This window comes from Falco cherrug, chromosome 2, assembly GCF_023634085.1.
Source record: "Falco cherrug isolate bFalChe1 chromosome 2, bFalChe1.pri, whole genome shotgun sequence".
In the NCBI taxonomy this organism is placed as follows: Eukaryota; Metazoa; Chordata; class Aves; order Falconiformes; family Falconidae; genus Falco; species Falco cherrug.
The window spans coordinates 30,267,582-30,555,939 of NC_073698.1; the positions used below are offsets into that span (position 1 = coordinate 30,267,582).

The following is a 288,358-nucleotide window of genomic DNA, read 5'->3' on the forward strand; positions in this document are numbered from 1 at the left end:
GGGCCCACCACAGAGTTTCTGGGAGGAAAAGCCCCTCCTGGACAAAGCACAAGCTGCCCCGAATCCCCCAGGAAGGTGGAAGATGAGGCTCATTTTCCTGCATGACCTGACCCCCAGTTTACCTTCAGGCAAAGTTTTGGTTAGTGCAAGCACTGCTCAACTGAACATGCAGCTCTAATGAGCCAAAAGAAAGACATTTAGATATGAAACTTTGGGTCACCTCCTGCTCATGCTTCTGTCCCAGGGTGGACACTGGCGTGACCCACATGAAGGCTGGCTGGACCCCACTCCCAGAACTACCTATGCTGCCAGAACATCTCCTATACTGCCCAGGACCCAGACATACTCCATGAGGATGCAAGGAAGGGGGTGAAGGAAGGGGGTGGCAGGCACATATCAGTGCTGTAGGGCACCCTCTTCTGCTTTCATGTTTCCTGAGATTTGGCCTCCTCATCCATCATTAGCATTTCCTCCTGGTCCCTGTGATGCCTGATTCATAAGGGGGAACTCTGGTAGGAACGGGGAACCCAAAAGATCGCCATATCCCATGCTGCTGGAGGAAAATGGCAGCATACTTTACAGCACACTATGCGTGGGAGCTACATGAAGTACGGCCTTTCTCCAAAGTACAGCCCCTCTTACACACTTTCTCTCTGGGTAGGATGGCTCCATATTGCTTTTAATGGGGGGCTGTAGTAATGAAAACACACAGCACTTTCCCATGAAATAAACTGCCATCCCACTAAAAAACTGAGAAATTAACTTTTTCTGCAGTGCTATTAGGAACATATAAAGTGATGATCCTGACTGTGAAAACAGGAATTTTCTGAGGCTCAGAAAAGAAGGACCAGTTTATCCTCTGGTTCTTGGAAGCAGCATGCAGAAACCCCTGGTTCCCAGCCCCAGGTTTAACTGCTAACCCAGAGTCCAGGCACAGAACATCAAAACAATCCCTTCAAGTATTCAATAAACAATGATAGTCCCCAAAATGGCTTTCTAGTTTTCTTATAATGTACTTTCATGCATCAGCTTATGTGACCTTGAACTGGTATCATTTCTCACTTGGGAATTTTCCTTTAGGATTTGTTGCTGCAGCTCTTGAAGTATGAAGAATGAAGTGCTGGACTCTTACACTCCTTCGTTTCCTCCTTTCATTTATTTTGGGTTTGATGGGGAAAACATATGACTGGTTATGCCATTACAGACAGACAATCTGATAATCACTAGTTGATAGGCCAAGTGACTCCAAAAACTCTGTCTCTAGGCAGTTCATTCTCTTCTTGTAACATCATGACACTGGATGGTTTTGGGGGTAAGGGCATTGGTTTGGGGTTTATTTCCCCCCTTTCCAGAAATGCTACAGCCTATGTCCACCATGCTCAAGACTTTTGAAACACAGATTTTGGAGCATGTCAGGTTCCGTTTTTTGCTTATTTACAATCACTACCCAAAACTGCTTTTCAGAGACCTGCATAGTACGCCAATTCTGTGGATTTGGTGCATTCATTCTGATGGTCCTTCTGGGTCTTAAACAGACCCTGTTTTTCACAGAGGACTAATATGCCTTCCCAGGATACAAAGAGGGGATCCTAAAAAGTCCCACTACCATTTCTCTTGTAGGGAAGGCAAGGTCAGCTATCAGCCACATCCTCCTTGTGCAAGGGGCCCCTGCTGCTTGGCAGAGCAGATGCTCTATGGGCACTGAGTCATGGGAGGAGTGGCCATGTAGGAGGTACAGGAGCTGGTTTTCCCATGCACTTCTTTAACATCACCTCTTTCAAGGCCATCTGTTGCCCTCCTAGTTCTTTTTTTGCTTTTCACTGGTGGGATCACCTAAGCGATCAGCTAGGTCAGCTAAGGACCAGAGGGGGGACAAAGAACCTAAGACAGTCACTCTCCTGTGCTGGCAGAGGACAGAAACCCACCATGAGATGCAGTGCCTGAACACTGGAGGGGCAAACAGATGATGCTTTGCCAGACCAGCCTCACCCGCCTCCTCAGTGGGCTTTCAGCACTTGGCAGCAGTGCTCCAGGGAGGACAGACACGGGCTGCACAGCAGCTCCCTGATGAAAGCACCTGCAACTTCTATGAAAGCTGACACTCGCTGCCTGCGGTGTCCCTGGGACTCCGGATCCCAAGGCCCTGGTTTACTGCAGGAGCTGTGAAGGACGGCCTCAGGCTTCACAGCAGGAAAAAATACAAGGGATCAAGTATACAGAGGCACCTCATAAAGTATCCCTTCAAACCACATGTGGATTTACAGGAGGGAAGTGAGTGGCCCTCGGGGGGCTTTCGCTTACCTATTAGTGCTGGCCAGCGTGGGGTGCACGCCCAGACGCCAGGATGCAACGGGCTGCGTAACCCCAAGACTTCTTTCAAGCGCAGACCGGCGGCCGCACACACTCCTCCGGGCTGAGCAGGGCTGAATGGGACACAGCTGCTGCACCGGGGCGGGCAACAGCATCCTCTCATTCCCTTTCCACCGAGTTCCTTAACACTTCTGTCCCACACCAGGGAAATGTGGGATCGGCCTTGGGCAGGGACTTGGGACAGCACACTGACAGCCAGGGCTGTCTTCAGCCCTCGTCTCCCCCAGGTGAATGTGCGGCTGGGGAGCAGGCACACTCCCGTCAAGCAAAAAAGCCTTAGATAAGCCTAGAAACAAGTAAAGGCAGAAGGCGCGGAAAGAAGAAAACAATACAGCAAGAAAAGAAGGAAGAGTGGAGTGGAAGAAAAGGAGCAGGGAAACATGCGGGGCTGGAGGGGAAAGCTTTGCAGAGACAGGACGAGGTGAGCAATGTGGCTCTTCTGGATCATATGGGGATGCACAGGAAGAAGAAACATAAAGGAAGGAGAAACTTACAGGAAGGAAGAAAAAGGGGAGATGGGAGAGGTAGAGGAGAAGAAGGGATCTGACTAAAGGGGGGGGGGAAATAACATCAGAGCAAAGAAATGCACTGGAAGAGCTGAGTAGGAGAGCAGAGCAGGAGGAAATAAGCATCCAAATGAAGAGAGATAAAAGCAGAATTGTCCCAGAGGAAATGAACTGGGCACTCTGAAGTAGTGTCAGACATAAATAAATCAGACAGAAACATTTGGGCACTTGGAAAAATGGGGGGTGGGGGGTGGGGCGGGGAATACAGTGTGTTATACAATAGCAGGAAAAATGTGGGGTGATGGCAAGGGGAAAGAGGGGAAAACAACAAAGAGAGAGAAGAGGGAGTGAGCCAGGCAGTCCAAGCAGTCCCAACATATTTACATGAACACTTTGAGGTGTTTGCCCTAATGAGCAGTTAGGGCAGCAAAGAAAGTAAAGAGTAATGCAATCACATCATTTATATGGGCAAGTGGGGATTTTGCAAGCCTGAAGATATATGCACACAATAATTGTGGGTGAAAGTTGGGAGGCCAATAATTACAGCAGTAAATCATAATCCTTTTAATATATTATCAGTTTGATACCTAAGCAATAAATGCATACGCATATGGTTTTTGTGCTTAAGAAGCGGCAGGAAACTTGACTGCTAAAACAAAGGGAAGGGAGAAGCTCAGTTTTCTCTCTCTTTTGAGTGAGAGAGTGTAAAGAAATCCACTCCCTCTCTTTCTCCCCCTCCCTGTGATGGCTATCATTACTATAGTTGGCTGGGAGTTTCATAGCACGGTTATTTTCTAATGGGAATGCACTTACTACAAAACCAAAATTTTCCGCAGGAAGATTTTGATTTTGCTATAGAGAAAAATCCTATGAGAAAAATTTGAACCAAGTGTTTCATTTTGGGTGACTTCAACTCAAGCCAATTTTTTTTTAAAAATCAATATGAAACTTTTTGTTACATTACTATTTGTGGAACCTGGACATTTTCAGTGGGGAACAAACCATCTTCAAAATTTAGCAAACCAGTTTACCCTAAATTTTGTTAAAGTCATTGTATCTGTAGTTTTGTAGTGGGAAACACACCCCTATGTGTGCGTATGCATTTCCCCATATGCAAACAAACCACAGAATAAAATTGGGGGAAATAAAGAGAATAAACAAACATCCAGAGTTTATCCTAATTTTGAGCTGATTGCAAATGCAAGCCATTGTGTAAGCACTCCACCAGGCCATCTGTGTACTTTTTTTCTGAAGGTGATCCTCTGGCAGGGAGGGACAAGGGAAGGTTGTTAGGCAGTAATTTTAGAGCACGTCCTTAATAAGAAACACCAATCTATGTTCTGAAATGGTGAAGGGTAGGAAATCTACCGTAACCTTTAGTAAGCATTTCCAGTGATTAATTGTCTTCTTGTTTAAAAGTAACCACTTTCTTCTCATCTGAGGTTGCCCGGTTTCATCTTCTGGCAGTTGGACCTTTTCAGATCCTTTGTCTGCCAGTGCAAAAGAGAGAGCTGTGATCAAATTTCTGATCCCCATGTACATATTTATAGATTGTGATCAAGTCACATCTTAATCTTGTCTTTGTTAGATAAACAGAGTGAGCTCCTCTGGTCTATCACAATAAGACATGTTTTCCAGACCTTTCATCATTCCCGTGGCTTTTCTCTTTGAACCCTCTCCAATTTGTCCAGCATCCCTCTTCAGTTGTGGAAATCAGCACTAAGAACAACTCCCACAGTGGTGCCAAAGACAGATGTAGCCTCCCACTTCCTATTTAGCAGTCTCAGGACCAGCTCTTTGGAGGACAGCCTCCCCCAGCAGTTCCTGCTCTGCTCACACACAAATCCCCCAGTCCCACATTCTTTGTGGATTCAATGGCTGCATCCACTGAGCACTTGTGTTTGCTGCAGCAGGGAGGTTTAGAGGTGCATTGTGGCATCCTTCCCCCAACCCTGATTACTGCATGCAGATGCAGGTCACCCACTCAGATTTGGTTTGTGGGAACTGAATTCCTGCTGGGGGAAAGTGCTCAGGAAGTTGCTCCCCAGTGTGCACTATGTGCAGCCCAGCTGCTGCTGCAGGCATTAGGCTCTGAACCAGCAACTGGTGATGAGTCTGGGGGACCCACCTAAATCTGATTTGACATCGAACACTGTGCCACAAGCAGAAACCCCAGTGTGAGCTGCTTTAATCTGCTACTCTACTCCTATTTGGCCAAATAATATGCTAATGTAAATATAGCTAGTGAATCAGAGAATCTTACTGAAATCCTACTAAAAAAACCCTGCTTTTGCTTGAATTCAGCTTCTCAAAAAATTCAGGAGATTTTCCATTCATATCTGTATTTCACTCTGCTGATGTTTTTTTCTACCACGTAACCTTTTAGGTACAACTATATGTAGTATCCAAGACAAAGTTCTTGAATAGCAGAAGGCTGGCTATCGCTTGTTTGAGGAAACCATTCAAAACACCAAGCAAATGATCCATTTCCACCAGCAATTGCATTTTGAGACAAGTGTGCCAGCATTTAGCCCGTGTTCAGTGTGATATGCCAGTTTCATATCTGTAAAATTAAGGTTTATAATTAAGGAAACATATGCTGCAATCTTAATCAAATTTTCATCATGTGCCAAGCTAAATGTCATACAGAATTCAAAGTACCTTACATCACATACTATTAGCTGTGTTAACCATAATGATAAACTCGTTTTAAAAGGATAGTTAGTTGCATAAACATTTATTAAAAGATTTTTACCATGATAATCTCTTACACAGAGTTATTAGCAGAATCTGACATCAACTTTAATTTCTCTTAAGACCAGGGAAAGTCAAGTGGAAACGCACATGATTGACATTCTCGTCCCATACGTGTCTTATTTTATAAGACTGTATCTTTCCAGTCCTCTCAAACTTTTCTAGTGTTCAATGTCTTCTTCAAAACCATTATTTATAGTCAAAGGAGTTTCTTGACTTGTTCTTTTCAAACTTGTGGACAGAAGTTGTTCAAGCCTCTCATTCAACTTACCTACTTTAGTAGCTGCTGTTTAAACATTTTCTTGAATTACTGTTGTAATGGAAAATGCATCATCACTATTGCAGGATTTTGTATTTTCAGCTGTTTTTTTCCAACCAACACAGAAAGCTATGCTTGTCTTTTCTGTGTTAGTATAAACAATTCCACCATTTCTATCCATTGAGAGAAACATCACTGATAGGTAACATGCATCAAAAATTTCTTTTTGTCCTTAACTTGGGTGACCTTTAATTCTGTTGGGCAGATACCTCTATTTACATTTCTCTTGCTTCCCTTATGAATTTATCACCATTTCTATCTTCTGAGTTAGATTAATTTTTTGTTGCCTCACTCTTTCTTCAAATTGTTACATGTGGGTTTTTGTATAATAGAACAGCTTTCACTTAAGCTATGTTGTTTTGTTTTATAACAAGTATGGCATTTTAGTAAAATGTTTTTAAACAGTTTGCAATTATCATGCACATTTTTCTGTTTAAATTCTCCCAGTAGATTTGGCTTATAATTGTTTTCAGCTTTACAAAACTGGTCTTTTTACAGAACCAAGAATGTGTATTACTGGTTTGAATTTTTTACTTTTTGCATACAAATATAATCAAGACACGACCGTTTGCACATAAGCAGACATTTGCTTCAGTTCTGTAATCAATTTCTCCCTATCTGTCATAATTAGATCAGTTTTTTCCGTGCATTTGAAATGCTAACAGAAGAAATAAAAGCTCCACTCAATTGTTAGGGGAAGATGGACTCAAGCATCCTCTCCACATTTGGCAGAGAGGAAGTCTGGACCTTTGCGGTCCTGGGTGAACATCTTAACCCCTGAATAATGACCCTTTGAACCCACCCGCCTAATAAATCTAGCCTTTGTTTTCCAATTTTATTCTGCTTTTAAAAATAGTTTTAAATGCTACTAGAATGTAGTTAATTTTTATGGTCAAAGTTGCATATTCATTTTCTTATTATTCACACCTAGAATGAGAAAAATATTCCGACTACCTCAAAAAGTTGTTTTTGTTAAGTCATAAAGCAAAAAAACCCCAAACCTTACTGTTCATATTTGTCTGATTATTACCAACCACTTAATATTCTACTTGTGCAAATTATCTCACCCAACTTTGGTACCACTGCATGAAACATATGCCCTCTAACTCAACACTGACGGGTCAGGAATGACTGAATTTGTTGGTCCCATGTCCTTGGGCAGATTTGTTCTTTATTTGCTCAGGAGTCTGATTTTCTACTAAGTAAAAGTATATTGTTCCTTCTTCTAAACTTCTTATTCATTATGACTTTAGTATCTTCCTGGCTATTCAAGTCAGCCCCTCCATTAAGAAACTGTTTCCCTTTCCAGTGAGTAAAACATAACCAACTTTCACATGCTTCTCAGAGAAGGTAGACAAACATACTCAAAGCCATCCTTCTGTCTTCAAAGATGGCCAGCTTACAGCACCCACCTACACGTCACTTCCCCACCACTCTTTTCAGGTTGTCAACCTCTGCTTTAAGGATCAAAATTAATGTCCTACGAGGCCACATAACAAATCCAGGGCTGTCATCACAGTGGCTTTTCCTTTGAATCTAGTGTAATGAAGCTTAGCAAGACCAGTGGTTCAAGACCTCCCCAGTTTCTCTGAGTTCTTGGAGTTCTGTACTTGCCCCTGCCACCCTCTGCTGAACCTCCAGCACACCATTCATAAAGGCCCTCTTTCATACATGGTCCTCTCCCTTCAACTGGGCTACATTCACAGTGAGTTTCAGAGATTTTATTACATATGCCTGCCTAAATGGCCACAGTTCTTACTTTCAGATGGATAACCTGTACTCATCATCTGTGTTTGTCATTTCTGGCTCAGTCCTGCAGCACATCCTTCACATGGGGCCACATTGCAGTTTAATTGGAAGCAGGCTGTGGTGCAGAAGGCAATCACACACCTGGTATGTGCATCTCTGCTCTGGGACCCAAGTCGGCTACTTTTGAGTGGCCTGACTGATTTCAACATGATGGTTTGGGCCTAGGAAGTCCACAGTCTCCAGGGATGATCCTTCCTAAGACAAATACTCTGTGATGCATCTCTCAGAGATGCAGGCATTAGAAGCACTAATGACTGGATTATGTTCCTTTCAATATAACAGAGGAGGTGTAGCCAGTAAGATACTCCCAAAAAGCTTCCTAGACTTCATAAATCCCTTCCTGCAGTTTGGCACCATCTGTATTTATTGACTTTTAGGACATGCTGCAAGACCCCTGTGTTGGTGCAGCTCTTTGAGGAACCTTAAGAGGACTGGTTGATGAATGGGGCTCCAGTGTTTATTTACTTCAGTTTGGTAGAAGCAGTGAGTCAATTATATTGCATGTTGGTTTTGCAGTTGTAAGTTGGCAGAATGCTTAGAGCCTATGTAGGAACATATTTTATTTATTTTAAATATCTGAAAAAAATTTGAATAAATAAAATGATGCAGTTGGTGTAAGATTTATGATGTCCTGAATTTTCCATGATTTTAAGTGGTTGGGGTTTTACATGACGTGTTAGTCAAGTATGCAGTCCATTACCAGTCTTGTCTGGCTTCTGAAACAAAAGGTCTTTTGTTGTGGTGAATCATAGAGAATGCTTTTCAGGTCCTATTTTTATGATGACACTTACAAGCAAGAATCCCCACAAAGTCCCATCAACCTTCCTGGAGAGGAAGGGTTAGGATTCATATAGCAGATACAGTGCTATCTGTCAGTTCCAGAAAGGCCAACACTAAAAAAAAAAATAATTGCTGAATAACTTCACAGGTTTTGCCATCATTTGCTGCATAAGGTATCCAATGCATCTGCATCATTTAGCAACAGACAGACAGAACCATAAAGTCTCTCAACACCATTCACCCTGTTATGTGCCCCATTAATTTTCCAATCAGGTTAATTAACAGCAAACTGATTGTCTCCCAAGCTCCCAAGCCAAGCTCAGAACTGACAACTCTTTGTCATGGTAATGTTGACAGTAGATTTATGAAAAATACTCTTATTTAATAAAATAAACTGAATGGGTACTAGAACACATAGTTTATGGATGTTGTACAGTCCCATGAATGTTAGCATCTTCAAAGCAGATACTCACTTTAACCAACTCCTTACATAAGTATCCCGATAAAATATACCCTGAAGTCACTGTGAGCTTTTCTGCTGGCTTCAGTGGGCATTAGAGTAGCACCTAAAAAGCTCTCAAAGCTCAACAGATGAGTTTTCAGAGGCTTTTCTGACTGTTAGGACAAGCGTTCCTTAAAATAAATTTTGATGTCAGGAAGGCTCCCTAACACATTAGCAACAGGGCCATGAAATGTTTGGCTGATTACAAATCCTTCCACACTAAACAGAAACTTTCTAATACACTGGAAAGCCACAGCTAGGTCTAGGAAGTTCTTATGTAAAGCACTTAAAGGTAAATAGGGAAACTAATAGATTAGAAAAGAGATGTGTTGGGTGAGTTATTAAGCGAGGTAATCCAGACCTCCTTACCCATGTACCACCATATGCTCTACGTTCTTCCTTAAGCTTATCCTAATGTGTTTTCCTTAAGGCTCTTTTCCACTTCCTTAGTTCATGAAATAAAGTAACATTAGCTCGTCTCAGTGTTAACAGATGTTGTGAGGAATTATTTTAAAGTCACTTGTATCCTGTATCTCTCCATATCTTTTAGCTCAATTACAGCAAATTTTAGGACTTTTTGTCCAGAAAAAAAACCCCACCAAACCAAACTATAGAGATTTACACCACACCCTCGCTATCATTAAATAAATCTAGCATCAAGTTAAACCACTGCAGTCAAAGTATTTTTATACATTTTAGAAGTATTCTTGCATGCCCAGTTCTCCCTTGAGCTGGCAGAGATCCAAGTTTGGGACACAGTTTGTACACTTGTGTACAGCTCCAATGTGGAAAATCAGAGAAGGGTGCAACCTCAGGGCAGAGAGAGACCACTGCATTTACCAGTCCCTGCCTTACGAACAGAATAACGAATCTGAATTTTCAGGAGCAAAGCAAGAGGCTCTAGCAGATGTTGATGAATTATTATTCTTCACTGCTTTTCAGTGGTATCCCTGTCCAAATACAGCCTTCCCAGAAAAGAAATTCCAGTCTTAGTCCAGTGGAGAAGAGAAGAAGGAGCACATACTGGGGAAGTGCATGTCCAGTCGCACCCAAAATTTTGGGTATCTACCTGAAGCCAACATGACAACAGCAACACTAACGAGCTTTCTTGGTAGGTATGGACCCAAAGTTCAATGAAGGCAGGAAAAAACACATATGTACTTCAACAGGCTTCTGTTTAGACCACTGCCATTTCAGAAAGTACTGGAAGATACTTTCCAGGAACACTTTGTTTAAAGTTTTTTATGCCATTTTTAAAAATCCCAGTTGTATCAATATAACCCATGCATCATGAAACTCACATCTTCTCCTTAGTGAGCTCATGTACCAGGATTAAGAAGTGGCCTGACTAGCCAGGGTTGGCGCACATACTTACAGCAGGCTGGTCCTGAAGCAAGGGCATGGCTGGGACCCAGCACCATTGCCACCAGGTTGCTAACCTCAGGCTTCTCTGGGGTGGACACCAGGGTGGGAAGGAGAAGGCCCTACTGTGAACGCTGCTGCACCCTGGGGCTCAGGCTGCAGTTCCAGGCATTGGGGATCATGCACAGGTCCCACTGTTTTGATGTAGCTTTTTTCTGTCTTAACGGCCTTGATATAACAGAGCTGGGATTTTGGCTCAAAGATTCACAGTTTTCAGTGCAAAGGTCTCACATTCAGTCTTCACAGTCATCGGGGGGAAAAAAAGCACCCATTTTCTTGCTTATAAAGTTGTCTACTCTGTGTTAAATTAACAAAGACCTATATGGTCCCGCAGTCACAGAAAAGCTTCATGGAAAATGAGTTTATTTAAGTGTTTTTATTGTTTGTTCTTGATTTGGGAGTCAATCCATACAGTGGCTAGCACTCACACATCTCATTATCTTCAGAGAAAGCCTGCACCGAAATAAGACTGGGTACAGATCATACTTTCCTCTGATTTAGACTCCTCACAGCCCCAACATGAACAGCAGGACTGAAGCAAATTCATGTCAGGGCAGAATTTGGCCCACTGATGTCAGCCATTTGAATACATATACAATATGCTGTAAAAGCAAGTATTTATGAAGACTCGACTGTGAATGCAAAGAGACAGGGCTGAATCATATTCTTATCGTGAATGAGTGATGACACCCTTTTATCCAAACAAAAGAACTAATGTCTACTGGAAGGACAGCCTGGGGCAGTATTGCTTTAGGAGAACAAAGGCACTCGGTTTGCTGTTAGAGTACGAAGTAAGGGAGCCGACAGATCAAGCAAAAAACACAGTTTAGCTAAAGAAGGACATTTAGATCTGCCCTGTGGATGGGACCAGGGGTCTGGCATTTACAGATTACACATTGGTTACTGAAATAGAAACCAGTGACAAAAGTTTGATAACAATAGTGGGGAGGGCGGGGGGCGGGGGGGGGGGGGGGGGGGTGGAACATGAAATGAGCAGTTCTCACATGTGGTTGCTGATGCAGAAACATGGTTCACGCTTGACTTAAAGGCCCAGAAGATAAGCAGGGAAGCAGTATCTGGTCTGATGGCTGAATGGGTAAGAAGGAGGCTTCAGTGCTGCAAGACTGTATGATTCTTTTTATACAATGACATCCTCAACATTAGGTCAGTTGAAGAAAGACACAGTAGGAAGGAGCAGCCATCAGGGCAGTCTTTAGCTTAGAAAGAAATTACTTAAAAAAGAAAAAAAGTTGTGATTTACATGTCTGTGAGCACGAAGTAGTCAGAGTATTTCCTGAGAAACTCTTTCCCTCAGATGAAAGGCAGTGACCTTCGCACCCCCAGGCTGCACTGCTGGTCCCCCCCAGTCTCTCCTGTCCCTTTGCTTTGGCTGCAGCAGCCCCTGTGGGGACCAACAGGACCAGGGCAGGCAGCTCTCCTGGGCAAGGGCTTCACCCTTCAAGCTGTGAAGGATGTCTTGTTTCTCTTGCTGAGGAGCACCACAATATCACATCACTCTGGGGATGTTTCAGTGCCCATCTCCACACCCACATGGGAAAGCCACCAGCTCCACGGCATGACTCCTGGCCCCAGGGCAGCCCTCCACCTTGCCAAGGAGAGTTTTCTGAAGATGAGGACAAAAGCTGCACACTTTTGAGCTAGAACAGGCTATTTCTATTGATGGAAAATTATGTGGGGTCCTGCAGCGTTGACCAGTCTGGCAGGCTGTTGGGTTTGAAAGCCACCCTCAGACATTTTGTGCCCAGCTGCGTGACTGCACACTTGTTCCTGATGAGTGTTTGTTTGTGGGATGAGGGCCCCCTGAACACACATCCCAGGACTGCAGCATTCATATGATTTATATCTGCATTTTATACCACGTATGGGATACATATATGTAATGTAGCCATGGCCCTGCCCTCCCCAGATGACAACATCGCAGTGCAAACATCACGGCATCACTGATGCCAAAATACAAACATCATAAAACAATCATCACGCTATTGGGGTCATAAACATCACAACACCAACACAGGCCCTAACAGGCTTAATTCATTCCTTTAGGCAGTGCTCCAGGAAAAATGACCAAAAAAAAAAAAAAAAGAGAGAAAAAAGTCAGGGCGGGTGGGTGCACATGCAGGTGGGGAGTGTGGGCACCTAAACATCCCCTTCCCCCCATGATCCCCATGAGGTATCTGCACTTTATTAAAACTGGCTCTTCTCATCCCAGATTCATGCATCTCAAATCGGGATAAACTCCTGTAACCACATTAGTCAATCCAGACAGATTCGTCCATTACTTAATGCATTACTCAGATTTCAGTAACAGAAGGTATGTGATCTAGAGTCAAGTTCTGTTATGCTTGGATGAAAATAAAAACACTAAAAAAAGCTCTTGGTAACTGCACCTGTGAGACAAGATTCACTGATTTGGGGAATGATGGCTAAATGTTTTCTAGCAAGTAATTAAAAAAATGTGTCTCCATTTACATTAACAGCTTTGTTCTGATGATTGTGTCAAAGGTCTAATTGACTAGCAGCAAGCTATCTCTGTCAACAGAAAGCAAAGGGACTTTTTCTTCATCCCTGTTTCAGCAACTAGGTTTGGTCATGTGGAGTTATACCTACAGTAGCACAACAGCACAGAGAATCTGTGGCTGTTCGTTAGGAAACCAAAACAGTCAGGGGAAAAGAAACAGGTTGCCAAAGTTAAAGCAAGGAAATCATGCCCACTGTGTCATGGCCAAATTTGTTACTCTAGAGTTAAAAAAGGAAGAAAGGAAGAAAAGAAAATCTATAGCAGAGTCTTTTGATTTAATCTCAACTTTACCCATAAGTTTGTGTGGGCAGGAGCTTCGTTTGTTTTTTGGCCAGGAAACATCTCCCAAAAACTGAAAGTGATTTGTAAACAAAGAAAATGCTTTTTAAAAAGTTACACTGCCCCTCATTCACTCTTGGTTTGACACCCAGTTGGGGCATTAGTGAATCTCTTGAGTTGTCGCCCATGGTTCTCAGCAGCATGCTTGCTGGCTGATCCTTATGGCTGCTTTGACTGGAGATAACCCTGCTGAAGGTTAAGGAACTGTTTGCTGCTTTGCTGTTGCAGCTGAGAAAGGCTCCCTGACCTTTCATACCATGTCACCAAGGATGGAACTGGATTCCTGACGAAATGTTGTTTTTCCAGTGCTGCTATCCGGGTTCCTGCCCCTGATTTCCCACTCCCCCCTTCTCCTCTCCAGCCCAACAGTGCAGCAGCACCATGGCACTCTGTGAAGGTGGAAGGAAGGAGATGCCTTTGCAGGGATTGTGGTAAGGACCTGAGGGGGCTAATGCAGGGCAGGAGGAAATTCCCAAGTCCTCAGCACCTTAACACATCAATGCAATGCTAGTCTCCTCTGGGAAGCTCCTTGGAGAGTATCTGATAAAAGCTAAATGAGAGCTAGAGGTCCTCTGAGTCCTACCAGTACTAACATACTAACATGCCTGGAGATCCCTTCATGCTGCTACTCCTCTGCACCAGCTTGACACCTCCTATGCTAACCCTGCCTGATCTAGGCTGTTCTGGTCCACTTGTGGTGGCCAAATGTTTTGCTTGCCCCAGGCTCAAGACAGTCTGTGGGTCTGGTCCACATTATTGACGTTCAGTCTGGAGCAGGTCAAAGGGCACATGGATTAAATCAGAGAAGATGATCAACACTGATAGCGGGAAGTGACCTTAAGGTCATCATTAAGCTTATACCAAATAAACACCTACACTGTGACCTCCTAGCACAGCAAAATCTAGGAGACCTGCCAGAGCTCAGCTGCATTGTTGATCATGGCTATCCCCCTCTCTGCAGCACATTTGCAGGCATCAGGCAGAGGAACTCAGCATGACCTTACCCTGCAGTCCTGGCTGCTGACCTCCTCCCAGAACTGCCCATGAGCAGGGGGCTTCACCAAACCCTGCATGCAACCCACTGAAATCTGCTACTGGGGTGACAAATGCCACTCAGACCCAGTAAAGGAGACCCTTTGAGGCTGACTGTAAATGTCAGTGTAGACACACCAGGAGAGTGTTTGGGAGGAAAGCCAGGAGGTGAGTTTGTGGGACTCTGTATCTGCAGTCTTGTCGATGTGTGTGTTGAAATCTCCCAGGATGACAAGTCAGGGTATTTCATCACCATTGTCAACAAGGTATCAGTGAACTCCTTTATGAACCCTTTAGTCTGTAGAGGTCTGTAAATGAGCATAAAACTCTATGTTAGCTTTGGCTCAGGTTTCTATTGTCAGATGAATGAATTCAAACCTTACTCTCAGCCTCCATTACAGCTGCCAAATCCCACCCAGAGGAACTATCTGGGGCAGCAAACTGCTTTATCAAACCTCTGTGCCCCTGCACGTAGCTGAACTATTTGCCAAGTGCTGTGCATGATCTCCTTGTTTTGCAGAAGAGACCATGCACATCAGGGATGTTCACAAACAGCACAGAGGCTTTCTGATCCTGTTCACCAAGCGACTGGCAGACTCCTACCTTGGGGGACAATATATTCACTCATCAAGGGCTGTCAAACACTCCCATGACCGTAATCAAATTGCATGGGTTAGGGCTTCAGCAGCTCACTTGCAGGAACCTGGAAGTATTGCATTTTTCCCCCAGTGTGCATCTGGCTGCATGTTTTCTGACTGGTTGGTTTCTTCTTTGCTTTGCTCTGAAGTTTGGCCACAGATGAAGACTCAGTGCTCTAGCGGGTAAAAAGGGTGCTGAGATGGCACAGAAATTTGTCTTCTTTTTGTTTGTTTGGGGTTTTTTTTTGGGGGGGGAGGTTGTGTGTGTATGTGAGTGAGTTGTGCTTTTTTCACATTTCCTGAGATAGCAGAGGTCACTCTAAACCTAACTTTTAAAACTTCATTGTCAGCAAGGAGAAACCACCGCTGTTCCCTGTAGCTGTAACACAAATCCTCTCAGAAGGACTCAGACCATTTCGGGGTACTTTTCTGAGACCCATTCAACCTGTATTCCCACCTTCCCTAGGTCTGCCCAAGGATGGTTTGAGTCTTACCCAGGTGAGTATTTGGAGCCCTAGATAATGAAGCCAGCCGCAAGAACGTGAGTGCCAGCAGTATCCACATGTCCACAGGTAACCAGACAAGCAGGACCACCCCTGGCTAAATTAGCAAGATAGCAACCATGCTGCTAAGAGAAGGAAAACGGCCTTTTTGCAGGCTTATAACACATGCGTTACATGTAAAAATAGTAGCTAGTAAGCAGCAGTGTGTTGTGCACATCTGTGGGCAATATGAGGACAACTTTACTTCCGAGTCTCCTTTCTCCTATTAGTCCTTTGCCTTTGATTTTATGTGGGTTATCCAAGGATGAAGGTTATCTGAGGACTTATTTTCAGTAACAGATATTTTTAAAGGACTGGAGGTTATCTGAGGTTTAGCTTGAAAATAACAGTACTTTGGAGAGTTTGTAGCCCTGCCTAGTATCGTTTAGTTGAAGATATGCCCACATGCACAACTAGTCAATTCACTCTGGTAATTTAACAGCGTTGTTGAATTCCTCACTGATGCAATGGTTTCACTTGCCAACTTTTATAAATAACACTTTCTAAAAATCTCTGTTTACCAAGGACATCCTGGCTAACAGTGTTTTGGCACAGGTTACTTGTTCCTTCATCATTTTGTAGCAAGACCTCAGCAAAGCAATCCACATAGACATGAAGCTGTCAGCCCTTACAAAGCTCCAGCTCAAACACTGCATAAAATCTTCCTCAATAGCACTTGTTATCAAACCATATTAAAACTTATTCACCTTCAACTCTGCCCTCCCAAAAGATTCAAGTTCACAGTATCAGGTTTTGTCTTCAAGGCTCCCAGTGGTCACAGACTGTGACATCTAAAAGTTCCCCTAAAGCTGTAGGAAGAAAGGTGGTTGACAAGTGCACTCCTGATGTATTAGAACTACCCACAACAGGTCAAAAACCCATCTGGGCTCAGAGGTTTCCTACAAGCAGGTCTTAAAGTGTGCAACAGACTCCCAAAAAAACTAAGGGCTTTGATAAATCTTATTACCAGCAGCTCCATAAGCAAGTGCACACTTTTTGTTTTTGTTTGGCTCCTTTTTGCTAACAAAAACCCAAAGCAATGTTGATGAAAGAAAACAGAAGCTGGAAAAACTGTGACCCTACCTGAGATACTGTTACCATGCCCACTGTTCTCCATGTCCCCAAGGAGAGGAGGAGGGAGCTGCATGGGGCAGAGGTAGTCACCTTATCCAACACCGGCTGGATGGGGCTGAGATGCTCTGGTGATGAGAGCGAGCTGTGCCCCAGGCAGGTTTTTACACCAGTGTGTGGTGATACATCCCAGGTCATGGGGTGAACTGAAAGGAACTTCTCATGCAATGCTTCAGGAAGCCTCCAAAACCATAAAAACAGCCACAAACAGTGACCCTGTGTCCCATTACCTCCACGTAAGCAGACATCAGCAACTTGCCATTTCTACCAAAACCCATGTTTGCTTTTGTTTTAATTGAGCTGCTGAAGACAGGACACCGATGTGGCTAGAAATAGCATATTCAGAGGTCAAGAATTCAATCTGTTCTGGAGAGGCCTACCACTGGTGCTCTTGGCAGGGCTCACGCAGGGCTGCCGTCAGCCAGTCCCCAGGAAGCACTCTCGCTCACGGAGCAAGAGCAGTGCAAGTGGCCAACATTCAGGCTTGGCTGACAAACCAGAAAAAGGTTTTCAAAACGTCAGTTCGGATCAACTTAAATCATTTTCCTGAGGAGCAAAGAGATGGGGGGGGAGGGGGGGGGGGGGTGAGAGAGAGGGGGAGGCGACTGAAAAGTGTCCTCCACTTCTGTTTCCCATCTCACCGTTTCATTTTCAGTCACTGGAACAAAAAGTAGAAGGAACAAAAGGCCAGGCAGGTCCTATCCCTCCCCTATCCCATAGCCCAGTGGTCAAGGAGTCCAGGATATAAGTAATCTAAATTACCTGTTCTTCCCCTTTTTCTGAAAGGATTTGATCCCCACTTTCCCCATCCATTTCACAAGAGTGCCTCAGAAATCTTCCTCAGGGCTTTCTGGGCACGACCCACCAGTCAAACCCAGCTGGTCCCCGGGATAGACCAAGAAATCTCTTTCCAGAGTATATGACAGTGGATAGACTCAGTGGGGCTGGAGGTGTGGGTTCAGAGCCACCCAGACACATCTGCAAGCCATACCTGGCTGCCTCACACTTTCAGTGCGTGCCACATCGACTTCTTGATTGCATGAGGGTGTTAGGACACCAGCACAAATTTCAGGAGTGCCCCCTTGCACACACAGCTTCAAGTCCATGGATTCATGATTCACCCAAGGATGACTGCAGCTACACAAATGGCGTGTTTTGTTTCACCTAGCTTTTTTTAGACCTTCAACTACAACTGGAGGAAGACAGTCCATACCAAAGCCTCAGGCTTTGGCCCTGTGCTCCACATGTCTGAAATCTTACGACCGTTTGGTATAAGGCTGTTGGAAACCTGGGAAGACTGTGAGAAGTTAAGACTCACTGTAGCCCAGCTCCACAGGTACTAAGCAGAAGAATCCAATCAGGAATAGCATTTTTGGGGTTGTTGTGTATGGTGCTGGGGTTGAGCAAACCCTTGCATTACTCTCCAAAGGAGAGACATAAAGGCACTTGGAAGAAAAAGGCCTAAAAAGCAGTCTTTCTAAAAGCAAGAGGAAAAAAAAACAACAATGAAGAGAGTAAAGCATCTGCTGAAGGCAGTATAGGAAAGGGCAACATCTGCATTTTTCTTTAGCCCACAAAAAGATGAGTGCAAAAGGAGACTTCAGCATCTGCTGTGAGGCAATTGTTCATCATCAAGAGAAGGCAGAGAAACAACCAGATTTCCCTTCAGAAAGGATGTTATGGAGCCAAGATCAGTGTTAAACTTCCCCACGCCCTGGGCAACAACCAGAACCCTTAACCTTAGCACTGGTAAAGGCACAGAAATGGCTCTCCTAAGTGGCAAAAATGGCCTGGGCTCCCGGGGATTTCCTGTCCCTCCAAGCAGTGTGTGCCCATCTGTGTTGCGGATAGCAATGATTATCTCGTCCAAGAGAAAACAAGAAGTGTTTACAAAGAAAAGGCAGAACAGCAGGTTTTGCCAAGCCAAAGAGGGCCCACCAACAACTTGACGGTTTTTTTTCAATAAGGGCTTATTTTTACTAAAAGGTGGTAAAATGTGTGTCATTGTGAAGGGCCATACATGTACGTCACTGACAAACATTGGCATCCGTGTGGCATATGACCTTTGTTCCCATGGCAATTTTGTTCAAGAGAAAAATATGTATCACTAGCTCAGTATGTTTTCTTAGAGTGTAATGCTTATATTAGCATAACAGTGTCTTACAGCATCACTACAGCTAAGCTTGTGTCAGCATTTCCATTACAACTAACCCTCTTCAAGACTGTTTGGATGAAGCAGGATGTGTAAAGGACTGTTTAGGGGCTGAGTTTCAGTCTTAATTTTGAAAGCATTTGTTTTTGTTAAATCAGAAGATGGCCAGGCTTTTTGGGCTCACATTTGATCAATCATGACTTAAATCCTATTCTGTGCAGTGGTGGTTTTTGTGGATCGGATTATAGCTGTCTTTTCATAACTAGGAAAGCAATCTTGCCAAACAACATGATTTTAGCATGAGTGTTGCAGTATGCATTGCTATTCCTGAAGACCCAACTCCTGGCTTTTGTGAACTTCTCAGAAACTCCTGTTCAACTTTTTTTTAATTTGTTTGCTGCTGTGTTAAAAAAAAAAAAAAGCAATTTCTAAGACAAGCCAGGGCACATGAACTTTAAAGATTCCCATACCCCAAGTCAAGCAAAAGAACTGAGAAAGTATTTATTTTAACTAATATTTTCAGTCTATAACTTTTCATTGTTATAAGCTGGATATATATATTCAGGTTACAGACATATGTAAGATAGAGGTATATAAATATTTTTTTCAGGCTTAAATATAAATAAATGTATTTAACAAATATTTTCAGCCTTATAACCTTCAAAGGTTACAGACCCATGATAAAATTTGTGAGATTCAGCTAAATTAAACTGACAGTGTACTTAACAAGCAGAAAACTCAGAAAACCCTCCAGTCCAACCCACATAACAACTGTAATTTAATCAGGGATTCTGGCTTGCAATAGGATTACAAATTACAGAAAAGACAGAAGCTCCATCCATGGCAGCCCAGGGTTTTTGCTGGCTTTGAGTGCTATGCACGTATTTAACAAAGGGGCAGTCCAGTATAAGGAATGTTCATGGACAGACAGCTCGGACAACTAGAAGTCACTGGAGGATAAAAAGGTGGTTGTGATTATGTAAGAGGAATTGCAGATACATACCAGAAAAGAAATTTCCACATAAATTAAACAGTTCTGATTCAATCTATCACAACTAGAGAGCTTTTGAATTATGAAGTTTTACATCATTTGGGGAATATTTCTCAATGTAAAGTTCTATAGGCAAAAAGAATGGGGACTGCAGTAAAATTCACATATAATCATATTGATAGTGTCTGATGAGTCGAAATATTTCTCTAATACAGGGTATTGTGCTAGTGAGGGCTAGGTGCAGCATGTATGAAGAGCTGCTTTAGTCTAAGAAAGCCTTCGTCTGACATTAGAGGGGAATTCATGCATCTTTAATAGTATATCAAATGGCAGTTTCAAATATCCTTTAAAACCAGGGAGAGACATATTGGGAGATACCCATAGGTGTAATTTCTCCACTCCTTGTGGATGTTCCTTTGGGGTAGGAGAATAAATGAGCTGTATTTCCTTTAGAAAGAGAGGGGGAGAGACAGACATTATTTGTGAGGGAATGGGAAAAAAAGCCTTTACTGCAATTAGAAAATCCAGAGGAGTAGTCATAAAACCTACGTTATGTTCCTAACACTTGTCCCTGCAAAGATACACAATTCCCCTCAAAGATCACAAAAGGTTTGTTGTGTTCCAAATTAAAGCAATATCATGGACCAAGGAGGACGTAGGCACAACCAGCCCTGAGCAAAGGTACCTGTTCCATACCAGGGACGTGCAAAGAGGGGAGCAAGCAGGTTCTCCTTTCCCCATGGGGCTTACTCCTTCTCAGGCCAGGACACTAACACAAAAGGATGGGCGAGCTCTGATCCCCCGGCTCTGGAGAAAAAGGTACTTGCTATCTTCATAGCAGCAGGGGATTCAGAGGTGGGGAGGTGGAGCAAAAGGTGTCGAATGTGCTGCTCAGAGCCAGGTGCCGGAGCTGGGAGGTGGCTGGAAATGCTCACAAACACCCGTTTGCCCCCTGTTTCCTCTTTCCTTTTTCCAGCCTCAGCACATCGGTCTTTCTGGGCTGGTTTTCAGAGGTGCCTGTGGATTGAAGGGGCAGCCTAAGCACCTGACTTCAGCAGTCTGGATTGCCCAGCTGGGGTAGTGCAGCTCCCGAGCTATAATGCCAAAAAGAGAGTCTGGCTCTCGCCCTGATCCCTTGCAGGGAAAGGGAACACATGGCTGCAAAATAAAGGGCCTGGGAAGCACAGACTGATTCTCGGCACGCAGTCATGTCTGTAGCACCTTTGCAACTGGCTCTTTCCCCTTTAACACCACCGCTTCTTGCAGACCCCTGTCCTTTTCCCTCCTTGGCTGATTTATGGCTGTGAATCTCCCTCTAAACTGAAAATAATGTGCATCTCAGTCTTCTTGGTTGCAGTGCCTTCGACATGCCAAGCGTTTTCATGCACATTAATAAAGCAAAAACCGAGAACTGGCACAGCTTTCCCTGGTTCAGTTTGTGCTTTTAATACTTGTTCTGCGGATGCAAGCCTTACTGTCAGGGCTATTCTTTATTAGATGGAAAGAAGCTCTTCTATTCTTATAATGGGTTTCATTGAAAAGCAAAGCCACTTCTCTGCATTTATTTAAGTGCAGAGCTAGAATAGAGACCAGCATGATGAATTTTAAACAGAGTTCACATCTGGTCCAGAAACCACAATCAATTTATTGCTGTATCTGAAACATTTTCAGCATCTGTCATATAATATATTTTCACACGTTTCTAACAAGACATTTTCTTGGACGTAACATAGACAGGTATATCTGTCAGTTCAATTTCATGCAAACGAAACAGAAGAATTTTTGGCATGGTTTATTATACTGTCTTTGGAGCAGTGTAACTATCATGTGAAAAGGGTATTATTTAAGGATGCCAGAAGCTCAGCAACTTCTTCCAAAACGTGGAACTACTGACTACACAGCAGATTTTATTTTTTTAAAAAATCTATACCTTCCTTTTTTCCATTTTGATATAATCCATTATCCAATGTATTTGAGAGAGAGGTGCATACCTCCATATTATAAAACCTATCTTAGCCCATTCTGGGAACTCTCACGTTTTATGCTAATGTGGAATCTTCCACTCATGATGGCCATTTAATCACAACTTTATTTGGAGTTTTATTAAAAATTAAATGGCAGTACAAATCATATTAAAAACCTTAAGAGCTTCACGTTTTCACCCAAACCTCTCATGGGCTTTCCCACACAGAACCACAGATGTATCAAATAGCTTGACAGCAGTGCAGCCCTATAAATAGGCACGCCAACTTGCCCCCATATTGGCCCCAGTACAACCATTTACCACCTCATTTTTGGCTACATAAACTGCCTCTAAGCACTTTCTCATTTGAAAGCCCTGGGGTTCCTGTAAGAGCACTGCATCAGCACACAAAATCCTGCACTCCTCACCCTTCCCCCTGTGCTCATATAAGATCGTGCACAGCCATTACTTCTCTGATGAGACAAATAAAAGGCAGTCAGGGGTCTGGGATGAGTATCATGTCCTGGTGATGGTTTACTTTGTTTGTTTGCTCTTTTTTCTCTCACTTAAATTCAGAGAAGATGAAGTTTGTCAGGGCATCGTGGGTTGCATCCACAAGCAAGCAAGCCTGTGCTTTTGCTGTAAGCACGCTCAAGAAGTGGGGAATCAGATGGGCCTGCTGCAAACAGTCTCCCACCGTGGGAAGAAGACCCTGAGATGATTAAACATCTGTTCCTATTACATTAATATCTGCCATAATTAAGGGTGACACTTAGCTCCTTGAGCCAAGAAGTAGGACCATACTTGACTATCAGGAGCAGCTAAATCAACATGGTCCCTGCCTGGCAGAGCAGTTTTGGTCTTTTGAACTTTGCTTAGACATTGGCTATAAAACTGAGCAAACTTACCTGTGGTGCAGAAAACCTGCAGGTAAACTTGGAGGAGGAGGGGAAGTTTGTAAGCAGTGACTGTGGGAAGCTGTTCGTGCCACTGGGGGGGGGAGGGATTTGCACAGAGGCCACAGTGCCACAGGGCTTGGTGGCACTATGCAACAGGACACTATGGGCTGGAAGGTCACAGCTAAGCAGCTGAACCTGGTGTGGGGTTTGGTGATCCCATCCCAGCATTTGCTTTTTTCCTCAGCTTTGCAGCAGTTTTTTTCCACCACTGGACAAAGACAAGAGTCCTGCGAGGAGGTGAGTAGAAGCAGTATCCTCCCCTGCACCCCCATGTGTCACATGCATCAGGGATGCTCAGAAGCATGTTTTCCCCTGCCAAAATCAAGGTAGAAAATGACAGTGCAGGGGCCAAGGCAGGGCAAGGTGGGTGTCTGTTTGCTGGACTGCGGTGCTCTCAGGCTGGTTACCACCTCTGAGTTTCTCCCCCAAGAGCTCTAGAGAAGGCTGGAGTCAAACATGGAGCTTGAATAAAATGCTAATTTGATTTCTATTGCTTTTTTTTTTTTTGTAATAAATATTTTACTGACATTCTGTATAACCCTGTGACAGTTTGAAAGTTTGCTTTTGCAAAGCTGAGGTATTTATCTAATTTAAAGACATTGTGTTTTAACAAAACTTAGGAGACTGATTCATACATCACTCTTGTTTTATTTTTCTCCATTATTAATCTAGGTTTTCACAAGCAGATTCTCTCAAGACATTTTATATGGGCTTGGTTCCACAGTAAAAATAAATATATTTCCAGTGAATTTGCCACATGAAGTTTGCCAGCTCCTTTGAATAAGTTTAACCATTTGGCTACTAAACAGCATAGCAGGTATATGGTGCTGAGCAACTCTACTTCCCATATATGTCTAATTAAAGGTATGTTTCAAACTAAATAGCTGGTATATTAGTGAGACATAGTTCTTCAAAGGAGCACATAAAAGTTACAATGGCCCAAGACAGCAAAGGGTTAAAGAGGTATACCTCACACTGCAGCATTCACTGAATTAACAAGAAAGAAAAAATAATTTCTCCATGGGAGAAATTAGGTGATATCTGACATTTACTTAGAATCAGGCTTTTCCAATATATATTTCTAATTATTTTAGCCTGAAAAATAGGGCACTGTGCTTCACCTGTGGCTTTGAAGGGCTCTAAGGTCTCCCCATTTAATAGCAATGTTTTAAAATAACTGGATGTTGGCTTTTAGTACCAAGTTATTCAATGAAGTGCAGAACTGATGGGTTACAGAAAATCACCTGTGGAAAGAGCAGATTTTTATCTTTCTCAAAACACTGTGATATGTGTTGCCAAGATTTATAACTTCCTTAGAAGCTGGAAATCCAACTTTCTCCAAAGGCACGGAGAAGTCAGTGACTGCTTTGCAACAAGAAAGCCAAATCTGTGGAAGAAAACAGACTCCTGAGGAAGTGGAACACTTACATCTATTTACACATCTGCAGCCATTTGGGACAACTGACATTCAAAAAAGAAAATTCTCACATCTTTCTCCCACTTAAGCCATAAATAGCCAACACAAGGTCCTCACCTGCCTTAAATTTTGCTAGTGCACTGTAAAGAGGTCACAGGCAGACGAGGACTGAGTTCAGAGGCGGATGGAGACAGGGGCTGCAGATGGATGGTGCGAGGTGGCAGGAGACAGCTGAAGGAGTTAGCACATCACCCAGCATGTCCTGTGGACAAGCGTCAGGTGAGCAGGACACCGAGCATGAAATCTGGTCACACCGGCAGCAAGCATTTCTAACGATCAGGCTGTGATTTAAAAGACAAGTCTGAGCATGAAGCAGATAGGTGGTGCCAGGCCACATCAGATAAGTTGCACAGTCATGTTTCAGTTTACAAGTATTTCAAATCAAAATGACCAATGATCAGTTCTCCCCTCTCTCCGTCTGTGCAGTTCTGCAAAAAGCTTTTACTGTCTCAGCTTCAAATATTGATGCTGAACATATGTATAGCATGACAATCCGCAGGCATTTTGTGCTTTAATTCTGCAGGGTTAATTCAGCTGTCTCCAATACCACGCATGCTGCACTAGTTGTAGTTTAGTGTTAACAAACCTGAGACCCCTGTATTTCTTCAGCTTTTCTTCAGATCTCCGTTCATACACATTACACTTGTTTCCTGCTGCTTCACGACATCTTGAAGTCACAGGAAACACATTTGTATACCCAATTCATCTGTGATGAGCCAAGTTTGTGAGTTAAAGCAAGACCGTTTTGACATCTTTCCACAGAAGAGTATGTCCGATACACCCCCAATCTGAAAATGTAGGATCATCTACCACAGCCAGAATTATGAATGAACATGAGAGGTGAAAACTCATTGTATGGTCTTAGAAAGCTCCCTGAATTGCTTCCACCGCAACTTCTAACCAAAAGGCAAATTAACTCCTGCATCTGAATCACCCACTCATCAACCTCCAGTACATACTTGCTTTCTCTACAAGCAGCTGGGGTTTGTTTGTTTGTTTGTCAGGCTGGAATTGGTCCCAGTGGATATTGCCATTACATCTAACCCCCAACAGAGGATCTCCTGAGACTGCCTCAGGCTGTAGACCTCAAAAAGCTCAAAGGGAAGGACAGACTTCTTTTTACTGCATACAGCTCTGCCCGGTTTCCCACAACTGTTCAACAAATGCTGTTCCTTCGTAGGAGAGGTTTGGCCAAGTCACCACTGAAGACATTCATGTCCGGCTGAAACACAACGCAGAACATTTTTTTGCACGCTTGCAGCATCAGGACTCAAAATCACGACAAGAAACTAAGCAAGTAATTGGGTTTTTTTCCATCTCACTGGCCAAAAATTGTTTAGGGTTGACCAAAACCAAATAATTTTCAGTGTCCCCACCCAAAACAAAGCACTTCAAAACTTCAATCTAACAAAAGGTTTATTTCAAACAAAAGTAAATACAAAGCCTTTTGTTTTCCTGGGCAGTGGAGAGAGGAAGGGGAAGTACTTTATTATTTTTTAATTAAGGCTAGGTCAGCCTCTAAAATTAGAAATCTTAAAACAAATGCAAGAATTATTTTTTTTCAAATATCAAGTCAAATTGTTTTGATTGTTTTCCTCCTTTCCCTCTCAGAAAATTTTAATGGCTTAAAAGTACATTTTCAGCAGGAAAAAGCAACACAAAATTTCATCCAGATCAACTCTTGAACTGTTGCTTTCCAAAAAAAAGTTCTTTGCTGTGCTGTCACTCAATCTGCAGCCCACATATGACTGGCATCAGCACCACAGTTGGGAGCAGTCTGCAAAACCATTGCAAAACAGTGTGCTTGCAAAGTGAAATAGTCACGGTTTTCCATGCAACCAGTGGGTGCGCTAGTGTTTGCCAGGAGACAAAGGTCAGAGCTGGCTCCCTACTGCTGTCAGTTCCCATGATGATCATCCTCAGGGTCCTCAATTCTTCTGATGAAGCCATTTATTAAAATAACAGGTTTCAGTAAAAAAGCATCATATTGCGTATCTAAATGTTGAACACTTTATCTCCCTCTTTGCTTTACAACTGGTAAACACCAGTGGGACACAAGATGGCAGCAGGTTTTTTGTCTTTTTTAAATTTTTTTCTACTGAAGGGTGAGGCAGTTGCTAGACTGAAGGAGGCTGCTTTACTGCTTTAACTTGGAATTAATTGTGTGAACATACCTGGCAATTATCCAGTAATGAACAGAGAACAGAAATACAGAGAAGGCCTGTTTCTCCTCATTTACTCTGATCTGTGCATGGGCATAATGGTGCGTGTCACCCAATGCATCTGGCAAATCTCATCACAGTGTCAGGCAATATCTATATCCACCTCTGTTCTGCTCAGACATAGATATCCGCAGTTAGAGGAGGTGAATCCCACCCATAGACACCTGCAATGGTTAATGCTATAAGCAAATACAGAAGTGTTCAGAATGTGCTCCCGGTTCCCAAACAATTCATATGTTTCATCCAATAGTCATGTAATGCCAAAGAGGTAAGTCATCCCAGAGCCCTGAACCTCCACCTGAGAGATCTAGCCCCCAGGCTGCAGGGAAAAGCACCCTCCTGTGGCACAACAAGTCTTGCATTTCTTCCTACAGCCTGGTGAGACGGAGGACACTTGTTGATGGCCTCCTGCATCAACAGAGATGGAACTGCTGTGCTGAGACATGGAAGCTGTATGCATAGAACCCTTCAGGGCCCATGGAAATGAACCGTGCATCCTCCCAGCATACCTGTCAGACCATGGTCCTCTTAACATCTAGAGGGACGCCTCCTGTACTGAGTGGTGAAACAGGCACCACACCACCCAGCCCTGATGAGATGGGATCAATTCTGGGCAAACACAGCAACACCACTCTGGGATGCACTCGTGAAAATCCAGTGAAGTAATAGTAATAGCAGCAGTACTTCTAATAGTGAAGAACAGGGTGGAAGTTTGGAGGATCTGCATCTGGCATTTGGGCACCTAAATTCTACCATATTTTCTCTTTAAGCAGTTTAACCCTGAGTTGTTCGTTGCACCTCTGGGCCTTAGTTTCCAGCTCCCATAGGCAGAGTGGTCTGTCAGATGATCTCAGAGAAGTGTGAATGCACACAAAAGCTTCCAGACCGTGACAACCCTCCCCTCAGGGTGGGTCATACATTATTAAGTACATTAACTGCCACGGATTGGAGCTATACTTCAACCATTGTGAGCTGCACAGATACTTTGAGGAGAAGCAGCTATAGTGATACATTGACTTGCAGCTCTTGTGATGAAATTGTCTGTTTGCTTTCTCTAAAAGCTGTTTAATAAGGAGTGAAAAAACAGTTTTCTAAAGGACCTCAGTCAGCAGTCGTGCACATCCCTCTACCCCTGCATCTCTGCTGACCTCTCCAATGTGGTCTCAGACATTTTATTCCCCAGTACCAGCCCTACTGCTCTGCATTTCCTTTGTGCAATGGGAAGGAAAGAGATGTAGCAGACACATAAAACTGACCTGGGAAGCACCTCCTGAAAGCTGTTTGTGGAATGGCTACTTGAGTTGATTTTGTTCTGGGCAAATCATACCTCCCAAAGGATGATTTTTTCCCAGTGGGACAACAGCGATCAGTGAAGAGCTGCTGGAATTGAAGCACAAGTCAGCAGTCTCAGTGAAGAGGCAAAAAAATGATGATCAGTTTATCTTTTTTCTCCACAAACTGTCTTTTCCAAATCAAACCTCAAACATGACAGCAATATAAAGAAAACTTCCAGATCTACAGCAATGTGTTGCAACAGAGCAAGCTGCTTTTTCAGGGCTGGAAATCTGGCTCTTGTAGCAAGCACTACCACTAAAAATCTTTTTTAAAGGCCATAGAAAAGTACACACTAGCCAACTTACTACAAAATGTGAAGCTGAATAGGCTGTGTGAGTTCAGTATCACTAAAGCTGGTGAATAATCAGTGGAATGAAATCTCTGCCCAGAAAAATACCCTGTCTATGGAGTAATGCTGCAGACACCCCTGAACAGATGGGACCCAGAAAAGTCCATGAAATCTAGAGATGAAAATAGCTTTTACAAAAAAGCCCGAGAGCTCAGGCCTGATTCTGATCTCACCTTGCTGTAAATCGTAAGTCACTCCATTTGGGCTGGAAGTTAAGTGAAATCAATTTAGGACCCTTAATTTTTAGGGAAGGATAATTATTTTATTCCCTCCTTTCCAATTTGAAGCAGCCCATCCAGCATCCAGCTGGCTGCAGTCTGTAAAAGAGCATTTCTCTGGACGAAATCAACCCTTCTCCCTCCTTTAAATCCCCTGCCCTCTAGTAAAACACTTTAAAAACGTGTAAGAGCTATTTTTGTTGGGGTATGCCCAGTTGTCCCAGACATAATATAGACTGTCTCCCAGTCCAAGATCAACTCAAGTGTCCACTGTGAAGCTGTGAAGTCAAAGACACGCAGCATGGGAGCACCAAAAGTACCTTTTAAAACAAAAGGTGGGTCTTTCCCCTTTCCATGTCAAATCACCTGCAGCGGGCGGAGATTCAGCTACTGAGTATCTGCCTGGCCTCTTGTTGGCCTCTGAAGAGATCCATCTCTGAATGGCTCTGTATTGGGGTCACATCCATTTTCAAAACAACTCAATTTCTTCGTGGAAAATTTAAAAAATTACTCCAAGATATATTTCTTCCTACATCTGTCAGGGTAATGTTATACATCCTGATCTGCGTGAGAGATGAGCAGGCTCACAGACGTGTCTTGGTTTTGAGCCAGACACTACCAGTATTAAAACATGCAGCTTCTGTGTCTAACCCAGCATCCAAACTGAAATTCAAAAGAAGCACTCAAAACTCTTGAGAGAACCTGTGTGATTCTTGCCTCTGGTCATGTTTCAGTGGTTGCAATAGCATAAAACCCATTCCAAGTAGGGTTAATTCTATCTTTTTAATTTAAATGAAAATGTTCTCTTTTTCCCATGTGAGCTTGTAAAGTCATGGGAACGTATCCTGCTGCCTTCCTGACATAAATCAATGGATATATTGGAGGGACGGGCCAAAAAATGTATACATTTCTTGCCCTTCAGCTCTATTTCACCCATAAGTGTTTGCCCACATCCTGGAACAGAAGAAATGTTTTCTTTCCATCGAATTTCCCACTTTCATATTTCTACAGAAGCTGGCCATCACCACACAGTTGATATTAATGACTTGACCCAGAATCTGTTAGGAAAAGAAACTCTTTTATGAGAATGACAATTCTAATCCATCCAAAAATATCTACAAACAGAATAAAATTAAATAAAAGCAAACTTTTTTCTTGAGGATACTGTCTATTACAAAGTCCTTTCCAGTCTGGCTCTCCTTCAAACATACCTTTATTCAATAGGTAGTTGCCAACTTCTTCATCCTGCTTCTGTTCAGAATATGCACAAATGAATCACTTTGAATATAACAAAAGACTAAAAAGCTGTGAAGAACCAGACATTTCTTGGTCAAAAATGTATAAACTATGACAGTTTATAAATTCAGGCTGCTGGAAAGTGCAAGTTTATGGTCCTTTCTAAACTACCACATAAAATAGTTACAGGCAATGTTAAAAAATGTAGGCAAGAAGGAGAGAAAATCAAAATATAAATTAATCACATGTAACATGCTGGAAGATGTAGCTGTCATTCCTGTGGACCACTGTTCAGCTGGGGGCCTGTGTATGTACGGTGAATCTCAGGGCACGCTTGACCTTTCATAACAGGTATGTCTCTCTGCAAAAAGTAGCCTTCTCCATTGTCTTATCTTCTTATCTATCGAGCAAACAACTCAGCTTTTCAAGTGCACCACAAAGTGTTCTGTAGCTTTGACAGAGCATCTTTCTGCTGTCAAAGGAACCCGTATGACTCCAATACCAATAGTATGAGAGTACAGACTTGACTGAATTCACCCTTAAAGCAACCCACACAATAGGGAAGGCCACCACCACGACTCCAAGGTAGAGAATGGTGTCTCAGGGAAATCATTAGCAGGATCCATCGCATGGGACAGCTCCCAATCCCCGGATACCTCCTGCTGGACAACTCTTCCCTACAGTCTCACCTGATGTTCTGAAGGGCCCTACATACTAAAATGCCCCTACCATCCCACCTGCTGCTCTGAAGAACCCACTCTGTGCCAAAACAACCCTACCAGCTCTCCCTGATAGTCTAAAAGACCCCCTGCAACAAAGAGCTCCTGGACTTCATAGACCTGTGTGGGTCCTGCTCAGTCAGAAACCCACTACTCTTGGTGTGTCGGTCAGAAGTGCTTTACTGATGGTGACATTCAGGGAGTCTGGGGTTGTGCAGAAACATTAGTCCAAATCCACTATCAGCATCAAATCCCACACATGAGACAAAAAGTGTAACGCTCAGCCATAGCCAGCTACCACCTTGCGTGTTTTCTCCTGCCCTCCTGGCTTTGCTGCCCATCTTACACTTCCTGCGGTCTGCATGCAACTAGCACCTGCTACAGTTTTTTCTCAATTCAGCCACATTGCCCACCCTCTTGGAGTCTCTCCACTGCTTCCCCAAGTCACCAAACATCCTGTCTAGACCTATGCAACACTAACTAGCCCACTGCCATGTTTTAGTTTGCTTGACAAGTAAAGTAAGCTTTAACTTTTCCTTACTCATTTGGCCTCAGTCTTTATCCACAGTCGACAGTTACCCATGCGAATGAAGGCTCTCCATATACATTCACTACACATCCCACCTCTCCAAATACACCTGTCAGAAAACAATCTTCCTATGGGATGTCCATTCCATATGTTCCACTTTTCTTGAGATTCCCTTGTCAGAGCCAGGCAATATTTCTTTGACAAGACAAAAATTTGTTTCAAAAGAGCAAAAAATGATTTGGGTTGAATTTGGCTAGCTCAGTTTCTGCCAGGAAAAAAAGGATACATTTTTTTAAAAAGTGGTGAGTTTTTTCAAAACAACATTAATTGCTTCACATTTGACCAAAATTTAAAAACAAAAAACAAACAAAAAAACCTCTCTTAAATACAGAAGTAAATGACTTCTAATCTAAAGATTACACTGTGCAATCAACAAAATTATTTGAGTTAAGCACAAATAGTTTTGCTTTTTTTCTTTTTGCAGAAAATGGAATAATTCTTGTCCTGAGGGGAACCTGAGCTTTTTATCCTTTTTGTATTTGTGATTCTTCATGAAGGCCATAACCTATATAACCTGATGGTCTTTGGCAGCAGACCACAGCAAGCAGGGCTGTGGTCCTATTTTCCTTCTCCCCATGTGGATCCATAAGAGGATCACCAGGGCTAGATTCACCCCAGCTAACTTCAGAAGCCTGAACCACTGCTTACCACCCTCAGGTCATCCCAGAGTATTGGTCACTTCTGGGAGAATTCATGGAACCTGTTTTATATTCAAGGAGCTGAGAGTGATTTACAAGTCTGAATGCATGATGAGATGATGTCCAAAAAACTGCAAATAAATATATTCATATTTTAGCATCCATCAATTTGTCAAAATGCTGAACATAACAATGGATTAAAGGTAACTGTCACTCTTGGAAATAAAAGTTACCTATGGTGATCAGCTGTAATCTCTTATACTATTTCTTAATTGATCTCACACTTCACAGTTTCAACATCTTCTTTAGCAAGGTGTGTGTAAATATTGCTGCAGATAATGCGTCACTGCAGTGACAATAGCCACTCAGGGACATTTCTCTTTAAATAGAAAGTTTCCAGGTAGTAAACAGGTTGTCTGGATTATTTTATTTGATATTTATTATTATGTATTACTGGTTTGATATTTTTTTAATTATTACTTACCTTTACATTTTTACTCTTCTCAGAGGTGCACAGTGAAAGGATGACACAAGTAGCAAGACATTGTAAAATCTATTTGGACATTAGGGGATAAGATCTCATCATGAAGGTGGTCTCACACAGGCACTGATTGCCCAGAGAGGTTGTGGAGCCTCTGTCCTTGGAGATAGTTGGAATTTGACAGGACATAGCCCTGAGCAACCTGCTTTAGCAGAGCTAAACTTCAAAGCCAGCACCACTTTGAGCAGGGGTTGGACCACAAGACCTTCAGAGGTCCTGTCTACCCAAAATTATTCTGTGATCCTGTTCACTTCTGTGTTAATGTATCTTTAACAGTTGCAGTCCCTCCATCTGATTTTGCAGCTTTTGACAGTTTTTCTGAGAGGGTCTTTATCTAGTGTCTCAGGAATGTTGACGCCTTGAGGGAACGCAAGATATCAGATGTGTTTGTGAGTGAGCCTTTGAGGGCAGATGCCTGTTCCATTGCTGCAGCATGTCCATCACTGGACTGACACCAGACCTAGACCTCACCTGTGTGCAGCTACCCAGCCGCTACAGCCAGAGAGGCTACGCCAGGAGCCACAGTCCTCCATCATCCTCCCAGGGCTCAGGAGAAGCTGAGCCTCCAGCATCTGCCTGTACCCCAGACATCCAGCACACGTGATCAAGAGTGTAAAGCCACCAGATCTGGGCTGCCCTTTTCTGGCAAGCCATGGAGCTGAAACAGTTGCTCAGCAGAAGTTTGATGGCTGGTTTATTAAGGTTAAAAATGTCCCCACTAGGCACGTGTCAGTGTCCAGATCTGGTGAGAGCTGAGGGAGAGCTCAGATATAGTGAGCTGAGAGCACAGCCATACCCCAGCACACCTGGAGACCTGAGTAGTACCAGAGAAATTACTTTCTTTTTCCTTAATAAAGCCAAATAAATTATTTACTGGCCTTTGCACTTTTATTACAAGCTGCTACATGTAAATGGCTTTGTTTGTTTGTCCTGTAGTTTTATAGCTGGACACTTTTGTAATTAAGGGTGTTTTTAAGAGATATGTGTGTAAAGTTGAAGTGGGCAAGTGGAAAAAATAAACAGAAGGAAAGCTTTTAACAGAAGTTATTTGAATTGGCCGTGATGTTCTTCCCCACTAGCTAGTGAGGTTTTAATTAGCATTGAAAATCATAAGTAACTGGAGATGAAAGAGCCCTATTAGGTCACCCAGTCCAGTTCCCTGCCAGTTCAGAATTGTGCCCAACAGTGTATTTCCCAGTGTTTTGTCAAGTCGAGCACTAAGCCTGTTCATTACATGAATAATATGCTCTTTTGAAGTAGCAGGAGGGAAACTGCTCACAATCCAGATCCAGGCACTTTTCACAGTTTATAACAAAAAAAGAATGATAAGTGAAGATGCAAGCCAGTATAGAAATTTATATGCAGGACTCCACATGGGGTATTTTTTCTCATTATTCTTATAGCGGAGCTTACACGTGGCCCAGTAAATATGAACGATGAACTAAATGTCATAACAGGGATTGCGGGAAAAGTGTTTAACTGCCTCACTGAAATGATCTGAAGGGGCCCAAAAGAGGGAGAGAGGAGGAGCTGCAAAGCCGTCTTCACTCAGCTCCTCCTGGCCTGGGTCAGCCTTGATCCCACAGGAATATCATGCATAGCTCACTCACATTTTCAAAAAAATCTGAGCAAGTATTAAAAAAAAAAAAACAACCAAAAAAAACCCCACACCTCAAGAGCATATGTCTTGGGTGACAAATCCCGTAAGACAAGCAGCCAGCAGTGAGTTGTCAAAAAGAGGTGAAGGTTTCTGTTAGACCAATGAGTCAAATCAGAGATCAGGACAGCTAGTATGAAAACTACAGTTCAGCAGATAGAGACAAGAGATCCCTCCACATCCAATAGCAAGGCATCAGTAGGATTTCTTTAAAATGTCTATGACATTTTTCTAATAAAAAATGCCTTGCACAGAGTTCAACTCTGTTTTATACATCATTATAAGTAAAAATTACAGACAGTAAACTGCAACAGCAATCTTGATTAAAAGCGCACCAGCATAGACCAAAAAAAACCAGTTTCAACTACTAGCCTCCATAAATAGAGTTTTATAGAGACATAGTTATGCATACAAAACTTACTCGATACTACAGAAGATCCTTCCAAGCTAAAAACAAAATAAGAAGCAAAATTGACTGAAGATTAAAAATAAGAAACAAAACTCTAAATGTAAATAGAGTTCCTTAGATAGCCAAAAGCATAATGTCATAATCAGGAAAGATAATGACATTGGCTAAAAGGTCATTCTGGTGAAGGGAAAGATGAAGTTAGAAATAAAGGAGCAGTATATGACACAAGGGTAAGGAAGGAAGAGAGCAGTTAATGTAAACTAAAAACTGAAGTATAGAAAATTGACATGGAAGTCTAAAGACATCAGGATAAGCTACCCCTAATAAAAACTTTAAAGGATATTTAGGTAACACATACAAATCCTTGCATTATTTAAAAAGTCATTCTAGATGACGTCTGTTTTGCCGAAAAATATGCAAGGAGACAGGAGTGTTTTGGACATCTAGTTCAGACCTATGTGTGGAAAGCACAGTAAAATGCAAATATCATACTCATATCACCCAAATATGGTAAGAAACTTTTGACTCCTTCACAATAAGAAAGATGCTGAGGTTCTACTAAAGATAATAAGTATAAAAAGTTTTTTATGAGGAGGCTCATAGAATGTACCCCTAAAAGTTCTTAGACTTCTGCCTAAGGAAATTGGCCAACTTATATTCAGTTTTGATGCCTCTTTGAACACTGGAGCCATTCCCCAGGCTCAAAGCATACAGCGATGTGCCAAAACATGGAAAGTACAGGCTATGTGGCATAAATAGACAAAATCTGAGTAGCTGGATGTTAATCCTGGGCAACATTTACAAGTCGATAATGAGTAATTCTATCACCAAAGAATGGGAAGACAAAGATATAATTATTGGTAATCAGTAAGTTTTCACAGGGTAAAGGTCTTGCCATCCTAAGAATGAAGTCAGACTGGTGTTTATTAGGTTGTTAAGTGTCCAGCTGAAGTATACGTCAACTTCTAGGGTGTGTTCAGCTCCCTAAAATTAGCATTATACACAGTCAATAAGGGCTGCAGTAACTGAACCAAGTGCTGGCTAAGTGACATATCCAAAAGCAGTTATCAGCAGCCGAATTTTCCATATGGGTGCACCTGACGGAGAGCTCTGCAGTGATCACAGCTAGGCTGTACACTATTCAGCTCACTTTTTATCAGTGGCTTGGGAGTAATAAAGAATGTTTTAAAGCAGTCAAACATAGAGCAGTGCACCTAACAAGGAATATGGAGCAATGTGGCACTATGAGAGCCCTAAAGATCTTTAGATTTTTCACCAATTTTTTTCCTCATCAAGTGGCTTTAACCCATAACTATGTGACGATTAGGTCAAGCAGAAGAGTCCCCAAAGGAGAGGAGAGCTCCAACTCTGTAGCATGATGACAGTATTCAGCTGCTATATGGGTGTTCATGGTCAGACCACGTGGCTTAGCACTATGGCTCCAAGAGAAGAGGTGTAACAACAGCAAAACCCACTCAAGTGTGCCTTACTCTGATAACAGAGATGGGGATTCGAGTCCTTGGCTGGGCTGCAGATAGCACAGGACTCCACCTTCTCATGCTCTAGGAGAGGGCCACAATTAGCTTGCTGATTGTGAGATCTCTGCCGAACCAGAAACTTTTTTAAATGTCTCACAGGTGAGAATGTACCAAGCAGGAAAAAAGTTTTGTCACGAGTTCAATCACTCCATTCCCTCACAGATGACAGAACAGCAAGCTAAGGCCAAAGAAAAGCATGCGTCTGGGCACCATCCACAGACAGGTGGTGAAAGGATGCTCATAGCAGGCCTACATCCTGGTCTAGGATTTAGAACATTGCTCCTGTATTCTTGCAAGACAGAATATTTTCTTCAGCTCCATCATCTGTCTGCTTAAAATGGTAGTCAAATACCTGAGAGGACACAGAAAGATTTTAATAATGTTTTAAAAGGAAATATAAAGTGCCTTATTGGGAGAAAATCGTAAAGCAGAATGTGTTTACATTCTCTTTTTAACAGCTAGAAAAAGGCCTGGGATGTGACTTGATTACAACACATTTAAGTACCTTCACGGAGAGAAAACACCATATACCAAAGGGCTGTGTCACCTGGCAGAGAAAGGCGTAACAAGAACCAAAGTCTGGATTCAGCTTCCAGCCAAATTCAAACAGGAAATAAGGCAAAATTTTTAACCACTGGAACAAACTATCAAGGGAGCGTTAGAGTCTGCGTACCTGGATGTCTTCAAATCCAGTCTGGATACATTTCTGGGTTCTGTGATTTAGCCAAGCTCAGACATTATTGGGCTTAGTAGGAGGCTGACTGGGTGAAATTTAATGGCTTGTGATGTACAGGGGGTCAGACTGGCTGATCTAATAGTCCCCTCTGGCCTTAAATTTTGTGAAAGACTTCAGCTAACTAGCAAAGCAAGTGCAAACGACCCAGTGGTTGCAATATATTGCTCCAAGTGCGGTTGACCAATTTTAAGTAATTAGTTATAACCAAATCCTTTCTTAATCGCCAACAGAAAAAAAGAAAAAAAAGAACAAGAAAAAAGGGAGAGGGAGTTAGTCCCTGAGGATCATTCATTTGGCTTTAATCCAGAGAAAAATTGCATCAAACTCCCCGGAAAAAAAAGGTGTGCAAGTCTTTTTACAGAATCAAACCTAGATTTTACAAGAACAAAAATGGCTTACGTACTTAAAAGTCCATTTAGTGCTTGGCATAGAGCTATTGCTTTCTACACTGAGTGCAAGCACACTTCAAGGGCACCGGGGATCCGATTACTATCCTGCAAAGTGTGGGGGTTGGCTGAACAACCCCAGAGTAACTCAAATACCAGGGAACCTGGCCTATTCCCTGTCCATAAAACACACCGAAAACGATCCCACTCCCTGACATTTTTTCAGCTGGGACAGCTGCTATAACAACTCAGAGCTTTTCAATCTCTGTACAGCGCTCATGTATAACCTCTTCAAATTATCAGCCTGGAACCACTTTTCTTCCAAGCCCATTTTGCTGGAGCAACCAAAAGCGCTGGGGGAAAAGCTGTTTGATAGCCTCGGGGTGGGGGTGGGGGTGCATTAAATCAATGAAGAATTTAAAAGGTGGGGAGGGGACAGGTGGCAGGGGAGTAGAGTAGAAAGATTTACAGCGAAAAACAACATACAGCTTGAATCTGGTCCAAGAGGAGCCACAGGGGGCTGGTGCCAGTCATCACTGATGAAAGGGTTTGGATTTGTCAAGGAGAAAGACGCTGTGTAAAAATTGCATTCAAAGCCTGGGTGAAATTGCATTAAGGGGCTGGTCTCTATGAGTTTTGCCTGAGCAATGACTCCAGGTTTGTGCACTCTGGGATGCATACCGATCCCCTCTTTCATGCCCCACTCTTCCACAGCGGCCCTGCCGGCTCCTGCTAGGGCAACGCTCTCCACAAATCCGACCCCTGCTGCAGGGAAACGCGGTGTTTAGAGAATCGGCTGCTTCAACACTCACTGCTGGATTTAACTGGCTAGCAATGTTTTCCAGCCACTTGACTGCCTCCATCAACCAGCCCAGCCAGAGGGCTTAGCCTCTTTGGAGTGGTTCTTTATATTTTTTTGCTCAGTGGAAATTTGCTATAGCTGTGATATGCCGCAGAATCCTCCCTGTGTGCCTGCTGACGGGGCAGAGAGCCCCACAGCCCACCCCGGCCCCAGAGAGGGCCTAGCAAGTGGCTGCAAGAGCAGCGTTGCAACCTTCTCCTAAGCTCTGCCAGCCCCTCCGTGCTCCTGGCACCCGCTTCCATAGCATCAGGGGATGGGGGGGACTAGTAATTTGCAGTATGTTACTAGTAACTGTAATTTGCTTGATTTAAGGGATGATGGGGTCCCCTCTCGTATTTGGCATGGGGATGTTACCCTTGGCTATGCTCACGCTCAAGGGCAAAAGTTTCCATCAGCAACTTTAAAGCCTTATAATGGAAACAAAAAAAGTCAGAGTCAATATAAAGTCTCCACCAGTGAAATTTGAAGCATTCAGCAACTGAATGCAGAACACAAAACAGCAAACACTCTTCCAGCAAGCCATACACTGTTACCTTTTGACCGAAGTAGTCAGTCAATATTCAGGGTCTTATTCTTTCCAGCGGGCTGGAGAAATTAATGATAGTGCCCAGTACTCCTTTCATGCAATACTTTTTAGTTTGAAAGACAGTAAACAGTCTTATTGAACAAACGGGGAATGAAGCTGCAGATTTGCCTCTTTTCAGCCACGATACACTGAAAAACATTTCAGAGCTTCTTCTCAGAACGACGATGCAAGGCCTTTGTCATTGTCTTCTTCTAGGTGCTGTTGCTTCCAGAGTGCTGAGCAGTGACACTGCATTTGCCCAAACTCCCCAAGAGGGTCTGGCAGCCCCACCAGGTCAGCTGCTCGGCAGCTCCACACCCTGCCAGCATGTTGGGCAGTGGCTCTTGCTGTTTCAGCCCTCTCAGCCCAAAATGCATCTCCCTGTATTCACCCCAAATTAGGGAAGGCCAGACCCAGCACCAGTCCTAGCACTGAGGACCAGGACAGTGATGTCAGCTCCACATGTCCCTGCTCTGCCCCTCAATCCCCACAGCACTGGGCTGCTCTCTGGCCAGTGCACCAGCCTCTGGCCATCTGGCTTTTCACAGAGATAAATAAACACCCCTCTGTGAGCTCTGCCTCACCCCAGGACAGAGGAGGGACTTTTTCAGAGGTGTACATGAGATGTGAAGAGTTTTTCACCAGCTGCTGTAACCCTGCAGTATCACTTCATCTGCAAAGACACATGCACCACACCTACATCTTTTGGGAATTTCCCTTTATTTCACTTTCTAAAATGTCACTTTCATAATCTTCTAGGTTACAGGTCTTCCTCTTCTCACAACACCACCAGTACCAAGCCCTGAGGGTTGAACATTGAAAGTCTCACTGTGCCCACCTGGACTGGTTCTTGGGCACCTTCACATCAGGCCCAGTTCTGAGTGCCCAGTCCAGGTTTTTCACCACATGCAAATGCATCTCCTAGTTTCAGTAAGGTCTTCTTGGCTTATTGGGTTGTAGCCATGATGAGAATCAAGCTCCCTCTGGAAAAGAGGCACCGTTATTTGTGCCACAAGACCCATAGCTGCCCCACATTGTGGCCTAAGGAATCTGCAGCGCAGCTCCAGCAATATAAGAGATAAATCCAGGCTTGAAGAATGACTTCATTTCTTGATGCTTTTTTTTATGCTGACTTGCAGCGTCACCATTGGCATTAACAGCCCTGACTTCTCCATCAGCTATTTCCTTCTTCACTTCCTCCTGCACCAAGTGCATGTTTTTCACATTTGTATAGTACTTGCAAGCTCAGAAAAGCTCATCTGACTGTGACTGAAACTCTGGCACGTAGTTTGATTTTTTTTCCCCTTTTGCTGAACTAATTTTTGCATGATATGCTGCCAACTTCACTTTTCCCCCCTTCCTTCTATATAAACAATATTCCTCTTCCAGATATTTCTTACACATTTGATAAAATGTGTTGCACACATAAGATGACTTTGGCTCAATCTTATAAAGATTTGGCGTAATGCAATATACTAACTCAGCTTTGATTCAGTAAAAAAATATATGTCATTAAAAGCTGTATATACTTCTTATTTTAGTGTACAGCTGTGATTGACTGTTTCAGTTGTAAGTGATGAAGGCATGGCAAAATATAAATAAAAGCTGTACACCACCTTTCAAAGACGTGCCTTTTATTTATTTTATAGGGATGGATTAGGTTCTAAAGTTTTCAGGAGGTGTTGCTTTACCAGTGGCACTTCTGCAAGTACAGCGGTGCTAACCTTAGTTATCTGGCCAGGTTCCAGTGTGGTTAATTATATTCTGCACACTGTGAAATTCCCACATAATTTTCAATTAAGGAAGTTATTGCCACTTCTCCCACTCCTTGAAGTTGTTGGTAAGACCTGCTGCATACAAAATGGCTGCTGTGCTCCATCCCAGCAGTGACTGTGTGTTAGCCAACACTCATACGCAAAGATGACTTGGATATAAAATAACTGTAGTCCTTTATTCTAACCAAGGTCAGCAGAAATTCTTTAGTCTTGTGCTTCACAGGCAAAAAAAAGGAAGAATCGAGGCTGGGAACATATGAAGATGTCTAAATGCATGCATGAACCTCACCCTGTGAGGACTATTTGGATCTGACCTGCACCCAAACTTTAACTTGAATAGCAAATTGTTTGCATTAAAAGCCACTTACTTGTTGTTGAACCCTTGAGAGGGTGATAGAAGGATTACATCTGGCTGTTAAGGTCTCCACAAGAAAAGGAAACATTCAAGTTAACATTCACACCACCCTTTCAAGGACCTCCCCAGGATGGGTGGCCTCTGGCAGTGAACTTCCCTGGCAAGCGCACTGCTCACTGGCCGAGATATCCTCAGATACAGCCAGAGTTATTTGCCCTTGTGTCGCTGCATGCACACAGTGTCCCAGAAGACTCTGGTCTCGTTTTCCAGCCCATCTTCCACCCCAGGACATTGTTGTTGTTCATGAGTGTTGGGGAAGGTCAATGGGAAGGAGACCGTTTATGGAACTGTGACCCCATGTCAATAGCTCGAATTTCATACCAGATAGTCAATGCCATGCCTTGTTTACCTGGTGAAGAGCCTTTTCCAACATGGTCAGGTCTATCACTCCACACCTTTGTGGCCTTGCACCTTCAGCATTCACTGACAAGGCTGGGTCATGCTCAGAGAGGACAATGCCAGGATCACTGAGCGCTTCAGCTTTCACGGACCATGCCAAAAACAGAAAAGCCCTTCCAGTTCAGTACTGGGGGAAGGATGCATGCTGGAGTGCTCTTGGACAAACCAAAGCTGACTTTAGCCACAGGCTCAGCAAACATTTCTCCTCCAAGGACAGGGCTGTATCTGAAGTCACATTCCTACATCATCACATTCTCCCCAGTCCCTCTCTGCAGTGGCTTGCTCCTTTCCACCTCTGCCTGGCCTTAAGACACTTGAGTCTTCATTCCTCCCTTCCAGCCCTTCCGAGTTTAAATCACTCCCTTACTATTAAATCAACAAATATTACAGAACACTTTTCACCATCTCTTCTTTTGCCCTTTTTTCATATTTTCTATACCCTCTTATCACCACTATAAACTGCCATGTTCACTATGTCCAATAATTGTTGGATTTCCCTGTTCCTTCTCATCAGAAACACATCCTTTTGTGCAGAAAAAAAGAGAAAAATCTTTGCTCTCTCTTGTATTTTTTTTTTCCCAACACTGGCTGAAGGTTCCTCTATACTGGAGGATGTAGCTCTTCCCTCTTTTTCCAACAACCTTATGTGACACAGACATAGTACTCTGTATACTGGATAGGGCTACCCTGCCTAAGGGTCTGTACCAAATGTGTGATCCTCCTATCCATTTCCCATTGCACATACAAACACCTATGTACATGCCAAGTCTTCTGTACTGTGACACCTTCTCAAAACTGCCATGCTGCCAAAGTCTCTTTTTGCAAGATAGCTTGTGAGCAGATCTCCCACCCACTCACTTTTGCCTGAGCACTGCCCCCCACCAGGTACACCCCAGACAAAGTATTCTTGCCTCCCTACCATTGCACTCTCACCCTTCAACTCTATTGCGATGTGACTCATTATATCTAAAAATTTAAACAGATAAATTGAATCATCTTCAGGAGCAGCTGACAGAAGCCATCATCTTAGAGAGAGAAGGAGTGGTGGAAGAGCCCAAGGTAGCTTTTTTTTTTTTTTTTTTCCTACTGACAATGCCCTCACCATGTCATTTATTAAAATGTTCTCAGGAGTAGCTTATTCCATGTCTTTGTCAACATAAGGAAGGTCTCCCAAGGCATTACGTTATATTATGGATTGCTAAAATTGAGGCTGGCTATGCCAAAAGTACTTTTCCAAATACAGGCACTGTTTTGAAGGCCAAATTGTTTAATAATGGCCTACATCTGTCAAACAGGGGCACTACCACTGACCAAGTGATAAATTTAATCCATGAGAAAGCTCAGAGCACATAAACTATATTGTTCCCTATCCAACTAAGCTAGAGAGTAGTTAACCCACTGTGAAGCCGTTATTTTATAACATCTGAAAAAATGTTCATAATAACGATTCTGTGGAGGCCGTTTTAGAAGTGGGTATAATATTGGAGTGCCTGTGGTAGTGACCCTCTGGGAACGGCCCCTTGTAAACCATTCATAAACAACATGGAGAGAGGGAGCTCTGTGTGTGGTCTTGACTTGATCTTGCAACTTTGGGAGCTGAACAGCTCAAGGTGGATCCATTTCATAATCGCCTTATTTATTTTGAAATCTCACAGCACCCTTCAGATGACCTTCATAGGAGTATGAAGCAAGAACTTTAATTATTATTGTACATAAATCTAATGCTTATCACAGAGAGGCCCTCAATCTCTGCTGGAACCTCTATGCATTACTGCAATAAAAACAAAATAATACTCCCACTAATTACAAAATGAGTATTTAATCTCTCCGTCAGCAAGTCTGATGTTGTCAGCATAGCTCACAGACCTAGCCCTGGTAACTGGCAGACAATAAATTCCACAAATGTTACATGACAGACATCTATTTTGAAGATCCCTCTCATCTCCTTGACTTCCCATGAGTTTCTCAAAATAACTTGGTAAACAACCTGCTAATGCTGATGGTGGAGGCACTGCTAAAATTGATCCTTAATTTTCCACACAAGTCCTGGGATTCCAGGACTTCAGCAGTCCGAGCATTTTGCAGCCAGAAGTGACATATATCACAGTTTCTTGGATAACCTGAAGTAATGGTGGCATTGTAATTTTGTAAAGGTCACCTCAAAGGCTACCAGTGCAGACACAGGAAGAGACAATGTTCTTATTTTATACTGCTGTGCTGCAGCAAGTCCCAGCAACAGAAGGAATAGATATCTGTGAATCCAATATTTTCGAAGAGTTTGATGGTAGAAGCAACCACAGGAACTAAAATTTGCAAACTATTCCCTTCCCACAAATCCTAATTAATAAAATAAATCAATAAATAGCAACACTGTACATCAGAGAGGGGAATATTTTGAATGAGTTTTTACAGCTCTGAAGAAGTCTGCCTGCCACTTCACAGAACAAACAAGAAGGTGTTGTCCTTGCCAGAAGGAGGTAAAATCTTACTTCAAAACTTGTTTAACAGAATGTTATCAACAAAACATAAACGGGGGAGAAAGAAGAACAGAGATTACTCAAAGGAATAGTATGTGGGCCTTGTCACAGCAGGATGGAATATCATATTTTCTGCTAAAAGTAAAATAAAAATATCTTCACAGAAATGTAGGACTTCTTAAAGATCTGAAAGAAAACAGAAATAAGAATTATTTCCTCAATGGATAGTAAATGCAATCTAAACCTGCCATGCTTATCTTTTTACTGCATAATCAATAAAGTCAACTAGGAAAAAAAAAACTGTGGCAATTATGGTAATTGTTTCTTGTGCAGCAAGATTTGACATCATCTAATAGGAGGTTAATTAATAGTTTACTTGGACAGCACAATTACCTAGTGAAACCACATTGTTAAACCTCTGGCTGTAACTGACTTGTAATGAGAAGCATTTGCTCACATCTGGCTCTGGCCCATGTTGGAGACTGAGGACTTTAATGGCTACAGACTCCTGCAGGTTTTTAGATAAGTGTTCTGGGTTGCTGCCTCATGAAAACAGATCCTTGTTTGCTCCTTGCATGCAATCATTGGGAGTATCACCTGTATTTGTTCTGCTCTGGAGATAACAGTAATGACTGGCTGGTGTGAAAGTATCTGAACGGCAGCAACATGCTGTGCCCCAGTCTAACGCACGCAGGTTCCAATGCAGCCGTGTGGTGTACAACCAGCAAGGAAAGCATGGATTTCTCCTGGCTGATATCTAAACATCAGTTACATAAACACAGGATTAACTCCAAGGAAGAGCAAACCAGTCTGCCCTGAGCTCTACGCAAGATGATGGTCAGGTCAGAACATGAACTGCGTTTTCCCACTTGGGGCTCTTCTAATTAACTTGTATGGTGCCTCACAGGTATATGATTTGGAACAGACATCCTTAGCTCAAGCCCACATTACCTGGGCTTCTCAGTAATGTTACACCTGTGATTATTGCCCTGAAGTGCAAGGAAGAGCGCACAGGATGCTTGCCAGGTGAGCTGCTGCCATTGTGTGTTCATCACACAGGGTTTGTGACCCATGTCTCTCACTCTTTCAAGTCTTAGTTGAAGTTTGCAAAACCTGTAATAGAAAAGAGGCTGCTTTGCTACCGAAAACTAGCTACTAATTTACTCCTCATAAATTCACTTTCTAAGACCTGGACAGTTATTGGACCTACAAAAAAAGACTAATACTCGCCATTTGTGTCTATAGTACTAAGTCAAGCAGTGCCTGGATGGAGTCCTGAGTCCTGAAGAGAGAGATGGTCTCTACTGTTAAGCTGCTGGAGTGGCCCTGTTATGGCACAGTTTGGGCCTGTGCTAGCTAGAGTGTCCCCCAGCAGTTCCCAGGCATGTTTCGGGAGCCAGAGGGTGTCCAGGAGCGGGTGGTCTACACACAGCCACCCTGCTCCAGGCACCAAGTTCCCCTTCCCACCCAGGCACCGGCTGCTCAGCCTCACAGGGGTCAGACTCAAGCACATTTTGTGTACTAACACACATACAGCCTCAACTCCCAGAAGAAAAAGCTGGCTTAAAGCTGTCAGAAGATATAAAAAAGAGCAGATCTGCTTAGGACTTGATAATGAAAAAGAAAAAAAGAAAAGTGAAAACACTTTCCAAGGCTAAAAAGAGGACTTCACTGAGGACAGAAATTTCTCTTTTTTTGAAATGCTACTGGATGTGTTTTATACAGGAAAATGTAAATCTTTTTTTATCTTGATTTCAAAAGGAATCTTATTTTCCTTTTTTTTCTTTTTGTTTTCAGATTAAAGTGCATTTTTGCTTTCACTTTCTCCATTTGTCTCTGCTCTGCTTTTCTTCTTTGGAGAAAAGGAGCAGGAAACTGGAATGAAAAGAAGGGGAGCACTTTGGGGTTCTGCTCTCAATTGTTTTTCTTCTGTTCTGAAGACAGTAAGGAAGAGTAAAGCATTTCTCCTTCCAAAGAAGAAATAGCCACAGAATCTACCTAGCTGCTCAAAATAAGATGGGAAATGAGAAAGAGAATTGCTGGAAGAAAATTATAGTAGACAGAGGGTCTGAGCAGAGAGAGGTAAGGCACTGGAAGCAAGGTTGCATGTAACGGTTGACTGGAGATGAAATCCATCTGGAGCTGACCAGCTGCTTTGAGTGTTTGCTCAAGCTGTACCAACATGACTCGAACAATGACTCTTCTGCTGGTCCAGGTCCAACCTCAATTCTTTAGCTCAGTCTGCACGCCCTGGACGTCTGCATCTTTAACAAAAAATAATCATCAAGGTGAAAAGAAGGGTTTAATTGGGCATATGGCACCCTCAAATGGGAAGGACAGAGACAGAGCTTTCTTTCTGTAGCAAGGAATTTTGTTTAATTTCCTACTTGGGGAAAAGAGACAAGCACTGTATAGCATAAACAAAGGGGAAATAGTGTGGTATTGGTCAATAAAACAGTGAGAGAAGAAAATCCAGAGAACCAAAAAAGGGTGGACACAAGTGATTAATATTAATCAAATCAATTAAGATCTATTTAATCAGCAAAGTCACATGTTTGAGATTTATCTCATTTGCAGACTAAATCCTGGCAACATCAAGAGTGATTCAGTCTCTGTACAGACACTTTTCTAGGGAAATCAGAAGTACTAAACATAATCTAGGGCCAGATCCTGTCTATTTGCATTTCTTATGGGAGAAGATGCAATATAATATGTCAAAGTGGCAGACTTTGGTCCACTGATAGAACTCCAGCTCACTTTTCTCCTGATAATGTACTGGTTTCATTTGATATTGCACTAATTTGACAAATTCAAGGGTAATTCCCTGGGAAACAAAGACATTTTTTTAATGTAAAGACAGCTGTAAAGTTCCCCAGTGCTTCAAAAAGCCTAAAATAGAGTCTATTTCTCCCATTTTTAACTGGCAAGTCCTTCTCTGTATTTAACACAGCAGTATTGCCGTGCAAACATTTGCATAGTGGCATTAAGAGCCATTGGCCTGAAAAAAAGTCATGGATACTTTGAAAATCTGGGACATTGCTAAGCATTTTGCCATTTGTGGCTGATCGTGCTCACATGATGATTACCCATGCTCTGTTCCAGTTATTCAACTGGAATTGCCAACTGAGACTGAAACCCTGGTCACTATGTGGTCTGGGTCCTGAGAGAATAGAAGATTTCATACTACATTGCATTTTGTAAACAACAATTTGTTGCATAAAAAAATCCCATAAATTATTTATCTTGATATAGATTTCAAAATGTCAAAGAGACAGGGCTAATTAAGGTTCAATAGCAGATTCAATAATCTGAAGCCTCTTTTTTCTCTTTTATTTTAGAGGAGAAAAGCAATGGCCATTATGTCCTAATTTGTAAACACTTTATTTGATGGTTGAGACTGGAAAGTATGTTAGTGTTGTTTGTCCTGTCAAAGGCTTTGGAATGGTCTGAAGTCTACAGAGCTACATCTGTTGCCATTTATTGGGGGGGGGGGGGTGTCCCCTATTTCTAATACAGTTTATAAAATGAAGAAAAATCTTAAACACTGCAATTAGAATTTTATAAAGGGACTTTTTCCTCCTAACAAAAATTAATTAAGCTTTTCTTTGAACTTCCAAAAAGAATTTGTAGCTTGTAACACACAAACCCAAAATGTTCTTCAGTTTTCCATCTTGCTTGTGGATGCAAATTCTTGCGAATGCCCAAGCTCAGAAGTGGACTAACAGCAGGAGAGCTAAGTTCAATGACCACGTTTCTGTCCTTCACATGTTCTTATACGACGGAGGCGCCTGAACATCTTCACAGGAGTACCCATCGCTGCAGTGAGCTGCTTCCCCCATCCACTCCTCACAGGATAGAACCCAAACACAACACCTGGCCTCGTTCTGTTGCAGTTTTAAACACAGAGCTGAAAAAACACTGTCTGCCCCTCCACCCCACAGTCGCCAGCAATTCACAATTATTAACGTGGTTTTACTCTCACAACACCTTAGTGAGGAAGGAAAATTTCATACCTGTTGTACTGGAAACTGAGCCAAGGATTGAGACAAGGTTTGCTGAATACCATCTTAATACCCTGCTCTGTCTGCTATTTGTCAGCTTTGACGGCATAGCCGCTGCTGTGCCAAAGCCCAGCCTAAAGAAAAGCTCTCTCTTTCCATCTTCCTCCCCTCCAGGACAGACACAAAAAAGGGCAACCCACCATCTGTGCTTTTGAGTGCTCCACGGGTCTGGCAGAAGGAATGGGATTTTAGCATGCAGTTGAATAAGACATAGCCTTCTTGCAAAAAAAGCGTTGGAAATTACTCCATTCCTAAGGGACAACCTAGAAAGAGGCAGAGACAGAGCACAAAGCAGGTAATGAAGAGACCGTCAAGACTGGCACCAGCAGCAGGGCTGTAGAGTTACAAGGGATGCGTGGAGAAGAGCTTTACACCCAGTATTTAAAGAAAGCATACCCTTGAAATAAAAGTGATGATTTAACAGTCAGAGCCATAGGCAGGGGATATATATTAAGCAATTATATGGAAACATCACACGAAGGGACTCAGGGACAAAGAAAACAGAAGTAGACAGGAATCCCAAACCTTAGCCTCCTTCTAAGTGGAAAAACTGGGCTATATAGGAAGGACAATGTCAGCTTGGGGAAGCGAGATACAAATTATGAAGACGTGTCTCTTCAGTGCCTCTGTTTCAGCTTTCTAGGATTTGGGGGGGAGATTCCTTTGTGTTATTCCAGTTCCACTACAAACCACTGAGATGTGCTTTCATCTTGTCTTTGTTACACTCCTCTTCTACAATGTAGAACAGTGCAGACAAATTTTAAAATATTCTGTGGTAAAATTCATGTAGCTCACATATTTGTTGGCTTTAAAACCAGTAGGAATCCAGCCTCCTGGTCGAATCTAAAAGTCAGTATTTATAGCAATAACAGTATAAGACCAATTCATTTTTCCCCTTGTGAAAATACAAATGCCAAAAAAAAAAAGGTTAACTAAAACCTGGAAAAGATATGCTGTGGTACTGTTTTGTAGGAGTTATCATGCAGGTCTCCTGTGACTCTTTCCTCTCCTGCCATCTGAATTCCCTTATTATGCTGCGTTTCCCATGCACCGCAGACTTTGCACTTGCAGATAGGAAAACCTCTATGGTCCACCATATAGAAAGTAGTTCTTCCTGCTATTTTCACCTTTGATAGAACTAATTGAGAATATAAAGACAAATTATTTAAGGAAACCTGATTACTGGAAATTACAGCAGTACTGTTTTTACCTGAAATTACTTCAGTCCTGGTGAGAGTACTTGGCCTTCTAGCAAATTAATAAATAGGAAGCACACATAGAAAATTCATGTTTTCAAAGAAACAACTTCACTGCAATACCAGTGTTCTGGCAGTGCTTGTCATTGTGAAATGTCAACTAGCACTGGTAAGTATTTTAATTTTAGCCTTAGCAGCAGCTGAAGCTACGTGAGAGAAATCTAGCCCAATGCTCTAACAAACCACTTGAGCTGTCTGCAACAACATTGTGTATGCGTTATTGTACTAATGGGTAATTTAGTCATTACAGTATGAGAAGTGAGCAATTCAATTTCCTTTTAATTTCACTTCTTCTCATATTAATTAATTTTTATAATTATTACAGTAGTAATGTTGCTCAGCACTCACATTGATCACAGTTTTAAAAAACCCCACATTTCCTTGTTTTCCAGATTTTCAGCCTTTCCTTGTCCCTTTCATTATACCTGTGGCATAAAACACCCCTGTGAATCTAGTGCAAAAGACACTACAAGCCACCCATCTTCTGTGCCACATTCCATATTCCATTAGGAATATTCATAGGATACAGGAGGCGGGTGGGATGTGTCACAACAGCTAAGTACAACCTACAACAATCTAGTCTACCTTTAGGAAATTACAGAGTCCAGGAAAAGCAATGGGTGGCATGAAGCCATCTTTACCTCAGCTCCTAACCTAGCCTCTGTATTACTTTGAGTGCAACCATAGCATCCAGTAGACACACTGAAAACTCCTGTACTACACTCTTAACAGACTCAGAAATGGTCTGCAATGTAAAGAGTTTCATCTTGAAGAGCTGCTGGGCACAGTTCAAACAGCTCAGGAAACAGTCCGAGATGCACCTATTTCTTGCTGAAATCAGCATCCCTGATATGCTTTTTAGGAACCATCAGAAAATACCTTTTTCTGAACACTATTTCTTAAAACAGTCCTTTATTTTTCACTAGTTTTCATTTTTCACTAGTTCTCCAGTAATATATTTGCCCAAACATACCCAAACTCTAACAGCTTGCTAGAAATCAAGGCAGAATGTCACCACACTTGATTAGAGAAGGTGATGAGTGTTAGATAACAACAGATCCATTAAATATTTTGGTCTTCAATCTAACGAATACTTCAAAACAGCAACATGAAAGCTAACACAGTCACCATAGAAAGCAGCATATGCTTACACAGTAGGAACAACAGGATATACATTTAACACGCTTTATTAGTAAAATCAAAAAAGCATTAAAATTCCAGCATGTTAGAGTACTCACAAACTCAGTGACTTTTCAAGAATGGAATGACACATTAAGTCTCAGCTTTTGCAGAAACAGCTTCTTGCACTGTTTCTGTTCTTTTTACTTTTTAAAACCCTTTCATCCACTTACTCATTGTCACAGCCTTGAGATCCCTTTTTCTGATGGGTGATTCCATATTTGATCATTTCTACATCACAGTGTCATCTTAGCCACAGACCTGCCAAGCTTTCTCTTTTTAAGGATCTCATAAGAAATGGACTAGCCAGCAGACTTGCGACTCAAACATCTCATCCATTTTGCAACAGTTCAAAATAATAAATTTGTTTGCTACAGAATTAATGCACTTAACTGTTCCTTTACTGGGAACCACGGACCTCTCTCCCAAAATCTATCATTAAAACTTTGCCTCCAGAATGGCATGCTTACTTCTGTTACTCCAAATACACCTACATCTGTTACAGAAATGAAGAAATATTTTTGACAGACACGTCAATCATGTTCCTAGGTTAGTAAGTCAATGTTAAGTGTTGCAATGCAACAGATACTGTCACATAATCCTCAAAGGTCATGGCCTCACTGTGATTTAGAGCCTTTAAGTGAGACTGGATACCATTTTTAGGAAACATGCAGGTATGCTTTGTTTCAGTTTAATGGAAAAACTCTCTGATCTGCGATGGCTGTGACAGCCTATTCTGGACCCATGGATCTGAGCCTTTCTCTCTCGCCCATCCCTTCTGGAGCCTAAGCATGTTTGTGATACACATTAGGATAACAATCACAATTAAGACTCATGTTTCAAGCTTCACCTGTACTTATCAGGTGTTTTCATATGCTTGGGTTCAACAGCTTTGAGGTCTGGAAAGGATTTTTCCCTGGACAGCCTGGGAGAAGTTTGCTGTCTGCTTCTTGCAGGGCAATGCACCAGCACGTATCACCTTGATCCGTAAGTCACAGCGGCACAAGAGGCTTCCCATTCTCCACAAACAGCACTCGGGTTTTGACAAGAGGAGTATTCCTTCCCGCCTTGGGAAATGAGTAAAATGTGACAGTGATGAACAGGAGATCAGGCATAATCTCTCCAAAATCTATGAAATGTGACTTGGCTCCGGAATCTGAGCACATTTACTCACTCATTGGAGAGTTTCATTACTGCCTTCTCAGTCACCAATAGCTGACACAATTAACAGGGTAAATGAATGTGACAGGCTCCTCCTGTGCTTGCTTGTAGATTACACCACTTGGAAAGGTTTGGTTACACAAATTACCAAAGGGACAGATAGTTCTCCAGGTCAAGAAAGACAGGGAACTACTGGAGAGGGCCCAGCGGAGGGCTACAGAGATGATGAGGGGACTGAAACATCTGCCTCGTGAGGACAGGCTGAGAGAGCTGGGCCTGTGTAGCCTGGGGAACACTGGGAAGGGACCTTCTCAATGCACACAAACAGCTTAAGAGCGGGTGTCAGGAGGATGGGCCAGGCTCTTTCAGTGGTGCCCAGCGACAGGGACAAGGGGCAATGGGCACAAACTGCAACAAGGGAAGTTCTGTCTGAACACGAGGAGAAACTTCTTTACTTTGAGGGTGACAGAGCACTGGAACAGGCTGCCCAGAGTGGCTGTGGAATCTCTATCTCTGGAGACATTAAAAATCCGCCTGGACGTGATACTGTGCAACCTGTTCTAGGTGAACCTGCTTTAGCAGGGGGTTGGACTAGATGATCTCCAGAGGCCACTTCCAACCCCGATCGTTCTGTGATTCTGTGATCAGGTGTATTGGGCCTGGATGAGGTGGAGTTAATCTTCCCCACAGCAGCCCTCAGTGCTGTGCTTTGTATTGGTATCTAGAAAGGTGTTGATAGCACACCAGTGTTTTGGCTACTGCTGAGCTGTGGTCACTCAGCATCAAGGCTGTCTCTCCAACCTTCCCTCCTCACCACCACCAGCAGTCTGGAGGCAGACAAGATCTTGGGAGGGGATATGGCCAGGGCAGCTGAAGCAAACTGACTAAAGGGATGTCTGCTCAGAAATAAAAGCTAAGAAAGGGGGATGGGGGAGTGGAGGTGGGGGATGCATTTGTTATTACAACATTTGAAAATGATTGTCTTCCAGAGCTACACCTACTGAAGCCCTACTTCCAGGAAAGTTGCTGGACATCACCTGCTGATGGGAAGTAAAGCATAAATCTTTTGTTTTCCTTTGCTTTTGCATATGGCCTTTGGTTTTATCAAACTGCCTTTATCTTGACCCATGAGGTTTTTCCATCTTATTTTCTCCCCCTACCCATCTTGCTGAGAAGGGGAGTGATAGAGCAGCTTGGTGGCCACCTGGCATCCAGCCAGAGTCAACCCACTACATCAGGAAATCTGGTTTGCTTTGTAAAAGGTACGAGACCATAGACTGAGGAAATTAGAGGATCTTATGTGCCTTTCTTGGTCTAAACTAAAAGTTGAGTTGGTTTTTGCCATGTTTCCACAGTCTCATATCACTGCATCATTAGTTTGAATCCTTCACAGAAAATAAGCAAATGGTAAATGCTGCTTCATACCATGTCTGTGGTATAGGTGATAAAGTGGGGTGACATCCCCAAAGAAAGAAAGGCATGGTGGCAATGGTACCTCTGCAATGAAGCACTTTAGTTGTGGGATTTTGTAACCATAATTTAGGTCCTGCTCCACTTTCTCTTTTCTCTTTTTTTTCTGCTGTGTCCTAATTCAGCCTCATAACTAGTTGTAGTTCTAGTTCTCCCCTTGGATTAATAAAGCTGCATTTTCAGTTTACTTGTGACCCATAAGTTTTTCTAGCTTCCAATAACCAAACATGACCAACCCAGTGCTTCCCAAGATAGCTATAGACAACAGCATGATTTTAACAAGTTTTGAGGACTCCAATTCTACAGTGAAGTCAATGAGCTCTGCAGGTATTTCACACCTTTAGAGAAGTCTGTGATACCTGACTTGAGGCACTATGGGTCAGTATTTTAGCAATTGTTTCCACATGTGAGTACTCAAAGCAGTTACTCAATGAGATACAAGGTCAGGGTCATAAGAGGTTGTGTTAGTGCTCTTTCCATCTCTGCAGTTATTTTCTAGAAATAATGTATAAGGCCTAAGTATGAAAAAAATCTTACGTTCAACAGAATTTTGGAGGAGGCATCCAATACATCTGAAATATATGTACATGTATTCTGTTCTTTGTCATTTTACTGCTATGCTTGGTGATGTGCTGAGCACAAGTTCAATGTTCATTGATTCAACAATGACAAATCATTAATCAAACCATATAAAGAAGTAAGGAAAATGTAGCAGCCCTAAAAAATTTTAAGCTTGACTTCTCCAAATGTATTTTCTTCCTCTATATAAATCAGAGTTCAGTTAACACTAATTGTTGTGGGTTGAGTGCAAAAGGTATGGCTAAGCAGCCACTGAATGTTTGAGCTTATTTCAAATATTTGGACATATTTGGTAAGATTTTCAGACCCTGCTCCATCTCTGTCTCTTCTGCTCTGTGGGAAGGCTGTTTCTTAACAGCTTGACAGTCCTCTGCAGATTTCCCCTGCACTGGGTTGAAGTGGGTACAGGAGACAGCTGGGGCTCTCAGCTAGCCTTACACTTTCAGGGCTTTAGTTAATCACCTTCTTTCCCTTCCCTCCTACCCAGATCACTCATAAATGACAGAGGAATGCCACCTAATATCTTTTCTGTAGTCTTTATGAGAAGAAGACTGGGAGTTCCTAGTGTCATTCCCAACAGAAGAGTGAAATCCATGTAGTAAATCCTTTCCCATCACTAGCACTATTTTTTTTTTTTGTAAGTGGCAGGCTTATATTATCTGTATGATCTCTATGATGATCTCTCTGAAGTATTTCTTCAGTTCTCGCCCTCACGAAGCTCAAGTTGACTTAATGCAGAAATGAAGAAAGCTCCTGCTAGCCAGTGATACGTCTACTAGGGGAAAACATGAAGGATTTGAATTTCCAGAGCTAGTGCCAGGGTAACTTGTGAGGGGCACAAGATGGGGTTACTAGAAAGGCAACATCAGACGCATCTCACCCAGAGGAAAACTATCTCCTAATCACAGGCAGGTCTAAATCCAGTCCTGACACGCAGGTGTGAGGGAGTAGCATCTGGTCCTCATGCAGCAGAGCGGCTGAGTGGCATCTTGCACAGAAACCGAAAACATTTCACTGTGGCTATTCATGTCTCACAATAAATGCATACACAGAAAGAGAGGTAGCTTGGGTAGGGAAGGCTCCTGTACATGTGAGACCATTCACTCATCCCTTCTGCTGGTGCCTCTCTCCTGCTGCTGCTTTTCTTCCTGCAGCACCTCAACCAGGGAATGAGTGTGGGTGGGAAGAAGGGGGAGATCCCCATGGCTGCCCCATTGTCCAAAGGGGAGGTGGGGAGAAAGGAAAAAAGAAAACAGGCCTAGCCTGTTGGGACCTTTCCATCATCATTACCTTTTGACTCTTAGGGTTGCCTACCCAAATGAGCAAAGCAAAAAAAAAAAACAAAAAAAAATCTGAGGAACCTGTTCCTGCATCTGCAGATTCACTATGTAAATTTGTGCAATTTCTTAAAAACGTCTGTATCTAAGATACTCTGTAAAATGGAGCTCAGAGGTGCTGTCCTTTAGAAAGCATTTTCAAAACCTCCTATGAAAATTGCTTAGTGGTATGTCTCATTTTTACCAGTGCAGCTGTCTTGCTCAATTTATTTCTTCCTGGAGAAAGTGTGCTCTACAAAATAAGATAATACATTTTCTTGGCTGTGTTCCTCTAGCACATGAATACAGTCCCCAGCTTCACCAAACATTGTAGCAGACAAGCATAAGACATTGTTTGCAAAGTATTTTTGTTTTAGAGAAGCAAAGGAAATTGTTTTTCCATACAGTCCCTTAGTCAATAGTGAGCTCATGCATAGTATTGAAACCACACCTCTTCAAAAGTATACATGTATTATATTTTATCTATATTTTATCTATTCTGCACTTCAGCAGGCTGCTCTAAATCCCTTCAAGAGTCATAGATTTTGACTGGCTTTGGATTAGACCATAGGTTATCTTAGCTACCCCTATAGCTACTCAGCTACATAAATTTCCATTATTATCTGAAAACAAGAGTGTCACTTAAAAAATGGAAAAATTTCTCATACTTTACTCTCTAGTTCTGTTCTCCAAACCTATGCATGTCTGTCCGCTAATAGCTGCCACGTCTCACCCTAAATATATAGTGCCTACCTGAGCTTTTACACCTCCAGCAATACCTTGTTAAGAGCCGACATAAAAAGTAGGCAAGGAGAGTTCTCTGCAGCTTGTGGTGAACTCCACCGGCCTTACAAGATCCAGAGACCATCCTGCTTATTGTTCAGTACCTGCATCTGGGACATTGACAAATCAGGTTTAGATCAAGTATTAATAGGAGACAGTAGACAGAGTGGTGAGCTGCTCCGTGTGGCCATAGAACTAACCCAGGAAGGGAAATGTAGGGAACAGAAGGGGACAGGGGCTACAAAGCCATCCTCTGCTCCCATAAATAAAAAAAAAATAATAAAATAAGAAAAGTGCTCTGGCTACCGTGATCTTGATACAGCACTCTCCTATACCACAACGTGCACAGCACTGAATTGTCCTAAACCTTCACTCTCATCACCACATGATGAAAGTAATAAATTTCCATTTAAATCGTTTTTTAAATCATACATATGGCACCTCATAGAAACACAGAAATAGCTGCTTGTGATTACCCTCAATGAGCAACGGCTTTTTCTGTAAACATGAAAAAATACCAGCTAAAATGCTGAAACCTGGTGCCCCAGTCAGACATATAAGGTCTTTTCAAAAGAAACCAAACTTTTGCAGAGCTCACTGGCATTGCTGGAATCTGCTAGTCCCCAAGGACACCAACTCGGGTGCAGGGTCCCCTTTGTGGCATTGGGATGGGTAAAAAGCGCTCACAGAAAAGTAAGAATGTAGTCTAAGAAGAAGCAGGCACAAGTATAAAATCTAATGTTTGAATTAAATCCTTTCCTGACACTGGGTGTCCCAGGCTCCGGAATTTGTCTATCAAACCTCCTTTAAGGATGGTGCTATAGTTTCTCGGTTGCATTCAGTCTGTGGTGGCTCTGGGCCCAGATATGAAGCAAGTATTCCTGAGGATAGGTTTGATCCTTCATTTAGTGAAGATGCTGTGGTGGAACAGCTATTGCTACTGCAGAGATATATAAGGATGAATTACCTCTTTGTTCTTTTGAGGAGGGTTTCTGTTTCTTTTGAACATATCTTTGAATCCTCAGGGTTCCTATATTAATGCAAAACCTCAGCATGCCCAGTAGAAAAAGATTTATATAGACCTAGTATATAGTGGGGAAAGAAGATGGATCTTGAAAGGCAAATTATTTTTGCCCAACTAGCAGAGACAGTAAGAATGAACCACAGCCTGCCGTATGGAGCTGGTCTTTTGCATGCCAGCTTTTTTTTTTTTCAGTGAAAACAGTGGAGTTTCTTTCTGTAAGACAAAACCAGGGAACACGATCTGGTAGCCACATGGTCAATACAAAAGCAAATCACAAAGGATACTCTCTTCAAAATTGGTGGGCACACTACAAGAGCTGTGTCCTTTACTCCCCGGTGTCTCATTAGCCCTCTGAAGCAGCAGGCAGAGAAGGAAGACTGGGTGTGAGATGCTCTCCCAGCCAGGAGAAGAGAAGGATTGTCATGGCACGAGGTTGAGAGTGGCTGGCCAGCAAAGCCCCCAGGAACCCCACCAGCCCACCACTTTCTCCCTGGCGGAGCAGCCACTGCATCCACATGGGAGGCCATCGTGGCCCAGAGATGCCTGGCATAGAGAGTCATGCACCACCCCTGCTGAACCACTCCAACCCCATTCCCAAACCTCTCTTCAGCTCCCAGAACCAAAAAGATTGCACCACCATGGTTTGGCCCAGACAAATCCTTCAGTATTTTTGCTTGCTGTTGAGGGACATACTACTGTGGTGGGTTTACAGAGGCTTACAGGTGGCAGGCATTGTGGGAGCAGTTACCAAGAGCTTGGCAGAGTGGGGGAGCTGCCATTTCTACTGGATTTTATCACAGGAAAGGCTTTTTCTGCTTTCACCTTTCGCTTTTCTGCTTTTTCTAACTCACTGCATACCCACATGAAGGCCAGGCACAATAACTGCACTTTAAAGCAACACTTGCCAATCCAATTTTTCCTCCCTATTCTTTGTCTTGAGTTAAACTCTAGACACTTTACCTAACCCTGATACAGGTTTCAATCACAGAGAGCAGTTTGGGGAGACCTTCTCTGTCTGTTTTTCTTGCTTCCCTTCCCTCTGAAAGGAAAGGGCAGAGGAAAAGGATGAAGTACTGGACAATTTTAACTATAGCTGAGGCAGATGCAGCCCCTCTCTTACAGCTTATACACGTGTAATTGGTAACAGTGCTTGGACCTTGGACTAAAACTATACAAATTTCCTCTTATTTAGCCAATCCTTCCCCCCCAGCCCCACCCAAAAAGGCCCTAATCTGAATCAGATCTAGATATTCAGGAAACGTACAGGCCACTACAATGAGCAAAACATTTGCTAGTCATCCAGAGACTCAATTTCCTTCCTAAAGGAAGAACACAACAGGGGCTATTTTGCAAGGAGAAAAAAATCCCTTTCTGGGTGCCTACAGTAGGTTTGCTGTCTGTTTGGCTGAGCCCCTCTGGAGCATCCAGGAGCTGAGGACAACTTGTTCACTTTTTAATGATTTTTTATCACTACCTTGTCCACTTCCAAATGTGGAAAAAATTCTAGCATCACACTGTAACACCAAATAAAAACTTTAGTCCTTTCCACCCTCTCAACAATAAAGACAGAAAAGTGATGATAGTAGAATTTTATTGGCTTTATTTAAACAGGCTTCTCCCCCAACAATACTGTGCTACTACTATAAAACTTTTCTGACACATTACTTTAAACATTAGCACATGGACATGCCAGCTCTGCACTTCAGGAGCTACAGTTCAATGCCAAGAACTATTAGTCACATTAAGAAGTTTATTCACAATACAGCAGATAGAGAGGAGACCATCTGAATCCTCCTGCCTCCAGTGCCACGCTGTGCCCTGTCACCTTTCCTGGCTGTAGCCAGACTCATACACGGAGCAGCTAAGAGAGGTTTTCCACCAGCAGTTGGAAGTATGAGAGATTTTGGGGAGGGGGAACTGGTTTTAAGGTGGATGCAGCTGCAGCACTCCACGGGGACTGCTGCAGTCAGTTGAGGACAAGTGATGAGAGAAGGGAAGAACAATGAAGTTAAGCAAACAAATGTCTCGTCTAGGTCTGGGGAACTTCTAGTCTAAATACATGGCTATCCTTCGGTATACATGTGTGTGCTGCTCTTCAGGACAAACAGGGCCTTTCTTTTCAGCCCCTTTGACTTCGGCAAGGATTGCACAGCTGGGACGATGACTTGTCTCCTCTTATTAAAACCACTTCTTATAAGTGCCGACTGTGTCTACATGTTCCTCTGAGTCACTTCTTCAGAGGAAAAAGAAAAAACAGAAAACATTTTAAGACCAAATCTGTCATCGTTATGCGCTTATACCTATACTTAATCTGGTATGGGGTAAGAAAATGGTATGTAATATTATTAAAAATAGTGATTTATTAAGTAACCATCCTGGATTTTTATCTGTCTACGTTTTTCCCCATGTATGAGAAAAGACAAGAGAATGTGAAATGACCAGAGCGCTCCTAATCAAAGACACAGCCTAGCCAAGGCAGAAGGAATATTCCAGCAGAGACAGAGAGGGAGGCAGCATCCAGAGGGAATCAGACAAACCACATATATGACTGTAGAGAAGTCTTAACCATATGTATGAAAATAGTAATATTGGTGGGTTGTTTTTGCTTGTTTCTTTTACTTTTGCCTTTAAAACAAGCACATTCTCCTGCTGATCTCAGGCCGTGCCAGCTTGTGACATAACACACATGCTGAAATACAATATGGAAAATGTGTATCCATACTGCATAAGAGAGGCTACAATCTGCAAAAGTGAATGCTGCATCCATATATCAATTGAAATGGCCTACAATTCAGGGAGTAATTGTTTTGAAACAATCTCACATGAATTCACCTTCACGAGATTAGAGGCTGATGTCACCACAAGGGTGAAGTCATCAGCAATGACTTAAGCTAATGGGATAATGCCAGAAGAACTCGATCGCTGTTGTGCAGAGCTTAACTCCTTCCGAGCAACAAGGAATGCTGAGAACTATTTACCCCTTTTGTTTGCAGCATTTCCTGAGTGGGTTTTAGCACAGGAAAGCTCATGGTTGACTAATGGGGACAGGGAATGAAATCTCCTTCCTACAGCGTTGCTGGTGATCTCTGTTTGGAGAATTTAAAGCCATATGTCTGAATTCAAGTTGAACTTCAAGACAGAGAAAACTGACAGTAAGCTACACAGATAACTTTGTGGTGTGTGGTCAAGTTCCTGCAACACGTACTCATGGGAGCAGTCCTTGTCCATCTCAGATCACAGGCTCAGCGGGATTCAGCAAGGGGACTTGGGCTTAGCTTTACACTCATTAGGGACAAAAATGCGGAAAAGAGATGTGGCCCACAGTGACCATGGCAATCTTTTTCCAGACATGAAAAGCAAACTGAGCTACCCGTAACTGCACGTGGTGTGGCTGACACAGGGCCATGCCAGGCAGCGGTGCCGTCTCCACATGAGCTGGGTGTCTTCCTGAGGTAATAGAAAAGCACATGATTTAGTCAGTGGCATTAAAAATCATCGGAGTCATCCCGGAAAGTACAGATATTTTTGTTTGACTGTGTAATGCGTGCTTGTGTGGGAGTGGTGTGAGTTTGTTCTATTTCCAGCCCGTGAGCACTGAGGTGTGACAAGCCTGCTTCGCTGCTGGCTCCACTGACAGTGCCACTCCCCAGCAATGGTGAGGAGCTCGGACAAAGCAGAAACTACCTGAAAGAGCGGTAAACTTAAGAGGTGGGCCTGATCCTGGGTACCACAGAGCTCAGTGGTGCCTTTCACTTGGATTAGGCGCCCAGAGCAGAGCGTGCAGGGTGGATTTGTAGGCATGGTCAAGCGACCTTTGCCAAGCTTGAGAGCGCACACTGTGTTGCCGGCTGCACTCACTCCTTCTGTGGATATCCTCGATGCACATGATCAATATGGTACCTAGGGCGGCTCATCTGACACAGACAGCATTTAAGAGAGTCCCACACCACACGTTAGCATGCTATAGCTTCACACACATCTGCAGAGTTCAGGTGGGCTCCAGCTCTGCTGAAGCCAGCTTTGCTCTACTCCGCTGGAAATGAGATTAGAGTTTGGCTCTCTGTCTTCTAAAATGTTTTCCATGTTTTAAAGCTAAATATTTTATTTAACCCCCTCTTACTCTGCAGTTCTCCTGCATCTCACTTATTTCATGAAGCTTGAAAAAGAAAAAGCAGGGCAGTCATTTTTGCATTCTCCCATACAACAAGTCTGTGTTTTGGGTTGAAATGCTGAAAGTTAAATGTTGAATGCTCCTCTAAGAGTACACACTGGTTGAATTATAAATATGGAGATGCACAAGTCCAGCCAACAGGGACATATCTGACCTAAAAGACCTTAAGTAATGACCTTTCCAACGTGTGTCAGCTGGTAGCCTGTAGGCCAAATGTTGCTAAGTAGGTTAGCCCATCATCTTTTCCACAGAGGATATAAAGGATGTTCTTTTGGACAACAGGCACAGCCAAATGTCCCCTGTGCCTGCCCAGCCCTCAGACCTGGTGCCACCACAGAGACATGGGACACCACAGCTCCCTGGTCCTGACAGGCAGAGCAGCCTGAGCTGCCAGCCCCTCTGGCCTTGTCGCTGCAGTTCACAAGGGAAAGGGGATCCCAGAAATGAACTACAACCCTTTGGGCCATCTAAATGAAATCCCCTGCACTTAAAAGATCTATGTTTTAGTTTCAAATGTTCTAAGCAGGAAACACTTGTTGAAGAAAAAACCTACAGCTGCAGATGAAAGGACTCTACAGTATTTTAGGGCCAGCCTGTCCTTGTCTCACAGGACCCGCGCCATACCAGACAGAGAAATATCAAGTGGTTCAGAAGTGTACTGCAGGCAAACACATTATCCTTCCTCCCTTTCTCTTCCACTGTACTCTCCATCCAGGCAGGTCAGTTTCAAAACAATCTCTCCACCCTGAAAACGGATTGACTGTGTATAAGCTGACCACAGTCATGTGTGCTGGAATAGAAGACATCTTCCACGCAGGTAACTCATGCCTGTTTTGAAGAAATAAAGAGTCCACGGGTTAGGGAGTAGCTCAGTTCTGCATTTCCTATTTAGGCCTCATGTTCTGGCTCCTTACACAAGCCAAGGATCTGTTGTTCCTGCTGGCACTGAAGGGAATGCTTCTGGAAGGCCTAGCCAAGAGGCAGCTTTTGAGGTGCATAACATACTTGTGATAAAACAATAGATCAGGGCAGAGCTAAGAGAATTTCTGTCATTTCCAAGAAGTATAAACCACCATGCCTTCACCCCAAAACCCATCCTGACCCCTATCCAAAGAATAATAGTTCTGTAGGGCTTACTGAACTAGCACAGTTGGATGCTTATTCTACAAGTCTCTACTTAAGGTCATCATCAAGTGCCATACAGTTAAATGGAAAAAGAGCCTCTGAATTCTGTAGCACCAGAGTTGGACAGAAGTGCAGGGACCTGAAATGTCTTTACAGTTAATGAATGTGAGGGAGCTGCTCCAGAGCCAAGTTCAGGTCACAGGAGGGCTGCCTTGACTGCTGAAGGCACCTACCTCCTTCCACTGATGGCAGAGGGACATGGGGGGACCAGACACCTTGATGGAGGTGCTGCAGGAAAGCACCTAAGGTGTGTTAGAAGGTGACCAGCATTTCATGCCCTGAGAAAGCAACTGGCACACACTTTGCTCTAACAGACTTGGACACGGGTTGTGGTGCCTGTCTCCTCAGGAGACACTCTGAACCTTTCCTTTGAATAGAGAACTGTGGTGGGACCATCTACCTCCTCTGCTGGAAGCTTGTAAAAAATATTGAGACCTTATATTCTGGAAACCACTGCCTGAAAAGGGAAATTTCTACAGTCTTAATTACAATTTGCTGTAGGTGGTCCAATCCCGGCCAGTTCTCCAAGGCTTGTGGCAGCTGACTTATTATTCTAGCATGCTTGATGGAAATACAAAATTGCATATCCTTCTTTGTAAGATGACTTCTCAGGCTCTGGCACTCACTGGCTGTCAGTAGATTATATATTGGATTTTTCTGTCAGCATGTAATAAAAGGAAAGTTTAAAAAAAATAAAGCAATACATGAAAATAATTCCATTCATATTAGGTTTTGTAAAACCCACCAGCTAGTTTTGGGCTGCCCATGTATGGATAACTGAATGAAAAGGAAGAGGTCTTCAATCCCTCACAGAACTATGCAAAGGCTGGCCATTAATTTCATTTTTATGCTACCAGGGAGAACTGGGGATTTCCTGCTACCAGCAGTGCTCACACACTGTAAAGGATCGACTCTAGATTTTGCCTACCTTGTATACTCAGAGCTGGGGTAACTTGCAGGAGAAGCTTACGCTGTGTTTTCTCCCAAAGCATTCATCAGAAGGCTTTCCCCATGCTATCTTGCTGAGGTTAGCCAGAGAAACACCGGGAAATTACTGTGGGAATGCCTTCCCTTCCCCCTCCTCCTTCCTCACTACCTCAAACTGCATGTAGCAGAGCAGAACCATAAACAACTGTCCTAAATGCCTTAGCAGTGTCCTTCTCAGAGCCTGCTATCCAGCATGTCAAGCTATCCAACCTACCAATGGGTGGCACTATCCAGTCTTCCCCAGGCAAACCCACTCACACACATTCAGCAGTGCTGGTCTCTGATGTATCTGACAGGATGCAGTGCACACCATTGCATGTCATGCAGGACAAGGCACACCTTTTTTGACCACTGCAATAATCTCACTCCTGGTCCCCACATCACACAGGAGCCAGCTTTCACACAGCAAGCAAACTTGATAACATGTCTGCTTGAGAAGACAGCACTGAAATGGTTAAGCAGGTCAATAGATCTATTTTGCTGGTAAGATTTTTGAGAACTGGAAAGGGTAGAAGAGTTAGCCCAGCCACATATCTATTCTCTGACTCAGGAGAAAAATTTCAATTGTTTTACTAAAACATACCTAAATTAACAGAGCTATTTAAAAATGATCCACAACTCATGTTGTATCTTGGTCTGTGCAAATAATTTATTGTTCAGTTCCTTGGCAAACAAACAACAACAAAAAGGAACAAATAATTTTATTTTGATTCATTTTAAAGCACAGTTGAACTCCTGTATTTAAAGTTAGATACATTTATAAACAAAATGCCATTTTGGAAACAAAACCACATTTTATTTAGAAAACAACCTTTAATACTTTTAAAAAGAATCAGCTTTTTTTCAGCCAAAATACTTTGATGAACTCAACACAAGTTTTGCCAGCAGCTTCAGTAACCCAAATCTGCATTTTTTCTGCACATAAATTGGAAGACAAAAACATTTCACCCAGCTCTAATAGCTGCTTTAGTCCTGAAAGACTTCCGTGTTTCATTTCCCTGTGTTGGATGTGGCATATTTTTCTTTAGTTGCTCTTAATATGTGCCATGTTATTGGGGAATTTGAATAGTAAACACTGAAAATAAAACCTTGCTTTTTGTTATCTGATCTTTAATCCCAGCTTTCCCCTTTGTGCATTATGTCTAGGGAGCTATGTTTTTCAAAAACATAAGGGAAACTCATCTGCTAATCTGTCAACAAGCCATTCATCTGTACTGTCTGCTCTACATTTGTTTTGCTATGTCACTATGTACTGAATGTTTGATGCAGATGTTTTGACACGAGTGGTAGAGCAAAATGAAATTTGTTGTTTCCTACTACCACCACCCTCAAAAGATTTATTTAAACAATAAAATCTGCCCTGCTTTTTAAAAATAACAGAGTACTCTGTGACAACGAGTGACTTCTCAATACCTTCAGTCAGGGTGTTGCCTTGCTGCTTTAAGGAAATCACACCAGCAAACAATACTAACATTGCAAACCTTTTATACCTTCCAAAAAGATACAGAAAAGTGATTTGACTCTGATTTGTGTATTTATGTCAGAATCCAATGCTCACTTTCTGTTGAGTCAGAAAAGATAGATTGCAAAAGGCACCTCAGGGATGAAAAGTAGCCCAAACACTCAAAGCCAGAACTGAGACGCTCCTGTCTGTGTCATAAAGTTGCACCAGCAGTTGTGCCAGACATCTTACCACCTGAGGACAGATGGAAAGACATCTGCTTTCTTTCAGACAGTGCCTTACTACACTGAGCACTGGGCTCTTGCTTACTCAGTCCTCTTTCGTTAACCGCTTCCACTTCAGCAGAGGAGAAGGAAAAAAGCCAAATCCCTCTTTCCAGCAAATGTTACATGGGAGCGTGGCTCACGTCGAGATGGTTGGTGGGACACACAAAAGCAAAGTTTTGAGTTTAGATTATATTGTCAACAGGTCAGGAGATGTTTTAAGGGTATGTTTCTTGTAAAGGTGTATGAAGCCAAACCACATGGGCACTACTGGGTTGCTGGATGGTTACCTGACGGTAGTCTTTATTTGAAACACCCCACTGTGTGTAGGAAAGGGCCATGGCCATATCACTTTCTCATTGACAGGATCATGGCACGCACATGAGCCTATGCAGTGTGGAAGGCATGGGTGGGTGCTGGTGCCTGACCCAAGACCCCAAGCCAGCCTAGCTTCCTCCCTTCCAGAGAGCTCCCAGGGCAAAAGCGAGGTCTGAGGGCTGTGCTTGGGAGTTCTTGGTAGCAGCAGGTCTGGCAGATGAGTTTGGACTTGAGAACAAACTCAGACCCACGCTTATGTAGTTGCACAGGCCCATCGCATGGGTAGAATTTCACCTCAATGAATTATACCTATGGGCCCCAGGTTCAGACAGGTTTCCTCCCAGGAGCAATACCTTGCCTTAGGGTCCTAAACTAGTTCAAAGTGGATCATACCCTGGCGTACCGCTTTCTCTGCAGGCTCTCAAAAACCCCTACCAACTGTCTTAGACTAGATGTCTAAATGTAGATGGAAGTAGTTCAGCCATAGTGTCAATGCCAGTAAATTTTGCGCTTTTTTTTAAGTGCTTCTCTAACCCTCTTCACTTCAAATAGGATCCTCAGAAATATTTTATTTTACATTTACAGTTGAGAAATGTATGTCACAGTCACAATTCTGAGCCTGATCAAGGTGTAAGGTGTCCCCAGAAGCCATCCAGGGAAGGGTATTCAGGCATGAGAAAACCCTCAACCTGTAGAGGCATAAAATGAATTCACAACTGTGAAGATGATGCCACCTGGACTACTTCCAGAAGCACTAGGACCATCATAAATTCTCTACATGGCTGCCAGCCAACAGCTTGCAGCTGAGGCAGGTTTTCTGCTATCCAGCTGGGAGGATGAAACACATCAGGAGAAGCAGATTGGGAGCAGGGGAAATGAGAAAGAGAGAAAACAGGACAGTAAAGGACTGCTGACTTGTAGCACTGAGTCTTGTATGGCTAGGTTCAGTGGCTGGAAGACTCGGTAATATTTTTATTACTTTAGACCACCTTATTCTGTGATCCAGATCTGCTCTTCATGTCATTGCATCTCCCCACTGCTGTGAGCACAACCATGCTTGACTCTATCCCATTTCCTATTTTTACATCCACATTTCCTCAGTGTGCTCATCACATGAAAAATGAACATTAAGCCAAAAAAACATTTTCTGGAACCACCATGTTTGTAGGAAAGTTCTAGACAATGCGACTGCCTCCGTTTCTTTCTTCTTGAGCTATGTGTCTACAAGGGTAGAGAAGCAGTCTGTATCTTGAAAGGAATCAAGAGGTTTTTACTGTAAAAAATGTAATCTAAGGGCTTGAAGGAAGAACTTCTGATTTTCCAGCTGTATTACCTGTGCTGGCTGTTCTGCCAATTTCATAGTTTACAAGGACTGATAATATCAAATATATCTATCCTCTTCATACAACTGTTATTATTGCTGCTTGTCCAAGAAGTGTACATTAGTCAAGGAAGGAACTGTGATTATCTGAAACCTGATAGAAGGCACAGCTTTTCTGTTCAGGGATTCTTAGTCATTCTCCCATTCCTAAACCTGCTCCTGTAATTTTGAGGGGCTCTGTGGATTTTCAGTTCCCTGTCACACTGCACAGCCAGTTCAAGCTAGCAAAATTAAAGAAGTGCTCTGGCTGCTTCGGCTGTTTCAGAGTCTGAGAATGATTTGGTTTCAAATCAGAAAAATCACCACTGATCCATTAAAGCAAACCATCTATGTGAGTGCTAAGTGACTCAAAGAGGAAATTAAGAACTAGCAAGTGGCACAAGAAGTTGTATATGGCTCCATAAGCACCAATTTAATCTGTCTGGCTTTTCCCAAAATTAGCAAAGACACCAATCATGTAAATCAAGATGAAGCTGTTCCTCACAAATCAGTCCCTTCCTGGATGTGCTTTGATTTTGAACTCTTTGGAATTGCTTTGCATCACTGGGGCTTGTCTGGGGAAAGAAGTATTAAGCATCAGGAAACAAATCCAGTGTCCAGGTGTGCCTTCACCAGAGCTTAGGGTAAAAGAGAATGGTTTGTGCAGGACATTGTGCCTTTCTATAGGCGTTTCCAGAAAATGCTGATCTTTTTTCTTATTGCTATGTTACATTGTAAACTCCTGTCTCTAGTGCCATTCTCTGTCACATCTTTCATCATTTCCCTTCCTGTTGGAAACCTTCATTTGAAATCCTTTTTCAGTGACTGTTTCCAAGAATTAATTCCATTTCAGTATTCCCTCTCCACGTATCAAAGGACCATGAAGGTAATTCTTCCATCTCCCTGTATCCGGATGGATGCAAGTTTCTATTTCATCTGACTGAATGGGGACATCTACTTTAGGGTTTCAGTTTGGATCAGGAGCACACTTCGAAGGGAATCTCCAAGTTGCCCCCACTTAATGTGGGCTGGTTCACATCATAGAGCAGGCTCAGAGCACACAAGCCGGATTCCTTTCAAACAAAGTTGTTGCAGAAGGTATGCCTATGGAGCCAACCTGTTCCAGCAGCTAATGGACATGCTGTGCATGGCCCAGACTAGAGCCGGTGCAAAGTAAACCTCCCTGAAGCATGTATGGTATGGTTGCCAGGACATCAGCCACAACTGGTTTGCTTTACAAATCTCCTGTTGATCTGTACTGCTTGCTAATGCAGATACAGTCAGAAAATGCTATAGGAAGCCTAAACTAAATTCTGAGCCTAAAAACTTTAAAATGGGTGTGAAAAGAACTTACTTAAGGCAATGGAAAAGATGTCTAGCTGTTGCTGTATAAATCTTCTCTTTCTGTGAATACAGTTAACCTGCAATACAAGTGTTCCCAGAAGCACAGCTTATTTCTGGTGTAACCTGAGTTTACATTTGGTCTTTTACTAATATAAATATTTTAGTAGAACAGGCCAGATCACAACTGGCACAGTTCTCATGGTAAACTTTTAAGTCTTAACTGTTCACAGAGTGAATGAGATTCCGCCCTTGATCCACAGCCTAAGTGACTGGCATAAGAGCACTGCAAAACTGATCTTCTGAAGCCTGAGAAAGGTTGTGTTCCCATTAAAACACAGATCAAGGCTGGGCCTTGATCATCAGAAAGTTCATTGCTGGGGGAGAGCCAAGTCCCTGACCTCTCCTGAGGACCTCTAAAACTATGGTGATTAGGGAGCAGGTGATTTTGTATGCTAAAGATATTTAAAGGCAAATGTTTCTCTCCTAACAGCTAGTGGAAAATTTAACACAGAGAAAAATTCCCCATTACCTTTGAGGAAACCAGTAAGTGTGAAACTTCCACAAAATTACTGTCTAATGAAATACTTGCTTTTAAGATACAAGAGATGTGTTGTCATGTACAATGTGACTTTGGGGGCTGGGCCTGCTTACCTTTTCACAGGTTTTATGCTGATGTGATGCTAGCTTACTATAGTACAGCTATTCCTGATTTACAGCACTGCAAGTGTTAAAGGATCTGGCTACTTAGGTGTATGAATATTTCAAAAGGCATGAAGCCAATGGATAAATGGAGTTACTCAAGTACAACACTGATCTCTTTGAAATATAGTGTAGCATATCCCATTTCTATTATAAAATGAAAATTGCAAAGAAAATAAAAGAAACAGATCCATCTCCATTTACAGGAAGATATTGTACAGGATGTGACACCATTGGGAGCTGGCAACTCTCTCTGTTCAAATCCATAGATCTAATACCATTTCAAAATCATTCCCTATACTATCGCCATCATGCTTCCTATTCCAAGAAACCAGAGCTCTGATCTAAGAACAAAATCCTTTTGAAGAAGGCAGCTATTAATGTGTGAGCTCATATGTTGACGATATGCTTAAATGCTTTCCTAAACTGAGCTCTGGAACTGGTGGAATATGACATTAAAAGTCCAATGCATTCATTTTTAGAGGAGCCATCCTCATTGCATCCTTACTGTACCAACATAAGAAGGATGTGGACCTGCTAGAGCAAGTCCAGAGGAGGGCCACGAAGATGATCAGAGGGCTGGAGCACATCGCCTATGAAGACAGGCTGAGAGTTGGAGTTGTTCAGTCTGGAGAAGAGAAGGCTCCAAGGAGACCTTATAACAGCCTGCCAGTGCCTAGAGCTACAAGGAAAGCTGGAGAGGGACTTCTTACAAGGGCATGGGGGGTAATGATAGGGCAAGAGGGAATGATTTTAAGCTGAAAGAGGATAGATTTATGTTAGACATAAGGAAGGAATTTTTCACTGTGACAGTGGTGAGGCACTGGCACAGGTTGCCCAGAGAAGCTGTGGATGCCCCATCCCTGGCAGTGCTCAAGGCCAGGCTGGATGGGGCTTTGAGCAACCTGGTGTGGTGGAAGGTGTCCCTGCTTGTGGCAAGGGAGGTGGAACTAGATGACCTTCAAGGTCCTTTCCAACCCAAACCATTCTATGATTCAATTATTCTATTTCCTCATCAGCAACATTCATACATGTATTAATTCACCTTAGTATTATTATTTATGCTACCTGCCCCTAGCCTGTAACCTTTGCTTTTCACAGCTTATTAGTTTTCAGCCCAGTTTCTTTGTTTAAAATTTTGGTTTGCCAAATCAGAGGACATGGTAAACCATTTAACCATTCTACTAAGAATGAATTGCAGCAAACACTGCAAAAATCTTTTGAATTTTGAAACAATTTTCATATCAACTTTGAGAGCACTCAGAGTGGGCCTTGTCTGATGTAACAACTTTATACAGTGGGTTTATACCTCTTCGTATGACTTTCATTTTGTATTATCCTTATTAATTATTTGTACTTAAGTGATTTATAAAAGCCTCAGGAATGGACTAGGTCCCCGTTATATGGGCACTGTACAGACACAGAACATGCACATAAATGTTAAAGTAATCTGCAAGTTGCACTGTGTCTGAATATGCTCTACTTTGGGAATGACTTTGCAAGCATTTTTTCAAAACATCTACCACTCAGATAATGCACTGAAATGCCTTTGGGAAAGCTCTGCATGACAGCATGCATTCATATTAGACATAGTAAACTTAAAACTCTTTCGCATATTACACAATAGTGTCAGACCTTTTGAGTTCAGTTAAAATGAAAATCTCAAGACCATTATACTTCTGCTAAGCATTTTTTAACAGCTAAATGAAAGAAAATAATGTAGAGAACCACATACTCTTATAATTTAATTATATGGTTGTGTCATATTAAACTATGACCAGGATTCCAAAAAGAAAAACCAGACTTTGAAATAATTCTCCATTTATGATTCACACAAACATGTTTTATTGTTAGCACTCTGCAGATCAAAGAAAGAACATGTAGAAAAGCTGGGGATTGTTTCTTTGCTCACTGGAATGAGAGTTTTGTGAATATAAAGCACAAGAGAAGCCTCTTTATTTAGATGCCTCTTTAGTAGCTGAGTCACGTACATATTGTTGGGCATGAAGGAAAGTTTTAAAACAGTCTGGCAAAATCTTACCTCCCAGGGGTGGAGTGGGGGGGTTGATTGAAAATATCACCAATGTTTTCAATATCGTAGTAGGAGACAGGCAGTGAGTTCTGTACCTTGGCTGGCATAGTCTGTGATAACTTTGCAGAACTGTTTTAAGATAGTATATCAAGCAGAAAATAAGCAATCAGCTAGCCTTTTTCAATTTTTATGCAAGTGTGTGCCTGCAGTCCTCCCTGCCAACACGCCTGAGCCCCTGTCTGCCTCGCATGGGTGTTCCTCCTGCACAAGAGGCAGCAGCACCATTGCCTGCTTCACTGGGACCAAGGAGGCAGATACAGCGTGACAGCACAGGATGCCAAGAGCCATACCTGCACCCAGAGCAAGGACAGGAATCTCCATTCCTTCCACCTTCTCCTCCCGCTCCCCACCTGCCATGCTCCCAGCACAGGGTGGATATTCCCAGCGCTGGGAGCAGTGCCTGCCTCCCCCCTGATGTCTCTAGCCTGACAGAGGACGGGGCTACAGCAGCAGGCAGCTGGGATGCCAGTAGCAGGAAAGGAGACCACCTCCAGCTGAAAATGGTGAAACCTCCAGGAACACATGTCAGTGAGCCATGGGGGATGAGAAGCCACCATAAGGTGGGGGCAACCCAGACCAGGGGTACCTGCCAGAATGCTAAGCCCCCCATGATGCCTTTCCCCACAGCGAGTCACATCCAAAAAGGCCCTGACTCAGCTGGGAGGGATTCTGGATGACTAATAAAAGGGCATTAAATTTGTAACAAGCTCTGCTTACCTCTGTAGCGTAAGAGCTGGAAGAGCTCAGGCCAGCTGGAGCAGGACCCTACTATGGCCACAGCAAGGACAGGGTGAGACTTCCCTTGCCACGCTCTCAGCTTCTGCCTGCCACGTGTTGGGGACATCTGAGTCTGCAGCTTTCCTGGTCTCATCTCTTTCACCCTGATGAAACTACGTCTGCATCCATGACTCAGGATGTGGGAGCACTGAGGATTTATATAGATAGATAATGACAGTATCTCTTTTATTCTGTGCTTCTTTTGTAATAACACCGCATGCTCACTTTGCTTTCTGACCGCTAATAAGCAAGGAGCAAATAGCCCTGCGAGCAGCAGGGAGCTGGACTTGATGGTCATTACGGGTCCCTTTCAACTTGAGATGTTCTATGATTCTATGATTCTTTCCTAAAAGGTAGAAGTTAGGTAGATACATTGTGTTGTATGTATGTACACAGCTGGTCTTATTTTTCCTCCTGTGTCTCACCTTACACATTTTGCCAGTGAGTTCCTGGTCCCTGCATGTCTGCTTTTCTGCAAACATCGCCTCTTTTTCATGACTCAGTTACTCAACATTATAAGATCTTCATAAAACTCATCTCAGTTGCCCTTAGTTTTACTAGCCTGAATAATTTTTAATTACCCATAAACGTTGCTCCTCAGCACCATGCATTTCACTAGGTCATTTGTCAAGATGCTGACCTATACAGGTGCCTATGGATATCTTCGGATAGCCCTTCCCCACTGTGTAAATTAGTAACTTCTTCCTTTTCCCCTTTTCCTATCTTTTAATCAAACATTAATTTGGATCTCTACTCTGATTCCATAACAGTTGATTTTGACAGTTTTGAATTAGTTTTTGAAAAACCCGATCCACTCCCTTAACCAGACAACCTTTACCGGCTGCCTGATTGTGGACAAGAATCCCTAACTTTTAGGTTAGGCTTTAGCCAGAGTCTTGAAAGAAACTGCCCATTTAAAGCCAATGTTTTTAAGTTTTCTCTCTTTGTATAGTCTCTGGGGATATCACAGCAACAAATAAGCAAAGCAAAATTTTCACTCTGGCCTAAAGTATGACTTTCAGCTTTACATGTGCCAAGTTTTGTGAATTATTTTATTCTCCCAGTTATGTCAGCATGCAGTGTAGATCTCTAGTTACCTGATCTGTGGGGGTAATCAGGTACTTAAATGACCTAAACTGCACAATTACTGGTGCTGGCAGATCACAGATGGAAAATAAGACTAGGCCATAAAAATTTGATCCTTTGTGTCCATAGTCATAATAAAACAGTTACGGTCAGTGATTGATTGTAGGAATATTAAAATGCAGAAAAAGAAAAAAAGCTGTTTTAAATTGCATTGTATTCTCATGTTTAGAGGAGAAAAAAAAATGATTGCCATTATCTTGACATATTTATCACTTTGAGGCTGAGCCAGTTGTTATCGTGCGAGTTCATTCTGTCCTGTAGCTGACAAATACTATCATGTACTATAAAAATCATTATGGCTCACTTTTGCAGCTGTAATAAAACAGAAAAGTAAATACAGTAACTATTTAAATTCAGGACTTTAGTCCTAGAACACATCCATTAAGACTGCAGCTTAAAAGTTTAGACAGAAAACAAGCCAGATTCTCAACTTTGTTAAGCAGGTTTTATTCCAGGATTGATCTCAATGGCAATCATTGTCATTTGTGTAAGAAAAAGAGAAAACAGAATCAGAGGCTATATATCAACACCACGTATCTTTGTTCTCATTTGTTTGCCAAGGACTCATCTGTAATTTTTAGCTTATCTGCTTTTTTATTTTGGAGTGAGCCTCAGAGGTCTGAAAGTGTTCCCTGGCTGTACCTCCCATCTGAATATTCTTTCCATGGTACATTTTGCAGCTAGTCTTTCTGCAGGAGTGTTCTCCTGTAGGGCCACCTTCTCTGAGCACTGCTCTGTGCATTTGTGCAGATTGCTGCCACACTCTCAGTTTTGTGCTCAAACTCCAACCCCAGGGTACAGTTGGATACTGCTGCCAGGGATAGCCCAGACTTAGCCTTAGAGATGTCCATTGATTGCACATTTTCCCTGTACATACATATAGATACATTCACTGGTATTGTCAGTCATACCTACCACAACTCCCTACGTTACCAGAGGTGATGTGCAGTTTATCGTATGCCTCAGTCATGCTCCTCAACCAGGAACAGATGTATCTAATTTTGGTGTCAATTTGCACCTTCCCTTCAGAGTCTGCTGCCACTGTCCCATCCTACAGATTGAGGGGTTGAAACAGCTGAGCAATCCCACATGCCCCACACATTTTGCCTTTTTCCTCATTCATCGTGCTTGAAAATGCTTGAAATATCTCTTGGTTTTGATCACAGAAACTAAATCAGGAACATTTTACACTCCTCATTTAGCTTTTACAGTGAAAAAAAGTCAGATCAAAACTGTGACTTAGCTGTGGACACCTGCAGCATCAAAAGACACAGATGGCTTTTGCCTGCATTTATAAAAAGACAGGTGTGCTCCAAGAACTGACAGTGATGGGTTTCATCTGTGGGTTTTTTTCATTTCAGGATGCTGGAATTTCAAAAATCTAAAAGCATGCCAAGCTGAGAACGTAAATGCACAACACTGAGCTATAACAAGGGGCTCCAGGGCCCATCTCAGCACTTCACACCAGTGTCATCACAGATTCACATCCCATCAAGGGTGTACGTGAGGGCTGGTTTGGTTGGATCACCAAATTCAGCACCTTGCAGTATCAGACATGAGTCAGCATCCTTGGAAGAGCCAATGTCATTTACAATGGGCTAGAAGAATATAAGAAAAATATCATAACCGGAACATTTCTGTAGTTAAACATCCTCCAGATGATTCATCAGAGCCTGCATCAGTATAACTCTTTGAAAGCCACTATTCCTGCCTGACATTAGCTTCCACGCCTGATATTCTTATGGAAGCAAAATAATGACAAATAAGCACCTGTGACCAAATGGCAGCCCCTATAGCACTGTATTATTACTGTCTGATGACCTGAGATGTTTTCTGTATGTGTACACTGCTGTGGTATGTTATGAGGTCCAAAAGCAAAAGCAAAGAGAATGGCTCAGGAAGAACTACCACCACCTCCTTGTACCCGTTTTGGATATGTTAAGAGGCAATGGTCCCATTTTTTTGCTGTGAATATTGTTTGTATCAGCTCTGGGGAGCTCCTAGAAGCAATGCTGAGAACCAGGGCCTACGGTCAGCAAGGGAAAACAGCCAAGGGATGGCTTTCAGGTGGCAGTGCAGGTAAAGCCACCTGAGACAGGCACCCACAAAAGCATGCAAAGAGTTTATGCCTGCTTCCCCAACACCAAGGAAAGAAGCTCCTTGCACTCTAATGGGTATGTTGATAGTCTGCTACCGCACCGTTGAAAAGCAAAGACTTGGTTTTAAGCAATGTGACTGTCTATAAACATCACTGGTCCAGGACCCTTAGCAAGAACCATGGGTAGCAAGTCCAGTTACACAGACTGAGTAAATACAGTGCCATAAAGTACTGAAATTCATCTGAAAAGTAGAAAAGAATCCCACCTCAGGAGAAATAAAGACATTTACAGCCTAATGCATCAAGCAGTGCCAGAAAAGCTAGCAGGGATCAGCTCCTAGCAGCAGATCCAGTAACTGTTTGTTCAGAATGGCATTTAACCAGAACAAAACAAAAAGTACTTCTAAGCTCCTTTCCCTTTTTTTCCTGTGAACCTCAATGTAACCACATGAAATGCTTCAGCGCTGATTGGCAAGTTTCTGTATTGATTGGCTTCAGAGTCTGACTAGATAAGCCAGAGCCAACTAATGAGAGCCACTAGAAAAATCTACTGGAGTATTATCTGCTGAGATAAACTCCCAAAAACCCCAAACCCGTCTATTTAGTAGATCTTTTATGTAAACATATCCTGATAGTGCTGACAGTATTGTGCACAAGCAAAACACGAGATACTAACAAAAGGGCTTTGTAAAAAAAGGTGACTACTGTCCTGGAGAGAAAAAGAAAGCAGATAGCCTGGGCTTTAAATCCAGAATTAAGAAGTGGAACACTGGCGTTAACATCTGCCATTCCTTACCTGTAATTCAAACCCTCCTCTCACCCCCAAAACACAAAAAGGAAACTCTAGGATATTTTTGTTAAATGCCTCATGTCCCATCACAATGACAACATTAGCTGTCACCTCCTCCTTCAGAGGAGCAGCTGGGTATTGGATGATCTGTCTAGTGAAAATGTTTTTTCTTAAGCTGTGTGCTCTGCTTATCTTCCTTCTTTTTACTTTGTCATGTTTTTTTCAGCTATTGTACTGGATCTGCCTGAAGCCATCCCTCAGTTTTCACATAGCTCTTTCGGAAGTGAAAAAGCTTGCTGACTTGGTAGGGGTTTTGGCTGATTAAAAGCTAAGTAAGGGAGGCAGGGCAAAGCCTGGCGTTTTTCCTTCAGCCTCTCCCTGTTCAGTCCTGCTTTCAGCCCCACCATTCCAAATCTCCACATTTTCCATAGGGTGGAAATACCAGCTGTTGGAAGTGATTTGGAGGTATACAGGATATGAGGGGAATATTCTGTGTTACACTATCTGTTGGGATCTACGAGATGCACAACAGTCGCTTAAGGCAGATGTCCAGGAAAGAATCCAACCCAGCCCTGAGCTCGTGCATCAACCTGAAATAATTAATAAGTCTAAAGAGGAAAAAAGGAGTTTGAACAAACTGTGCACTCTGAATTTCCTCAGAGGAGTTCGCCTGGGAAAGGCAAGAAGCATTCCTCACCCTGCTCCGGCTCACACTGACAGGAGGTTAAGCCGCAGGGATGTTCCAGTGTACTGAACTAGGCAAGGGGTTTTCAGAGCTGTTATCTATTTTAAAATAAACATTCCAGTGTGTATTGTTATTATATTCTGTCTTGCTCTAATCATTTAGAAAAAAACCCATAAAATAAAAGCTTCTAAATATCACTTTCAAGGGGTATTTGTATAGCATCTAGCTCACAAAAAAAATGTTATACATAGATATAGATATATATAGTCTGTCCACTCTTCTCTTCTCTTCTGTTCAGGTATTTATTTAAAGAAGACTTTATTTCCCAAGAAGGCAACTGCTCCTTGAGACTGATGAAAAAAGCTGATTATTAAGCATATACGGCAAGGCAGACGGAAGCCACATCTAGTATTCTCCCTTTTAGGGCTGTCATCACATCAGTTAAAGGTCTGTCACCTAATATCTTAAGTCCAGAAACTCCAGATCACCCAAGAAAAAATTCAAATGGTTTCAGACAGCCTTGCCGTTCATTTATGATACAGCCTGCCAAAAAACACAGTTTTCTGTGCACCCCACAATCTGCTCACAGGCATTATGGCCCCAGACCCGGAATGCTGACTCTCCCTGCAGAGCTCACATGGTACAGTCATGGTTTGGGTTTTTTATTGAGGTTAAGTAGTATATGGATTCCTTAGATAACAAAGCAGCAGCAAAGCCGAGTGCCCTTCTACTGCCTCAAAACAAGAGTCACAGGAAACAGCCAACTGGCTAAGAGCTTCCCACCCTTGGCCACCACCAAGATGCAGGTAGCTGAGCAGACAGGCAGAGCTTTGTTTCCTTTTGGTTCCTAACACAGCAGCAGTACGTATTCAAAGCTACTGTTATCTTAACAAACCTGTAATAAAAGTTCTGCCTTCCATGCCAGTGCAAAGGTTATCAACTTGTTTCTGAAACACAAATCACTACAAATCTCCAAGAAAGCTGGGACAACGAAGGTGGCCCCTTCGCAGGTGACAAGGGGACAGGGCTGGTCTCCAGAATGCCAAGCAGACAGTGAGGGGGCCAAACTCCAGCCTCACATTCCCTCCAAAGGGAAAAATGCTGATCTCTGTGTGTCATTTTGCCCAGGTCATCATGTTAAAAGGAGAAAGCCTATTGGAAATCGCAGGGATTTGTATCTCCGCTTAGATACCTCTCAGACTTGGAAATGGGACCTCCTTTGTAGGATCATGCATGGAACAAGTCACTAATATGAAGCTTGTCCTGGATTCATTTTGTCTCCTACACAGAGGACAAGCAGGTTTTCAAGGGCTCACTGCCCAAGTAGGGGGTATCCAAGTGCTAAGAGGAGCTCAGAAATCAGCATGTGGATTTTCCTGGGTCTCTTCAGTGCTTTAGCAGGAGCTGGGCAACTCTGAAATCCTGCAACTGCTTGTGGGCTCTGAGTCCTTTAGAAAAATCTGGCCCTTAACACTGTGTAATTGTTGAACGGTTTATAATTACCCACAGGTTTAAATCATGAGTAACAAACAGACGAAGACTAAGGATTTCCTTGGCTGCTGAACTTTGAAAGCTGCTGTATTTTTTTCCAATGACTTATTTACGTCTAAACTGCAAGGTTCAGTTGTCTGTGTATATGGCTTATTAATGAGAAAAAAAATTTCAAACACAAATTTAAGCAAAACCCGAGAAGGTATAGTATAAATTTTCTAAAATGTAAAGCAATCTGTAAAGCACTCAAGGACTTTGCACCTTCAACATGGGTGAGTCAATTTTAACACAATGCATTAGCAAAGAGTAGTTTCAAATGCTGAAACTGAGTCACACACTACAAAAAATGAAAAACACCCTATATTCTGTGTCCAGGAGTACTTTGCATCCTGAACTGGACAGAACAAGTGAAGAAGAAAGTCTGTCTGCAATCTTCACTCAAAAGAAACTGAGCTGAAGTTGAAATTGGCTCGGCAGATAGCAGCTAGTAGTAGGAGAATGGGAATTACATCAGGTCATATTTAAACCGTGTATCCCATGATGAATTTGTTCACAGCCAACAAAAACAAGAGTCTAACATTTTGTTCTAGTATATGCTGTCTGCTCTAAGGGTGTCTAAAAATGTGTCTGTTGAAGAAGCAAGGCACCACTGGACTTTGTTTTCCTTCCAGATCTGCATTCTTGCCTTAAAGGAGTTGTATTCATTGACACTATATTCACAAGTTACTTAATTTGGGCATACTGGAAAAAAACAGAACATATTTGCTACCGAGTGTGCCCTTTCCATGTGGAAAATCATTAAAACCTCAGAGACATTTCAGCTCTAATGGGAGGTGTCTTTCACTAAGCTGAATCAAACCATGCATATGAGGAAATGTTGACAGAATGTTGCTGAGTTGTAAATTATCTACAAATGTGAAATTGTTCTGTGTTAACTGTGGTGTTGCTTAAAATAATATTTACTGATGATTTATCTCCTGAAGTTACATAGGTAATGATTCTGTTTCCCTCATTTCTGCTTTCCTCTTTGTACAATAAAATATGTTCCCTGAGAACTTATGTTGTATCAGATCCTGTCTTTTCTTATAATTGTCTTGGTTTATATCTCTGCTGATTGATGCACTTTGATTCTCATTGGAAATAATTAAATTAACTTTTGCTTCTGTGTTTTTGCAGTACCTGGTATAGACCTCTCATATATGTAAAAGATGTACGCAGCGGCAAGTGCATATTTCCATTTGTACATGTCCTGGTTGCTGTATTCAAATACAGTAATTAAAATGGAGTACCACTGTGAAATGTGACTATGTGAAAATCTCTTATAATATTCCACGTTTGGTATTACACTGAATTCTGGAGCTTAACTTCTCAGCTGGGAAGTAAAAGTTGGGGTTTGTATATTATAATGCTGTAAAGTGTAAGATGAAAAATCAATGTGGACTTCAATTATGGTGTGTAGCTTTTGATTGAGAACTACTTGTTTTGATGAGCAAAAAAGAATTTATTTACTTTGCCTGTCCCGTGTCAGAATGGGCTTGCAAGGCGGGAGTTAACCTGAATAAATCTGCCCAGCATGAGCAGCAGTTCACCTGGAGCTCACTGGACCCTTTTTACATTAGGAGCTGTCTGAAAGCACCCAACAATCAATGAAAAATACAAGAATCACATCAGCCACTCTCTAACATTTAGACTGGTAAAGGTATGGAATATTTCTGGCATTCTGTCCGAATCTCTAAGTACTTGCTTAAATTTTACAGAGTTCTTACTGGGGCAAATTCTGGTTGCACTAAAACAGAGTTCATTCTGTGAGTTGCGTACATCACACACACAGCTGCATATCCCACCTCTGCAGGGACAGGCTGTCAGTTAGCACCTTAAGATGCAACCCTGTCTTTCTATATTTATTTCTGTATTTTATTAATAATGTTGCGCTGTGGCAAACAAAATCAGAAACAGGCTGTAGCTTTGATGACTAGCCCGGTCTTTCTACGAAATCTGGGTTAAACACTCTGCAACTTCTGGTTGCAGGAAGAGAAAAGATAGTCTTACAGCCCAGGCTGTTGAATGCTGCTTTAAAGAGCTTGATCTATCCCTGCTGCTGGGGCAGGTTTTCTGTGCAATGTCAAATTAATGAAATCAAACTTGTCACTTGAGTTCACTAATCACTTGCGCCTTTTTTTCCTGCATGCTCAGCTTGGTAATCAGAGGTTTGAAATATTAAGTACTCACAAATGCAAAGGAAGCCAGTGGAAACATGCCTGAATATATCTGTGCTACGTAATGCTGGCCACAGCAAGGGTAGGCTTCATCTCACCCAAAACTTTATCGACATTCTACCTATAATCAGTGAAGGAAAAAGGACAGGTTTGTGTCTCTCTCACTATGCACAGTCCCTCAGCACATGCAAGGCACCAACGGACAGGAGGGACAGTGCAGAATTTCAAGACAGGGAGGTCAGGCGGAGACAGTCCCACTGGTGGATATATCTCGGCTGGTGAGCTGAGCCCTCCCCCAGGAGGTTCAAAGGTGGCGTGATAAATTGATCATGATCTTAAATTTTTCATTTATCTGCTCCCTGTGTGTAGAATAGAGGGTATCAGGAAGACTTCAGTTTCTCATTTGCAAAGATTAACAAGAAAGGCATAGGAAGAAGACTGTCGTTAGACCAGAAAGTACACTGCAGAAGACATGGGGTCACATCTCAACCAGCAAGGACAAAACACCTCGCACAAAAGCAGCTGTTCCTTGAGGAAGGTAGCTGAAGAGAAGAGGACATCACCTGAACCGAGGAGAGCCAGCATGCAAAGTGACCAACATTTCCTAATGGGAATGACTGAGTTTGCAAGAGCTGCAAAGACCTTTTAATCTATTTTTAATACACTGTGACCCTGGCCTCCATGCATTTGAGTCCACCATCTGAATGTTTCTCTCTCTTCAGCAAGAAGACTCCTTCAGACACTGTAGAAGGTGGCAGATGCGAAGTTGTACCGTGCTTTCAGTCTCCTATATGACCCTTGCATTTGTACCAAAATCCCCTTACCAAAGACTGAAACTGAGCTCCTTCTATTGCAGTACCTCCATTCTTCCCCTGATATACCCAGCCACAGGAAAATGAGCTCCAAGCTGTGAGAAGGGGCATTCGCATCCTACTCATGTAGGAGGGACTACTATTCATAAAGGCCCAGCATTTAATCAATATGGCAACAGTTGTCTACCAGCTGTAATAGTTTATGCTAGCATGGAAAAAAGTAGTCAGATTCCCAAGTGATTCAGGCTTTAAGAGTGGTTTACACTGAAGCTCCAGGGCCTCCATAGCTCTCAGATCTTTGCCAGTGCCTAATCAAGGCCTTTATCTTAATCAACAAAGCCACCAATGGATTAAAACCAAACAACATCTCCATGACACGCTGAGGCAAGTCTGATTTACTTGGGCATGCAACAACAATGCTAAGACTTTTCTGCCATAACCAGAAGCAGAGCAGTACATAAAAGCTCAGATTTAAAAAGAACATTAACATAGATATGAAAAATACGATTTAGATACACAAAAAGAGCAATTCCTTGAAGTCCCACATCTACATCAGTGAGGGCTGGAGCTCCCTAGGCTGTGGGGACTAGGTACCCCAAAGCAACATTGCCTTATCATTGTTGAAAAACAAGGACAATCAGAAGAAAAAGAAGATGCAAAGCTTACATTTTTCTCATGAGCCAAATGATCAATAAAATCAAATATATAAGAAGTACAACTCCCCAGGCTGCCCCAACACAGTTTCTGTATTAGAGTCAAAGCAGGAGCTCATCCTGGCATTTAGGAAGACAGTAAAACCGATAGCCCCTGGTATCTACCTACTCATGCTTCCAGGAGAACATCTGAAGGGTGTAGCTACTTGGCAGCACCTTGGTGAAACAGCCAGTACTTGACATTCCACGGAGAACTGTCAGCTGCACCATTTGGCCCTGTGACTTTAATGAACTGCATAAATTAGCAGGGTGTAATTGCAAGTATAATCCAAGGACAGTCTGAAATGGATTCTTCCAGAGCCTGATGTGGGGTTAGGATGACATGTTTCCCTGACTCCTGGAAACAAGTTAATTTCCATGGCCAGGTTGTCCTAATCCAGGATTTAATCCTTTTCCTGCAGTTCCCTCAGATTTGGAAACCTTTATGCAGAAAAACAGGTCGAAACCCTTTTTTTGATTTCCCTCAGAAGAAGGGCTGTTCAGCCTCTAGCAGTCCCCTGCAAAACCAGTCCCTGCACAGGGAAGGTAAGATTAGGCCTTTAATGAGTACTTCATCCCAGGAATTGATTTTTGGTAATGCAATCTCTTTTGGTTATTTTTTATTTCCTTCCCTTTGTTATTTCTGTATTTTTATCCTTTTTTTGTCGCAGTGTGTTTTCCAGACCCTGGATCCCATATTCAGTTTCCTGAACCTCTCCAATATATGTTCTTGCCATCCTGATTGCCTGCCATGAGAATCGGTTTCCTTCCCTCTGGTTTAGGGGGCAGGGAGGGAGGAAAACTGTTTCCAGGCCAAGCAGCGGTGCCACTCTGGAGATCATTTGGCAGGTTGTGCAGCCTGAGAATGAATCATTGCTTGCAACGCTTAAATCTTCCTCCTTTTCTCACTTTCTCTTTTCTGGGGAGCAAGGAAGAGGTGGTACCAGTGGCTCCTACATTTAGTAACACACAAAGTGAAGGTAAACAGTTAAGATTAAAATTAACTCCACTGCTATGCAAAAGGCAGGCAAACGCAATGGCATAATGCTTGTCAATTACTGGAATTACTCATTTTTAGTAGAAATCACTTATTTTTAGTAGATTTTAAGTGAATCAAACCACCTAGCCTATGTAGCAGCTATATGTAGCAGCTATAGCCTGCTTCCCACAAGATGCCTTCAGTTCTCTCCTGTACAACTGATGGTGGTTGCTCATATCTTCTCTGTAGCCCATGCTTGCTCTTACTTTTCCATTCTCCATCTAGCCACTGCTTGATAACTTTACCCAAGAAGCTGTCTTTTCTGAATCCAGCTTAGTAACCCCCTCTTTCAGCCTGAAATTGTGCTTGCAAGCACCTTAGTTTGCTTTATTTGTGCTCTCAGTCCTGCTGTAGACCCTTACACAAACACCTTAAATACATGGAAATTGTACACAGTGCCTTAGCTTTTCACCTGCCTTTACTTCTTTGTAAAAAACTCTTTTTCATTACTGAAGGTGTAAGTTTAGGAACACAGTGGCATAATCTTCATAGCCACTGCCGCAGAGTCACCAGCAGAGCCTGGACTGTCAGATCAAGCATGGCCAATAGCTACAGCCAGCTGCTCTGTGGTACCTCTGCTCCGATGGACTTTGCACTTCCTAGCATAGGCTCCGTCCTGCCCCCACCGATTCTCGTAGGACGAGGGTACAGTCTCAAAGGAAGCAAATATGTTTCATGGCTCATCTTTCAAGGGTCAGTGCTTAAACTCACAAATCCATCCTCTTTGACATTATAATCTCTGGTTGTAAAATGGATTTAGTGGTTTAACATTAAAATTTCAGGCACAGTTAAGGAAGGGATTGCAAAGGAGTTAATAAGCAAAATAGTTTAACAAACTTTGGCAGTGAAGGCTGAAAAGCTTAAATGGTCTCCCAATGAAAATAGTTTAGCCCTGGCTTTGCCAGTCTTTGCCTTAAAAACTTTCTTGTTTTTGCTTTGGTTTTTAATTTGATCAGTTTTACTGCTTCTGAAACTTAGAGACTTTCGAGCCGAGGACAAAGCCAGTCAAATATCAGGTAATCATTTTGCAAGCTTTTACACTTCTGCCGGCATGTCTGAGACCTGACATGTGATACCCTTACCATTTAAGTTTCGGACCTCTGCTGAACAGCTACTGACAGTCGTGACAAATGGTGTGGGTCTCTGTGGTGGACACAGATGCATTAAGAAGCATCAGAAAATCACCAAATTCCTTTTGCTGGTCATCCCACACATAACATACGAACTTTTGTCCCTGGAGGAGGTTTCATTCATGTCCCCATCAGCTCTTCCCCCTTGGTTTTCTGGCAAGTTTGACTGAAGCGTACCTCAGGGCACAGTCACACCATGCTCTGCAGGAGGTACAGGGATTCCTGCACTGGCTCCTCAGCAAGGGACCCTTCTGATGATGATGCTGAAATGTTGGCAACAAAACACTCCCTAGCATTTGATCATTTCTGTCAGCAAATCCCTTCTCCCTCCAAAAATACAAAAGCATAGAAGGAGAAGCAAGCAAGAGGCTGACCTAGGCTTGGAAGCACATCCCCTCAAATGGCCCTCTGCAGAAGCATTTGTGCTTGCTGAGACAAGGGGAGTGAGCATGGAGCAATTCTGGCTAACTAAGCCAAAAAAATAAGAACAACCGAGGCCTCCGCGATTGCTAAAAACAGCAACTCCTCCACCTTTTGAAAGCAGAGTCAGCCCTCCCTCCCACACTGGCCCAGCTCCCTTGACTCAGCTCTGCTTCCAGCCCAGCACCTGGAGACATCAAGCTATTTCTAAGAATGCGACACAAGGTTCTTGTTTTATCTGTTTTATCTCTTGTCACTCTACATTTTTGTTAAATGTAATCAACAGGTCCATTACACAAAAAAATTTAAGTCATGCATTGCCGTTTCTGCAGTGGACATCTGGCCACAATGTCTCCCCATTGCTCTGCTCTGCAGTGACTGCTGGAAAGGTCATGCTTATTGTTCCACGCCATTCTAATGCACAATGGTACTACATTAAAGGAAACCACAATAAAAGGGATAATCTTCTCCCATCAAACCCACTTCAAAGTGACTGGGCTCTTCACATATAGCCAAGAGTACTTAGGTGCATAAAGAATGCCAATGTATGACTTTTAACAACAGTTATAGCAGATTAATGAAACAACAAAAACAAATCTGAACTCTTGGAGGAGATTGAAAACCTTGACTAATTAAAACTTCTGAAAGTAACAAGACCTCATTTCCAAATGCAGAGCTGTTGCACATCTAACACTGTTAGCAAAGAGATTTTTGACCTGGACAAACAGAACCAAGAAACAGAAGTGCACCTGCTCTATTAAAACAGACACTGGATGCACTGCTGCATCTGGCATTCACTTTCTTGGTTTGGAGAGATGGAAGATCCTTTTCTTCTTGTACAAATACACTCTCACAATGAGTTCACTTTAATGGCCATTTTCAGGATTACAAGCAAGAGCAATGATTGATTCAGGTCGATTAACTCACTGTGATGTCAACTGTTGATACCAAGTCACACACTCAATGTCAGCGTGAAAGATCAATGTTACCAGGTGGGTACTCAGTTCATGCATGTTTTCTCTAGGGTGACTCCTCTCCCTCTATTTCATCCTGTCTCTATTAACAAAATAAAATGAAAGAGGAAAACAAAAATAGTATGGGAAAGAAAGAAGGTTCAATGAAAGAAGATAGCGTTATTTGAGCTAAGCCCAGGGCACTGCAGGGCAGGATGGGGTGCTGCTTGAGACACCATGACATTCCATGTAAGGTAGGGAAGCAGGGAAAACCTCGTAGGAGAAATGTGTCAGTGCAGCTCTGACACTGGCCTCCAGTACACTGGGATGCAGAGAAGGTAATTTAACATAGATTTGGTGCCTGCACAGGGAAGGTGGGACTTAATACCATTTTCAAAGCATGGGTGAGCGGGGTGAATGAGATATGCTGAACAATAAGGACAGTGAAGAACAGTTTATGAAGCAAGCTGATGTGATGATATCAATGGACTCTGGGTGATCCTACTAATAAATAAATAATAAATAAAGCTAATAGGTACAATGGAAAGGTTTAAGGGAGGAAGCTGCAGGGGTTAAGTCCATAACCACACTGAAGCTTTTAGAGAAAGTAAAGACACTTGTCTTTGCTGTATTTTCCTTTCATTAACTTATACAAACAGAGGCTTCACAGTGGGTACGGACCTAGGATCAGGGATTAGTTCAGCAACACAAGGGGGTGTCAGTTCCTCTCCAGAAAACATATCAATAAGTTTGCTAAGGAGACAACCGTGGCAAATGCTTGCCAATTAGCAAATAACAAAGGTATATATGTATAGCAACAATTTTCCAAAATAGAAATTCTGCAGAACTGGAGGGCAAGGGGACATTAACAAACACAGTCTGTTGCAACTACTGTTTCTAAATTACTTATTTTGCATGTCCAAATGTGAAGCCTCTTAAAAGGCCTGGCTTTCAGAAGGGCTGAAAATTTCCTTTTATTGTATAAGTGTATCATGATGGGCTCTTGGGTGTGGGTAAGTCCTTAAATCGCCAATTTGAAAATCTCATTTGAAAATCTTTTGTCAACGGTTTCTTCAACCCCAGAAAGAAGTCACCTACTTCTGCTGCCTCCCTACAGTAAACCATTCATTACTCCTTTTTTAAGATTTTTTTTTCTTGATGCTATTGAGTTTGAAGATAGACAGGAAGTAATCTCCTGTGAAATAGCCTGTTCTTTGCCAGGTATATCTTTATTCACACACTGGGAAAATAAAGTCCATCAACCCGTAGCTACACTATATCCTGCCTTTCCTGGCAAAAGAAAAAAAAATAATCTGACTGGCCCATCCGTGCAGCCAAAGGCGACAGACACCACAGCCATCCCATCCACTGGTGAGGACCTGCTGAAGCCTTGGGGAGGTGGCAAACCCATAAATCATCTTGGCCTTTTCTAACCATTAAAAATAATGGAAGGTGGAGGTGGTTTGGAGGAGGTGTGCAGAGCAAAGCAGGGAAGATACAGGGAGGAGTCAGAGCCGGGATGATCGTTTGGAAAAAAAAGAAAGAGTAAGAGAAAAATGTATATTTTACTGTTTAATGAGGGGGGTGGGTGTGTATGAGTGCACACATGCCTCTCCCATCTCCTGGAAAGAGGAGGAACTGCTGCCCTGGGTGCCCTGCTACAGCAAGAGCCAGCAAATAAATTCTTGAAAGCAACCCACTGTGCTGAGCAAACACAGCCTCTTCCCGAGGAGCTGCTGGGCTGCCCGTGTGCAGGCCGGAACACCTGTCCTCCTGCCCTGCTTCGCACCATCTCCCACAGGTCAAAAAGGAGGAATTTGAGGAATTTGAAAAGGATGCTGCTTACAACAGGTTGCACCCATGCAGTTGTGCGTCTCTGGGTCTGTAAGCCAGTGGAAAAGTAAAAGAGACCATGAGGAGTTCAATAAAACTTTATCCTTGCAAGGGCAAGGAGTAGAAAGGGATCCCCCTTATCCTAAAGCAATCCTCCACCACTGAGGAGATGAACAGCCAAGACTTTCCTCTCTCTCCCGAAGGATTCAGGCCACAGGCAGCCCTTGCCTAGAGCACTGAATATCCAAATACCACCATGCAGTGGAAAATAAAGCCACAAGTTAGCTCAGGTTATGCACAGGATACCTGTCCCTGGGAGAAGCATGGCATCTGCCTTGCCTCTTCAGGTGGGCAGCCACAGCGAGGAGAAGGGTGACAAAAGCAAAATAAGCAGGGAGAAGGCCAGAAAGAGTGAGCTCACCGAGAACTTTAAACGCGATATTTGTGTCCAAGTTTCAGTTCTGAGGCATACCCTCTGGTAAATGGGTGCAGCACCAGCATTTATACCAGCAATTTGTTTGGCCTCTGGTCTAAATGCAGCATGCTCTGTTACCTTTGTAAATTCATCTTGCATTATGGCATATCTGCTTACATCTTAGAACTACATAAGGAGTAAATAATTTGCTCTTTTTGACGGGCATACTGGGAGTTTCAGTCTGTTACCCATTTGCTTTAAATATCAGGCTGTAAAACTGTGTTTGGGTTTTTGGCTGACATCATGGTTAATGATGCACTGTGCCTATTCTCTGGTTGTGAAGGAATTCTCACATTATTACTGGGGTAAGCTAATAATGAATGTTACTCAGAACAAATCTTAAGTTTGTGGTTGACTTGCTGCCAAGATAGGAAATCATGTTACGAGCATTACCTCAATCTATCTCCTCCCTCTCAAGTACAAAGTTTTAATATTAATTCCAGTGCAAGCTATATCTAAGTAAGCAGTGCCTATTTGGTGTGCAATGTGCTGTGCCAACTCCTTTTAATAGGGTCAATGTGGCATTTGTACTGGGGGAACCATCATGGCACCTCACCTTCCCAGGTTTTTTTGGGGGCACCACCTTATTTCTTATGTTCAGCTCTGTGCTCTTCTCTGCTTTGCAAAATTTTCTGCAGCAATTCTCATCAAATGAACTTGCTGTGTATGAGAACATTTAAATAAATTTAATTGCACTTTTTAGCCCCAGAACAGACAGAAGCAACGTACACATCACATAGGTCATACCTGTCAAACTGCAAACACATCAGTAAAGCGAAACAGAGCAGTTCACTTTCAAATCTTCACTTACATATTTGTATAAAAACAGAGCCTTCAGGAACAACCAAATACGTCTGGAATCAGAGTGTTGCAGTTAGGGTCTTGTTCACACTAATGCTTGGAATAGCGTTAAACAAACAGTCTCACTGACTGCATTCAAGCTGTGTTAGGGGGTTGCATTCACATTTGGGATCCAACCCACCAGGGCCTTCAGAGCTCCATTTTTCTCTGATGTGGTTACCAAACAGTGGAACATTTCTAGCGTGACCAAAACTTAGTCATGCCTCAGTAACCTAACTCAGATTCCACATCTTCAAGCCCAAAAGTAGTATGAGGGGCACAATTTTATCCATGCCATCCATAAAATGTAACTTAACCCTGTTTCCCTGATTGCCTTGGATGCTGTGGTGTGCACACATCACCTACCCTGCTTATGTGTGCAGTGTTGTCCAATAGGTCATAAATCCTACGGCTGCTGCCATCCAGTTATGGCATATGGGAATTTTCCTTTAAAAAAACCTCTCCAGTGTTAGCACAGTGGAACTTGTATTCTCCCAACTCTTAGAACCAAGGCTTTCAAACAGCTACGTAATACAAGTAACAGGGGCAAAACCACTATCTACTTTTACGATGGAACGTGATCGGTGTGTGAAAGGTCCGTATGATGTGGTGACGACAGCAGAAGGAGACAGGACTGAGTGACTCAAGCTTTCCTTCCAGGCCCCGTTACTGTGAGGGCTCCCAGGGGCTCTTCTCCTGCTATAAGATAGCGCAGTTCTTTCCACTGACGTGGAGTTAAGTCCAGCTCTGTGAAAACTGAGCTTGTTCCTTGATTTGCTCTTCTCTGAACATCAGGTGAGTTATGGCAGGGGAAAAAAAGACATTTCCTTTCCCACTCATGTCACTGCCCAGAAGTCGGTGGCAAAATTAAAATCCTGAAAGCAGCTTCCTGATGACTTACAGTGACAAGACCCCCAAAATAAAAAGTGAAGCAGTAAGAAAGCAGAATATCTGCCTGAATATGATCCAAAGATTTTTCTTTCCACCTAAACTTTTCTCTTTCCCCAACCTAGGTCCAGGTTTCCCTCATAACTACAAAGAGTGTGCTACTTGATGTGGTTTGAAACAACCTTTTTCACCACTACTCAGAAAACAGAGCAGGTGAAGAAGTAATAGACTAAAGAGACATTGTTCTGGGCATCACACCACCTTCTCAGCTAGCAGATCTTCTCCATGACTGTCCTTGGAGCCTTTTCATGTTACAACTGGAAGGTAACCTGATTTTTAAAACCCTAGTCCTATACAGCCAAAGAAAATAAGAGGCTGAAGCAGATTCAAACATGTTGATGAAATACTGCATTACCATATGCAAAATCATGTGTTATATGAGTGTCACTGAGGTCACAGCCTGGAAGTGACACAGTTCTGCCAATACAAAGCCAATTCATCCTGATACAGCAGTTGGCATAAAAGAAGGGGGGGGGGGGGGGGGGGAAGCCTTGCAGTCTTATTTTATAATTTCAGGATAAGTTTCATGGACCACTGGTTTTGAAAAGTGTGTGTGTGTTTGTGGGAAGTAAGGTGTGGAGAGGGATGAGTGCTTTTATAGCCAAGCACAAGAGACGGTTCTTGAGAAACAGAAGATGTGATCCCACAATGGATTAAGCAGAGCAGTTTTTACACAGAGAAAGCATTGGAAGGGTGAACCATAAAGAGAGAGAATTTAGTATGTTACCGTAAAATTCTCTCCAACATTAACTACTTAAAGGCTAGTGGTACACAAGCTTTCCCTTTACTACATCAAAAGTTCCACACCCAAGAGGAACAGACTTCAAAGTAGGAGATGTCCAGAAGCGGTCAGAGTAATTTTAGCATTAAAAAAAAAAAAAAAAATCTGTATGCAGGAGAGATCCCATTAATGTTCTAATCAGTCCTTTGGCAAACACATTCTTCTGGAGCATAATAAATTTGCATGTGCAGCATGCCAGCACCCAACCCACATTTTTTTCCACAAAGTGGGAGTTGTCTGGGAGTGTTCTCCTGGGATGTCTAGCACCACAGAGCCAGCCTGTACCAGAAATCCCCTGTGTCTCGGCACCCTGATCCAGCTTCATGCCTCCCATCCTCCCTTACTGTGTTTCTTCAGCTCCTCATGCTCTTGAGCCTTTATCTCATTAGCCAACTTGCTCTATCTGCCCACGGAATTCTCCGCCTGATGAAAACCTCCTGCGCGCAGCTTTTCCTGGTCTCGGCGCTTGTCTGCTCTCAGACATGTAGACATAATACGGTCTGAGAAGATCAATTTCTCCTTTGAGGTCCAGTCTTATCTCCCAGACAGTGGTTTACACAGTGGGTTCCCTAGGGAATTTTCTTCTTCACACATGGAGCCATTCCTTTGGCCAAAAGCTAATGAATGTGGCACATCTCCAAACTGCGCCATGAGCACAGGCAGGAAGGATGCACACCCGGGTGGGCTTGTCATGCACTGAGACAACTACTCTGAAGTATGGAGAAAGGCTTTACTGCTGCTGCTGCTCCCCCTTTCCCAAATGGTTGAAATAGCCCTGTCTTTCAGCAAGGACCTTACACAATTTGGCTTTTTTACCCCTGATATTCAGTGTCTTCAAGGTGGACTGGGGCATTTTGTAGCTGAAGTCCAAGGCTCTGTATTTCTCCCCCATCAGCAAATCACCCTGCTACCACCAGACCCTCAGTGCTGTCCATGTTGTGGGTGGTGTTAATGACCCATCAACTGCAGTTCCAGAAATATTAACGATGAGTTCCCCAGTATCTAGGGAGGGGAAGCAGGGGGGAGGAGCGCTTTGGCCTAGCTTAGGGTAGCTTGCTCCATTTTTCAGCTACATCAGCCCTTTTGTGCAAGTTCCCCATGCCTTCTGGGTGCTCTGGGATGTAGCTTGGATTCTCAGTTTCTCATGGCTTTCCCCAGCACTATGGAACTATGGTCCTTGCAATAGTGCTGGGGAAGCCAATGCCTTGTTTTGTAGGAAGCAGCATGAGCTGGAAAGTTCAGGTCAAACACAGACGTCTTCCGATTTGGAAACATCCACACCTGGGATTTGATTAAGGGTCATTTCTTGCTATTAGCTGCCCATGGCTGTACTGATAAGGGCTTGGAGATGAGCTGGTTGCCCTGCCAGACCCCAGGGCTGTGGGCGCAGCTCACGCTGCAGCAGGGCAGCTCACCAGTGGTTTCTGCATGGACCCGTGGGCTTCTGGCATGTGGTTGTCCCACTGAGGACTGGGTGGAATAGCTGGAGCCATCAGCTACCCCATCAGGGACCTTCAGGGCAAGGGATCCAAAGCCATCAGCTGCCAGCTGTATTGATATCTCTTGCCTATTTACACATGGCCCAAGGCAAATAAATGCTTTTCCTGCTGCACCCTCCTTTCACACCACCTAGCACAAGACCAGCTGTCCTCCCTTCTTGATGCAGAGCTATGTGGTGTCAGCGAGTGCCCCCACCCCACTCCCTGGGTCAGCTGGCTTTGCCTGGGTAAAGAAATGGCAGCCATGGTTCAGCCCTTCAATCGCCTGAGCATCGATCTAATTTGGGAGTTCTTCCTCCTGCTGCCTGCCCCAGCAAGCCCCATAAATGACCCCCAAACCTCAAATTACCAGCACCCTCCCCATTTCCAGGTAACATGCCTGTTTCCCCAAGACTTCAGCTGCAGAAATAATCTTTTCCCAGTTTTCCTCTAGAGGGACCCTTACCTTGATTTTAGTTTTATTAGCTCTGATTAAAGCACATTGAAGTATAAAGAAGCCTCACTAAACCCAAGCTGCTAATCCTGCAGAGGTAGTGGCACAGTAACTATTCCTACCACAGGCTGTCTTAAAACCGAGGGGAGTCCTGGGTGTGTGAGGAATCAAGACAGGACCACTGCAGTGCAACTACTAAGTTTTACTGAACCATACAAAGCAAATATATTAGTGTGTTTAGTCATAAATGTAATGAAATGTTTCAGTAGCAAATTAAGTGAAGAAACCAAATCAACCACATGTTTTCAGATACTGGGTACATAAATATTAAATTGTTATAAAAGGCATATGAAGAGGAAAATGCAAACATTATGCAGATTTTAATTTCCTCAATTATTCCTAATTCCCCCTGAGCCCTACATTCATTCCCAGTGATTGCAGACAGACTAATCACTCAAAGCAGGACACCATTTAACAAGATGCAGCAGCTGAATGAAACACAGAGTTTGTTGCTGGCTTTGCATTGGCACTGTCAACATGGTGGCACTGTCGTCTCGATCATGCTCCTCAGCTGCAGGGGACTGGGGTTTGCAACTCGCGTCTGTCTGCAGGTACGTAGGTGATGTGCATTTCACACTGCTCTGCAGTCTATCTGGGAAGATCTATCCATCAGCATCTGCCTTCTAAAGCCTACAGAGATCTATTTATGTAACTCCCTCTCTGGAGGAAAGGTGCTGGGAAAGCAGCCAACAGTAAATGGAGTGGGTGTGGGAAAACGAAAAAAAAGCAAGCAGAAATACTACATAAAAGAATGACCATATGGTTTAAGCCACAAGCTATATAAGTCACAATTATGAAGTTGTATCTGATAACAGATCCAGCAGAGTAGGTGTGTAGGGCCAGAAGCTCCACAGAGAGGGTCCCAGTGGGGGGTCAGGTGTGGGGAATAGATGTGGGCTTAGAGACCTCCACCAAGCACAAAATAAGTCAGAGCGAGCCCAGAGGTGGCTCTGCCTTTTCCCAACTAGCCACAGACCTGCTTTGGCCATCCACAGACAGCATCCTACAGCCAACACCTGCCATGGCCTCCATTCACTGGCCACAGTATGGAAAAAAAAACAAATGCCAATCAAACCTGTACACTGCTCTGCTTTGAAGACTGATATTGCACGGACAAAGTGTTGATTCTGCATCGGGAAAACCATGCACACTCTCCTGCCTTGCTCACGGTCTTCTTAAGGCCGCTCCAATGATCTCCAAAGCAACCTTCCAAGCAGATACAGAGAAAAACCTAATGTATAATTCCTCTCTCATTCAGTATCGTGTAATGCACAGGCTGGGACAGAGTTTAATGGGCAACAGCTGTATTTCAAAAATCAAATTAAGTTCTTTGCTCTTCCAGTTAATCTTTAGTGCAAGGGCTTCAAAGCAGCTTACTCTCCTGGCACACACCACCGGGAGACAGGAGCTCGCTGCCTGCACAGCCTGCTAGCTACCTGGTGTTCAGCACCTTTCAGAGGGTGGGAAATGCTCACATCTTTCCAAAGCAGGAAATAAGGCAGGCTGTACCAGGGGCATCTGAAATGGGTGGTGTAGACCGTCACTTTGGAAAAGAGGAGTCGATTGTCACTTCTTAACCTACACCCAGGTGAAACTATGTGGATTAGCTCCCTCTTCAATCAGGCACCTTAATTAATTAGCACCAGCATGACAGTACACCAGCCTGGTGGTGAAAGGGACTCCAGGGATGACAGCAGTCACTTACCAGGGGGGGTGGAGTGGGGGTGTCAGCTGCTTCAAAGGAGAAAGCACTTTTTAAATCTATTAAAATTAATGTATTAAATTTTATATAGAAATCTTATATATAAATATATATTTCTATTTATATAAAATTAAACAATATAATTAATTTATTAAAATACCATTAAAATCCCACCTTAGACAGCTACTGCAGGATAAGAGGTACTGACTGAGAAGCACTCATTTCCCTCCACTGGTTGCAAAGGGACCTCAAATTTGGATGCTACATCTAGTCAAGGTGAACCCCACATCTTCACGGCAGACCACCACCCCAAAGCACTCATACTGTGGCATGAAGTTCAAATGGACTGGCCTGTTCCTCATGTAAGACCTCTCTTCATCATCTCGCATCATGTAACAAAATAGACTCGTAGCGTTGCCTTATCCGTCAGCCCGCAGAACTGAATCAGAATTGAAAAGGTCGCTCCAAAACTCCACCTCAACCTACCGCTCAGGTTGGACAGGCACCTCTGCAGAGGGTCTCTGCCAGCTCAGCAGTGGTGCTGAAGGTGAGAACAAGGTGGGCAGATTTCATCTTGTATCCCAGCATATTTGGCAAGGAAGTGTGAAAAGGATGAAATGGGAAACATTTTGTTTGTGCCTGTTCACGCCTGTGGGAACAGTGTGCATAAGCAAGTCATTTATCCGCCTCAAGCTTCCTGTGGCAACTAGCAGCCAGATAGTTTGGCAGATGATAACGAAATGAGCATGGGGCAGATCAGACTCGAGGGCACTGTTACATGTAAAGCACAGTTCAGCGCTGTCTGCAGAGCGATACCACATTCGAAAGGAATGAAAAAGCTGAAGAAATAGCTCATCAAACTGAGAAAAGGGGTGACAGACAAAATGACTGCCACTTTTCAAAGGCCATTTCTTCTCCTGCCACCCCCACAAATGAGCTCTAAAACTGATGCAAGCTATAGCAGCGATTTCTAAAGCAGGCAACCCTGCCCCTTGCAAAGATGGATCACAGAATGGAAGTCTGAGATTGACACAACCATTACATAAGTTCGTCAAACCAATACTCCCCAGTGTATTTTGTACGAGCCTTTTTTTTTTTTTTCTGTCATATGTCCTTTTTTTTTCCAGCAATGAGGACTTCTTATTTGCAGGATTAAGTGCAATTCTTGCCGGATACTTTTTCAGCAGGAAATGGAATTTTTAGTTGTGGTTGTTCAGTTCTATTTTTCCTTTAAAAGCGATTGTTTCCCAGACTGAATTTCAACTTTTCATTTTTTAAAAAAGTGTCCTTAGACCCAAAGCATTTTAGTGTTTTTGGTCCAAATCCAGCTCAAATTCAGTGTGGTTTGAATGTTGTCCGCTCTGAATTGGACTACCCCATTTCAAGCTACCTCTTCCCCAGTGTAAGGTGACTACCTATGCAGGGAGACACCAAGGTACCCTGAGACTTGTGGCATAGCAGGGATGGCTGAACTCAAATGGAAAAGTGAGACGTCATAGCTTCAGCAGTGTATCTTTACCTGCACTGTAATTCCCAGGAGGCACCAACATGCTGTGCTGCAAACCAGAGCTGTCATTTGCAGCTGAAGATAGTCACATTTTGATTTTTCACACCTAGTGAGGTCCTCTAGAGGGGAATATGATGCAGGCAGAGGAGGGAAAAATAATCAGCACTGTACCAGCCACATGCAAGGACATGCCTGCCCTGTATAATGCAGCGCAATATTTGAGTTAGTCGCACTGGAGTGCCCAGTAACACAGGCTTATCTAAGGTCATTTGCGGTGGGGCAGAGGAGGGGAGAGAAAAACGTATCTGCTCACAGGGGAGATCATCCCAAATTGCCTCCAGGGGCCTGGAGTGGGAGACAGGTAGGAAGTGGGTGCTTGTTTTGGGAAGGCTGCAGTGGGATACCTCACACAGTGAAGATGTGGCCACCAGCAAGTGCCCCCCAGGATCAGCCATCAGCTTTCTCCCTGTGCAGGGCTGCTTTTCCAATCCTCTCTGTGCTTCTGCATGCATCCAGCTCTCCCAGTGAAAACCTCTGTCACCCAGCTGGGATTTCCATATAGATCATCACCAAAATCCCAACATGCAGTCCAGGTTGAGGGTAGAAGGCTGCACACCACTCATTGCTCTTCAGAGGCTGCAAACACACTCTGCCAAGTTGAAAGGCAGAGAAACCCAGGATTGCTTCTGGCTCGAGGTCCTACACATGGCAGCAAAAAGTTTTACCTTTCTGCTGCAAGTTTTCATTCCTGTGTCAATCCCCTATCAGACGTCATGTTAAGCTTCTAAATTCTCCTTTTGGAGTTTTCCTTTCCGAAAAAAAAAAAAAAAAAAGTGCCATTTCTAGGAGGTAGGAAGCTACAGACTGCTGTCTGGTTTGATGTCTGTGTATTTTTAAAAATGAATGAAAAATGTTCTGGGTGGATACAGAGTAACAATATGTAAGCCTGAGGCATCAGATGGCTAGAAAGCTGTATTCAGTGTGTGCACAGATGTAATTCACTGTAAGGAATATGTGACACCACACAGCAGTTCAAAGTAGCAGGCTGGTACTAATTAGTATGCTCTTAATGACTTCATCCATCAAACCATAACATGTTCTATAATTATACAGCACAGCCATATGACAACCAAATGCCCAACCGCTATTTCATAGAAGATGGTTACACAGCAAAATTCTCTGTTTATTACAAGCAGAAAACTTGCAAAATAACTGCATTTTAAGTTGTATGAGCCCCCAGAATTACTTTATTTTACCCTTTGGCAAGGAGAAAAGGTAAACCATTTGGGTGGAGGGAGGCTGCACACAGACAAGGCAAGGAGGCTCTGGTGGAATTTGCCACTTTTCATACAGAGCTGGGATGTCCACAGCCCGTAACTCCACTTAAAAACACCAAGCAGACATGCCTTGGCCTGACAGAGCACCGAGTACAGTTCAGTGGTGGACACAGCACCAAACTGCAGCCAGGGAGCTGCCTCAAAGGCCTGCAGTGGCCTCAGCATCTTCAGAGGGTGCAGTAGGGGAGAGGATGAAGTTTGTCCATGACAGATCCTGAACTTCCCTGCAGCTGTGGCAGGGCCTTCCCAGGGTCTGGACACTGACACTGCTCACATCACCTCCACCTGCACCAGCAAGGCCCAGACCTTGGCTCTTTCCCTCTCTAAGATGAACACGCTGCATCCACCATCAACAGCTACCCTCCTCCCCAGCCAAACAGCACACTCCAGTGCACACACTTCTCCCCCTGGGGAGAGGGTGTGAGATGAAACTCTGCAGTAGATGTTATTCACACTTCTGTGTGAACTACAGAGAGGTGCTCTGGTGCTAGAGCAGAGGAAGGCAGGGGTCTGGCCCCCAGCTTTCTGCAGCCTTTTCTTCATTCCCTCCAGATACTGAGTCCCTTCACCGCTTCCACCCTCACAGTGACCCCCTGCTTAGTGGCACAGCACAGGTGGAGGTAAGTATAGTTTGTCTACTCATCATTTGTGCAATGCTGACTTCACTCATTTCCCATAAACATCAAAAAAGGTTTTGTTTCCCATGTTTTCATTTACTACTTCACCGCTGCTTTTCTTCCAGAATCACTATGGAGGGTGTTGTACAGGAACCTAACCAATAAAACCACAGATAATACAGAAGGCATGAGGATGAACTGCGTATTCCCAAGCTAATAAACTGTGAAGCTAACATTGTACAGATATCCTGCGAGAGACACCTGCAAGCCCTAGAGCTGCCTGCTGGCTGGCTGACCGAGGCTGTGGTAGGTCCGGATGCACTGAGCTTTTCTGTCCTCAATCCATCACAACAAAACAGAGGGTTTGCACCCACCTTATAAACCTAACTTGTATATCAAAATCACAGGGCTAATCTCCCTAGAGTTTGTCTGTAGAGTTGAATAAGCGGAACACTGAACAGGTGAGTCAGCTACTGCTTCTGTGCATCACTAAGCCACTGAATACGTGTATGTGAGTGCTTGTTTACAAGATGCACTGGCACAGGAATGTAAAGCATCATATTTATTAAATAGCAAGAGCAAACCACAGGTTTAGAAAAAAGTGGTCAGGAGTAGACCGGAATGTGTCAAATGGGTTCTTACATCCCAACTCAGCAGAAAATTACTGAACTTCAATGGCCAGGTCTTGTCCCTGATTTGAGAGAGATGCAGCTTCTGGGAAGGGCACGACACAGACCCTGTCAAGCAAGCTGAGCAGGTAGTCTCCAGAACGCATTAAAAAGTGCAGCTCCCTTGCAAGATACCTTCGCCTTCAGCGTGATATATGCCATATATTGGTAGAGTCCTCAGGCACAACACTAGTTCAATGAATGATATCAATCAATTGCCAGTTTTATCAGTCCATGGGTTTTACACAGATATTGATGACATTTCAGCACCTTGACCCAGAGACCTACGCTCTTGATTCAGAGATGCAAGTTACTCATCATACAGAAACAACCAAAGGGCTGTAACAGTCTAAAACAGTACTTTGTTGCAAGAAAAAATGTTCTGTTTTAAAAATTGGACAAAATGTACTGTGCTTGTTCCTGTTAGAATATCCTAAATCTTCAGAGTATTTCACAATTTAATTATTGGCATAAAACCTGCAGTTCATAAGTATGAAAACAAATACTTTAAGTGCCTTTATTCTAGTAGTAAATAGTGGGAGAACTTAGCTTTATGGATCAACATAACCTCTGAAAAAGTCCTATACTAAACAAATCGACTTCATCAGGTTTTACATTTTTGCTGAGTGCAAGGATGTCCAAGACTCACCTCGGTGACACTTCTGCATCGTGTCTGTAACATAAAGCTTCCAGGGTGCCATCACCAGGTTTCTCATCCCTACCTCCACATGGCAGCATTAACTACAGAGCTTCTCCGAGCACCTTGACCACTGTGTGCATACCCTGCTTCATTGCTACCTCTCCTCTTTCCACCTGGCTGCCTGGAGCTTCATTAGGACAGTTGCATCTCCCAGGGCCTTTTCTCCTTCTGATTGCTGGCTATTTTTTGTGACCATGAAGCATGCAGGCTGCTGGAGCTGAGGTTACCAGAAATGTCTCATACCACTCAGATTTGTCCGAGTCTAGGGCCACTGTAGAGTTTGCTTATGGCTGTTCTGATTAAGACACATCATTCAGCGTGACACGGGGCAGCACAGGAATCCTCTGGAGCTCCTGAAACGGTTTGGTAGCAAAATACCATCTCAAATATATTTCCTTCTTTTTCTCAGAACTTCTCCACACACACACACCCACCCCCCCAGCTGTGCCCTACACAGAACCCGGCACTTCTTGAGCCTCATCCTTTGCTGGGCTGTCAAGTGGCCATTTATTTCTACAGGTTGATGCCCGCCTTTAGCAACTTCCCACCCCAAAACCCACAAAGCTTCCTTAGGCAGGATTTTGTCAGAAGTTTAAATGACTGAAGTCAGCATGTCTTGCCTCCTACATATCACCCTGTTGATGCCACAGAGATCAATACATACAAGGCCAGGAAGAACCATTTGCACCTGAAGGAGTCAGCGTGGTTAACCACGGTGACCTCTTTCTGCACAGGAACAAAGAGTCACTGTCTCACATCAGGCCACCAGCCACCATGGCAGGGTGACACACTGCCAGCCCAGACAGTGGTGGCTCTGAAAGGAATGAGGAAAGTTATGCTTGCAGTATAGGGAAGGCATGGGCACCTGAAGAGACACTGCTAGGTGCCACCAGCTTGCTCCTGCATGACTGCAAGGGTAAAGCCTCTGAGAAGACTGCATCAATCACTGCCATGAGGAATGTCACACTTAAACTGGATTTTTCTTAGGCTTATCTTGCACCATGTCCCTTTTTGCATTCTGTGTTAGAACGCTAACAAGCAGTGCAGGGAAGGATTGCCTTAATAGTGGGGTCTCTGCTGCCTGTGTCACCTCACTAGAGCCACTTTGCACCAGGCCAGCACAGCCAACGGTTCATTGCTATGAGGTTTTTGATGTGAAAGGAGACTGTTAAAGTCAAGCTGTCCATCAGTCAGCAGTCTGTACTTTGTGTTGTGCTGTGGGGTTGGGTTTTTCTGCCTGTGAGGCCTTGAACAGTGTTGAAAATTATATTCCACTGCCGTCTCCCAAGATGACCCTGGCAGTAGGCTGTGCACACAAGTTATCTTCTGCATCCCCACAAACCTAAGCACTGCAGGTTGTTTAGCCCCTCTCCAGAATTTTTATGTTGCCTCTGCCAATTGCTCATTCACACCCTGCCTTTACCTCAACCAGCTCTCGCTGGGCTCATTTACATCCAGTCTTGTTTTTTAATGAATAGATGAACAGAAAGAGGGAAGTGTTCATAGAAGGTCCCTCTAGCTAAACGCTTATTATTGCTCACATTCAGAAAAATCCAAGTTACATTAGGGGGGTTTCACATCTTGTTTTCATGGGGTTTGGCTTTGTTTGTTTTTTAAATCATTAATCCAAGGTAGTCAGTCCCTCTGTCCACCAGTAAAGCAGCACACAGTGCTCCTAAGACTGCCACCCTCCACTGTGGTTTTCTATCTGAAAATGGGAGGCAAAGATCTTTGAAGAGACTGCTGCTGGGAAAGCACCAAGACAAAAAAAAATAGGACAAAGGACAACTGGAAAGAATTACCTCACCCTGCATCCTGCATGTGTCATCCCTCTCCACCCCTCACTCCTTGTTACAGTCTCCACACCAACATTTTCCTCCTGCTGCCAGCACCAGTGACTGCCTGAGCCATGCCACTGGCATGTAACCCACCTGCACTGGAGCTTTTGCTTTTTTTCCTACATCAACAAAGTTTCCCCCTAAAAGCCCATGAGGACACACAGTGTTAGGCATGTTTCTTGGCTCCCAGTGCCTTCCCAAGGCAGTCGTTAACAGCTGCCCAGGTTCACAGTGAGTGAAACAGTCAGAAGAGCCTAAGAATGGTGGAGCGAGTTGGAAATTGGACAAGGGAGGTAAAAGATGACTTGCTAGTCAAACTGGATATTGCTTGCTTTACCTTTCAAAAAGACTAGTGGAAGTGTTCTCACACTTACAGCCATCCTTAAAGAAGGGCACCATGGCATTACATCAGCCACAAGATTACTTTGCTTTCAGTATCACTAACCAAAGAAGAGTTAAACACACGCAATAAGACTGCATCACAGAGAAATCATCCTCTATAAAAAGCCTGTTTCATAATAGGTGACTGTGTGTTATCTTTCCTGCCTTCAGGAGATGGTGAAAAGGGGACTCATCACCAGCCACACTGTCTCCAGTATGACAGGCCAACGTGCAGGTGATATTTCACTCCACTTATGAGTAAACTTGGCAATTCATAATTCTGTCTAACATAGGAGGCCATGAAAGCATTTTGGAGGAAGTTTATGGGATGTCAGGCAATGATATCATGGCCCCGAGGGAGGGGCATTTTGAAGACTAAAAAGAGTAGACATCTGCACTTTAAACAGGGCAAACCTTCAACATTGGATGAAGGACAGGTAGTATCGTGTGTATGTGTGCATATGTATGTACATGCATACACACACAGATTCAATGGAACAAGCACATACCTAGCTTAACAGAGCTATCGAGAGTTGTGGCATTGCATTTCTCCCAACCTCCACTCAAATAGTTTCACAAAACAACAGACAAGCACGCGATGATACTGAGCAAGTTTTGCAGGAGCAGTTTAATATGTGGCTTCATTAAATCTACATGTCAGGCTGTCATAGCTGTATCAACAAGCAACATGCTGCCACCAGAAGGGGTCATGTCCATGAATCAACACCTCAGAGCTCACATGGTGTGTGGGTCAGATGCTCAAGCAGGGCCAGGCCTGACTCACTACCCATAAAGCCAAAAGATGAAAACCACAGGGAAGGAAACAAGTACATAGGTTTGTCCAACCTGTGGTGGCCACACATCTTCTCTGAGTTGCGAAGTAGTGACACCACATCCATCTACTTATCTTCCTGAAGAAAGTACAGCCCATGTTAGAGCTCAAAGGCAGCCACCTCCTGCCAGAAGTCCCCTGCATCTGCCAAACTAGCAGAAGGCAAAGTGTTATTTTAAACCAAGAACAGCGAGGAGTAGGCTGTTGTGTCACAGGGCAGCTCTGCCTGCAGGGGAAGCCCCTCACACCTCCATCCTCTTCCTCTCTGAGCAGGCTTCTCCTCGCAGGCAGAGACAAAAGGCAAGAGGTCTGCTCTTCAAAATTCAGAAGCTAAACACTGAAATCCGAGGTTGTTACCATTTGCAGTGGGTGCCCAGAAACTCCCATATCACTATAGGGTGAGGTATATAACTTGTCTTAGATGTGTCTTTGACAGTCAGACAAATGTCAAAGCTTAGGCAGATGAATCCTACCCAAGGCTCCGAGCACTAGAAGACACTTGACATTCTCCCTTGCTTCCACAACTTGGAAGCACTTGTTCTTGGTGCCCAGGACAGTCCTTGCCTCGCCTTCCCAATTCTGCCCCCTCTCTTGAAGACACAAAGACCCATTGTTTTGTGCAGACCCATGGCTGGAAGGAAGTGTGCAACCTGTAACTACTGTTCCCTGATTTCAAAGGTCCAAAGGACACTTTAAGGAAGGTAATGGATGTCTTGCACATTAGAAAATAATTCCTTTCAGTGTATTTGTCACAGGAGATTGTATTGTCCAATGGAGATGGGCCAGAGGCTAAAAATCAGCAGATCTAAACTCCACAATTAGTTTACTAATTATCAAACATCTTCAACTCCGGAGCCCGGCTTCTTTGTCTATAAACTGTGAATCACACCTTTAAAATGCTTTGAATGCTGTTAATGAAAGGTGACATAAGGGAAGCATTTGCTGTTCTTACATCCAAATCAATATGGGTTTTTTTCCTGTGAACAGTTCTTTCAAATTAATGCATTTGCTAAACTTCATTCAGTAACACTTCAGAGTGTGTTACTAGGGAACTCATCGTGCAAACCTCAATGAGTAGAAGGCAGTGAACTCACTGCAATAAAACACAACACGAAAAAGAGAGTGTGCTTTTTTTTTTTTTCCAACTCAGTTACTTATGGAAGAACGTGGGGTGGTGTGGGGGGGGGGTTGAGGATAGAAAAAAGTCATCATGAAATGGTAATACTTCTGAATAGGAGCAGCACTATGACATTTCATTTATTCAAGGCTGTGGACAAATGCAGATTCTGAAGAAACAGGAACTACAGAGAGCTGATTTGGTTTTGAAGATTTTAAAACCCTTGCTTGCAAATAACTTCTTTTTTTCATTTGGAGTTTTTCTTTTTGGCATTAACTTGGTCTCATATTCAGTGCCATGATGGAATTTATTGCTGAAGGATGTCAATTCTGGCTCCTCATGTTTTACATGTGTAACACCTAAGTGGGGAGCTGCGCGCTCTGATGAACACCTCATGCATGCCAGATGACTTTAAAAAGGTGACTTGGAATTTTTCAAGTTCAGTCTTTTTATTCTTTTCACCGTTCTCTGTTCTCATCTCCTCCCCTCAGCGTATTTCCTGTTTCCTCATCCTGTAATAGTTATGTACACTTAAATGGTGGATCAAACACCTTTTGAGCTGTTGTTGTCAAGTTTTATTAACATTTCCCACATCGTTTCCTGTTTTCATACTGATACCCCAGCAGAGGTCTGCATGAGTGAGCAATGTAGCTGGTCAATACCTACCCTGAACTGCTGGCAGATCATTCTCTTTATATAACATCATCCATCCCAGAAGAGATTAAAATGATGTTGCTGCAGCCATAAACTTGGTAGGCATTAAAGGAATCATTCCACCCACTGACAGGGTTCAGCCAGCTTTGAGGGATATGCAATAAACTTTAAATAGATCAAGGCTGGACGTGGACCTAGGCCAGGGAGTAGTAAAAGTTGCTGTATGTGCCTGAAAATGCAGGGGAGGTTTATGTTGGTAGAAAGTCTTTTCCCACCCTGGTGTAGGTGCAATGACTCACACAAAAATGGGAAAAAACACCATTTCATTTCTGCAGGCTGCAGCACCTCAATATCAAGTCCCATGCCTGAGGTTACACTTCCAACAATGCAGTGTCCCAAAGAGCACTGAAGACAGGCACTAATAAATTTAAGAAAATAAAGTTTCCGTCAACTTCAAAGCAGCAACTGCAAGAACAAGTCTTCTGCTTGCAAGTGGCAAGATCTGTTAATGTAATACTTAGCATGCAAGATGCCCCAGTCTGTAAGTATGTAATGCCACAGGAAAAGTGATCGACTAAGTCAGCACCAAACAGTGACTTTATGGAGGCTGTTACATTGCTCTCCCATGTAATCTCCCTCCAAAAGACAGCAATATTTCTCTACGGAAATACAAATTATGTGTGTCAGTAGGAGGGAACAAATTGAGTCCTTTGTGTTAGCCAGCAATATTAAAAGCAGCGGACACATCAAGGCACATTCAGAATATGTCAAACAGTGACTGAAAGCAGTAGGGAAAAAAGCCTACATTCTCCCACATCAAGCTTCAACAGGGTTTGAGGGAGAGGAGTGGAGCTTTAAATGGTTTGAGGCTTTAAAAAGAAGCCAAATCACAAGAGAAAGCTGTTTCAGATGCAGTATGCCTGTGTTTCTAACTGAAAGTCTGTGTAAAAAAAGGAACAGAGAAGTGTGTTTTTCACAATTTTCTCTTGTGGTGTTTTGCTAAGGCTGTTACTTCACAGGATGTTCTATTGTCTCCAGTGCCACGATGTGCAGAAATACCCTGCAAGACACTGTGGGCTCTGATACAGTGCCTGGCGACATGAAAGACGTGTTTTTGCTTTCAAGACCGACAGACTGAAAATCAATATCTGAGAGTTTTGCCACCCACACCTGGCAGGCAACCTTCCCAGTTCAATGAGGTTTTATTGTAAAGGAGAAAAAACACTAAGCCCACTGCATCCAGGTTGGTGTTTATTGGACTCCTGAAGTCTTCTTGCTAGAGAAATCCCAAGATTCAACTATAATTGACTTCTTTTTTTTCTTCCTGAGGTGCTTCCTATGAACCTGGGGGGAAGGGAAGAGGACCACTGGCTTTTCAAGCTTTTATTTGTACACTGTAAGGTGTACACTGTAAGGTGCCGGAGCCAACCTATTAAAAAAAAAAAAAACCACAGCTGGGATTGCTGCGTAGTCAGGGGCTAGTACTACAAGAGAAAGCAGCACAGTTTTTTGGAAAAGTCATCAGCACAGACCTGGCACTCCACAAAGGTAAGCAGCAATCACATCTTTGCTCTGGTGGCTTGAAATGAGGGTCCAGCATCAGAGAGCCGAAAGTCCAGGCCCTGTACCACAGAAAACAAGATCCCTTTGTGCTCCTTAACCCAATGGGGACCTGGATTTCCGCATTCCCTATGAAGCAAGGCTCTGAAGCAGTGGTAGGTAGAGACAGGGAAGGGTTGATGTCCACCGATCTGTGACTACACTGCAAGAGAAGGAGCAGACCTAGAGGTACACTTACCTCCACCAAGACCTATGGCCACCACCCATCTGCCCATCCACAGTAAGTGGCAGCTTAAGTCAAAGTGGACATTTCCACCTGGATGACTTTGGAGAGGTAAAAGCAGCAAGCCCTGCTCACGTCAGGCTCCCTCTCAAGTCAAAGCCAAAAGGTCCTTCTGAAGAATAATTTCAATAGCCCCTTGAAGATCCAAATCTATCTCCATGGCCATGTCCTTCTCCCCATCAACTGGCCCATGAGTTGGCTGGGATGAATCCTGCCCAGAGCCTCCCCACAGTGCAGGACCCTGCAAGTGCCAGGCTGCCAGCCCTGGCTGCACTTGGGCAGCCCAAGAGGAAGTCCAGGGTCCCCTAGACTTCATGGAGACCTCCAGCACAAAGACAAGACAGGATGGGAGGCCTCTGGGAACCCTGAGTCTGACAGCTAGCCCAGACCTCTGCATTAACCAGTGTCTTCACACTCCAGCCTCACTGCAGAGACGAGCCAGCCCACCTGGAGGAGTGAATGCTGGAGAGGACCATCTATCACCATCTAGACCCATCCATCACCATTACGCAAAATGTGCTTCTCCTGATGCAGATCTGTCCTGCAGTGCACTGCTCCCATCATCATCCCCACCAGACCACTGACCTCTATTTCCACATTGTGCCTCAGAGCACTGGGGCTTTCTTAGCTCAGGCAGCCCTTCTTTGGCAGGCCATTTCCCAGAAGCTGCCTGGCTCAGCCAAGGAACCATCCCTTGCCCGGGGCAGACCCCATGGCAGGGTGGGGTCAGCAGAGCTCTCCCTCCCCAGCATCTGAAACTAGCGCAGGGTTTGCCTCAGCTCTCAAATGTCTGCAATGCTGAGTGTTTTGCAGATAACTAGTGGTGCATATCCCAGATGAGCTGTTGGGTTTGTTTGCTTGCCCTTCTTACTGGTCATGCCTATGTGCACTATAGGCTGCTCCAGTTCGGGACACTGAGTATACAACAAAACTCTCAAAGAGGGGCGAGATGTGCCAAAATAACACCTCTGTGTGAGGGAGCTTGCATTCAGTTTTAAGGCAGCTACATTTTGCAAGGCGGGGGGGTAAAGGTACGGGGGGAGGTTAGTCTGTGTCATAAAATGTCAGTAAGCTTTTTATACAATCACCAGAAAAAGTCTTTTTGGTTTTTTTCACACCTACGGAGTCTTAGACGTTGTCTTCTAGACACCCAAAAAATTCCCCTTAGCACTTTTATCGTCGAGCATCACTCCAGAGTTTAGTCAGCCAAACCATACCCTTTTCCAGTGTTAGATAAATTGCATCTTGAAAACAGCACAGACACTAATATCACATCATCCTAGGGCTGAGCCACATGTGAAATCTCTATCCTGTTTTTCTACAGAGATGAGTAAGATTTTCCTGTGTAATTAATATATAATATCTTTCTGTGTATTTGTGTAAATATATAGAGCAAAGATACCACCGTAAAGATAACAATTTGCCAAAGCGCTTTTCGCATTCTTTCAAATGTGGTTGTTTTACTTGCATTTTACTGCACTTTAGTCATGTTTTGACATTTGAAGAATTTTCACCAAAAATAGACCTCGTACTAATAACAGAACCAGACATAAAACTCTTAGTAATAAGGAGCAGCAGTAAACAACAGATTAACTTTTTATTTCATACAATTATTATGTTATTAATGTAACAGAGTATTTAAGTAAAATCAAAATAATTCTAGTATTTACTTAATGAGGCAAAAATACATAATTTAAATTACTTGCACGTATTTAACAGTAATAGTAATTAACATTGATAGGTATTTTTGGACACAATTTTTGCTACTTCAGAGATGTAACCCTCTTAAAGATCTACTTCTGTGAGTAAGTCCTGCATATTGTGAGGAAGGCTGTAAATTCTCTGATAACACAGACATGAAGAATAATTTACAAAGACATAAGAAGACAAAGTCCTGTTGCAAGAAGCTTATGTTCTTAAGTGTTTAGAGCCAATTTCCTATTGTCCATTAGCCATTACCACCAAGATCCGCAAAGAATTGGGAATCCCGCCAGTCTTGGATTCAATTCTTATTTAATAATCCAACAATTAACTTAAAGCATTCAAGCAGACCAAAATATTCAATTTATCAAGGCTTTTTACAGAATGAGAGTTGCCTCATGATAAGTTGAAATACAGGACCTTATGGAATAGCATGCTCTCAACAAACAGCAGGATAAAATTGTCACTGATACATAAGCAGCACTTAGGGGGCATAGAAAGACCAGAATATGCAGAAACATGGACAACCAGCTCTATCTATGCCTGTTGATTTTAGACAGGAGGCATTTGCTCAAATGCATTCATTTGTAGTAGGAGGCTTTTTTTCTGTTACTTTCCCTTGAGCTTTCCTGGAAGTGTGATACTCCTAATCTCTTGCAGCGATAGCAGTTTTTTAAAGCAACACCTGAAGCACTGCAGCGGGGAGGGTTGCAGGGAGGCTGTTTGGCTGCTTGGCGTAACCAAGCCATGCTCAGCCAGATACTAGCTCAGCCCCTCTGCTCTGAGCACGCCTAGCCCAGGCCTTCCTCCTCTTCCTTCCCCCTTTTAGCCAGTCCTTGTGCCTCCCAGCTTTAAGTTTTCATATTCAAAATACGGCTGCTTGCAACTGCAGCTGCAGCTGCAGTCACCATGACACCTGCTCCCAGCAGTGCCAGCCCTTTGCTTTCTGTCCTTTGGGTGGCCTTCTGCAAAGCCATACAGCCCACTTATGCCCCCAGGTTTCTATTGTTACCTTTTGCTAACTGTAGGACGCATTAAGGTAGCGCAATTCATTAAGCACAGCTTTCTATTTTGCCCTAAAACCTGAGCAATTACAGCAAGCAAAACAGTTGAGCAATGTACCATTGCCTTGGTTCTCACCCTCTGTTCCCATCTTTTTAGGATTCATTTAATTCTTCATTAACAGACGCAGGCACAGAACTGCCTGTGTGCCCTACGGCTGCAGCCCATGTGTCCCATGGCACGCTCCGGCCAGAAGCGCCCTGCCAAGGGCAGGTTCAGGCACGAAGACTAACCAGACCTGCTGGAGAAGCACGATGTGGGAAGGAAAAGGGAAAGGGCATCTCCTAGAAAAGGCTTGAGAGTTTGAATTTTTGCCAGCTTTCCTTCAAAACATTAGCGCTGCTCAGGAACACAAGCTGCACTGTCAGTAGGGAGCTGTCTGGTTACACGCACTGAGGTTTTTCTCCACATCTGCCAGCAGCATCCAAGATCCCAATGCAAAGCATTGCTCTCCCACACACAGCAGGGGTCTGCGGCCCCCTCCACGAGGCCAGACCCTGTCCCAGAGATGGGCAAAAGTGCAGGACTTCCTGGGCTGGGCAGCGGGCAGGGGCCAGTGAGGGAGCACCATCCTCCTGGCACCCAACGAGCCTGGCATATTTTGCCTGTGCAAAAAGGTCGAATCAGGAGGCAAAAGGAAAAAAAAAAAAAAAACCACTATTTATTTCAGAAAGGCAGATCTATAAACTTTTCCTTTTCCCTTTCTCCCCCACAGCCCCATCCTCAAAGAGAGGGTGAGAGGAGAGGTCCCACACAGTGGGATGTGCTACAAGAAGCACAAGCACAACACGTCTTCTCAATGAACAGCATCTGTCCTACTTGCACTGTACCGTCACGCAGTCAGATGTGCCTGTGTCATACAGAAACTAGGTTAAATGAAAGGGGTGTAGGTCTGTGAACCTTCATTTCAGCATCATTTTGTACCTTCTGGGTCAAGACCTGAAAGTTTTGATCAGTTCTGGTCCAGACAGGAGTAGGTCTGTAGAAGGTTTGTCTGAGTGAAAGCTAAGGCAGGAATTTGGGATTTGGGCTGCTATGCGGCAAAAAGACACCATCCTGGAAAATAAGACTTACCAGCCTAACAGTGTTACTCTGTGTGTGTTTTATTGTGCTTTTCGCTGCTGCGCTGAAGCCAGCCTTCCCAAAGCATGCTTTGGAGCCCCAAGCTATAAAGCTGCCCATACTCCACCTTTTCAAACACTCCAAGTCTCCCTGTCACAAAATATTAGTATTTAAAATAAAGCCCAAGTTAGCACAGTGTGCTGGCAGGGGGTTCTCATTTCCCCTTTCTGCACAGGGACAAGGACCACCTTCCCAAAAGCCATGATTAGCAGCCTTCAGGGAGGCGATGTGCCCTGACACTAAAAAAAATAATTGTTGTGTTAAAAGACATGAGAGAACCATGAGCAATCCGAACCATAACTTCAGGCAGGTTATTCATGATTAACTCCTACACGGGACAGATCTTACTCAGCAAACACAGGGCTGGAGCCTAGGCTGTGCTTTCACAGGCAGGTCAGCCCAGCAAGAGTGAGGAAGGTGCTTTATTCCTGGTGGCAATGAAATGGTAAGCAGTTTTCTCTGGTGATATTGTGCTTTCAGCAACCATTATTTACACTGGGAGAGCAGCGAGCGGGGGGCCATGCAGCCCTGGGTCTGTCTTTAAAGGGAATATTGCCCTGCAAAGGGTGATATAAAGTTTAACAAAACAGAATTTAATCTGAAAAAACCTTGCAGCATTCAAAACCAATTTGCTATTGCTAAACATCATTATTGGGATCCACTTTGCTCTTCGGACCATCAGGACATACTGTCCCACCAACTTTCAGGTGGTGGATATAAGCCAGGTCAGTAAGCTGGTTTACACTGTCTGTAAACTCAAGTTTTATTACAGGTGAGATATTTAAATCCTGCTTGTTCATGCTGAATGCTGATGACGTTGTGTTGCAGTATTTGGTTTTCCATGTACATCGGTAGTGAGGCCATCAGCACTGATTTTGGTTTTCATGGTCTGGGTTACAGCTTTTCTTTGCTTTCCTCCTCCAAATTACAGCTTTTCTTTGCTTTCCTCCTCCAAACTGCTCACTGGTACTAGTAACTATCTAAAAACAAGCCCATCGAGCAGATTCAGAATATTCTCTGACCTCTGCACCCTTTCTTTCCTTCCCAAAAACCTCCTGCTAAAATGCTGCTTAATACATCTAGAGAACAGGAGAAAATGAACATCATCCGTTTGTGTTTGAAGGCCAAATATCAACTGAAAAGATTCCACGACATTAACAATGATGTTTACAATGTGACAACAGCGTTTTCCCATTGTGAATGGTACTGGTAATCATAAAAGCAAACACCTTAGGCCATCTCTATTGAGCACAGCTACGGTATTGGTCCCAGGGGAGCACGAGTACTCCAGTGCTCAGCGAAGGAGCTCTGGTATAACATATCCACTGACCTGCACTTGAACCTACCACTTGCTGTTTTCCTCTTGTAATCTAAATCTGGAAATGTGCTGTCTGGTCAGTAGCGTACTACCAAATCATTCAGCGAAATGCTCTAGATGCCATAAAAGCGTGCCTGTGCTTGCAGCACCATAGAAAACGAACTTGTAAAATACAGCCCAAGCGCGGCTCACAGCCGCCGGTATCACAGACAGCCCATGTGCTGCTGCGGAGGCACCTTTGTAATGCAGCCAGGCAGCAGCTGTGTGCATTGCAGACATTGTGGGTGGGTGGCTGTCTGCGTGCTCAACAGCTGTCCCCACCGCCACGCCGAGCCAGCGCCTGGCCTCCCCGGAGAGCACCCTGTTTTGCTCAGCCAGAGCCGATTTCAGAGCACCCCGTGAGAGTGGTGCCGCTGCTCGCACCCGTCCTCCTCGGTGGGGTTCTGTGGGATGCGGCCGCCCCTGCCAGCCTCAGTCACAGGGAGAGCGTTCACCCCTGGGTAACTCAATCGGCTGCCACAGCCATCTTCACAAAAAATGACTGCAGACACCAACTATTCTGTGGACATATTTCTCTTAAAAAATACCAGGCAGCAAAATGCGGTTTTGCCCTCTTTATTCCCCAGCCCTGAATTTTAGTCAAATACATGTACTTCGTGAGCCCGTACGTTTGCTGCCTTTCAGCAAAACCTGTGTTGACGCTGCTTGCACTAAAGTCATGTACATGTTTATGATCGGCATTTGTAAAGGACACTGCTAATCCCTCCATAAACCTTACCTTATGCCACTGAGTAAGAAAAACAGCCTTTAGTTTTTGTTACAAAAAAAAAGTTCAAAAACCTTCATTTCCAGGTCTGCTTGGTCTACCGTCAGTGGACGGGTGTTCCTGGCCATGTCTGTGGAAGCCCCCCGCTCGCAGTGTGAGGGGGCTGGGGCAGGCCAGCACCTCAGAAACATGAACCTTCAGAGCTGTATCTTGTCACTGCAACTCAGAAACTGCTGTAGCAGCCATAGAGGCCACTGAAGGCTTGGATGGCAGTGAGCTCCAAGGACGCTGGCAGAGGGAGCGAGGTGCGTGACCTCACCTAAAACCGCCTGAAATCACTCTGCATCTTTCTATTGACTTCAGTGATCTCCACCTCCCTCCCCGAATGAGTAACAAGGATCCCCACAGATTAGGCAAGTGACATGCACGCACAGCCAGCCTTAACAGCTTTAAAAGTGCTTACTTATGTTTCAATACTTTTAACTTTCTAGAAGTGGCTGATGCTCTCCGTGAGTCGTCACGGGTTTGCTTCTGGGGTGTTTTCCAGTTTCATAGCAGAATCCTCACCAGCCATTTCAATTGTTCCTGTGAGAAAGGAGTATTTTTCCACATAAAGTGTTTTTTTCAGACTGTATATTGCATTGATACTTGAATAACATTAAGCAAACTGTTGACTCTGAAGCTGTAATGTGTCACTCTAGAAAACTTTTAAGCAGGACCATACGCTTTGCTCATTCTGATTAAAATACCGGATTTTTTAAGGCTGTACAATACGCAGGAAAGCACCAACTGTGCAAGTGAAACTTTTTTTTCCTTCCCAGGGTAGCTAGATGAGCTCTACTGAATTTTCCATGCCAGTGATGTACTCTGGCTGTGGAGGCAGGACTGTGACCCTTTTGGGCACAGGGGGTGGCAGAGCTGGACACACAGAGATCTGAATCTTCAGGACTATTTTGGGAGTACACAAAACATGAATGTAGAGCCTGACTTTAAAAATAGCATCTTCTTTACCACTGTCAATAATGAAGCTCCAGCTCAGGACACAGGGTTTGCAATGAAGCAAGTGAAGCTTAAGCAGCTTCAGAGCAGAACTTCGAAAACAGAGCTCTAAATCCTTCAGCACCATCTGACTAAAAACAAAACAGGACTTCTTACAGGCTTAATGTCATACTGAACAGGATTTTTCTAGGCTTGGAAGAGTAAGGGAAGATGGAAAAATGAAGAGGATTTTAAAAAACCCTTGTCTGATGGGATTTTTTGGTTTTTCTCACATCGAAATATTCACCCTTCTTCTTTCCTCTCTCCTCATCTGGCAAAGCAGCTCTGCTGCCCCCGAAGCAGGGCAGGCATGGGTCAGGTATCAGGGCTGGTTGGGCAAGCCTTCCTCATCGCCTGGCTGAGGTCCTTTCTCAGCCATAAGGCTGCTCTACCTTATGCAGAAATGCCTTTTAAAAACAAACTGAAAAGGGGAGAGGAAAACTGAGTTACGTGGAGGATTTCTGTCCCGCTTGCTCCCTTTGACCAAGCAGAGAGAAAAGGCAGGCAGAAGAGAAAACAAGCTCAGAGGAGTCTGCAGATGCTTTCCTGCTGTTTCAAAACCCCCTTGGTATTTCCTGGTGCACTGAAGATATCTCAGAGCTCATCTCCAGTGGCAGCACAAACACCATGCGTCTCAGCGAGCCTGACACTCGTGCACAGCTTCGTGATATTGGAGTTGCTCCACTTAGATAACAGCAAACAACAAGCACCGGTACGCACGCTTCTCAGCAGGCCCTCAGGGCTCGGCAAGGGTGACATGGGACCTCTTTGGAGACCTTTTCATCCTTTGAAGAAACCATCCAAGAAGCCAAGGGAGATAGGTAGATCTGCTGTTTCAAATGAGGCCGTGGGCCAATGCTGGAAGCAAACCGAAATGATAAACTGCATACTGTATGACATTACTAAATCCTACACTGTATGAAGAAGTGTATGTTAAGAAGTGTCCAGAAACAGTTATTTTCATTACCCACTGAGGACCATCTATCTAACAACTGATAGACTTTGGAAGTTGTTTCATTAGCACTTGCCAGACACCCACTTCTCTTATGAGACCTTTGCTCCCAGGGAGCGCAGGGCTGGGAGAGCCCTCCTATGCTCACAACTTCTTCTCGGTTCACAATGAATTCTTTATATTTACAGTATCTTTATGAGCCTCTGGAGGCCCCAGATAAAGACAAAAGACCATAAAAACGTCCATAGGAGGTCAGACCAAAGGTCCCTCTAGCCCAATATCCCATCTCTAATGCTGGCAATAGCAAGAAGAGTACAATACTAGGGCAAGCCTATAAAAAAAATACCATGATATACTCTGTCAACCTCCAGTGATTTGGAGGTCAGAGACTTCTTGACCCAGATATAGTATGTTTGTGTTTGAAAGCAGAGAAGGATTTGAACCTCTATTCCAAGCATTTGAATGCTATAGGAAAAAACACTTAACCCAGCTGGTGAGAAAAATAAATGTTGACTATAAATACAAAGCTGGTGGAAGCAAACCAAAAGCACATTTCCAAGACTAAGACATTACCTCCAAGAAAACACTCAGCTTTTTAAGGCCAAGAAGCATCTTTTAGCCTGAAAGGCTCCGACTGCTCAGCATTACCAGGGCAGCACTCACCCAGATCCCTTCTTTGTTCCAGATGATCCACCAGGAGCAAACAAGGAGGATGAAGAGCTCTCAGCAACATGTAGGAATGGGGCATCCATAGCCTTCCCATTAAATAATTCAACCAGATGCTAAAGGTTCTCCTCAGAAGAAATAGCAGGTTGGGTAGGTGTTTCCTTCAGGCATCAGACCAAAATGTTATCTCACACCAGAATGTGGTAGGCAAGTGAATTATTTACTGGCCAGAGCACAGCTATCCCAGCTGCAGCTAATGCAAGGAAATAGTTGCAATGTTGAAGTCAAGGGGTTATCACAGTGACCCAAATGCAGACCAGATCATAGGGCCATGCCCACGCACCAGCAAGCATGTGCCGATAGCACCGGGAGCCACAGAGCTCCAGCAAAATGCTGCTGCATCATGACCAGCAGCATTCAGAGGTCGGCAGGCTGCACTGCCATTCAGCAAGCCTAGGACAGGCTGGAGAGCTGGGCAGAGAGCTCAACCTCATGGAGTTCAACAAAGGCAAGTGTAGGGTCCTGCACCTGGGGAGGGACAACCCCACGCACCAGTACAGGCTGGGGCTGACCTGCTGGAAGGCAGCTCTGCGGAGAAGGACCTGGCAGTTCTGGTGGACAGCAAGTTGCCCGTGAGCCAGCAGTGTGCCCTGGTGGCCAAGGCCAGTGGGACCCTGGGGTGCATTAGGAGGAGTGTGGCCAGCAGGTCGAAGGAGGTTCTCCTGCCCCTCTGCTCTGCCCTGGTGAGGCCACATCTGGAGTGCTGTGTCCAGTGCTGGGCTCCCCAGTTCAAGAGAGACAGGGAGCTACTGGAGAGGGTCCAGTGGAGGGCTACAAAGGTGATGAGGCGACTAGAACATCTCCCTTAAGGGGACAGGCTGAGAGAGCTGGGCCTGTGTAGCCTGGGGAACACTGGGAAAGGACCTTCTCAATGCACACAAACAGCTTAAGGGCGGGTGTCAGGAGGATGGACCAGGCTCTTTCAGTGGTGCCCAGCGACAGGGACAAGGGGCAATGGGCACAAATTGCAACACGGGAAGTTCCATCTGAACGAGGAGAAACTTCTTTACTTTGAGGGTGGCAGAGCACTGGAAAAGGCTGCCCAGAGAGGTTGTGGAGTCTCCTTCTCTGGAGACATTAAAAACCCACCTGTGATTCTGTGCAACCTGCACTAGGTGAGCCTGGTTTAGGAGCGGGTTGGACTAGATGATCTCCAGAGGCCCCTTCCAACCCCGACCATTCTGTGACTCTGTGACAGCCACCACAATAGGTTTCTGAAGCAACAACAAAAACAAGCACAGGTCCCTCCACCACATGAAAGGCTGTGCAAACATTCATTCCCCTGAAACATTTCTGCAGGGCCTCGGCGCTCACGTGAAAGAACAACTGCACTTCAGACATACTCCACTTTTCTCTGTCAGCCACCACATCCCCTATTGAAATTATTTCCTGTTTTATTTTTAAGATTGCTGCTGTCATAAACTGTTGTCAGTATGGGGGTAGGGATGGGAAGGCAGCAGCTGCCCAGCAAACACGATAGCCAGCTGAACAAGGGGTCAGCTTGGTGGCTGTCCTGCAAGAAGGCATGGTGGCAGAGGGAATGTCATGAAGGGAGGGTGATGCTCATTGTTTCATAACATCTCTCCTGGAAAATCATGGAAAACAGGCTTGATAGGACACAGGGAGCAAGCCTTATACAATGCTTTGACTACAGAGTTGACATTTCAGATCCTTGTGGTGCAAGAAAAAAGAAAGCTGCAAGGATGCAAGGAACAAGAGTACCTGTTTGAGGATGAATGTCTATAACTGGAACAGAGATACAACATACAAATCCAAATTCTAGTAGCAAGAGTCACAGCTGGCATAGCTGTCCCCTCTCCTTATGGCAGGCATAGCAGAAGTCGTCAAAAAAGGGAACTTCAAACTGAAAATGGTGCTAAACGATAATGTTAAGCTACAACAGCTGCACTATTGCTGGTATTACCTTTGCCTCTGGGTCCCAGGTTCATGTTCAAATTACATTTGGACAAGTCTGTTGGTCCATCACACCCTCCCATGGGTTTTTTTTTTTATTATTTTTCTTAAAAATATACAAAGCTAGTGTCATAGTTTGAGCAAGGTGAGGGTCAGATCAGAAGGCAGAACTGAAACTAGTTACAACACAGCTGCTGGAAATTATTTTGCAGACTCTGGAACAAACTACTCAGTTTCACTAGAGGCCACTGTGCAGCACAGGATCAGCCCTTTCCACAGGGCTGGTGAGAAGGACCAGCGTCACATCACAGGCACGACTTGGGGCAGGGAGGGGGTATGTTTTGGTGCAACAAATTGTTTTGCAAAAAAGCCAAGATTTTTGCTTAAATGAACTTTTTAAAAATCCACCAGCAATCCTTTTCAAAAGCCAGAGTAAATGCAAAATTTAGCTTTTTTATTTTAATGCCAGAACTCATGTAATTTTCATGGCTGTGAATCAGAACATCTTCATTCTTGTGGCATGTTTTTCACTTTTATGAACACTAATTTCACTACATTTTTAGAGTGGTGACTTTAGCCACAGCGTGGCTGCCGCTAAGTTCCCACGGCTACCAGTAGGACTTTTATGTGGGAAATCTGTGGGCAGCAGGGAGCCTCCCTGTTTGTATCAATATGAACTTCCCAAGCACATCAGACTGACATTTTCTCAGCCCGAGAGTCGGAGCACACATGCTCTCACTTAGAGCTCTCTTTTCCTAAGCGGAAGGACATGTGTGATTATTTTAATTTCAACAATTTTCTAGTAGGCCTTTTGCACAAACAAAAATCCTGCACAAATGAGGTTTTTTTCTCTTCAGCCAGCAGAAGCGCAATCCTACAAACTGCTTAGGGCTGATTGTAAGGTGCTAAGGGGCTCGAGCAAACACCAGGAGATGTGCAGAGCATCTTTCCAGCTTGTGTGCTCCAAGCTTGCTGGAGACCCTCAGCACTGCAGAGGCATCCATGTTCCCTCTCCACCATCAGAGATCAGGCTGTTGGTGCTGGCAGGTCATCATCGGCACAGCCATCCCACAGGAGTTTCCCAGCCTTTCACTCGGTGGCTACACATTCCAGAGATGACCAGACACATAAACACATCTCCTGTACTTGTATACCAGAGCCCATTCTGCAGCTGGGTAATAAGTCTGCGTAAGTCGAAGAGCACATTAAAAGCATATATATTGTCTTCCGCAGTTGGAAAAAAAAAACAAAAAAACCCCCAAAAATTGACTTCTTTGGTCTCAGAACATAAAAATGCAGTGGGAGGGCAATGGACGAGCTGTATGGCTTCAGCTTTATTAGAGATAATATACTGCAGGGAAAAATCAGCTGTGGTGGGACAGTGTTTAGTCAATGTTTAGAGAAGCCCACACAACCCACAGATATGACAGGACCATGCTCAGTGTTCCTATCTCACTGTCATTTCTTATTTGCAGAACTGCAACAACAGTAACTGTGGAAAGGTTGAAAGGTTTCATGTCCACAATCACTAACAAGGAAGATCCATACTCAGGAATGTGAGACACTGGAAAGTGGGGAAGCTCTATCAATTGTTTTTCAGTTCAGTCAAAAAGGTTGATTTCCTTGTCACTGAAAGATGTTCCAGCCTTGCATAAAGAAATCTCCAAGCCCTGATCCTTCAAAACCCTCACAGCTCCCCATTTACGATCCAAAGTGTTCAACTCCTTTATGAGCTCATCCTTTGGCAGCCGCTGCAGCTTTTAGTCCTTGCACCTGGCTACAGGTGAAGTCCACATTATATCACTGTAGGCATATTCCTCAACGTCATGCCACGTGTCCCATACGAAGGCAGGAATACTGTGAGATACACTGCTCTCCAGCTAGCAGTGAGAATGTCAACATATAATTTGAAGGGCTTAAAATGGAAAAGAAAAAAAAAAAAAAACCAAAACTGAAAGCACTTTTACTGTTGCTGCAGCCAGGGTAGTCCACGGCTGTAAGTGTGGTGAGGTTTGTGGAAAGAGGTAGTATCCTTCCCCAGACCAATACATATATTTGGGGAGAAAATAAGACAACCTACTTCTAGCTCGAAGCTGTCACAGCTGGGCTGTAAAGTTCTCCAAGTTTGTTTGCTAAAACCTGGAAGCTGTTTTCCCAGTCAGGAGGAAAGCGTGTCAGGGTGACAATCGTGCTCGTTGCAACAGCAAAGGCAGCCTGTGTTCAGGTGCTAAGCAAAGCGCGGTGCTGCACTGCGCCTTGGGACCAGAGGGAGCCTTGGGCACGTCGAACGCCCATGACGTGGGGCAGCACAGGGAGAGGTATGGCATCCCCAGCCACTTGCTAAATGGTGACTTTCAACATGCGATGTTTTGGCAGTGTTTTATTTAAAAGGCCCAGGCCAATGAGATTTTTAATCTTTTTTAGGCGCAGTGGAGTAGAAGAGTGTACGACAAAATTGAGAAGCTGTCAGGGGGACCAGGAAGATTTCTCACAGATAGTTTGTGTACATCTCCGACGGCAGGACAATTTTTTAACATATCTGTGAAAAGATGCACTGAGCCATCTGCAGTCTCTTGTTTGTGTTGTCTCAGGTAATGAGACTGGTAGCGCATCCGAGGCCTGTTTCAATGGTCTTTCAGCAGAGTCAGAAAGAGAAACATGTAGAGACATCACAGCTGAGGCAAAATTTGCTCAGAAAATCCTCACCAAAGGTTAGTGTAACCACTAGTGCAAGAACATCAAAAAGCTTTCTCTGTTGTCTATAACTTAGCCCTGCTTTGTAAGGCAGTTCCAGTGTCGGTGTGTGCACATCTGTGCCTTTCTCCTTTGAAAAGTGGATGAGCTCCCCGGCCAAAGCTGCCAAATGCTACAAAGACCTCAATGTTACCAGCATTTCTAAAAGCCACATGAAAATACTTGGACAAATAGAGGAGCGGAGAACCATACACAGCCTGTACAAGCACTGGGACTGAAAGCGGGACTGTGGTATGAACCTGTAAGTGCATCTCCCAGCACCCGCTGTAGGGGAAGGAGCTGCAACACTTCAGCAGGGAGAATGGCTTCAGCACTAGTTTGTGCTTACCCATTACACAAATCCACTGGGCCTCGGGAACCCCAATGTTTGAGTGATTCCTTTCTGACATTAAAAGCAAGTTCATTTTCAGGGTACGGGGCGGGAGCTGGGGTTTTGCTGGGGACCTCAGGGCTTCATCCCACTGAGTCAGCAGCCACCTAACAACCCTCTACTGACTCCCTGGCCTCAAAGGATGAAAATCTCAGCAGGCGTCTGCAGGCAGGAGGCATGTGTGGATGTGGAAGTGACCTGTGTGTCAGGCTGGTGAGAGGGGCTTAAAAATAAGAAATGTGCCAAAGAAAAAAGGGGAGCAGCAAAAACAGGGCAGAGGAGAAGATGGAGGGGTGCAGGAGGTCAATACTTTGGTCTCGCTGCGCAAAACTTGTACAGACTTGTTGGTGTCAAGTCATATGAAGGGAAAGTGGGTGGCTCTAGAGACACAGTAAAAATGAGATTAACTCACCTACCAGATTCTCAGTCAACCTCCTCTTATAACCACTGCCAGGAAGTATGAATAACCAATCTGAATTTAAATAGAACAAAAAAGAAAATACTATGCAGTGTGACTAGTCCATGAAGAAACCATGAATTTGCTCTTTTAATAAATAAAAGTGACCCAGCAAGTTTTCCAGAGCAATCATCTCTTGTTAATGGAGTAAAAGGTTATCTTCACTGCCCATGTGTGCAGTGTGCTGCATTATCTGCCCTGATAACTGCATTATTTTGTTCGTTTGGATGGAATTACATTTTGTAAGAGTGACAATGTAATTCCCCTAGCGCCAGTTATTTTTCTGCTTAGAAAATACCATGTAAAATTATTCCATTCATGGAAGAATTTAAATGCTTTAACTACCTACTTGCTCATGTTTTGTAAATTATGGAAGGAAAAAAAAAAAAAAGCGCTGATTGTCACTGCCAGCATGAGATGATTATTTCACTGTATATGTCCAGGGCTGACAAAATTTCCACCCCAAGCCCATTTGAGTTCAGCTTGGGACATGCCTTACAGACTTCTGTTTTCACTTTTTGTTGTGCAGAGCCAGTATACTCCCACAGCTCAGCTAGCGCTTTGACCTTCCAAACCAGATTTCTAGATATCTTCACCCTTGGATATTTTTAATGCTTTTACTTCACTGAATATGAGAAATATCATTAATATCAGCGTCTTGAGCGTTCTCCAACAGGTAATGTCTGAAACGCAGCTCTCCAGGAGCTATTTGGAGAAAGACTTCACCACTTTTACTCCCTTGCAGCACAACTTCTTCACCCAAGTCAGTGAGAGTAAATACTATATGCAAAATGAGTAAAGATGGCAGGAATGAGTCTGCAGGCAAAACCCCCATGAGTCAAACTCTCCCCCAGCTACATTAAATTGTGCTGATAGAGGTGAGATTGCATGAATGCCATGAAGAGGGCTTCAGCTCGTTAATGTCTGAGAGTTTTTCTCAGACATGAGTGTGGTCCCAGATCTGAAGTCCTTTCAATCACTATGGGTTTGGCTTTAATAACGACAGGCAGTTTCTGGTGTTGAGTTCGACTGCATGCACGTATTGAAGCAACCCAAGTCATTGAATTGTCAGCACTGCTGTGATGGAAACAAAGAAGCAAGCAGAGCTAAAGGGACTTCTGAGAAATGTCACAAACCAGTTAACTGGACAGGAATTGAACAACCTATCAAGCAACATGGAAAGAGGCTGGTTCCTAGAGATATGCCGCATACAGCCATTTTGCTCATACAGCGTCTTTCGGCACTCCAGTAATCAGATCCATGCATAAGGATTATGCTGATGGGCAAGAAAAAATGTATCCTTTAACAATGTCCATAAATTAAAGGCATAATCAAAGTTAAAAATTGCATCTGTTGCTGTACCACTGTGCACAACAGCTCTTGACTAAAAATCAATAACGTATTGCTTACTATGCCTATATACTGATTCTCAACCAGTCTAAATTCATGTTAAAATCACTAGCCTCTGCTTTTTATCAGATAGAGAAAAGGGAAATTAGCACTCTCTTTTTCATGTTTCAGAACAAAAGTGTGAGCTTTGACGTTCTGTATTTGTGAAAGAAACCGTCGTGGCCTGTTAAAACAAGCTTTTGGTACTGAAAAGGTTAATTAATTTGGTTTCTCCGATAAGTTTATCTGTGATCAGAACTGAGTCATACAGAAAATACTCCTACAAGATTTGACCTTTTACTTGTATCCCACACTGAGATAATATTATACTTAAAATGGATATCAATAAGAACTTTGTTTTAAAAAGTATATTTAAAATAAATTACTTTTAAATAACAGAAACTGTTTTCAATTAGCCCTGTTAAAGGAAATCAACTAGAAAGTTATGTATGCTTTTTTATTTTCTTTATATAAATTATACCCAGGAGTCCTATGATAGCAGCACTGTACAAACTATGCACTACCTTTATATTTATTTCTTATCAAAATAAACTTAACAAATTAGATTTGTTTTTACAGCACTTTATATCCAATAATGACAATGTTGTATTGGTCCCAGGATAAAAACAATGAAAGTAGCAGCTGAATGGTATTTTTATTAAGAGTTAACAAAAATGTCTTGTGCAAACAGAGTGTATAAAGAAAATTAATTCCATAATTCCTCAAGATGAAGGCATCCTTCTCTCTTTTCTTTTTTTCTCACAATATCAATCTCATTTGGAAAGATCATTTTGAGGGGAAAATTTTAAGTTTTAGCATGACTTACTCAGCAAAATGATATGGCTGAACTTAAACATTGCTGACTGCTAGGATTTAATATTAGGACCTGGCAAATGTTTTGATAACTTAATACTTTTTAAAAGAAATCTTGTTTGTTACTAAAGATTTTGGGACCTCAGAAGAAACATAATCTAAAAAATAACAGAGCTAAAGATCCAAAGAGATGTTTCTTCTTTTTTCCCATTTTTTCCATTTCCTCTACCTTGAACTGGTTCTTCCATGCTAGCATTTCAGAGGCCTTTTTATTGGTGGCAGATTCAAATATCTCTGAGATATTCACCATACAACTCAGCAAGAGTCCGCGTTTTCCTCCAGCAGTGGAAAAATGGCAGGGCTAATAGTCTGGGGTTTGTTACAAAAAATGAGTCCTTATACAAAAAAAAAAAAACAAAACCAAAAAAAAACCAACACAACAACAAAAAAACCACCCAAAACCCAAAAAAAGCCCCAAACTGTTTAGAACATGTGGTTTGCTGCTATTATGTTAACAGTGGAAAATCTCATTACTTTTAAAGTTAATTTTATTTTGTGGTGGGATTGTTCTCCAGGCTGAGGCAGATTTTCTCTTAAGCAGAGCCTCTAACCCTACCTTACAGTCTTCTGTTCAGCAAGTCATTCTTTGCACAGCTTGGCTACACGCATGTTCTAACTCAAAGTGCTGAATTAAAAGGAAAAAAAAAAACCAAGAAAAAACTTTTTCCCACACATGCTTCTGAGGCTGCTCTGCTGGCAGGCACTCAGGTGCCATCTTCTCCAAATCTTGCTCTGACTAGAGGAGTTTTCCAATAAAGGTCTTGGGTGAAAGGTGCTCTTTAAGTAGTGTGTTCTGCTTCTAACAAAAGATGAGATGCTGCTGAGTGCTCTGATGAGGTAAGTTAGAGGCCCAACAAATCCCGATGCCAGCTCCACACAGGAAGCACCATGGAGAAGCAGAGGTGCAGGAAAGATGTAACGTGGTTTGATGGACCAAGGGTTCTAAAAATCAAAGTGGCTGGAGAAGAAAATAGAAGACTAAGGGTTCCCAGTTCAGGTTTCTTTTCACATTTTGGAAGCATGTGATCTGACTTCTAACTTTTCGTTGAGGCTGTAATGGCTTACAATAACAGAGAACCAAATCTGCAATTTGAGGAGAAAATAACCCCAAGGCAAAAGCCTTGCTTACAGCCTGTGTGCTATATATGCGTATATACATATCCTAGTTACAAGTTACTGTGACTCAAATCTGAAACTCTCATGGTTTAAAATACCAAGTGAGACTAAGAGTCACATAATATTTGCATTCCACCAACAACCCAATGTTGGGTTTTTTCGGTGACATATGCTCACACCATATAAAATTCACTCTTGTGCAGAGGTGAGCCATTATATTGTAAAATCCATGCACAATAATCCTCATGTAACCCAGCCTGTGAGCTGTGCTTCAAGATACCTTCAACCTTCAAATTTGGTCATTCTGCTTGCACTCTGCACATTCCTAGGTACTGACTGGTTCACCACAAAAACCTGACATACGAATAAGCAAAATATAGGTACACAAGATCACTGATTATCTGACAATAATTTTTATTTTTTTTCCTGAACATCACTCTAGTTCTTCTCAACAAAGATGTCAAAGTCTGAGATCTACATCCAGAAGCTGACTCACTTAGTCCCACTGCTGCTGAGGCATTGCTTCTCCGTCAGTGATAATTTTGGAGGCTCAGGAGTTCACTCCCTCAATATTTTAGGGGGAAAGAAAATGGATCAGCTGCCCAGCCAACAAAGGAGCCCTGAGAGTCTGAACTCACACACGCTCAGCAATGCTCTCCTAGAAGTACCTTCTGGCTTGGTGCCGTTCATAGGTTTGTTTCAAGCCAGTTGCACTACAATTTTACAAAAAGTGAAAGGAGAGCAGAGGATTCTTTGTTGTTTCACTGTAAATAAATGTAAATAAACATACTGATGCAGAAGAGGTCTGATCTTCACAAGAGCATGAGCACCTGCAGCTCCCATACCAGCTAGGAAGAGAAACAGGTGTTCAGCATCTCTGAAATATCAGGCTTTGAACTTACAATGCCATAAATCCTCGGGCGATCCCCCAGAGGTGAAGTTACTGCTGCTACTTTGGGACTGGGTACTATTTAGAGCATTGTTATAGATCTAGGAAATTAGTTCAGAGCTGGATGCAACTACAAAAAAACATACAGGCTTTTTTTACAGACAATCAAGAGCTAAACGTAACTAGCCAGGGACTGAGAAAATATCATCTTTTGGCAGATGTCGAAAGTATCAGCTGAGACAGAGAGTGAGAGTGAGACCTTGCTCGGACAGAGGGTTATGCTTTGGAGCTGCGGCGTTTATCACCTGTGCCACAGGGTAGTGAAAACAACTAATTTTTGACATCCCACACATGCAATTGAAAAGTGAACTAGCAAAAAGGGGTTATTTCAAGAGCTGGGTGAAACTAGATTGTTCAGTTTGCAGAGGTTTTCTGTTAATTTTCTTATGTTTTGCTTCATACAGCTCTATACCTCAGGAGTTTTGCTTTGAGTTTTAGCTTCAAACAAAGCAAAACTGATTGTAAACCACTGTATTTTGACTTTTCATGTTGAAACTGTATCTTACCCAGAAAGTTTCAAAAGCCAAAGTGCAGAGTATTGGTAGCCTGGGGTTTCACTCAGCATGTGTTCAAGCTGTTCGACTGAGGGTCAGAGACAAGCTTTCCCTATGTGCAGTGATGTTGAGAACTGGCTTTTCTGTGCAGTCCCAGGTCTGCGTGAAACTACTCGAACCCACACAATGTTATGTAGTTTCTTCCAGGAGTAACAGGCAAAGCCATCCCAGAGTTGTCATATTAAACTAACATTAAATAGTGACAAATTAGTAATGGATGGTTTTAATAGATTTGTTTCTAGGTCAAATAAAGTTATTATAAAGGTTTGCCCAAACAGAAATTCAGAGATATAGATAGCACTGTATACTGCTAAATGAATGCTGTTTACTTACCTTCAGCTTAACAGACATGATTTGTCAGAAGCAGTATGGTAGTGCCTAGAAACACCTCCCTGAAGGAAGCTTTGAAGAAATACCTACTTAAACACACTTTTATCCTTTATTTCATCCACTTTGCACATCATTTTCTTAGCAGTCCTTCAGCCCCATGGTTAACACATTGGACGATCAGTTTTAATGCCCACAGAAAATCTTTTTTTGTCTCATTTGCAATAGCACTTGTTATCGTATTTCCATGGTCATCATTTAACTTTCCACTTATTATATTAATAACCAAGACCACCTTTACGTAGCAAGCAACCTAAACCCTCCAGCTTGACAAACTCTTTTTAATCATTAGAGAAGGTCACTACGATGACTCCAGGTATCAGCATTTTTCCTGTGTGAATCACTCACACCAAGCAAACCCGCTAGACCTACATTCTTCCTTTTTTGAATTTCTGCTTAACCGATAGGATCAACAGGTCCCCTTCTCCGTGGGTGGTGATAATGTCAGTACACCACTGCCCAAATAACCTTTCTCTATAGGGAAATGCTAACATTTAATTCTTTAAATTTAAACCACATGTATTTTGATCTCATAACTGCACTCTGTATTAACTGCCTTTTGTTATTAATTTGTATCACAGAATTCTTAATGAAACCAGTTATTTAAATTGGAAATGTTAAGTGCAGTAGACAGCTAAAATTTGTGTACGAACTATAATACATCAAAATATTTAAATAGTAACTAAATATTTTACCTAACTATTGTAAACACGTTTTCAGAATTAATAATAACGCAGCTCTGCGTATGTTCAGTGTAAAACTGTGTCTCAGAAGAGCTGTTCTTTTTAGCCCATTTCAGGGAATGTAAGCAATGGCTTTTGAATGGTTTCCATCTCTTACCTTCATCCTATCCAGAAACAAAAAGTGCCATTTAAGTGTTGTCTATGCGAGACCTCCACCAAGAAGAGCAAATTATGTGTGGGTTGACCACATCCAGTTTTCCTTCTGGTACTTTCTGGAAGAGGCACTGCCACTGTATACATTCTTTGCATACATTGCTGTAGGGTGACCACAAATATACAGCTGCCAGTGGAGTGAAAATATTGATATTTGGGACAAACACTCAGGGACTTCTTGTTCAAACAACACGAACCACAGTTGGGATAAAGTGTAACGGTTTCTCCAAACTAAATTGTTCCTCAGTAAAATTTAACACAACTGCAAATATTAAAAAAACTAATAGATTAGCTTTAAAACTGTAATTACATTAAAAACTAGAGGGGGTGGAAAGACTGTATAAAATTTTAAAGTGTTTTCTGTAACCTCTAGAAATGAAACAGTTTAATATTTGCACATACGATTTAGATAACATTTACTAGTTCTATACTTATTAGTTTAATTATACATTTCACATTTCATCATACAGATACGTTATTTAATACATTTAAAACTGTAAACCTTTATGTTGCAGATAACAGAGTTTAGATATAAGCACGTTTTCTTTTGAACAGCATTTTTCAAAACCTATACCACCTCCCAGGTACAAATGCACACTGTCTCTTTTTTTACAAAACTGAATTCTGTAGCTAATTCCTTAAACTATATGTTTCATTTCCCAGAATACACTTTAGTCCCCTGGACTAACATTAATAAAAGGAATGTCTTTTCCCAGTCTGGCTGGGGGAGCTTACTGGGACTGGTAAATTATATCAGAAATAACAGTCATCTGAGATGGTTCCAATAACTCCAGAGACATTCTGTGGCCTTGGTCGCAAATTTCAGGGTGCTTAGGTTGTAGTTCTCCAAGGCTTCCCATAATGTGCATTCTTTCCCATTTCACAATCTTTCAATTAATTCCCAATCCATAAACTTTTATCACATACCCTGGTATTTGGTAAAAACATTAAAAATGCCATTATACCCTTCTTAAGGGACAAACCGTTCCCGGTTCTCTGTAGGAGTCTTCCTCCATCTTCATTCAGGCTCAGATTCCCAGTGATTAGTGAAAAGAATAACACCAAGAGGGTATCTGTTTCTTGTTTCAAACAGCCATCACAGTCATGCCTTGGGGGTTCATCCTGACAAAGATTGATAAAGACTTAAAAAAAAAAAAAAATCAGCACATGAAAACAGTTCTGCTTCATTCACAATTTACAAAATTAATATTGTACACTACTAAATCAGATCTTATGATTGTTTTGCAAGTCACTCTGCATCATGCCTTTTTCTGTAACAATTTCATTTTTTAAACTTCTGCAAAAGTAGTCCAAATTCCTAACGATCCTAATGTTAGTGACTGGTTAAAAAAAGCTCATGGGAGAGTGTTCTTTGTCTATACAATCCTAATTAATCCTTGTGGTGAATTTCATCCAGAGTTTGCTGCCTTCCAATAGCTTTAATTTTATTTTGAGTTATATGTTTTATACTTATACACTATATAACTTTGATATATTATATGCAACGAATTGTTCTTGTTATAAAAAACAATTCAGTAACCACACAGTACAATTCATACATAATTACACTAATATATTCAAGGTTTTTAACTTCCCTCTGATTCAGTAGACCATCAAAAATGGACCTGATTAACCTAGGTTTCTAATTGCCTAAGTAATTAATGCAAGTGTTCCTCTAATTCCCTGTGAGTGCCCTAGTACCCAAAAATACCTACTTTTTCAGCAAAATTGGTTTGCTGCATCATGCCCAAAACTGAGGAATTAAGCTTACTTTTGCCATGCTCCAAACACTTTAAAACATCAGACCCCTACGTTCCTGATGAGAAGCCCCAGATTTCTGGCCAGGGCTTTCGGGGGGCATACCCTCAGCAACAGCAGCTCCCAACGCATGCACAGGTTCAGCTCAGCCATCATAATTCAAAACAGACTCTTGATAGCATCCCGTTGAACACAGTAACTCTGTACTTGCACATGAAATTGCTTTCCTGCCTCTATGTCTTGTTAAACTTAAATAAAACACCTTAGACGGAATTACCTTCACAGCTGTGCTATCTTTAATTTTGTTAAGCATTGGTAGAGGTGTATTATCTTTTACAGCATTTATCTAAAGGAGAAATTCAGATGGCTAAAAGAAGGTACCTAGTGCCTGCTGGAATACCCTGGAGTATCCAGGATAACTGTGCATGGCTGGCAGATACGATATGGGACTGACAGGAAACCCACACCTTTGAAGTGGCAGGGAGAGGCTGGGTGGGATCTCCAGGGGCTCTAAAATGACACAGAAGGTCTACATTTAGGCACATGCTTTTCTTCTAAAATTAATAAAATAACATACTGAAAAAACAACTAAACAAAATTTCATAGGATTTCACTTAACTAAAACCATGAAAAAAATTTAAAACTCCAAAGAAATAGTTTTGTCTAAATTTCATACTTTACTGTATAAAATTGTATCTAAATCTCATACATTAATGTATAAAAACCTCTTGGACATCATCACAGCCTGTTATCTAGGCCCTATAGAAATAAAGCGCATAATGAACTAGTCACATTCACAATACTTCTATACTTTTGAATTTCAAATTGTAGAATACCACGACATTTTCAAAACTAAATATTCAAAAAGTCAGAAAACACTAATACAGACTTCATGCAAACCCAAGACTCCACATTTAGCTATTTTAAAGCAAAGTTTTAAATTCTCAATTTATACACTAATTCAGCAACCAAGTGGTTGATACTGTTCAGGAGACAAGCATTGTGGCATTCGTAGTTAAATACTATATTGAAAAAGATATGTCTGCCTAAAGTACAATTATTTTATATCATTTTGTTGTAATTAAAAATTCTGAAAATGTAAAACTAATTCCCACTTCAATGCATTCCTTGCAGCCAAGCCTTGGAGCTTGTTCTCGTTTTTTTCCTCAAACAAATTTCCCTTTGATTCCAGGCAGAGTTTTGGTGGACTATCATATCACAGTAGCAAATAGTCCTTTGTAGTAGCACTTCTAGAAACAGCTAAGATAAACCTGGCCAGACTAGTCAACTGGAAGATGACCGCAGTGAAGAGAAAAGAAGGGCAGATACAGCACTAAGATGTGTCAGGTGAAGAATTGCTGGCAGGGTGTGGAAGCTGTTGCTTTAATGTCGTATGCACGGCAATAACAAAGGATGGACACATCTGCTTGCTTTTGTTTAAAAAAGATCAATTTAACTTAAAGTAATGCTGGGGGATGGAAAACCAAGCTTCTGAAAGAAAATTATGCAAATTTTATTAGTTCAGCCTGGGATGCTCAGGCCCAAACTTCCCAGCTACGTGCGGATGCAAATGGTAGGGGAAGGGACCGTGTGGCTCCCACGCACACCCACACAGCCCACAGCCTGCCCCTAGGGAAAGTCAGTGCTGGATGAGAGGAGCCATCCTGGCAGGCTGTGCATGGCACGTTGGCCCACAGCCTAGCACCTCTGGCTTACTAAAATCGAGCCTGAAAGGGGGTGTCATTGATTTTGCTAAATACATCAGCAGGGAGGAAATCACAACAGAAGGGGAAAAACTCTTCAGTGTAGAAGGACAATATAGACACAAGGGCCCTGGGTAAATCTAGGCTGAAAGATAGAAAAATATTTATAAGCATCAAAGCTGTGATGGGTTGGAACAAACTTCCAGTAGGATATAGGGTGGGCAAGACATGTTCTGCATCGATTTCACAGCAACTTTGTTTTTAACAGTCAGAAGACTAGATTCGGTAGAGCAAGAGCCCTCAGCAATGAACCAGCAGCATCTTGGTTCTTTACAATTCAGGCATAGCCTTCTCACTGTGCTCCTGAGAAATCAAAAATAATCTCTTCACATTAAAGGAGGCTGCAGCTAAAACCCAGATGAACACTTAAAGGAAAACATAAACATTATAATAGATATTAAAATGATAATGTGATTATTTTCTGCTTGAGGCTTATTTATGGAGTAGAAAATTAAATACTACTTTTGGTTACTTCAAACTAAATCCCAAGCAATTCTACTGAATTCAGTTGCTTCTGTGAGATTACGTCAAGTTTACCTTGAAGTAAATGAATCTGAATTCAACGCTTTCCTTTCTGTTTCCTTTGGGGGTACTAAAGCCAAAAGCCCATCATAAATATTGATGAATGTCACTGATTTTATAGTCATAGGGGTGATTAAGCAGGTGAAGATGTCACAGAGAACAGTGAAAAGCAGAAGACAGGTTTAACTAGACATTGGTTACCAGTCATCTGCTCATCATTGGTCATATGTCAGGATTACACACTGCACAAAGATTATTAAAAAATGCACCCCGGCCAACTTTCTCTTGGGTTTTATTTGGAACAAAGTATCCTTCAAAAACTGTATTTTAAGCAAACTTTTTTTTTTTTCTTCTTTGTCACAGCCAAATTCTCCAATTCAGGAAATTACAATATTTTCCTTTTTCCAGAATGACACCTGCTGGTGGGAGAAGCATGGATGAATTGCAGATGCTTTACAGGTTTGATTGTAGCTAACCTGACGTATTCTCTGAGCATGCTCATCACCTGTGTCCAGGCAAACTACTGAAAACAAAGATTTGGAAACTGTGAAGGTGCTTTCAGGAGTATGTTGTAGAGGTAATACAGTTTTCCAACCTGATTTAATACTTTCTCTTAATAAATCACCAAGCTACCTACAACTAAGACAATGCTTCAATAGTGTTTCAGTGTTGGACACTAGCACTATTTTGGGATGCCCACAGCATTAATACGTCAGATTGAGGTGAAAGCCAGAAGGAAACCCTCCCTATCCTATGCAAAAAAGCTGCTGCGCTGCTTCAGAAGTTTGAGTGCAAGTAAAACCAGCTGCTAATGCAACTATTGGTGCTCAACACCTCAAAAGATGAGCATCTCAAAGAGAAGTATTGTGTACATGTCCCTGACTCAGTATAGGAGGACATAGCTAGGAGAGACAGAAAGCAAACTGTACCTTTGCCAAAACTGTGACAAATACTCCTCAACACACCAGACAGCATTGGGCTCTGTAATGGGCTTCCATATTCACAGCACCTCTGCCACCTGGATCTATTGGCCTAGCCTCCCCTCCAGCTAAACTAGAGCCAGACGTGAGCTTTTGACGCTTCCAACACATTTACAGCAATATTTCCAAAATATTTCCAATGCTAAGAACATCCTCATTGGGAATACACAACTCTATTTCCTTTTTCTATGATGCCAACTACCCATCATGTTCTATAAGGGCAAGCTGAGGTGAATGGACCTAAGTGCTCAGGACCCTGAAGAAAACCCTGAAGCTGGACTCTAAAGTATCTAGAAATATGAATTATTGAAGCTACTCTGGGATATTTTTGGACATTAACTTGTAGTAATTTTAGTAAATCAGATTTTGAGAACAGTTTGTCTTAAATATGACTTACAAAGAAATATTTGTGAAAAAAATGCCCAGTTATAAGGAAAACAGTACGAGAAACACAATTCAGAAGCAGAATCCAAAGAATTTTTTTGAATTATTTGGGATGCCCACAGCATTAATACGTCAGATTGAGGTGAAAGCCAGAAGGAAACCCTCCCTATCCTATGCAAAAAAGCTGCTGCGCTGCTTCAGAAGTTTGAGTGCAAGTAAAACCAGCTGCTAATGCAACTATTGGTGCTCAACACCTCAAAAGATGAGACCGTAGGCAAACATACACATTCAAAATGTGCTTCCCTTGGGAAAATTATTAATATATAGGTAATGCTACGACATACCTCGTTGTAACATCGGAAGGCAAACTTTCCTGTTGATTACAGTATTAGATGGCATTTAGGCTGCAATCTAGGAGACTTGGCTTCTGTTCCTGGATTTGTCAGTGGCCTCCTTTATGGCTTTGAGCAGACAACTTCATAACTCTGTTTCTTCAGTTCTCCCACCTGTGAAAAGAAGATAACATGGCTTTATTATGACAATTAAATGGCTGATTTCCAAAGATTGTTTTTATTTTGGTATATGCAAACACATGAAAAGGGGATACACTGCTTCAACTCACTGGTAAATGTAAGACACATGAGTCTGTTTCAACAGATAGTTCAGATCTGGGGAGTTTCTTTAAACATGTTTCTTGCAAAGTTGCTACATGCGTATGTTTGTATGTACTTCACTTTATAGAGTCCTTGTTTGTCATACATTTAATTGTGACTCTCAAAGCTGGAACTTTGTCATAACTTATGTTTATCCCCCTTAACCTCCTTAACAAAGCAATGACTTCATGAAGAGCCTATTGACATCCCAATGCCTTCAGAGTGGGACCTCAGCCCAGGGTAAGCACTTTGCTGAGAACACCAGCAGGCTGGAAGCAGAAAGACTGATATAACCCCCAAACCTACAACAGCCCGGCCATCCCCACAAGGTTTGAGCTAGCTGCAAAGCAGAGAGGAAATTGCAGAAAAGATGCCTGTGCAAAAACATTCTTATTTTTTACTGCCAAAGCCTGAGGAGCTTTACTGGAACAGATTTTCTAGCTGCTTCCACTTAACTCAAGGAGTGTCTCATTGAGCACATCATTACCGACAACTGACCATGACCATCTCAGTTCTGTGCTAGAATCCAGCAAAAAGATACATTTCACCCCAAAGTGACAGCGCTGCTTTTCTTGTCAGAATAGAGGTCAGCTTGCGTTTTGAGCTCAGGTTACTGCTCCCCCTTACGTGATCTTTCCAGTTTTTAATGCTACACATGGCAAATGAAATGCATGCATGGGATAGAAACAGCCTGGGATTCAAATAAGCCTCTGCATAAGGATAAGAACTCCAAACCTGGTCAAGTTTTTCAGCTCTCTCAACTCTACTTACTGAACTTACATGGCATGGAATAACCTTGGCATTGGGGTTGCTTGCATGTCCCATTCTTTTTATTTCACCTAGGCCATGCTTAACTTCAACCTTTTAAGCCTTGCTCACCGAATCATGAAATGTGTAGACCCATCCTACTTCCTACTAGGCAGCTTCTGGGAAACTGGTTTGGATCCCAGCACCGCAGTTACAATGTTTTTAAGTGCTCTCATCATTTCTGGTAATGTGTTACCAGTGCCGTTTCCCATAGAAGTCCTCCCATCCCTTCCCCCATCAAATCGCATATGCCCTATGATGAGTCCCAGCTCATCCAAACTCCCTTAGCTGCTAAACTACGCTATGACCACAAAGCTCCTCCTCAAAGGCATTCTGGCTTCAGCTGATCTCCTCCGGGACAGCCACAGGCTCTGCAGAAGTGATCCCTAACATCAGAGTTAAGCATTACTTTAAACTGTTCCACACAGAATAAGAAATAACCATGTACCGTGCCACGGTTTAATTTTCTCACTAGTTTTGCACGCCTAGCTTTTCCTCCGCCTGATGGACACGCTTTTCTTCCTCCTGTAACCAGCTGCGGTTGGTTGACTCTGTGCTTCAAAGAGTACTTTCTTCCCTCCCCAAAAATACATCCTTACTTCCCTCTCCTTTGTCTCAAGCTTTCTTTGTTTGGCTTACCCACATCATTTCTGTATGTGTAAGGACTTTATCAGCGTGTACCTTCTTGTTGCTTCCCTCAGAGAAACTCCTCTCCTTCCAACCATAGCTCTTTGCAGCCAAGTCGGATGGAACTGCTCATCCCTAGGGTACAGTAACTTCTCTGGAGTTATAATAAATAGGAATATTTTTGCACAGACACTGTGCGGCCACTTCTCAGTGACAAAGTTCTCGCCCCACCAGAATGAATACCAGGTAGCTTCTGGTTTCTGAATGTCACAGGTTTGCACTGGGGAAGTATGCCCATTTCTGTAGAATACTAAAGGCTGGTGAGTGCTGGAAGTCTCTGGTGAGCAAGGGGCACACACGGAGGGGCAGCATGAGGAAGTGAAATGCTGTGTAGGGGGGAACCAGAGCTCCCGGAAAGCTGAACCAAGCCGCCCATCCACACTTCTGCTTGGGGGACAGAGCTGGACGCAGCCAGGAGTACAGCCTGCCCTCACCGCACTTGAGGACAGCTTGCTGTGCTCTCCCCTGCCTGGACCACGGGGCAGCAGAGGAGGTGTACACCGCTCTTTCCCTCCCTTTGGGAACGGTTAGTGCTCTGCGGGAGTTTGACCCCCAAACGTGGTACAGATCCAGAGCCACAACAGCTCCTCTGCACAGAGGAAGTAAGAAGGTTCCTCAGTGTCGCATGTTTGTATTTCTCCTTTTCCATTGTCTTGTTTTCCCTTCTACATTGTTTCCCTTTCTCCAATTGTCATTTTGCAATCCTGCTTTGAATACCAGAACAACAGTTATGATTTTCCATCTAAAAACATATACTTTCAGCCAAAATGTCATTTATTTTAAACTCTGTAAGAGCAAAACAAGAGAGAATCTGCACTGTGTGTGCCTTCTGCATCTGCACAGAACCGGTAAGCACTGCAGACTGCACAGGATGTAATGTCAGTATATGGGGGGAAAAAAAGCATAACTACCTCACCTGAGCAGGTAACCTTGATTAGAGAACTGCAGCTCCACTACTCTTCTCCTCCTAATGTCCTCCCCTATTTCCCTATTTGTCTCCTCCGTCTCAAAGAAAAACATTTCCTGGCAATATATCAAATATGTTGCTGTACCATAGCAAATTCTTCACTTCACTGAGATCCAGAAAGGTTAGATCTTACAAGACATCACTTTTCCAGCAAATCAAAGTACCAGATTTGCATGCCATGTTCAAGGGAGGTCTTGAAAAAAAAAATAGAAATTTTTCTATGTACTATATAAAAAATTCTTTCCTTCAGTATCTGTTTTAAAGCTTTGCACCCTGAAGTCAGATTAATAGGCCTGCTCTGGTCCACACAACTCTCTCCTCCCTTCTTACACGGAGAAACTGCACTCTTGTCACATGGTCCCTTTCCTCCTTACAAAACATTCACACATATGGTTTCATATACCTGTTCTGCCTGAATTCTGGAACAACAGTGATCCCGCTCCCCTGACTGGAGCCCATTAGCTGTGCTGAGCTTTATTCCCTCGTTGGCTGGTTAACTGCTGTTTCCACACCCTCAGTAAGGCTCCAGACTTTGCCCTGTTGCTAGATCATCATCAGCTTATCCAGCAGAGATTATAGTTCATCTTCACAGCACAGGAGCCTTTCTCTTTCCAACATTTTCTCTAGATGAAGAATGTTTTGGTATTTCTCTCAAGCTCCTTTCATTTGTTTTTACTTTGTTCCTACACATCCTGCCTTCTGAGGCACAACTTTCTTTGCTGATCCCTTTTTCTTCGGTCCTTTCATTACCTACCAACACCTTTTCTGTGATGCTCACCCATCACGTTACATACGGTGCTTTTCCTGAGATTTTTTTTTCATTTGGGACATAAGTTCTAGGTAGTTTTCACATCTGAAACTTTAATAACTCTGCACCTTCTCCACATTTCAGCCCCTTGGCTCCTCAACCGGATGACTTCAGTAATTAATTCATGTAGCTTATAAAAATTTTCCTCTTCAGAATCAGGAAACTTAACTACAATCCTGCTTCTATCTATTCTTCTATTTAGTGTAAACACAGTAGGTTTGTGAGTACTTGTTTCAAAATTTCTTTTATTTTTATTCTTCCACAGAAGCCATGGTGCTCATCAAAACTAAGTCTTAAATAGGATTGGTTGAGAAGTCATTTGGTGATGAAGCATTTCACCTACCATGTTTATAGGTACCTTGAGAAATAGGTCCCTACTTCTGCACACCTGCCTCCAGCCTACATCTAGGAGGTCTAAGTCTCCCATAAAGACATCATTTCTAGTCATTATTTATTTCTGTAATTATAGTACAGAGATCTCTGTTCATGTCTGGATGATAAAGATGAACTAAGGGCTACAGCAGCCATCTGGAATGATCTTTACCAGTTCTCTTTCAACTAAATTTTCCCGAAGTAATTTCAACACAGACAAATTTTGTGTTAGGCCAGCAATAAATACTAATAATTGCTTTTTTCTGAGGGAGAATTTATGACACACTGGGTTTTTTGAGAAAGCCAGCATACAATATTTCCAGCTCACTCCCAAAACAATTGCATCACTAGGCAGCACAAACCCCAGGGCTGCTGGACTCCCGGCTGCCCGAATACTGGGATACATCAAAAAAGCAGCCACCTGCGAATCAGGAAGCCTTGGGGCTGGGTAGCCTGAAGGGGAAGCAGCCCGAGGACTCAAGGGTCTTGTGGAGGGGGACCAGAAAAGTCTGATGCTCCACCAGCCTGGCAGGAGGTGAGGGGAAGAAGCCAGAGAGCTGCTAGCCCATGGCACAGACAAGGTGGGAGCTGGCTCTGCTGGGGCAGGGGGGAGACCTGGGGACACACTCACACACACCAGGATTTACTCCCTTCTAATTTGGGTGGTGTAACTTTTGTCCACCCTAAGACATGACTTTACCCACTTAATTATTTACTGCTGTGCCGGTGGTCTACTCAGGCCAGCACCAAGGGGTGGCTGGTGGGGATGGTGGGGACAGGGCAGCAGCAATCACCCAGTTCGGCTCTCTCTGGGGCTTCAGTGGATCTGGTGCACCCCAGGGACACCATTTTCGTCCTGCACAAGTGGCATTTTCCAACTGAGCATGGCTCCATCTGAAAACATTTGACGAGCTCTTGTTTGCAGCGTGCTACCAGCTGCAGTTACCAACAAAATACTTAAAACTCTCACAAGCATTAAAAATGTGAAGCAAGACCAACGTTTCAGCCACCAAATGAGTAACACCTCTGAAGCGGATTCAACAAGAAGCTTGTGGGAATTTTTGTCTAGCATTATTTACTACTACAAATCACTTGCCAGATGTAGCCTGTTGAGACTGCTGTGCTTGTTACACTAACAGGAAAAAAGCTGGGTTCTGGGAGCTTTTTTTTGTTGTGGTGTACTCTCACTCACTTTCACTAACACGATATGAAAATGATGCCTGGGATTACAATAGCATGATGGAAACTTTCTACTACACTTCAGTGAACCTTAAGGGAAAACATGTACAGATGTGCTACAGATAGTATGTGTATTTCCAGGAACCTTGTCAAAATTGATGACATGAAAAAAAAACCAAGACAGCTGGGAAGAAAACTGCTTCATCAGCTTCTTCCATTACTCTTAGGATAGGGCAGATGTAAAATCAAAACCAAAAGCATAATTTTCAAAAGCCTTATGAAACTTTGGCTGGATTTCCTACCTTGCCACCTTCATGAGCCACTCAGAGAATGAGCAGTCCATGATCTTTTGAGAAGCAAAACACCACCTAAAGTAGTGATGCGGTTCAGGATTAGGTCCAAACTCTGAATTGTTTCATTCAAGAACAAACCACATTGTACTTTGCTTATGCATCTGCAAACAGAATAGGATATGACGAAACAGAAAACTCTCCTTGTGGTTTTGTGTATATCATCCTTGCCACTTTCATAATCAGAGGACACAGGCTACCATTAAAGTCAATTGCAAAGTTCCTGTTGACTTCAGTAGATGTAAACCAGGCATTAATATTATGCTTTTCAGTTTTCTTGAGGTTTAAACACCTCATAAAATAAATTTACAGATGAACTAGTAAATGTACACTTACAAAGAAACCTCCTAAGGAGTCCCTGAAGCCATATTTTTAAATGCTGCTATTCATTCAGTTTATATCAGACAGATTAAGGGACTGTCAAACAGGGGTGCACAGATCAAGAACAGAAATAAGAAATGCTGAGTATATTCCAGAAATATAATTCCAAAAATACCATTTGACATATTTGACAAAACGAACATAGAGGAGGGGTTTATATTATGTGACACATTTCACAAGCTCAGAAAACCCCATCTATTTATTTATCTGCCTGTCCATTTCAGCAATCTGTAAATGAAAACATGGACAGTATATGCAGCAAGTTTTTGCCAGGAACCCTTTCAAAACCACTCACATAAAAATGCGAGAAAGGCTAATTGAGAAAAAGAGAAAAAGTGAGGGGGAAGAGAGAGTCTAACTGATGAGAAGTCAGAAATACTGCCATCCGGAGCTGACATTTTCTTCTATAGAGCTATGTGCCCATTGGGCATAATTTTTGATCTTGCAGAATTTCCACATGTAAAACTCCAATTGACTTCAGTGCAAATGAATGAACGGCAGGATCTAATTTAGCCTGCTGAGGTTTGAAAAACAATCTTGTATGCTGCCTGAACATTTCTGTGCATTTCAGGGATTTCTGAAATAGTTTGCCTAATTCAGTGCCAAATAATCATTTGTAAATAATTATAAGTATAATGTGTAAATATAAATAGAAAGCGCACGTTAGATGATAAACAGATATAGAGAACTAACGATTACCTAACCTGGCTTGATGAAGGCTTTATTAAATGGAACTTCATACATGACATTACCAAAGAAAGAGTTGTGATTGATGGATGACATTTGCACAATCATCTTGTTCCAGATACTACTGGCACAAGCAAAAAGGCTCTTTTGGCATTCAAAACCCGCTTGGGAAATATTTGCCCATTACCATGCTGGAGAAGCGTAGAAGAGGCAAGGATACTCCCCAGAGTAAAATTCAACTAAACCTGGAAACCTTGTTTTGTTCTTCTACCATGCCCTACTTCATTCAGAAAATACCTTGCACCTTCTCAGCAAGTGAGCTACAGTTCTGGAGCTACCATCCACCAGTTCTCCTCAGCTCTGCTTCATCTCCACAGCAGATCTGGGCTAGATAATAAGGATGAAGCCACATGAGGAAAAACAGTGCAATCACAAAACGAGAGTCAGTGTTGCAATGCAAACATATGTTGGAAGCATACTGAGGCTGCAGAGATCATTCTGTTATTAATTTTAGGATACTCGTCCATGTAGCTTGAATATTGTTTTGCATATACTTCTTTTTAAAAACAAACTAATAAAGACTATTTCCACTATGTGCATCATACCCACAATGACCCTCCAACTAGGATGGCCCACACAGACTGATAGAGAAATGGACAGCCAAGAATCACAGAACAGCAGCCTAAGCTAGGTTCAGAAGGACCTCAGGAGGTCAGGAAGTCCCACCTCCTGCTCAAAGCAGGACTAATTTCAACATGAGACGTGGTTGCTCAGGGCCTTGTTGAGGTTGTCCAGCTCGCTACAGGCATTCAGGCTAGTGGCAAAGAGAAATTATATGCTGGAGGCTTGCCAACAGCACAGGAATGGTAAAATCTGGGAGCCCCAAGTTGCATTCCAGCTTGGGAGGGACAGGCTCCCTTCCCTGCTCTCAATTCCACTGCACAGCATTGCTGCAGCTCAGGGTGATGCCCTGGGACAATACAACAAGGGTTGCCTCTGGTTTGGCCTCCGGTGCACCCAGCTAGTGACGGCTCAGTTGTTCTGTGAGGACGGTGTACGGAAAGTCTGATCATGGGAAGGAGCTGTGCAAGGCGGAGAAGATGAAATCTCTGGAAAAATTTGCTGTTAGGCCTTAGTAAATCTCTATGGAATATTTGGTAACCACGTTTTTTTCCACGTCTTGAAACAGTCAACCAAATTTAAAAGGCTTTGTGAGTATGGCAAAAGGCACATACCTGATTCAAAGGCAGAAAGATCTGTCTTTGCTCCAAAACCTTTTAAAATACAGCGGTCAGATTTTAATTTTTTTTTTTTACATAAGCAGAAAAACATATTTTCACTAGCTTTCTTCTTATAAACAGTTTAATCACTTTCCAATTAAAAATTTTAAAAACAAAACCCACCAAAAACTAGGGACTAACATCAGATAAAAATAACTTTAACCTAAATACATTAAGTTCAGCAAAGTTCTGGAAAAAAAAAAAACAAAAACAACAGAATCTTACAACAGGAAGTGTTAGGAAACCTTCAAATGGGCAGAGCTGCCTGTCCTGCCCAAAACATTGTTTGTTAAGCACTTTGGAGTCCTTAGAAGTGAACAGAACCACATAACTGAAGCTGCTGGACTGCATTTCTCTGCTGCAGTATCTTACTGTTAATTATTGCTATAAACCACAGCTGACTAGTGAGAGCACCAGTCAAGTATGTTTTCCTCTGGAACTAAACTCCGGGAAAAGAAAAAATTCTGAATATGCATTGCATCAGGATTAAAGACAAATTTTAACGTTTGCTTCCAGAGAAAATGCTGGTGCATTCAAACCTTATTAATGTACAGGGGAGAGAGTGCCAAAGGACGAGAGCACTCCACAAATACAGCTGCAATTCCGTGAAGTCAAAGCAAGCAGCTCCTTGTCCACAAGATGAGGTAAGGGATGTAGTGTAACAGCCCACATAACACAAACAGATCTTGCAGCTCTATCTTGTGCCGTGAGGCCCCAAAACTAACAATATTAAACATACCACACTTATAGCTTCTGTATTCAGCTTGGATTTTACTTGTGGATTTTATCTGACAGTTCTAAATCCTGGGGTTTTTTAAAGAAGTATTCTTTCTACCATCATTATTATTAGGGTTGGGGTTTTTTCCTGAGCTTCAAGTATGCAACGTTGCTAGCTGGTAAGGGATAACTGATTAAACTCTCCATCCTGTCATATTCAGCAGAAAGTTTGCTACTGATTTCAGAGGAGCAAGGTTTTCACCCCACAGGAAATCAAGGTAAGTGTGAAACAATACTCATTTCATCCAATTAAATAGTCCACAGACATTTCCTTTTTGTGTCAGAAAAATACAGCTGGGAGGATATGTAACATAAAGCACAAAAAAGGTGCTGTAACACAGAGTGAGACAAGGGGGCCAAAGCTGTAAATTCTTTCCATCGACATGGTAATCTGTATTTGTAAAAGGCCAATATTGAGCAGGCAGTGAAAACAGAAACGCATAACCACATCACATCACTCCACTGCCAGAAACATTCATACTAATTTCCACCATCAAACACACAGTATGATTACTTAAAGGTTTTTTTTAACCAATCCTACTTATAAAAACAAGATCCTCAAGATGGTATAACTTCACATTTTCATATTCTGTAACACAAATATACATCAAATTGGCAACAATCTGAACCTTGTGTACAAACCTCCTTCAGGGTCATTAACACAGAATCAACTCCTTGCAGTAAGTAAACACTTCTTTTTCTTGGTTTTTATGTTAAAAATTGAAAATTAATCTTGCAAGTCATTTTGAAGCAGCAAAACAGGGTTGACAAAGCAAGCACTGTAGTATGATATCTTTTATTAGGCCAACTTAGAGTTCAAAAATATGCAAGCTTCCTTGACCACACACAAGTTCATGCATGCAGAACTCCAGGCTGGACCCATAAAATGTATTCAACTACTTGCTTTGTCACTACATATATAAATATAGGGTATATATGTATATAATGCATATGCATGCATGCTTGAAAGGCTTCAGAATAAACTGTTCATTGATACAGGTTTAAAATAAGAACTCTGAAGGACTTACGTCAGTTGCCATGTAATCTTGCTATGTATCACTGGGTTTAATAAAGAAAATTTAGCAGTGCGCAAAACAAATCCTGCTTCTGATATCTAATGAGGTCTAATTCCTGTGAAAAAGCTCATGACTCTTAGTAATAGTGTTAGCAACCATAGGTTCTTTGCTGCCAATAACAATGGGAATACCTGGCAAAGACATAGCACTGTGTTTTGCATCAAGTGTTTCACAAGGAACCATACAGAGGGCCACTAACCTTGTAATAGCTATGGTACTTCAAGATGCTTTATGCAGGTAAAATGCACTCTAAATGGGCATGTCTCTTCCACATAAGAATTCCAATGTTTCTAATGTTGCTATGTGTCCACAATAAGGTGTGTGCATAACCTGCTCACCTCTGCTTTTCACCCCACAAGCATGTCAACAGATCACCACCCAGTTCTTCAGCAGCTCTTGGTCCACATGACAAGCCTTCCACCCAGGGAACAGAAAGGACACCTGTGGGAGCCACATACAAAGAACCAAAGAATTACAGTGACGAAGGCAATCACTCTTCTTTCTTCAAGTTCTGGCACCTGTGAAATTGTTTCTGGGCATTTCATTAGGAGTGCAGTCACACCAGTAAATGCAAGCTATTCACTGGAACAAAAACTGAAGAACCAGTGTCCTTGAAGACTTTGTGCAACCAGCACAAGTACTGTTTCGTAAACGTGAGTATTGGTGATCAAGCAGTGTCTCTGCAGCCCTCAACCCTGCCAGCACAGCCTGTGGCAGCACCTTGTGCTCTAGTTGTATATGCCTTGAGATGGGTTGGTGGATCTAATGTGATAACATCAAACGTGGCTCTGATAAAGTCTGCTAACTCATTGCAAATGAGTTTGAAGTTGATGCTACATCCTTTTAGATTTGATCCTGAACAACAAAGGCTGTTTGAGACCAAAGTGCATCACAGTTTTGCAGAAGAGCTTTGTCTGGCTAAGGCAACGCGTTCACGTAGGATCAACGTTTTGATCCTTCTACCAGTGAACTGGGTCATGGGAAAAATATCTATATCAGTGGATATACTGATTAATAAGAAATCTGAAACCACCTTTAGATTAAATGTAAGATGTGGCCTCAGCGTTACCCTATCCACCTGAAAATAATACGGAGGATTAGACATAAAAGCTAGAACTTTATTTATCCCTGAGCTGAGGTAATGGCTACTAAAAATGTGGATTTCGTTGGCAGATGATTTAGTGAACATGATGACAGATGCTCAAACATGGTTCCATTAAAGATAAAAGCAACATGCTTAAATCTCATGAGGAGGGGTTTTTTCTTATTGGTAGAGAATGTATGTCAAGACCTTTAGAAACCTAGGAACCACATAATGAGAAAATAACAAAGAACCAGCATTCATAAGCGTCTGGCTGAAGTTCCCACTAAATGGGCTTTGATAGATCTTTTTTTTCCTGGCAAGAAAGACACCAGAAGAACTGGGTGGATTGTAGCTCCTCACCACAATATATGATGAAAAATACTTCCTGTAGCCAAATGAAAAGCCAAGGAGAGGACTTTCTCCCTAGAAATATGGGCGGGGGGGGGGGGGGAGCAGCGTGGTGACTAGAGTGAATCTAGTCCAGAGATCTCATCTGAGAACATCAATACTATCAGAGGCAGAAGGAGGAGATGCAGATATAGTATAGCACAAAAATATTGGGACATCATATTCCTTGAAGATGACAGTTTTATCAGTGGCTGAGAAGATACTGAAGATCTAAAAAGTAAAATTACTTGGGCTTTTGCTTCTGAGAGTTCAGCCTCCACTGCCTGTTGCAGTGCCAGCTGCAATACACCAGTTCAGTCGGCCTTGGTGGTTTTTGTGCCCTTTTCTTGTTTGGTACCATTGAGAGTGACTGTAAAAGCTGTCCTCCCTTTCTCTTTGGGCCTCAGTGACAGCTGGCTGCTGCCACAGTACCAGTCTTCTGGAAACACTGGTCTCGGGTGCAGCTGATGACAGTGGGTGGCCTCAAGCCCTCTCATTAACAGGACACTAGAGGACAGAAACAGACACTTTAACATGTGGTTCTTCCCATCAGAAAGGAAATGTCAAAACAGGTCAGATGAGTAACTCCCCAGAATTACCTGCTCCTTTTCATTAACCATAAACGTTACCTAAGATGACATGCTTAGATACAAACATCCATATTGCAGACATCTGCATTTAGATCAGAAGAATTCCACCCCAGACATCTGCATTTCAAAAGAGTAAAACATTGGTGCCTGATGTCACAGACCCACCTAGGAAGTGATACTGTCATCACAGTCCTACATATTACAAAGATTGACAATTCTGACTCCCAAGTCTTCTCTGAGCATTCACAATGAATGTTAAACTGTATATTTGGAAGGAATGTGGCCTATTTATCAGGAGGGGAACAGAGATTATGGACACCATGTCATACTTCTTTTACATATGACTTAAAACCTGGGAAATTCATAAAGCTGGCCATTAAAAGAAATCACACATATAATAACTACTATTTTACTTAATTGCCAATGAACACAGAGAAACATCTACCGTAACAAAAAATAGAGCAACTATGAAGTACAGTGGTAATAAATTATCCCTAACTAATATATCCAAGCAAACACTGGGGATGATCTATTACTTTGACAAGGAACCAAAAGGTAGAGATTTGCAGAGTCTGGGGATGCTTTTCAGCCTCGGATGGAGTCCTGTGCAGAGAAAGTATATGTTCTGTAATTTAACAGACTCAGAGAAAAATAAGCTTTTTATCTTGCTTTGTAACAAGATTCCTACATAATATTTTCATAATTAAAAATGAGGAGTGGGCAGGTGAGAGGCAGAGCTGTTCCCTGTGAACAAAGAGATGGGAAAGAAAGGCATAATTGGGGCTCCTACTTCCAGTTCCTCTGCATAAGCTATAAAATTGCTGTAATGTCTTTCTCAGATAACTTTGTTATTCCATACTGTCTTCCAAGCTAGAGTAGGCCTACAGACCTCCATTTTGATACATTTACACTGAATTGACATTAATAAATGATGAAGAGTACAATGAATGATCTGTTCAGCTGACCACATGTAGACACCTACAAAAGATTGAGATTGTCTCTGAGCTCCATAGATTGTATTGACTACTTTGACTACAAAGGGCATTTAGACACCCAACTCACATGTGGACACCTACAATTACCCCAAAGGTAAGTAATTAAAATCTCTCCCAGGCCTCACAACTCTCACTGGCAAATAGGTAAATATACCAGAGTAGCTTAGTAAAGAACTAAATGATCTTAACAAAATGGAGAAGTGGTCTGAAAACACTAGAAGGCAATTCTACAGAAACAAGAATAAAGGTTTACACTTAGGCAGCTCATGAAAGATGAGGACGATAGACTAAGGAGCAATTCTGAGGAAAAAAATGACTAAACTGAAGGTTAATCAACAACATCATATGGTTATGAAAAAAAGCAGCCGTAATACAATGGGATGTACACCTGACAAGGCATATGAAGGAATCCTTCCATTCTGTTTGGCACAGGTTACTTTGCATCCAGCTTTGCTTATTGTACATCAGGAAAGACAAAAAATAAAAGTAAAGCTGCAAGAATAGCTGGAAGTCCAGAAAAATAAGTTATTCTCAAGCCACTTCAAGCCATGATCCAGAGGAAGTAGTTTACTTGCAGCGAAAGAGATACAGGTTACAGATTAGGCTTGTACAGATTAACTTGCACGTGTCAAAAAGAACCATTTTCTAAAATGATTAAACACTGGAATAAACCACATTGAGAGGTTCTAAAATCTCCATTCTTGGAGGTCTTGGAAAGCAGGTGAGTCAAATATCTGTTAAGGAGAACGTAGGTATATTTGATTCTGCCTTGATCAGAGGGAAGGAATAGATGGCCTCAGATCTGTTCTAGGGCTGCTTTCTGTAATTCTTTGGTAACAACCAACTTTAGAGATACAGAAGCAAAAACAGGATTTGTCTTTGACTACGATAGTGTGACATATCCAGAATCAGGACACCCTGACTTAACCCATTCTTTTAAATAACACCAGCCAGTAATATTGACCTATTCTTAAGAGAAAAAAAAAATCTCTTTTAAATAGTCAAATTTGAAAAATATATCATAGAATAGTTTGGGTCAGAAGGGACCTATAAAGACCATCTAGTCCAATCTCCCTGCCATGGGAAGAGACTTCTTTTACTAGATCAGGTTGCTCAAAGTCCCACCCAACTTGACCTTGGAGACTTCCAATGACAGGGCATCCACAACTCCTCTGGGGAACCTGTTCGACTGTCTCACCACCTTCATAATAAAAAATTTCTTCCATATGTCCAATCTAAACCTACCCTCTTTCAGCTTAAAACCATTGTCCCTTCTCCTTGTCGCTACATTCTCTCTCTGTCTTTCTTACAAGCCCCCTTTATATATTGAAAGGCCACAGTAAGGTCTCCCCAGAGCCTTCTCTTCTTCAAACTAAACAACCCCAACTCTCTCTGCCTTTCCTCATAGGAGAGATGCTCCAGCCCTCTGACCTTTTTCATGTCACAACTCTGGACCTGCTCCAACAGCTCTATGTCTTTCTTGTACTGGGGACCCCAGAGCTGAACACAGTACTCCAGGTGGGGCCTCATGAGAGCAGAGTAGAGGGGGAGAATCACCTCCCTCAAGCTGCTGGTCACACTTATTTTCATACAGCCCAGGACACAACTGGATTTCTGGACTGCGAGAGCACACTGCCAGTTCATGTCCCATTTTTCAGCAACAAGTATCCTGAAGTCCTTTTCTGCAGGGCTGCTCTTAATCCATTCACCCCCCAGTCTGTATTGATGTTGGGGATTGCCCCAACCCATGTGCAGGACCTGGCCATTGACCCTCCTGAACTTCATGTGATTTTCATGGGCCCACTCCTCAAGCCTGCCAAGGTCCCTACAGATGGCATCTCTTCCCTCTAGTGAATGAACCGCACCACTCAGGTTGGTGTCATCTACAAACTTTCTGAGGGTGCACTCGATCCCACTATGTCATTGATGAAGGTATTAAATAGCATTGGTCCGAGTACAGACCTTTGAGGGACACCACTCATCCCTGGTTTCCACTTGGACATTTGGCATTGACTGTAATTCTTTGGACACTGGCTATCCAGCCGATTTCTTATCCATCTGACAGTCCATCCATCAAACCCATATCTCTCCAATTTACAGGTAAGAATGTTGTGGAGGGTTGTGTCAAAGGCCTTACAAAATTCCAGGTAGATGACAGCTGTAGCTCTTCCCTTGTCCACTGATGCAGTCACTCCATTGTAGAAGGCCAGTAAATTAATCAGGCATGATTTGCCCTTGGTGAAGCCATGTTGGCTATCTCTAATCGCCTCCCTGTCTTCCATGTGTTTTGACATATCTTCCAGCAGGATCCGCTCCATGATCTTACCGGGCTGGAGGTGAGGCTGACTGGTTGGTAGTTCCCAGCATCCTCCTTTTTACCCTTTTTAAAAGTAGGTGTAATGTTGCCCTTTTTCCAGTCACCAGGGACTCCACCTTACCGTCACGACTTTTCAGATATCAAGGAGAGTGGTGGGTCAGCTACATCAGCCAGTTCCCTCAAGACTCTGGGATGGATCTCACCAAGTCCCATAGACTTATGTATGTTCAGGTTCCTCAGGTGGTCTTGAACCTGACCTTCTCCTACAGTAGGAGGGAGTTTGCTCCCCCAGTACCTGCCTTGAAGTTCAGGGGCTTGAGAGATGTGGGAAGGGAGATTACCATTGAAAACTGAGCCAAAAAAATTGACGAGTACCTCAGCCTTCTCCACGTCATTTGTCACTAGTCTTCCTGTCTTATTTATCAGTGGGGAGGGTACCACTTGCAAATTTAAAAAGTGCCTAACCACATTATTGTTGAATCTGGAAATACAAACTGAGTAATTTTATCATTTTAATGTATAAAAATCAGACTCACGTTTACAGCCACGTCAATTACTTAGCACAATAAATATATTACATAGCAAGCAGCGATACAAAACCATGCATGCAATTTCATGCAGTACTTTTGTACCTTTTTAAGTTGCCTGTAAAACCCCTGAAACAAAGATACCAAATAAAACTTGAAAGAATGCAGCAGTATTACCTCTGTCATATGTAAAGATCATTTTCATTTTCTTCAGTGACTTCCCTGCAGAATAACATTAACACAGACCTGGAAGTATGATCTCATCCTTCAACCTTTTCAAAACAGATGGGTTGGGGGATCACCATGAAAACTGCAACTTCATAATCTAACATAACAGCTAAAACCATGTACCTTCTCAGAAACCCTGCCAATCATTTGCACTGAATTAAGGCAATTTTCTGACATTATATTTCAATGACCTTGTGCCCAGGGTCAAAAAATTACTTTGTAATTTGTTCTAGATAGTCCAAGCACATACCCACCACTTCAGTGGCATCCTATGGCAATACTACAGAGCCTTCCAGCGAAGCAAAGTTTGTGAGGAGAAGTATAAGACAAGCACATTTTAAAGCCAAGTGGTTTTTTACATCTGTGTGGGCTTCACCTGCCTATGCTGCTTCTTTTCTGCAATGAAGTATTATGTTACTGTTATCTATTTCTTAGGTGTTTTTACCAAGTTTTAGAAATCAAGTGAATTTCCTAATTCAGATTCAGGACAGACATTCTTATGTGCATTGTAGAACTCTGGGGAAAAAGTCTAGTATAAACGGTGTGTCTCACGCTCTGCATACTGCTGTAGTTGGATACATACAGCGGCTCTTCTCTGTGTCTTGGGAAAACCCCCTTCAAAACTAACATTCGGCATGCTGGGCTTTTATATGCCAAGCCTAAAAAAGTATTCACACGTGCTACCAGATTCTAATATTATAAATTAAAAATTTATAAGGTCATCAGATCTATCAGTTTACAATAAATTTCCCATGCCATTTCTGGCTTCTATAACCCCTCAAGTAGTAACGTAGAAGCCAGTAGCTCTGGGACAGGCACTGTCTTCTGGAACTCCACCAGTGACACTCGCCATGCACATCCACAGGTACTGTAGCACAGATGGTTTAGCTGTGTTATCAGGTCAAATACATCCTCAGGATTTGTCTAGACAAGGCACTTTGAGAAAACTAATCTGGATCTACCATGTGAAGTGAACTATATGACACTGAATTTACACTCTGAGTAAGTATCTGCACAGGTGTTTAATACTATTTGGCAAATATGCATCAGGAATCTATTGAGATTAACTTCACTGTCTCACAGGTAAGAGTTTTTGTGCTGTTTCCTAATAGGAACTCCCTTATGTGAGCCATAAAGCCTTCCTCTTTCTTAAAATTTTGGCAGGGCTGGGAAAGGCTCCATCTAAACTCACAGTTCTTAAGCAGGCAGCAAGAGGAATGATGGCAGTTAGGAGAAAAGTGAAAATCCAGCAGATTAGAAGTTTATGCTTATATTTGGGGTCATAAATGGAGGCATTTAGATACTGCACATTTAAATAGTGCCCTGCTGATCACAAGCTTTCTTAAAATTCAAATTAACTGGGCATTCCCAATGTGGAGATATTACCCTTTTCCATAAAAATTAAGAGACCATAAGTGATTTGTTTTGCACCTGACACAAAAAGCAAAAAGTGCGTAACTTAACATCAGACATATAAAATACAGAAGTCTGTATCTGACCTGTCAGATCAAACTCTGCACAAATGGGTATTTGTGGGTGCAACTCCCCTCTAAAATGGACTAGATGAATTACATACTCAAAGAACCTACTTCTCTGACTATAAAGAAGTGTGATGTGACATGGTGTATGCTGTACACCTCGAAAGATAAATTATATTAATCTGCATCAAGTTTTCCCTAATATTTGTTTCATCTGGGCATGCCCTACTTAGGATGATCAAGTTAATGACTGTAGGTTTCAGACCTCTGGCTGCATGTTGTATTTCCCCTGTCCGTCTGCAGGGCACCTTCTGTGCATTTTCATCACATACCTGAATGCAAGTTGTATTTTAATGGTTTATTCTTTCAGTGTGTTCCAGAGATCCAACTGTTTCATTTTTCTTTTGCTACAAATAGCATCTGAATGTCACTAGGCTCAAACAGGAGTGTCTCAAGACACCATACTCACCTACAGAAAAGATGGATGGAAAAAGGCTCTAGGGCAGTGCCTCATATCAGATCATTCTAGCAGCCCCACTGCCCGGACTGTGACACCACGTTAACCCTGACAGATGTACTTCAGCTTGTGAGCCCCACTTCTTCAGTCTGACTTCAGCCAGGTTGGTGCCTCCCCTCCCAGCAGTGTCTTTGCTTGAGGCCATAGTTTGGGAACTGCTGCTCCAGGCCTCATAAAGACTTGAATTAAGTGTATACAGTCTTTTCTGGATGAGACTAGGTGGTGACATACTAATCTAGTTTCCTTCTACAACAGGGTAACAGATGGGAGAAGCAGGAGGTGTCATATCTTGACTGTTTTTGACACTGACATGTATTATTCTTCTACCTAAGACAAACACAGTTTAAAGGAAACTACTATGAGTACAAACTCACTGGGAAGTCATTCACTACAAGCATTTTATCAATGGTTAGTTATTGAAATGGAAGGATATGTAGAGTGGGATTCCCCAGGAATCTGTGCTAAATTTGGGACTTCTCACTACTTCCGTTAATAACCTGAATGAGAGAAGATAAAATATGCTTATTCATTACTGCAGATAATCCCATGATAATAGAGGCTGCCAGCTCACTGGAAGATAGGAATGAAACTCAGATTATCTTGAAAAATTGGAGAAATAGTCTTAAAAATAGGTGGTGAATCAGTAAGGACATATGCAAAGTCCTGCACTTTCACACTGCACAAAGACAAGCTAGGCAAGAATTGGTAAGACAGCAGCCCTGTAGAAAGGAGCTAGGGGAGCACAGCCAGTATATAGTCAACTGTGCTGCTGCAATAAAAAAAAAAAAAAAATTAAAAAGCAAACCCCATAGTGGGAATCATGAAAAGTAAGACAGCCTTTAGGAGGCTTGATTCATCTGCTCCCTCAGCAGCAGCAAACTCCTAGCCAGAATGATTACTCTAGTTTGAGATATGGCAAAAGAGAAGTTGGACAGAGCTCAGAAAAGAGAGGTAAGAATTGTCAGAGGTCAAAAAAAATAGAGGACACCTATGAAGGAAAAGCAGAAGGATTGGCGTGGTTTAGTTTTCAGATGACTACAGAAAACACAGCAAGAAAAGACTTCCAGCGTGAAGGATGGTTGAAAGCTGGCATAGTTTGCATGAGGGGTGTGTGAAATCTCCATCCCTGGATGTCTTCAGGAGCAGGCTAAACAGAAAAGACAGGGATAGCAGGTCACCAGGCCACAGGGAGAGGTTCAGTGATCTTTGAAGTCCCTTCTAACACTGTTTTCTAGGATACAGTCATTCTGCATCTTCTAAAATTTTGTTGTGAGTAGTTGTGTTTAGACTAATTGTGCAAAGACCAGCATTTCTCATTCAGCATCCTTGAGGCTTGAATGAACCTGAGCTTTTTACTTCTTATAAATTCAGTAAGTCTGCTAGTTCTCAGAGTTCACTGCACTAAAGCTAAGGCAGTTAGACAGCCTGCTTTTATAATGCTTTCATTGAATAAATTTGCACAGCTGCTACCTAGAGTCTACATTATTGCTCAGCACCACTTTGTTAATTTGGAATCCAGATCTGGTGACTGATTTAGGAAAACAGTTCAGCTAATCCCTAGTGAATAGAAATCCTCAGCCTAAGATTGTATGGCTCACCAGATTCCCACATGTGCAAATGCAGCAGCTGCCTTGCAAAGGGAAGTTAAAATATCGAGTACAAACTTTAGGGGGTTTTCACATGACATGCTTATTTTCCTTCCTCGGAGATCTAGGGCTCCAAAAGGAAGGAGTGGAGACAATCACAAACTTTCCCAGTAGACAACTTTTGTAGTAAGGTGGCAAGTGCACGTACGTATTCTAGAAAGCTCTCCGAGAGCAGCAATTCTAGCAGGAGAACATTCAGAGCTACTGTTAAAAAAACTAATTCTGCTAATTAGCCTTGCCTCATTTCTTCAATCGGCCGATAAAATTAGCGTGCATACCCATGTGATATTGATAACCTATATATTTTAAACTATTTCGATGTAATTGCCTTCTGCATGATAAAACACATTCGGGCAGAGTGCTATGAAATATAATTCCTCAGTGAGAGCTTCTGGGGAAGGCATCCGTTGTTATGGGAAGGCCCCTGTGCAGATTGCTTCCTGCTTGATAGGAAGCCCTTAATTACCTCACAATCTGTTGAGCTTTGGGAGAACACACAGGACCCATTTCTTCACTCAAACTTGGCATGAGTTGGGCAAGCAGCTGATTTGCCTGGGATGTTGAGATAAGCTAGTCGGTCAGATGTATGTTATATATTGTACCTGCTCCTCCATCCAAATCTAGAAATGAATTAATACATGTAATGAAAATAACTATTTTAATTATGACAACAGTGAAAAGTCATCTCTTCCTCAAAATTATTATAAAGAAATAGTAACTGCTCTCAGATAAGTCCCTCTTGAGTGGCATCGCATTAGTGAAGGGCTGTGGTACAGCTGAAACTAGTTTCTACTGAGACAAGCATAAAAATTCCACCTACTCATACTTGTGAGAATAACCCTCAGCTATGATTCTTTCTTTTGTTACATTAATCTGAGTTCTGAGAGCACTATTAAAGTTGTCCGGTTATATATTGATCTACAGATGACCTGCACACGTCAGGCACGTGCCTCCTTCTCCTCATTCTTGCTGTGCCCTCCCACCCCACTTTTCTTCACTTTCCCCCTCCCACACTTTCTTCCACTGTTTATGAGATTTCTTCTTTTTCCTTCCAAATGAAGTTGTATGGGATTAACCTTGGAGGCTCTAAGTACCTTTTCAACAGACTGATGCTTCTCTCCTGTCCTCAGGAACTAAGAGATTTACTTCTACAATACTCTCACCTCCTGCCAGTTACAAAATGGAGCTCAGTTCCCTAACAGTGCAGTGCAGCACACTAGTCCAGAACAGCTGAAATCCCCTCATTAGAGCAGGACATTCTTGTCCAGGATTACTTTCTAGTAATGTACATTTACAGGTGCAATGAGAGATCTTTGGTGTAATGCCTAAGAAAAAAGAAAGAGGCTCAAATTCTAAAGCTACTCAGATAGTTACCTCCTACTATCCAACAAGAAATATTTAAACAGGAGTCAGATGCCCAAGGATCCCAGATGACATTTGGGAATCCAGGCCTATGGTCCTATTTGAGCAACCCAAGCACCAATTAATTCAGGATGTTTTCAGGTGGGTGAGAGTCCTGTGTGGAAAACTTTGCCAAAGCTTCTGAACTAAACATACTTCTGGGCAGTGAATTACATGTTGCTGGTCTGTTTCCTGAAATCTGTATCAGAGATAGCCGATGTGTACTAGAAATGGTTGTGCGTTACACGTGGAAAGCAAGGGTCTATACAAAGATGTGTCGATTGTGTTAACTTAGTTACAGGTTTTGGAGCATCACACATAGTTGAGCCACTCACTTGAACTGTAATAAAAACCAAGGTGCATTTACTAAAATAAGGTAACTCTTCCGTGATGAGCAAATACTTTCTGAATATCATTTTACACTGACGTGTTTTTAATAACTAACAAGATATCTTTTCATAACATTTTAGAATTTTTATCTGTCTTGCTTACATCCTTAGGCCATCATGGCTATGACACAGCATGCTTACAAGTCTCCATAATCACTGTAAGTCAGTGTAGAGAACTGCTATAATGAGTTTGATGGTTTCTGGACTCACCAAAAATGACCTTACCCAAGTAAGCTCGGAAGCCAAGTAGGCAACATACAAACAAGAACAGGGTGTAACAGCTGATTTAAAGAAAAAAAAAAAAAAAGTACTTATTAAAGTGAAGAAATGCTAATTCTAAGGACACAGTCTTCTCCAACAGATGTTTTCCCCAACACCTTTTTGTTTCTTTGTGGGGAAGAATGCAATATAAGGAAAAAGAGACATAACTGGTACAGTACCTATAAGCTAGATGCTACCATAGCCAGACTTCAGGGACCTAGCCTCCAAGGTAAGCATGCAAAGCCCCAAATCAAGTGCTTCCATTTTGCTGTGAAATAAGTGAGAAAATCTGGACTCTCAGCAGAGTGACAAATACCTAGTTGCACATGAAGTCACATGGAGCTAGGTGACAAAACAGGCCAGGCATGTGAAGCTTCTGAAATCACATTGCATGCCTTGAAGCAAGAACTGAAAACCAGTTTGAATTCTAGGCTGGAACCCAGGACCATCCTTAAGCACTGAGCATCGCTGGTATGAGCGAGCACTTCAGCAGCAGCAGTACTGTTACATTTGCACACTGCGGATCCCCCCCAGCCACAAACACATACGTCTCACTGCCCAAACTACTTTCATTTCTATCTATGCAGATGCACCTTATAGATATTGAACAAATTTTCTCCATACATTAGTCCTGTAGTACACTAATCATTTCGGTTAGTCTTCCCTGAATTCCCTCTAGAGCACTTACTAATTCATGACTGAGAAGCAATATTAATTAATATATTATAATGAGGAAATATACATTCAGATGTATGCAGAGAAACCTTTTTTCCCTCTATTTACTCTTAATTTACATCTTGATGAGTCAAATCCCCACTGTTACATTGCAAAGTCAAATAAAATTTCACCGGCGATTAAAGTTGTCCCGTGGGATTGTACAAAACACACATCTTTAATGAATTTTGTCCACTAAATGCACACAGCCGAGAACGAACTGCATTTTATATCTCTAAGCAAAAGTAATGAAGAAAGTATCTTTTCAGAGCCATCAGTATTTCAGAGTGCAAATAATTTTCAGTTTCAATAGATGAGTATTGATGTCTTTGATATAACTCTATGTATAGCTCTATTTAATAAGTCTAAACTATTCTCCTGGAAGTAATGTTCCACACTCACAGATACACAAGGCACTCCAGCAGCTTTCAGCTTGCTTGGGAGCTCTAAAAGGCCACGGCTGAGGCACAAGCAACTCTACTTTTGAAAAAATAATTTAAAAAATAAGTTTGTGGCAGGTGTTATTTTTATTATTTTGCCCTTTAGTTTCCAGAAATGGGCCCGATTCTGCCAGCACAAAGGCACGGGTGGGATGAGGTCTGTTAGCAGGAGTATTTCGGGTCGCCACCGAGCTGGTGGTGCTGCTCCGAGGGACCCCTATGGGCGGACCGAGGACCCCCCAGAACGGAGGGAGGGAAACCACGAGGTGCATCGGGCGCGGCCGTGGGAAGCCTGAAGGGGCTGACGTTTTCAGCCGCCCTCGGAGCTCTGGGCTGGACTGTGCCTGTCAGACGGAAGGGCTAGGGGAGCCCCGCGGTAGCGGAGCGGGGGCAGGGCGGCGGCTGGCCGTGCCCAGCCCCGGCAGCCCTCCTGCCGGCCGGCCCTTCCCCGCACCCACCGGCCGCCCAGGGGGCGAGGCGGGCCGGGGCCGGGGCCGGGTCGCGGGTGCCCCGCTGCGCTCTCCGCGGGGAGCGGGCGGGCGGAGGCCGAGGCTCAGCCCTACGCGGCCCGGCCCCCGGTGCGGCCGTGCCCGCCGGCAGCTCCCTCCGCCCGCGCTGCGCTCCGCCAGCCGGCCCAGCGCTGCCCCAGACCGTCCCGGCGCTGTCCTGCCCCAGGACAGCCCAGCCGCTATCCTGACTGTTCCAGCGTTGTGCCAGCACAGTCCCAGCACTATCCCAGGTCCTGCCAGCACCGTCCTAATTGTCCCAGCACTGCCCCAGCACAGTCCCAGGACTATCCTAACTGTCCCAGACTGTCCCAGTTCTTCCAGCACCGTCGCAGACGGTGTCAGGGCAGTCCCAGCCTGCCCCAGCTTTGTCCCAGCACTATCCCACCTGTCCCACGACAGTCCCACACTGTCCCAGGACAGTCCCAGCACCACCCCAACCATCCCAGCGCTTGCCGGAGCGCAGTCAGGCTGTCCCAGACTTTTCCAGCAGAATCGCAGATTGTCCCAGCAGAATCGCAGACTGTCCCAGCATAGTACCAGCACTGTCCCGGCTCCTCCGCCAGTACCCATCTTCCTCCCGCTGGGCCCCCGCGTTGCCTTAAAGCGAGGGTGGCCCTCCGGGTACCAGCCAGGCGGCACGAAACGGAGGGACTCGGCGAGGGCATCCCTTGGGTGACAGTCCCAGGGCCGCGGGAAGGGTTAGGCGTGCCCCGGGACAGCCCACGGCCACTGCCACAGAGACAGAGACGGGAAAAGGAGCCGGGGATTCTGCCGACAGGACCCACGAGTTGCTTTGCAGCCCAGCTGCAGTGTTTGCAGAGTTACCGAGCGCAGGGAAACGCTTCGGCTCGCCCCGGGGAAGTCCGAGCACAGACAAAACCGCAGCTCGGGGTGTCAAGTTTGCAGAAAATGGCCGAACACAAATTTATTTTGCATTTTCCTCCCGGAAAAGGAAAAGAATAATAAGCTGAACCCGGGAGATAAATGACTGGCGGTAAATACTGACCAGCGGCAGCAGCTGGAGACGAATCACCACACTGCCAGCACTTCAGCTGCAGCGTTTTGGAGGGGAGGGGGAGACAAGCGAGATCTCCGGGCTGCCGCAGTGCCTGCACGCCCGCTGCCTTCGCTGGCTCTAGTGTTTGCGAGAACAAAATAAGAGGCTGGTGAAGAGAAACAATAAAAAAAAAAATTAAAACAAACAAACAATAACCCACCTAAGAAGCACTAATGACTCGAAAGCACTGCAGCCCTGCAGACCCGGCTCGTCCCGGCTGGGGAGCGCAGCGCAGGTGGCAGCGGGTGGCGGCGCAGCACCCGGCGGTGCCCGGTCCCTCTGCCAGGCACCGGGCGGCCAAGGGGCACGGGGGGAGCGAGGCAAAACGAATACCGGCCGCGGGGAGCCCCGGCTGCCGGGACGCTCGTCCCCTGCCCCGCGGGGCAACCTGCGGGCGATGCAGACGGCGGCTCGGCGGTCCGGCGCACCGCGGCCGGGCGGCGGCTGGAGGGGAGCTCCCGCTCTCCCGGCGTGACCGAAAGTCCGAAATTCCCCCAAACGCACACGTTTTGGTTTCAGAGGAGTGGGATGGAAATGACTGTCATTAACTAGCAGGTCCTGAAAGTTCTTCTTGCTTTTCAGGGGGTCAGAAGTTACTCCTCGAGGCGCTGTCATCGTCGTTTCTGTCTTCATGTATTTCCAACACACCGAAAAGTTTCCATCCCAGCAATGTGAACATTTTACAGTAACTGCTCATTTTCTCGGAAGCCAAAACTAGCCTGGGAAGCAGATCTGCAGCGGGCTGCCAGCCGCTCTCCACCCCGCTTCGCCTGACCCAGGGCTGAGCACCGCCACGGCCGCAGTGCCAGGACCCCCTGCCGGCACCCGGCCCCGCCACCGACCGCTGTCCCGGGAGCAGGATCGGACCCCTCAGCATCTCGGACGAGTGAATAACCGAGAAGCAGCAGCTACCTCAAGTCCAAAAGGCGATTACATTTTTAAAAAACACAACCAGTTGATACTGCTTTTTTACAGCGATATTCCAGCTTTCCCCGACCCTCTGAACTTTATCGCTTAATTGCACCGTTTGACCTTCTGCTAAAAGGAGGTGATTCTTTGCTTCTTTCTATACGTTAAATAACTCCTTATATGCCGAGAGAAATAAAAGTACCAGCAGACACCCAAGGTGCTGAGTATTTGCATTTGGTATTTTTAACGACGAGACTCAAAATTGCTTAATTTAATTATTACAAATAAGATAACACAGTCGTCTGTAGAGTTCAAACTACCTGAACTTACACTAAATCTCCGCGAAGTTTGACAAGAGACGAAACCGGTAGCCCCGGTGCCGCTGGGGGAGGGGGAGGGGGGCGGGGGGGAACATATAAAAATCTGGGCTTGGAGACATCTCCGAGGAAAAGGGTGTCCGAAAACGGGACAACGAGACGCTGAGAAACCTGACATCGAGGGGATGAGCTGGATGTTGAGCCTGGCACGAAAACGAGCCGTCATACAGAGATTTAGTTTTTATCAGCCAAATCTTTGGACTGGGGAACGAAAAAGGGGAGAAACTTAATATTTGCGGCTGGAGAGAAGCGAGCTCCCCATGACCCGGCCGCGGTGTCCCGCAGCCCCTCTTCGGCCAGGGGCGGCTCGGGAGCCACGGGGAGGGCATTTCTGAAATGACACTCCATGCTCCTGGACACAGCTCTGCAATAATTACAGTTTAAAAAAAGAAAAAGAAAAAAGTAAGAGAGAGAGAGAAAAAATAGGGAAAACCCACAGGAAAAGACAAGTCGTCGCTGGGACACCGCTATCCAAAACCAGGTTACTGTATTTCTTTCGCTAAGGGCTGTCATTATTCGCTGTATATACCCTCCCGGCAGTCAATCGTAACAAGCACGTTTTAAAGCCTCCATTAATTTACACAGAACAAAGACACTTTCCAGCTACGCTAGGGAAGAAAAAAAGAAAGGAAAAAAACCAAAAAAACAAAAACAAAAAAACCCAAACTGAAAACCACCACACCAAACCTCGACTCAATTAAAAATAACGATTTTGTTCTTGGACAGCTACCATTTTGTCGCTCTTACCGTCCCGGGACTTTCATTTAACCTCGGTAACATCCTGAAAGGCTACAATCATTCTGCACACATTGCATCGTACCTTTTCAGTCCTGCAATACAGAGCAGTACTGAGCTGACCGCCGGCTGCCCTGACAGTTTGTTCGGTAAAAGAAACGTGACGAGGCACAAGGGGTTAATTAAACCGTGCAGAGATCCAGCTGGTAGGAGCAAAAATCATCCCGTCTTTAACAACCTGGTCGCACACGCTGGATATAGACAACGGTGTCTGAAAAAATAATTACGAAATTACGCAGCTCTAGACACACCCAAAAAAAGTTTCCAGACCGAAAAAAAAAAAAAAAGCCCCAAAATCTCGGTAGAAGTGACCGGTATTAACTGCGGCTGCTGGTCCTTCAACTTCGCTTTGACGCGCAGATCACGACCATTCCCTCTACAGGTTTCCCAAAATCTCGCTTTTCGAGCCCATTCTGTGGGCTGGACGGCACGGAGAGCGACCTGGGGGCACGGAGGGGGCCCCACCGCCCGCCCCCGGCCCCCGCCGGGCTGCCCAAGCCCTCCGGAGCCGCCGGGGCGAGGGGCGCGGGGAGGTCGGCGAGTCCCGGCGCTGCCCCGCAGAGCCCGGGGGCACCAGCCCGGGGAAGCCGCGGGGCTCCCGGGGAGCTCCCAGCAGGTCGCCGGGGAAGGGAGTCGCTCCCGCTTCGCTGGAAGTGGAGACGGACCGTGTCAGCCCCGGCACAGCCAAAACCCTTCTCACCCCCTTCTCCCTCACACCCCTCTCCTCCCCAGCTATAGCTGATGATATTTTTTTTCCCCCTAAGCACAAATGCCTTCTCGCCTGCCTTTGACGTTTAGGGCTGGTGAGCAAGGAGAGCTCTGAAGTGGCGGTTACCGCCGAACTCTTTCCGTGACACCACGGGGGAATTTTGGGGGTTCTTCGGAAAAAAAAAAAAAAAAAAAAAAGAAAAAAAAAAATCCGGCAGGCGACGGCGTTTGACTTGACTTGGCGGTGGCTGGCAGCACCCGCCTAGCGCGGGGCCGGAGGTGGCTGCGCCACCGTGGCTCATCCCCACCGTGAGGCAGCGGGGACGTCCCCGCGTGTCCAGCTGCAAAGACATCTGGTAGGGACGGGGCTTGGAGATGTGCCACCTCCCCACCGAGAAACAACCCTTCCCCGACCCCCAAAATCAGAGCCGGCGTTTTCCTGCCCCCCCTCCCTGCTTAGGGGCACGGGGAGCTGCTGTCGATGGCTATCTCCGAATTCCGCTGGTTTCTTAAGAAGGGAGGCTGAAATGTCACTATTGCAGGAAACGCAGAGCTGCTGAAAGTTGTTAGTAAAGAGCATCAAATCAACTCCCCACCACTGCTGTGAAAGTTTCTTTTAAAACGTAAAGGAAATTGGATTCGATGCCTCCACCCTAATTTGAAACGCCGTGAGTTGCCGTACTTGGCCAATAAAATCTTAAAAGTTTGCTAAAAGGTATCACTAATAATGACAATAATGCCAAAAGCAGCGCTCGGAGCGGTGTGCAAACCCGGTAAAACGCCTGCCCAGCAAATCCAGGCATTTGGAGCTGAATTTTGTCGTTTCAGTTTGCCTGCTGATGTCAACGGCGTGTCGGTAAATACGAAATGAGAACTGAGGGGGAGCGGCTTTTGAGGTCATTTCATTTCGACTCGTTCGTCGTTTACAATATAAAAGACAGCTGACCGGATGATTTTCCCAGTCCCTCGACCCGCCGGGGTGATGCGGTAACTTTGCGCACAGTTTACGTTAAGATGTTAAAACATCCTTGGTTCTTTCCCTGATGCTGACCCTGCGTTTAATAAAAGCTCGGTGTATCTGTCCGAGCTCGCCGCAGACTGGATTAAACTGTGAGTCTTGAGAGTGGACATGTGGAGCTTAATCGTTGCTACTTTACACTACATTACAGAAGGAATAAGGAAAGCTGTTTGGTAGGCTTTTGATAGGAACTTCAGAGTTTCTTTGTCTATCTTCAGAGCAAAGCAGTGTGCAACACATAGTAACTTTTCCCTATAAGGCATCTATTGCCCGGTGCGGGAAACAATCGGTAACCCTTTGGAAAATAAAGTACAGCTCTTAAAAACTTGAAAAAAAAGAAACCAAACCTTGTCCTCCGCTTATATTATCTTTCCCCCTCACAAACCAGCCGGTAAACCACCACCGAAGCAGGCACACTGTTCTGTCCGGGGAAAGTTTAAAAAAAAAAACAAAAAAAAACAACACTCAAAACGCGGAGGCATTCCTGACGGCAGAAGTGAAACCGTCTCGATCCAGGCAAATTTATTTGTAAACCCGGGAAGCAGCGAGCCCGGGCGGCGGCGGGGGGGCGGCCCCGCCCGCGGGGTGCGCGGTGGCGGCGGCAGCGCGGACGGCCCCGCCGGGGCTGGGGCTGCTGACTCAGAGAAGCAATGTAGGTCATAACGAGTTTCCTTAGGTTACCTAAGTTCGAACAATTCAGCTTTTCTTTAGAGACTTCCAAAGCGCTGTTGCAACATTTCTGACCGCCAAGGCTTTCGGCGAGGTTCAGCCCCCGGCTCCGAGCGGGCGGGCAGTGCCCGGGGCGGGCATACAGGCGCCCGGGGACTCACACCTCTCCCCCCTCGCTTGTACCGTCCCTCGCCATTTCCATCACAACGCTACTTTCGGGGGGTTGTGGTTTTGGTTTTGGGTTGTTTTTTTCTTTTTTTTCTCAGAGGCGTGTTTAAAAAAAAATACAAACTTGTGCCACACTCCCATTTTCTTCTAAATTTGCAGAGAAGCAGCAAGCGAATTGCCTACCTACTCTCTGTTCCGTTCAGTTCTTTCCAGGAAGGCTTATTCACGGTTCATAGTTCGGATCTATTCTTCATTAACACTACTTACTACTTTCCACCACCAGTCCATTTTTACACCATCAGTTCAAGGTCTATTAAGAGTTCACTTTTGCCACGGGTTTTGTACGCAAAAGACGATCCGTCTTTTGAGTGACACTGAACACTGTCCGCCTTCGAACTAGGTGATTTTCGTTATTTTTTTCCTTTTTTTTTTTTTAATTTATTTATTGTTAACCATAGCAGAGCTGGAAAAGAGTAGCCGCAGTCCCCAAGGAGAACTCACGGAGGATGAGCAAGCGTCGTGCTCTGGCGCAAGAGCAGCGAAGTGGGACGGCGGCTTTGCTGCGAAGCATAAAGTTGCAGAGGAGATGGAAAGCCCGGGATGGGGGGACGCTTCAAGAAAGGAACCACACGAACGGATTTTATTTTATTCACTCGGAGCTTTGCCCCACCATTACCTGCGCTCCCCGCTGCCCGGCGCCGCGCCGCAGCCAGCGGGGCAGTGCGTGGGCTGGGGCGGGGCGGGAGGGCGAGAGTTCCGAGGGACTCGCACTCTCCCCCAGAAAATCATCATCAGGAAGGCATCCGTTGTCACGAAGCATAACTAAGAGGAGAAATCATCCGCCCATAGATATCACGAAAGCAAGGAGCGGGGGGGGGGGGGCGGCGGAAAATCCAAACCTCGCCCGGTCCGACGGTTGTATTTCTGCTGAGCGCACGCATCGCCCGCGTGTCCATCACGGGGGTTCGTGGGGCGATCGCGACACCGGTGTCACGGTCACGCACGCCTCCAGCCTTCCTTCTTCCCTCCAGCTCCTCTCTAACGCCGCGGTGACAGCCCGCCGGCCTGCGAGCTAGCAAGCGAGGATTTCCCCGTCTAAACATAGAAGGTTTTTGCCAACGGAGCAGGACTCCCGTGAATGCTTCCCCGAGCGTGCTGGAAGCATCAACACCAGAAGCTCCACGGAGCCCCGAGGCCGGAGCCGGGAGCGCCCGGCAGGCTCGGGCAAGCCCGGTCCCGGCCTCCGCCCGCCCGGGGCACGGCGGCTCTGCCTCCCGGGGCGGGAGGGGCGAGCCATTGGTCTCAGAAAAAAAAAAAAAAAAAAGAAAAAGAAAAAATACAACAAATGAGTTAAAAAGAAAGAAAAAAAGGTGGTGGTTTTTGGTTGGGTGGTGTTTTTTTTTTTTGAGGCTTGCTACCCTGCGCCGTCCCCGCCGGCGGAAGGCTCCCCCCGTCCCGCGGCACCCGAGGGCGGTGGCCGGGATGGCCGTGGGCGCTCAGGACGGGGAGGGAAACGGGGGTGGGGTGGGGGAGGGTGGGCAAAGCTCGGCACCCGTTTGGGAACACGTTCCCCAGCCTTGGCGGCGGTGGAAGGCCTCCTCCGGTGTTTGCAGTTTTCTTTGTTTACATTCAGTTTAGAAACATTGGCCTTCGGCCAGAAAAGCGCCGGTCGCCTTCCCCCCCCCAACCTTCTCGCGTGGCGATGAGACTTCTAACTTTCACGACACCCCCCACCCCCCCACCCCCCCCGGGTCTTAATATGTTTTCCCTTCGGCTCCCCAAATTAACCCTTCGGCTCCCTCGGAAAGAAAACCGAGGGCTGCACGGTGCGTTGCACCTGCCCTCGGAGCTCCCAACCCGAGGGGTCGCAACAAGTTTGACCGGGGGATGGAGTCACGACGGGGGTATGGAGGTGGACGGTACCGGCGAGGCGAGGTGCGCCGAACCGAGCGGCGGGCCGGCCCCGCCGCTCGGTTCGGCGCGCCTCGCCTCGCTGCCCGCCGGGCGGTGCTGTGCGGCGGCAGCCGGGCGGGGAAGCGGCGCGGTTCTCCCCGCCGCCGCCGCACCGCCCGGTTCCCCCCGTGCTCGGAGCGGCGGCGGGTGGGGTGAGCGCTGAGGTCGCTTGTATGTCCCCGTCCCCCCCGTCGTGTCCCGTTCCGTCCCCCACCCCCCCGCCCCGCCCCTCCACCCCGATATCTTCCACCACCACCACCCCTCGGCGAGGAGTAAGTGCCACCGCTCCGCCTTCTCCTTTTCGCAATGTTGACGCAATCTATAAATAGTGGAACAAAAGGACCAACTTCCTCGCAGCTTTGCTGAAACTGCACAAAAAAGGCAACCGGGGGGGGGACGGGACACACACGGTTATTTTTTATTTTATTTTTCTCCGGTTAAAAGGCGAATCCTCCCCCTCCCCCCGCTACTGGAAGATTATTTTTTTTTTCCTCGCTGCCTCCTATGCTAGCAACGTCCTGCGAGTGGCTATTTTGCTTTTGCACCGAGAGAAGGGCTTCCCCCTCCCTCCTCTTCTGACAGTAAGTGACATTTAGCTACTGCCTTTTCTACGGGGGGGGGGGGGACGGGACACGGAACGACACAGCTGCCTGCTCGCCTACCTGCCTGCTGCTCCAGAGAGCGGGCAGGAGGGACCTGGTGCTCCGGGTCCGGGGGTCGCAGGCGCTTAGCGCGGGGGAAGGGGAGGGGAGCAGCACCACGGAGCGAGTGGGGATGCGCGCACGGGGGAACGGGGCGTAGGGGACCCGTGGATTTGGACGAAGGGCGGGGGGGACGACAGACACGCACACCGGTAAAATAAGGTGACCGGGAAGAGGGGACGGTTGCCACTGCTCGCCGAACAAAAGCTGACGCTGATATTAAACGGGCTTTTGTTAGGGGGAAGTGTGTGTGTGTGCGCTTGTGTATGCGGGGGGGGGGGGACGGGGACGGACACCCCGCCCGCAGCAAGTTGTCGTGCGGCGGAGGGCACCTTAGACTTGTTTACCGCTCGGCGCAGCGCTCACCGGCGTGTTTACCCTGCACACACGACGCGGGGCTCCCCCACCCCTTCCCCCTCCCCCCTTCCCTCCTCCGTGCCCCGGGCGGGGGGAAGGGGGGGGGGGGGGGATAAACGGAGCGGGATTTAAAAAGGGGGGTGCGCGGTCAGGAGATTCTGATACGATCACGCGTAAAACACCCCCCTTACACCCCCCCCTCCCTTTTGCCGATCGGATCGGTGCAAGCGCAGGCAGTTACTGGCCGGAGGGAGAATTACATCATCCCTTGCTCCAGTGATGCTACCTTTCGTGCCGCTACCATGCGCGCAGGGAAACAAGCGGGGGCGCGCCTCCCCCCTCCCTCACTCCCCCTGCTCGAGCGCAAGCCCGAGCCGGGGGGGGGCGGAGGCGCGCCCCCGCGTCACTCACACACACACACACACACGCCCGCCCGAGTGTTTACAGCGCTCACACAGGCGTATTGTGACGTCGCCTGAGTGACAGCCCGTCGCACCAACGGGGGGGGGGGGGGGCGACAAGGCAGAACATGGGCGCCCCGCCCGCCTTCCCCCCCGCCTTCCACGCCGCGCGGGGAGCGGGGCCGCGAGCCGTTCCGCGGGGGGAGGAGGGGGGTGGGGGGGACAAGCCGAACCCAGGGTTTAAATACTTCGAAACTTAAATTCAACGTGTTCGCTGCTCCAGTACTGCGTTACGTGGTGCCGCTTAATGTGCGTTTATGACGTTTGGTGACGTTCTATGCGCATCGTTCTGCGCCTTGGAGAAGCGATTTCTTAGGGGTGTGTGTAAACCTGGGGTACCCGTGGGGTTCGTGCGCTGTCCCCAGCCTCGTGCACCCCCCGGGAGCAAGCTGGTACCCCAGGGGACCGGTGTCCTGCTCCTGGAGGGGTCTGGCACAACGCAGGAGCTGTCAGAGTGATGGCCTTGAGCACTTTGTTGCTCAGAGTAGACGATAAACCCATTATTATTATTATTATTATTATTATTATTATTGAAATAGATTTAAGCACCGAGGACAAAATCTAAATTTCACACATCATATGCTTTCCCCAGTGGTACCAGTGTAACGTTACAGGGTTAGAAACTTGTTGTGATTTGCTACTGGGGTGAGAAAAGCGGGATTTTTTTTACTCAGTCTGCAAAAATATTGAAGTAGTACTTACCCACTGCAAAGTCAATAAATCCATAATCACACTAAAAACAACAAAAAGTGTTTTACAAACCGATACTTATCAAGAACTGTTTGCCAGAATGCAGCAGTGTAAAATTATTACTAAAACATCAGCATTTGCTCACTGCAAAATTCAAGTAACCGTGAAGCCCTGTTTAGTAGTACACACAGTTTCTAATGTGTTAATGGTTTGGGTTTCTTCAAAGTGTATTACTTTTTGAAGTCTGGGTGTTTCTGTTTGTGCAGAAAATAGACTGAGAAGCTTTGAGCTCCTACTGTTACAAAAGTTAAAAGGAAGCAAAGTTGAGCTGCTAAGTCGGCAGTCTGGAATGAGTCAATAGTATCTCCTTTGTCCTGCTAGCTGTCTCTGCTGTGGTGTATCTTTGCTCTATTTCCTCTGCACAAGCAAATGAGCATTTCTGCGCTCCGTATATTTAATAGTTAGACTTTATAGGTCTCCTGGTTTCTAAATATTGTAACCTCCCAGTGAAATTCAAATGCATCTGCCTTTCCAGGCTGTACGCAACAGTCATGATGCCGTCAATGACAGTACGCTCACTTCTTTAACCACGCGGGTACTTACACATTTTCCATTATCTATAATTAATGGGACAAATTATTCTGGCTTTGTTGTAGTAAGCCTTCATAAGGGAACAAATATGTCTTTTTGAAGTATTCCATCCTCTCTTGTTTTTACAAAAAACAAAGAAACCAACAAAAGATGGGGACGGAGACAGGAAGGAGATGTAAATAACTCCCACACACACACTTACTTGGGGATTCCCTGGGAGTCTCAGAGGGCAAGGAGGTAACATAGCTGGCTTTTACAACAGGATCACAGGTCCTGACACGGGGTCACAGAGAATCTATGCTTGGCTAGCCCTGTGCTCCAGTTTTGTTTAGCTGGTAGCTAGTCCCTTGAGGGATCAATGTCAACTTGAGCATGCTAACTTCTACAGGCAACGGGCTGGCCGGTGACCGAGAGCTGTAACTGGCTCCTGGAGGGCTCCCTAGTTCTGCTGTGCTTGGAGAGCAAGTGCTGCTCCCGGGCTGCTCCTGTGGCTCTGGAGCTTGTCACAGAAAGAAATCAAAGTGGCAACAGTATAAAGCAAACCACAACACTGTCCGTTTTCTGAAAACAGAAGGTGGGTAGATGTATTGGGTGGATTGGAAAAGCAGCTTGGGTAGGGACGTGGCTCACAGACTGAGGCACAGAAGACAACTCCCATCACCATAAGCTAAGTTTCTGTGTACCTCGAACCCACTTTGCTCTCAAATTTTAGCTTTAGGTTGGTATCAGTCATTCTGCAGATCTGTCACGCTCCCAGAGCTGATAAACAAACATGAATTCAATATCCCACATGTAAAGGTATTAGTGTTCAGCAAATGGAATAGCAGCATACTTTCTCTGTGTTACATGTAAGTCTTAAACAAATCCATTAAGGAAGCAGGTACAGATATATATGCACATACACATACATATCTCCTCACATTAAAAGCCCCTCTGGTTTAACTATCAAAAAGCATTGGAGACTAGAGTTCAGTTACTAGAGTACAAAGAAAAGTGAGACTGTATCAACTCACTGGGAGGTCGAAACATGCATTTTAACTTATACAGTATGTAGTTTTTATTTAATTTTATGTTACCATACAAAGACTTTTCAGGTCTGCAAGAACAAGATAATATTTTGGGGGGTTTATAAAAATAAGGCTTGCTTATTATTAATATACCAAAGTCTGCTTTTCTTTTGATTACCTGATTTACATGTGAGTAATTTAGCGTATGATTACCTGAATGACCATTCCTTTCTCTTTTCATGCTTGAAAAAGATTATCGGTCAACTTCTGCTGTAGTACTGTACCTGTGACCATTCTGACTGTCCCATTTGGTGTCTGATACTTTTTGATTTTTTAAAATGTAATTCTGTACTTCACCCCCCAGTTCTTTTAAAAAAATCTAGCCTCGTAATTCCTAATGATAACAAGCAGTTTTCTCTGGTGACCATAAAGGCCTATGCTATGGATTTCTACAGCTTTCATTTAAAACTCTAAACACATTTCTATCTCTTCAGTTGTAAAGGGTGTTACTAACTTACGTGACTAATACAGACAGCAGAGTCTCCCTGGTTCTGCAAGCAGGCAGTTCCAGTGTTTCAGCTTTTGCACAGTAGCACTTTAACAAGCAGCAGCCATGCATAACCAACAGCACTGCAAGTCCAGTTACTGCTTTTTAGAAGTCTGCACCCAACTCTTAAGTTATCTGAAATGCCCTTTCTGTATTGTTACAGCCATATGACAAAACTATTAACAGCAGGAAAGTGCAGTAGTTATTCACAATGGGTAAGATACAGGGGGAGAAAAAAAAAAAAGTTATAAAAAAATGGAGCCTGAGGCGCAGGAAGAAAGCAGCACAGCTCCAGCTATCCTTTTATAGTAACTGGTGTTTTACAGAAAGTGGGAAAGAAAAGAAAACTCTCTCTCCCTTCCCGCAGCTAGCCAGCGATGGCATGATCCTTCTAACTGCAGACTGACAGCATTCTTGGAGAAATCTTTGTGCAGGTTTCATTTCTAGTATGTGGAAATGAGAAGTATTGTTTTCCCCACTTCCTTCTCTTGAACCTACTTCTGGATTCTGGGTCTTATCTTCTGGCTACTTTGATGGATGTCTGATAGAGCAGTTCTCAAATTTGACATTAGTGCTTGATAAAAAGTAATATATTTTTCAGAATATTTTAAGTACTGTAGTAGTTTTCATGAATATTTTCTACATGTACAGTTAACATTCTGAATATTACATAAGTATTGATGGTATTAGCTAATCGGGGCATTACTGTACAGTGCATACATAATGTGTATACAAGATATGCCCAGCCCAGGCTAAAAAAGTGCGCTCAGCATGGATTACAGCTACAAATAAATCTTTTATAAAAGATGAATGGAAATTAGGAAATCAGTAGTAGTTCATCAGATGAGAAATAAGCCCTTTAGACTGCCTGAAGAAGTAAAAAATAAATATACTGAAAACTAGGCAACACTAGCTGGCAAAATGGAGTATTGAAACCACTGTACTTTTTCAGGACTCTTAGTATCCTTGTTTCTGGCTGAATGTAGTATATGCATGAACATCCTTTCTTATAAAATAATAAAATTCACAAAGATTCCACTGTATGACAGTGTACTGATTGGCTGCCACAACTACTGACTAAATATTAATGTTGGTAGTCTTTCCAAGTTAAATCTATGAACTACTATATCCAAATAACTTTTAAATCCCTACCCACAAGTAAAACTCCAACAAACCCATTTCCTGGCTTGCACATTGTCTATCCTTCTTTGTAAAGATCTGTTTAGTAATTTACTTTGGTTTGTCCATTTTCCTTTTACTAGTTGGTTAGGGAAATATTAGATAGTCTCTTTTGATTTGGGGCTTATTTAATTTTAGTTTTACAACACTAAACAGTGCGATAAACACTGCAGACTAACTAGAAGGAGCTCCACATTAGTGCAATCACTTCAGTTTCGTAACTCCACAGATCCTTATCCCTTACAAGCAATGTTTTACATACCAGTGAGGGAAAATGAAAATGAGGGGGAAGCTCATTATAACCCTCTAAGTGTACTTAGTTTCTAACTCAGACTAGATTAAACCTGGCCTATGTCACAAGAACTGTGAAGGGTGAGAGCAAAGGATCCCGTCTCATAGCGGTCATGCACAATTAATGCCCTCTTCACTCAACAGAGAAAACCAGACCCAAAATGGGAAGGAGGATCTGGCCTGCTACTCTTTCACCTTTGCTCCCCACCCCCATCCTGGGAGCTGTAAAGAAAGGATCAGGTTGCACTATTTTAAAAGCTGGTGCAGTACCCAGCGCTCCCTCAGTGTACTGGAGAGGACTGGGAGAAAACCTCTCTCAGAACTCCCTGCAGGAGTGCGTACTGCTCCATATCCTTTACTCAGGACTGTGGCTGATCAACAGAGCTAAGCCTTCAATTAAGTGCTGAAAACTTCCCCTGCAAATGTACATTATTTTTAGGGACGTATACAAATAAGAATATTACTGAACTAACTTACCTTTGACACGTGGTTTTGAAAGCTTCATGCTTGATGCAAGTCATAAAAACCAAATTATGACAACAGCTCAGCACTACAGATAAAGTAGGCCTGTAAATAAATGAAAAAAGAAATTAAGCATCTTAGCATAATTTCCTGAACGTGCTTAAATAAACTGGATTGATGAAGACATTAAAGAATAATTGCTCTCTCTTTCGTCCCACCATCTGAGTGCCAATTGCTAGTTACTGTTCCTACAGACCTTTCAGGCTAAGTCATACAGCTGATGTTAAATCTGTATCAAGGTGGAAGATGGATGGTGTTTTGGCCAACATTTGGAATGGGAGTCCAAATGAGGGCCTTAATCCTGTCCCTGACTCAGAATTCCACCAACGGCTTCTTGATTCTTAGATAGGGACAACTAAAACTATCCTACATCTCACTGAACCTAAGAGACAAAATAATGCTTACAGGATGTCCCAAGGCTACATATACTAAGGTTATAAAAAGTCTAAAATGAAATAAGTGTTTAGTGACATTTTGTTTACCTGTGTATTTGTCTTTCAAAATATAAAACTCATAGTTCTGGAGGCAAGGTGCCTAGTTAGCAGGGTGTACCACATGTCAAAAAGCTAATCCAGCGAGTTCTGATGCTGTATCGTATCTCTACATAAAAGAACCAAAAATTACAGTGACTGAAATCTGCACCAGTCTTCCACACTCTTCACATTGGATATGAAGACCTGGCCGGGACAGAGCACTAAAAGCCTCATCTCACCCAGGGAAGGATCCTTCTGCAGGAGTTGTGGAAGGAAGCCATAAGCCTCCTCCTGTTGGAATAGGGGAAGTTTTGGGTGCAGTGGGAGAGCCTGCACAAAGCACTGCATAGATGCTGGGCTACGTGTCAGCGGCACTCAGAGCCTAGAAGAGCTGTCTCGTTCGCATACCATCAGCCCATCGGCCCAGCAATGAGCAGATATAAATGCTGTTGAATCTTGCCTCAGCCACTTCTGCCTGAGCTCTGTGAGTTTTAAAAGGAACAATATCTCATTCCTGGCTTAAAAAAAGGTCAAGATCTATAGATAAAAAGCTATATATTAGAACTAGGTATTACTGTTGTAGTTGTTAGTAACACATGATTTCATCATACAGGCTGGCAGACACTTCATTTGAAAGCAACAATTAAAATAATGGCAGGTTGTGTCATACAACAACAAATTTACAAGTAGCAGCAAAAGTGTCCTTTTCTCATGTGTAAGATTCATCATTCTGGAGGGACAGCCTGCTGGAAATACGCAAGAGGCACATGAAAACAGAGAGAAAGAGAAGAAGTTTAATGGAAGATGCTGAGCTGGATGACTGAAGCCTTCATCAAATAAGAAAGCAGTATCCCGTTTACCTTCTGATGCTGTGTAAATGAATGAATCAAAGCCCACATATTCTCTTGCAAATCATGCCACAAGGATTCTACCTCTCTGTGCCCCTGAGGTCATGACTGATCATGTACTGACCCCTGACAGACTCCTGCTGCCTTTTCTTTAATACAGCAAGCATACACCTCTTGAACCACTTGAGCCCCTATGAGTGCAATACATTGTATGCTGCCTCCCATTCCTTCTTTTTAAATTATTTTAGTAATCTATACCCCCCAATTTTTTTTCCTATGATCTTTTAGGTCTCTCTACAGCTTTTCTTGCACTGAGAAGCTTCTTGATGCTTAAGTGCACATGTGTTAAGGTACAAGAAAAAACATAAACACCCAACATTCTTTCAGGGAGAGACTTGATGGCTTTTCAGCAAAAGGAATACTTCATTTCAAAGATGATCTTTTTCAACTGAAAGAGGCTCACATTTATATTATCACTAAAACTTTTGCTGAAAGGGGAGGAAACAGTTACTGTAGACAGTATTTGAAAAGGAAGTTCTGTTACAGAACAGACCAAAAAATTTAAGTTCTTACAGTGTATAGAATATGTAATCAATGCTGAGCTGCATATGCCTTAAATACCGAGCTATGTGTGAAGTATTCTTTAATGTGTCCAACAGCCTTGATGGTGAAACCTATACAAGGAGATAATTAATACAATAGCATGCACCAAGCACAAAACTGAGATATTATTTCATTGAAACTTCTCCAGCTCTAACAAAGACACCATTCAAAAAAAAAAAGGCATTTCAAAGACCACTGTAGATGCTGGACATAGACTGATTCTTAAACTAAAGACAGAAAACTGCTAGCCAAAAGGAATAACCTGAACAAAGGAGAGATTTTCAAGTTTTAGACTTTCAAGTTTGAGACCTCTGGTTCAATCTTATCTATGTTTTCACACATCAGTAGGTTCAGTGCAGTTAGAAATATCCAGTACATGTAATGAAAACAATCTCTATCAGTGGATACAGCATGAACATGATAACATATGTTTTCCAAGCCTAGAGCAATTGTCGAGCAATTACTATTTGTCAAGGCAACACACTTGATAGTCAGGGTCATCTAACCCTAGGTCATCTCCTCCTGCCTTACTCTGAGGTGGCTCTCGGTAACTCAGCTGCCCATCTTTCTTCAATTTGTTCTGAACGTGAGGCGCAGGCCCGGGTTTCTCGGGCTCCAGGTGGTGGGAGAGCAGGGGGTGGCAGAGGCAGTGGCGAGGGGTGCACTTACTGCACCGTGATGGCTCGTCTAAGCCACAGCTGCTGGGGTTTTGTTCCAAGACGAAGGAGGGCCTGTGTGGGTCAGAGAGGACTCCTGGACAACTGATTATTAACCAGGGTTTTCTAAAGCACTTGCAAGGCCCATATTGTGTTTGTTTAGGACCCAGAAATACAAGTGCATGTTATCAGCAGCCGGGGTGGATTGGTTTGTGTCTCTGAGTTGAATCATCAATTCTAGCTACCTTTTAAAACAGAAAGACTTTGTCTTACGCAGTCTGTTTTGGTCTGGGTTTATATCTGACTTTATTTTATTTTTCATTTTAAGGGCCCTCATTCAACTAAATATACCCTCTTTAAAAAGTATGATTTTTTTGCTATCCAGATTGTTATTTCATGCCTGTACAATTTTTATTTAATTTCTCTGTATAACTAGCTTCTGATTCTTAATTTTTACATTTTACGGTAGAAAATTTAATGGCTTTTCTTTGCCACGTGATTCAGTCTTCCAACTATAGTTTGTAAATTGTGTGTTGATGGAAAATGGAATTTAATTAAACTGTAGCAAAAGAACATTTCATTTTTTATCAGTTCAACTTAATAACCATAGATGTACATAACATGCAAGAAAAAAAATCAGAATGTACTGCACTGAAGTCTGATTTATTCAACAAAGAATAATCATTACTAGTTGGTGAACTCAAGTGATTGTTTCTGGTCAGCACAACCATCAAGACTTTAGAACTAGTACATCTCACCCTCTTACAGTTTTTGTTCATGGACCTGATGAGAAAAAATGTAACTGCCTGCTTTTTCATCTCCCCAGTGGATTTTTCAATTTTGAACATACTAGTCATTAATATAAAATAGCCGAGTACATTAAAAGAGGAAAGGGAAAAAAAAAAAGCTATCAGAAGCAGGTTCAGCATTCCGTAGGTTGCAGTTCCAACTGCTCTGCCAGTGACTTCCACCCCTTCAGTGGTTTGATTTTCTCTAAAACTTTGGCATCAAAAAATGTGGTGCATAGTATTTTTATTGTGTTTTTCTAAAATACTATGGTAAATTTAACCTTAATACCGGCTGCCCTACTTCCATACTTAATTTTAAGTGGTCTTGTTAAAAAAGAAGCATTTAATTTAAAAAAAGCATACATGTAGAACTCATTTAAACATATATTAATCATTCCAGGAGGCCACACAAGTAACAGAAAATGTGGATTCCTTCCTTTCTGATTTATCGGCTATTTATGCTATAGTATGTTCAAAACAGAATGGGTTCCTACTGTGCCTGCTGGTGTACATACAAAGTTAAAGAGACAGAGCCCTGGCACAGAGGTTTGCCTTCATTTGCTCAACACCTGAGGTGTTAAAAGTAAGAAGCCAAACAGAAGAGGCTTTTTTTTTTTTTTTTTTTTAAAGCACTGGCTGTTCAGGTGCAGATTTACCAGCAGCAGGAGGCAGAGGGTGAAAGGATGCTATGAAGACTTCTAGATCCCCCCCTGTTACTCTGTCCCTTCCTATTCCACTCCTCCTTGAGCCCTAGCTGTGTTCACCTATGCCTATCTACTGAAAATTGGAAGGACTTTTTGCTTAACCAAGGAACTGAATATAAGCATTGACCACCTTAATCTCTGCTAAATATAGAGACTTCCCATTGAATTTCCATGTCCTTGCTAAGTGACTTAGGAGGATAAACCTACTCTCAGGACAACTCATCAAGTTGAAAGGAAAAGAAGGAAAGTTATTTCTGAGAATGTCCAAAGGTTGTGATCCTGACTTGCTGATTTTTGGAACACGACTTACAGATTGGGCATTACAGATCTGTGGATTTGATTTATTCACTTAGCAAGGTTCAGAATGAAATTCCTCCTCCCAAATTACTGTGGTGGAAACAACACTGTCCCATGGATTTTCTATTCATTTTCTTGCTCTTTTTTCTTTTGGCAGGCTTACAGGTTTCCTGTCTGTAGTAGAGAGAATCTGAAGGCCAGCATAAGGAACCAGAAAAGTCACTATTCAAAATTACAATTGTAGCAACAAGTTTCTAAAGAGGTACAGATGGATAAATTTCGGTTTAGGTAAGGGCATGATTAAATGAGGAAAAAGAAGTGAGGTAGAGGCATTTTATTAACATATGCCGTAAAATCTTTGAAATACCACAGACTATGTAGTTAGCAAAGCTGACAGTGCAGTAAAAGGAACGAGAATGACTGACTAAGGTTGGCTCTAGTTAGTTGAATTAAAGAGGGGAAGGTCCTGTTTCATTTTTGCTAAGACTGTGAGCAGGCCAATATTCATAAATAAAGCCTATTTTAAGAATACGAGAAAGGTCAGACTGGTTCAGGCCAGGCACACACTTGGGCCATTCACCCATCACCAACAGCAGGCATAAGCCAATTCTTGTCCAAATACTCTCTCGGAGAACAGCAGGACTAGGACAAGCACATTTGAGAATGCCCATGGGTTCCAGCATCCAACTTTGTTTTAGTTCAGGGGGTTTCCTGAGCCTGATGTGGTTCGTCTAGTCAGCGACCTTTACTAGATCTCTCTTCCAAGGTCTTGTGCAGTCTCTCCATAGATCCACGTGAACTTCTTTCATCCATACGGTCTTTAGGCAACGAATGTCATGAGTGTATTACCCATGAACACATAAAACAATACAATTCAGAGTATTATTTGCTTTGTATCTGCCTACGGCCAGCTTCATCTGATGCAACCTCATTTTTTTATTGATAGAGACGGTGAAAAGTTGATCTCTGTCCATCTTTTCCCTGTGTGATTTTAAAACACTTATTGCTGTTTTGAAGAAGTGTTAGAGGGGTGCTGTAATTAAAGTCTCTGAAGAAGAGTCCATTGCCCCTGTGCTGGAAATCTATTTCTTCTTAGCCCTGCCAATCATCCGCCAGTTTGCCTGCTATCTGCAGCAGATGCTGAAGCTGCTATTGCACAGAAGTCCTTCCAAGATCCTGGGGAACTGGAAGCTTAGATGAGCACATTCTGAGAGCGCCATTCTTTTCCACTGTTAGGGAAGATGCATTAGAGGAAAAGATGCAGTCATGCATATTGTGCTCTTAAAACCCTGCTGGTCTTTCTGCAAGCAGAATCTGAAAGAATAGTAGGGAGTGGAAATGAAGAGAAGAACATTTGCCAATCCACAGAAATAAGCCCCATTCTAAGAAAATTACTTGCTAATAACTACAGCTGAAGGCATCAATGTAAACTTTATCTTAAAACTGAAGCAGAAAACTGAAGATAAAACCATTTGAGCTTCCTCTAAAGGAGGAGGGCATTGTTTCTAGAGTTTGGCAGTGGACCCTAAGTGGGCACAGTTAACACCATAATTAAAACAGCAGAAGCGTGTGAGTTTCCTATTATTTCAGTAGGAGATTCATAACCCGTGAAGTATACTCCCATTTTCCCTGCTGTGTGCCTTAAAAGGCACAGGAATATTTCTCCAGCTGACAGGAAGGCCCACTTTCTATTTGTAAAAAATTATGTGGATAGGTAAGACAGCTCTCCGTTCTTAGGTAAAAATATAAACAAAGGCCTTTCAGAAAGCTTACTACAAGGTAAGGTATATTGTATCGCTGTACAGAAGAAGATAAGCAGCTATTGCAGAAAAATGCACTTTTAGAGAAATTACGTAAACTCCAGTTAGTGTTAAAGCTATTAAACAGTCCTGTACTACTGAAGTAGAAAAGGTTAAGGGAGACCAATGATGCCAGGATACTCAAACAGGAAGTCTTTTCATTTAGGTTTATGAGTAACTCTAGTTAAAGTGAGTCTATTTGACACAAAATGATCTGTACTGTTGCAAAATAGTTTCTGTCAGCAGATTTCACCTAGGCAACACCCAGTCTATCAGCTATAATCATACTGGGTTTGGCTGCAGGATGCGATTATTATTTTGGAAGGGTATGTTTGGCTAAGCAGGTAAAGAGACTGTACTTGAAGTTTCACAAGACACAAAGAATGGTAAAAAAAAAAAAAAAAAAAAGCATTCAAACCCCACATTATTAAATAGGTAAACAAAACATTTTCTCAGGAGCTGTCAGCACCCCACTGGTTAGAATGGGACACCAACTCAGATCTGTTATGAACAAGTGCACATTTAGGAGTCCCCATTTGAAAAAGGTTACTCTGGAAGCCAGGTCATCGCTGTAGGCTCCCTGCTATGGTTAGACATGCTGAAGGCTAGAAAGGCTCAGAACCTCTAACGTTACAGCTCTAACCCCAAATGTTGCCTGGTTCTGCTGGCTTAATTCAGAGTCATATGTCACATAGAAGTTCCTGAAGATGGTCTTGCCCCTCACTGGCTGGTTGACAAAACATATAATAAATTATCACATTGACTGTCGGCACTTGTTCAGTAAGCCCCTGAAAACCAAACCCAAATGTACTTTTGTTCAAGGCAACGGGTCCCAACTCTGGTGTATTTATACGGAGGCAAAGTAACCCCTGAGCATCACTGAGATTTTGAATATGAGCAAATCCCTGTCTCTGAATAGAACTGCCTGTCACCCAGACCCTTCATACATTAAGGTATGAAGATGACACTGTATGGAGTATCGTTTTTTCAAAGTTTAATGAGGAGAGGACTTCTCTGTGTACCACAGACATACGATGTGGCACGTACCATGTAGTTGCAAGGCTGTGGTTTCAGTCAACTTTGCGCACAATGTAGATAAAGTACAGAACCTTTTGGGAGAGAAAACGCTGAGATGTTTTCACTGATCTTGAAAGATGACTTAGAAGCTGATTTAATTGACCTGTTACTGCCTAGGATCTCTCCTAGTAAAAGCTCTTGATAATACAATGTATAACAGCAAAACCATAACCAAGTGTTTCAGACCAATGTTGCTGTTTTTGTAAGTCTGAGAACTATTGATCACATAGTCTTAGACCTGTGTAAACTGAATTAGTCACCTGTTGTGGTACCACACTTCAGTCCTTTGTCTTCTGAGACAGGCTGTGATGATGGCTACTTTTTCTGGAAAGAGGCAAGGGCAACGCAAAGCCAACAGAAAATTGCTGCTTGTTCACAAGAAAGACCAAAGGGTAGCATTCCGTAATGCATCCAGTGTTACTATGAGGAATGTCTTTGCTCTGCTGCACGGACCCCTGTGTAAAAATAGACATCTTGCAGGCTGGCAGTTCAAAATCCCCGAGGATTAGTGATTGGTTAGGAGATTATGGATACTACTCCAGTCTGAATTTGAAACAGCAAATTAAAGTGCTGCGGCACTGGTAGTTGACACTGAACTGCTAGCCCCCTCACCCTTCCTGCAAAGTTGTAGATACAGAGGGCTCTGTCACTGATTTGTAATGGTACATTTGCTTCTGCAGTCAGTCACAGAAGGGAATCTATTTCTGGTGTTTATTGTTTCTAATAAGCTGGATAGCTTGTCAGAGAATAAGAGAGAAAAGCCACACGATGGGCAAGTCACTCAGCACTATGTACAACACTGTACTGAAAATCAATCACTACTATCGGGGCTATAAATACCTAAGGCATTCAACACAAAGCTGGTCACTATCAAGGTCCCTGCAGGGAGCGTGCAAGCAATAAAATAGGTCTTTTCAGGCCCTGAATTTTAAAATACACAAATCAAAGACATGCCATATTGCTGATGAATCTTTTATCCCTTGCTAAGTGCATGGGCAGCAACTTGTGCTGGGAATCACACTCCTCTTGCCTCCATCAGATGTCCCTGATGATAAAAGTCGACACTGGTAATGGATATGTCCCAGAAGCTCAGAATCACAGCTTTTAGGGCATTGAGTAAGGCAAACTGTCTTTAAATCATAACTATAGCTTTACTTGTGGAATTTAGAAACAAACTGATTTCTGTTTGAGGGAAGTCTTCTCCCTCCCTCCCCTGTTGTATGCTTCCTCTTGGAAAATGGCACAGGACGTGTTACTCTCTGAAGAATTACACTAGCCAAAATCTTTAACCCCAGTAATTTATGATTCCTTTACCTATATATGAAGAGGTATACCTAGCATGTTAACTCAAACTGTATTTTGCTAATGGTCATAAGGAGACTCAATTTACTGCATGAAAATAATTATACTGTTACATATAAAGTCAAATGAATCAGACAGTACATACACTGCATTATTTCCATCCTTGTGGTATGATGGAAATAAGGAGATCATGGATGTTTGTACTCACATCACTATTTAATGCCCTGAGAACAGTGGATATGAGGGTGCTTCAAGTAGTAGTCTGCCGATACCATCTCATGGACTCTGCTTGTCCAAAGGATTTGTCCTTGCACTCATGGGGCACATACACGCTAGCAGTGAAATTCATCTACACAACTACTCAAAACAGCAGCCAAAAGCATCCCAGATGAGTTATTCGTGCTCTTTATAAAAAATGTACAATCAGAATAACTCTCTGTGCTTTGGCCAACTTAGATAGAAAACTGGGCTATACAAATTAACACACACACACTAACTGCATTAAGAAAGTAACCGTCTCTTTATACTGTTACTGTATATCACAATATTAGCCTGGAGAGCCCAAAACTACACATAAATACACTTCCTAGTACTCCAGAGAAAAAAATTTTCTTGATTCTGACATTTTCATATTTATTTCTCAAAATTGGCCAAAAAAATTCCAGACTCCTAAATGTTAAACTTATACTTTCCAACCTATATCCAAACATAGGATTGTCTTTCTGAAGTACAGTTTGTACTACTTTGTCCAATCCAATTGTGGTTATGTTAAATAAGGGGATTACCACCACTTTAAAACATTTAATCTGCTAAAATAGAATAACTCAGAATAACTGCACACCATGTTTTCCCAATTCTACCTCCAATTCTGCAGTCTCCTGCCAACTTAAATAAATACTGTATCATTCCAATTTCCTTGTCTATGGTTGTTTACCTCACTTAATCAAACTGCATATATTCTTTTTCTTCCTAACAACCCTTTAATTATTCTTATTGTTTCTGAATGTCCTTATTTAATCTGTAAGTGGTATTTTAAAGATTATTAAATGATAAGTTCATTGGCACCTTTGAAAATGGGGATTAGATCCTCCATTATGATTAGCTTTATATTTTTCTGAGTATCATACCATCCAAAACAGACACAGACATCTTACTGGGGGTCGATTTCGGTAGTAGTTGCATTTGGCCTCTGAAGATATGCAGAACTAAATTTCTCATCATAATAAATCCTCTCTGCTTAAATATATATTTTCTTTTGTCAACAAAAATTACTTTTAAGCTGTTCAGTAAAATGGAAAAGCTGAAAATACAGTTTGCCTTTTATAATGTCAAAGTAGAAATATAAAAGTGAATGTTAAATTACAAAAATTATTAACATACATGTTGAAAAGCAAGTTCTGACAAGTAAAACCAGACAACCTCAGATTTCAATTGTAAGTAAAATAAGCCTTAGTGTTTTTTTTCATTTTTCTCAATTTGTTCAATTCATAAAGCATCTCACAATGTAGAACCATTATTCTCTCTTAAGTCCAGCCACTCAATGTTCAGAGGCCTTTTTAAAGCACTATTTCACTTCTATCCGGGAATTATATTTTCCTACCCTTGTAAAAAAAATGTGAGTTAAACATTCTGAAGCTATTTTCTAGACATGTTCCTCCAAAAGCTTCTCTGACCTATACTGTTTTTCTTCTGCCTAAACTGTATTAATATAAAGGTGCTGTGGTATGTGACTCATATTCTTGAATAATTCTATTCAAGTTGACAACAGTCTTTCTCCAGACTGGCTTGTATTATAAAGCTTTTAAGATTTTGGTGGTCTCTTTCTAAGTTAATTTTCATATAGCATAAGTAGATACCTCCTACTTAAAAAAAACCCAAAACATAAACCAAAGCCATTCAAGCGCAGTATTAAACAGAAAAGTGATACTGGAACCCTTTGGTTCTATATCAAGATAACATGACAGAGCAAGCTACAAAAGTGAAGGGGTGCTACTTCTCTTATTCAGATATTCCTCTCTGGGAGGCTGACAGTGACAGCCACGCAATTCTCCGTACACTATTCACGTTTTTAACGCAGCTGCTTCTAATAATTGAAACTTTTCTACCACAATTTGAGGGAAGAAGGTACAATAAAATGTCCATTTGCAAATGTTTACAACCTTTTCTGTCACAGACCCAATAGAAGAAAAAACACTGAAAGAGAAACACTTTAATTTGAAGACTTTAATTATTGTTTGATATGAGCATGTAAGTCCTTAAGCAGCTAACAGATTAGCACCACAATAAATAGAAATGGTTTTCTGATCATCCTTCAAACTGAACTTCTTAGAAAGAACAGACGTGCTAGCCAGTATTCTGAATAGACTGAATTCTGTCAGTATTCTGAATAGGCAAATGGTCTTCATTCCTTCAGTACCCTTGCTCTCTTACGTTACATATTTTAAGCTCTAACAAAAGCTTATACATGAATGATTCACATTATAATCAGGGCCATGAATGTTGGGAACATGAACCATATATATTCTTTAATGTTTTTGAGTACAGGAAAATAAAATGTCTTGAGGTTTGGAGCAGAAATACAAGTGATACTTTCTAATATCACTAACTAATTTCACTTTAGGGTTCCATTATCACGGCATAGATACTAGGTTTCATTTTTATTACTAACAGGCTTTACTCATTTTAGTTAAAATAGGCTGTTAACCACCAAAAGTAAAATTAATCATCAAAGTTCTGGTTTTGTTTAGGAATCAGACTTTTTAAGATATTCTGTCAAAATAATAAACTCCAGTTATCTGTATGTGACTTAAAAGAAACTGCATGTGTTTTTGAATGCAGAGCATTTCCCCATAGTATCTGCAAAACTATACATACCTGAAAAGCACGTACTAGAGAGAATTAGGAGCCAAGGAAAAAGGGTATTGACAATGCTGGAACCAGCTTCCTATCCGGAGGGTCAGGTAGTGTAAGCAGACTAATTGTACTGCTTGCATGGACAGGTAAAATGCTTTATCCTTATTGATGATCTGTAAATAGAAATCACATGTATATGAACTTTAAAATTAAAATAAGTGAAAATTAAAAAACAGAAAGGCGTACAAAATACAAGTATTCATCTATTGACAAAAAAAATGATACCTGCATTTTTGATGATACAGAAGCATTTTTGATGAAACAGAATAGTGTTCAGACTATCCAATTTCATCTCCATGTTCCAAATTTACTTTTCAAATTAATTCTTAATAATCCAGATTATTTATTGAGTGGAGCCAACAATTATGAAAGAAGATAGATTTAAGAGCATTGTGATGACATAAACTTTTTGTCTAATCTGTTCTAAATTGCCAGTGAGGAAGATGTTCCAGCACCAACAGATAGCCTGGTTCCAGTCTTTAACTGCCCTCGTACTTAGAAGGATTTTTCAAATATGTAGCCTGTTCTTCTTCACTGTAAATTAAGATAATTTTTTCTTGTCCTTCCACAACTGGGTTCAAAGGACAATTGATTACCATCTTCTTCACAATAATATTCAGATGCCATATTATTTTCCCTAGCCTTCTCTTCTCTTGACTAAACAAATGCAACTCTTTTGAAACATGCCTCATAGCTCCTGATTTCCAAAAACCTTTTCACTCATGTGCTCTCCCATGAGTTCACATTCACCTGGAAATCAAAATAATTTTCTTTTTCCAGACTTTATTTTAACACAGAGATACAACAATTTTATTCGTTGACTTTTATTCTGGTCATTTTGCATGAGCATTCTTTGATTTTGCTTCATCTGTAAAACCAGGCAGTATCAATGTTATTTGGAATTTTGTGGTACTCTAGAGCAGTAGGGCCCACAGACCCTTCAAACAAAAGACATCTGGCCATCTCTTCAGTAACTTTTTTGGAAATCAGTAATGACACTTAGTGGAATAAGTCACTTGTTCTGATTTTTTTTTCCTTTTCTTGAAAGAACTGGATAAAAAAGGGATTTGGCATACCTTCTACTTAGTAACTCTATAACTTGATCTTTACATTTAACAGCTAAAACAAGAATTATAATATTCTTAGTAAATAAGTAGACAGATAGATGGATGGGCAGGCAGGCATAAATGTAGTTTTCTTTGAGAATCAAGCATAATGGAAGATTTGACTCAAAGCCTGTATCTCTGTTGTCTCAACATAGATAATGTCTGCTGAAAGGTAGAATGTTGCTAGTTGAAGTATATTAAGGAGTCTCTTTCTGGTGATTACACAATTAATAGTTTGTGGTACAAGTACAAGTATGTCACATTCTGCATTGTTTTCATTGAGTTTTGTCTGAATAAAGCAGAAATATTCTGAACCAAGAAAAGTGAAATAAAGGATGTAAGATTAAAACAGATCAAAGAATTTCTGTAAATGCTGCAGTGACCGTCTGTCTTCTACCTTTACAGAATCTAGACAACTTTTTTTAACCAGAGATAGTTTATCCCAGGAACCTCCATATTATTTCCTTGGAAAGAAGAAAAAAATCTTAAAAAGTGCAAAACTGGGCAGCAGTTTATGACATCTAGCCCAGATTTTCTGCTTTTTTGCTCTACTTCAGTTGCACAGACTATGCAATTACACCACTGTCACATATGAAAGTTCTTCTAAAAAGTGGTTTCTATGGTTTGGGTTTGGTTTTTAATATTCATATAGTTTATTCATAGGGTACTTTCATAATGAATTCCTGAAATTTAGTAGTTGTTCTTTGTAATCTAGTTAATCTATCCATCTGCAAAAGATCCAAATCCCATGATACCTAAGGTGTGCTCTCAATATACTAAATGAGTAAGTAAGCTTAAGAGCTCCCGGCAGCATTACACTCCTGCTCAGAGCCACCCATTCCCCACCTCCAGAAAATCCTTTTTTCAATTCCTCTACCCTTCAGCCAAAATTCTGATGTAGTCATCTCCCCCTTTCCATACTCCAACTGAGCTTCCAGCAGCCTCTGAAAACTATGTCCCCTCACTTCCTCAGGGAACAGGGAGAAGCAAACCCCCGAGAACTGATTATTTAAGCAGTAATGATGGACACAGAATGTACTTGCAATGAAGAGAGAAGCAGCTTATGAACACTTCTCTATCACATAGTTTTACCTGCACTATCTGCCATAACATTTTTCAGAATCTCTTTTCGTAGAAGTCTTATGACTTTTTTCCTCAAGACAGGAACTACCAGTCCTGGCAGTTCAGACAGATTTAGAATATGTAATGTATTCAGAAGGAAGTGGACAACTTCAAATACTTTGTCTGGTTGTTTCATTTGATTTTCTAAAACTGTGCTTGAGGGGATCATAGTATTACAATTTTTTATAATGTATTTGCATTTCAAAATTACGAGGTCGTTATAAGAACACTTTTTCAGCTAGATATGTAAGATATTGATAGATTTGCTTCATATTTTTCTCCATCTATGTGTATATAATTCTACTTTCTTACATTGTTCATTGACATTTTCTTGCTTTTTTAAAATGTACTTTGTATTGCTTCCAAGAATGTATGTCTGTTATTTGAAAGAACATAACTCTAATGAAGACAAAGCAAGCCAAAGGTACAGAATTGTACATTCATAGTACAGAAGTGATTCTTCCCAACATAGTTCCCCACTGTGTTGCACATACAGTTGATGGCAATACAGTAAAGCCAGAACAGCCAGTTAGTTCCTCCAGAAAAGCTGCCTGCATTTCTGCAGGACTGCTTCTCCAAATACTTTATCTATAGGCAAATTTATTGCTGAATAGTTATGATGGTCTATTTGCTTCTCAGTGTTCCATTAAGAATAATTTCTTATGAAGAATTGTTTCCAAACACCTACTCCCAACCTTCCTTCTCAACTTCTGGCCATTTTCCTTTGATCTATAATAGGGGTCCTCACACTTTTTAACCAGGGGGCCGGCGCGCGGATGCAGTGGCAGGCAGCCATCTGCGGCTGCTTGGTTTCCCCCCCCAACCCCCGGCGGGGGGGTCTGTAAATACCGGGGGCCGGATTGAGGACCCTGGGGGGCCATATCCAGCCCACGGGCTGTAGTTTGAGGACCCCTGATCTATAACATCCTAAAATTTTGCTCATTTTATTTATTTCATTTATTTCATTTATGTCCTTTATGTCCTCAGCACTCACCAGAGAAGCTGACCCCCTTTCACAATCTGCACGTGGTTATTATTTGAGCAGTTCATTTCTTCTCTTTACCTCTGAGTAACTTGAAAGACAATACTCAACTGAATGCTAACGCATTATGTTCCAACATTGTCTGACTTGCCACATTTTCCCTTCCCTTTTTTTCTGTCTTTAGACTTAAGCAGTTAATCCCAGGTCACAAAGTAGCCTATGAGTGTAATTTTATTTCCCCTTTTTGTGCATCTTGCACATAGTTTTCTACAACCTGTAAAATTAGAAATGATCATGAAAATAACTGGTGAACTCACTAGGTCAAAATATGACCTGGAACCTAATAGTAATTACATCACATACTGGAAAACTGTCCAGGTGATACACAGATTATGTTAACCCCAAGATATTGCATATCCTTTTTTGAAATCTGTATAAATATTTAGTAAAGCACTTAGCCCGTCATGTGCATCATGAGGTCACTATTTTATATTGAAGTGTGCCCACTTCAGCATCAGGTCCTTCTTAAGTCTCAGAATAAAACACCATAAGTGAATGCATTGTATTTCAGGCTTTTAGCCTACAGGGAGGTCCACATAGGTGGAACCCAAACTGCATTTTAATAATAAACTAAATCTGCTCACCCAAATGGTCATATACTGACTTCTTTATTGCAACCTTGCTTATTTTGAAAAGAATATTCACTCATCTAGCTGGTTTTCCAGTTCCCATTTAAAAATACTTCCACATCAGATAAGTACTGGTTTGCTTTTTATTGTACTTCTCCGACTTTCTTAATTTCCCCAAATAATTAGGATTAATTTATTAATTAATTCTAAAATTTAATTTAGATTTTCGACACTATCTTTCCTTTTAAGTCAGACATTACATCCAAATTTATACACCCACTGACGCTTCTGTTCGAGGAACAGTAGTCTGAAAGATACCTATAGATTATTGGGCTTTATGCCATTGCAATTTTAATTTAGAGCGGGCTAGTACAGTTGTAACTGTTGCCAACTGGATGCAGTTCATAAGGTTGCATACACCTTACTGAGCTAAACAGGGCCCGGGCATGTGCTTGAGCTCCACAGTGTGATAAAGCATGCCATTTAACTGCTTGCATGCTCTTTGGTGTGCTTTTGGCCCAGGCCAACAAGCAGTCAGGTAAGACGCAGCAAGGTCTGGGGAACAGCACGGGTTACAGACTGGTGTTAGTGGACAGTATGAACCGGGCCACCCTGCTTCGGAGGAGCAGATGGGTTAGCCACGCCAACGTGAGCTGTAATTTGCTACCAACTCTTGACTGGGCCGTGGTCCCTTTTGTTTTCTAGTTCGGATGTCATCTAAGAAAACTAAATGCAGGTGAAGATCTGTAGCGAGTAGCATACTGTCTCATGCTCCCGTTACCACACCTGTGTGAAGGATGAGAGCTGCTGGCACGGCAGAGGGACAGACCCGTGGCAGGCTGACAGTGACTTCCCCACAGCAGGCAAACGCTCAGCCTGTGAGTCAGAAAGGATCTTGGCTGCCTTGTGCTACCTTCAGTGGGCAGAACAGGGGTACAGAATCTAGACCCCTTCAAATTTTCAGATACTTCTATTTTCAATTACCATTTTTGTTTGCTGTCTCTTCAGCTACCTTTTCAAATAAATTATCTGATTTGTAGACAGTGGTCTCAGATTTCCTTTTAGTCAGTGTTACTCTATTGGAAACAAAAAGAAAAATAGAAGTTGAAGAAATTTGAAAAAATCTGCTTTCTAGTTTCACGTAATTTCAGATTATATTAGCGAAATTATACTGAGCGAATAATGAGGCTTTCTCAGATAGCATCATGTGGTCCAAGCTTTCCTTCCATTTTATTTTATCTTTGCATGATGGCAAGCTTAAAGTTCCCATTTCCAGTTCCATTTTCTTTTCTCCTACTTTATACTTCACTAACATTTATTTACAGTGGAATCTCTTACGCTGTTGCAATGTGACTGCTGAACCAGCTTTCTGCTATTATTCTTCAAACTCTTTACATTTCCGTCAGTCATTTTCACAATATGTTTACCCTTTTTCTGGTCTCTTTATTAAACCAGAGATATTGTACATTCATAAGGTCTTCATTTTAGATCTACTATATTTTTTTTTTCTGATGACTATCAGATCCAGAACTGAATTAACTCTGATTTCTTCTTGCAGCTGTTTTAAGCACTACACAAAAATATTGTCCTGTAGCCTATTCTGAAACATTTCTTGCATGTAACTCGAATTAGTCTTTTACAGCTTTTCAAACTTATTTTCATATACATAGCAATATATATGTATAATATACATCTATTATATGTGTGTGTATATATAAAATAATCATAGAAATCCTCAAAATCCTAGAGAAAGTCAAGCGAAACAAACCTTCAACACAATCTTCATGGATTTTCCATCTTCCATTTTCATTTGTGAAATTACTTCTATATCTGCCAGCCATGTGAATTGCAGGATCTGCAAGGAGGGTGGTGGTTTTATAAATTATGCTTTCCTCACCTTATCTGCCTTATATAGCAACAGATACTTATGTCTTAGCCAGACTTGTTTGTAATGCAATCAAAGAACATCTACCTGAATTTGTAGTAGTACTGCATCTCTCAAGACCACATGTAACTAAGGTGTGTTTATGAACAGGAAAACGTATTTTTTCATGATTATTTCCTGCAGGACTTTATAGATGAAGTATGTTTTCACATAGCAATATTCACTCAACTTCATTCTCGTTTTGCAAGCGTTACCCTATGCTTACACTTGAATTCATTTACTGAAAAATCTCTCCTGTTTTGTTAGTATTTCCAGTTATTCCTCACCATTCTTCATGTATTAAAGATAGACATTTGAACCGACTGTTTTAACCAAGACATTATCACCCAAAACTTGCAAATCAAAAATACATAAACTTCAGTGTAAAAATAATTTTATCTTCAAACTACAACTCTACGTTTTTTATTAGCAGTACTATTAAACAAGCAATGATTTTGTAACTTAAGCAATATCAATACGCTCAAAACCAAAGTAATTTTCTAAAACTATGCTAATTAAAGTCAGTTTGATGTACTTCCTTCTAACAATAATATGCCATTGTTAGAATTGTATTATTTCTCATGATGAGTAAGACCTTATTCCATAACTACTCTACTGTAAAATGAATACAAGTATTAAGTAAGGGACTATTTCAGGATCTGTATTGTATTATATAGTTAATAGAAAGGGCAAATCTTCAGTAAGCAGTGGTGACTTAACTTCATGCATACCAATTTATACCATTTGAGGATATACCCCAGAAAATCCTAACAGGTTTTACATAGTTTTTAATATTCTTTCTTTTTCTATTGGTAATTTTCATATGGATCATTTTTACAAAATTAGTTGCAGTTGATTCATTCTAATGAAAAGCTTATTGCTACTACTGTACAGCACAAAAACTCCTCAGCACTGTAACTGACAGATTCCAAATTTCCTCTGCCTTCTAGTCTTTGTAATGTCATCCACATGCTCAGTAAATGAATGTTAAAAACAGGCTTAATTATGCAAATTATTTAATGGGCAAATTTATGCAAAGTCCTGCTTATAACTACACCAGTTAAAAACTTTTACACTATAAATGACATTCTCAGCCACACCTCCAATCATTTTCTAGTAAGTTGCTATTATTACTGTTATTGCAAATTACTGTAACTATCAGAAGAGGCTTCAGAATCATATTTTGCACATCTAAACCAAAAAGTTCTGAACTTTACTATTTATGTCTTTTCATGTACTTAGCATTCCTTTTATTGCAATTCGAAGAATTCAAATTATCTAAAGAACATTTAGTATAGATAATAAAATAAGCAGGTATCTACCCCTCAGAAAACATTAACTGTTATTTAATATTTCTGCTATAACAAAGCATGATTTGCAAAAAATTTTTGATTTTATGGATGTACATCTTTTAGATGTCTTTTTTTAAAGAAAACTTTTAACTGCTTATATTATTATCAATACAAAGCACTGTTTCCATTAGTACTTCTCTTTATCTGCAAATAAAATCTGAAAACTTCTGCCACACCATTTATGAACACAGCACATTTGCTTTCATTCAGGTACTCTTTTTAAGTTAGCACTCCTACATTGAACATGTACTTTAAGTCTATATTTTCACAGGAATGTTTATCTCTGTCCATAATCATTATTCCATTGATGCAGGAGGTGAACTACCTTGAGCCTATGAAAGCATGTGTCAAAAAACTTAAAATGCTATCACTGAATTGTGAAGTTTCTTATCTGGTTTACTGGAAGTCCTAAAATAGCAGATCCATCCAGTGTTTAGAAGTAAATACATATTTGAATATATATGATCATGCTTAAGGCAATATTTTAGGCAAATGGATGCATACGTGAGAGAAAAATGGATTGGTATTCAGCTAAGAGTTAGGAAAATCCAGTGCAGAAAGGAAAAGGAAACTGAAGTTAACAAAAGGAACAAAAAAATGGAGGAGACAGAGAACTCAAGAGAAGGAGAGATCTTTAATAGGCATAAATCAAGAAAATAGTACCAGAGGGAAGAAGAAAATACTTTCACCTGTTAATAAGTCGGACTTCACTAGTACAGAACTTTGTAAATCTATCCCACTTTTTGCAAGTGAGCTACATAGGACTCAATTTTTAAAATAAAGACTAATGCTATATTTTGTTAAATTTAAATGTCTTTAATATGAATTTAAATTAGTCACATTAGATTTTACATTTCTACAAACATCTTTAAATTACAAGTACATTATGAAACCAGCACATTCTATATGAAGGCAGAACAATACTTCTTGACTATTCAAAACCATAAAGTGCCATATTCTTCTTTTTCTATGTCTTCACTACAGTACTACCTCTCACAGAAAATACTGGTATCAGCATCAAAGGAAAGGGTCAGCAATCTTCCACATCAGAAGTTAGGACAGTACTCTCAACATGGAAGGTAGGATGGTCAGAGAGGTAGCAAGTGAAAAGCTTCAGAAGAGATGGTAGCTGAAAAGAGTCAGGAAAAAGAAAAAAACAAAAACAGGGAAAGATAAGATAACAAGATCGATAAGGACAGGAAAAAACAAAATACACAGGAAATAGCAACAGTAAAAATTGTGCTTATTCATTTTAGAAACAGTACAAGAACACTGACAGAAAAGGTAAGGAATAAGGCAGCCATCCTTAAAAATAAAGAGGTCTACAGAAAAGACCTAGTATGGTACAAAATGCTTGGCTATTCCTCTTTTAAGGTGACAAGATGCTCACTTAACTTTTAGTTTGAGCTAATCAGTTCAAAGCAGGATTCCTGTGAAGTCAGGAGACTGAAACAGGCACCTCCAGAAGGCAATTCATCCCATCCTAAGGTCTGAATCTTAGACTCTGAATCACATACTTGAAATGCAATGCATTTTGTGAAGTTCCCTAGGTATTTGTGAACCTTAGCAGTATATCTTTAAGCTGAATACGTATGGATAACAACAATTCCAATTAAAATAATATGAGAAACAGCATATTTTCAACTTCCTTTCCTCTGAACAAAGAAAATTTACTAATTACTTTCATCTGCACAGAACATGTAATAGGTTTGGGCTGCACATTTTTTAATTACTGAATATGACTTGTGTTCACTATACTGAGCACAGAAATGAAGTCTGACCCAAATAAAAGAAAGTTTGCTTTTCTATAGGGCCTAGTTATGTACTACTAGGGCTTTAGGTTTATCTGCTGTAAGTAAAAATCAAAGCTTGACATCACTCGGATTCTATATATACCACATTAAGACCTGATTCAGGAAATACCACATTTAACTGATACTTAAAATGGCACTGCTGATATTTCAGTAATTTGTTACAAAATACAGTGAATACTGTTTTGAAACAATGCTGAAATCCAATGTCATGCTCATAGACACTTACATTATAATGGTTATTTTAGATGAGCTATAATTAAATTCAAGAGTCATGGGTGAAGCACTGGTTTGAAAGTTGGTATATAGCTCAGTCTCTGTGCAGGAAGCTTCAGTGTGGAGCAGGTCTGTGGGGACAACCTCTTCATACCACCTTCACCAGCTTGCCATCCCAGACGCAAACCCAAGACTCTGCTCTTACAGAACCACAGTACCAAAGCATAAATAACCAAAGAAGAGGATGGGAAAGGGAGCTTTCCTCCTGGGCACTGACCTGGGGGCTGGAATATACACCAAAGGGACAGTTCACAGTCTGCACTTTCCTGTTAGTACGGAAAGTCTAAGAGCTGTAATCCTGGAACTGTGCAATTCATACCCCACTGGTCTTCCATCAGTGAGTATTTCAGAATACAGTCACCCTGATACTGCCTATAACAGGAAGGTAACACAGAGTTGTCGGCTACAACGCAATTAAAATCTAAATATTGGTCCACTTTGCACTGAAGAATTTGTATGATCTAAACAATTCTTGAGTCATGTAACATACAGTGGTGTAACACTAATGCAGACCAACATAACAGTAAGGGCTAATTATAAAATACAGCATGAAGTCTCTTATTTAGAACTTCTAAAAAGTTGTATCTGCATTTAATTTCATTTTCCTTTTAGAATGAACATAAAGAGTACAGATATGTTAGGTTTTCAGTATTCATATCTTCATTGGGTGCCTTTAAAAAATGCTGCCCAGTGACGCAGGCACTGCACAGAAAAGGGAACCTTACCACACAGCAATTTAGAGCATAATTCTTATGCAGACTTATCTCTCTCCATCAGCAGAAATTAATACACTGCCTTCCAAAACGTAGACGTTACCACTTGAAAATTATTTGTGAATTGGCACCATAAGGCCTCTCCCTGCTCCACCCATTTTCACTCTTCCTGTCCCCAGTCAGCAATGGGGCAGTTTTAGAGGGGATGCTACTCTGCAGCACATCAGCTCAGATGTGCACTCAGATGTACACTAAAGTGTTGCTCAGGTGGACAGTTAAGGCATTTTATGCATACCACCATGCAAATATAAAGAAAGCGGGAGGTCCCTATCTCTGTATTTACAAATAAATAAGCTTTTAGCATGGTAATTCATGAAGACCAGTTATAGCCCCTGCATAAATATTAGTCAGTTGCTCAATTTAAAAAGTACATAATTTTCCTAAACATTTACTCCGCTATAATACCATATATACTCATGGGAATCATGCAGTAACTAAACACATACATGAACACGTTACTGAATTAAACTTTTTTTGCCTATTTCCTAATTTATTTTATTTTATTACAGCTTATGGATGAAATTCACACACTGATGTCTAACCTCTAAAGAAAGCTGATGTAAGTAATCCATCGTTCTATAGCTACATTTGGTTATGAATTAATTGACTTTGCCTAGTCTTGTTGAATAATGATTAATCAGCAGTTTCAATTTTCAATTTCAGCATTACTACAGTTAGATTCTGCACACAAATTCTGCCACACTTAAGTGTTATTGCCTGCCTGCCTGCTTGTGCCCTGCCCCAAATGCTAGTGACTAGAATTAAAAACAGCAATATATATAAAAAACTTACTGTGATTTTTTGATATCTAACAGTAGTTTCTTTAAGAGCTAACTTAGGAAGACAAAACACTGGGGCAGTCATCATTTTCTAGTAGGATAATGCATTTTGTGATTCAGGGCGGCTTTCAAAGTCAATTTAAAGACTTCCTTAGAAGCAACTGTGCTAAAGCGAAAATGCACAGAGAGTAAGGTACAACTCAGCACAGCAGTTAGTCAAAAAGCTGAAGTCTCAATCTGTTTTCCATGCAAGCATAAAGCACAACATGTCTGAGCACTACATACAAAATATTGGTGTAAATACTTTCCCGACTCCTCTCTTTTCACCCTGTTATTTTTCCTACCCTCATTACGTTGTTTTTCATCTTTCCCTTGCTTCTGTAAAGGAAAATAATTTTCTCCATTTCAGTTTCTTCCTTTCACATTTTCTTTTTCCTACTCACCTGCACATTTTCTGAAATTCCAAAATTTAAAAGGGCTATGGATCCAGCCCTGAGGTGAAATACTAAGTCCTGAAAGCTTTTAGCATGGCTGAAGATCAATGACTTAAAATGTGTTTGTGTTCTCTCATTTCCAATAAAGACATAAAATCACCAGAATAAAGTTAAGCATTTAAAATCTGTTTAGGTAACTGGAATCTCAGAATGAGATCATGATTCTGTGAAGAACTCTGCTCATACAGCAAAACATGAAAATGATTTTTACTGATTAGGAACTATATTATTATCTCTGAATCCTTATTTTTATGCTTAGCTATTATGAGAAGTGCATGTCCACTTCTCCCCTTTAGTAGCCATTTAAAATGATGCACTGAATGCTTCAACAAATGAAATTATTCATGTCTTTAAATACTTTATAACCAGCTTATGATAAGATATTTTGGAGATAAAAATAGCTAGAGTTAAGACTAACATATTGTACACAAATGTAAATATTATTTCTCCTGCAGCAATTCATAAACAACATTTATTACCTGTATCCATGACATACATTTTTAGATGCCAACTCTTCTAAACATAAAATCCCACTTCACAAGATTTCTTCCAAGCAACTTAATAGCCATTGTATCAAATGTTTTTTCACACATTGCATCAACATTTGATGTTTCACTGACATAACAGAAAGTCAGCTCGGTATAGGTTACTTTGTAGAGGACAGTGCCAAAACTTCAAGGTGTTACACCTCTCAGTGATCATGACCTCCTGCAGTCTTTAAAGATAAAATGACATATGACAAGCAATGAGAGTAGAGCCAATTTTTAGGGACCAACATTGACTAAAAGAGTGATCTCTATATCCACCATAAAAATCTGCCCAAGAAAGAAACACCAAAATAGTTTTCCATTAGAATGTACCGTCTGACAAAAAAGGTATGCTTTATCTTATTATTGTTATGGTGTTCTTGCTCCGGAACCTATTTGTGTTGTCAGGTGCTGAAAGGCTTATGAATTTATTACTGAATTTGGAACTTTTACAGAAATCATGCTTCTGGCTACCTAAGTTTAGTCATAGACATGCGTATGCAATCATATATTAAGAAGGAAAATTGTTAAAAAGGTTAAGACTTATGAAAAGATATGTGCCAAAAAACCTCCCTGTATTTAAAAATACCCCTTGCATTTAGGAGGATGCCCTAAAACATCGGCTTTCAATCTTCCTGCAGACTCACCTTCGTGAAGAACTTTTATGGGAGCTGTAAAGTAATAATTAATAAAAGCAACCATCCTGTCAGTAAGCTTCAACTTATCACTAGTAGGTACAATCATCTATTGGATTAACTAATTAATTTATTTTTAGGAAGGTCACAGATCACAGAAAAACGCAATTCAAAGGACTAGGCTTTAGAAATCCGAGATTTTTTTCTTCTGTTTAGTAAGACAAATATTATCTAAAAAATCATAATTCATCACGTGGAAAAAAATCAGCACATTCTAGGAGAAAGAGTTCATCTATGATCAGCAGATATCAAATGATGGGACATGTCCCACTTGGAGAAGATACAAACCCTATGTTGGGAGGAGAGGTATTATTACTTTGCCACCAGGACTTCCACAGCATCTCCTTTGAGTCCCTCTTTACTCAACCCTGGTGAGGCTGCACCTCGAATCCTGTGTTCAGTTTTGGGCCCCTCACTGCAAGACAGACACTGAGGTGCTGGAGCGTGTCCAGAGACAGGCAACGGAGCTGGTGAAGGGTCTGGAGCACAAGTCTGGTGAGGAGCGGCTGAGGGAACTGGGGGTGTTCAGCCTGGAGAGGAGGAGGCTCAGGGCAGACCTTATCGCTCTCTACAACTATCTGAAAGGAGGGTGTACGCAGGTGGGGGTCGGTCTCTTCTCCCAGGTAACAAGTGACAGGACAAGAGGAAACGGCCTCAAGTTGTGCCAGGGGAGGTTTAGATTGGATATTGGGAAAAATTTCTTCACTGAAAGGGTGGTCAAGCATTCTAACAGGCTGCCCAGGGTATTTGAAAGACCTGTAGACGTGGTGCTTAGGGACATGGTTTCATGGTGGACTTTGTAGCATTAGGTTTACAGTTGACTCGATGATCTTAGGGGCCTTTTCCAACCTAAATGATTCCATGATTCTATTCTATGATTCATTTGCCTGTCTGTACCTGCAGGCAGGAGGCAGAAGAAAGTATAGTGGGACAGAAGAGAAGCTTCAGATGTGAGGGATTTGTGGGACCATTTGTACCTTTGCATGTAACTGTTCCTGGAGTAAGCAGGGCAGGAGGCCTTCCACTTGAAAGGGTCATGTGCAGGAACTGGAGAAGAAGCTGGAGTTCCAGAAGACACAGGGAAGAGCGTAGCTAGGGCAAGTGTGCAGTGAGCTAGATTCAGACAGAGCACTGAGGGCTGTAGCCATGGTCTGTGATAAAGTGACTTCCAACTGACCCCAATATTCAGCTTTATCTGTGATCTCTCCAACTCTTACTGAAACCCTGTTCTGATCCATATTCCAAATTCTTCACTACCATACATTCATCCCAAGTCCTACCCATACACCTCATCACTGCTTCGGTACCCATATGCCTTGCCTAGACTCATGAGTCCCTCTCTCCTGTCACCCACAGACGACACCAGGAAATAACCTTTTCCCACACCACAGCAGAAGTCACTCTCTCCTCCCTTACACGTTCCTTTCTGTTACAGGGCAAAGATTCCCCTTGATCTCATATTCAGCTAGTAGCTTAAACCTGAGCAAAGACAACTTCAGAATCATGTAAGTTAGCAACAGGTATTTAGCAAGATAATACAAAAACATGCAGAACCCCCCTCATTTTCCATATATGTATCAAAACAGATAAGAAATACAGAACAAAAAAAGAGCATGCTCATCTGCCAACTTTCTTTAGTTCCTTTTAAAACACTATTGTCAATAATGTTTGTTTCCAGTACTTTCTATAAATTTTATAAAATACGCTACAGTAATTTTAGATGACTGGCTTCTTCAGGGTAAACATATTTTAACCATTTCAATAAGGCTTATAATAGGGCATTTCTCAAATTCGACACCACCACAATTCCTAACATAAAAACTTGCAGTATGTTCGAAAAGACATCTCTCCAAATTACTTATGGATGTTCTTGTACTCAGGACAATGGGAAGTAACCTATGTCAAGGACAACTAAAAGCACTGCTAATACAAATCATTCTGGAAAATTTTCAATAGGAAAAAAGAAGTAAGAAGAGACCTGATATGAGGATAATGAAGATTTTTACAATGTAAAATTACCACTGAGGGAGCTGACATAAATTAAAAGAAGTTGGTCAAATAGAATTGGGATTTTTTTAGAAGTAATAAACAGATACTGTGATAAGACATGTTAATACTTGTAAGGAATGTTTACATCTGTTAATAATGACAGAAGAGAAAAATTTAAATTTTTTTTTCTGGCAATGGGAAACGAGGTATTAATTCAAAGATGGATATACATTTAAATCTAGTGGAGTTGACAAGTTAAATCTTTGTCTGATGAGAACCCAAGACTTGAAAAATTAAACTCACTTCTTTTAGAAAACTAAATCTGCTAGTCATGAGTATAAATGAAAAGTAGGAGGAGCGAAGACTTTTAGGGATACTCAAGGACAATGCAATGATTAAGAACTCCAGAGTTCTGTTACTGGGGAGGATGTGGTGGGGACAGAAGGGTTAATGCTACCAGACTGCTCTTCCTGGCTGCTTTTTGGGAACCTTTTGCTGTTTCTTCTAGTGGAGAGGCATGCAACCTATGTAAAGCTGAGAAAGTGGGGAGTGCTCTCTACTTTTTAATATACTCCAGAACAGTGGTTCCCGTATTTTTAGAACAACAGATAGTTATCAACTCTTAACATTTTTCAAAACCCACCACACATCCATCTGATCAAACTTCTAATTGGAAACACTATTTAAAACACTGTTAACTATAGTTTAGCTAAACAGCTGTTCACTTACCATAGCCTTGTAGTCCACCAGGGGTTTGTGGACCACAGCTTGGAAACCATTCCAGCTGTTTTATAGGTACGATGATGTCTTCTACTCCATCCCTCCCTCCAGACCTTCTGGTTGCTGTGTAAAACGTTTCTGCTTCTTTATCAGATTTCCCGTGGGATTAATTTTAGGGCCTGCTACTGCTTTTAGCTTCCTGAAGTAGCAGCAAACTGGCATTCTCCATTGCCCACAGGTTTGTAAACAGCAGAAGTAAAACTGATCTGTCCATCCATAATACTGCTACTGCCAGATAAAGAAACAGAGGCAGAGGACAAAAAAAATAATCTGCAGATTTAGGAAAATGGACCAGTTTACATTTGATTCATGTTTGAAATTCAATTTATCATCAACCAATGAGGACTACAAACTTTTATTTACAGAAAAGCTGTAATTCTGCACAGGTTGGATTTTGGCCGCAGCTGGTTCAGGACAAGTGGAGTTTTCAAGACCAGTAAACAATTGGTGTTTGAACACTCGAAAAGATGTATCGACAAAACTATAGCAGATAAAACTGGTGCTAAGCAGCCTTCTGCCATCTTAAAGATTACCTAAGTTAAACAAACTAGTGGCCAAAGGCCCCTTGTTCTTCTGAGAAACTGGGAGTTAGTCTCCTATAAAACACTTCCATGTATTCATGGTTTTAGAGACCTTTCTCACGTTACCTACTCCCTAGTCAACATTCTTCCAAACTGAGGAATCCTGATACATTTACTGTCCCTGCAGAAAAGCTATGATATACCTCTTAGTCATCCTTTTCTATTTCATATGTAGTTCTCATCAATACTCAAAATGGACCAGCATGCTAATGCCATTTCTCTGTTTCAAACAGCATTTTCCAACTTTTTCCTAGCATTTTTCCATCCAGAAAATTTCCTAGCATAATTCCATCCAGAACGACTTTAGGAAATTAGCAGGAGCTGCTGAAAATCCATGCAAACACCAGTAAAACAGCTTGACAGCCCTGGCTTCTCACACCAGCAAGATTCTCCCTATCAGTTTAATGGTGATATTCCACCCCTGTGACAGGCAGCAACTCCAGGATCAAAACCTGTATTGTAAGCTGGTCAGAGCTGTGAAACCCTGAAAAATAGGGAGGAAGAATCTCTTCTTCAAATTGCAGCCCCTGCTGTGGTTAGAAAGAACAGCTACAAGTCCCTGCCTTCCTGAGTGGCAGGACTGGTCACAGCCTGCTGAGCTCACAGCTTATGGAGTGATCCAACAGCCACTGCCTCTCTCTGCTGACAGATAGGGCTGAGCAGCGGGGTCAGCGTTATCTGGCCTCTGTGACAGCCATGGCTCCTGGATCACCACAGATCTTGCTGTGAGATCCTCTGTAGCTCTTTGGGGTCAACATCAGGATTGACTCCAGTTGATTATTTTCCTTTTATCATCTGCTGTCTTTACCACTGCACTTTTTCAGACCATTTAGGAACAGGTGGATCAGCAAAGGTGCCAATATAAATTTTTGTGAGGTGGCATTGTTACAACTGCACATTAGTTGCTATACTATATACATATATATACTATATACATATACATATATATTACTATATACAAGATGTTCCTCATCTTGAAACCCTTCACTAATCCACAAAGAATTTTAAGTAACTGTACTTTATTTTGTTAACAAAAGACTTTGGTTACAGAGCTTTTAAAAAACTTTTGGGTCACCCTTTCCTGTGTATCTGTTGACTCCTTCAAGTAACTAGCAAAGCTCTAAGCAAGAACCACCCTTTACACAAACCAAGGTGATGGTTGCCTATTATACCTATCCATGTTCCTATTAATTATATTCTTTATCACATTCACTGGCATTTTATCTGTCACAGTAGTCAGACTTATTAGTCCATTAGTGCCCGATTGTCCCTAGAGCCCTTTTTAAAACTAGTATCACATTTGTAACTTTCCATTTCTCTGTTATCAAGGCTAATTTAAGTGATAGATTATACAACACAGTTCATGGCTCAACAGTTTTATTTCTGAATTTCTCTAGGACTACTAAATGAACAACATTCTATATGGGTATCTGTTAATGTTTATTCAATGAATTTTTAAAAAAATCTTTTAGTGGTATTTCAGATCTGAAATATTCCCTATAAAGAACAACTTTTATGTGGGGATGTCCCTAATCTCCCTGTAATAAACCTTGCCAAGGCAAAGAGTTCATTTGTTTCTTTCTGCGATGGCTTTGTCTTTAAATATTCTCTTTACCTGCAATTATCTATTGAACTTACCTCCCTACTAGCAAGATTTACACTTGAAAAAAATGGTTCTTTTTGCTTTTCGGATTTTAGCCTGTTGCATTTCAAAATCGTTTTGTTCTGCCTTATAATAGGTCTACACGTAACTTGTCAGAACTGTGCTCCTTTCTGCTTTGCTTGCTTTGATTCAACTTTTAGAAAAAACTCTGTTTATTTCTAGTAACTATCTTTACTCTTCAGTTGTGTTGGACAATTCTTACTCAGTTGGGGTAGAATCAGAAAGAAAAATCCCCCTGTCTCTTTTAATATTTATTTGAAAGGTATCTTCATTTGTTTAAAAGGTATCTTCATTTGTATGCAATTATTTTTAAACAATACTAGACTTTTTTTAAATGTTATTTTTTTTCTCTCCTACAAGTATGAGAAACTTCAGCATGATATATTGCTACTGAATGGCTCTTCTATAGTCCTTGTGTTCTAAACTAGACTAAACGAAGGGCTGTCCCCCCTCTTCTGGATTCTTTAGCTGGTTTGCTCAAGAAGTGGTTCTTGATGATACTTAAAAATACAGCCCGTGCATGGTGGCCTAATGGGAAGTTTATCCACTTTGTATCACTGAGAACTCTTGTTATGATCAATCTTTCAGGTTGTAGATTCTCTCTCTCCAGTCTCCCACAGCAGTTCACAGTCACTCTCTCCATCCCATCAGCTAGTCCAAAGCTCTTACTAGACTTCTCCTATTCATATATGGAACCATTTGTAATTACATTTTGTGGTTTATTCTGATAAAATTAACTTATTTGACTATACTTTCTTTGGTATGTACAGTACCATTTGTCTGAATAGTCCAGTCTACCATCTCTGTATCAGCTAGGCACTAAACATTCTGTCATCTCTGTATAATCTAGACACTGACATTTCAGTGTCCCTTTGAAAGGAAGAAAAGGGATACGTGCAGAGCCACTTCCAGAAAAAAGGTGACATACTTGGGAATTCCTGATGGGATTCATGTTTACCACTCTTCTGAAAAATTGTTACCTTCAAGGCACAATGGACATGGAGCACTATGAGACAGCAATGTGCCAAGATGCCAAATTAAAACTAATGTAGATTCCTTCTCAAGGAAGATCAGGTGGCATTTAAAAAAGGACTGACCAATGGAACAACTGCTTGTGGTTATTTAAGATTTCTGTATCAAGAAATGCTGTGTCAAGAAGGGAATGCACTAAGGAGCAGAAGGATGCTACAGAAGTACAAAAAGTCCTTTAACCTTTTGCAAACGCTGTAGAACTCCATCATATTTGCACTGACTTCCTCCTATGAGAAGGGAGAGTCTGTTCTTAGTGCTGTGGAGAAGAGAAGAAATGGGTGCTTTCAGGACAGAATGCCAGTAGCTATTGACTTGGGTTTCACAATTGAGAAGGCCTCTGGGGCTAGCATTTTATCTGGTGGCTGCAACTCACTTCTTTCCCTTTTGTGAGGCTTCTAATTGAAGCACCTTCTGTGCTAAATGTGATGTGACATTAGGCACAGCAGAACCCACCAGCTACACTGCAGTATCCAGTGGGTATTCATTATTAATTTGTACTACCATAAATCTTGGGGAGGCCTTACCCTGGACCACTTCTCATTAAGTTGGGCCATGAATAAACACAGAACAAAAAGTAGATGTGGTGGAATTCTACATAAAGAGACAACGGAGAAATTATGGCAGAATACAAATGCAATGGCACAGTAGTACTGTGATAAGCATTGGCATTAATATATCCGCAATATAACTGTTGTCTAGCTGGATTGTTTTAAGCATCACAGTACATAAATCTTTTAAGAAGATATTTAAAACAAGATAGTGAACAGTTATGTTTATGAAGAAGTCAACCAATACATGAGAGGCAGCTGAGAAGAAAATACCCAGTGTGGTCTAAAAATGTAATGACCAAACGATGGAAGTTGGCATGATATGTTGATCAAAACCAGAGTCAACCTGTTGATACTGAAGGAGAAGTTATCAAGTAGAAGTAGTCTTGATGGACCTTGAAAAATGAAGACAGATAGCTTATCTTTATTGCTATAAACTGAAGGAGGACATTGAAAATACCAAAGGAGTAAGTTTGGAAACCGATATTTACAGTAGTGTAGCACTTTGACTAGATAACAAGCATGGCAAGACTGCATTTGTCAAAGCAAAAGAAAAACATTTTCTAATAAAGAGATGATCTATGGAAAACCTGGATGAAAAATCTAATCATCTGACAGAGAAGAAAGACCATCCTTAAAGGGTTGGAAAAAATTCCCCAAACTCAGATTTAGCCTAGATTTTATGACTTAAAACAAATGACAGAATGATGGTGTCATTCATAGGGATGCAGAGAGGGCCTCAAACTAAATATAAAAAAAACTATTAATGAAAAAGATCAATAGCTGTAACTGGGAATAAAGAACTTACGGCACTACTGAAGAAAATTTCATGCATTAGATCTGCTTAGGAGAGGAAAAGACGATGGGAGGAGTTATATGAAACACATAAAACATTGTTTTTCCTATAAATACTGTGAAATGAGAAAATTCTTTCATGTCACATTTATTACTAACTTATTACAGCTATCTATGCTACCACATTTTGACTTTCAAGGGTTGAAGAAAAACAATGTTTGTGATGTTATAATATGATGGGTGTCTCATTGAACATAAGCAAAAACATGCTACATCCAGCTTGAAGACAGGACAGCCATGATACAAGCCAAGTGCAAAGAGCAGCAGAGAAACAGATCTCACAACTTAGAACTAACATGCTGAATGTTCAGGCATGTTCCTTTGCTCTTCCTTCTTAGTGCACAGAACAAGGGCTATCACCTTGGTTTGCCATTGAAGGACTCTGTTGCTGTAGTTTGGTATTCTGGCTCTTGAAGTATTCCCAAGCCCACACAATGTGTAGCTGTGTACCAAAAGCCCACTCCCTACATTCCACAATACCAACTATTTCTCTTGGTATCTGCTTTCTTGCTGTTCTTCTAGTTCCAGTGACTTACGGCATCATGGCATGAATTAAACCATAGAATCAATCAGATCAGGTGCTCAACCATGGGGGTTAGCAGCAGTGAGTAGTGGAGAGCTGCTTACAGCAGGAGACAATTCTGAGTTCCTTTTCTTCCAAATATTATTTGTAGCAGCACTACTGCAGGCAGAACAGAGCTATGCCCAAACATGATCTCCCTCAAAGCAGTGGGGAGTTGCCATCACAGGGGTGGGAATCAGTCTCACCTCCATGATCTGTCTCTCAGTAGTGATGAGAGAAAAAACTGGATACATATAAAACATCTAGGGGATTCCTCATGCTCCACTCACTTCCCTCTCTTTTCTCCTCTGAAACTAGAACTCTCTTAGGCACTTCTTTTGATCTGGTTTGGGGCGAGGCAGGCATGGCCTCCCATGTCTGGGTTTTTTTGTAATCACCTGATCTCCTGCTCTTTTTCTTTCTTTTACCCAACTCAGTGCAAGTTAGAATTAATATGGCCAGTAGGATTAACAGGGGAAGACAGTAAACCATTGGGTCTAAACATTTTGAAACCAAAATATACTGATCAAGATTTTTTTTACACAAAATGAAACATCCAGAGTTCTCAAAATCTTGATTCATATTGAAAAATCTCAATTTTCATTTTAGATTGCAACATCTCAAAAAACAAAATCAGTATGTTTTGAAAGTAGAAGTTTGAAAATTCCCATCCTGTAACAAACATAACGAAACTGTGTTTTGAGCTCTGTTGAAGATGGTACATTTCAAAATCATCAAGTTCTGTGTTTGAACATGAAATTACGGCTTCTGCTTAGCACTAACTGCAGTTTAGCATACATAACCCACTGTCCTCTGTACTTAGTTGTAACTGTCATCTTGAATCCCCAATTTACACATACAATTCACAGGCAGTCACTGAGTCTTCTTCAAAGCATATACTCCCCTCCAACAGAAGGAAAAAAAAAGTAGAGAAAAACTTACTGAAAGTTTTACACTTAAATATATCATACCTTCAGTGCAATGAGAAACACCAGTAGCTATGCATTTGGTTCTCCTTTCAGGCATATTTTTGCCATCTATTTTCTGGGGTTTGGTTTTGTTTATTTTGTGTTTGGTTGGGGGTTTTTGTGTGGGTTTTTTTTTTAAATTGGACTCTACTCTGCTTTTGATCAGAGTTTTTGATTTCTTCTTTGGTCTTTAGCTTTCTTCAAATTGCTTCCATTTCATGCTGCCCTTTTGCCGACCAAAAAACCAGTCCTGTCCTCCTTAGTCTTTACTCACCAACTATTATCTGTGTCCTTGCTCCATGGGAGAGAATCTCTAATTGTCTTTACATACAAGTCCTCTAGATCTTTACAGCCCCTTAATAATTACTTGCAAATTCAATAACATTTCCAGTTCTTCCATTTTTCAGACCCCATTGAAAACATTCTTGTATTTGAATACCAGAAAGGAAATACAGCATCATAAAAAAGGGCATGGAGTTTATAATACCCCTTTTGTTACACAGGGAAAATACCTACATGTAGATTTTGCTCATTTGTATATAAAAATAGGAGTCATAGCAATGACTGTACCCATAGCTACAGGAAAAGAACTTCCTCCTTAAACCAAGCATATATGTTTGTAGTAATTTTGAGTGAATCCACTGACATATGATATGGGTAATTATTATTGATTAAGCACAAAGTACTTAAGTACAGTAAAATATGTAGTTCCTGCCTAAGACTATAGCTAATCAGCATGCATAATCAAATTCACTCATAATGCCAGCTCAGTTTAATTTAACCAAGTTACACTGACACAAGTATAAGTGTATATTTATTAACATTTCAATGTTCAACTCAGCAAGACAATTACGTGAGTAAATCAGTTTGGAATATCTACACAAATATTGGTGGTATAAACAGTTTTTATAGATCTATAAATTTCCGAAAGTTTATGGGTGAAAATACAGAGCAAGCCAGAGACACACTATTCTGAAAATAAAGAAAATAAACAAATTAAAACTCCCTACCTAATAGCAGTACAGAAGGACTCCAGGTTCACATGGTGAATTACCCAAGAATAGAAAATCCTTAATGGATGTATTGTATATATTTTCTAAAAAGAACTGAAGTCAATTGACATAAATCTAACTTCTTGATTCACCTTTTATGATTACTAGTTTGTCAACATCAGTAAAGACTAACTATTGAAAAAGTCAATCATTTCAATGTACTTACAGCTGAATTTTCTCATCATGTGACCAACTATCCACAAAGCCTCAGTGCCATTAAGAAGTTTTGAGGAATATAGTATTTGGTACTGCCAAAAAAACATAATTAAAAGAATGCATGTAAATTATATTAATTTTCTAATTAGAAATGTTTTATGATTATTTCATGTCTAAAGTACATTTGGGGGGAAAGTAGGACTTACATTATCCCAAAAGGCAGGTTCCAGCACAATCAATGATACACTGACAGAATTCACAGTAAGGAGTCACAGTAGGGTCCTGATCTTGCAACTGAACTTTCACAAAAAGAACCCTGCACTATTGCAGAATCTCCTTAATTTCAGTAGGGCCCTACCCACACATAATCAATTACAGAGTCCGCCTATGTGGGAGTAACAACAGTGAGAACAGGACCTGTTCCTCCACACACCTGCAAAAATATTGGGATTAAAAAAAAATTATTAGTAACATGCAGCAAAACCTACTGATAGCCTGTTTTATTACAGTATTTAGCACATAATAAAGGAGTTGCATATGTCTTTTAAGTTGCACATTATTTATAGGAATGTTCAGCTCCTTCTTTAAAGAATGTCATCTTAAAATTGCTTATGGATTTTACATGTACTGACAGCACATTATGGGAGCTTTTACTGATATATATTTGAAATACAAATTTTTACTTATTCTTTTCTAAAAATTAATTATCCTTCTTTCTTTGATCTATGATGCAAGGCACTTTTTAGTGCTTAAGCCTTCTTAAAATCTGTCCCACAACACCCATTTTGTGGACACAGCATAGGCCTGTGAATTGAGGTCTTCATGACCATGAAAGCATCTGACCACATATAGCAGCATCCAAGACCAAGATCTCCAAAAATACAGGATAAAAAGTAGTATAGTATTAGTCATTTTTTGACTAAACAGGGTCAGCTTTTTTAAACAAAAAATCCTTATGAAAATCAACTATAATTATTTGCTAAGTTTAAGCTCTTAATGAACACCATTTAAAACACAGGAAGCACACAACATAATGTTAAACAAGAATATACCACCTCTTTGCTGTTCACACAAGACTTAACATTCATGATTTGACCTTACTGTTCTTACTAAAAACATATCTATGTTGATCTTTAAAAGGAAAATATTATAAGTTTAAAGTTTTTATGTATTATAAACCACTTAAAAACAGGTTAGCCATAGGTTCCATGAAATAATATTTAACTGGTGACACTATGCAAGAGTACTGGTGATAAAGGTTATAAGAACCACCACTAGATCCTAGAAACATGCAGAAGACATTTCTTCATTCCTTTAATACAGACAGCGTTAGAGAAACAACGATATTTTTCTAAGAAGAAGCTGGGACCAAATGGAAGGATTTGAGAATCTAACAGAAGAACCAAAAGTTCCATATAAACGGAATGCAGTCTTTTTTTTTTTTTTTAATGACCAGTTGTTCTTTTACTGGCTTTAATTTCATGAAAGAACAGACATGAAAATAAGCAGAAAATGAAGAAAAGTATCACAGGTTATTGTTCCTTGCTGCCAGGTTGATGGTTTTCAACTGGGCAGGAGGACAAACAAAAAAATTTGAAATACACGTTACAGACTTTTATTATGACAAATTTCAAGGCAGTTGTCTTACAATATTGAATTAGAAGTGCTTCTTCTCATGTTACTGCTTTTATATTTTATGTTTCATATGCATGACTCTTAGGCTTCTGTTATTCTGAGAAATTCAACTGTTTCTAAAAAACAGTGCTACAGTGCTAAGTTCTGTTTATAAAGTGTTACAAATGTCTAACATTACACAGAAAATTTAAAAATATCAGACATCTGCCAAGTTAGTGTTGCCCACCTGAACCTGCAGAGTCAGTGAAAGAGTACCTCTGGCAAGTCTAATCTGCCCATTTCTCACTGACTGAGAAGAAAGGACAGCCCATAGTTGTCCTTTCAAGACAACTGTGATGCCCATAATCATGCAGCTACAGATTTAGCATTTCCCAAGTTGCAATGCAATATGGTAACTTGATGCAGCCCAATCCTAGTATTGTTTTCTGTCCCTGTGCTCACAACTTTCTTCACAAAGGAAGGTAACTGCAATACAATGCATGTTTCCTGCACTGCTCCAAGAGTGTAAGTTGTAGGATGGGTCAGGGACACATAGCTGCAGGCTAAATTACAGTCAGTTCCTGGGAAGAGCTGAAAACCCAGTTTTACAATTTTGACAGCTGAAGGAATAGCTCAGAGCTGACATCCAAACAGTCAAAGAAATGAAATACTGAAGCTGTCTCAGCAGTTCCCTTCTCTGACGTGGACAGGAGTAACATGCAGCTAATCCAGGCAGAGAAACTACTATAAAATGGAATGATTCACAAGTGGTTTGGGAGACTAGAAGGCCCTGGTAAACCCAAGTTTTTTTCATGACTAGCAGAAGTAATGAAGTCTAGTTACCAGATCAGCGTGCTCGTACGTGCCACCAGCACACTTGTGCTGTAATCCCAGGCTGACACTGCCCTGGGCTGGTTTCTTATTCCCTTCTAAAGAGATTTCCCTAAATTCCTGCAGAAAACACCAGCTTCTGACTTCTAGAAGAAGAGGCAGCTCACATTGTGGCTAGGTCTGAGCTACACATGCATTGACTGGCAGACCAACCAAGCATGCTGACTGGCACGTCAACAGGTTGAACAGAACAGAAAATTTCTGAGCCCATGTTGCAGCATTTTCTACCCCAGGGACATTAACTTGAGTAATTTCTTTACTACCAGCTGCTGAGCTTCACTCAAATTGTAGAAACTTGACTTTGTGACCTCTATTTCTGTATCAAATGCAGCTGAAATTAAGTGGTGGATTCAAAAGTTTTTAGGAGATAACACAATCCAATGTACCTTGATTTGTTCAGAAACTGGGCATGAAAGCACTGTAGCATAATCACTATAAAAATAACTATTGAATTTTATGTCACTTACTGTTTTCATTCAGGTGTCACCCACAAACTCAGCTATATCAAAACACAGATTTTTATGTGGTGATAGCATAAATGAATTCAGAGAACACAGAGACTGTTTCAATAACGAAACCGGCTTTGTTTTGCAACTGTGAATGGAGCCCTGCATATATGTTGCTTCATAAAGGTGAAAATTTAACAGAAATAAGATTTTGTATCTACATTTTGAACTTACCAAGACTGCAGTTGACTGCCCTTCATGGAGATGCCCGCTTCTCTTCCAGTTCCATGCTGTCTCTCCTAAGACTTAAGAGAAGTTCAGTGATACATAGTTCAGTGAAAGAGCAGTGACATTGTCTAATGAATCTATTCAGTATACCTGGACTTTTCTTTTTTTTGGTTTTTGGTTCATTGTGGATTGTGGGTTTTTTTAGAATAAGCATACTGATTTTTAAAGAATTATCTTAAAATCCTGATCCCACTCCCTGGATCCAGATCCTGATATCCCAATTTAGGGAATAATCTTTAATAATATGCAGGTCCTAGCTCCCTTTTTTTAAATGGCATCCACACTGCTCTGCTCACCCTTAGTATTGATCTAGCACTAAATTTTGACTTCTGGGTTTCTCACCAAAAAGGCATACTTGAAAACAGAGGGGTTTATTTGTCATGGATTCCAGGAACTGATGAAAGAAGGAAAGAAACTAAGAAAGTATAATGACCTCTCCAAAAACTCCACTACAAAGAAGACAGACAATGAATAGTCAGTGTGGAAAAGTTAATAGAAAACTGGACATTAGAGGAAAAGTTAGCAGGAAACAATGAGTATATGAAGAGTCAGAAAAGTGAATGGGATTTAACCAAAAAGGGGATGGAATAAAAGAAACAAAATTATCTTCTTAGCAGAGCAATGAGAATGGGCTTTTCAAAACCTTTTGGCATTGGCCTATCTCTCCTTCTATTAAAGTAAAAGAATCGTATGAATTCCAAAAATGCTTTAGGAAAACCTTTCACCACTTAACTTGAACCATTTAACTTTAAGCATATGGAGTATCTAAACTCTGCTTAGCTAAACAACTAAAGAGTGCTTAACTTTGAAAATAAATTTTAATCATCTTGTAATCATTCACTATGTGTGTAGTATCAAGCATGCATTCAAATCTGAGCCCCAACTCCTTACTCTGCTAACATGTAGGCTCACACTTCGGTGCTAGTCTGGATCCAGCCTATTGGTTATCAGATAGGCAAAGTCAAGTACAAGAAGCAAGAGACTAATTTGGATTCAAACTCTTTATCTCAAAAGCCATACTCACGCAAGCATCATGACTTACGTGCAAGATTAACTGTTTGATGAAGCAGAATGTAAACAGTTAAGGGCTTAAAGTTAATTCAAGAATCTCAAAAAAAAAGTTAATTCAAGGTCTCAAAAAGGAAACTGAAGAAAAAGTAGCTGAGAAAGAAAAAAGAAACAGATTGTTGAATCTGTATTAAAAATGACCTCTGGGTTATATCTCAATGCACTTTGCCTGAAAACTACCACTTCTTTCTGTCTTAAGTTTAAATCTTATTTTTAGTAACAAAAATAAGTATGATAAATAACCTTGGCAAAGGTTAAAATAGTTCAGTGGTTGATAACAGTACTGAAGTAATTCTTAACACAAGGTGTATTTCAGTTATTGGTGTAAAGGACTCACCATCTCTCCTGCCTATTTAAACACACTTGCACTTCCAAACCCATTTTGGTAAATAGCTGGCAGGGGGTTAATATCCCATATTCCCATCTCTCTGGTAACAAACATAGAGGTAGGAGAAAATGTGGAAATCATAAGCTGCTAGTAGGGTTCTGTCCCTTTTACTCCTTACTCAACAATACAGTTACTAAAGGAAAACAGAAACTGAGCCACTTTTTGAGATACCAAAAAAGTTCAGGGGCATCTCTCATCATGCTGTGAGCTTCTGATCATTGTGATCCTGAACTATGGATCATTTTATGCACCATTATTTTAAGCTGTCACCTACCTAAATGACCAGGAAGCCAGTATCAACACTCAACAACTATACTCGTACACACAGAACCCCCTGCTACCAATATTCCATCCTTCACCTATAGCTGCAAAAAAGGAAAACTCCCCGTTTTTAAGATGTATGCTTAATAAATCCATACATATAAGAAACGTTACTTAATGAAGGTAGGATGATAGAGTAAGATTAAAGACTTGATTAAGGCAGTGTTAAATTCAGTCACTTTTTCATAAAATGGTTAAATAAAATAATCTTTTGTTCTTCTCAGGAGAATTATGAGCATTACTAAAATTTTATAAATGTTTTCAAGCTCAGATTTCAAAATTGCCCAGAAATTGGGAAACTAGAGAAGCAAATGAACAACTTACATCAAGCTGTCTTAAAAGAAATAAATTGAACAGCATAAAACCAAACAAATTAGTACTAGCTAAAGCATTTCCAGATCCCTCACTCCTGCATTCATGTCAGTGGCATTTCATTTAAATTCAGGCATACATTCATGCAAAGTTTAAGCTTCAATGTTTCAAACAATTCCACATATCTGAATTTCACTCCTCTAAGTAGTGCTATTAATAAAACTACTCATGAACAGAGTTAAACACATGCGCAGGACTAAGGTTAAAGCAAGTAATAAAGAAATTAGCTCATGAATTCAGTGTATCACTAACAATTTTGAAAAGTCAAGGACAGCTAAGAAGATAGCAAAGCTTGAGAAATTAACAGCTGAAATACTGATGGAGGGAGAGAAATCAGGTTATGGTCCCAGCAACTACCCTACAAAAATCTAAGTTCAATACCTATTAAATAACAGAATCAATCATGGGAAGAAAAAAAAAAAAACAACATCCCCTCAATAACTTAATAGTCATGCCAGCCACGCTATTTTCTCACCATTTGATGAGTCCTCTTCAGTTCAAGGCTGAAGTTCATGGGTGCTGTGGAGAAGATGCACTTGGCAACTGTTCTGCTGTAATTAATCCACAAATAAAGAATGGGCTTCAGTTTTCACAGATACCAAGCCAGCACGTTTCACAACCATTAAATCCACAAAAATATTAAAATATTTAGAAGTAACAGGCCATTTTAGCAAAACCTTACCACAGATCCTAAGTTTCATAACGAATCTTTCTTAAATCCTCAGGGATGTCTTCATGATTATGAGTCAGGCCTATAGCTACGTTACAGTCAATACTGTAAGATCTGAATGAAATACAGTAAATCCAGTCTTTTGACTACACCATTTGCAGCATTTTAGAGGCTGCAAAAAAAATTAAATTGAAAGTTGGCTACTGAAAAATCAGGAGGCAGTCTACAGTAAAAAAAAACCACAAAGCTAAGTGTTTTTTTTCATCTGGAAGTTTATAGGAAATCTAATAAAGTAGATGCAAGTTGTAAGCCCCCACATACTTCTTGTATCTTTACTGCCTACAGAAGCATCCCTGGATCAGGTCTATACTGGCAAATTCAGAACTCTGTTTTCACTGTACAATAGTAAATGCTGTCCACTTCAGTCCTTTCTAGATTAAAACCTCTATCATTGCTAGCAGACTGAAACTGCAAAAGTAAAGAACTCCAAATCTTTTCTTTGTCAGGGTAAATCGGACTGAATGGCTACAGGAGGAAGTAGAAAACTCATAGATGAAAGAGTACATTCAACTAGAGTTACTATGTTATTAAACTTTAAACTTCAACTGATACCAAATTTACAGAGGAGATCTGAAGGGAGTCTTAGATGAATCTATAACAGGGATCTAGAAGGCTGGATGAGCATCAGGGGCAAGGGCAGGGCTCAAATTAGAAAAATAAATAGAAAAAATTTTGGAATTTCCACTGGCTGTATGTCCACATGCCATACAAACACAGAATACCAAAATAATACGTAGAAGTGTGGTTACTGAAAAAATTACTATAATTACTACATGTGGGTGTATCTTGCTGCCCTCCAACTGGTCTAACTTACCTAGGAACTGGACCAGATGAAGGGAATATAATAACATGCAAGCACTCAGGCAAGCCAAAGAATCTTACTAAAAAGTTACATGGTAATGACACAACGCCAGTTTTCATTACAACAAATTCCTCTAATCCCCATAGTTGTAAAATAAATCTTAGAAACACGTAGCAAGGTAATTTGTAAAGTAATGTGTGCCTGAGTCAGAAGACAGCCTCCAGCTTTCTAATCATCCCTGACTAGCGATTAGCTTCTGTGCCATTTTGGCAAATAAATGCCTTGCTTTGGTTTTGCCACCTCTCAACTGGACTTAGGCAATTCAGCATATCCAGGCACAAAGTCTGCTGCATATAGGAAACTCCAAGTACAGGAAGCTGAAGGGATGGCATCTCAGCAATGTGGGTTATTATACGTCCCTCTCTTCCCCTCTCTACTGATTTTCTCCAGAATTTTAAATTACAAATTCAGGGTCTCAAGATCCTCCACAGCCTAGATCCATGATTCCTAGAGAAGTGCCTACTAGGTCTCTAAACTGGATCCAGTTGTCAGCAGTTTCCCTGCTCTAACATAAAACAGCTTGTGCAACAAGAGAGAAAAAAAGCTGTCATGTCCAGTGACAGAACTTTCTCAGGGCTGATGCAAGCCCATAGGATGAATGTGCCTAGGAGCTAAGGGGTCATCAGAAACCTAACTGTATTTTGCTTGAAGAACAAAACACATTACTTTGACCTTGCCTCACTAACATAAATATGTAATACGTATATGGAAGAAAAGACAGATAAAATAAACTGAAAACATTCAGCCGAACATGCTCCTGGCAACAAGAGAACAGATAACATGACAAATGCTGGTCGTGTCACTTACTACAATGTAAGGAGATTCTCTGACATTATAATGACACTCTCTGATAAGAAGAATCTGTAACAGAGGACAGACACTACTAGATGATGTTCAGGTAGTGCTGTAATGAGAACTGTATGAGGAAAGGAGTCCATTCCAGAAACTGCAGCTTAACCTCATATTTGCTACTACAGCTGATAAGACTTCTACCATTCTGATGAGCCCAAGTTGTTTGGAATGGAAATTTGATCTAAAGAACTGACATCACTTTTGGTGAGGCTCAAAATCCCTTTCTCTCCCTTCTGTTCTCAGCTATGTTCCTGCTGTGGCTTTTTGGCTTCACTAGTCACTGAGGAAACAAACTGATGATCCTCTCCCAGATGCTACAGCCAGAGAATGCAATACCCACCTCGTGTTACATGGATTTTTAGACTATAGCAATTGTCTTTCTCACTTGTCTGATACCCAGTTAAATATTTACCCATTCTGATCCTTGAATTATTATAATTGTGCATTAACTTAGATATGAATGGAAGATGTAAATCAAGACTATTATATTAGGTTTATGTTTCATGCAGTCCTAAGTAATACTGAGAATAATGATTGTATAATATCGCTATTAGCTTCTTAAGTCTGAAATACAAGAGCATAATAATGAAGAGAACTACTCAGTGCGCTTACACTTAATAATACACATTTCAGTCTGTACAGGATTGGGAGCCTACATGCATTAAGTATGGAATCTGTGAGCAAGTATTAAAACAGTAGGGGATGTAAAAATTTGACTTTTGTTAGAAATCTTAATGAAACTTTAGGAATGACATCTGAAGGGACAATAGTGTGATTCATGTAAGAGAATACCATGTCCTGTCAAACAGAATGACATACTATCTTCTGTATCTTATATTACGGTTGGAAAAATGGGTGAAAAATAATAACTAGAATTATTTCAGGGCAAAACTATACATAATCTAAGTACAGAGAAGTGGTATTAGCAACATCATAATTTTATATTTTTCTTTACTGTTTTCATTGCTATTTCTACCGCAAAGTTCTCTTTTCACAGGCACATAACCTTCAGGAGAAAAAAATTATTAGACATTTACTATCATTGCTTTCAGTTGAAAGGCACACTTTTTGGAAAATTTTTAAAATAAGAGAAAAAATGTGAATACAGTGCAAATCATTCATATTTCCTCCTGTTTAACAAAAAGTTTTTTTTCATCTAGATAATTTTCACTGAGGACTTAGTTTAAAAAATTAGGAATCACTTTCTTTAGCAATACCAAACTTAAAATCCGAAGAAAATATAATAACATAAATGCATATTATCAGCTATGTGATTACTTACATGTTGGCTTGCACTACTTTTTCACTAAGGAGCCTCCAGAATTACATTCTTTCTGAGTAGCTGTAGTTTTCGTAGCCATGATCGTCTAAGCTTTTTGAGCCCAAAAGCTTGCTGTTTTCAACTATGTCAGTTGGTTAGGGGGAAAAAAGAGAGAGAGAAATTACCTCTCCCTTCAAAACTTGTTCTGCTTATATTTTTGTCAGTGCAGTTCTGGTAGGGAGCAGGGGAATCATGAAAAAGCTTTAGGCCCTGAGCCTGCTAACGTTCGTCTGCAAGTAGTCCAGCTGAGTTGAAGAGGACTAGCTCACAGATGTGAAGGTAAGATTTTGAAAGTCAGTGGGAACCGAGCTCCCAGGCTCGCATGATGTACTTTTGAAAATCTTGCCCAAAGTCATGGGAACAACAGCTCGCAGGTCTGAGGCCTCTGCTTTGCGACTGCTTTCCTTTCCCGTTTTTTAAAAGCGTGTCAGATACAAAAAAAAAAAAAAAAAAAAAAAAAAAAATCAAGCCACTGAAGTCAGAAACGCTGGAGAGCCGCGGGCAGGGATGCGTTGGGTCCCCACAAAGGCAGGGTCCGCGCAGCCCGCCCCGGGAAGGACCCTTCAGCAGTCAGAAGTCAAGTGCAGAGCGGCGGCTCGGGCGGCACCGCAGCCCGCCCGCCCGCCCCGGCGTTCGGCGGCTCGCAGCCTCCATCGCGGCTTCCCCGTCCGTGCGACGGGGCCAGGAGCGCTGCCCCAGCCATCAGGTACCTCACGGTCAGGCACAGCTCGGGGCGGAGGCGTGCGGCGTGAAAATGAAAGTTCACGTTTGCCCCGGAGCACGGCGAGCAGCCGAGGCGGGAGCGCTCTCGGAGTGGAACCCCGCTCCGTCAAGTTCCTCGGAGAGATATTTATTTTCAAATGACCAGTGTACGGCACTGCGGGCCCAATCTGCCCCGAGATGCGCCCACACGGCACCGCTCGGCTCCGCTCCGCCACAGGCTGTTCGCAAACCCGGGCGGGGGCGGGGAGAGGTGGCGGTTGGGGGGGTCGCCGGGCCGCTGCCGCCGCGGCGGGCGGGAGCCGGGCCGCTGCCGCGGAGCCGGTGCGGCGGAGCGCGTGAGGCGGCGGGAGGGGGAGGGGGAGCGGCGGCTGCCAGGGCGGGATCGGGCCCGCGGGCTGCCTCCGCGCCGTGTGGGCAAGCGCCGAGCGCTTCAAACCCTCCGGCTTCGGCGGGGTGCGCGGCTGGGGAGGGCGGCGGGGGGGCTGCAACCTGAGCGCTGCGGGAGCCGCGGGGGTCCTCGGAGGCGCAGGGGGGGGGCGGGGGGAAGGAGGCGCTCTTCATATTTTCCTCAGGTCCTCTGGCGCACATCCCCCTCCCCCCGCCGGCTTCCTCTCCCTACCTTCCCAAAACGCGGTGCACCCCCCCGCCGCCTTTACCTTGACAAGTCCGTGGGGCCGGCGGCGGTCTCGCTCCCCCTTTCTCTCCCACACACATCTCTAACGCGCCACCTCTCCCCCACGGGCCGGGACTCCGGGTGACATTTCTCCCTCTCCCTCTCTCTCTCTTCCCACCCCCCCCCCCCTCCTCCTCCTCCTCCTCCTCCCCCTCCCCCCCCCCCCCATTAGTGGCGGTTGGGTTGGTAGCGCGGGAGCGCGCGCTAGCGGGGAGGGCGTGGAGCGCGCGCAGGCTGCGAGCGGGAGGGGGGTGCAGCGGGGGGGGAGGGGCGGCATTGACAGCGAGCGCCGTGTCCGTAGCGCTGCCTCAGCCCGAGCGGCTCTCCCCCCGCGCGCGCCCCCCCTCCCTTCCCGGCATGCCCCAGGGCAGCGGGGCTGGCTCTAACGAATTTGAATGAAGAGCCCTGCTCTTTCGGCGCCATTTTCGAGTGATGCCCGATCGCATCGCTGCCGCGGGGGAGCTGCGGCTCGCGGGGCCGCCCGCCGCCGCACCGGCTGCCGTCAAAAGTCACCTCCCTCCGCCCCCCGCTCCTCTCCCCCTCACCGCCGCCACCACCGCCGCGCTTCGGAGCGGGTACCGGCACAGGCGGTAAGAGCCGGAGGAACCGGGCGCGGCTGGGGCAGAGGGAACTGGGCGGGCGGGGAAAGCCCGTCCTTCGGAAAACGGGGGTAACCTCTACCCCGCCGCCGGGAAAAGTCGCCTCGGGAGCCCGGCGGGCAGCGGGCGGGAGGCTGCCGGGGGCGGCTGCAGGTCTCGCCGCTGGCTCCCGGGATGATCTGTCACTCGGTTCCCTCAGCCTCAGAGGGTGGGAGCGGGCGGGAGCGGCTGCCTCCTCCGGCAGGTAACCCCGCTCCCCCGGGGCGGCGTCGGGCGGCGTCTGGCCTGGGCGGGGATCCCGGGAGCCCCGCTCGCACCCCCGGCGGCCCGCCCCGGGGAGAGCGGCGCGGAGGCGGGCGGGGGGGCGCGGGGCGGGCGGGAGGTGCGGGACAGCCGGAGCGGAGGGTCGCGCCGCGGCCCCGGTGTGCGCCCCGCTCTCCCGTGACATGACATGACAGGCTCTCGTCTGATCTCCCCCCGCGAATCCATCCCTCCGGCCTTCCCCCCAGCCTCTCCGCCGTGGAAATTTCGGGGCAGCGCTCGGGACACGGCGGCTCCTGCTTCCCGGCTCTGCAGCAGCAGCCAGGATGACTTCCCCACTTACATGCACATCTCCCTCGCTCGCCCGCCCCGCCACCCCCTACCCCGCCTCCTCCTTCCTCTCTCCCCGTGTTTTCGTAAGCCGGATTAATGCCCCTTCGCTCTTTCTCCTCTCCCTACTTCCCCCCCCCCCCCCCCCAAATAAGAGGACAACCTTCGCCTTTTTTCTCTGTTTCCGTGTTAGCAGATTAACTTCTCCGTTTAAGCGCTTTCTCCACCTCCCACTCAAGCGCTTAATTTCCCGTGTCACGATATCGGAGCTGCCTTTAGCAGAAACCTGGGTGACGGTTGTGCTGCCACATGCTATCACATTTATCATCTCTGTCCCTTTGGATATTAACGAAGGACCAAAGTGCTGCTCATGGCGTATTGCACTGGGGTATTTTCCCCCCCCCCGCCCCCCCCCCCCCCCCCTTAGCGTTAAAACGCGAGTTTCCTTCCTGAACGAGAGGGGGGAAAACATAATCCGAAGCCATTTGAATCGTGCCAGCTATTTGTAGGTGTTTTTCCTCTCCTCCCACACACCCCAAAAACGAGTAAATACCCTCCCCATGGAGAGCCTAGCCTAATACTGTGATCAGAGCTGGCCATTCACCTCTTCTTCTCCGCCTACAAAATTCTCTGTCTCTGTCACTCGGGTCGCTATTTGTCATTGGCTTAGCTATTTTTTGGTGGCTGTTTCTATGTCATTTCTCGGTGGCCAGCAGCTCTCGGTCTCTCGTAGCTGTAGAAGCGCGATCGTGCTTATTGTGATAGGCGCCGAAATCGTTCTCGCAGGCTATCCGCCGAGCGATTACCCCGCCGCACACACATAATACGTGACACGGTGCGTTTTTCTCCACGACGCCGTTTAACCCTCTCGGGGCTGGGTTTGGCGTGGGCGCTCGCGGTTCGGAGTTGCGCACACACACACAAACCAGACCGCTTTTTGTTGCGGCAGTTCCTCGGTGGGAGCGCAGGCAGGGATAACACCACGCAGCGGGGCAGGGAGCTCCATAGCAGCGCGGTAAGCTCCAGGCGCAGGCAGGCCAGCGGGCTCCTTCCCAGCTACAATTTCGAGCGTTACTTTTTATTCCTTTTCTTACTTTCCTCTTCACTTTCGGCCGGCCGACCGTTTTGGGTGGGTTGTTTTTTTGTTGGTTTTTTTTTTTTAGTGTTTTGGTTTGGTTGTTTTTGTGTGTGTGGTTTTTTTTTCCCGGAGGCAGGAAGGCGTATGGATATTTTCCCCGATGCCGTGTGGTCGGCGGGCGCTCGGGGCTGCCGTCGAGCTGGCGGGCGCGCAGGATGCGCAGCGAATGCAGCATCGGGCCCCGTTAAGGCGCCCGCTCAGCAGCGACTGGACCGGCTGCTGCCCCCCCTGGTTGCCTGCGGGGACGCGGTGCTGGGAGGTTGGACCGGGTCACAGCCTTCCACCGCTCCTCTCCCTCCCCCCTACCAACCCCCCCCCCCCCCCCCCCCGCACATCCCTCTGCGGCGTTCAAAGCCAGAACCGGTCGCCTGGCGCTTAGCACCCTCAGCACTGAAAATAACGAGTTAACCGACGAACGTAGGAGGGACGTAGAGAAGAGTTGGGGTGCAGAAGTGCTGTACAAAAGATTTCTGTGTACAAGGCTGAGAGCATGTAGTCTTAAAGTGAAATGCAAAACTTAGCGTTCCCAGTATGGCAACTGGATTGTGATTCAAGGTATTTTCTGTGTAACGCAGAAATACAATAGTTCAAGGAGGTTTTTCTTCCTCAGATCCTTAGTTTCCCTGGATTCTTCTAATGCAGTACCCAAGTTATGCTTTTTCAGTCCTGTTTTCCTGGGAACAGCTGCTTCATTTGTCTCTATAATTTATACTTTTATGCCCTGATAGCTAGAAAACTCAATTTAGTCTCTGAAATTCCGGTATTAGTAAGATCTTATTGAAATTTAACACTTATTTCTTTAAATTTGCATCACTACTTTCAGAGTGTTTTCAGAAACATTTTCAACAATTAGTATGGGAATGTGCACAAAGCTGTTTTCATTGTAGCTGTGTATGCTTCGAAATATCAGGATTTTAAGAGATTTACATTATTCAGCAGTGGAAGTGCACTCACAGACACTGACTTTCACTTTCAAGGAAATAACTGTCCTGACTCTTAGCTAATGTAGGAAAAAAATATCTATAGTTCAGTATTGTACAGGTGCATATGCATTTCCCCCCACCACTCTTTGACAGCCATGCTCAATAGCATGCAATTTATACCTATTTTTCATTTTAATTAAAATCTGTGCTTAGCACATATTTGACTATATAAAACAACTGTTCTTTTCAGCCTTTTTATTTCTCAGCTGCACCATTCCCATATTTTACAATTACATAAAGGTGGGTGTGGCTAAAATGAAAGCAGTCAACAATCTAATACCAATTTATATTGTATGTTAAGTAGGTTTTCCTTTCTTACATTTGATGTACTCCTTATTTTGAGATATTTTGGGGGAAAAAAATAATGTAGCTTAAATAGACCCTTGTAGAACTGCTTGCATTTTTCACCTTAGTTAAAATGTCAAACATTAACTGGGATTACTTGGCCCTGGAAAAGTTACATTTGGAGGAAATATCACATGAACTTTAAGATCTGAACATATATTTTTGTATTATATCAATAAGTGAAAGTTAAAGTTCGATGCTTGCTAGAATATTGCTTAGGTATACTGTGTAGCATAGTGTGTGGTTTTGGGGCTGGAGGGATTTTTTTGTTGTTTGTTTCATTTCAGTCTAATCCTTTATCTTGATTCTTAGGAGAAACATCCAGATAGGCTTCATGGTTTTTTCATTGTGGTATTTTTTTTAATTATTATTATTTTATTTTTTTTTATCCCACCAAGTTGTACTGAAAGTTTCTAAGAGATACCCTTTCATTTTATACATATAAATCAACCGAAGCTTGGAGTAACTCTGAGATTTTTAATTTTCAGGCATAATAGTAATTTGGAAGTGTGGCTATATATCTATTGTGACTTTTTCATGTGTTAGGGAAGTATTACATAGGAAGTTTGTTGTAGTAACATTTTAAAGGCAGACTATATATACGATACCAAGGTGTCATGGGATTCTTTCTCTGTTTGCTTGGTGGTTTGGTATTTTTGCTTAGCTTCTGGAATTCTGAACTCCCTACCATTGCATCCAAAACGTAATGTCATAGAAGGGCTTTTGCTGCTAAATTGTAGTCTTTATTTCTTTAATTATCCTTGTGACTAATAAGTCAGATTCTGTAGTGAAGTACAACTGGAACTGTGTACACACTACTTGTCTATGTCCATTTTGCCTCTGTACACTCTAGGGAAGGTGAACATCTCGTCCATCTTGAATGTCAAAAGCCATCCTAACAGGTGTATCAGTGCTTTTCTGCAACACTTACATATGTACAAGCACATGACATTTCTTTACATAAAAAGTAGCTATATAACAGTTAACATTTCTTTTATAGGACCTTACTGGTTTTTGTTATTTGCATTGGTAAGCAATTAACTATTGAATATATAAGGGAGAGCTGAGAAGCTTATCACTATATTCCACGAATATGCTGCAGGTATTCAGTTTTGTAGATAGTTATCCACCCACACCCAAAGGCCCATTGCAAGTCATTCCATTAATTTACATTCATTATAAACTGTCAAGGTAGAGCACATCTTGGACTAGTTTTGACTGTCTGTGAAAGAAATAGGGAATGAAATTGTAGGCTTTTGTGTACAAACAAAAAATATTTTAATGATAAAGTTTGTGAAACTAAAAATAACTTTTATGTACACCAATGTGTTCTCCACAGGGTGGTCTTTTTTTGTGTGTGTGTGTGATTTTGGGTTTTTTTGTACATATATCTTATTATAAGTTCTAAACACTTAACATCTAACACTGGAACCTGATCTCAAAAATTATGATCTTTTCTATTATCAGTAATACTTGGAAAATTTTGTGTGAACAGGCTACCCAAATTACTCTTGTACGTAGTCCTCTGACTCTTCTCACAGCCATCTATTTTTTTAATAGAACTAGTAATGTATTTTAAGGATAGGAAAAAAAAATTATATGCCCCACAAATACAAAGGGGACATCAAACAGATTGGAGATGTGTAGCCACAGATTTCCGGTAAATTTTTTTACTTGGTGAAAATGTTGCTCTGCAATTTTATTTTTGTTTTGTGCATTATTGGCAGGAGTTAGTTAGAATTTTGAGGTAACTGATGTGTTAATACATAACAAGCTAGATAATTTAGTTTTCAAAAGGATCCTTTTTATTGAAAAATACCTTAATTTTGGATACTGGACAATTTCATAAATGGTTAGAATGAACTAGGAATAAAAATTTCTGCCCATGTTTTATAGGGTGTAAGGCAATGTCTGTACTGATTAATTTTTTTAACCCTTTATTGTAAGTTTTTTAAACACTCCAATTCTGATAAACTTTGGGCTATATCTATTAGTAGGCAGTTGATAGTACCACAATTGAGGAATAGTTTTGATCTTAGCTTCGTATGTTGTCATGTGAGAACTCCAGCAGGCTTGCATGAATATTAGAGAAGGGAAGCAGAACTTGAGTTATACTACAGCTAACACTTAAAGTTTGGCAAGTTTTTTACTTTAATATTTGCATCTAACAATATTTTATGTACCATTCAAAAAATAGGTTCTCTTTACCTGGAATACTAAGTTTTATAACTTTGTATAATTCTAAACACTTTTCTGTATCTCAGTAATGAACAGTTGCTAGTGTATAAGGATGACCTCACACACACACATTACCACGTACACACAACAGTAGAAAATGTAAATTACGTACATTTAGCTTTTATTTTGTTAAGTTTCCTGAATTGTGTTCTAAAACTAAAGATGATATTGTTATATTGCTCAAAACTGAAAAGTAGCAGTGACTTTCAATGATCGTTACTAATGTCTAAAGGAAACCACTGTTACAAATAGGACCCCCCCACACCCCGTGACTATTTAGTTTGTTTTCAGACACTGCAATGAGTGTATCCACAGTAAATAGATTATTAATAAACTTTTCAACATTGAATCTAGTTGCAGCTAATTATTTTATTTAGCATGAACTAAAATTCACTGGAAAATTTGGTCTGAGAAAAAGGTAATTGCACATCGAATAGGGCTTAAGCTTGTATTTTCATTTTAAGTGGGTTTATGTAAGTCCAGTTTCGATATTATATTAGTTAAATCTCAATATAAGTATGGGGGGGATTTTCAGAAGAACTTTTGTGTTTCTGGTGTAAGAACAGAAACTTTTTTTAAAAAGGTGAAATAGAAGATATATGGAAGTCATGAAAGTAAAGACAAATTCCTTTTTCTTGTTAAAGCAGGGTGCTTATTTTTATTTCATAGCCGTGAGGAGGGTTTTAGTGTTTTCTGGAATACACTTAAAGAATAAAGAACAAATTTATGGAAGTATTTGTAAACAGGTGACCTGATCTAGGCATCTGCTACTCATTTATTAGGCATAGGATGTATTTTGTCATGGTATCTACAGTGAAAAAGTCAAAATAAAGTCAAAATAAATTTAAGATTTTGGCTGTGTGAATGCATGGTTTCCTCCAGTAGAAATTTTATTATGGTTACTGTACTTACCAAGTTGTACTTTCTTCTTACCTGATCATGGCTAATTACTCCTGGGGGTTTTGTGTGTGTTTTTTTTTTTAACCTTTAAGTTTTGAAAATTTATATCATCTCTCAGAGTGTGCTATATGACTAGAATATTTCCATTATATGTTTCAAAGTAGCAAATATTTGTAGGCTACATCTTAATAAAGGCAATAACGGTACTGCCTTGAAGAGCAAAAAAATTTAAATTTCTTTAAAGAAAAACAGTGGAAGTTAAATGCTTTAGAGTCTGTAGCATATTTTGGGAAATACGGCAGTTGAAATCACACATCCATTAAGTAGTTTATACTTACCTGCTTGCTTGTTGGAGGCTGGAGAGAGAGACTGGGGGCAGGGGAGACACTCCACCCCACCCCCCCTTTTTTTTTTCTTCCTCTTACTTTCATCTTAAAATGCTGTGGGAAGAATGAAAGCAGAAGCATGCTAATCTGATTTGTTTCAGGAGGCTTCTGATAATAAAGAGGCATATCACAGGTGTTCCTAATCAAGTCAGTTTGGTTAAAAAAAAAAAATAAGTATTTTTAAAATTAGGATTTCCTGTAATATAGACAATGCGAGGGTCAAGCCGATGACCTACATCTATGTTTGGGGATCAACCATGAAACTGTGGGTGTTGGAAATATGTTATAATACATGACACTTTTATTGCAGGTTTTGACCTTTCAATAGAGAGCTGATTTTGGAGAACGGCTTACTCCTGTGATTGAAAAACTCTCTCTGGAAGGTTGATGGAGCGTGAGCATGGTATATATTATATTAATGTTTCTTTTATTACGTATGTTCTTTATTGTAAAAAATGTATACAGCAGTATAACTTATTCAGATTATTCAAAATAGGCCAGTTCTGTTAGGTTTGTTCAAGATTTTTTTTGTTAAAATAATTCTTCTTTACACACCTTCTGTAAAATTATTAAAGACTAAGTAAAAGTATTTACACAAGCTGTGCTCAAAAGGAAATGAAGTAGCTAAAAATATGTATAAAAGGCTGGGTTTGCAACAGCCTTGATCATTGGAGTTACATAAATTCTCCATATAGTATTGTTCTCATATTCTTGTCTTAGGAATTATTCCAACTGAAATGCTGCTAATCCAAAAACTTAAGTATGGATGATAAAAGTTATTTTAAAATAAACACTATATTTTTCGGTTGGGAGGGTGTGTTAAAGAACAGAACAGAGAGCTAGCTGAGTGCATTTCAATGTACTGTGCAAAATTTGTTTTTAAAGGCATTAATAACTAGCTACTTGACAAGCAAAGAACCAGATAACAGGAAAAAATTGTCTTCAGAGCCTCCACCTGTACCAGAATAGCCAGAAATTTGATTTATTTTATCTATTTGCTAGTAAATAGACACTATGTAGTAAACCAGTGAACATTTAAGAATAATTAATATGGAGTATGCTACACTCATATTGCAAGTCCTGCTTTGCACTAGAAGTACTAATTTGGCTGAAACTGAGAAATCCATTCAGAGTAATCATAACCTATCTACTTATATGTGAATAATCTTAACTAACCATTTGTATAAACAATTGAAATTAAAATAGTAACTGCTCTTGGATTGAATAAACTTGTTTAAATACTAAATGGAGTAGTAAAAACTGGAAGACTTTATCTTCAGCAAAATATATTACAGTACAACAAATTTTATGAACATGTCGTGACTTTAGCAATTCCAGCTTTCAGCTGGAATCCAGTTTTTTATCCTTAATCAAATCTGTCTGTCTTCAAGAGCACATTTTTTTTGTAGGAAGCAATTGTACCATAAAATAAAAGAAGTTTTAAAACCCAAAATTTTAGATTATCCCAGTAACTGTTAATTTATACCAAGCAAATCCAGTGAGGTGTAAATTTCATATTTCCTCATTGTTGTAACTGATGGCTAGTGTAACTGAAAAATTGCTGGCTTTTACCAGTAATACACCTCCTGTTAAAGAAGTATTTGAGGCAGACATGTTCTGAGTATATTTTTCATATAATGCTATGATTTTAGGGTAGTTAAAACCTCGTATGGCAAATTATCAGTTGAGAAACAAAACTTGAATACAGAAAGTATAGGAAGTGAAACATAACTATATAAGCTTATATTGTGATTAGTGAGTAAGTAATTCTTTAATTTCTGATCCTTTCTTTCTTTCTGTGATTAAAAATTACAGTAAAAGGATTTTTATTAATGCTGTAACAGTGTTTGAGTAACATGCCTAATATGCTCCCAAATAAATAAATATTTAACAGTCTGTCCAGAAACTCTGCTCTGAATGTACTGCATTTCTGGTGGTTTTCTTTTTTTTTCTTTTTTTTTTTTTTTTGCCTCCTAGTTCTCTTAGGAATATATGGATTTCACAGAACACGTCTTTGAATTTGTTCATTATTTTTTTCTGTACAAAAGCAATTACATTCTTGTTAATGAAAATCAGGATTATATTGCAAGGCAAAGGTATCTAAGGCTCCCTTGTGAGATATTTAAAAGGTGAAAGTTTGATGGAGTGTTCCTTGGTCTGACACAAGTTCAGAGTATTTCTCATGGATTCTTATTCAGCAAAAAAAGGTGGTTTCAGGTTCACAACTGTAAATCAAAGGGATTTAAAATTTAGGGCCTAATCCAGCAAACTTTTAAATACACAAGTAGTCCTAATGACTCCCTATCATGAATAAGGATTTGTAGAATCATGTTCTCATTAGATGCAAACTTTCTTTCCTTTAATGAATAAAAGATATTGAAGTATTTTGAACTTAGACAAGTCTAATTTTTATAAATTCTGAAGAGAAGAGGTTTTGCAGTAATTGTCTTACTCATTTAACAAGCTCAAAAAAAGTGCTGCAGTTGTCAGTTATCATTAGAATCTACTTTGAGTGTTGATTTGCTGTACAACATTTTAATGCTGAAATTTGGCCCATATTATGTGGTTTTTTTTCTAGAAACGCCTTGCATTTAGTAGTTAGCATGGCTGTTTCATGACCCAAAGCATAGGTGAAACTTTCAAGAGATGTGGTGTGTATTCTATTGTCTTACTCTTAGCCTCTGCTATTGTAGTTCTTAGTTAGCAAAACTGCCATTGATTTTGTTGGAAGTTGAGTCTGAAATAAGGGCAGCAGTGTTGGCCCCTTAAAAATTGGTGTGGCTATTGCAAATTGTACACTTCATAAACTATTTTGCAATATCTAATTGTAGTGAAGCTGAAAAGATAAAAATGTACAGACTTCTTTGCTGAAGTGCTTCTCATGTAACTTTTCATGGTCACTTTTACTCTTTGTATTATAGGTATACACTTGAGGCTCTACAGACCTTGTTGACTGAATCATAATTTGAAAGCTGACAATGAAAGCTTATTGCTTATCTAAAAGAACTGTTACAGATTACTTTGTCAACTCATTTAGGCTTTTTTTTTTTTTTAAGGACTTCTCTTGCTTTTCTAAGGCAACTTAAATAATTTTCCTGAAACAGATATGTAGCTATAAATGCAACCCATGCCTAGTTATTACATCACATGTAAAATCAGCCATTGTATGAAACCCTATGATATCTTAGGCATGGCTGTTACAAGTTTTGAAATCTGAAACAACTGAATTTTCTGGATTTTGTTAGTTTAAACTAGATCCAGCCCTAACATTATTTAAAATGGAGTTTTGTATGCTATTAGATTTAAATAGATGTTAACTTGCATTATTAGATTAAGCATTTAATGAAACGTGTATAGGAAGGATTTAAGACTGGCATACTTACACCTCATTTTTCCTTATCTGTTGATAAAATGGTCTTGCAAGGCAATAGGAAAAGAAAAACAAATGACATACAAATTCTTTAGGAAAAAGTTAAAATATGCTAATTGGGATATTTAAATGCTTATTCTTCTCACTCAAATGCAAATATAGGAAAGTAAGGCATTACCCCTTTTTTTATTATTTTTTAAATTTTTTTTTATTTCTTTATTTCAACAAAAACCTAAGTAGAAATTCATGTAAACCCATACATTTAAGCTGTGGGTTGGGGAATGAGAAATGTAATCAAAGTTCTTAAGTGTTCAGCTACTGTATTGATGGCTTGTTAATCCACCTTGTTTTAGACTGTGGTTCACACACTAACATGAAGAAGGAAATGTATGAGGATGCAGTTGCTAATTGTGTAGTGTGTTTGAATAAACCACTGTGTCTAGCTCTCTTAATTTTGAATTTGCTTTAAATCCAGAGGTATTCACAGTAAACTTTTTTTTGTGGTTGTTGGGGGCAGGATTTTTTTTATTCCAGAGAACAAGTTTTTTCTGTTAAATTATGCTAAATTTTTACAGCAATATTTTGAAGAAATGAGTGTTTTTTAGCAAAATATATTACTAAGGTAATCTATCCAAAGCAAGAAATCAGCAGTATCTGTTTTTTTAATTTTTTTTAGTACTTAAAAATCTTAGTAATGTGCAAATATCTCTAAACTATTTACACCTTTCCATTAACCCACTAAATTTTAAGAGTCTGCTTTTTATTTCCTGTGAGTGTCTTATGGATTTTTTGTTTTGTAGGTTTTGTTGGGGTTTTTTAAGCCTTCAGGCCAAAGATTTTCATTATTTTATCCATCTATTTCTTGTTTGATATGAAGAATGAATTTTTTTTTAATTCCTCCTCTCCCCACAGAAGGAAATGGATTTAAGTATTAACAGAAAAGTTAACATAAACGTTTTGAAAGTGTTGTAATTATGAACATGATTATGATCGTCCTAATTTTAACTAAGAATTTCCTACTTCAAACCAGATACAGCATAATATAAGTCACTTTTAAAGTTAGACAGGACTCCCAGTGGATCTGATAAATCAGAACATTTGATTTAGAATTTCTATGTTTAGAGGCAAAATTTTCTTTTGGTAGAATGGGTAGATACTGTGGTCTTAAGTGTGTTACCACTTTAGTAATTCTGAAAACACTTTGCTTCCTCCTGTTACAAGCTAGTCCATATTTTAGTCAAGATCAAGAATTAGAAAAGGAGGATGCTCCATCTGTTGTGGAATGTTGTAATTGGCTCTTATGAGAAAGTCTATCTCTAAATCAAAATACATATTCAAAAGTCTATTGCAGAACAGAGTTCTCTGTTGATACTGTCACACTTGTGTCAGTATCTTGCACCGGGGGGGGGGGGGGGAAACCCCTCCTTGTCAAAAAGAATGGTTATGGACTGGTTACCCTGTCCTCATGTTCCACAAAATAGAAACATTTTTTTTCCCAGCTCCTCAGGAGAAGAGAGAATGATGCTTTTAATGCCAAGCACAGGAGTTGTAGAAGAAGCAGTTAAATGTGTATTTTTCTTCATCTGTTTTATCACCTCACTCTTAACAATATGTTTCAGTTCTCAGGCAGAGTGAACATTGGTGCTAGGGACTGTAGTTCTGTATGACCAGAGGGTTTTTTTTTTTAAACAAAGGGTCATATGCTCATTTTTAATGCTATGTATGTGGAAATCCACAGGCTGTATGAAATGCAAGTTATCTACATACATATGTAAGTCCTAAATTCATGGCCTCTCTAATCAATTCAAGGGTAGATAAAATATGGTTTGAAATAAGCTTACAGGGAAATGCTTGCACTTTTCTATCTGGAATTACCAGGTTCAAAATCTGGATTTTCATTTGCATCGTGCCTGTTTTGCATCTAGGTTTAGAGTGTAACTAGGAGACTCTTGAATTAGCAGTGAGAAAATAATTCCTTCCAGGGTATGAGTACTGCTAGACTGTTTTCTGTTTTTATACCAGCAACTCTAAGGTTTTGATCCCAGCTATGACACTGTAGTTACAGTACATTTAGCTGTGGATATTGAGTGTTTGTTTCAGAAACTGATATTTTTATGAAACCACATAAAAAACTAATGGAAATGTAAAATATAAGAATGTTCTTAGGCTATCTCTTAAATTTATTGTCCTTGACTTTTTTTTTTCTGTTCATGTATATGGATTTCTTTTTGGTGTGTGTTGAGTGGTTTTTTTGTACATTTTTGGTAATACTTAATTTGTCAACCTCACAGTCGTCAGACCTGAAAATGATCATTGGAAGTGCTGTTAATTTTTGTTTGTTTGTTGTATGTTTAGATTAATATAACTTATATTGCTGACCCAATTTCCATTATATAAAAACCTGAACAAAATTTGTCATTGAAGTAGGAATTCATGAAAGCTAACGCTAGAGGGCAATTCAAAGCAATAGCTTACCCCAGAACAGCTACATGTGCTGTGGCCCTCTGAAAAAGAGGGAGCCTATGGACACTTTCCCAGGGTCTCCCCCAGGCCAAAGCTGGTCTTTGTGATTACTCTACGAAATCATTTCTTTAGTTCGCTTTTCATATCCTTGAGTGCTCTGCTGCATGAGAAGGAAGATAGCCAGTTCTTACACTTGGCTGAATTAGAGGTTAAGATGCATCTTCCACAGTGTCTTACCTTGCTCACTCTTGCTACTGTCAGAAAGGTGTAACTTATTCAGTGGTGGGTTTTGTTTGTTTTTAATTTGCTCTCGTGTGCTACATCAAACCCTTTGTCTGAAAGGTACTGGGGTTTGGGAGGTAAGATAATGTTACACTGAAACTTAAATGCCTTTTGTTAAGTATCAAGGAAAATGGAATATATGGTGAGTAAAATACATTCTTACAGATTTCTTACAAAATACTACAAATTTATGCAAATTAATGAGACAGTATAAATAATACATTTCGTTAAAAAAACCAAATCACACCACAAATAGGGTAGGGCATCAGACAGGTACTTTGTGTCCATAATTTTATCAAGGAAAATACAATATGTGAAAAGGGGCAGTCAGTGCTATATTTAACTGAGGAAAAGAGATAATCTTTGTATATTGTGCAAAACTTAAAACAATTTATGTAACAGTGCATTACATAATAAATTACAGTTTTCATAGTTGCAATGTTCATCATAGATTTACAGAACATCTTGAATGCTTGTAAATAATAACCTCTAATGCAAATGGTGATGTCGTGGTTCTTGAAAAGCGCTCAAGAATTCTTATTTTAGCAATGCAAATTCTCTCATTATATTGAAATGTATGCACCCGGCCATGCAAATGCTTGTGCCACAGTAAAGATTTCAACACAACAGCATTTTATAAGTGTGTATATGTTTATACCTCTCTCTCATTTTATATACCAATATATATAATCTATTATCGTTATGTGTAGCTTATATAAAAAAAGCTAACCTAAGATTAAAATGGGATGATTGTTCCAACACTCAGTACCAGTTTTTCAAGTAGTATTATCTTTGCATTCTTTTGCACAACTTACTATAGATGCCTGAAACTTACTCTTGCTTTAACTGCTCTCAAGTGCGTTTTTTTTTATAAAGAATACTTACAGTCATTCTGGCAGTGCCACAAATCAATAGAAATACTACAGTGCATTGTTACAGTAAACATTTACACCTGTTTTCTGCAGGTCTGATCAGCAACTCCAGTGCAATTTGAAAATATGTAATCTGCTGGCAGTGATGTGCCCAACCTTAATTGGTACTGGAGCCTTTGGAAGAGAGATTCTGTCATCGCACAGTATATAGTCCAACAATGACTGACCTTGATGAATCTGTGAAGGAAGAAAATAGTTTTCTCATCTCTTATTTTTCAAAATGAATTAAAAAAAAAAGGGGGGGACGTGGAATTTAACCACTGAAGTTGTTAGATTCTCTGGGTAGGTTTTTGGTTTGAGGTGGGGTACATGCTGAGAAATTAGTGATAAAGAGGTCTTAATCACAGGCATCAACTCTTCATTTTGAGAATGCAAATACTTTTACCAAATCTAGCTGCATTACTCAAGCATACATGTAAGCTTTTAAGGAACTGAATCTTTAGCCTTTTGCAGGTTAAGACACTACCAATTTAAGAATAAGCATTTTCATGCAAACATGACTGGTCTCCTTTTTTTATTTTTTACCAGCTTGATTTCTTGCCCTAAATCAAAGAGATAAATTTTGTTGTTAAGTTAGTGTTAAGGCTGTCTTCAGAATTTTGTTTATTTGAACAAAGCAAGAAAAAATGTGTAAGTACAAGCAGTGTGCAGACCAATATTGCAGTATTGGTCTGTTCTGTCTTTAAGCAGGTGGTTTCATGTGGCAGGCTGGAAGAGAGACTCTTTTTCTTCCCAGCTTTTGACAAAAAGATGACGCATATGACTCAAAATTAGAAGGGGAAATCTGCCAGTTTGCATCAGTTCCTTAACTTGTGGGCTGCTATTCACCACAAGGAAAATCAGTATACTTGCACCAGTGCTTCTTGAGAGATGAGAAGTGATCATTTCTTTCAGAAAGTGTAGGATGATTGGAGTAGGCCTTTCACATGTTACACTAGGCTTTTCCTATAATAAGATATTTTTCGATTATATTAAATGTTTAGAAAGAAAAAAACCAAATACTGTTCTTAAATGCTACATTTAATGTTTAAAATAGGAATCAGATATGTTATAACTTCCTGCAGAGTAAAAGCGAAGGAATCTGCTTCCTTTTGAAAATGTAAAACTTCGTTTTGCTGCCACTGAAACTCAAAAACTATTGTAGATCTCCACAGTTGAAAGGTAAGTTTTTTAAAATTTTAACCTAATTCCACATATCTGAATCTCCAGTTCCAGCTTTTAAGTAAGTTAGTAGGACAGTTCAAAATTACCATATTTAATTTTTTTTTAAGGCAGAAGCCATCTGTTATGCAGTGAAAAATAATTACTTGGAAGTAAGGAAGGTCTGATTTTCAAAATGTTATGCTTTTAGAGCTGCTAAAAAAGATAATGAACAACTTGGTGATAAGTCCTATTCTTTCATGTAGGTTTGGGTTACGATGGAGAGAAATTTCTTGCAATACTGATAGTCGCTTAAAGAACATACTGTCAACTAGCCTTTTATTTAAAAAGAAAAAAAAAGTCAAATACTACTGGTTCAGAGATTAGCGTCTTGGTTTTGATTTGTGGATATTTACTAGACAGTGTGTTAGGGCTGAGAGTACAGTTTTGATTTTGGGGTTTTTTTGACTACTTCTGTGCTTTAGGTATTGGATTATAAATCTCTCTTCGTATATTAACTTCTAGTTAATTCAACATGGTTTTACTTTAAGCTTGCTAGTGAAATATTGAAAATCTAGCTTAATATAAAGCCATAAGAGGCACTCTGCATCCTTATGGGTTGGGTTCCCCCCACCCCCCCCCTCCAGTGGATAAAGTTCCTTTCATTTGGCAGAACTGTTGTTGTTGTTTTGAAAAAGCATATCCTAAGTGAAATTCATTTTCTAGCTGGAAAAATGAACTTCACTGCTTAGCAATCTGTGTCAGCCCTAGAAAACACTGTTTTATTTTGCATTACCTCCATTCTGTGAGTAGTGGATCTCACTGATGGGGAAACGGAGAACTAACCCATAAACATTTTGGAAAGGGAGTATACACGTCTGTGTTAGATGGTATCTTTTCTATTAATATTTCACAGAGGGGTAGGGAGAGGATTAAAGCAGCCTTCTGAGTTGCTGCTCCTGCATATTTCCTCAGCTACCGTTGAATAAACAATAATCAAAGTAGATAATGTGACTAGGAATCTACACCGTAAAGGTGTTAAGGACACCTGAAACTTCTGCTGAAGCAACTAATTAAATAATGAAGTTGTAGAAATACAGCTAAGGATTGGAAAAGCTACAGCAATTACTAGGAGGTGTTGCTCTGCTCTTAACAGTGGATTAACTAGTGCATTCCCTTAACAGTTGACTTGATTTCTGCTAGCAGTTGTTTCACCTTTCCTAAGCCATACAGTTGTCTGGCATTTTATAGAAGTCATGTAGGGATGATGTCAAGGAAAAGACAAATTTACTGTCTGAGCCAGAAGGCAGGCTTACAAAAAGCAACTTCTTTCAGGACACGGAAAGCTCTTTGTTCTGTGGCCTTGGTCTTTTTGTGCTTTGACCCTTATTTTATAGCATTGTCACTCTGACCCTAAATCTTTGGAAGCAAACGTGCAGCAAATTTAGCCCTTCACAAGTGGGATTGCATTCTGAGCTATGGGCCTGGTTTTTGTCTTTAGGCATTATAATTCTATACAGTGCTGAGATGTGGGTTTGTGTAGTGCAAGTAGTATTATTTACATATCAGGCCAAATTATTTTTTAATATATTGCTGTATTATTGTCCTATGATTTATTATTATTTACCAAATTCAGATAAGATAACAACTAGGAAGGCAGTCTGGTTAACGCTGACTAATGTATTTTCCACTTCCCCAGCAGTACTTTGGAAACTGATCCTGTGCACAGGCCACCAGGGTTCCTGCAAAATACTACCTGAGTATTAAAGTACTGTGTAAGAACAAGAAATGCTTTGCAATACGTTATAGAGTTAGAAGATTTAAACAGCAATAGCATGGCTTTCTTCCTTAAAAGACTGGGTGCCAGCTTAGGAGAGCATAAAATTTTACACTAGGTCTGTGACTGCTTCCTGGGCTAAATGAGCAAGTCTTCTGAACTTAATAAAACTAACATTTTTTTTTTCTTTTTAAAAATCGCTTAAAAAGCTAGAAATGAATGTAAAGAACAGAAAACTAATACTTGGCTGGTATGTTTTGAATATTTTTATTTATATTTTTTAAGAATGATATATTTAAGAGGGGAACCTGTTTCCCTATCTTAATAACTTTCCATTATATAGCTGGTTTGTATTGTGTGGTGTTATCATTTGGAGAAAGGTTGTTCCGTTTTCTCATTTACCAGCAATGATTCTGTATACTTCAGGTTTTGTAAACTTGAACTATAATCACAGGATAATCTTTTTTGAAGGTAATGGTGTAATAATCTAAGGATTTGTTTATTGGAGAACTTGAAAAAATGTATCTTTATCTTTTTAGGTTTTTAATCTGAAAAGGTGTTACAGAATTTTTAAAAAAATAATAATATAGAAATTGTAGTTGTATTTTAAGGCAGACCTGGCTTTCTTTTTGGTAGATCCACTAGACTGAGTATTAATATTTTTTTGTGGTAAAATTGAGGGAAAGGCACATTTTAGTGAAGGCTACAATGAAATATAATACTTACTTCATAGAACTTAGAAAATAGCTTATTCGTTTTTCTTAATTTTGTATGTGTCCTTTCAAGCAGAAAGAATGCTGGTACAGATTGAAAGTGTTCACACAGTTTTCTTCCTGTGTGTGTGCCAGAGGTGCGGGGAAGACAGATTTTTAAAAGTTGTGTGCAAGCTATACCGGCGCAATTGAGAGGGTTCTGGAACGCTTTTCTGAAAACTCTGTTAGAACCCCAGAGCTTGTTACACTTTACAAGTTCCCTGTAAAGTATTTCATTTAGCAGTCTAGTTAATGCATCAACATCTGACAAAACACTCTTTAGAAGCTGGGAAAAGAGGTGGGAGGAGTTAGTCTTATTCAATTTTATTTTTAAGCTAGAGTTGATATTAAATATACTGATGATATACTAAAATATACATTGATAATATTTCTGTGTTGTATCAGCTTCCTTTAGTTCTGCTTTTTTAGCTAGCAAGCTAGAAAAACTGTTTGACATCCTTTATTTGTTCAGGCTAGAACTTGCTACCTTTTAGTATTTTGCCTTCCACACAAATCCACTGCATTTTGGTTGCTATTCATCACTCCAATAGAAGCATCAATATTGCAGTACCAAATGACTGTCTTCACTTTGGTTTGTTTTCATGACTGCAATGGGGAGGAGAGGGAAAAAAAAAAAAAACGAAGTGCAGCTCATACAACTGAATATGTGAGTCAGGCTAGTATAAGCAGTGGTTAGAGTGCTGAGATAAAGCAAAAAGGATGTAAAAATTGAATTTTATGCCGGTAGGCCATAACTGCACTTCCAAATTTCCAGGTATTTTTATACTTCTGAATTTTTTAATGGTTCTACTTCCTGGGTTTTATTTTTAGCTGGCTTTGTTATTTTATGTTTATCTTTTGTACGAGTTCTCCAGCTAATCTAAATATGTTTGTCCATGTTCCTGAGAGAGGTGGCTGGACACATGAGATAGATTCTCCAAATTTAGTAACAGTAGATTTCAGTAATCAACAGTTACCTGCTTAACTTTCATTATTAATATTTTACATTGCAAACAACTTCTGTAGTTTCCCCAGTCTTTTGCCCTGGTTATATGGGGAAAATTGTTGACATGATTGGGAAATAGTTAACAGACAATCCCTTTTTAAACAAAACTTCTACACTCAAGCTTACCCATAATTTACAACCAAAACTCCAGATTAGTGCTAGTTATCTCTGTTCGAATACTCATCTTTCTGTTCAGAAAATTATCCAAAGCATTAATTGTGACTTTTTAACACAAATTGATAATAGTCTTAGAAATGTTCAGCTGCTTGGTAGGAGGTATGGGAAGATCTCTTATACATGGAGACTGTGCATAAGCTCAATCCTGAATGACTGGTTTTTGAGGTGAAGTGGGGCTAATTTATTGCTGGATTACAGTCATTTCATTAAAAACAAAAAACAAAAAACAACCACAAGTCAGCAACAACAACAAAAACCCAAAACACCAAACCTAGCACAGAATTACTAGGTTAGAGACAGATTGTTTTTTAGAATTGCAGTCTTAAACATGAGTTCAAAATCTTACTGTTATTTCAGGAGAATATTTTTTAGGGTGTATAGTTTATTCTCTTAATTCTTCTTCCTCTATGACCACAAAGTAGCCTCAAATAAGTTAAGTGAATTAACTGAGTATCATAGGTTATATCTGAACAAAATAGTAATGCAATAGTAGCCAAGTAAACTGATACCTTTAAAGTAATACCTTGGAATATTTCACTCAACTCTTTTCTCCTTTTTAAAATATGTGCACATCACTTTAAAGACCGCTGACACTGAGAATTAGGAAGAATGAGGGTTCCTTAACAGAAGCAACAAGAAGGCAGGAGTAAAAGACTGTACTTCTAAATGTAAGTTTTAAGAATGAGCAAGTTATAAATTCCAGTGTGTTGGCAGTATAAATATTACAGCGTTGAGTAAGCATATGACAAAAATGAAGTGAAACTACTATTGTTTAAACTGGTGGGGGTGGGGAAGTAAGCAGTGTATTATCAAAAATACAGCTACAGATCTTACAATTTTGATGTTTGAGAATAGAATTGTTTAGATTTCTTAATAGTGAAATGATACTATCTCTTAATTCTCTTTTGTCCAGATGAATTTAGTGGGGGAAAAAAAATATTTGCAGCAAGAGGTGAACTGTTAGTGTGTTTATTCTTATTGGATGGTGAACCAGCAGTTGTCAAGAAAGCTGTCGCTGCAAAATGTCCTGTCTACCATATGAGTAAGTTACTCTCTTCCTGGAATGCACAGAACAGGACACACTTGTCAAAACTGTGCCATCTGAGTGTAAACCCTGTCTCATTTCTTGTTTGAACCAAAGCTAAACTGAGATATGGAGATGTACTTTCTGATGTCTGTGCTATGGGGCAGAGCAGCACTGGTGGACAAATAGTGTAATGCTCTAGACTTGAAGAGTCTTTCAGTGTCTTTCACCTTCAGATGTCTAAACTGAAATAAAGTTGAGAAAGGGTCACAATGAACAGTGAAAGCGGCAGCTTTGCTTTCGTAGTGTATCTGTGTTGCTTTGCATTGATAAGTACGTAAAACAAGCAATGGAATATGGTTGTGTGCAAAATGGTGTGTAACACTCAATGAGGAAGGTGTTTTGGCAAGAAGTATCAAGAGAGTGCTTTTGTTGAATGAGGAAAAAGGCACAAGGTGAATGTTTAATCTTATGTTCTTGGGCATCCAAGACAAAATGCGTTACTTAATAGAAAGGCCTTGATACGTTTTACTCCAAATCACTGAACTGTCAGATTGCTGGCTAGTGGTACCTTCTTGGATACAGTATGTTACTTAGAATTTAAGGAGCTTATTAGTAGTTATAGTAGCATTTAAGGAGCTTCTTAATAGTTACAGTAGCCAGAAGTTCACTTGTAGCTGGTTTTCATGGGGTTAGAAAGAGATTGAGTTGGGCTTGGTGTTGTCATAAACTCTTAACCATAAACCAATAAAACCTGAACATATTTTATATTAGACTTGGTCTTTGATAAGTCAACTAAAAAATACTGAAATCAAGGAAATGCTCCTTCCTTGATTGGGAACACCCCAATCACGAAAGCACACACCCTTTTTATTTAAAAAAAAAACCACAAAAAAACAAACAACAGCTTTAATTGTTTTTTTATGACAGCATTCCTGACTTCTCTGTGTGTGTAGAGAGCCTGCTTCTATGGAATTTCAGTTCTGCATCTTCAGAATCCTTGCATCTTTCTTAGCGGAGCTCTCGCTTCCAGGGGCTTGGGGGGATCTAACGGAGCTCCTGCATACATGATTCCCAGCTTTTGCTGAGGTCTCCTCTGTCTGTCTTCCACCCACAGACCCCATCTTAAAACACAATGATAAAGGTAGGAGAAGCACTCTTGATAGCATGACTGTATTAGCTTTATGACTAAAACATAGAGATACAAAGTTTTGTGCAGACACTTCTGGATTTCAGTAGATTTCTGGCTTAGCTATTACTATTGTTTTTATCTTGGACTTCCTCCTTTCATCCTTTTCCTGTTCTTCAACCCCTTCTCTCACATAGGTCTTCAATTTTATGTGAAAACTGGCATATTCTCCTTCCAGATAAAATTATTTTTAATAGCAACATAGAAAATATACAGTTGTGTTCTGTTTGATTTTGTTTGTTTAGTTTAGGGGCAGTTTTGGTAGTAAAGTTTTAAAAAAAAAAAAAATCAACAACCAAAACCACACCCCCCCCCCAATCCTGTAATGCATGTGAGGTTTTGTGTTCATGTTGGGGTTGTGTGCATGAATTACCTGCAAGCTCTCTTACTAATGTACTTTCTGCGGAAAATAGCGTAATAGTTCTGTCAAGTCTTCATTTCGTGGTGTGTGTAGTTTAATTTTAGAGTGATTTACTTCTGCAACAGAAAAAAAGCTCCATGCTTAAGCTAGAAGCTAAAAACAACAATGCAATTGAGACAGCAGTATCTAGTTAAACACACATAGTTCACAAATGAAGAATTTGGCCTGAACGTACAAATGAGAAGTGTACTTCCAAAGGTACTAAATGTTGTAGCTCTCTTATTTAAATAATTGCCTTTCAATCTTTATGGTAAATCTACAAATAAGAAGCAGTATTCTGTCTTGCTGGAGAGTATCTTTCATAGTATTTTCCCAGAAACGTTAAAGGAAACTTTACTGCAGGCTAGCACTTTTGCTTGCATCTATCTTTTTCTTAACCTTTGCCTTCCACACTATGTATATATAGTGGATGTTTTTTCTTTCTCTCTTCCTCTCTTGGATTATGCCTAGCACAGTTTCTTCAGGGGATGACCAACTGTCACAGCATAACCTTTACAGTTAGGTTTATTTTGACTTTGCATTCAGGTTTTACTTCACCAAGATACTGGATGAGTTGTGCCTATATAATCTAGTTTGCCTGTTTTAGCTGTCTGATTTAAAAACCAAACAAACATAAATAGGAGGGGGGAAAAAAAGGTAAATTTAGCTCTGTGTGTATAAAATATACTGGAAATGGCTTTTTTTGTAGGGTTTGTACCTCCTAGATAGCTATATAAAAACCTAAGTGTTGCTGCAGCTACATGTAAACTGAAACTGGAAAACCTCACTTTAATTGGCACATTTGTAGCAACAGACCCTTCTAGCAGAGGTCGTCCTGCTGTATTATTGTAGGAGCAAAAATAGGAAGGAAGAAAACAAAAACTCACCAAACTTTCCCCCTTTGTGACCTGCCAAACTTTTTTTGTGCTTACAGACAGCCCTGTTAATTTACAGAATTATTTCTTTTTTATCATGAACTGACTAGAAGGCTCGTTAAAATGGAATGGAGTGCTTGGGTCTGTTCTGTATAAGTAGCTTTTGTCTTAATAATTTGGTATAAAAACATTAAAGAAAGCATAATTCAACTTTTTAGGGAACCAGTAAAAGTCCTGTACACACTTAAAATGCAGGCACACTTTGTAAGAGGAGGATACCTGACAGGGATGTGAGCTCTTGAGTTTCTTGCCTACCCCTTCAAGGAAAGTAGAATGGTCTTTCTAGGCTGGGGGCAGATAAACTCCTGCTCTTAATAACAGGTAAGTTACTGTTCTTGATAACAATCATTGTGGGTTTTTAAAATACCTTTCTTGCCCTGAAATGTATTAAGAAGCACTTGTAAATCTGCCTGCTCAAAAACTGTGGCTTGGGTAACCTGCAGAGGTAACAGATTGCTTGAGGACTGATACTTGACAGAAGCTTACTTTAAAATTAGCTTTTATTCTCTTATATATGAAAGTTGGGGTTTTTTTTTCACATCAGAGGTTTCCAGATGATGATAAGTTAGGTTAGAAAATAACCCAGACTTTTTTGTTTTGTTTTGAAGTAAACATCTGCATAATCTTTAGTTCCTCTGATCAGACACACAGTTGTTCGTGTCCCATTAAGGTATTATGCACAGTTGACAATAAAGTCCAGAGCTTCACTAAATAAACAGTCAGCTTGGCAATTGAAAAATGTTTTATAAACATTTTGTAGTTCATTAATACAGCTGATGTCAGTACATGAAAACTAGTGTTCAATAAGAAAATTCAGCTTTCAGCATATGTTTTTTATTTCCTTGCAGTATGGTAGACACCTTGGCATAACGTAGCAGCACATAATGGTTTGTGGGTTTTGAAAAGGTGCAGGCCATATTGTGCTGCCTCAAAAATACAAGGATTTCATCATCCTGAAGAGAAATATCACTTATGAATTAGTCAATCTTGTGATGCTGATGTCTGTCATACTTTAGCAGCACGTAAATATTGGTGTTAAGACTGTAAATATCTCCAGTATTAACTGTGCTGCTGAAGTAAGGCTAGCCACTTCTGCATGTGAGTCATGAAAAAAAAACATTTAATGTATTTCCTGATACCTTTTTGTTGTTATAATTTATGTGCTGATTGATTGTGAACACTTTCTTGGCTTTTGTTTATATTTTCACCTATTCATAAACAATATTTAGGACTTCATAGTATCTGATGGTAAATACAGAATAGATGTATATGTATATAATTTTGAATGCTTTGGCTTACATGAAAGCTGAATTTATTAAAGGAGCCATCTCAAGCTACACCTGTCTAACAATGCCTTGGTAAGTGCATTTATTTATATAATACATAAAAAATGGTGTTACTTTAAATGTCAGCATTTCTTTATTAAAAATCTTGAAACTGTGTTCATTTTTACAGCATGTTCTTAATGAATGGAATTGGGAAATGTTTTGTCATGTTTTTAGCAAGTGAGCACATAAAGCGAAAGTGTCTTCCAAAATTTTTAACAAAAATTATTAAACACTTCATTTCTTAAATCACTGTCTATAGACAGGTAACAATTTTTATGGTTAGAAGTTTAAATTGTGTATCCGACTGTGAATTTACTTTTTTTTTTCCTTATCTTCCACTAAGATGTTTCTCTTGCAGAGGAATCTTTCATTGAGATGATTGAAATCTCTACAGTGAGAATGGAAATTAATTGGGCTCCTTTCCTTTTAAAAGCTGCATGCAAGAACTGTGCGGTGAGTCAAATGTAGACTAATGGTTATGTAAATGTCACTAATTTTAGATACAGTCAAGATCTGAAAGTGTGTTTCCTTTTAAGATTTTATTTTCTTCACTATCATGACTCAGTATCACTTGCTAATCTCATTTTATTAGCCCTGGTATATTTTACCATTAAAATACACATGCCTTCTTCAAGTAAGTGCTCATAGATTTAAGTTTATACATCTTATAGATGTTTTAAAAGGCAAAAAAAAAAAGCTTATCTGCACTGGGGGGTTGTTTTGACTTCAGGCTTCACAGGCCTGCTACTGGTGTAGTTGCACAAGTATAAACATGATGTAGATAAATATTAATCCAACATATGATAATTCATAAATCTGCATTATTTGACTGCATAGAATTTCAGCCTGGGGTATGTGCTGTTAAAAATCCCACTTTTCTTGTCTGCCCCTGCTGTGGATTTGAACTGGTGAAATTACTGATGGCTAACATTTCCAGTTTGGTTCAAACCTGAGCAGTTCTCAATAGTAAAGCTATGCAGTATTAGCTAGCCTGCAGCTTTCCATGAAGTAAACGCTTCTGTGTCTACATTTACCTACTACAGGTCTCTTAAGATATGTGGCCAAAATGAGGTTGACTGCTCAGAAAAAATGTGCTATCTGGCTCAAAGTCAGAGCTTTCTCACTGAGGTTTCTTTAAGTAGCACTGTGTTGTATTTCCATATCTACAACTGCTTTATACTAAAGACTTGCATATGCATTTCAGCCATTTGAAACTTGGACATGCTTGGAAAGACCAGACTCTGTGGGTTACAACAAAAAAAGACATTCTTATTCCACTGTTCTCCTCCCTTTAAATGTCACTGATTTTTGTTAGCATGCTGCAGACTACAGTGCTTGCAGAGGGCCATCCATCCTGTTACTCTTGTAAATAGAGTATTTTAATGCATCTAGGCTTTTATGAGTAAGTGTGAATCTAAAGAGCTGATCAGAAAGATTTGAGAGCATGCAACAAGTAAGTCGATTTGCATGGCTTTGTCAAAGTCTAGTGGCCAAACCGTTTGTTCCCAACTACTTCGTTGTGCCAGTGCAGTCTTTTGTGTGAGTAGTGAAACAGACTGCTTCCTTCTGGTTCCTTGTGCAAGCACCTAGAGCTGGCATAAGGGAGGAGGTGGCAGGGAGTGGGACAAAGCAGAAGGGGAAAGGTTGGACTGCCTTGCTTGGTGGCCTGAGCAGCTTAGAACAGTTCAGTGATGTGATAAAAATACCATTTGAGCATTTGCAGAACCAGAGCTGAACTGAGGAACCAAAGTTCCTGTCTGAATTAAGAAGATGACTTCGAGTTCTTATGAAGGCTTGGTCAAATTATTCAGTTCCTAAACCTTTGAAAAGAATGTCGTATTTCTTGCATGGTTTTCACTTGCCTTAAATAATATTAGCAATTGTGTTTTCCAGAGGTTTACTTGCATGGGCGGTGCCATGGCCCATGGCTGAATGGAACTCCCTCTACATTGCAGCTCTGGGGTCCTAAGGTTTGTGCCTGATGTAAGAAAGGGAAGCTTGCTTTTTCCTGTTCAGGTGCTTATTTTCTGCTAAGCTGAGGAACTGTATGGGGAAAAAGATGCTTAAATTGTATAAAAGGGAAAGAAAAGATAGGCCTGTATGAAAATAATCTGACACTAGTAGCTGTATAGGAGTGAAGACAACTAGCGAGAGGAGCATGTCTAAGAAAATCCGGTGTTGGAGCTGAGAACTGACAGCGGAAGGACAGATCTGATGAACTGGAAGGTTGGAAGGAGTGGGACAGGTTGGGTAAGTATTGCGGGGTTTTGTTTGTTTCTTGAAATTGGAAGAAGCAACAGCCTGACAGAAGGGATCTGGCCTGAGGCAAAAAGAATGAGTCAGGCTTGGGGAAAGGGGCTTGCACACCTCAGATCATTCCTAATATTCACTAGAGCACTCTGCACTTCAGATCCAGAAGGGAATGCAGACTGTTAAGTAGTGGCTTTTGCTGTAATCTGTGAAATCACTGTTAATTTTATCCCCCTCATTGTATTCCCCGCAGAAGAGGGCAGTCTTATTAGTGCTCTCTGCTACTTCATTAATTTTGGTCCTGAAAAAGAATTCCAAAATATCAGAGTAGTTGAGGTTGGAAGGAGAGTTCTAGAGGTAGTCTAGTTCAGACAGGGTCAGGCAGAGCACATTTCTTGGACTGTATCTAGTGAGGTTTTGAATATCTTCAAGGATGGAGACTCTGCAACCTGTCCTGTTCAGATAGCATTTCTTGCGTTTCATTTTGTGCCTGTTGGCTTCTGTCGTGTCACTGGACAGAACTGAGCCTGGCCGTGTTGTCTTTACTCTCCACTGGCCCCATCAGCAGGTATTTATAAACTTCAGTAAGATCACACATACACAAGTTGTTTGGTTTTTTTCTCCAGGCTGGAGTCCCAGCTTTCTCAGCCTTTCTTCATGTGAAAGGTGCTTCAGTTCTCTCATCATCTTTGTGGAAGTAAATAACATGTTTCAACTAATATGGGAATTGGAGCTCAAAGGGGGAAATGCTTTGGGGGGGAAAAATAAAACACAGTCTTATAACTTAACTGTAAAAAAACATGAAGATCACAAACCAAAACACTATTCAGTTAGATAGATGAGATAACTCCTGCTTTAAGATTCTGCAATCTTCACTTGCCCCCTTGTGTTAGTGTACTATGAAGCAATCTTCATGGTCATACAGAACATGTCATCTAATGATAGGATTGGCCTGGTGTGGTGCTGAGCCAGGGAAGATGTTTGTGGGCTGTGCAAGCAAGAAGCTTGATGCTGCTACAGGTGCTACACAAATTAATTGGTAAAAAATTCTGTAGGCAATGGAACAAAAGACTGCAAGTAGAGAAAACCATGGTCTTCATGGTTATGTCAAATGAGAATTCCTAGCCAGAAGTGATGTTTATTTTTCTGCCCTTAGTCTCATATGATGCTAAACAAGTTACAGGCCATTGTTTTTGCAGTACTTGTACTCCTCACTTCAGAGGTGTCTGACTTGTGTCTGACAGAAACACTGGCTGTTAACATTTACAGCTGAGCTTCTTAGGAGTTGTCATTTGAATTAAAATACTATGTATTGTTATGTCTGTTGACAGTCTCCTGTCTTAAACAGGGTAACTTAAACTGTTGCATACTACTATAATTTCTACATCTCCATGTCATATTAAAAATAGAGGTAATAGACACTTAACCTTGAAGGGGTGTTGGGTTTTTTTGTTCAAAAAACCCCCACATTTGTTTAGTAAGTGTACTACAGTAATGCATTTCCTCATGGAATTTTCTATGGCATTTATTAATTCTGATCTCAGAGGAAGAAGTGAGTATTGTGCATCTTTTAAAGACCAGATCTACAATCAGCTTTCCTTGTTACCAGCTCAAGCTGAGAAACCTGAGTTTCAGTGTTGTTGATTCATGACCTGTTTTGACCAGTCCTGTAAACTCCAAAGTACTCCTGATTTGGTCTTATTTTGTCACTGATTCATTTTGCATATATAGCTATTATTATTAAACACTTGTTTGTCCCATTTTTGGAATGTGGTTTCATGAGTAACACTTTCAATATTCTGCAAAATCTTTTATACACTAAAGGTAACGCTTATGTTTGAACTTCAGCATATTTTACAGTAATTTACCTGTAAAGATTTATGTTGCAGGAAGAATGTACTAGTTAAATTGTAACACTTAATTTCTTATGTACAGTGGTAAACAGTGCACCTTGAAAAATGTAAAGTGACTTACACCTATGTATTTAGGGCTAATACAGGCCAAATTCCAAAGCAGTTCTTCAAATTCCAAAGCAGTTTTCTTGGTACTGCATATGGCACACTTCACTGAGTGAGAGTGGTTCTGTACTTGGTATTTAGGTATAGAGACCTGAAAATGTTTCAGCTTTTCCTTTAATCATGTTATCTTGTTATGTATTGAGGGAAGTCTCTCCTAATCAGGTAGCAATACTAGCAGTAATGAATGAAGTTTGAAATGTTAGACTCCCTTTATGTTCTTCATCACCACCTCCTGCCGTCACAGAAGTCAGAAGAAATGATTGGTAGAAATATTGTGAGCTACTATTTTACCAGTTTAATTTGAAGCAGAGCAGCAATTCTTTTGAACAAACAAAAAGTTTCAAATGTGTTTGAAGGAAAACTTAGGTCTGAGATGTATATGAATCTCCTTTCTAAGTGTGTATCAGAAGAAAACGTTCAACTATAAACACAAATAAAAAAATTATGGAGAAAATTCAGTGGCACAAGTGAGATCATTTATCTTTCTATGAGGGGGCTAATATCAATTGGACATTACTTTTTCACTCTGAACAATTTATTTCTGTTGAAATCTGTTTGATGGCTCTCAGGTGCAACAACTCAATATTTTTTCTGATTTTGATGCACCTGTAATAGCTTAGAGTTAGTAAGTCTAATGAAATTTATCTAATATTTCTTCCATCTCGTAATGTAAAATTTGAACCCTATGCTCAAACGTTCTGAAATTAACAAATTTAGTTATAGCAGAATTTATCCAATTTGAATCTTCAATCTTAAGTATACAGTGCTGAGCAGCTAGAGATGACTGACTTAGCTGCTGTTGAGAGATGGTAATAATATATCCATAATGTTTTCTTCTGCTGTTTATAGCCATAGGAGACAGCCACGGGTAGAAAGTTCACATTTCCCTATGGTTTTTGCAGGGCAAGCATGTGGCTTTCTTACCTATAAAGGAACCTTCTGTCAGCAGCTTTTACACTTTTAAGTGGTTTTAAAAGTAAAACACTTCGGAGTCTCTCATAAAATACTCAAAAAAAACCCCACACCCTTAAGTATGATAATATTTGGACTATATAAGGCATAAAATAAAGAATACAAAGTCTCAAATGTATATGCTTTTCTTAATATTTTGTTGAAATAAAGGCAAAAGAGAAGCTTGAGGGGTTACATTATTGCACCAGCTAGAATAGTCAAGAATAATACACGACTATGGTTCTACAGTCCTGTGTGATTCTCAAGCCAGAGGAGTTTAGGACTGACAGAGTCTTCCTCTTTCCTTCAGTATTAGCCCAGCTCTGATATTTCCACCGTGATTTCACTGATTGACTTGGGGTTAGTTTTCGGTAGACTCAGCCAGCTGAATGTGCTTGCTGTGTGAGCAACAGTACTGGCACCAAGGAAAAGTTCCTTCTGCTCTTGAGAATGGCAGTCCAGTATTAATTTCCATTGCTGAAACCAATGTAGGGAATATTCAGGGCCTTATTTTTCTTTTCTTGATGGTCCTGCAGACAGGCTTTGTCTAGCTGCTGTTCAAATCGGTATCAAAGGGGCTAAACAACATCTTGGTCTACCTCTTCCCTTCTACAGAAGATTGGTATCTACATATGACACTGACACAAAAATTCACATACAGGTATAGCTTCTTAGCATATGGAAACAGCTGTGACAAACCTTTCCCGTCATCAAGGCAACATGAAAATCTTCCTCTTTTTCCTATAAGCAGTATCTGTTATTTTCAGACATACCAATAAATATGTAAAGTATATTATCTGTTTATATATAACAAAACTTAAGACGCAAAATAAGAGCTCTCCAATAGTATCGGACAAAGATGAGAAAGAGCTCTACTGTTTTGCAGGTGTGAAATCTGTTAAATGACCTGTGTGACAACCAGTTTTAGGAAGTGTGTGTGGCTGGTAGGTTGTACAGTCAGAAAAAGGATTTCACTGCAGGTTCGCTAGCATCGTGTAGCCAGACAGCCCCCTGTTGGTTGTGGTGGTGTGGAGGTTCCTGAAATGAATTCTGCTTGAATTCAGTAATTTATTGCACACAACAAGCTACTTTTGTTTTCATTCCCATATCACAAATAGAGAAAACGGGGGGAAATTGTGTGCACTTATAAAAATTATCTTTCTATCAAGTTTTATCCCTCTTGTGTATCAAATAAATGTTAAAGCTTGGAGTATCTGCACTGTTTCTTAATGTCTTTGTAGAAGCTTATTTTTGAAGAGCTGCAGCAAAAATGTAAAACAGTACTTTGTCCCCGTGATCTAAACTTTAATACCACATTTACAGCCTGGCTAGTGCAAAGTATTTCGATGAATTTCTATCAAGAATGCAGGTAATAGTCTTTAAAACAAAATTTGTAAGATAGCAGTGAACTAGCCCAGATAGAGGCTCCAGGCTTATTTAATGACTGGGATTCTTGCAGGCACATCTATGAGAGCTGCTACTATTTAGCAAGGTACAGTTTTACCAAGAGGCTTGGGGATTTTTTTTATTCATGTTTGCTTTGCTTTAATCTGTTCTTTGGTATGTGATCTAAGTTGCTACCAAAGCAGCTAGTTGCTTACTTCCAGTTTATGTTTGAGTTAACAACCCATGTGTTAAGAACCCAAAATTCTTGTTCTTCAAACCAGTCGTCTAAAATATTGGAAAATTGAAGGACACTTACGAAGTATTTTGTTGTTTTGATTTTTTTTAAAGTGTTTTAAAGGGAACCTAAAATCTGCCTTGCAGTCATTGTATATTAGTGTGGTGATGGAATGTTCCAGGTATTGTATGAATGTATGCAAGCAGTTATTGTCTAGAATCTGTCATGTGTCCGTGATTAAAAGGCACTGTTTGTGGTGGAAATGGGTGACCCAAGGAAAGTTCCCTGGAAGGACTGTCCTGTCGTAGAGGCACAGGGTCTTCTGCTCTGAAATAAACAATACAGAAGTGATCTCTTTCTGCCTCAGGTATGGCCTAGGTAGTAAAGGCTTATCTTCATTTGAGGAATTTGTGGTGGAAAATCCATAGCTGTAACAGTAGTAGAGAAACGGATGTTAAAATTAATCTTCTACCACAACACAGAACAGAAGAGCAGCATGATGCCGAGACAGCCAAAGTGCTTAAGGACTCTGCCTTCCCCCCCCCTTCCTTTGGTACACATAAAAAAACTGACTGTAATCAGATATCTTAGAACAGTTGGCAAAAACAACAGAGGGTAAGGATACATGCTGTGATTGAATAGGAGGGAATGGCAGAGACGGGGACAGGCCAAAGAGCTGCTTAAAAAATGTGATGACTTGCTGAAATCCATCAGAAGAGTTTAAGAAACTGGCTGAAGCAGCCTCAAGGTGAGGGGACTTTTCCACAAAACAGAAAACAGAAGCTCGAAGGGATTCGGTTCACATCTTCTGCTTCTGAAAAAGTGCCCAGTGGAAGTTGCCCACAGATGTTCCCCATCTTTCTTGTTAAATCAAGGGTATGTGGAAAAAAGAAGTCACAAAACGGTTTTGTTCAAAGATTGTTGGCAGTGATAACTCTTGCCATTAGCAGATGAAAGCAAGCTGCAGGTAGGATTTCAAAGGGTAGTGGAATTTGCTTTTATTGGACTAACTGTGCTGTTCCTTGCAAGTTCCATATTTTCCTGAGATGTTTCCTGAAGTAACAGTAAAATGCGCATACAATAAATGTAAGCGCCCATTAAAGCTCACTAAAGGAATACTTTGTGTTTCTAGTAGATGAACACTGAGATAACTGAATATTTGTGAATTGCATCACAGGCCTCTATTATGCCAAAGTTCTGGGGTTTATTGCTGTAGAGAGCACCAGTAAAGGTGGCTTTAAACTGCTTTGTGCCCCAACTTTCTCTAAAACTGCTGAAGAGGGAAAGCAGGGAGCAACTAGCAGCGTTAAAGAACTTTATGGCTGTTCGGCAACCAGCAAGGGGATTCACCTTTTCCTTCAGTCTACCCTCAAGCTATTTTTTTTTTCTATGCTTAAAGAGGCACTCTGAGGTTTTTTGGGGGGTTTTTTGACAGGAAGGTTTACAGTCTCCCTCGCAAATTAGTGGCATTGATAAGAGCCTATTCTGGGTTGAAGAAGATTCAAATAACTTACCCCGATCAGAAAAATTACCACCTTTTCCTTTTCTTAGGAGTGGTTACTTACTCCATTTGCAAATTAGGATTAAACTGTAGCACTTCCTCATGGTTCTTGTCTAGTAACTTAGAATAACTTAGAACATGCAGGTTGCTTGCAGACCTGTGATATTGTGATACCGTTATTTTATGCTTATTCAGACATAAAGTACCCTGAGAAAGGCCCTACCTTATGCTATCTCAGTCTCCTCTAAAACTACCTTTTTCTCTAGCTGTGAGCAGTCGTCCAGGACAGTGGATATTTCTAATGGTAATTGACAATTTCTTAACTGTATCTCTTTATTTTTTCAAATTTATTTCAAAGTTCTTGTAAAAATAGCACCTGGTCCTGGTGATTTGTAGTGTTTGAGTTTCTCAGGCTGCCAGCAGGCTCTTTTGAGATGTCTAGGCTTGGAAAACTGATTCCCCATAAAGCATGTCCTTGCGATAGGAATTTCTCTGTCACCCTCTGTATTAAAACCAAATAATTTATATTGAGCTGCTTTATGCCAGTTTCTTCCATCCTCCTCTTGGTGGTATATAGATAAAACCAAAATACCTCCTGGATTCTAGTATCTTTAAGAATACTTGGAATTATTCTCCATGTGTGTGTTCATGCACTGGCACACAGGCGCTGCATGTGGACGCTGGTACAGCTGATACTCCGCTATGGGGGAAGTTGTTCAGCATCACCTGTGAAAGCCGTAACTGCGTGTCTTTGTGCAAAAGCAGTGTTAATCCTGCCATCCCCTCATCCTTCACACTACAGGTGGCTACAGATAGAGCTTTTCATTAGTCAATGATCCACCAGGTAGTCTTTCGTTATTTGCTAATTTATACCTTTATCAACACTTATATAGTGGTTCAGATGGGGTTTAGTTTTAGAAATAATAGCATTTTTGTTATTTTTTTGTCGGAGAAAGTACTTTAGCCTAGGAAGAATTCCATATCGGTGCGTACCCCATGAATGAGCATGACCTCCCTAGGATTCAGACACTGTGTGATGTGGTAGTGTCATGAAAGACTATCCACACAGGATGCATTTTACTTGGCCTGATGAGCATCGCATGAATCTTCTCGGAAGACTGAGCAATCAAAACATCTTGTCTCAAGATGTCACAAGTGATACAGACACCTGGCCTCTGGTTCCAGCTTGCCTGAGCAGGAACACTGAGAAGGACCAGAACTCTTTTGCCACTCCCACTGCTGACAGCCTAGGGCCAGAAAGTCTTCTAACATGGCTAAACCTTGATTAGAGGGTGACAAGGGACAGAACATTTGCAAAGCATCCAGATTTTCTCCCACATAAATTCTTCTGAAGTTAAGCATAGCTCAAACCGGGAACGCCAGGCTGTCCAATGATGCAGAGTTGAAATTACCTTGAATATTTCATGGTACCTGGTCTGCAGTTCTTGGATGCCTCAGCAGCCATGATGCTAGAGGAGAAATTATCAGGAACAATGACAGCAAAATTAATTTTGACAAGATAAATTAGCTTTGGATCCTTCAGCTGCAAACAGACAGAGCAATCCAGCATCCTACTGTCAAATCAGGTTCAGAATCACCCCTTACAAGCCTCCATGGATGTCCAGCCTTCAGTATTGATTCAACCATTCTCTACTGGTACTGAGAGGTCATTTTCTGAAAGTGTCCAGAATCCTGTAGAGCTAGTTACATAGAAAATATTCTTGTGGTTGGTCAGAACCAGAAGAGGACTGAAAGGTTCTTCTGTAAGGTTCTCTTTAGCTGAGCATCCAACACTAGGTAGGGAGGTCAGGTGTGGTTCACACCAGGGTAGCTTATAGAGATGGGAACTTCCTGTATTTTTCAGCATCTCTGTATTCTCATTAATGTTTCTTGAATGCCAAGGGCCCTTGAGGTGCCACCCAGACCCTCAACTTCAGCCTTCAAGGAAAGCCTGTTCTTGCTGTGTCACCAGTTATCATAGTGGCATCCATGACCACGTTTCATGCTCTGTTTCTCACCAGAAGGCAGCTCCTGACTCAATACTTGCATCCAGTGAGTACAAAACCTTCAAAGATCCAATGGCAGGATGGGTTTACTAAATACCAAACCTGTTACTAAATGCCATCAGACCAGAAAATTGTCTTGAGACAGCCTTCTCTGGAAAGCAAACTGCCCCCAGTAACAGCAAAAATTGTCACTTAGTGCAAAAGGAAGATGTAATTTTATCTCTGTGGCAGAAAGAGCTGGAAATGAGGGTCCCAAGTGGGGTATTATTAATTAATATTGCAAATACTAATTTAGAATTATAAAAATTGCCATGGACATCTAGGGAGGAATTTAGATATAGTGCAGCTGAGACCATTTAAGGCAATAGCTATGTTTGCAGAGACGTCTTTATAAAGGCAGCTTCTTCGTGCATTTTCTGAAGTAGACAAGGTTGTGCACAGTATTCCTAGGTCCCCAAGAGAGTAAACACAAGTTCCCAAGCACAGGCTTTCCAACAGACAGACCTACACGTGCTCCAGCAAAGCAGCACAAGACCTAAGGGGGAAAAAAACCCAACTTCTTTGTGTGTAGCAGTTCACCTGCTTCTTTCATCAATGTGGCAGAGAATATACTCCTTTACCTATGGAAAAGAGGCCCCACTTTATCTTTTAAAAAGAGAAGGGGAAAGGTGGTAGTGACTCAGTTCCAGTACAGTGCTTGCTTTGGCTGTCCGAGATGATCCAAGATGATGTCCGAGATGGAATACATCCATCTGAAAGATCAGATACGGGTGATGTTTTCAGCCAGCGGGTTTTCATTACCAGGTTGAAATGCCCTGCTCCGAGCCTTCAGGACAGTTATTTCCACAGTGTTATCTCCTCAGCCGGAGGGAGCTGTGTGGTCTTTGTAGTCGTTGCCTCCAGCAGAAGACCTGTGTGCTTATTGCCGCTTGTTTCAGAAGAACAGAAACCCACACATTCATACCCTGAGCACTCCGTGTGTGATCCCCTGAGCGCTGTCGTTAGATCCTTCTCTCATGGCTGTATCTTAGTGCTGGGGATAGACAAGAAGTCAGTATAGATCCCTCTGCAGAGCATAGATGATCACAGCCATAGCAGGCAGATGTCCCACTAGCCTTGTGTGACCACGTGATGTTCAGCTTTTCTGTTCAGCCTCAAAGCTTACCTCAGAAGTGCAGTGAGAGCATGGGTCAGGCTTTCAATAGCTAAGCATGAGAGACTGCACAGCACAGCTTATACGGGCAAGCTACAGCCAGCGGAGCAGCCGCACCAGTGCCCCTGTGCCGGCTGGTGCATTTTCCAGCCAAGTTCTGCAGGCAGTCTCTGAAATGAGAGATGAGTCTAGCAAAAAGATGATCTTTTGCCCATCCTTTTCCACTTGTATCCACAGAGATTTCAGGACTGAGTATGAACACTAGTGAACTCTGGGTTGCACTAGCACACTTGTCAAAGAAAACTTACTCAATAACAGCAGAAAACGTGGTTAGCCTAACCAAAGGTGGGAGGAGGATCTCAGTTACATCAGGGGCCGTGCAGTTGCCGTTTTTCATTTACATTCTTGACATGGCCAACTAATCATTAAGCCATTAATGTGTCCCAGGGATCCACAGTTTACTAAGCCATCTTCAGATGACAATGTTTTGAACAACCATAGGAAAATTATGTGGCTTAAGGATCAATTTGGAGATGGAGAAAACATAATGTAAACCAGTCTGTTCCAGAAGTTACATTTCCAGTTTGTGGAAAATCAGGAGCTTACTAATAGGGTTACTGTTCACCATGCTGCAACTGGAATTGAAGCAAAGGCCACCAACAGGACATGCCCAGTAAGTACCTAGGCGTGTAACCCCAGTGCCGCCAAAGCAGTGCTGGTGTTCTGATCTTCAGACTTTGTCTATTCGGCCACCAAAAGCTTAGCTTCTGTTTCCTGATGTGAGGTATCGACATGATTAACCCATCTTATGTCTGGATCCTGCAATGTTTCACTTCATAGCACAGACACAGAAATGACCTCCGAGAGAGAAATTTTGTTCTTCAGGTATGCAAACTATCGATATATGAAACATCCCTATAGTCTCATGAACTTTTATGTCTCCCATCTAAGTCATTCTGTGCCTTTTCTGTGTTCCTTCACCAGCTATCACCCACCCATTCATTCAGCCCTGTAAGATGTGCTTTTCCTTGTCTGGTGGTGTTGAAATTTATGACAGCTCTGTTAACGATCCATCCTTCAATAGTTGTGTCTCTTCGGTCCCGCAAAAGCAGGGACTCTTTCCAGCCAAATTTTACTCATTAACCCCCTCTGTAATGGGAAAGAAGTGAGTTTGCTGCCTTCTGTGGATTCTGCCTGTCCTTATCATGGAGCCTTTTATGCTGTTCCACCAGCGACCAGGCTGAGGAGCAGGCTGAAGGCATAGTAGAAAGACATAAAGTTTAAAGGACAGAAGGATCAGCATGCCTTCTGTTTGTCGTGGAATACACCATCGTAAACAAAACGCTATGTCAGCAATTATTTTATTACTCAGTTTAGTTATCACTGGGGAACAAGACCAAAAGCCATAGACCAGCCTTCTCTGAAGGCCTTCAATGAAAGCTACAAACTGCCTTTGAAATTCAAAGAAAAGCGTTCCTGCCTGACTCCAAAGTACTAGTAAAACCCCCAGACTTGGTGTTTGCAGTCTATTGCTTTTTTTCCCAATAGAGAATCAGGATGGAACAATGTTGCAATGTTTAATTCTTCACAGTTTCAGCAAGCACTGGGCTGGCTGGTGTAGCAGAAACTTGCTTAGAAAGCAAAGCGCTAAATTCATTCTCTACACCAGACTTCGAACGCCTTACTGTTTCCAACCTTTAGGGCTACATTCATCATCTTTCTGACCAGAAAGAAGCCACCAATTATTGAACCATTACATTAGAATGGAAACGGAGTAGAGCTGGAGGAAGGAATCTTGGAAAAATTTACACATCGGATCACACTTCAGGGGGTTATTTCAGCAGAAACTACGTGACGGTCTAGAAAACTGACATTTTTTTTTTTTTTTTTAATAGAAGTCAGATTTATTTGTATTTTATACGATGACTAGTGATTTACATCCCACCCACCCATTTGAGAATATTCAGGGCTCCAGGCATATCTCCAGCCAGTTCCAGACTATTCAAATCATTGTTGGTACGTCCATTTACTAGTCACAACAAGGCCTTCTGTGACTAATTATGGCCTGACTGCAGCAGGAGAGGCAGCTTCAAAGAATGGGAATCTTCAGACACACTAGCAGTTCCCTTGGTTCCCAAATTCTTTATTTATGTGGATTACATTGAGTTGACAGATTTAACTGGGCTGTTGAAGATACGGTCAAAGAAGCAGAGTCACTCCCTTCCCTTTTATTGTTTTCTGAAGGCACAACAGTCATACGCATCTGTCACTCGAGAGAGGAAGTTCTCCATCACTGGGCTTCGTTTGGGCTTTTGTATGCTGTTCCAGTAGCATCTGGGAATGGATCAATATAATATTGGGTAGGGAGTCGTAGTGCCTTGTGATGCACTGTAAATCTTTTATTGTAGATACTCCTACCATTTATTGTTGAAAATCGATAAAAATAAACCTTGTAAAGTTAAAGCCTGGCAATGGTTCAGCACAAATCAGAGGGGAGGAGTAAAGAGGCAATGAGTCTCCCTCCCCCTCTTGGATAGCTCCCAGCTTGTTTCCCAATGAATATTCAATAACAGTTTCCAGCAATCTGGAAACAAATTATTTTAATTTTTTATTATTATTCAAAGTTATGAACACTTTGTTGTGATCTCAAGCGGGACTTCTGATCCGCTTTGGCAGCGTTCTGGTCGCGAAGTCAGCTGTGGATCAAAACAAAGTATTGCCCACATTGTGTGTTGGATTTACTTTAGACTTGCCTTCCTGAGACAGACAAAAGCACATCATCCTTGCTTAGCTCAGATTAAAAGAGTTACTCCTGAGCATTGGAAAACTGTAAACCAACTAAAATAGGTAAAAACAAAATAGAACATCCCAGTGTGGTGAAATGTTTCTCCAAAATCAGAACAGAAGTTACTACCCCTGTTTGCAAGCCTGTAGAAGCAGGGCAGGATACAATTACTCCAGCATCATTCTTTTGCCTTATGGCTATTAGTTCCTTATATAGTGCATCTTCGTGTGGAGTCTTCTACTATTTCCATGCGATTCAATTACGCAGGGAAGTTAGAAATGGTTTGGAATTATTTAGTAAAGGGGAAAATGTCCCAGTACTATGGCCAGCACTAAGAGATAAGTCTTTTTTTAGTCTAAACATAGTACCAATTTCAATAGCTTTATTTAAACATCTATTCTTAACCAACTATATAATCTTATGAGCACTGACTGCAGAATCTATGAGTGCAGTGACTGCACTTCCTAAAAGAACTAAAGAAAAAAAAACCCTCATGAATTGTCATATTGACATCCATACCAAAAAAACAGGAAGGTATTTCATATCAGACTCTCTCCTTCCTGGTATCAGCAGGTTACTGAAGAATTTAGGGGGTTAAATAAATGACCTGTCACCAGAAGAGCTAAGAAGGACATAAGAGAACTTTCCATCGTGTGAAGAAGCAGACAAAAAGTTACTCAAAAGCACAAAAAAGTAACAAAGTACTACAAAAGGAAAAAGAACACGGTGCAAGAACAGGGGTTGGAAGAAGTGTGGTGTCTCCATCCCGTCGGGATATCCAGCAGGCATCACAAGATTGCATTGGTAAAGCCCTTGACACTCTTGTGTATAGAAATACAGGATGAAATTCAACTATAAAGGAGGGAAAAGTGATTAACTTAAGAAAGAAAATGTAAGACAAATTAAGTGGTGTCTTTCTGAATCATCTGCCTTATGCAAATCCAGCAAGTCATCATTTCTTTCTAGATGATCTGCTTCTGCCATGTGAACTGCCCCCCATGTAGGACGGAAGGATGGTGTTACCTTCCTGTTTAGTTTCCTTTCCCTCTAGTGATCTTCCTGTTCTGGCAGTCTGCTTGTGTGTTAAAAAGCCTGAGAGAGCTCACCGCTCGCTGTAAGTGAGCGACAGCACTCCGGCAGTCAGTTCCTAGCATCTCAGGCAGCGCAACAGTTTGCTGTACGCTTTTGCTGAATCCAACGAAAAATAAAAAGGCAAATACAGCAGTACTGAGATCAGCAAATTTTGCAGCTTCCCAGGAAAAAAGAATTCTCTTGAGAAAGTTGGCAAGGACTTGAAGAAGTAGATCATGTCAGGGATCACAAGATCCAACTTCATTAGAAAAAATGTCTGAATTTTCAAAATCCCATTCGTATTTAATCAAAAATAGAGCTAGATGTGAGCAATCAGAGCTCCTGGTTCTGTCATGTAAAAGCATGACCAAGCCGCCTACAATACCCTTCTAATCCAGCAGAAATCGTGTGGTGAGACACCAGAGCTGACTTGCCTGCCAAGATTTGGGTGAAAGGACTCAGTTTAACACGTAAAGTGGTTTTGACCAGAAGGCTTTTAAGGTCACTCAGACTCATAGCTAATCTGGGCTCCCGTCACCCAAATTCACTTCTACTTGTACAGCCTCTACCTTCTGGGGACGTGCGGCGGTGCGAACCGCTCTGCTGCTGCTGCAGCACACAGCCTGCTCTCCGCTGCATCCCTCGGGACAGGATGGGCACCTCGGGAGGGAAGCATGGTGAAAATACTGACAACTCCTTCTTCCAAATAACTGCTCCACTGCCTGTGGGATACGCTGCATGCCACTCCAAAGAGGGCACAGAAAAATTGCCATCCTGGTTCAGCAACACTTTATGGTAACATAAATAATCTTACAGCAGCTACTTAGGCCAGCTGAAGAACCTCCTAGTAAACGTCCTATTTTTACATTAATTCACCTACAAACAAACATACTTGCACCCCTTCCTCCGTGATTACTGCCATTTAGTTGTAGCTTGAAGCTACAGCACCTGTAGCTCTACTACCGCTGCTTCCACATTCTGTATGAAGAAACCCAGGAAGGTGCTTTCCTTTGAAGAACCAGCTTAATACCAAATCATCATCAATTAAAAGTCACTGTTATCCTACTGGTCTTAGTCAGCCACTCAACAAATTTCCATCAGGTTATCGACACAAATGCTCTCAAACTTATTCAAGCAGCTATCAATTTAAAAAAAAAAAACCCACAGATAAAAATAAAGCATTGTATAAGAGCCTAGTCCTGTTCTCTGCAGGTACACAACTGACAGGAGGTGGCATTTCTCAGTTCAGTGCTAAGTAAGAATAAAAACTGGAAGAACTTTGAGAACCCCGATTTGCTGATGGTCACGTGCTTTGCTTCAAAAAGACACATAGTCCCACAGTGCGCCGTTACACAAGGTGAAGGTAAAGTACGGATGGTACTTTACAGGACAGGAACTTGCACTGGTATAGTTTTCCAGAGTCAAAACATTACGTTTATGGAGTTACGTTTGTGCTGAATAAAAACTAACCCACAAGGGGAACTAGAAAGCGTTCAGCACTGGCCCATCACAAGTTGTAACTGAAACAGTTCTACCAAATACTCATTTTGCCAAAGCCATGGAGCATGAGTGATGGCATAGGTTAAAAGTCCAGGACTTTTTAAAAAATGGAAATATTTCATATTTTCTTTCACTTTATTTAAAAAAAAAAAAGAAAAAAAAAAGAAAAGAAAAGAAAAAGTAATCCAAACTTCAGTTTTTAAAGTGGCTGCTACAGCAAGGAAAATAAACTCACTGTTGTAGGTGAAGTAGCCTAATTTTGTTACTACAAGGCATTCTGAAACTAGTCTCACTTCATTTACACTGCTGCTATCAGCAATCATTTAAGGTGTGATGGTTAAATAGAGCTTCAAGTTCATTTATTTTTCTCTCCTCTCTAAGAAGTTGTCACTTTTGTCTTGTTTTGTGTCTTGTCACTTTTCTTGCTATTATTCATCTCTTCATCAACAATATTCACAGTCACTGGCTCACTCAATGCTCAGCTTTATTGGTTTCAGTTTTATCCCAATTTGAGGAATGGGAACTTTTCTGGTAAGGTCAGTACCTGGACCTTCAAATGAACTTGGAAAACAAGTAGTGTTGTCTTTGTAGTACAACAACCTGTCTGGACAGTCATCCCATACAGCTTGTCTGCTGTGTCACCCAAATGTGACATCAGCAGTTTGACCTCAAAGTCCACCATGACAGGCCTTCTGACACAGACCTTCACAAAAGGTGTTCACAGCAACATGGAAGAGGCCAGGCTGGAAGGAACCTCGAAAGATCATCTGGTCCAACCTTGTGTGGGAAAGGTAGCCCAGCTGAGATTATCTAGCACCCTGTCCCATTGCATCTAGAAAACCTCCAGAGATGGGGACTCCACCACATCCCTGGGGAGGTTCTTCCAGTGAGCGAATGATGGTTCTCACTGTAAAAATTTCTTGTATCAAGATTACTATGAATACATTGACACTATTGACCAAAAAAACCACCCACATTTGAACTGAAAGCATCCATTTTTATGATCCTTAACATTTCTTACATTATATGACCTGTAAGCAGTTTAGGAGATGTAGTCCCATAATGACATTATTCTCAACTCAGAAAGCTCAGGAGCAAGAGAAGAGGACCTCATTGGTGCCACAGTCATTTCTGAACTTGTGTCGAACTAAAATGCACTACAGTGGTAGCAAAGAAAAGATGTCCGGTAGTGGCACCACCAGTCTGAGAAGATAGCTTTCACTGAAAACTCCTAAGGGCAGGAAACAGACAGGTGATTCCCACCATCCACCCCCATTTTTAAGTGCTACAAATAAAATAATAAATTCATGTTTAAAAGCTAATAAGAAGCCAGATCTAATCAGTCAGCCAAGCAAGCCCAAATGAGCTCTACTTGGCTGTTCGTAACTTTGGAAAGATGATGTTTTATCAACAACAGAAGTCAGGTTCAAATAATGAAACCTTGAAGTTATTGCCATCATCTTTCCTTGCCTTGAAGGAATGACAAGATTCTTAATTTAAAAGGCCTCATTAACTTACCTCTCCTGGTACATGAGCTAATTCTGGCATCTTACAAAGCATTGTCCAGGGCTAACATTCCCAAGGCTTTTAAAGCCACTTCTGCTAAGCCTTCCTCCTAAATATATTTTGCATTTAACAAGTGTTAAGAAATCTTTCGTATTATTTCGTTTAGAATTGTACTAACTCTTCCATTTGAATGACCGTTTATCACATTTTCATTCTTTTTATAGTTAAAGCTCTAAAAATTAGCTGACCATTTGTTCACAAAGACCTCCATTTGTTCACAAAGACCTTTATAATTTAATTCTTGGCACTGAAGTTTAATACTTCCGGAGCAGGAGGAAAGGACAGAGGAATATTCTGCAAGAGACAGTAACACGTTACTTCACAGACACTAGTGGTGACTTCCCAAGCCACTTTCTCATGCCTGGAGCCACACAGCAGCACAACTTGGGATGTTTCTGTTACGTTGCTTTCAGCTAATTGCAAGAGAATCCATGTACATGTATCTTTTGAAAGCAGAATCAATATTCAGCCACTGAGGCTTTCATTCCTCCTCCAGCCGCTTCTCCAAACAGGGGGGATGATAATTGTGTCAAGCTGTTATTTCTTCATGTATTATCACGTATTTCAATTTTACTTAAAGATTCACACAGAACATAAACATTGTTTTCTAGAAGAAATGGTTGATTTTTTGCGAGTCCTAATATAAATTTTAGCCACAAAGCAAAACAAAAACAACCCTTGAAAATGCTGGAATCTGGTCCATAAACCCAGTATTGAATCTGTGGTTCTTTTATTTAGAGTTGGAGAGGGTGGAGTGGTAAAAGGCAGGAAAGCAATTTTTTTTTTTTTCCTGAATACTGGGGGGGGGCAAATTGTTTGTTTGTTACTTCCCTCAATAGTTGCAACTTCAAACAAGCCAACAAAGAAAGGCCACTACTGCTGACACACCCCTTTTCCACCTTCAAAAGATGAAAGGAAAAGCCTTTATTTCCCTTTCTGTGCTTGGCTTCTCTTTGCCTGTGTGACCCCGGAGCTCCCTGGGGTTTGGTCCACTGTGATGGTAAGGCCTGCTGGCCTCTTCATCCTTTCGAAACTGTAGCATTCGACTTTTTCTTCATTGGAGACTGTCCTGGTGCTTATGAGGCGAAATCCATCTTTGAGTAAAGTGTCAAGCAGCAGCCCTAGCACATTAGTACCGTTAATCAGCTTTCTATTATCAGGCTGTATGGAAACATACCTAAAATAAGAAAAAAGCAGTTACAACACACTTTAGTTGCTTCTTGAAGGACGGAATGAATATTTTTTTTGAACCAAACCAGGTCCTCAGATGGTGCAGGTCAGCACAGTTGCACGGGTTTACAGCAACAAAGGTACCTGGTATTTTTTTCCTCCTTTGAGGACAATTTACCTCTTTCCCTCATTATAAGAACAGTAATTCTCAGTTCATCCAGTTACCCGTTGGGGAAGAAGCACTCTTTTCACCCCCACACCAAAACTTACTTTTTAAAGATACAGCTGTGATAACCTCCATCTCATTTAATTTAACGGAGATGAGGTGAATGGCATGCTCAATATAATGCTGCAACAGTTTTTCGGGTAAGAGTAAATGATGGAAAGGGCAGTGAAGTCACACAGACCCCAACAGCATCACTTTTCATTACACAGGATCTCTCTCTACAAACAGTGACATTTATTGCGATGTTACCTTGTACAGCAGATTGTGTGGTAACAGGTATGAAAATCATTTTCCCATTGCCTCAAATGATTTTACTTGATATAAAGTACAATTTAAGAACCTACCCAGATGTTTTGAGGAACAGAAGTCTGGTAAAAATACTATTACAAAATACATAAGCTGACAGGGGTGAAACTGTTCCACAGTTCACAGGAAAGTACACCAAACGTTCACGGAAAGCACAAAAAAGGCAAAAGAGTCCCTGTCACAACAAAGACCAAGTTGATAGAAAATCAGCAGGCAACATTATCAAACTCTACTTGTTTCATTACTCAAGATAAGATTTTCTATTGATCTGCAGAAGAAAATTTTTACCGAGTCTGAAGAAAAAGGAAAGTCAGGAATATTTTCCCCACTATTGAAGTTGCCATAACCTACTCAACCAATTGTTAGTCCATTAAAATCAGTAATACATTATAAAGTTAAGGTCTGGCACATAAATGCCACTTCACAAATGCGAGGTACTTTTCTTCTACTTGCTTAGTTAAAGAAAGCTAGAAGAAAGATAAAATTTATTCATCTTTTTTTAAAATAATCAAAAGACTGCAGTGTTGATTCATATATTCAGATAGAATAAACCTTTTGGAAATATTTCAATGAAATTTCCATAAAATTCCAGGAGTTCTAACAGCCACAGACGTCGAATTAGGTTACACTTCCTTATACAGTAAGAATGTGTCTCCATACAATAGACATCCAGCAAAAGCTTGTTTAAAAAATGTAAGCTGTCATTAAAATACAATACTGCTATCACAAAAATCATTGATATACAGTAATCTTAATAAAAACAGAACCTGCCTCTGAATTCAAAGAAAACCCACTGAGTAGCATACAATTCAGGGGTCCTCAAACTACGGCCCGCGGGCTGGATACGGCCCCCCGTATTTACAGACCCCCCCGCCGGGGGTTGGGGGGGGAAACCAAGCAGCCGCAGATGACTGCCTGCCACTGCATCCGCGCGCCGGCCCCCTGGTTAAAAAGTGTGAGGACCCCTGGTATAGTTAATAATCTACCCCTTCTCCCTCCTCCCAATAAAAGGCTCTACAAAAGCTTTCCAGTGTGTGAACTGCTATCTTAGTTCCACTGGTGTTTTGAACCCTATTTAGCCATTCTCTTTTCCCTCTTCTCCTTATGAAAAGTCTTTTGGACCATGAGCTAGCGGAGATTTTAGGCCTCCCCAGTACTTCACTCCTTATTTGTTTTGTTTCCTTTGCTTCCTTTTACTCTGTGTTTTTCAAGTCCTCTAGAAGGTCACTGATGTCATGAAATTCTAAAGCCTGGGAGAGCGAGTGAAGAGGAAAGGGCAGAAAGACCCAACAGAACTCAAAAACAAACGTCAAGCACAGCATTTTAGAAAGCTGGAACAGGCAAATCAGTGCAACAGAAACGAAACTGGATATTTGAGAACTATAAAAAGATAACATTAAACTAGCAGAAAGAAGGTAACATACTTCTCTCTTCTCAGAGAGCTGTCCAATAGTTTCTTTAAAATTAGCTTTGCTAGCACATAGCGTGTTACTTCATGAACTAGAAGTCACAAAGACATTTCCATAATGAGGAGTCACACAGGGTTAGTACCTGGCCACAAACTGGTCACCAGCAGAGTAGTCCGTACCACACTGAAAAACCAGGTCATGATGAGAAGGTCTTTCCAAAGGAAGTGGAACGAGTGATTTCTGAGAAGGAAAAGGGCTGTTCCAGCTCCGTCCGGACTGCTGCCCTGTGAACACAGTGATCTGTTCAGCCAGTGTCTCAACAGTGGTACTGCAGGAACCAAAGATCCGGAAAAAGGCCTGCATCTCATGGAGAGAGAAACGCACTTCCAAGACCTCCAGCCTTGGCTTCAGCAAGTGTTCCTGGCTCAGGAGCTCGGCCAGAGTGTAGAGCCCATAGAATTCTGCTTCTCTCTGCAGCCTCTGATAGTCTGAGAAATTAGTAGGTAAGGAGACCTGGAGAGTCCTCAAGCAGTCCATGATGTAACTAAACAAAGTTCCATCTCTGTCCACAAAAAACTCTCCGTTCATCAGTTTAAACTCCCGGTCATTATTGTTCAACATCCGTGCTAGCCTGGACTCAGGGAACTGCTGCAAGGTAGAAGCCCAGGTTACAAATCGCACACCTCCCACGCTCAGAACAACCACCTCTCGATTATTCATCGCCGTCTCAGCCACTCAAGAATTTTAACTCTCTGATCTATGTGTTTGTGACTTAATCTATCCTAAACTGCAAGGTATCTGCAGCTGCAAGAACCATTCAGTGCTTTTAGCAAGCGTTTGGAGTGACGTGTGGATCAGTAACAGGATTCCCAGGCAACAAAGACGTAAATATCATGTACAATAGTTTTGTTTACAGGGTTTGGTTGCTTGGAAACTTTGATTCTTGGAATTTAATGGTTTATTTTTGAAATGAACAGCTTACAAGGATTACTGGAAGACAGTGAATTGATCACCACAACTTACTAAACCATGAGAGGGGCCAATGAATATCCCCAAAGTACGGCATGCATTATGTCTGTTATTCAGAAATGTCAACTAAATGTTTGCATTCTATATATTGCTGTTCATAGGACCGTTGCAGAAGGAGGTTAGATGTGCTTCAAGCAATACGTTTAAGTATCGTAATCTGTCAAAGAAGGGCACTTCAGAGAACGCAAGCTTACAGTTCACTTTAAATCACTGTTAGCCTACAGCCAAGTCAATACACCCAGAAAATTCAACTCCTAAAACAAGGTACATGAAAATACAGTTAACAGTAGGAAAGCTGATATATGTTTCAGTGCTAAAGCCTTCCAAACACCTACAACATCCATACTCCTGTCACGTTATGTATTTTGTTCCAAGGAAGCATCCCATCATTTTTCCTGGCTTCTGGAATTACTATCCAGAGAGACAGAGAGGGACAGGAGAGAAACTGTTCTACCTGCCACCTTTGCAGGGCTAGAGCACAAGCTGCCTTGCTGTGGCTGATCTGTGCGTGCCTTTCACCGCACTGAACTGTTACCATTCAGGCCACTTTCTTAAAAAGTGTGGCTCCAGAGGAACAGATCTAACAGGACAGCTTGGTTAGTCACCCCAACAATTTGATGTTGGAAAAGTAAACTGCAAAGTATGTACTATCTTGCAGCTTGTTCTTCTCTTATCAACCTCAACTGATTTCTCTTTACCCCTAGAATTTATGCTTGCCCTGAAGATATATTTTTTTACAGAACCTGTAAACAATAACCAGTATCTACAGTAATCTGAATGTACAGGATAATTACTACATTTTGTTATACAAAAAATTAGGGGTATCTATTTCAGTGAGAAGTAACATCCTCAGATACAAAGCGGTTCCAAAACATGAATGCTGCACTCTGTACTGTGCAGTGGAAGAGCAGTCCTCAAAAAGCCTCTCAGTACTGTGCTCTTCTCAATCACAACTGTTCTACCTCCTTCCAAACCACCTCCCCGTCAGAAAAAAAATAAAATGTAACTATGACCTTTTAGGAAGTGAGACTTCTAATCTTATTCTACAATTATATTAACATTAAACTGAGAATGCAGTTTGGCCCTGTATCTTGGTAAAAAAATTATCTGCAGTGAACACCACTGAAAGAAGAATCCAGGAACAATGTGATTTTCAAAGCTCCACTTCATCTTCCAGTTTATCAGCGCTCAAACTATAGGAACAGTATAAATGTTTTGGAAACACTTTGAATCTCTGAATGTTTTTCACTGGAAGTCTTAAAAAAAAATTAATTTTTAAAAGTTCTATGTCTTCTTCACCAGATCTCTCTTAGTTCTTTTATTTCAGCAGGGACTTCACAACAGTTTATATTTGCACACAAACTGTGCAACATTATCCAGTACAACCAATGTATAGTTCTTACACTTTTCTCTTAGAAGTGAAGCTCCATCTGTCATCTGTTCCCAGTAGAAGACTGCATGATCTGCTATCTCCACTGTATCTGCCAAGTAGGACAAGCTAATTGTAAGGAACTGAGACTTCCAGCACTGTAGATTGTCAACGACTGACTCCACAAAGGACATTCTGGTGACAGCAAGAATAAGCAAGCAAATAAGAGAGTTCACTATAAATCTTCGTGAAAAGACTGAGGGAATCTTGAATTTAAGAGTGTTGTTTTCCTGAGGCAAGGAAAGTTTGTCCACATCAACTAGTTTTATTCCATTCCACTGGCTGGTATCAAAGCTCTTCATTGTAGGGGTGATGTCCACACTGGAACAAGGTAAAGGAGTTTCTTTGAGCACCTTGATTTTTTCCCTGAACTCCTGCATCTGTTGCAGAAATATAATGGGTTCAGACACATCTTTGAAGGCCTCTGCAATGTTAAAAGCCATCCGTTGCTCTTGCAGAATTGTGTTCAGTTTATTGATTTCCGGATCGTAGGCCTGCATCACTGCAAGCTTCATGGTCTCAAAGTCAGAGAGAATCTCATTTCGCTTCTGCTCCAGTGTGTGCTGCAGCTTCTCAAAGAACTCCTTCACTTTGTCAGAATCTTTGGTCAGCATCTGCAAAGCTTTCCTCTTACTGGTTTCTAAGGTATCCAGCCGTGAGAGGGCATCTCCACAACGCCAAGTTTCAAAGCCCTGAAACAGGGTTTCAAAAGCCCGCTTCTCCTGGGAATAAGCTTCTTCAATAGAACAGAAAAGATGCTTTGTATGGTCACCACGGGTGGCACAAACCCCGCAGATCAGCTGCATGTCTGTCCGGCAAAAAATGTTAAGGGGTTGCCCGCTGTGCACTTTGCACACAGGCATTTTTGGAGTTACTTTGATTTTGTTGTACTTCTCCACGATACCTTTCAGGGAATAGTTGACTTGCAAGCTGTTGACTCCAGTAACAGGAGTTTCCTTCCTGCACGTGGGGCACTTGAAAGGGGATGGTCTCCAAAGGACATTCCTCACATTTCCCTCAAGAATTCCTTCCAGACACTTTCTGCAGAAATTGTGTGAACAGGGCAGGACACGAGGATCATCAAACAGGCTACAGCAAATGGGACAGGTGAGATCTTCCTCTAGGAGCTCCATCATATCCTAGGAAAGAGAAGAAAGATGGTAACAGGACTTACAAAATTTATTTCTCCTCCAGGAAAACCACGCAAAACCCAATCTCCATCTGAGACACAGCTCAGTGAGAAAAGCATCTACTTTTTCCTCCAGTGTCATTACGACAGAGCCTCAGCTGGGTTTTTGCAGCCAGCCTAGTTAGCTGTAGTATCTGGCCACCAGATGGCAGGCACAAGAACGACCCAGTGTTCAGACAGAACCATTTTTGGACTCTCAACTACAAATGCTGGAAAAAAACGCTTGCCAAACCCAGCAAGGGCTCTGAATGAAAATAACTCATGTACTCATAATAACAGTTCAAGATTTACATCCTTCCTCACTGATGCAATACACAGAAACTGGATTTTCACAAAAAACACCCAGTTGGTATGCTCTGCTAAGATCTGATTACTCTCCACTTGCTCAACTCACCCAAAGCTTACCATTTCAAACACCATGCACTGCCACCATAAGAAGGCAATCTTAAAGGTGACTGAAAAAGCCCAGCTTCAGAATTTCTTCAGCTACAGAATATGTGATGTGGCTCTCTGCTCACCTGCAAAGCCAAAGGTGAGTCACCACTCAAAGTTAGCTTTTCTCTTGTTCCTGCAGTATTTTTAAATAACCAAGGGAAGGTGTTATTGCTGAACTATTCAGCACAAAGTTAAAATGCTTCAAAGAACAGCTGCCCATAATTCTTGATAATTCATCATGAAACAAAACTGTTAACCATTTTCACTCATCTGCAATCTGTATTTCCAAATCCATTCTCACAGCACGCATGCCGCAGCAATTTCTTTCTGTGGACAGGACCTGCAGGAAGAGGATTTATCATGTAATCCTTTCTACTGGAAAGTCTCAGTGAAGGGACTCTGTGCACAACCCTCCCAGTGCCTCTAACCAAAGCCAAGTTCTCAAATGCAGGCACCTTGTAACTTACAGCATGCTCTAAGAAAACAAGTAGCTAATAAAGACCAAAATGGGTGACCATTTGTATTAGCCAAATCTCTCACACACTTAAGTTTTGAGCTGTAATTAGTGCTTCCCTTGTATAAATTCCTTCCATATTATACAATACCTATTCATACATACATATATATATATGATAAAATTCCTTTTATACATTACAAGATGTAACACAGCAAAGAGCATCAAGTACTGCTGTGACAGCAAGGCATATAAATAAGGTCTTTTAATTAGTTTTGATGTTAGTACTAAGGTTTCTGTCCCCTCAAAGAAATATAAAGCAGAAAATGTGGGAGGCAAGAGGGGAGCTGCAAGGGAAGATCCATGCTGCACAGGACAAAAGCAGCAACAAAATCAGTATCGCTGATCTGAGGAAAGTAAAGATCACTACAGGGAACAAAGGCAAGGTCGATTCTGAGTTTCTTTCACAGGAGGACTGATACAGTCCCAGCAAGACTTCACAGTAAAAGCCATTCTGGAAAGGTGTAAGCAAACCTCCCATGCCTTTCCAGTGACAAGGGGGAGGAGCATTCTCTGTGCTTGTTTGAACGAGGAGTTTTTAAAAAGTTGCCAGCTTTCCTACTCAGCCTCAGGACTGATGCAATCAGCCAGAAGAAGCCACCATTACAGCTAGGGACAAACCCCAAGCGAAAAGATCTAACGACTCCATTTACCACCTAAGGTCTTCTGTAAGACCAGAGATCCCATTCAGAAGCTTCATTTTCTGTGAGAAGAAAGTGATTCTGAAGTACCCGTCAATGCTAGGACAAGCCACGTTTCTTTTCTGTCCTCTTCCTACTGCTAAAAAGAATGGGAAGACAGGAAGACGATGATTTTGCCCCTATACTCTTGAGTCTTCCTCTTTATGAATAGTTCTGTCTTTCCAACTTGTACTCACAGCTTTTAGCTGCAGTAGGAGCACAAGGATCAGTTTTGCTCATGCGTTAAGAGGGTAATAACTATGTAACTAAAATGACAGTTCTCAATCTTTTAGGAAATGGAGATTCATGATACAGAAAATATTTGCTCTGATCTCTCTCCTTTTCCAAGGAGGATTTCACGTCTTAGTTAGGGAGCTGGAAAAGCAGCTTTGCATGCCTGACGGTGAGAACTGCAAACCACTGCAGAAAATGCTTACTACAACATGCTCCATGAAAATTGCAGGAAAAACATTGAAGACTTCCATGCTCCTAAAAATACAAAAAACATACACAAAAAAGTTTCATGATCCAAATAAAACTGTCCTGTTGCATTCCAACTCCAATTACCCAACTAAATAATTATGCTTTATAAATATAAATTATTTCAAACCCATTATATGACATCATTAAAACCCTTGGATTTAAAAAAAAGAAATGGGCAAGTCTATCAGCTCACACACACACACCCCCCCAATAAAACCAAAAATGCTGAAAACGTGTATAACTGGTTGGGACAGCTGAACTTCCATCTTCTTTAAGACATTACTTTTGGAGAGAAAGTTGCCTGTGGACTGAAAGATCCCTTTGTATTAGCAACTTGTTATTTGTGTAAGGAACTACAGCAACACTTCAACTTCTCCATTGAGAATTTCTCTGTGTTATTTCTTATCCAGGCTGGAACGGCCCACTCGTAGCACATGGGCTAAAAGGCACAGTGGTTTCTTCCTTCACCTGAGCTACATAAACTCTCTGGGTACAAACCCAGCAGATCCACGCATCAGAAAAAGCAACTCACAGTTTTACCATTAGGAATAAGAATGGCAAACCAAGTCAAACCATAAATGCAAAACCAACCACAGTAGCTTTTTCCCCACACTCCAGAGAGAAATTAATTTAGCATGCTTCTCAGCACAGAAGTTGGATTTATCAGCCAGCAGCAGGCTGAAAGCAAAACCAAAATTTCACCAAGCTTCAAACAAAACAAAAAGATAGCTCTTGAATTACAAGTTTCCAGCAATGGCGTGTAAGTGTTCTAAATAAAACTTGACCGAGTCAGACTGCATTTCCACAAGCAGCTGAGCTAGTCAGGAGAGGCCTTGTCTCCCTTCCTTGGCAAGGACCCCAATCCTCGTCAGGACCTCCTACAAGCAATTCCACCAGCCTTCTGCCAGACTGGTGTGATGAATCTGCCCCAAAAAGGGTCCCACGCAAATAAGGCAGGAGGAAGGGAGATGGGAGCTCCTCTTTCCAGCAGCAACAGTCTTAACTCTGCTCACCTTCTTGAGATGAACTGCAACCTAATGGAAGGTCAGCGTAGACATTCTAACGTGGAATGACTGATCTCCAGGTGCAGTAAGTATCCAGGCGGTCGAAAAGCGCTGAGGAAAGTGGCCGCGCTTTAAGCCTGTTATTTCCTGGCCGAAGTTTTTTCCAGGAGTACCCGGTAGATCCAACAAGTTCAGCCTTCAGAGAGCCAGGAAGGCCTGGAGAAATAAGCAATTCCGGTTCAGTGCAGCTGCAAGCCCCGCCAACACCGTTTCATCCGACGTGGTTCGCCAACCCGCGGGGCCGCGCCATGGCAGGCCCGGGCGCTCGCCTCCTTGTCCCTCAGCCCGGGCAGGCGCCCCCTCGCCGCCCCTGCCTGTGGCCCCGCTCCCGCCGGGGGGCCGGGCACCCGCCCCGCCGCCCACTCCCGGCCAGGCCCGGCCCTGAAGCCCCGCTGCCGGCCGCGGCCTCCCGCCGGCCACGGGCGCCCCGTCGGGCAGGGCCGATCGGGGCAGGGCGGCCCCGGGAGCCAGCCCGCGCCTCGCAACGGGCAAACCGGCAGCGGGGCTTGTGCGGGGGGAGGGCTGCCAGCGAAACCGGCCCGCGACCCCCCGGCGGCCGGGCGCTGCCCGCCTTGCCACCGCCTCGCAGCGCCGCGGCCTCCGCTCGCCCAGCCGGGCCCGCCCCTCCCGCCGCCGGCGACCCCACCGCCCGGGCACGGGCCGCGCCGCCGCCGGCCCCCGCTGCTCACCACGCCGGGCCGGGGCTAGCGGACAGGCCGGGGGAAGGCGGCGGGAGCGGGGCTGACTCGGCCGCCCACACCGCGCGGCGCCGCGGCCGGCCGCAGCCATCGCCCCCTCCGGCCCCGAGGCTGCCGCCCGCCGCTCCCGCACCGCCGCCGCCCGGCCCGGCCCGGTGCCCCCCTCTCACCTCGGCGAGCCGCGGCGGCGCGGTCAGCGGCAGCGGGCGATGCCGAGGGCCGCCATGCGCTGGCCGCCCCGCCGCACGCCCCTCCTCGCCGCGCCTCGCCGCCGCCGCTCGGCCAGGGGGGGTGGGCAGGCCCCGGCCCGCAGGAGCGATCGGCCGGGAGCTGCCGCCCGCCGACCCGGACGGGGTGCGCCCACCCACCTTGGCCGGCGGCCGCTGATCCTGGGGCAGGAGCCGCCGCGGCCCTTCCTCCCCCGTGGGCCTGCGAGCGGCACGGCCGGCCCCGGGGCTGCCAGCGGGGAGCCGCGGGCGGCACAGCCGGGCGGGGATGGGGGTGGGGTGCGCCTGCCTCAGGCGGTGGCCGAGCTCCGCAGCCCAAGCAGGCTGCCTGCTCCCCTGCCGAGGTATCTACGGGTTTCTGTTGCTCATTAACTCTGCCTAAATCTGACTTCAGACTGCAGCTCACAGGCGCGCGTTGCCGAGAAGCGCTGCTGGGTGGCAATCCTGCTGAGCATCTTCCACCTCCCGAAAGCACTTACGAAAAAATATAACATCATTTTAGCTAGATGACCTTATGCACTTCATAAAAGGATAGAGACACATTCCCATGTGCTTTAATGCACTGGCTGTACCAATTCCTGCTGGTGAATCTCTTGGGGAGTAACACAGCCCGTCAAGCCTATGCAGGTCTCCCACAATAATGCCGACTGGCCCCAGAGAGATGGAGCAGGAGGGTTCCCGTGTCCCCCTGGGAGGACCCTCCGGTTACAGGACTACGAAATTTGGGCTGGAAGTCCTGAGACTGCAAAGATCCTTTGTGATCTTTTTTCCAGTCCTTATGTTAGTTCTCAGTCAACATCACAGGTCTCGCATCAAAGCCAAACTGAACTTACTTTTGAGTTAGACTTTGTGAAACACGGCATCAAAAGCTGTTCCAAAGCGCACGTGCTCTGCCTCCTGCATCCCTGGCACTGCCCTGCTCTTCGCTCACCCACTGCAGTCACCTCACCCATCAGCACAGCAGACACTATGCATGTTCAGGACTACCCACACAAGTAACGTCACAGGCTGGACAGTATTTCTGTCGGGTGAAGCTCCCACACGCATCTGACATCTTTCCTCCAATTGTTTAGGAATCTGGATTTAAAAAGCCATTCAATAACATGCTGAGGTTGTGGTTCCCCAATTCACTGCAGACAGAAGAGGAATTCACCTTCCCTCCTGCTGCCTCCACCTGAGCAGGCCTGCCCTCTCTGCTGGACTCAACAGGAACAGTTTGATCACGGACAAGCATTTTGAAAATCCCCTCAGGGTGCTCACACACTCGGGCATATCATGCACTATCTACTGGAGAACGGCCTCAGAAGGTAGAGCTGCTGCACAAATGCAACCAAGACCTTCAGGTGCACTTCAGTGTCCTGCTTGTTTCTTCTTAATTGTCCAGCATCTTCTTTTGCATTTATTAAAAACAAGTAATTCCAAGTAGTTTCTGAAAAATGATAGCTTAATCCATCCCTCAGCTACCCAAATTGTGTTCAAATGATATCCCAATGCTTGCACATTTACATTTTCCAAACACTCCTCATCTGCACTTTCCCAACAGCCCTTTTAATATATTAAGAATTTCCTGATTCTACTAATCTTCTCTGTAATTTTATGGTTAAAGCTATTAACAGCAACATAGCATTTTAGATTTCTCACTCATTATTAAGTTCATCTATTTCTCATATCACTTTTTTTCCTGCTATATTTTCAGAGTACATTTTATTCTCCATTAATTCTTTGGGCTGGTGCTACTTCGCCTCCTTATAGATGAAGGCGCCATATGGGCATAAGAGTGGATGTCTGCCCACCTGGGATATCTGTTCTTCCTTAGAACCATCTGAACATGTTCTTGTCCCTCCTTGCCTGGGCTTTCTTCTGTCAAAGATGAAAGTTTAAAACTTCTGGGCAAACAGCATGGGATTTCTGTGCTTGGTGCATATTAGTGCCCAGCCAGCACCATACTTGGAGTGTACCATGGCTGTCCTGCACGTGAGCAGATATAATTTGGGCATTTTACCACTTCTATCTGACTGATAGAGTTGCACAAAACCAACTTTTTTGCACACATGTGAGTCCATTTTCCTATACTCTTTTAACTCTGTTGTTTATAGAGGTTTTTCAATCGCAGTTTGGTTCCGAGCTGGTGTTCCTGCATCTGACGCACCAAGTAGCATCAGAGGCCATTTGTTGAAGCTTCAGAGAAACATTCTGGCTGATGGAAAAGAGCATTAGTAATTCTGTGGCAATATTTCCCTATTTAATAAGGGAACAAACCCAGGGGAAATCAAGGCTCAAAGGAGAGGCGGCCCAGCTTGAAGGGAAGTATTAGGATAAATGTCATTTACCCATGGGAGGGTTGAAAATACAAGGGTAGGAGTTTGAAAGCAATTACAAAATAGTGGCAAATTCCAGCTTTCTGAGACAAACACCACGTTTGTTGTAAGACAAAGAAATAGCACCTGTTGTCATCTTTAAACTACAGAGAGAACCCAGATCATGGTTCTTCTACTAATGTTATGACAGAAGATTTCTGAGACTGCAACTGTATGCTGTGGTTCAGTCAGTGACCTCAGAGCTGACTGCTGCTGTCCTCCTATCCTGTACCAGCTCCACCAGCCTTGGCAGATGCTCTACCGAGCTGATTCAACCCTCTAAGCCAGCAGAACTGCTATTCCCTTTTCTTTGCCAGGATGCTGATTCAACAAGTTAAACCAGTTTGTTCAGTGCAAGATTAGACAATCACCAGGTCTAACATCAAAGGAGTGAGGAAAAGAGGAACAAGATTTTTTCCTTTCTGTGGAAACAAGCCATTAATGTGATTCAAGCTGTAACAGGTAATTTTACCCTGAGAGGTAGATTCACGGGGGATGCTAAGCCAAGCCGAGACTGTGCTACTGGCAAAAGAGATAATTCCTCCCTTTTCCCTTCCCTTAGTCACGCTTTCCTGATGCCTCCGCTGGCTCTGACATTCATGTGGCCACATGTTAGGCTAGATCTGCTTGCCAACAGAGCTGAAAGCTAATCCATCTGAAAAAAAAAAAAAAGTTTTCAGCAGGATCAATTTTGGCAGCCAGCTGATCCCACAGCTGAACGAACACCAGTGCCAGGATGAGCCAGCGAGAGGGCCTGTTTCGGTGGCAGCCTGCACACATGTCAGCATAAACCAGAAGTACTCTCACAGGCTGTAATTTCACAAATGCTTCCAGCCAGCTATTGCCGGCACTGCTGCCAAAAGTAACACAGCATTGCCCTTCGGCCACACCAGCTGCTCATTCTGAGCCTCAGGCACCTCCTGCACTGTGCCGGAGAAGTTGTCTAACACAAAACTGATCGATAAATGTAGCTGGAGTTAAAAGCAGCTTCTTTCCCGCACCCCGCAAACCCACCCCCCCCTCCCCCTCCGGTTTGTATTCCCCATCAGTAAGGCTTCTCTGAAGCCATGCTGCCAAAGACCTGTCAGACTGTAATTGTCTCCTAGGGTGAAACACCAAGGAAAAGAGGTGAGTTGAGGGCATCTTCCAGTTTAATCCTCGGCTGCAAGTCTGCCTTTTACTTCCCACTGAAGGAGGTTAAGACTTCACATCCCATTGCTGAGGTGTCAGAGCACACACAGAGTACACTCTGGTGCTGGGACAGTGACTTCTTCAAGCACGCTACTTTATTCAGCTGGTGTAAGCATACCCTCAAATGGAGAGGGACAATCTATGATGTAGTCACTGTGGGGACCTAAATATGGAAATAAATCTGCAAGAGCTTTGATGCCAATAGAAGCTTGGTAAGAAGATGATGTAAGGTAACACAAATAAGAAACTATTCAAAACATGTATCAAACACCTTAGTCATGTATAAATGTTTCACAATTTACCGTATCTGACCACATTTATTCTCAAAAGATGCATCTGGACTATATTAAAAACTCTAAACAAGGATCAAAGAAAGCCATTTCTTGTTATTGTTCCATAAAAGCTACTTTTAATATGCATTGTAGAAATACCAGGCATGAAAAATCCATGAAGGATCATCAGCGACTGAAATGATCAACTGCTGCTTTGAGGTCTGAATATCAGAGATTGCCTAGATAACTACAGGATCTTCAATGACTATTTTAGCAGTACTAAAAAGCTCTATAGGTTTACATTCAGAACTTTGACCCAGACAGTTAACTAATATTCAGCACTCTGCCACATTCTCCTGCAAGGAGGGGTGGAAGGGTGGAAATCGATGAATTCAGTTAGCTCCTTAGCATAATCCTATTTATTTACAAAGAATGTACAGCCACGTCCCATTTCCTTGCACACAGAGGAAGCCAATGGGAGGGAGTACTGTGCGGCAGTCCAAGTTTGCTGCTCTAGCCAGGATGCTTGCCCAGAAGAAGCTGTCCCTTGGCTTTTTCTCAGGGCCATACACCACTGCTTCTCCCACTGTCTGCTGGCTCTCGCGTGGTGTTTCCGGTCCTGGACATGCACACAGGCAAACACAGCTGCAACCAATCTATGCTCTTGCTGCCGCGTTTGCAAGCGGTCCCTAGAGAAATCTCTCTGACTTTCCCCAAATTAGTGCTTGCTCATACAAGTCACCTCATCTCAGCACTTGGCCACGCAACCCTGTGCCGTGGGCAGCAGTTCCGAGTTTTCAGCTGTCTTACGCCATAAAAGAACTTAATTGCTCTTTCCTGAACAAAGCATGGACAGCATGCCTGTCAGTTTTAATGAGGTTTGTGATTGCCCATAGATCAAATCTCTGCTCTACTAGGTTTTGCTTATATTGCATAAAAAGGAAAGGAGAAGTGACCTCAAAAGTAAATAGAATGAGAAACAAAATTAATTTTCATATACAATTTCTTCTATGATTTGGCAAGTGTGAGACAAACTGTATAAAACAGAATACATCCTACAGAACATTAATCCTCACAAGAACACATTATAATGAATATTTCAAAAGTACAAGCACAACCTGTTTTTCATCTGAGACCTTGTCTGTATCATCTTCCAAACCACAGGCCTGACCCTGGGAGTGGAAGGACTGCTTTCAATAAACAAACCTTGATTTTCCAGTCCTGCACCATCATTTACTTCTGTGCAAGTTGCATGGAGACGTTACTAAATCCATTCCAGCATATTTAATAACTACTTTTTAAATTGGCTTTCACAGGTGTAAATGCCTCCACAAAGCCTGTGGCAGCAGAGAAGCAAGTTCCAGCAGTTTTTACTAGCCGGGCAAACAGGAATTGTATTTCTGAGAACTGATTAGTTGTGTTGTGTTACATGCTGTAACAACGGGAGAGAGCTCCCCTCCCTCCCATGGATTTGGCGGTATCAGGGAATCTTTCTGAAACATACTTGTCTGCAGCCAGTATATCTACTTTGCAGGGCTAATGAGAGATAGTGGTATTTTGTGAAGGAAACCCTGAGCTAGAGAAGAAAACAAGTCAACGACCATCATTTTCTTTCAGCAGGACCTCCAAATACGCCTGCATTTGTGAAATGGATGGGACTGGTCATTTTCCTGTTCTAACATGGTTCCCAGACAAAATGTCTCTGCTGCTACTGTTCAAGGAAACAAAGTTAAAACCCCAGAGCAACAAACATGTTTAGGCATGCTGAGCATTAATTTTCCTTCCACTGTGGGAGGGTCCTAAATACTTGGCCTCCCCAGTGAAAGAAATGCACTTTCAAGAAAGGCAAAAGCTGAATTAACCCTTCATTACCAAGCACGATTCTAGTTCTAAATATTGGAGCCCAATCTTCATTTTCTTGGGGCAGTTCTTTGTGCACTGTAAAAACATTAGTGTTCGAATATCTCTGAACAGGCTGACAAGCACATTTACAAATACAGCACTATCCTGCTGCAATCACTCACCTCACTCTCTAAGAAAAGCATACGAATAAGCCATGTTTCTTACCAGCTGACCAGATGACTTTTGCCTTACTTCCACCAGACCAGCATTATCTGCTTGATTTTGTCTGGTGCCAAAGCCTTCGCTCAGGGCATGAGTACATCTTTGCCGCTGTTCCTGCACAACCCATTGTGACACCACAACCCATTGTGACACCGAGCTGTCACCAGCTGTTTGTCAGGTGCTCAGCAGGCACTTTCTGCACCTGGAGGGAGGCAAGATGGGCGCAGGGAGGAGAGCTGCACTGACCTTGGTCCCCTGAGGCTTCCTGCCTGCCAAGCACATAGCCACTGGAGTCAACGTGCTCCAAAGCAGCACCAGGAACTTTCCCAAGCTGTGGCGTGCACTTCACCCAACACGTGGTGCAGTCTGTTGGCCTGTAAAGCCAGCCTCTCAAGTAAAGAAATTAGCGGAGCAGGAAACTGGCAGGAAGCTCCCAGCTCCAACCACTGCTCCCCAAAGCCCCATCCCCTCGAGTTCAACTGATCTGGCAAAGCTGACTTCATGTGGTGAGATGTGTTTGTATTCCCAGTGCTCATTTTGGGGAAGAAGGGACTCACTGGGGCTCAGAGAAAAAAAATGAGATGGGGAATCATTTGGAGGTTGAATCTTTTTCTGAGTTGCTTTCTTTTATTTTTTTTTAACTATATTAACATTTGTCTTTTAGCATTTACTGTAATAAACCCACAGCGTGTGACAGACAATAAAAATCCCGCAGTGACTTAAATGGGACTAATTATGTGAACAACAAGCTACCAAGGAGAATCACGATGCCCTCTGTACAAAATAAACAAACATCAGTTTCCATCTAATATTTACTTCTTAGAAGTTCAAGACTAATCCCATTTGGCATATTTTAAGGAAGTGAGCTCTTGACCCCAAATGTTTATGGGCTGTAACAGTAAGTCCAATAAAAGAAAGGAAGCATACTTTAAAGCTGCTCTTAAAACCAGATTGGGTTTAGGTACAATTTTGAGAAAGACAGCATTCCACCTCATGTTTCAAGTAAAGGATGTGACTGATGCAGCCCATCCAGACCAATAAAGTATTTCTGGCTATGAAGATTTCTTCTAACGTGGGATTTTTAATATCTGTTTAACCCCTTAAACACCCCACCCCAACAAATAACTTTGTACTGCATGGGTTATATTAGTTACATCATATTATATACTGTAATAAAATGCTAAGAGGGCTTTCTAGGTGAAATGCCACAAAATAAGACACCAGCTGAAAATCATGAGAAACCATTTAATCTCAAATTGGTGGGCAGATAAATAAGCCTTTAAATACAAGTATTGAAATTATCTGCTGTCTGCAAAATATTTTAGAGCAGCAGTTCATGGCACAGCATTTATTGGATATTTTTCTGTAGATAAATAAAAATGTGAAGTAGGTACAGGTGGGCTTCTATAGCCATGTTATTACTATTTACTACTATATTTGTTGGAGCCCGGTTTGTGGCCCCTGTTCTGGATGCTGTGTGCTGCAGGGACAGCTCTAAGGTTTTTGCCAAAGAAACACTTGCGTAACCCAAAGGCCACGAGTCAAGCCACAGCTTTTTAAATTATGTGGCATTCTGCCTCTATGAAAGGGACACAGAGCTGGTCTTGAAGTGTGCTTTGCAAAAAAATGGTAATAATAGGATGCTGGATTTTCACTGTAGCATTCTTTACAGCAGGATTCGCCTGGTCCTGAGTAAATCAGGAAAACACTCTACCAAAGCTTTTGAACAGATTAGAAAATACTCTGTAAGCAAACAGGATCCAAAAACTTCAGTTAAGACTCAGTAGCCGGACAGCTCTGGAATACGAGGAGAAAGGGCAACCCACAAGGAGCAGGCGCCGTGCGGGCAGGCGGAGAGACCCTGGCTGGGCCCGGCTGCGTGAACCTTTTGCTTCAAGGAGCCCTGTCTCTCCTGCCTTTTCCAAGAAAGAATTAAAAAAAAACAAGGGGGAAGGGAAAAAAAAAAAAAAGGCAGAAGATAAATAGGTTCCTTGTTACTTGGAGCCAGGAATAACTGACCAGTAAATTTCCACAAAGGAGTCTCTTCCCACATGGCCCAGCACTGTGGAGTTTGTTGGTGTGATACCTACCACCTGCCCACCGTGATCCCTTTCGCCTTTTTTTAAAATATGTATGTACATAAATTTTCCCTTTTATATAAAAATATATACACGTGTATTGTCCTTTCTGTGGCTGCGCGCTGCCGGCCGAGCACGCCGCCGCCTCAGGCCACCACCACGTTCAGACCCAGCTCCTCAGCTCCGGAGAAGGCGCAGGTTTCCGGCTGCTCTCGTTTTAATTTAAATTTTCACTTCCTGAGGGAAGATGGGGTTTTAATGTGATTTTCTTTTGAGACCGTACTCGGTTTCACGACACGCCCGGGGCCGAGCGGCGCGCCACAGGGCGCTGCCCGCCATGTCCCACCGCCCCCCGCCACGTCGCGCCGGGGCGGGCAGCGCCCCCCGCTCCGCCGCGCGGCTCCACCTCCCGCCCGCCAGGGGGCGCTGTGCCCGCCCGCGCCCCCCGCCTGCCCCGCCGCCCGCCGTTGCGTCTGCGCGGCGCGGCGGGCTCCGGCCAGTCATGGCCGCCTCCGTGTTCTGCTGCTTCTCGTGGTGCAGGGATGGAGGCGCCGGCCACATCCCGCTGAAGGAGATGCCGGCGGTGCATCTCGACACGCAGCGCATGGGTAAGCGGGGCGGCCCGGCTGCCCTCCCCCAGCCGCCAGCCCACCCGTGCCAGGCCGGGGCCGGGGGGCGGGCGGAGGCTGAGGGGCGGCGGCGGCGCGGGCGCCTCCCCGCGGGGAGGCCGCAGCCCCGGGGCGCGGCAGGGGGTCGCCCGTGAGGGGTGGGCGGGGGTGCGCGTCCCCGGGCGCTGTGGGAGGGAGGCTTGAAGGCGGAGCTGACGGGTTTCATACGGTGTAGCCCTGCCTGCCCGGGGGGAATGTGCGCCTGCCCCTGGAGTTTATCCTCTCCTCGGTGAAACGCGCTGGCAAAGTCGCTTTTTGACTGCTTCTTTAGAAGGATTTGGCAGTTTTCAGGAAAAGAAATGTCCCTTTGGTTTAAATTCTGTTGACGCAGAATGAGCGTGGGGAGGTGTGGCTCAGTGTCGGGGGGTGTCTGAGGGACGCCGCGGGTGTCGGTCAGCTGAGGCGAGGGATGGTGGCCCCGAGCAGGGGAGGTGAGTCCTGGCGGTGAAGGCTCAGAGGGAGCCGAGCCATACAGCGCCTTGTCCATACCGCTCTTCGAGTGTCATCCTCAGGACGAGCTATCCACAAAACCGTGCCTGGGCTTTGTGGAGCAGAGAAGTGGTCTGGGCCAGCTGCAGCAGAGCCAGGGAAAGAGCTAGGAGGAAAGCAGTGTGGTTGAACCAGAATCTAGTGCTCAAGCACAATTGCTAGTCTGTTTTTATTCGGTTTTATCAGTGGGTTTTGACTGTGTCTCATGATCTTGACCATGACAACAGGGCCTAAAGATGAAGTCTTCCACTGGAGGAGGAAGACTTAGCAAAGGATTTTTTTCTCCCTGTATTGGTAGGCATGTTTCTAATAAAAGGATTTTTTCAGGGAATAATTAAACACCTTTCAATTCCATCAAAAGTTTCTACCCAATGTGTCTTTCCTTCCCTTTGCCGAACATTTTTTCTCCAGTGCGTAGAGACAGGGTACAGGGCTGTGGTCTCGCAGTGAACCCTTTCTGACTGAATTGTAAGTTATGCTTCTGATGTGGTTGAGCAAAGGTTGTAATTGACATGGAGCCATAAAATGCAAGAGGCTAAATTAGAGCAGTGTATAGATTTAAAATTAATAAACCCTATCTGAAAGATGAACTGGCCTGTAAACAGCTTTGCTTTTCTTACTTCAAAGTGTCACCTGTCATCATCATTCTCAACAGACTAATGAAGCTCTTACTTGGGGCAGAAAGAACAAAAACTGTTCTCAATGTTTAGGACTGTTAAAGTCTGCTTCTGGACTTCTAAAAATATTTTGATATTTTGCGGGGTTTTTTTCTTCTTGCAGGGACAGATGTTGTCATTGTTAAAAATGGCAGAAGAATATGTGGCACAGGAGGCTGCTTGGCCAATGCACCTTTGCATCAGAACAAGAGCTATTTTGAGTTTAAAATCCAGTCCACAGGTTAGTCAGCAAAAATGTACAACTTTAAACTTGGAAGGTATGTCAGATTGTCTGCTGGTGGTCATATCTCAAATACCGAGCACATGCATCTTTCTAATTTCATCCTTGAACTTGTGAACATCGGAGAGTTTTATAGGTGTCATTGTGTAGAAGGAAATTAATATATTTTTTTAATTGTGGCTCTTAAATATTTGAGAGTGGTAAGTATATTACTAAGGGAGTGGAAATACTAAACCACTGTATTATTTTGTATGCTGTTATGTGCATGTTTTTCAGTTAGCATATTGTAGGAAAGTTTTTTTGTAAATAAATGCTTATGACCACATAAAACACTGTAGGTATGAAGTTGGGTTTTTTTTAAGCAATGCAGTTTATCCAGCAATATTTGTAGCTATTTGTCTACCTTCATTTGCTTTTAATATGCACTGTGTTTGCCCAAGCAAGGGTAACACTCCTTGTGTTAAACTTTGCTGTTCAAATCAAGTAAGTGTGGCACTTACTCTGACACTGCCTTATCAGGAGGAGTCTTTCAACACCCTGTTTTATTTGTTTTGCACAAATATAATGCAAAGCAGCTGAAAGTGAATGAAATTTGGAAGCATTATACTTTTACTAATAGTCAGCTTCAGTAGTAGAGTGCACTCCAGTTTTGCCGGTATTCTAACATGAAAAATCAGACATGCATTTTTAAAAACAACATACACTGTGAAAATGAAGCTCTTCTTCCCTCCACCTATATCCCTACACACTTACACACTTAGGGAAAGAAGAGAAGTGTTAGTCCAGAGACAGGCCATATGATACCAGCTGGAGCGTGAAGCTGGTGCTTTTTGGGTAAGGGTTGTTTGCGTTCAGTTGAATTGGAGTGCAGGCAGCATGAACACAAATCTGTCCAAAACACTTTGCAGTCAAACTGGTTGTTTAGTTTTGAACTATATGTAAACCCCAGATCAGTCTTAACTTGACCATTTCGGTATCCTTTATGTTGGGGGAAGAATCCCCCACAGCTGTTGTTCATACATGGTCATTATTCACACAGATACAATATCCATGTTCTTATACTTGAGAAACACAGGAAATTGATACTCCTGGTCCCTATGAGCCGTGTCTTTATTCCTGTGCCCCAAGGCAGGAGAACTGTAGATCACTTAAGTTAAAACTTCAATTCCCAGAAGTGTCCCTGCACAGTCTATTAGGGATCATCTGTGGGGTCACCCTGACTATTGGAAAGTTTTCTGAAGTTTTCTCCTTTGCTAATTAAGCACTTTCTGTCTTTACCCACAGGTTTTCTTGGGTTTACTTTTCCTTTCCTCTTCCTCTGTCCCACTGGGCCTGTGGGGGAAGCGAGTGAATGGCTGGGTGGTGCTTAGCTTCCTAGCAGGGATAACCCACAATAGTCTTGGTATTTCCAAGAGATACTTACTACTAGTACTGCTATGGCACTAGCTAAAAACACATTCTTTATGCTATTCTGCTTCAGTAAAATAGTCTTCAAACTAATGTTTTTTTTCTTGCCCTGTTAATGGCACGTTTTAGGGATTTGGGGTATTGGAGTTGCAACCCAGAAAGCAAACTTGAATCAAATTCCGCTTGGTCGAGATGTCCATAGCCTGGTGATGAGAAATGATGGAGCTCTCTACTATAATAATGAGGAGAAAAATAGACTACCAGCAAACAACCTTCCTCAGGAGGGTGATGTGGTGGTGAGTTTCTTAAGCCTTCTTTACTCCCCTGGATTCCTCTTATTTACAACTCTGTGGTCAGGCTGACTGTTTCAGTCAAATTGTTCAGTTTGCATCTCCCAGTTTGGAAAGTGCTGATACCAACTCCTGTTGTGTTTGAATGGATCAGCAGCCTGCATATCTGTGGACTTCATTCTCAGCATTGATACGTTTCTGAATGAGGAAGAGACTTCACCAATGTTTGAAAAGTAGCCTCTCATGCTTGGTTGCAGTATCTGCCTGACGGATAACTCCCACAACAAGGATCCTACACTGTTTGAGATAGGACCTCCCTGAACAAATAATGTCTTGGAATGCATTACATAGCTATGCACCATACCCAGCGGAGCTCAAGATCCTGTAGCTAACTGGTTAATGATTAGAAGGACAGAGCTGAGCAAAGACAGGTCCTGGATGAGAAATGAATTGTATTTTTAGTCAAACTTTTGTAGGGAAGGAGAGTTAGTAAGTGGGGAAGGGGAGTAATGCTCACTGGGAAAATTATTTAAGAATTGAGAACAAATGGAGAATCTTAAGATTTTTTGGTATCTTACTATTCCAGGTTTCTCAAAACATCTTTAAGTGACTTTGTTCAAAGGGTTGTGTTTTATTCCTGTAATTTTCTTAATGTCCTGTTAGAGATGTATTTTCAAAAATACATGGGAGCAATGCAACAAAATTGAGACCATTTATCATCACTACTTTTTCTTGCTGGGTAACCTTGCCTCTATGTAACAGCGGTTAGAAATTTCATCTTTAGAAGCCCCAAAGAGCTAAGGTTGACTACTCCATCCTTTGCCCTCAGGTACTATTATTATTTTTCTAATCCCCTTCTGAAATTGTTTTTTTGGACAGTTGCAGACTGTTTCAGGGTTTGGTCAACCTGTGTCATCTGAACAGCTTCAACTACTCACAAAAAAGTAGCTGATGTGTTACTTCTAACTCCCCAGTTTTCAAAAGTTTCAATTTATTTTGTTCTGCCATTAGGTTGCTGAAGTACTGAATGACAGCACAAATTGTCACACTCAGCCATACCAAAACAGTGAGAAAAATGATTTAGCTAACAAATAAGTAACTTATTACCTTGTTAGCATTTGCTTTCTGCACTGCAGTCAGCATATTTATGGCATTCTGTATGAAACCATGGTCTGTTGCTGCTGGCAGAGTGAATGACCTGAGAGAGGTTTCCATATGGAAGTATGGACATATAACTTTAATAAATAGTGACGCTCTGAATTAAGTTTATTTCCATGAGGAGGTATAAACAAGAAGACTGCAAACTGCTTAATATTTAAAATCATGATAAACTTTGTGTTTCTTTAACATGGTGAAGAGTAGTTTGGAAATTTGTTTTCTAAACTTGGTAGGATGCAGTGTGCAGTACTGTGATGCATCCAAATTGTATGAGCGTTAAGGAATCCTGACTATTTGAAAATACAAATGTTACCGGTCATTTATTAACTTCTAGTCCTTTGCAGGAATATTTCAAGTGAGGTTTTCTAGGATGCTGTGGTTTGCGTAATGGTGTTAAAATTTGCCTGTGGCTAAGAAAGCTAAATTAAGTAGCAATCTTACATGTATAAACTTGTTGATGCTTTTTTGTTAATTTTCTGTACTTTGTAGGGTATTACATACGACCATGTAGAATTAAATGTATATTTAAATGGGAAGAACATGCATTGTCCAGCTTCAGGAATCCGAGGGACTGTCTATCCAGTGGTCTATGGTAAGTCAGAGATTTTCACTGTTTCACAGTATGGACGGTATTTTTGTACCAAGTCTGTCTTGTGAGCTATGTATTCTTGCTTAAATGGAAGACGCGTCAATCATTTATTTTTGGCAACTACATTTTGCCAAATGTACAAATTGCATGAAAATACAAAAGTATATTTTCATCTAATTTTTAATGCTTAATGGTGAAAAGAAGTGCTGTTTACTGACAGCTTACAGTGTCTGCATCCAACCAGCTGGGCAGTTACTGCACTTGGTCTAAAAATTGCAAGGTGAAAAACCTGTGAAACAGATGAGAAAAAGAAAAACAACAAATTCAAACTTATGTAGACTTGTGGGCTAATCTGATTTATCTCTGAAGCTTGGTATTTATGCCTGTTAATTTCACATACTTTATAAATGCATTCAGTGTTAAATACAAGTAGATACTGAATTGCTGTTTATATTTTATTATGGAAGTCATAACTTTAATGTATTCCTGCTTTTGCTATATAGTGGTACAGCTCTTTGCTGCCGTATGAAATTGGTGCCCAATTCTGAAACTCAGCAGTTGTGGTAGCTGTTGTGCCAGCAACCATCAATACAACACAGCAGTTTTGAACAAGAAACAAATACCATATCCAATTAATCCCTGCATAGGCAGTTTAAGGAACAATTGATGAATTATGGAAGGTGGAATTTGGCCAAGACATGTGTTAATGATTTACTCTTCCAGAACTTGGTGATCGTTTTGGAGTTCCCAAGTAGTTAGAATTCTGTTTAACATCTCATCTGAAAGGCAGCATTGCCCTTGGCTCAGTGCATAATCAACACTACACCCTGGGCTGGCCTGTAATTTCCAGCAAATGATAACTGCTCATTGGATTCCCAGTATTATACCTAACCCATGTCCAGTTTATTCCTGTGTGAGCTTCATCTAAGCAGTAGCTTCTTGCAAAATCGTTTTGCTCTTGAGATACCATTAGCTATATGATGTGGATAATTGTTTCATTTCGTGGTTGGTTCCTAATGAACTGTTGGCATGTTTCCGTTTATATCTTGATAAATTTGTAATACTGAGTTTTATGAACGGGAAGAAAATATTATATATGTGTTGTAGAGCCTCTGAAGCCTATAAATGTAGCTGACAAATTACAGCTTTCTAAGCTACTAGAGTGGCAATTGTTTTACATAGTCATACTGTGATGTGTTCTTAGGCCACGTGATGGCGCTGGTAAAATGTTGTGGCAGACAGTGGCTGCCCTGTAGCACTGCAGGATCTCCTGGTGCCAAAAGCTTCCTGAGCAGCGGGAGGAGAGCTGCTGTGTGATAGTTGATTGTTGCATCTTCCCTATATTTTGGAAATAGTGTTACATAACATGAAGAATACACGTTGCTTTCAGAAAACATTTGGTGGCATGTTAGCCTACTGTAAATCGTCTTTTTCTCTGACTAAAGAAGTTCTGTGCCTGAGGAATGCAGTGACTTTTTTATTGCCAGGCTCTTATTGTCATCTTCCACAAGCAGGCATAATTTCGTCATAATTATCATGTCTCCTACATGTAGCTATAACAATTGAAGCCTGCAAATTGCTTTCGTGTGGTACTTACTTGGTATAAACTATAAATGTCCTTAATTTAATGTGAACTTCTAGCCATGAGAAGGGATTTTACCATAGAGAAAAGAGTTTCTTAAGCATTTACCCTGTCCATAATTCAAACTGCAACTGTAGGTATCTTTTTAAAAGAATCATGATAGAGCAGGCAAACACGGTGTCAAGCTTGAGAACGTAAAACAGAAAAACGGACTTAAAGGTTGTTCCCTACAGCAGCTATACCTTGGGCGCTCTTGCGGAACTGAGATACAAACACTGCGTAAGTACTACAGAACTGTACAGATACACTGATAGGAGTTTTATCTGAGCCTAGGAGGGAAAAATTCCTACCTTGGCTCTCAGATATCTAAATTCCAAACCAAAATATGGAGATGAAGCTTTTCTGTTTTCACCTGATGTTGCTAGAGTACCAGGTTTGTCTTGGAAGTTGTCTTTGAAAGATACCTGGCTTTTCTGACTGGTTGGGTATTTCAGTTTGCTAATGCAGTACATGAAAGCTTTGCTCTGAAAATGCTCAGCAGTTTGTTGTTTGTATTCTACATTGAAGGTAGTAACACTTGTGTCTCAGATTATGCAAGGGCTCTAAAACTGGGAGAAGTATTGTAAAAAATCATTAACTTCCAACTTAGAGGCAGTCAAAGAAGCTCTTTTTGGAGCATACGCTAAAACAGATGGTCTGACACCAACCACTGCAGACATCTGAAACCTTGTAAACCTCCAGAGAAGTCATTGCAGATAGCTGACACTCCAGCAGAATGAGGAAGTGGACAGAAAGGTACGCAGCTGAGGAGGTGACAGCCCTTCAGCATGTATCTGGTAGTGTCCTTAATCTGTAGATTTCCAGAGAAATGGAGGAGAAGATTTGGAGGGAATTACCTGAAGCCCTGCTAACACTCCCAGTGAAGTCAGAGGTAGTGTTCTCATTGACTTCACCAAGGACAATTACCAACTAAAGTAAACAACAGAAGAGAGAGATGATTTGCCGTCATGTGTAGGGCTTTAGCAAATTTGTTGAAGAGATTTCTTTTAATTGTATTGTATGTATGTAGTGGATGTGTTTGAGAATATTCTTCATGGTTTGAGCATAGTATATAATCTAGTAAGATGGTGTAATAGAGGATCAAACTGTAAGTATTCCTTATCTAATTCCCTCTGTTTGGTTCTTTTCTGCAGTTGATGACAGTGCCATTCTGGATTGTCAGTTCAGTGAATTTTATCACACACCTCCACCAGGGTTTGAAAAGATCCTCTTTGAGCAGCAAATCTTCTGAATGTCTTCATACTGAAAATTTGCACCGTGCACTATTATAAAAGCTTTGTCATCTAAATAAAGCTTCACTTTACTTTTAGGAAACATATCTGTATTTTTAGTAAGTACTTGTGACTGTTGTCTGCAGAATTAATATGTTAACTGCAACACCAGGTAACTGTGTTGCAAATACGAGATTTCTGACAATGTTTTGTGATTGAAATTGAGTGTTTTGGGACAGGGTTTTTCTCTGATTTGTACTTGATCCCTAAGGAGACTAAGGGATGTTATTGTCATCAGTATTACGTTCAGTGTTTTGAATAAACTGGAGCTCTCTAAAGCAAATAGTTCTTATGCATATGATAGCTATGGAGATGGATACTTCTCATGGTTTTTTCCCCAACTTTTTTCATACAGAAGTTACGTACTTTGTTTAAAGGAAGCACTGTGTTTCTGGTCTGTGATTTGGAGTTGTGGTGTCCCAGTTGTGCACAATGACTAATAATATGATGGCATAACTAGTAGCTAGATACTTTTTTTTCACAAGGTGTAATTTATTCCATTCCCTGAATCCTAGGACTAGCAAATATAACTTAATCTATTTCTCCTAGCTTTTCATTTGCTTTTATTGTGAAGCTTACTAGTAATACTTTTTTTCTTTAACCTTCCAAAGTAAACCTGAACACTACCTGTGTTTTTGAGGACCACCGTGCTGTGTTGCTCCGGCAGGAGAGTAAGTACAGATCACTCAACTTGGGTATGCAAAGAGCCAGGTGAAGGGTATGAGATGTTATGGTGAAGCCTTACATCTAAACTGTAAATTACATTATTCTCTTATGGAATAGCATATTTAATTTCTTTGTGAATCGTTTGTAAATGATTAATGGCTAAGACATTGTTCTAAAATGTGATGCCCTTGAATATAAATTGTGAGATGCTTTTTTTCCCCTCTTGTCATATTTAATATACTTCCTAGAAGAATTTTTATTGTAAAGAAAGTCTTCATACTGGATGTTTGTTTTTAGTTTTTGGCTCTTCCTGGGTTAATGCATTTGCATAAATGAATAATTTTACTTAAATATTTTTAGAAATTATCTGATTCTGAAATTTTCAAATACAAACAGCTTTCTCAAAGCCTTTCACCTTATGATTTTCTGCATCTGTCTTTCATTCTGAGTGGCTTGTGTTTTCCTTCCTTTTAACCTTGCTTCCCACGACAGTGTTGGGTAGAACTTTCCACTTCCAGCACCTGCATGTAAGCAAGGAAGTGCCTACAAGGCACCATTATGGAGAAATCCCCAATGGCTGAGTGGCTGGGCCCAGAGGGAGGTGATCAGTGGCACGAAATTTAGTTGGAGGCCAGTAGCTAGCAGTGTATTCCAGGGGTCAATGCTGGGTCCAGCCCTCTCTAATATCTTCACTAGCGATCTGGATGATGGGGCAGAGTGCACCCTTAGCAAGTTTGTGGGTGACACACAACTGGGAAGAGTGGCTCACATGCGAAAGGGTTATGCTGCCATCCAGAGGGACCAAAACAGGCTGGAGAAATGGGCTGACAAGAACCCTGTGAAGTTCAGCAGGAAATGCAAGGTCCTGCAGCTGGGGAGAAACAACCCCAGGCACCAGTATGTGCCGGGGGCTGTCCGGCTGGAAAGCAGCTTGCCAGAAAAGGACCTGAGCGTCCTGGTGGAACGAGTTGAACATGAGCCAGCAAAGTGCCCTTGCAGCAAAGAAGGGAACTGGTATCCTGGGCCGCATTAGACAAAGTATTGCCAGCAGGTCAAGAGGGGCGATCTTTCGCCTGTACTCAGCCCTGGTGAGGCCACACCTGGAGTGCTGTGTCCAGTCCTGGGCTCCTCAGCACAAGAGAGACGTGGACATACTGGAGAGTCTGAGGAAGGGCCACAAAGATGATTAAGGGACAGGAGCACCTCTCCTGTGAGGAAAGGCTGGGAGAGCTGGGGCTGTTTAGCCCTTATCTTTGAAGGCTCAGGAGATCTGATTGATGTATATAGGTACCTGAAGGGAGAGTGAAAAGAAGATGGAGCCAGGCTTTTTTCAGTGGTACCCAGTGACAGGCAGAGGCAATGGGCACAAACCAAGGCACAGGAGGTTCCCTCTGAACATCGGGAAACACGTTTTACTATGAGGGTGATTTGAGCACTGGCAGAGGTTGGCGAGACTGGTTGTGGAGTCTCCATCCTTGGAGATATTCAAAAGCTGTCTGGACATGGTCCTGGGCAAGTGGCTTTAGGTAGCCCTGCTTGAGCAGGGTGGTTGGACCAGATGACCTTTGGAGGCTGCTTCCAACTGCAACCATTCCGTGATTCTTCCTTTAGGTGCTGTTACTATACTAGTTAACATGTACTATAATGATTCTGTAATTGTTTGTCAGCTCTTCAAACTGGAAATTATTATATATGCATACATACATATATAAAATATTAAAAAGGAAAGGGAAGGCAGGTGTCCTTTTTCCTTTTGATATGTTTCAGCAATGCCTTCAACAATGGTTCTTTGCCATGAAAGGCTACTGAGATGGAGGTGCTTCTTGTGGAATTATATTTCCATGTTAGTGAGGAAAGGAGGAATTATTTAAAGAAATTCTTATCACTTTATCTAACTGCATCCAGCAAACAACTTTTTTTGAAGTCTGCTGTGTTTAAGAATATTTAACAGTAAAAGCTGCTACTTTGAGCTTAATATACACTTGCTTTAAAAAACAGAGAAGGCTGTCTTCTTCGAAGCTGTGTTCGAAATGGAAAACATTTTGGTAAATCTAAAATATTCAAAATAGCTGCCAAATTTACCAAAAACATGAAAAGAGCCTGCTTTTATAGCTCAAAGCTGCTAATTTCTCATCTTAAACAGAGTGTGATATTAGGTGTTAGAAAGAAATTCTTTCCTTGAGGGTGGTGAGGCACTGGCACAGGTTGCCCAGAGAAGCTGTGGCTGCCCCATCCCTGGCAGTGCTCAAGGCCAGGCTGGATGGGGCTTTGAGCAACCTGGTCTGGTGGAAGGTGTCCCCATGGCAGGGGGTTGGAACTGGATGGTCTTTAAGGGCCCTTCCAACCCAAACTGTTCTATGATTCTATGATGTATTTGTAATACTGTGCAATGGAACTACACCTTTTGCATAAAAATCACGTAACTTCTTGTTCTATAACTGGTGACATAGGAGAACTCTATAAAATAAGGGGGGAGGGGTGTGAATAATAGATTATTACCATCTACTTATCAAAATGGAAAGAGAGCACAGTTTTCACCTGAAAATAAGTTAATAAGAGAAATAAGGATACAGTTAACTCCATTGCACAGGTAAGATGATGTGCCACAGAAAGAGAGTGTGAATTAACCTGTGTCTCAGCATGTCATTTCAGCATCTGGCAATAAACCTGAATGTTTTCCCAGTCCCAGCTTTGCTCAGAGAAATGAGATGCAATACCTCTTTCTAAAAGTTGTACTAGAAAGTAATTTTCCGTTTAGATTTAGCAATATATTACTAGTAGCAAATTTGTTTTAGTAAGAATGAATCATGCTTCCCAGTGAAATGGTTGAGGTATTTCCACTAATTGTTCGCATTCAAATGTTTCCTTAATCTTTGAATGTTACAGTTTGGACACCCCATCTATTTGAGTGCAAAACTTTGTAGTGACTAATCCTGTATGTTCTCTGATTCCTTTTGAGATTATACTGTGGCGGCAAGATACAAAGCCTGAACCAGGCTTTATTTGTGCATCCACAAATCAATGGAACTGGCAGGGCACATAATACAGGTGTCCTATAGATCGGTCAAGTTGTTATTTTTATAATACCGGAACTGTTTGTGGTGCTTTGGAGGTAGGTGAAGTCAGGTAGTACTATTCCAATGAGCTTAAAATCTAATTAGATACTGTAAATCTAGAAATACCTGTCAAGAATTACCTGAAAAGGTACCCTTCCACAAAATAATCATGCCAGGATACGGTAACATAGATGCTCTGCAAAAAGAAGCTTTGTGACGTGTATTGGGTGCCTTTAATCCTATTGAGAGCACTTTTACTCCCAGGCCTGCAAAGAGCATTCAGAGATGGTATTCAGGTGCAGATGTTCACGAGAATACAGACTTCCATGAGTATTCACCACTGTTTTCCCTTTCTGCAGGCTTTCTTGGGAATGCACTGCCCTGCATACAGCTGTGTGCAAAAATAGAAGGAGCAGGGTCCTAGTAATTGATGTGAATTTCTTAACTTTATCTGAGTGAGTTCTTAAATTATTTTTGTAGTACTCGCTCATCTTCGTTATCAGTTTGTGTTGATGTTGCTTTGTATAGTGACAACTAATCAAGCCTGTGGCTGAGATGAGCTTTCACAAAGGTCCACAAGTGAATCGGCAAAACGTAGATTCTTACCTGTCTCTCTGAATCCAGGCTTTAAGGCCCAAGGATCCAGCCCTGCCCGCCCCTCCAGATACCTAATGTGTTACGGGCCAGTGTTGCTTTTGGAAATAGGATTAACTATTACCTCTGCTGTGGCAAGGGACCTGGTTGCAAAATATGCCAAAACTATGCTGCTAAGGTATTTGCAGAAAGCCTGTGATGGAAGATTTGGGACAAATCTAAGTGCCTCTTCGCTGTTCCTTCCCTTGCCTAGTTCCACAACAAAATACTATTCAGGTTATTAACATCTTGGATATGGATTTCTAGACAAAAACTCAGAGGGTTAGGGAGAGCTCTCAGCTGTACAGTGGCAGACTTTTTCTGTTCTTGAACGCTTCATGTAAGCTCCCCTGTTGGGGCAAAGCTTGGTGGCTTGAATGTTGAATTTTTGCATGTTGAATATTTGCAGGAACAAAGAATTGGTAGGACCAATTCCTTCCTGAGCTGTCGTATGAGAGCCCCTTTTTTTTATTTTATTTTTTTTTCGCCATCCAGATATTTTAGCTTTTCCTACCCCCTTTTCTAGCCCTGTGTTGGACCTAAGGAAACCCACCTGACCTGGCTGCCAAGATGAATCAGCAGAAGAGCTCTTTATCTCCCCACACGGTCCAAATGTCTGACGCTTCCAGGGAAGAGGCATAGTTGCTTAGGCACTGGAATTTCCTTTGCTGCAGTCAAGAGAAGTGGGCTGGGGATTAATGGGGATTGAAAGAACATTCTTTCTGGATGTCAGTGGAAAGTCAACTGCAGAAATGCCAGAAATTCAGTGTGAAGAAAAGAGCATAAATAAAACTAAGGTCACTTTTCCCTAATTCCAGAACATGTCAAGAAAAAAAATTTATATCTTTGTGTATATGTATTTAGGTTGCATTGTGCCTGCAGTCTAATTCAAGACAATACAAGGAGAGCAAAAATAGAAGCTAAGTCACATCCATGGAAAACTCTGGCACGTTTAGCAGACAAGACAGCCCCTGGTTTCAAGAAACATGAAGACTTGAGTCATATTTCTTGGATGCGCTCATTAAATTGGCAAGCGGTACATGTTAAAATCACCATTGTTGAGAAATCTTAAATTCCCTTTTGCCTTAAAATATCTGTATCAGTATAACATGGCTTATGACCTTTCCAGAAGTGAAAAAGTATTACACTGAATAATGATTGCAGTAGTTCAGTGAGGATTTTGTGTGGAAAAAGTGCAGCTCATGGCCAAAGTAAACTCTGGCAAAATCGAGATAAATTGGTAGAAGAGGCTTGTTTCATGCAAGTTCAAAGTCACCTTTTCCTGTATGTAGGATGGAAATAGTGCTTCCCGCTCTGGGGGAACATCGGGAGAACACATCTAGGGAGTGTGAGGCAGCCGGGACCATGTTCAGACTGCTTGTACCCTAATGCCTGTCACAATGCCATCTCTGCATTGTCTGAGGAATCGAGTCTGAGCAGTCTGAATCATTCATGACTAATCTGAATGTAGTAGTTATAACTCCTAAATTAAGCTCCCCGAGTAGGGGGTGTGAACACACCTTCAGACATTACAGTAGAGGGAGGGCCATCTAATGAAGTTTGTATTTTGCCAGAAATTTCTTTAGGAGAGAATTGGGCTGTTGTAGTCGTCTTCCTCGCTTCTCATCTAATTAATCAGCTTTTCTTCACCTGCTCTAAAGGACCATTTTCCCACTAGTATTAAAACAAATGTTATGCCAGCCATTTATTTGTCACAGGCTGACAATTCCCAAATTTTGGGAAAGTTTGTCTCTGCTTAAAAAGCGATAGTCGACATAATCCTGTTGGCTAAAGCCCCTGTGGGAGATGCATGTCATGCAGCAAAAAAGCTCTGCTGATGCTGCTTGAATGGTTTCCTCGGGGTGAGCAGCAGTGACAGATGGCCTTTTTTCCTCTTCTCCACGTATTGCGTGGAGCTTTTCCTTGCAGAGACATGCTGGTTGGAGGCTTCGCAGCAGCATCAGCACATTGGAAGTTGGGACTCCAGGGAGAGGAGCCAGAGCTGGATCAAACGGTGAGGGCAAAGCCAAAATCCTCAGCGTTTGCTGCCTTTGCTGCTGCTGTCCCAGTAGGGTGCGAAGGGAAGGGCAGTGACTGTAACTGGTGGGAAAGCACACCTCTCCCACTCCAGCAGGGCTCTGGTAGAGCTCTACCCG

The 288,358-nt window shown here is 42.0% G+C and overlaps 3 protein-coding genes and 2 long non-coding RNA genes across 27 annotated transcripts; 2 read left to right on the top strand and 3 right to left on the bottom strand.

Annotated features, from left to right (window-relative positions):
* Positions 1 to 124,038: 124,038 nt before the first annotated feature.
* Positions 124,039 to 212,340, bottom strand: LOC102053087 (uncharacterized). Of its 13 annotated transcripts, XR_008731126.1 has the most exons (14): positions 212,222 to 212,340; positions 210,804 to 210,924; positions 207,553 to 207,628; positions 204,875 to 204,945; positions 201,896 to 202,122; positions 201,700 to 201,781; positions 184,641 to 184,727; positions 183,857 to 183,948; positions 178,995 to 179,146; positions 167,529 to 167,618; positions 163,449 to 163,479; positions 140,429 to 140,531; positions 130,411 to 130,572; positions 124,039 to 125,801 (listed from the first exon to the last, which is right to left on the bottom strand). It is a non-coding gene; the product is annotated as an uncharacterized LOC102053087 (long non-coding RNA). The 13 variants fall into 13 exon arrangements; XR_008731125.1 differs by lacking the exon at positions 163,449 to 163,479; XR_008731131.1 differs by lacking the exon at positions 140,429 to 140,531.
* LOC106631625 (uncharacterized) lies at positions 161,464 to 240,915 on the top strand. Of its 2 annotated transcripts, XR_003563299.2 has the most exons (4): positions 161,464 to 161,808; positions 189,518 to 189,567; positions 219,729 to 219,821; positions 236,552 to 240,915. It is a non-coding gene; the product is annotated as an uncharacterized LOC106631625 (long non-coding RNA). The 2 variants fall into 2 exon arrangements; XR_008731138.1 differs by lacking the exons at positions 219,729 to 219,821; positions 236,552 to 240,915 and adding an exon at positions 209,765 to 210,797 and having other exon boundaries at positions 161,473 to 161,808.
* A 12,281-nt stretch (positions 240,916 to 253,196) lies between these two features.
* Positions 253,197 to 258,510, bottom strand: KCNRG (potassium channel regulator). The gene is made up of 2 exons (XM_005446605.4): positions 257,869 to 258,510; positions 253,197 to 255,792 (listed from the first exon to the last, which is right to left on the bottom strand). Exons 1-2 carry the CDS (start codon positions 258,444 to 258,446, stop codon positions 255,540 to 255,542), a joined length of 831 nt encoding a protein of 276 aa, XP_005446662.1. The 5' UTR covers positions 258,447 to 258,510; the 3' UTR covers positions 253,197 to 255,539.
* Positions 258,511 to 259,902: 1,392 nt separating this feature from the next.
* Positions 259,903 to 265,835, bottom strand: TRIM13 (tripartite motif containing 13). Of its 10 annotated transcripts, XM_055702256.1 has the most exons (6): positions 265,418 to 265,793; positions 264,499 to 264,705; positions 262,976 to 263,099; positions 262,066 to 262,148; positions 261,779 to 261,891; positions 259,903 to 261,323 (listed from the first exon to the last, which is right to left on the bottom strand). In XM_055702256.1, exons 5-6 carry the CDS (start codon positions 261,791 to 261,793, stop codon positions 260,091 to 260,093), a joined length of 1,248 nt encoding a protein of 415 aa, XP_055558231.1. In that variant the 5' UTR covers positions 261,794 to 261,891; positions 262,066 to 262,148; positions 262,976 to 263,099; positions 264,499 to 264,705; positions 265,418 to 265,793; the 3' UTR covers positions 259,903 to 260,090. The 10 variants fall into 10 exon arrangements, 9 of the variants coding, with proteins under 9 accessions (XP_055558231.1, XP_055558229.1, XP_055558230.1 ...); XM_055702254.1 differs by lacking the exon at positions 262,976 to 263,099 and having other exon boundaries at positions 265,616 to 265,793; XM_055702255.1 differs by lacking the exon at positions 262,976 to 263,099.
* An 8,043-nt stretch (positions 265,836 to 273,878) lies between these two features.
* Positions 273,879 to 282,932, top strand: SPRYD7 (SPRY domain containing 7). Its single transcript, XM_055702575.1, has 5 exons — positions 273,879 to 274,044; positions 275,374 to 275,490; positions 277,027 to 277,193; positions 278,835 to 278,937; positions 281,710 to 282,932. Exons 1-5 carry the CDS (start codon positions 273,939 to 273,941, stop codon positions 281,805 to 281,807), a joined length of 591 nt encoding a protein of 196 aa, XP_055558550.1. The 5' UTR covers positions 273,879 to 273,938; the 3' UTR covers positions 281,808 to 282,932.
* The last annotated feature ends 5,426 nt before the right edge of the window (positions 282,933 to 288,358 follow it).

Excerpts from the sequence above, each read along its gene's own strand:
- KCNRG (XM_005446605.4), bottom strand. The coding sequence starts at position 258,446 with ATGAATAATCGAGAGGTGGTTGTTCTGAGCGTGGGAGGTGTGCGATTT. Across the intron at positions 255,793-257,868 it reads GGTGACCAGTTTGTGGCCAG|GTATGTTTCCATACAGCCTG; the intron begins GTACTAACCCTG and ends TTCTTATTTTAG.
- SPRYD7 (XM_055702575.1), top strand. The coding sequence starts at position 273,939 with ATGGCCGCCTCCGTGTTCTGCTGCTTCTCGTGGTGCAGGGATGGAGGC. Across the intron at positions 274,045-275,373 it reads TCTCGACACGCAGCGCATGG|GGACAGATGTTGTCATTGTT; the intron begins GTAAGCGGGGCG and ends TTCTTCTTGCAG. Across the intron at positions 278,938-281,709 it reads TGTCTATCCAGTGGTCTATG|TTGATGACAGTGCCATTCTG; the intron begins GTAAGTCAGAGA and ends TCTTTTCTGCAG.